Here is a 288,358-nt window from a genome sequence, read left to right as displayed (position 1 = left end):
CAAAAAAAGAAAACTACAGGCCAATATCTCTAATGAACATAGATGCAAAAACCCTAAGAAAATATTAGCAAACAGAATTCAGCAATACATGAAAAAGATCATACACCATGATCAAGTGGGATTCATTCCTGGTATGCAAGGGTGGTTCAACCTCCGCAAATCAATTAATGTGATACACCACATTAACAAAATGAAAAATAAAAATCATATGATCATATCAATAGATGCAGACAAAGCATTTGATAAAATCCAGCAGCCATTTATGATAAAAACCCTTAAGAAAGTGGGAATAGAGGGATCGTATCTCAACATAATAAAGGCCACATATGATAAACCCACAGCTAACATCATACTCAATGGGGAAAAGATAAAACCATTCCCCTTAAGGTCAGGAACAAGTCAAGGTTGCCCAATTTCTCCACTTCTATTCAACATAGTGCTGGAAGTTCTAGCTACAGCAATCAGACAAGAAAAAGAAATAAAAGGCATCCAAATTGGTAAGGAGGAAGTAAAATTGTCATTATATGCAGATGACATGATACTATATGTAGAGAACCCTAAAGACTCCACCAAGAAATTATTAGAGTTGATAAATGAATTTAGTAAAGTAGCAGGATACAAAATTAATATTCAGAAATCAGTTACATTTATATATACCAATAATAAAATATCAGGAGAAATTAAGAACATAATCCCATTTACAATTGCTTCAAAGACTAAAATACCTGGGAATAAATTTAACCAAAGAAGCAAAACATCTGTACTCAGAAAATTATATGACACTGAAGAAAGTAATGAAAGATACAAATAGATGGAAACACATACCATGTTCATGGATAGGGACAATTAATATCGTTAAAATGTCCATACTGCCTAAGGCAATAAACATATTCAACGCAGTTCCTATCAAACTACCAAGGACATTTTTCACAGAAATAGAACATATAATACTAAAATTTATATGGAACCATAAAATACCCTGGATGACCTAGGCAATCTTGAGAAATAAGAACAAAGTGGGAGGTATAACGATACCTGACATCAAATTATACTACAAGGCTACAGTAAACAAAACAGCATGGTATTGGCATAAAAACAGACACATAGATCAATGGAACAGAATAGAGAGCCCAGATATAAACCCATGCCTGTATGGTAATTTAATCTACGACAATGGAAGCAAGAATTTATGGTGGGGTAAGATAGTTTATTCAATAAATGGTGCTGGGAAACGTGGACAGACACATGCAAAAAAAGACAGGCACCATATACAAAAATAAATTCAAAATGGCTTAAAGAATTAAGTGTAAGATCTCAAACTATAAAATTCCTAGAAGAAAATATAGGAAGAAACTTTACAGACATTACCCAGAGTAAGATTTTTACTGATATATCCCCTCAGGCAAGGGAAGTAAGAGAAAAAATAAACATGTGGGACTATATCAAACTAAAAAGTTTTTTCACAGCAAAGGAAACCATCAATAAAACAAAAAGGTTCCTACTGAATGGGAAAAGACATTTGCCAATGATATATCTGATAAGGGGTTAATATCCCAAATTTATAAAAAAAAATAAAATAAAATAAAAAACTCCAAAAAAACAACAACAAACAACCCCATTAAAAAATGGGCAGAGGACATGAAGAGACATTTTTCTAAAAAGGACATACAGATGGCAAACAGACATATGAAAAAATGCTCAACCTCACTAATCATCAGAGAAATGCAAGTAAAAGCCACAATGAGATACCATCTTGTCGCCATGCAGCAGCTTAACAGTTTGTTTCCTTGAACCAGCCCCCAAAGAAAGGAGAGTCTGTAAGATGGATCCTTTCAGGGACTTGGCTAAACCTTTGTGTTTGCACCTTGTGCCTCCCTGTTTGGTCCCAGAAAGATGACTGGACAGTCAATGACGAGTAAGATTCCTCACAGAAGGAACAACTCAAGCCAGATGCAGTCACGTGGAGACCAACAGGAGAACCCACGGGGTTCACAGAGGTGAGCACAGCCCCCCACCTTCCTCAGGCTAAGGAAAGCCTCAGCCTCTGTGGCTGCTTTCCTTCCCAAAACTTGCAAGGGAAATGATTCAATGAGGTGCTCTCCATCTATTCATACGAATTTAGGTTTTGTCCCTTTGGGAAGTTGAGACTTACGGTCCAGCTGCCTGCAGGCAAGGATGATTGACATAAATTATTTCCTATTATGATGTATAGGATTCACAGATCTTGAGATTGACAAGCTTTACCTTCTTTACTTCCCCACTGAACTAATAAAAGCTGATGCGAGGCCCGATTCGGGGCTTCCAGTCCTTGAGATTGGGGGTCCCTTGGTCTGCTTAAACTCTTTTCACGACTACTGTCATTTCTTAACCTGCATTGTCCTCCATGCTCCCCACAAGTCTCGCCCCACAGGACGCGACACCACCTCATCCCAGTCAAAATGGCTATCATCAATAAATCAACAAACAACAAGTGCTGGCGGGGATGTGGAGAAAAGGGAACCCTTGCGCACTGTTGGTGGGATTGCAGATTGGTGCAGCCACTATGGAAAACAGTATGGAGGTATCTCAAAAATCTGAAAATGGAACTACCTTATGATCCAGCAATTCCACTCCTATCCTATCAGATATCTATCTGGAGAAATCCAAAACTCTAATTCAAAAAAATGTATGCACCCCTATGTTTATTGCAGCATTATACACAATAGCCAAGACATGGAAACAACTGAAATGCCCATCGGTAGATGACTGGATTAAGAAACTGTGGTACATTTATACAATGGAGTATTACACAGCCATAAAGAAGAAAGAAATCTTACCATTTGCAACAACACGGATGGACCTAGAGAACATTATGTTAAGTGAAATAAGTCAGACAGAGAAAGACAAATACCATATGATCTCACTTATATGTGGAATCTAAAGAAAAGAATAAATGAATGAACTAATCAGAAACAGTTTCAGAGACATAGAGGAAAAACTGAGGGTTGCTAGATGGGAGGGGGGTTGTGGATAAGGGGGAAGGTGAGGGGATTAGAACGCACAGTCAGTAACCACAAGATGGCCACGGTGTTACGAAAGTTAATTTAGGGAATTTAATCAATAATGTTGTAAAGGGCCGGCCCGGTGGCTCAGGCGGTTAGAGCTCCGTGCTCCTAACTCGGAAGGCTGCCGGTTCGATTCCCACATGGGCCAGTGGGCTCTCAACCACAAGGTTGCCAGTTCAATTCCTCGACTCCCGCAAGGGACGGTGGGCTCTGCCCCCTGCAACTAAGATTGAACATGGCACCTTGAGCTGAGCTGCCTCCAGATGGCTCAGTTGTTGGTTGGAGCGTGGGCTCTCAACCACAAGGTTGCCAGTTCAATTCCTCGACTCCCGCAAGGGATGGTGGGCAGCGCCCCCTGCAACTAAGATTGAACACGGCACCTTGAGCTGAGCTGCCGCTGAGCTCCCGGATGGCTCAGTTGGTTGGAGCGCGTCCTCTCAACCACAAGGTTGCCGGTTCGACTCCCGCAAGGGATGGTGGGCTGTGCCCCCTGCAACTAGCAACGGCAACTGGACCTGGAGCTGAGCTGCGCCCTCCACAACTAAGACTGAAAGAACAACAACTTGAAGCTGAACAGAACCCTCTACAACTAAGATTGAAAGGACAACAATTTGACCATTGTTCCCCAATAAAGTCCTGTTCCCCTTCCCCAATAAAATCTTTAAAAAAAAGAGGTCTCTCCATACCCTTAAAAAATAATAATAATAATAATGTTGTAAAGATTTTGTACGGTATCGATGGACACTAGTCTCTTTAGGAAGACCACTTCACGGAAGATGTAGATGTCTGATCACTGCACTGTACACCGAAGCTGAAGCTGAACAATAATGAATGTCAACTACAAGTTTATATGTGTGTGTGTGTGTGTGTGTGTGTATGTGTGTGTATGTAGGTGCATATATGTATACATATGTGTGTGTGTGTGTATATATATATATATATATATACACACACACACACACATATATATAATCATGTATATAGTTATAAGAAGCGGAGTACAGCTTTAGGAATAGAGACAGTGGAAATGTAATGGTCGTGTGCAATGTCAGAGGGATAGTGCTTGGGGGGAGGGAAGTTGACACAGTGTGAGGGATATAAATGATAAATGTCTAACTATTACATTGTTTTGTGTACTTGAAACTAATTTAAAAAACTGGAAAAATGGAAGAACAAGACAAACAAATGAAGGAACAAAAACTCATAGACGTAGACAATAGTTTAGTGGTTATCAGAGGGTAAGGGGGGAGGGAAGTTCTAGTAAAGGGTAAACAGGGTCAAATATGTGGTGATGGAAGGAGATTCTGAGTGGTAAATGCATCATGTGATATATAGCTGATATATTACAGAATTGTACACCTGAAATCTATGTAATTTTACTAACAATTGTCACCCCAATAAACTTTAGTTTTTTAAAAAAAATAGAAAATGGAAGAAAATGGAAGAATGGGATAAGAATATGAATGGATGAATAGACAATTCATGTAATCCTATAGAATAAACATATAGAATAATGTTCAACCCCACTGACAATTAATAATGAGATATTAGTTGATATCTGTTATAAGAAAAAAATTAAAGCTAAAAGTAAATTGTAGTGAGGTCTGTGAGGTCTTTGTAAAAGCGATTCCCTCACAGATTCCTAGAGCAATGTAAATCAACCCATTCTTTTTGTAAAATAATTAAATAATTAAGCACAGAAAAAGCCATAAAAAGGTTCACATGTTTTGATCCTTATTTTCTCTCCTGGAAAGCTATACCAACAAAACGATTTAAGAAGTTTTAAAAATTACATAGAAAAATCTATTTTGCAACAGAAAGAAAAAGGAAATGTCCTAAATGTTCAAAAATTACATATAAAAATCTATTTAGCAACAGAAAGAAAAAGGAAATGTCCTAAATGTTCAATAATAAACTTATGCTTAAGGAAATTAGGAGATATTAGGTAGCCATAAAAATAACATTAAAGAGGCCGGCCTGGTGGCTCAGGCAGTTGGAGCTCCATCCTCCTAACTCCGAAGGCTGCCGGTTCGATTCCCACATGGGCCAGTGGGCTCTCAACCACCAGGTTGCCAGCTCGACTCCCACAAGGGATTGGGGGCTACGCCCCCTGAAGCTAGCAATGGCAACTGGACCTGGAGCTGAGCTGCACCCTTCACAACTAAGACTGAAAGGACAACAACTTGAAGCTGAATGGCACCTTCCACAACTAAGATTGAAAGAACAACAACTTGACTTGGGGGAAAAAAAAAGTCCTGGAAGTACACACTGTTCCCCAATAAAGTCCTGTTCCCCTTCCAGAATTAAAAAAAAAATCTAAAAATAACAATAATAATATTAAAGATTTTATAATATGGAAATGATAAACACACACTTTTAACTGAAAGATACAGTTAACAAAATACCAAATTCTGTGATTATAACTGTAAAATGTATTTGCATATGCACAAAGATTAGATGACAATATGGAAAAAATAAAAACAGTTGTGATACCATGGTAAAAGTTTTAGTTGCCTTGAAAAAAAATATGATTGGAAAAAAATACAGGAAAAGGAAAAAGTCTTAGATGATGCATTGGGATTTCACAGGCACTTTCATTAATTAAGAAAATACTATCTAAGGAACTTTTCCTAGATATTTATTTTAAATTCTAGTTGTAAATTATAACCTGTTTTATCTATAACCTATTGACTTTCAAACTTGGTCAGTATTACATTGGAATTATGGTTTACAAATTTTGGGTTAACTTTAAATCTGCATAACTTGTTTCTGGTAATAAAAGGTTTCATAGGGAGAAAGGGTTACAAGGATAGATGTGAGTCCCTCTTACTAGGCTTTGCTCTGTGACAAGTTTCATTTTATGCTAATTATGATGAGAATTAGGCCTGAGTTGATTCATGTGACTCCTAACTATCTTGGATGATACTGTTTTCATTTGAGCAGCTTCTCTTGATCTAAATTAACATATCAGTTGATTTGTGTGGATTGTGGTAAGACAATCATTTTATTTTAAAGAATATGTAATAAAAATACAAAAATGATGTGAATTAGTAAAAAAATTTTAATGAAAAAATGAATCCCCACCTTCTATTTAATAATGCATTCATCATTTCTGGTCAAGATAGTGGAGTAGGTAAATGCTGTGCTTGCGTCTTCTCATGAGCACATCAAAATTACAACTAAACTACAGAACAACCATCATTGAGAATTGCCTAAAGTCTAGCTGAACTAAAGCCCTACAACTAACGACACACAGAAGCCACCTTGAGACTGGTAGGAGGGATGGAGACACAGAATGGGCTGGTCCTGCACCCATGTCTGGTGGTTAAAAATCAGGAGGGTTCTGTGGGCCTGAGGTGAGTGGTGGCTGGCTGCAGTGTTCTCAGGGCATTTTGCAAAGTGGTCACGGGCCCAGCACTGGTGCAAAGACTGAATCTGCATCAACTCTGTAAAAACTTCCGGCCATGCTTCATGACTCCTTGGGACCCCACCCCACCCAGCTAGTGGTGCATCACTGGGGACAGTCTCAACACCAGGTCAACTAACCCGGCCCATGCACCTAACAAAGTTCTTTTAACAGCTGATTCTTGAAGGCAGCTGTAGGTGTAGCCAATCCTCACAGCCAATCAGTCTAGAAGTCATTCTCATCCACTGATGCACTGAAAGGAATCAAGTCTCCACTACAACACGAGAATACACACAACTGACACTTCAGCAACACACGCACAGGTAATCAGATAGACTGTGCCACTGGACCACACAGGACACATACTACATAAAGCCATCTGACAATGACTGAGAGACATAAGAGATCTACCCAATACATAGAAACAAACACAGAGAGGCAGCCAGAATAAGGAAACAAAGAAATATTGCCCAAATAAAAGTACAGGAGAAACCTCTAATAAAAGAACTGAATGAAATGGAGGCAACCAACCTACCAGAGACAGAGTTTAAAACACTGGTTATAAGAATGCTTAAGGAATTTAGTGGGAATTTCAACAGAGATAGCAAGCATAAAGAAGGACATAGAAACCATAAAATAAAGAATACAATACACTCAGAAATAAAGAATACACTAGAAGGAATCAGGCTGGAAGGAAGTGGCAGGAAATATTCTAAGTGATAAACAACAAGGACCTACAAACAAGGTGACTCTAGGCAGCAAGGCTATCATTTAAAATTGAAGGACAGATAAAGAGCCTCCCACACAAGGAAAAGCTAAAGGAATTCATAACCACCAGCCAGTGTTACAAAAATTTTAAAAGGACTTCTTTAAGAAGAAGAGGAGGGAAAACAAACAAACCAACAAAAAAAGATTAAAAATACGAATAATAAAATGGCAATAACTATGTACTATCATTAATCACATTAAAAGTAAATTAATTATATGCCCCAATCAAAAGACATAGGGTAACTGAATGGATAGGAGAACAAGACCCATGCATATGTAATCTACAAGAGAACCATCTCAGATCGAAACACACATATACTGAAAGTAAAAGGATGGAGAAAGATATTTCATGCAAATGGAAACAACAACAAAAAATCTGGAGTAGCAATACTTATATCAGAGAAAATATACTTTAAAACGAAGACTACAGTTAGTGACAAGGAAGGACATTACATAATGATAATGGGATCAATCCAACAAGAGGACATAACCCTAGTAAACATCTATGCACCTAACATAGCAGCACTTAAATATATAAAACAAATATTGACCAATATAAAGGGAGAAATTGACAGTAACACAATTATAGTAGGGGACTTTAACACCCCACTGATACCAATGGACATATCTTCCAGACAGAAAATCAACAAGGAAACAGTGGCCTTGAAAGACACACTAGACTAAATGGATTTAATTGATATTTTTAGAGCATTTTACCCCAAAGCAGTGGAATATACATACATTATTTGTAAGTGCACAAGGAACATTTTATAAGATAGACCTCATGTTAGGTCACAAAACAAGTCTCAATACATTTAAGAAGACTGAAATCATGTCAAGCATCTTCTCTCACTATAATGATATAAAACTAGAAATCAATTACAGAAATAAAAAAATAAAAACAAAAACACACAAATACAAATACATGGAGGCTGAATAACATACTACTAAATAAAGAATGGGTCAGCAATATGATCAAGGAAGAAATCAAAAGATACCCTGAGACAAACAAAAATAAATACACAATGATCCCAAATCTCTGGGACGCAGTGAAAGCAGTCCTAAAAGAGAAATGCAGACCTTTCTAAGGAAACAAGAAAAATCTCAAATATACAGTCTAACTTTACACCTAAGGGAACTAGAAAAAGAACAGCAACAAAGCCTAAAGTGAGTACAAGGAAGGAAATTTTTTTAAAAGTGCAAATAAACACAATAGAAGCTAGAGAAAAATACAAAATAGCAATGAAACCAAGAGCTGGTTTTTTTAAGATAAACAAAATTGATAAACTTTAACGAGACTCATCAAAAAAAACAAGAGAGGACCCAAATAAATAAAATCAGAAATGAAAGAGAAGTGACAACCAACACCACAGAAATAATAATAATTTTAAGAAAATACTGTGAGCGCCTATATGCCAACAAATTACACAACCTGGAAGAAATGGATAAATTTTTAGAAACATACACTCTTCCAAGAATGAATCAAGAAGAAACAGAAAATCTGAACAGAGCAATTACTACTAACAAAATTGAATCAGTAATCAACAAGCTCTCCACAAACAAAAATCCTAGATCACATGGCTTCACAGGTGAATTTTACAAAACATTAAAAAAAAAAAATTCCACCAACAAAACTATTAGAACTGATAAATGAATTTAGGAAAGTAGCAGAACACAAAGTTAATATTCAGAAATTGATTGCATTTTTATACACCAATAATGAACCATTAGGAAAAGAAATTAAGAAAATACATTTACAACTGCATTTTAAAAAAATAAAATAAAATACCTCAAAATAAATTTAACCAAGGAAGTAAAAGATTTGAACTCAGAAAATTATAAGACGTTGAAGAGAGAAATTAAAGAAGATATAAATAAATAGAAACATATACCAGGCTCATGGATAAAAAGAGTTAAAATGTTCATACTTCCCAAAGTAATCTGTAGATTCAAAGAAATCCCTATCAAAATACCAAGGGCATTTTTCACAGAACTAGAACACATAACCCTAAAATTTATATAGAACCATAAAGAAACCCAAATAGCCACATCAATCCTGAGGGGGAAAAAAGAACAAAGCTGGAAGTATCACATTGCCTGATATCAAATTATACTACAAAGCCATACAAATCAAAACACTATGGTATTGTCATAAAAACAGACATGTAGGTCAATGGAACACGATAGAAAGCCCAGAAATAAATCAATGCTTATATTATCATTTAATCTATGACAAAGGAAGCAATAATATACATTGGCAAAAGACAGTCTATTCAATAAATGGTGCTGGGAAAACTGGACAAATACATGCAAAAAAAAATGAAACTGGACCACCCTCTTACACCAAATACAAAAATAAACTCAAAATGGATTAAAGACTTAAATGTAAGACCCAAAACCATAAATCTCCTAGAAGAAAATACTGAAAGTAAACTCTCAGACACAACCTTAGTAATATTTTTACTGACATATCCCCTCAGACAAGGAAAATGAAACAAAAAATAAACAAATAGGACTACATCAAACTAAAAAGGTTTTGTACAGCAAAGGAAACCATCAACAAAATGAAAAGACAGCCTACTGAATGGGAGAAGATATTTGCCAATGATACATTTGAAATGGGGTTAATCATCTAAATTTTGTCAAAAACTTATACAACTAGAGAGGTCCAATATGGAGGAGTAGATAAACACTGTGCCTGCTTCCTTCCATGAACACATTAAAATTACAACCAAATTAAAGCACTATCAACCTGGAGAACCATCTGAAGTCTGGCTGAACAGAAGTTTTATAACTAAGGATATAAAAAAGAAGCCACATTGAGACTGGTAGGAGAGGTGGAGATGTGAAACGGGCTGGTCTTAAACCTCCATATGGAGGTTGAGAAACAGGAGGAATATCTCAGCTACAGAGGTTCCCCCCTGAAGAGCGAGAGACCCCAGCCCCACACTGGCCTCCCCAGCCCAGAGTACTGGTGCCAGGAAGAGGAGCTCCCACATCGCCTGTGAAAAACTGTGGGGTTTCCAACCATCCACGTGAGACAGACGGCTGTGGGAAACCCAGGCATCCTCTTAAACAGCCCACACACAGACTCTGTCACTTACAAGCACTCACCTTGGGCTCCGGTGGAGGGAGAGTAACTTGAAGGGTGTCAGAGGCATATGGAGGGCAGACTGAGGTGTGTGGCTTACAGCGAGGGCTGGAGGACAGTCACCATTTTCTCTGTGTGGGGTCCTTCTCCCATGGAGCTGGCATGCAGGTGCCATCTTTCCTGTGTTGAGCCCTCACCCACAGGCCTAATCTGAATCTGATTAGCCAGGTGAGCTCCACTGCTTCAACCTGCTGACTCCCCGGGAACATGCCTTACCCAACTCTCCTAACATCAGAGGCACTTTCTCCAAGAGCAGGCAGTCACCCGCATTGCACTCTTTCTTGAAAAACTATCAGAGTCCACAGGACCCAGGCAGGCAGCAGCTGGCCTTGGTGTGCCCTGAGACTTTTGCTGGTAGTTTCAGGCTCAACACTGGCACTAAAACAGAGTCTACATTGACCTGTTGACCACAGTTCTTCCTACTCTAGTGACTCCCTGAGACTTTGCCTCACCCAACTCATGTACCACAGGAAGCTTTATCAGTGACTGAACCTTAAGGGAGCCAGCAGGTGGCAGCAGGCCCCAGGGTGTCCTGGCCTTTTACAGAGCTACCCCAGGCCCAGTATGGGTGGCAGCCATCCTCAGTGCACAATGTGGCCTCTCTCATGCACCTCCAGAGTTAGCACAGGCAGTGAATAACCATGGATCACTTTCTATCACCTACCAGGTAGTCCCAGGATGGTCACGGGCAGTGGGTGTGCTGGGCCTGCACCAAAGCCCCTTGCAAGGTGACCCAGAACCTGCACACTTGGAGATTGGCTTCAGACCACAACAGAGCACCACCCAATTAGCCCCATAAGTGGCATACCCAAAGGGTGGTCTCAACAGGCACCAGAGCCCTCTGGGGCAAATCCCACTCAGTGGGATAAGCCCTCCTGCACAGCAGCCTATAAGCTGTGGATGTGGCCAAACCCCAGAGTCAATCAGGCTGAGGGTCAATCTCACTACCCATTGACATGCTAATAGTACTCAAGACTCAACTATAACAGGAGGGCACACACAACCCACACAAGGGACATTCCTGGATCACCTGGAGCAGGTGACTAGGGAGACTGTGCCAGGGCCCCACAGGGTGCCTACTACATAAGGCCACCTGGAAGACTGGGAGACACAGCAGCACTACCTAATACATAAACCACAGAGAGGCAGCCAAAATGAAGAAACAAAGAAATAGAGCCCAAATAAAAGAACAGGAGAAAACTCCAGGAAAAGGACTAAACAAAATGGAGGCAAGCAACTTACCAGAGTTCAAAATTATGGTTATAAAAATGCTCAAGGAACTTAGTGAGAACTTCAACAAAGAGATAGCAAGTATAAAAAAGGACATAGAAACCACAAAAAGGAACCAGTCAGAAATGAAGAATACAATAACTGAAATGAAGAATGCACTAGAAGGAATCACCAACAGACTAGATGAAACAGAGAATCAAATCAGCGATTTGGAAGACAAGGTAGCAGAAAAACACCCAATCAGAAGAGCAAAATAAATAAATAAATAAATAAATAAATAAATAAATAAAAATGAGGATAGTTTGAGACCTCTGGGAAAACATCAAGTGTAACAATATTCGCATCATAGTGGCACCAGAAGAAGCAGAGAGAAAGCAAGAGATTAAGAACCTATTTGAAGAAATAATGACTGAAAACTTTCCTAACCTGGTGAAGGAAATAGACATACAAGCCCAGGAAGCACAGAAAGTCCCAAATAAGATGAACCCAAACAAGCTCACACCAAGACACATTATGCTTAGAATGGCAAAGGTTAAAGACAGAGAGAGAATCCTAAAAGCAGCTATAGAAAGGCAACTAATAACTTATAAGGGAGCTCCCATGAGACTGTCAGGTGATTTCTCAATAGAAACTTTGCAGGCCAGAAGGGATTGGCACAAAATATTCAACATGATGAAAAGTAATGCCCTACAACCAAGATTACTCTGCCCAGCAAAGCTATCATTTAGGAATTGAAGGGCAGATAAAGAGCTTCCCAGACAAGAAAAACCTAAAGGAGTTCATCACCACCAAACCAGTATCGCAAGGAATGTTAGAGGGACTTCTTTAAGATGGGGGGAAGGGGAGATCAAAATTATGAATAATAAAGTGGCAATAGCTACATATCTATCAACAATTGCTTTCAATGTAAATGGATTAAATGTTCCACTCAAAAGACATAGGAGAGTTGAATGGATAAGAAAACAAAATCCTTACATAAGCTGCCTACAGGAGAATCACTTCAAATTGAAAGACACACACAGATGGAAAGTAAAGGAATGGAAAAAAAACATTTCATGAAAATGGAAATGAAAAAACAAACAAACAAAAAAGCTGGGGTAGCAATAATTATACCAGATAAAATAGACTTTAAAACAAATGCTATAAGAAGAGACCATGAAGGACCCAAAAATCCCACTTCAGAGGAATTATCTGGAGAAACCCAACTGCTACTTTGAGGGGACATGTGCATCCATATGTTCATTGCAGCATTGTTTACAATTTTGCAATGGCCAAGATGTGCAGGCAGCCTGGGTGTCTGTCAGTGGAAGACTGGATAAAGAGAAGGTGGTCCACATATATGTAAGTGGAATATTGCTTGGCCATGGAAGGGAATGTGTTCTTGCCATCTGCTGCAGCATGGATGGATCTGGAGGGTATTGTGCTAAGTGGAGTGTAAGACAGAGAAGAAGACAGATGCAATGTGATTTCACTTGTATATGGAATCTAAAGAACAAAATAAACAAACAAAACAGAAACAATCTCATGGATAAAGAGAATATAGTGATGATTACCAGATTGGAGCTGGGATGGCATGAATGAAAGGGGAACAGGTTAAGTATGAATTGGTTGTTACCCAGTAATCATGGGGTGTAGGGTATAACATTAATAATATACACAACATTAATATAACTATATATGGTGGGGTGGGGGGGGTAGATATATTGGTGTGATAGATGGGAGAGAGAAAAAAAAGAAAGGATAAAAAAAGTAAAACTGGTAGTTATACAATAGTCATGGGGGATATATAAAAAGCACAGGGAATATAGTTAATAATATGGTAATAACTATGTATAGTGCCAGGTGAGTACTAGACTAATCAGGGGATCATTTCTTAAATTACATAAATGTCTAACCAGTATGTTGTACATCTGAAATTAATATAAAATAATATTAATATAAAAAAATTCATGCCACTCAACACCAAAAAACAAACAACCCAATTAAAAAATGGGCAGAGGACTTGAATAGACATTTCTCTAAAGAGGACATACACATGGCCAATAGACATATGAAAAGATGTTCAACGTCATTAATCATCAGAGAAATGCAAATAAAAACCACAATGAAATATCACCTCACACCTGTCAGAATGGCAATCATCAATAAATCAACAAACAACAAGTGTTGGCGAGGATGTGGAGAAAAGGGAACTCTTGTGCACTGTTGGTGGAATTGCAAATTAGTACAGGCAATATGGAAAACAGTATGGAAGTTCCTCAAAAATTTTTAAATGGAACTACATTCTGACCTAGCAATTTGGGTATTTATCCAGTGGAATCCAAAACACTAATTCAAAAAGATGTATGCACCTCTATGTTTACTGCAGCACTATTCACAATAGCCAAGATATGGAAACAACCGAAATGCCCATCAATAGATGCCCATTGAATAAAGAAATCGTGGTACATATATACAATGGAGTATCACTCTGCCATAAAATGAATGAAATCTTACCATTTGCAACAACATGGATGAAATGGATGAACCTAGAGGATATTACGCTGAGTGAAGTAAGTCAGACTGAGAAAGACAAATACCATATAATCTCACTTACATGTAGAATCTAAAGGATAAAATAAATGAAGAAACAAAACAGAAACAAACTCATGGATACAAACAACATTTTGATGGTTGCCAGATGGTAAGGGGATGGGTTAAAAAGGGGAAGGGATTAAGAAATACAAATTAGTAGTTACAAAATAGTCATAGGGATATAAAGTTTAGCATAAGGAATATAGTCAATAATATTGTAATAACTGTGTATGGTGTCAGATGGATACTAGATTTATGGGGTGATCAATTCATAACTTATATAAATGTCTAATCACGACATTGTACAGCTAAAACTAATATAATGTATGTCAATTGTAACTGAAAAACAAAACAATTATTTAAAAAAAGAATAATGCATTCATCAAATTTTTAAAGCACCTCCACATGCTAATCACTGAAAGAGGCCCTAGAGATTCAGAAATCAGTAGGCATCACTGATGCTGCAGAATGTTCTCCACTTCTTCCTGTAATACACTAAGCAAAAACAAGCGCAATAAAGCCAATGCTCCCGCCACTCGAATAGGGGATCAACCAGGTGAGAAGTGGGAAGCAAGATAAAAACTGTGTATTCCAGCTATAAATTATACAAATGCCTGGCATTAAAAAATTATTTTAACACATCAAATATTAAGTCATTCGTATGCTCTGCAATTACTTTATCTGTCATCAGCATATTCAAGCTATTTGAAGTGGTGACAGATGGAAAAGAGTCTATGCCAATTTTTCCTGCAGGTGTGCATCTGGGCTAGAGGGGAGGATTCTGTACGTGCAGGATGGGAGGGGAAGGGGTAGGGTGACCGAGGTTATGAAACGGGAGCTGATGTGAGAGGCTTGGCAAGAAATAAAAATTACAAATTTGCATCCTGGAGAGCTGCAGGGCATTGCACTCCCTGGGAACTCAGAGTGATAATTAACTGGGCAGCTCAAGGGAGATGAAACGGCATGTTGCCCACATTACAGAAGGAAAAAATCAAGGCCCAGCAGAACTAGGGCAGTTATTAAGGCAGAGCTAGTGGCCATATCCGGGAGTTCTATCTCCTCTCACCTTGTTTTGAGCTTAATCAAATTAGTTAGGCTAATCAATTATCTAAATGCAGCAACCTGGAGAAAATCAAGTAAATGGGAATGGTGGGGAGAAGGGGGTACAAGATTGATTGGAAACTAGGGCTCCTCAGAAGCCATCAGGTGAGGAATGGAGAGATGGAAGGAGGACAAGATACAAAATGTCTGAGCCAGGCCAAAAGATTTTTTAGAAAATTTTCTAGTACAGGATATGAGATCCACTTTGGAAGAGATTGAATCAAACTTTTCAACCCAGAGTAATGAAAGAACTACTGGGTCTAAGAAGGTACTCTTACCAAGTGACATTACATATTTGCCCATATCCACTTACCCCTACCTCCTCCCCCAAATTCCCAGGACCTCGGGTTTTTCTCCAGACACAGCCTCCTTAGCTGCTGTCTGAGAAGGCCTCCTATTCTAGAGGGCATAGCTTACTCCCACCTCCTCCTGTTACCTCATTATGAGTCCACACTCTGCTACACCATCTTCTTCCATGGTCTGTATTTTGTCCAATCTCTTTGATTTCAGCTCACACTATCTTAACTCTCTTAATTAACTTTGATACCATCCCTCTTCCTTCCAATCCCTCCCTCATACATCTGCACCAGTTAAAATGACCCCTTAGACAGATGTACCCCTGCCTGTCCCCCACCCCAACCTCAGTTGTGATGTAGCCAACTGCAAATGCACATTCACTCTGCAGAGTTCATTACCTGAAGTGATAACCTACTGGGCAGAAGACCATGCTGATTTTCTTCCATCTGCTCTGGCAGAAGAGGAGGGAAATGACTTAAAGAATAGCACGCATGACAGAATTAAGGTTGATGTGAGGAATAACTTCCAGCTCGTGGAGTTGTATAGTCCAGGCTGAAAGAAGTTCTGAAAGTGCCTTTTCTGCATGACATTGGAAGAGATTTTTCAGGTCTGGAAAAGCTTGGGCAGGGTCCTATTGGGAGACAAATTAGGTACCTTCCCGACACCAGGTAGTTCTCACTCTGTGAAGGACAGTGGGTCACCTTGCTGAAAGCCAATTGCCAAATGGCTGAAAGCCAATTGCCAAATGGCCAAATGGCCCATTCCCTTTCAGCAAACTGACTTTCAGGGAATTGACCTAGAGCCACACAGCGGAGGCCTAAGCAGGACAACAATGACTGTCAAGGCAGAGGGAGAACTGAAGTCTCTGCAGAGCACAGCATGTGAAGACTGCATAAGCATACCCAAATTCCATTGCTTCGATTCAGTGAACTAAAAATATTAGATTTGTTTTGAAATTTCAATAAGATTAGAGAAAGGGGAAAGATTTTTATATTTCTCAAAAGAGGGCATGGGTTTTTAAAAACTGGGAAACTTTGTTCTACATCTTTATTGGAGCAAAAGATGGATTGAAATTCCTGCTTTATTCATTCCTTCATTTATTCATTCCTACAAGAAGTAGGGACTCATTTCCTGCTGCAGGCAAAGCACTCCCCTAGGCCTGGGATTATAAAGATAAGGGTCAGTCCCCAGCCTCAAGGGGGACATAATCTGACAGGAAGAGCCAGCATGAGAGCCAATAATTACCACTTGGCTGGGTTTTGGGATGTGGGGGGCTCTAGGAAGGAGATGAAGGGACCTATCGGGCCTGGCATGAGGCAGGAAGCCTCTGCAGAGGTGGAAACATTTGAGCACGTTCACACGGAGCTTCAGCAGAGGATGAGTCTGGGAGCTGATAGTCCTGGGAGCAAACAAAATGTGCAAATGTGTGGAGACTGAAGCAGCATCATTATTCTAAAAATGCCCCCAAATGTCTCTATGACTGAATTACAGTGGATGAGTGGCAGGAGCTGACGCAGGGTTGGGGAAGAGCAGGGACAAGATCATGGAGGGTCATGGGTACCAATCTGAAGACTTACAGGTTTGTAATTTAGGTGATAGAAATCCACCAGAGGGGGGCAGCCTCAGTTGGTTAGAGTGCGAGCTCTTAACAACAGGGTTGCCGGTTCGATTCCCACATGGGCCAGTGAGCTGCGCTCTCCACAACTAGATTGAAGGAAAACGACTTGACTTGGAGCTGATAGGCCCTGGAAAACACACTGTTCCCCAATTAAAAAAAAAAAAAAAAGATAAAAGGAATGAATTTAAAAACTAAAAAAAATAAAAGAAAGAAGGAAGGAAAAAGAAAGAAAGAAAGAAAGAAAGAAAGAAAGAAAGAAAGAAAGAAAGAAAGAAAGAAAGAAAGAAAGAAAGAAAGAAAGAAAGAAAGAAAGAAACACACTGGAGAACTTTACAGAGGGTAGTGACACAACTGGATTGAGAGCTGGAAAACTTCCCCTGTGAAGGGTAGACTGGAGAAGAAGCAAGCTGTGTGTGTAAGGAGTGGGCAGAGAAGTTACGAGATTGTTGCAATAATCTTGATGGGAGAGAGGCCTGTATGTTGGAATTTATTCCATATTGGAAATCAACAATGCATTACACATCTTCATCATTCATCACAATTGTGAATCCAACAATCTTAAGCTTCACAAGATTTCAAGTAGAAGTTGAGAATAAAATTAGAATAAAAATGCAGAAGCTGCAGGGAAAAAATGCAACTACTGCAAGACAGAGAGTGTCAGAGGGATAAAGGACAGCTTTAGGAAAGAATTTTAGGGAACTAAGAAGAAGGCAGGTAAAACTATCTCTCTCCTTCCATGAGGAACTTGGATCTGTGTTCCGGAAGGTTGTGTTAGGAGCCTCAAGTATCTGCATTTCAAGGAGTCTCTGGTAGAGGGTCATCTACCATGTTGCCTTGAAGCCACTTCTCCGTGGGACCCCAGCCCAGGGGGTTTATTCACCAGCTGGCTCTGCTCACTCTCCACGCAGGTCATGAATAGATGAACCTTTCCAACTCCGTGGCTCCAATAAGATCTCTACCCCAGGTGGCCAGGCTCCCTGGCAGGCACTGGGCCCCTTGCCACACCCAATGTCAAGAGAGGATGATGCATGCTCCTGAATGGATTGGGCTGAAGTGGAAGACCAAGCCCTTGTCAGTCAAATGTCAACACAGCAGTTCTGAACCTGCCAGGCTGAGTTAGTCACCACCCTTATACAATAAAATACCCCAATAGTTAATACAGAACAAATTAATTAAAGGAAGTAGGAGCATGGCAGGGCCCATTATGAACTGAATGACAATTATTAACAAACAAATTATTAGCAAGAGGTTTAGGAAGTGCCCCCAGCTCCCACTTCGTTGACAATAAACTCAACCCTGAAATCCCATGCCTCTAAAGATCAGGAGGAAACAGAGTGGAGACACAGGAGGTGACAGCCCATGCTTAGCCCTTTGCCTGGTCATTTTACCTGTCTGAGAATTTTTCAGCACCTCGGTCCCTCAGTCACTTACAATTCCAATCCCCCAGTAGAAAAACCACAGGCTTCTCCCCATGTTTTTGGTGGGGAATGCAAAAGTAAGGAGATATTACCCCTATCAAAACCAAGCCATTGCTTCAGCTGATGCCTTCCCCACCTTTCCAATTAGTACCTCCTGGCTCTGGGGCGATTACCCCAGCTCTCTGACATGGACCCATACTCACCTCGACCAAATCTGAAGGGCCTCTGAATAAAACTTTATAGATGAGTGGAAACAGGGACTATATCTAACTTGTACTTACTGTGCTCTATTTTTTCTCTTTTACAATCTCATTCACCTCCTCACGTATTACATAAATTACTTATCTACCCATTGGCTCTGCCCCCTCTCTCTCCTGGCCATGAACAGAACCAACTTTTCTAACTCAGAGGCCACACAGCACATCTACCAGGAGTCAGGTTTAGGAAAGACAAGCACTAAGAACTGGACAGGCACTGCCCCACTTCACTCCAAATATCAGGAGAGAATGACACAACCTGCTGAAACGATTGAACCTGATTTGGAGTCTAAGCCCTCCCAGAGCGTCAAAATACTGTATCTCCCACTATAATGAAAACACCAGGGGAAGCTTTGTTTTATTGACAGATGTATTCCATGAACCTAGAACAGTGCCTGGCACATAGTAGCATCAATAAATAGTTTGTTGAATAACTCAATGAAGTTATGACAATAACTTTCCAGGAGTATATTGTATAAGTTCTATAGAATCAAAATAGCACCCAAGCCAAGCAGCACATCTGTTTCTCACCTGCATCACTGTACACCTATTACAGCAGGAACTGTGACGAAGAAGGAAAGGAGAGGAGTCACAGAGCAGCCTGTGTGAACTCCAAGCGCATGAGGTTGCTGTGAATTTGCCATGGCCTGTGAGGAGATGGGACTAGATGTCGGTCAGATCTGAGTGTATAACTGCACTATCTGAGCAGTTCTCAAGTTCCAGGACATGCATTCACACCTCCTCTGAGGGTCCTAGAACCACATCTCCAGCAAACCAAAACTTGCTGTAGCCCACACCTGGGCATTGGGAGCACAGATCATCTAATCTTGCTCTACAGGAATGCAGTGAGTGGCATGTTCAGCACCTGATATAAAACGTTCCTTAGGCGTCCAAACACTGACCCCCTTCGCCCCTGAGTGCCTTTGGTTCACTTCCGAGGCGTCTCATGTTTCCTGGCTGGAAGAAGCCAAGCCAGTGTCTCCCACTGGGAGAGAAACACACTCTTTTCCTCCCAAGTCCAGCCTCTGAGTGGCATACTTGTTCTGCCATGATCTCTGGTGAAAAGAGCTGGGTTGCAAAACATTGACAGATCACAGGAGAAAGTGTTTCTTACATGGAATTGAGAGAATTTTGCCACCATTCCCTGGTATAGACACACCATCACATTCAACCTGTTCTCTGCTTACTTGCCAACTGGAGTTTCAGCTCTTTCTTTAATGAGGTTAAAAGTGCCACAACACAGGGATGTGAAGTACAGTACAGGGAATATAGTCGATAATACTGTAATAACTATATGTGGTGTCAGGTGGGTGCAAGTCTTATCGGGGGAATCACTTCATAAATTATATAAATGTCTAACCACGATGCTGTACACCTGAAACTAATATATAATAATACAGAATGTCAACTGTAATTGAAAAAAAAATAAAATGAAATGAACAGCCCCAAGCCTTAGTAACTTTCCCACATCACATAGCTAGTCAAATAAATAAATAAACAAACAAACAAACAAATGAACAAAATGCCAGAATATCTTAGTTGTGAAGCAAATAGGACCCCATAGGAAGAGTGGCAGGTCTCTACAGTTACACAGAGGCAGCAATTTGATTCCGAGGGGAGGCAGTCCCACTGAAAGCAACTATCTCTACATTATCTGTATTGCTTGGGGGGAACAGAACATTAATTTTGCTTATTTGCCAATTAAACCATAAGTTTTGAGGGGGGAAAAATCCCCCTAAGTTCTTCAACTAAAACCCAGTGTGACTACCTTCTAAATATGTCTCAATTCCCTCCACTTCTCTCCACACCACTCCAGCCCACATCCACTCTCATCTGGGTAATTACAACCACTCCACGGTGCTCTGCCTGCAATTTTGCTCCCTTCGTATCCATGTACCACTCCAGCTAGAAAGATCTCCCCTGAATCTTTTTCCTAAAACCTTCCAATGGTTTCTATTGTCCGTAGGATTGTGTTCAGTATTCTTAACATGACCTGACTCCTCCCAACCACGCCAGCCTCATTTCTTTCCCACTCCTCCATCTCTTACTCAACAAAAGAGTCGTACTCAATTCCTTTCCATTTCTCCCAACACACTATGCCTCCTTCCCTTCCAGGTGTCCCAGTATGCTGTTTCCTCTACAGTAACACTCCCCTATCACTCATCTTCTGCCCTCCCTCCCTCTCTCTCCACGGCTTTCAACCCACCTCTTCCCTTACTAACTCCTGTTTATCCTTCTAGTCTGCTGCCTTCAGGAGATCTTCTCTGATCCCCAGACCAGGTGACATCCCTCTGCTGTCTATTATCATCTGTCTGAACTTAGCTGGTCTTAACCCTCATTAACACTTTCCAATGGCAGGCTTCCCACATGACTGAGAGCCAGCCCTGGTCTGTCTTATTTGCTCACCACTGTTTACCAACACCCAGCACATTCCTGAATTAATAAAAGTGTGCTAGATGAAAACAGAAACTCATTTCAGAACAGCTATGAATCTCCACCTCTCTGCTGCCTCCCCCGAACCCTTGTCTAGGATCAGCCTTTAGCTGTAGGTTCATTTCTTATCTGGGATCCTTCTTTTATTCAATTGCATTAGACCAATTTACCTCTTCTACTTCTCTATGAAATATCTGCTGTCATCACTTTGTCTTATCTCCTCACTAACTCAGTCTCATACTCTTCCCCTAGACAGTAAGTTCCATCCCACCAGGAAACTCAGAATTCCCTGGGAACTTGGAGAAATGCTGAAGAATTGGCTACTTACAGGGCTGGCACGCCCCCTAGAGGTCATTTTTACTTTTGTAAAAAGCCTCTAGGCCTCCTGGATCCCCTCAGAATTGCTGGTGTGAATTTGGAAGGACCGTTAGGAGTCCTCTAACTCAGCTGCCTATATTTACAGATGAAACTTGACCTATAGATCCTGAAGAAGAAAGATGGTGAAAATACTGGTCTGATGTCTCTCCTTGTCCCTTCTGGCAGCCCCTGGCATTCTAAACCTACCCACTAAAAATTCAGTCAGCCAAAACAAACCCTGGCGGTGAACACGGGTCTGCTGTCCTTTCCTCTCTAACAGGAAAGGAAGAATTCTAATTGCCATTAACAAGAGTTTATTTTATAGCTGAGGAAACAGATGCCTAAAGTACCAAACGAGTAAAGGGGGAGGGGGGTGGGAGATGAGGGTAAGAGGGATCAAATATATGGTGAATGGAAGGAGAACTGACTCTGGGTGGTGAACACACAATGGGATTTATAGATGATGTAATACAGAATTGTACACCTGAAATCTATGTAATTTTACTAACAATTGTTACCCCAATAAATAAATAAATAAATAAATAAATAAATAAATAAATAAATAAATAAGGTACCAAATGAGAGACAAGGTCCTTTTTCTGGAGGAACATCCAGGACCTCTGTTCCTGAATCTCCCAGAATTGTGCAAGATGGAATAACATTGCAAAACCCCATTTGTAACAGACCTCTATCACCTATGCAATAAAACACCTGAAACACCCTGGTCAAATTTAGTAATTATATGAAATGGGAAACATTTGTTTCTGGACATTTTACAGTACCTACACAATAAAATGAGTGATATTTTAAGCTTTTTTTTTTTTTAAGTCAAATGCAGTTCTGCCCCACTGCTGCTGAGTCTGAAATTAGATGAACTGATTTCGCTGGCAATAAATACTCTGTGGTGATATTAGGGTTTGAGGAAGCTAAGGAGGGAACTGTGAAGTTAACATGTTACTGTGTAGCAAAATAAAACTGAACAATGGGAAGAAGAGACACGGTATTCGTGGGAAAGAGACTTTCGCATAAAGGGACTTTCTCTTTACCATGTGGCATGTGCCAAATTCATCAGATTGCTTTTCTAACCCAGTGCAACTCTAGGTCAATATATTAAATGTTCATATATTTTGAACACTCAGTAACCAATATCAGTGCTTCTCCGAGTGTGATTTACATACCAGTAAGTGGTCTCCAGAACACTTCTGCGGGATCTGAGGTCAAAACTATTTTCAAAATAATGTTAAGATGGTATTTGTCTTTTTCACTATGTTCATAGCTATATTGGCAGCTAAAAGTTAGCACAAATTAAGATGGTAACACCCAGCTTTACTAGTAGGCGTTGCATTCTTCCATGCCATGCACTCACAGAAAAAGAAAAATGCCAGTTTCACTCACAAATGTCCTTGATGAAATAGTAAAAAAATACTAATTTTATTAAATATCAGTGCTTGAGTGCACACATTTTAACAATGTTATACACTACATATTGAGCACTTTTGCTGCACACTGAAGTTCAACCCTGTCTAGAGGTAAGCAATTGTGAATTACTGGCATTGATAGCTGAACTAGCTGCTTTTTTCATAGAACGCTATTTTTACTTGAGTGACTGACAAACTATGCTTATTCAGACATGGATATTTAGAGACATTTTTGCAAAAATAAATAAACTGAGCCTATCACTTTAATGAAAACAGTTGACAATATCTGCTGCCAGTGATAAAATTTGAGCTTTCAAGCAAAAATTACAATTTTGGAAAGCTTGCATCTGCCACTGTAAACTTGACAACTTCCCAACCCTTAAAAGATTTTTCCTGTGAAGTCAGTTGTGTTACTAATAAATGTGACATTTTTAAATCTTATATAATGAAATTGTCAACATTGGTAGGATCTGCATAATTCAGTGAGTCATTATTTTCCAAATGACCAATGCATGACGTTATGAAATCATGCAGGGGTAAAGATTAATTCAAGTGCATGACTGACCTGCGGATTTTGTAGTAACAAACTATGAAATTCCATGACACGGTTTTAGAGTCTGCATTGCAATTATCCTTTAAGAAACTACTACTCATCAATTTTTCATGTAAGAAAAAAATCCATCATTATCTATTAAATACTTATTCTCTTTACAGCTACATATCTATGTAAAGCCAGACTTTCTCCCTATACGTCAATTGAAACAACACATCCCAACACATTTTTCTCAGAAGCAAACATGAGAAACCAATTGTCTTCTTTTAAGTCAAACGTACAAAGAGTTGCAAACACCTAAAACAATGCCACTCTCCTCATTAAAATTTCTTTACTTTGGAAAATATAGTTATTTTTTAATAAAAATCATGTTATTTATGTTCACACATAATGGGTTTATTGATGTTATTTTTTTCTGTCATCTTTGCCTATTCCTTTTTTTAAAAATTAGTTTATTGGGGTGACAATTGTTAGTAACGTTACATAGATTTCAGGTGTACAATTCTGTATTACATCGTCTATAAATCACATTGTGTGCTCACCACCCAGAGTCTGTTCTCCTTCCATCGCCATATATTTGATCCCCTTTACCCTCATCTACCACCCCTCACCCCACTTACCCTCTGGTAACCACTAAACCATTCTCAGTGTCTATGAGTTTTTGTTTCTCATTTGTTTGTCTTGTTCTTTTGTTGTTTTTGGTTTATATACCACACATCAGTGAAATCATATGATTCTCTGCTTTTTCTGTCTGACTTATTTCGCTTAGCATTATAATCTCAAGATTCATCTATGTTGTCACAAATGGTCCTATTTCATGTTTTCTTACCACCGAATAGCATTCCATTGTGTATATATACCACAACTTCTTTATCCATTCATCTATCGAAAGACATTTTGGTTGTTACCATGTCTTGGCCACCAATAAAGCTGCAATGAACATTGGAGCATATTTATCTTTATGTACAAATGTTCTGAGACTTTTTGGGTAGATACCCAGGAGAGGGGTTGCTGGGTCATAAGGTAATTCTATTCTTAATTTTTTTAGGAACCTCCACACTGCCTTCCATAGCGGCTGCACCAGTCTGCATTCCCACCAACAGTGTATGAGGGTTCCTTTTTCTCCACAGCCTCTCCAACACTTGTTACTATTTGTCTTGTTGATGATAGCCATTCTGACTGGAGTGAGGTGGTATCTCATTGTGGTTTTTATTTGCATTTCTCTGATGATTAGTGATGTTGAGCATTTTTTCATATGTCTATTTGCCATTTGTATGTCCTCTTTGGAGAAATGTCTCTTCAGGTCCTCTGCCCATTTTTCAATTGGGTTGTTTTTCTGTTGTTGAGTTGCATGAGTTCCTTGTATATTTGGGATATTAGCCCCTTATCGGAGGCACTGTTTGCAAAAATCTTCTCCCATTCAGTTGGTTGCCTCTTTATTTTGTCGATGGTTCCTTTTGCTGTGCAGAAGCTTTTAAGTTTGATATAGTTCCATTCATTTATTTTAGCTTTTACTTCCCTGCTTTTGGAGTCAAATTCATAAAATGCTCTTTGAACCCAAAGTCTGTAAGTTTAGTACCTATGTTTTCTTCTATGCAGTTTATTGTGTCAGGTCTTATGCTTAAGTCTTTGATCCATTTTGAATTAATTTTGGTACATGGTGACAGCTAGCAGTCCAGTTTCATTCTTTTACACGTGGCTTTCCAATTCTCCCAGCACCATTTATTGAAGAGGCTGTCTTTTCTCCATTGTATGTTTTCTGCTTCTTTTTCAAAAATTATCTGTCCATATTTATGTGGGTTCATTTCTGGGTTCTCAATTCTATTCCATTGGTCTATGTGTCTGTTTTTCTGCCAATACCATGCTGTTTTGACTTTTGTTGCCCTGTAGTACACGCTAAAGACAGGGAGTGTGATACCTCCTGTATTGTTCTTTTTTCTTAAGATTGCTTTGGCTATTGGGGGTCTTTTGTGGTTCCAAACAAATCTGATGATTTTTTGTTCTATTTCTTTAAAAAATGCCATTGGGATTTTGATGGGGATTGCATTAAATCTATATATTGCTTTCGGTAATATGGTCATTTTAACTATGTTGATTCGTCCAATCCATGAGCATGGAATGTCTTTCCATTTCTTTGTGTCTTCTTCAATTTCTTTCAAAAATGTCTTATAGTTTTCAGCATATAGGTCTTTCACATCCTTGGTTAAGTTTATTCCTAGGTATTTTATTCTTTTTGCTGCAATTGCAAAAGGAATTGCTTTTTTTATTTCTTTTTCTGAGATTTCATTGTTAGTATATAGGAATGCAGTGGACTTTAGTACGTTGATTTTGTAGCCCGCAACTTTACTGTATTCGTTGATTGTTTCTAATAGCTTTTGGGTGGAGTCTTTAGGGTTTTCTATATATAGCATCATGTCATCTGCAAAGAGTGACAATTTAACTTCTTCATTCCCAATTTGGATGCCTTTGATTTATTTCCCTTGCCTGATTGCTTTGGCAAGGACTCCCAACACTGTGTTGAAAAGCAGAGGTGATAGGGGACAACCCTGTCTTGTTCCTGAACATAGAGCAAAGGGCTTCAGTTTTTCACCATGAATTATGAGATTAGCTGAGGGCTTGTCATATAAGGCCTTTATTATGTTAAGGTATTTTCCTTCCATATCTAGTTTATTAAGTGTTTTAATCATAAATGGATGTTGTATCTTGTCAAATGCTTTTTCTGCATCAATTGATATAATCATATGATTTTTGTCCTTTACTTTGTTTATGTGATGTATCACATTGATGGATTTGCAGATGTTGAACCATCCTTGTGACCCAGGGATGAACCCCACTTGGTCATGATGAATAATCTTTTTAATGCATTGTTGCATTTGATTTGCTAGAATTTTGTTTAGGATTTTTGCATCTGTATTCATCAGAGATACTGGTCTGTACTTCTCCTTTTTTGTGTTGTCCTTGCCATGTTTTGGTATCGGGGTAATGTTGGCCTCATAAAATGAGTTACGGTCTCCGTCTCCGCACTTCTCCCTTCCCTCCTCCCTTGCTGGTGCAATTTGCCCACCGTTTGGTGAATTCAATAGTGAGCCTCTTGGTCTTACCTGTCTGCTGTGCAGGATTTATAGTTGTTCAATTTGTTGTAAATTCCAGGGGAGATTTCCAGAGGCTCACCTCATGCCGCCATTTTGATGATGTTACTTTGCCTATTCCTATCGATGTTATTTTTAATTAACACTTCTAAATTTTCTGTTTTAATTTCTAATATTTATGAATAAAAATACACTCTCCTTCTCTCACTCTTTAGTGCCTATCTCCACAGTGGCTGCAATATAAATCAAGCTAAATCACTTTCTTATTTAAAATCTTTCAGTGGATTTCCACTGCAATTAGAATAAAATACAACCCTCTTCTGCAGACAACAAAACCCACATTCACCCTCTGCGATCACCTAGTGGCCTCCGCCAGCCCCAACGCCAGCTCCAGGATAGCCCCTTGGCTTTCACTTCCAGAACACATCAAATTTAGTCTCACTTGGGGTCCTTTGCACTTATTTCCTCCCCACCCCCCAATCCTTGCATGGCAGCCTGATCATCATCACACAGACCAGTACCACTGCCTCAGGACCCTCCACTAACCACTTCCAAAGCAGCATGTATGTGTGACGCTCCTACTACCTGAAATCATCGTTTTCTCTCCATATTTAGTGTCTATCTTCCTGCCCCAACATAAAAGCTTCATGAGAGCAGTGACCTCATCTGCCTTTTTCATCTTTATGCCCAGTATACAGAACAATTTCAGGCAAGTCATAGGATCTCACTTAATAAGTGCTTTTGAATTAATACATGTTTCCTGTGCCAATGGAGACCATGGAAAGGGAGAAAAAATGAAGAACTGTGTGAAAGGACTGTGGACAGGCACATCAGTCAAGAATCAAGAGTTAGTTGATAACAGTAGTGGAAGTGCCTCATAAATTACTCTGCCTTCTGTAAACCTCTTAAAAGGGGAACTCAAGAGAACCTTTCCCACAACACATGAGCATACAATCTCCTTTTCTCATGTTAAAACTTACACACCCTCAATTTCTCATCTATGCACATTCACACTAACACATTGACTAAAGTGCATGAACTATGCATTCAACCACACAAGCGTGCACCCACATTCATAAAATTTTCTTTTTTAAAATTCCTCCCTCTTCCTTTCCTGAAATGCTGTCATTCCCGTTCTTTCTGCTCCTTCTAGATTTATGAGTTACAAAATATGTTTTAATTAAGGATTTTTTTTAATTCCTTGGGTTTTCCAGGTGTCAAGTTCATGACCGTGTGAACTATCAGAGTCTTGAAAAATGTTTTCTCTTCTCTATCAGCATTCCAGAGAAGGAACCCTTTGTCCACAATAACATGTTTTCTCTCCATGAACAATCATAATCGGCTTGGTTTTATAAAGCATTTACATACCAACACTGCTTGTCACTGGATGTCTTGAAAAATTAACGAAAGATACAAAATTAAAGTAGAAATAATTAAAATACCAAGTAGTGTTTCCTTAGGTTCCACCATCCTTGCATAGGAGAGGCCTCCACAGTAAGTCGCTGAGGTAAGTGATCATTGATTGGTGGCTGGATTAAGGAAGTCACCGAAAAGTGAAAGCATTTGTCCAAAATAGATTGCAATTCTTTACCCAAAACTATTGAAGTAATTTGATTCTGTTCTGCATATAACTGTAGACAAGGAGTCAGGGAGGTAACATAAATGAGGGACTCTGGGTCAGGAGAGGTTGCAGGTGACATGGTATTGGTCATGGGTCTCTGTGAACTGGTGATCCTGTCGCCACTCTGGGTTAGCTGATTGTGCCACATGGAATACAGAACCTGCACGGCCAGATCTCCCAATTTTCCAATAGAAGCTAGATAACCAGATTTTTATTCAAAATTCCCAAATTTTTCAATGGTAGCTCATATCCTTTAAAAAACAGGTTTAGAAACATATGTAATAGGTCAGATTCAACCATAAAGTAACCAGTCTGTGACTTTACTCTTGAAGTTTAGAGAAAATAAAAGGACAAAACAATGGGGTGGCACAAAGGAAAAAAGGAGAAATAAACTTTTAGCAAAGATTTGAAAATTTCAGGAGGGCAGAGAGCCCCTGGTTTCTGGAACAACACAATTGTCTCAAACTTAATTGCAATCCCATCAAACCTTTACCAGGTTTTTTCTGGGCCACCTCGTGAAAAAGAGGAGACAAGTGGAACTTGGGTTTAGAAAATGAGACCTTTGTGGCCCATCAAAGGACCTTGAAATGGTCAGCCCCAAAGAGTGGGGGGAGAGGTGCAGGGAAGCTGAAAGATAATGTCAACAAAGCTAGAAATGCAGAAAGAATAGCCATGGAACTTTGAAGAATGTGGAAGGAGATTGTCATGCAGGGTCTCTGATCCCGCTCCCCACACAAGAATGCAGGATATGGTGAGGCCAAAAAGGAACACCCACGGAGCCATAGATAGGAGAGTCATACCACTATATTCTTGCTGGCGGCTTGGTTGGAGACACAGGAAGCAGGATACACACAATCCGCAATCCGCCGGCTGCTTCTCTGCGAACCAACCATCTCCCTAGTGTAGCCATGGCTGTTATATTAGTGGCTAATGGCTAACCGTTAACAGCTGATGGCCACCCAGCTACAGCGGATGGCCACCTGACCACAGCTGATGGCCATCTAGTAACCGAGCCAGCACCCCTCCATGTGAGGCCAAAAGCCTGGAAACTGCTCTCTGGGACTCTGTCCCCACAGAGATGTCCTAACTCCCAAGGCTTTGCAGGCAGTGGGGAGGCAAGAGGGGGCCTGTCCACACATTTGGAAGCTACCTTTTCACTGTCAGTCTTCTAACACAGCACTGCCTCTGAATCTCCAGGACAAGAGGGAGACCAGGCATCTGTTTGCAACAATATGCACATCAGAGCTGCTGAGAGAGACCCCAGGAGGCAGTGGAATTCAGCCTTAGCAAGCTCGTCATTTCATCACGTTGGGGCTGGATAGGAAGGCCTCCCCCTGCCCTCGGCTCCCTCTGACAATAGGAGGTTGAATGGCGGCTGAAAAATAACTTGGCTTTTGGGAATGAGTGTGGTCTCTACCATCAATTTTTCCTTCCTATTTTTCTCTCCTAGAGCAGGCTTTTCCCCACTCAGTGATCTGACAACTTTCTACTCCTTGTTTTGTTTGTTTTGTTTTGTTTTTTCTGGAGAGAGGATAAGGAGTATGGGGGAGGTCACAGCCTCAAAGAACTGAAAACAGATAAAAAGAAAAGATTTGTAATAAATGTTCACCACGGCATTACTCAGTCTCGCCAAAAGGTGGAAACAACCAAAAATGTCCATTGTTGATGAGCAACAAATGGCAAATCCATATAATGGAATATTGGTCAGCCATAAAAAGAAATGAAATACTGATACATGCTACAAACAAACATGGATGAACCTTGAAAACTTTTTGCTAAGTGAAAGAAGTCAGACACAGAGGTCACATATTGTATAATTCCATTTATATAAAATATCTAGAATAGGCAGATCCTTAGAGTCATAAAGTAGATTAGAGGTTGCCAGGGGCAGGGGAGAGGGGAAAATGGGAGTGACTGCTAATGGGCACGGGCTTCCCTTTGGGGTGATGAAATGTTTGGGAACTGGATAGAGGTAATGGTTGTACAACATTGTGAAAGTACTAATGCCACTGAACTGCACGTGTTTGAATGGTTAATTTGTTATGTGACTTTTACCTCAATTTTAAAAATAAAAGTCAGCGTGGTGTGTTAGTTAAATACTGACTGCCCAGTTTGGAATCCTGACTCTGCCATACACCAGTTGTGTGACATTGCACAAGCTGCTTCAAATCTCTGTGCCTCAGTTTCCTCATCTTAAATTGGGTGTACTGAAAATACTTTCCTCACAGAGTTGTTATGAGGAGTAAATGAGTTAATATTTGTAAAACACCTAGACCAGGGCTTTCATACTCGAACCCCATAGACCACTCCAAGCAGACTGCTCAGGTCTGGGTTGTTCTCCCCAGGTCTGCAGTTCTGGGTCTCCCAGGATGGCCTCCTTGGTGAACAGAGTGAATTTTCAAATGCCTTAGGGTGTGGGACTCTTTGTCTGCAGTCTTGTTTTTAAGGACTTGTGAGATTCCTGCGAAGAAAAGGAAAATTTAAGCGTTCTGAAGAAGCCACACAAGAATACTTAGAGGCATGAATTACACAGGCTGACATCCACAAGGCTCAAGTTCACTGGCCCCAGCCTCCTTCTCAGGCCGATTAAGATGAAAGGCTGAGGAAAGAACAATAGCTGGGAAGCTACACTGTTCTCCAGCACTGGGCCCTCAGACCCATGCAAAGCCCATCCAATCAATGCTGGACATTAGAACAATGACCTCATCATTGGGTTTGGGGTCATATTTTCATTATCTTTTGTTTTTGTCTTTTACATGAAGTGGTTTTATTTTGTTTTGGAATAGGTATTACATTGGTCCAAAACGAATTCATACAAAAGGTAACAGTGAAATCTCACTCCTACCCCAGTTACTATCTCCTCCCCCCTCCACAGCTAATTCATTTTACTAGTATCTTGTGTGTCCTTTCTCAGTCTCTTTAAGGTAATACAAAAACAGTTGTTTTCTTATTTTCTCTTTTATTTGTAAGGAGGGTAGCACATTGTATATACTCTACTGCACTTTGACTTGTTTCACTTAATATACCGTAGAATTCAGTTCCTAGATAGCATCCTCATTCTTTTTTACAGCTGTGTAATATTCCATTGTGGGGAAGCACCATAACTTATTTAACCATTCCCCTCTTGATGGATACAGGGATTGATTCCAATCTTTTGCTATTAAAAACCAATGGCAATTAATAGATTTTGCACATCATTATGTAAGTGCACAATATTCTATAAGGTAAATCCTTAAGAGTGTTATTGCTGGGTTAAAGGTTATATGAATTTGTAATTTTGATAGTACAAAATTATTCTCTATTTTACCTGCCACCATTAAAATAAGAGAGTTCTATTTACTCACAGATATACCACCACAGTGTATTGTCAAAGTTTTGGACTTTTTCCAATCTGATAGGTGAAAAATGGTATCTCAGAGTAATTTTAATTTGTATTGTGCCTTTCATGAGTGAGGCTGAACATCATTTTTATACATTTAGGGGCCATTGCTGTTTTTGATCCTGTAAGTAGTCTGTTCACATCCTTCACCTGTTTTTCTCTTTGGTTTTTGGTCTTCTGATGATTGGTGTCTATGAGTTCTTTATCTGTTTGGGAGATAAGCCATTTTCTATGACAAGAGTTGCAAATATTTTTCCCAGTTTATCACATTTGCCAAGCAGAATTTTTTATATTGTTTAACTTACCAATCCTCCATGCTTTTTGTGATTTTTGGATTTTGAATCATAGTTAGAAACACAATACCATAAGGTTATAATGGTATTGTCAAAGAAATTCTCCCAACTTTTCATCTAGTATTTGTAGGAATTTTTTTAAAAAATTAAGTCTTTGGTCCATTTGGAGTTTTCTTCAACTTTTTCTCACATGGGGAAGGGGATTCCTTGTGTCCTCTCTCTACGTGCAGCCACCCTCAAAACTCCCCATTCGTCCTAACCTGAACTTGGCCCTGGCACTTTAGACATGACAACAGCTGCCAGCAATGTAGACTTTAGGAAAAGGCAGCGTCCCTAAGGCACCTTCCAGAGTGATCAGAATTTCCACATGAATTTGAGCTGTCTGCAGTGAAACAGGTTTGGGGAACTGAAGGAGGCAACTGAAAGGAACTCAACAGCAGGGACCCCAAAGTCGGTTGCCTCAGCCACTTAAAATTCTTGGAAGCACTGAACAGAATCACTTGGAAAGGGAGAAAAACGGACTTAAAAAGCAACTCCAGTGTTTCAACATGTGTTCTTCGTTGGTAGAATTCAGGCCGAGGATTTGAAGGACCCTGTGGGAGTATCCTTTCACTGCTCTCCCCTAATCCTCTTCAAATCGCCTAGGCTCTACAGCTGTTGGTTAGCCAGATAAACTATTTGTTCAATTATTCTTGGCCTCGATGGGGCGGCTTGCCTCAAAGGCTTTGGGCTTCATAATTCGGGCTACTTCAATCAGCCAAGGCCCTCCCAGAGCTGCCTACAGGAGACAGGGCCTGTTTGAAGATCTCAGTGCTCCTGGTAAGTCTTTCCCTTCCACTCCCTTTTCATCTCCACCCAGACAGGGCTGAGGCGGCTGACACCTCCCCACGGACCCTGGTGTCGGGGAACAGAGTTAGCTTTGGGAACGATGCCAAAGCAGAGAACCAAGGCGATAAAGTAATTACAAATGAAAGGGAGATTAGCAGGCCCTGTCGGGACAAATGCTTCCAAAATGGTTCCTGAAATCTTGGGCGGCACATTCTCAAAGGAGACGTCGCTGCAGCTGCTGTCGCCATGGCAATGAGGGCAACAGATGCCCGGCTGCTAGCGCTCGCTGCGAACGTCAGACCCAAGAAAACGCCAGCCACTAGGAAGGAGATGACAGACTGGGTCACCTTTGCATCATGGAAATGGACTGGTAATTAACACAATTTTATTTTCTCCCTTTGTCTGCTCTCCCTCCAACTTCTCTTGGCTTCAGTAGAGTCCCACTAATAAATGGTTGACAGCTGTTGAGAGATGGGTCCGGTCTGGCAGTTGTTATGAGAAATGCTTTCTTTTGGGGTTTGATCCTCCACGCTGCTGCGAAGTCAGCGCTGCTCTCTCTTTTGCTAAGTGTTTGTCTGGATTCCTCTGCCCCAGCCTCTTCAGTGTGTGACCTTTGCCTCAAAGCTTGATTTCTGTTTCTTGTGAGCATCTGAGGCAGCACTAAGAAGTGGCTTGGGGTAGCTGTACACTCATCTCCACCCCATAATCTCCATCATTTCCCTAAGAGCAAGACAAACAAAATCTAAGTAACAGCAATGGAATCGCCATATAAGTCCCCAGGCTTTGTACTTCCAAAGACATTGCCACTCCTGAGTACTTTGTCTACAAAAATTCTAGAACTACTATTCATAGTGCCTCTCTACCTAATATTGTTGTAAAATCAGACACTCGCTTTCACATTTCATATCAGCTTAGGCATTCCTATGGGGCACTTTCCTTCTAGGCAGTGGCCAGGAATCTCAGCGATATAAGCAAGGGGTATGAAGAGGTGCATTCTAAGAACTCGAGAGACCCTTCTTGAAATAATGAACTCATCATATGGTTACTGACTTGGAGACAAATCATCCAGACACAGTCTCAGGTCCTCCATTCCCAACTAAACATCTACTATGTACAAGATTACACTCTAAGCTCCCCGAGACTAGGAAGTACACAAATATTTTGTGTCTCTTCAATGCCTAGCAGAAGGCTCAGAGCAAGCACACACAAAAAAAGAAAGGAAGGGAGGGAGGGAGGGAGGGAGGGAGGGAGGGAGGGAGGAAGGAAAGAAAGAAAGAAGAGAAGAAAAAAGAAAAAAGTTCTGTAAGGCAGCATATGCCAAACTTTTAATATTATGGATCCTTATTAGTAAGTTTTTAACAGGTGTGTTTATTTAAATACTATGACCTATTCTTAAAGGGATTAAGAAATACAAATTGGTAGTTACAAAATAGTCACAGGGATGTAAAGCATAGAGAATATAGTACAATAAATACTATGGTAATAATCATGTATAGTGTCAGGTGGTACTAGATTAATCAGGGGGAATCACTGTATAAATTATATAAATGTCTAACCACTATCCTGTACATCTGAAACTACTATAAAATAATATTGAATGTCTACTGTAACTGAAAAAATTAATTTTAAAAAAATAATCAATAATATGACCTATTCTAATAATAAGCATTGTAGAACATACAGAAAAATAGAAGTTGAAAGGGGTATGGTTAAAAATAAGTAGAAGTTCTAATATTTTCTTCCTATATGGCAATGGATTATATTGCCTTTCCACTTTGCAGACCACCATTGCAGAGGATACACAGTTTCTAAACTCAAGAGATGTATGATCTAGTTGAGAAGACTTGAAAAAATAACACTGGAATTCATGTAAAAAATATACAAAATAAAATACAAGTGTAGAAAGCAGCATGATCACCAAGTTCATGGATGAGCTTCATGGAGCCCAGGAACCACCCCAGCCCCCCACACACACCCCGCCCTGAAATTGAATGCTAAAGTTTATACGTATGTGGATATGTGCACATTTTTCTAAGGAAAGATCCAAAGCTTTCATATGATTTTCAAATGGATCTGGAGTACACAAAAATTACAGAACAAGTGGTTTTAAGGGAGAAAGGAGACACAGGAATAAGAAGCACCCTGTCCACAGTTGTCCTGTTTTGTAGAGAGCACAATCTAGACCTGATGGAATACTGTCCCAAAAGTTACCCAAGGAGATTAAGGTATTTCCAAGGATTGAAACTTTGAACCTTGTCTCTAGGTTAGTGATTTTTCAACTTCTTTTATCACAGCCTACTTTTCAAATGAAATCTTACGTGGAACCCACATATATAAAAGTAGATCAAAGTGAAGATGCTCTGGGTGAAGTAGGGTTGATCCCAAAGCACCATTCCCTCATCGTCCCCAACTTCAGCCTCCCCACATTGGTGAATCCAGAGGACAGGAAATACATCTGGAAATCCCTACACCAGGCTGTCTGGAGCCTGTGATCTGACAGTTTTCCTTAATTATTATCCACTTCACTCAGTTCATGAACCATTCAAAACTATTCCCTCTGTTCAGGCTCCACCTTTGACTACTTTACTTCCTTTGCCTCCTTCGACAAAGTCCATATTAGCCGTGGTTTCCGTGTTTTTTCACCAAGTGTGCCCTTGATCTACCTTCTTCAGAATGATGTGGTTTGCTTGTTACAAATACAGATCCCTGGGCATCATTCCCGACTTACTGACTCAGAACCACTGGGTTTGAGGTCCCATCATGTGCAACTTCATCAAGCTCCTCACGTGATTCTCATGTACCCTAGAGTTGGGGGTCTACCACAAGGTTCTGCTATGGCACTGACTCAGCCACCTCCCACCAGCTGGGCCTTAACTATTCAAGTCACCAAAATTGATCCAGCTTCATTTGAGCCTACCCAGAAGTTGAAGATAGAGCCAGGAGGAGATGAAAATTCCAAGACTGTGTGTCTCCATAGCTCCAAGGTGAACAGTAACTGGGTGTCCTCTAAGGTGACAATCTTCTTTCTCCTGTCTGGATGCACAGTGGAAGGCTTTTTTCTTTAAATACCATGCCTAATGCTTTGCAAACTCCTGGAGGGGAAGAGGGGTAGCTCGGAAGCATGGAATTTCCCAACCTGGAAGTCAATCATCTGTAGCCGTGGTGCAGGGAGACCCAGGGGAAAGGCTGACCCCCAGAGTTGGACCATTTGCTGCTCGTGGGCACTCAGTGCAGCAGGAAAACATGAACTTTTGCATTTTCCCACAGTTAAAAAGACAGCGGTGGCCTAAACCTATGTTTAATCTACCTGATAAACTGGCATCATGGGAATTTCCCTGAGCTAACTAGTTGTTTTTGCCATTTTGAAATAGAAGCAAGAGCAATTCTGAAAGCTGTAAATGGCAGGGCATAAAGTCATCAAATTAACTTTCCATATTCTGCCCCCTTTTAGACCCAAATCAAGTTCTGCTTCTTCCATGAAGCCTTCTTAAACTCATACAACTCTCTCCCTCTTTTGAATTCCTAACACACATATATATATCAGTGGCACATGTTGCAAACTTGTTCTTTATTTTAACATTTTGCTTTTTGTCTCTACATCTCCACATAAGTCCCTTGAGCACAGAGACCACATATAATCACTTCAGTATCTCCCTCAGTGTCTGTCACAGTGATTTGTACATGAGCATCAATGAGTGCCTGTTGAACACAGAGGCCACATCAAAGAGAGAGTGTTGGGAAAAGGAGAAGGTAATATTAATAATAGCTAATGTTTACTGAGTACCGATTATATGTCAGTCCTGTTGTATTTAACATGTATTAATCTATTTAATTTTCACAACTGCCCTTTGAGATGAACCCCATATTACAAAAGAGGTGATTTAGTTACAGAGAAGGTAAGTGAACTGCCCAGGGTCACAGAGCTGCTAAGAAACAATGACAGGATTTTAAACCAGGGAGTCCAGTTCCAGAGCGCATGTTGTTATACACACCCTAACATTACAGAATAAAAGCCATCCCCTATGGACGTATGAGAAGTAGATGAAGTCAGAGAAATGGAGAAAATATATGCTTTCCAAGAAAAAGAAACTAGACCCCAGAATCTTTACCCCAACTCAGTTTGCAACAAACAGCAGCCAAAGCGCAGTGAGCCTTTTCCCAGCGTCTCAGCTCTGTTTCCAGCTCCTGACAACTCTACCCAGAGGGCAACTTTTCCCTCTGCCACACCGCCTGCAGCTTCCCCCTTTCTCCCACCACCCAGATATCCTTTCTGCCTCTGCATGGACTGGGAGGGAGACAGGGCAGAGGGTGGCTTGTGTCTGTCAATGGAGAGTAGACCCAGCTGGTACCTTGGATTCACATGCTAGGAATAACCCCCCACCAGGCTGCACCAAACCACAACTGGTAAGAGAACTCTCAGTGCCCTAGAAAAGCACCCCCAAAATTAAAACAATCCCTCACCCACCTTCTGTCCCTTGCCACAGACTTTCTTTCAAACCCTATAATGCTAAAAAAGGAAATTCCTATGTCATTCACCTCATTTTATCTCATCACATAGGTATTGTATCGTCTCACATCATTACAAGAAGGGTGAATATAGTACAGTACGACATTTTGAGAGAGAGACCACAGTCACATAATTTTCATTACAGTATATTGTTATAATTTTTCTATTTTATCATTAGCTACTATTGCTTAATCTCTTATTGGGCCTAATTTATAAATTAAACTTTATCATAGGTATGTATGTATGTATAGGAAAAAAAATAGTACAGGCATACCTCAGTTTATTTTGCTTCAAGATATTACATTTTTTGTAAATAAAAGGTTTGTGGCAACCCTGCATCAGTAAATCTACCAGCACCATTTTCTCAACACACTCAGAAGATGGCTAGTATTTTTTAACAATAAAATATTTTTAGTTAAGGTATGGACATTTTTAGACATAATGCTGTTGGCGCACATAATTTTAGACATAATACTGTTGGCACACAGATTACAGTATAGTGTAAACACAACTTTTATATGCACTGGGAAACAAAAAATATGTGTGACTCACTTTATTTCAATATTCACTTTATTTTAGTGAGCTGGAACTGAACCTGAAATTTCTCTAAGGTATGCTTGTGTATATAGGGGTGGTATTATCCACGGTCTCAGCCATGCCCTGAGAGTTTGAACATATCCCCCATGAATAAGGGGGGACTACCGTATATTTGTCTCATTTAATACAACAAACTATAAGGGAGAATAATTGCCTATATTCCACAAATGAGAAAACTAACCTGAGTCTGTAGTCACACTGCTGGTAAGTGGGAGATCAGGGATTCAAACTCAGGTCTGCTTGACCTGGCTCTTTCCACTCCATTACCTATGTCCTGGGCTGGCTCTGGGACTCACGCAGGGTACAGAGGGTTTCAGTCAAATGTTTAAAAAGTGAGTTCAGTGAATATTGCATATTTTCCCTTCTTGCCCTTCTTGCATCCCCCTGGAAATGGGGCAAAGGTTTAAGTAAGACACCATTTTCTTAGTTTCCTCTCCTTCCAAAATTTCATTCACTCCTGCTCTAACATTCTGATTGGCCTAATCCCGACCAGATTCATATCCCTTCATTTTCAATATTGAATTTGCCCTCTTCCCTCCCACCCCTTCCTGAGAGAGATGAACTTCCTAGCAGTCGAAAACCTGTGGATGTAGAATAAAGACATTTTGGACTCCATGAAGCTGCTGACTTCACAGCTAGAATACTTGAGGAGGAAAGGTGTCACAAAGCTTGCAGCATTCTTTTCTCTGCCCTGGACCAGCTGGAGAAGGTGGCTTTGGAAAGGAAAACCTAAGCTTGCAGCATTCACCTCTGACTGAGGTCTCACAGCCTCTCTGGCCTCATGTTCCTACCTCTCTCCGATGAAACTTCCAGGGTGCTAACTTGTCAAGAACGAGGAAAAAGGAGGTGTGCTTCTGCCCTTGATAAGAAAGATTTGCTGAAGAAATTCATATTTGCATTGAGTAATAGCATGTTAATAGAATCCAGTTTGTGTCTCACTGACAGGCATCTGCTGACAGACATACCAGGGTGGAGCTAGGACACCTCTATTCATCATTATGTCTGGCTTGTTCAGAATACCCTTTCATGCCTCGGTGTTTTCAAAACTTGGCATCCTCTCACCTTTCAGAGTGATAAGAGCCTACAAAGCCAGGAGAGAATACTGTTGTGAAACTGTCTTGGACCTGGGATGTGTAGGATCAAAGATATATCTTGGAAGATAAAAGGGAAAGAAGTGAAGAGATGGACTTTTGCCCAGTGGCTGGTGTGGGGGAGCTGTGCAGTTTTGTACTTTTCCAGGAGAGCTAAATGTAAACCTGTCTCATGGATTAAACTTCACCCAGAAGCCTATTAACATAAAAGCGCTGGCCGGATGGGGACACAGGGAGATGGCACTACAGGATCCCACGCTGGAGGAAAATAAATTGATTCACCGGCTCCGATGCCAACTCAAGAGAGTAAGAGTCAGAGGGAGTTTTCTGAGCAGTAATACTTCTCCAAGAAAAACACAGCACCCCCTGGCGACTGAATAGGTTGTGGATGTCATTGCAATTTCATGGAAACAGCGCCATCTACTGAACACTCTATAGCTTGCTGATTTGCCAACCAAACTTTTGTTGGTACTTTGAATTTGTTTACCTACATTAGGCGGTATTGGGCCTTCGGAAGTGTACTCGTGAAACGAAAAACGAACGTGAAAGTACAAGACAGTTCGCTTACTGGAATAATGGGAATCAAAGTAAAATAGGCAGTAATTATTTCAACAATATGTACTGTCTCTCTACGAGTGCGGTATACTGAAATGTGAACATGATTAAGGCAGCATGCCGCAGTAAAACAAAATTTTGGATTCAGACAACTAAGATCAAATTCCCACTAGCTTTGTGAGCTTGTGAAAGTTACTTCATATCTCTGAGCTTCAATTTTCCTTATCTTTATAGGAGGAGGTGTTTACCTTGCAGGATTATAGAAAAAGTTAAATGAGATAATCTACATTAATCAAAAATGAAATCTTTATAAAGTAAATCAGATAATATGTATAATAAATAGGCTTTGAAGATATAACAAAAATTTTTAACTAGAATTTTTGTTGTGATTTTTAGAATTGTGAAACATTCCTGAAATAGATGTATCAAATGAGAGGATGGAATTTCTGAGGTATATTTAAAATAGTCTAGATTTTTCCTTTCTCTAGAATGGTGAATTCTAACCCTTCTCCAAAAGATAATCTAGTTACTCACAGGGCCTAGAAACAGAATTCTTCCAAACCAAGAGTCCACTAACACTTACTGAATGTCATTTTCAGAGATGCTCTTTTATTATCACCAGTAAAATCTAAAACTTCAAGAGCCATCCATTTCCACCAGAAAAGCTTGGAGTGGGGTGGAGATTGACTACAAAGCAGCACTGGGGACCTTGTGGGGTGATGGAATGTTCTAAGTCTTGATTTGGGTGATGGTTACACAGGTATATAGAGGCAGTGGTGTGCTGGAGCCTGCTGGAACCATCAAGAGTGCTGATTATTACATTATCAGAAAGTTTGCGAGCCAGTGATAATCACACTGGTAGCTTGGAACCCACCGTGATAAAAGTATTTACACCATAGAAATTTAAACACCTACAAATTAGGCCTTTTTAATTCCACCAGAGGTCCAGTTAGTAAATATTTACAAACACACCACAGTACACATTGTCAAAACTCATCAAACTATACATGTAAGACCTGTGTTTATACTCTCTGAAGACTACACCTCAATATATGGCAGGGAAAAGCTCTCCACTATCAAAGTGTGCAGGAGAACTCCACTGTTGGCCATGCTGAGAACTCAGTTGAGAGAGGGATTTTATAAGCAGCTTTCCTGGGGTTGACAAGAAAAGTTTAAGACATCTTTTTGTTTAGTCATAATGGATCTACAGCAAGAATCCAAATCAAAATACATGGATCAATATTTTGATAGCAGCTGCACAACTCACGGGTTATCAACCTCACCTTTGTGAGGAGTAATTAGAGGCCTTTACTAGAACTCACTGTCCATCCTCTGTAATTTTACTAATTTTATTTTTAAAATCATCACACTAGAGGATTCTCTGGTATACAGTTATATAATTTCAACACATGTGTAGCGCTGTGTAATCACCAGCACAATCAGGATACAAAATAGCACCATCACCCTGAAAAATATACCCTTCCTTTATAGTCACAGTCTCCTCAACCCCTACCACTGATTTGTGCTCTGTCACTTTTTGTCTTTTCAAAAACGTCATGTAAATGACATCTGAATGAGAAACACAGTATGTAAACTTTTGAGACCACTTCTGTTCAGCATAGAATGGCATTGGTTGTTGCATGTATAAATAGTTTATTCCTTCTTATTGCTGAGTAGTGTTCCATTGTAAGGATGTACCACAATGTGTGTATCTATTCACCCACTGAAGGACATTTTGATATTTCCAACTTGGGGAAATTATCAACAGAGCTTCAATGCACATTCATATACAGGATTTTATGTGAACATAAGTTTTCACTTTTGTAGGGAATGGAGTACATGGCAAATGTATGTTAACTTTATAAGAAAGTGCCAAACTGTTTTCCAGAAAGACTGTATCATTTTATCATTTTTCATTTCCATAAGGAATGTGTGAGAATGGCGGTTGCTCCATAATTTCTCCACCATCTGATATCACCAGCTATTTTTATTTTAGCTATTCTGCTCGGAGTGTTGTGGTATTTTATTTGTGATTTTAATTAACAATTCCTCAATGTCTAATGATACTGAATATCTTTTTGTGTGCTTATCTTCATGCAAGTCTTGAGACAGATGTGTAATTATGGAAGCAATCTAAGTGTCCATTGAAATACAAATGGATAAAGAGAAGATGTGATATATATATAATGGAATATTACTCAGCCATAAGAAAGAATGAAATCTTACCATTTGCAACATGGATGGACCTAAAGAGTATTATGCTAAGTGAAATAAGTCAAACCGAGAAAGACAAATGCTATATGATTTCACTTATATGTGGAACCCAAAAACCATAATAAATGAACAAACAAAACAGAAACAAACTCATAGATACAGAGAAGATATTGATAGTTGCCAGATGGGAGCAGGGTTGGGGAGATGGGTGAAAAAGGGAAAGGGATTAGGAGGTACAAATTGCCAGTTATAAAAATAGTCACAAGGCTGTAAAGTACAGCATAGGGAATATAATTAATAATATTATAATAACTATTTATGGTGTCAGATGGGTACTAGACTTATTGGGGTGATCACTTTGTAAGGTATATAAATGTCTAATCACTGTGTTGTACACCGAAAACTAATATAATATTGTATGTTAACTATAATTGAAAAATAAAATTTTTAGAAAGGAAAGATGATCCTTTCTCTACTAAACTATTTCTGCACCTTTGTCAAAAATTAATTGGCCATGTTTGTGTGGATCTATTTCTGGACTCTCCATTCTGTTTCACTGATCAATTTGTATCCTCGTGTGAAATGCACTGTCTTGATCTCAGTAGCTTCAGAGCATGTCTTAAAATTGAGTGGTGTGGTTTCTGCAACATTATTTTTATTTTTCAAAATTGTTTTAGCTATTCTAATCCTTTGCCTCTCTATGTAAAGTTTAGAATCACCTTACCTATATCAACAAAATGTCATGGTGAGATTTTGACTGGGATTGTGTTAAATCTATAGATCAATTTTGGCAGAACTGACAACTTCATTAAGTTTTCCAATTCATGAACATAGTATGTCTATTTATTTCGGTCTTCTTTGAGTTCTTTCATTAGCATTTTTAGTTTTCAGTGAGATTTTCACTTAAGTATTTCATTTTTTAGTTTTTTAAGTGATATTATTTTTTAATTTTGCTTTCCAATCATACAGTATTTCTGGTTGTGATAGTTAATTTATGTCAACTTGGTTAGGCCATGGAACCCATTTTTGGGTCCAACATTAGTCTATATGTTGCTGTGAAGGTATATTTTAGATGTGATTAATATTTAAATCAGTAGACTTTGAGTAAAGCAGGTACCCTCATCCTATCAGTTGAAAGCCTTAAGAGAAAAAAACTAAGGTCTCCTGAAGAAGAAGGAAGTCCACCTCTAGATGGTTTTCAGACTTGAACTGCAACATCGGCCCTTCCATGGTCTCCAGCATGCCGGCCTGTCCTGCAGATTTCAGGCTTGCCAGTTCCACAATTGCATGAGCCAATTCCTTAAAATAAATAAAACTCAATCTCTGGCTCTGTCTGGCTCTCTCTCTCTCTCTCTCTCTCTCTCTCTCTCTCTCTCTCTCTCCATACACACACACACACACACACACACACACACACACACACACACTCACACATGCACACATACAGTGCCAAAAAAAGTATACAGATTTTAAGAAAGGAAAAGACCTATTAAAATTGTAATAATATATACAGATAACAAAAGATGGAGACAAATCACATTTGACTTCTGCAATTACAAGAGGTGCTCAAAGTGGTTACCATCAGTGGCCAGACACTTCTAATTATGATGAACTACTGCTTGAGCAATGTTGACAAAAGGGTCCACTTGTATACACTTTTTTGGCACCCCTGGCATATATAGAGGGTTCCAAAAATAATACATACACATTTTAAGAAAGAAAAAAACTGTATCGAAATTGTGATACTCAATATATACTGATTACAAAAGATGAATACAAGTCATGTGTATACATTTTTTAACACCCCGTATATACACCAGGGGTGCCAAAAAATGTATGCAGTGGACACTTTGGTCAACATTGCTGAAGCAATAGTTCGCTGTAATCAGAAGTGTCTGGATGCTGATGGTAACCACTTTGAGCACCTCTTGAAATTGCAGAAGTCAAACATGACTTGTATTCATCTTTTGTTATCAGTATATATTGAGTATTACAGTTTTAATAGATTTTCTTTTCTTAAAATCTGTATACATTTTTTGGCACCCTCTGTATATACACATACAGACAGACATATATATAGTTGACCCTTGAACAACATGGGGGTTGGGGTTATGACCGCCATTCAGTCAAAAATCCACATATAACTTTTGACTCCACAAAAACTTTACAGATGGACCTCCATGTCCTCAGATTCCCAACCATGGAACAAAAATATTGGACCTTAAACAACATGGGTCTGAACTGCATAGGTCCACTTATATGTAGATTTTTTAAAAACTATACACACACACACACATACACACACACACCCTATTTATTCTGTTTCTCTGGAGAACCCTGACTAAAACACTGTTATCTAGAAATATCACTCCTTTTGTGTGCATGTGTTGACTTTATGTCCTGGAATCTTGTTAAATTTAATTAGTTCTAGGAAATTTTTTTCAGACTCTTTGGGATTTTCAACATGCACAATTATATCAACTATGAATATGAATAATTTTATCTGGGTTGGGATGAAGGGTCCAGAGGAGCCCAGTGTAAAAGGGTAGCATCTCCTTTTAATTTTCTTACTAAGTTAGTTTATGAGAGCAGTTAATGTTTCTGGTCCTTTTGAAAAGCATGAAAATTCTGGGAGAAAGCAAGAGAAAACAAGGTTTTTCTAGGTTGTGAGGTGGTAAGGAGTAGGATTCAAACACTAGGTTACAAAGGACAGGCCCAGACAATGGGGCAGGGGGCATGTGGAAGAACAGATGAAGTCTTGTTTCTCAATAAGGCCAGACTTTTAGATGAAGTAAGAATCTGAGCTTAAATGGAGGGTGGATCATTTGGACCCATCACTGGGATTCAAGTAAGTGTGGCATATGACAGGATGCCCAGTGGAAGTCTTTGTAAGTTGTGTGTGTAGGTGAGGGGGGTGTTGCTAGCAAGTTTTCTGGGCTAGTACTCATTATAAGGAAAGAAGGAGAAAAAAAAAATGTGCTGCAAGCTTACCCAGGAATAAAGCCTCAGAGTATTATGAGCACAACAGGAAAAAAAGAAAATTCACTTAGAGTGTGCAAAATTCTGGGACATAAGCATCTCTTCTTGAGAACTTCTCTCGTAAGCCATAACTCCAGGTATAAAGAGGTGGTGGGTAGACCAACAGAACACATTGGCAACAGTGACCCACAGGGCATTGGTGAAGCAACTCTGCAAAATTTGTGCTCAGGGGTGCACCCAGCCAGAGAGATGCAGTGTGGTCTTGTGGGAACGAACTTGTACATGAACATGGAAATGCTCTATAGGGAACTAAGATTCTGGTCACCAGTTCCAATTCAGATTCTACACCTAATTCCAATGGGGACCAGGGACTGGAGAGTGGAGGTCCCATATCACCAAGCAATTCTCAGACACAAGCTGGTGTCCTACAATTCAACTCAATTCTGACAATATCTTCCCTGAGATACTGTCAGAACCCACAGGTTAAGGGCTCAGTCCTATGAGATTCTCCCGCACCCCCCATTTCAGACACCAGCTACAAGTCCAGGTTGTCACTTATGCTCTAATCAACTGGTTATAAGAGGATCCCATGACTCCCTCTCAGGTCTGACTAATTTTTGAGAGTGTCTCACAGAACTCAAAGAAACATGTTACTTACTAGATTACCAATTTATTATAAAAGGATATAACTCAGGAACATCCAGATGGGAGAGATGCAAGGGCAAGATATGTGGGAAAGCGGTTGGGGCTTCCACACTCTCTTCAGTACCTCCACATGTTCACCAAGCTAGAAGCTCTCTGAACCCCATCCTTTTTGGGGTTTTATGCAGGCTTCTTTACATAGGCAAGGTTGATTAACTCATTGGCCATTGGTGATAAACTCAATCTCCAGCCCCACTACCCTCCCTGAGATGGGGGGTGGGGGTGAGGGCAGGACTAAAAATGCCAACCTTCTGATCATAAGGTTTGTTCTTCTGACGACCAGCTCCCACCCTTAGGTGAGGTCAAAAAGTCACCTCATGTACATAATAAAAGACGCCTTTATTGCTCTCACCACAGGAAATTCCAAAGGTTTTAGGAGCTCTGTACCACAAATGGGGACGAAGACCAAATATATATTTCTTATTGCAAATTCCAATATTGCAGGACCCTGAACATTTGGTGCAGACTTTGAAGGGGCTAGAAATCCTGTGAGATCACAGGGATACAAGAACCAGTGCAACGGGAGTATTTAACTCATGATACGCTGTTTCTACAAGCCTGTGAAGTCAAGAGAAAATTTTAAATAATAGAAAACGGAATTCCAGCTTTGTCCCATTAGAACTCATATGCCCCTCCCCTCTGTCACAACACCTCTGAGATCTGTTTTTGCCATTTCAACAGAACTGGAAGCTGGGAAGTGGTCTGACCACCTATTAAGTTGCTAAAGTTGGTAGGATGACATCCAACTCAACATGAGGCTGCCTGTTAATCATCGTGTGCCTTCACTCCCACTTACTTTTCTGTCATCTCATAGAAGGTTCCTAACAGCTGTCCCCAAGTTCCAGGCCGTAGAAATTATTCTTTAAACACTATGTCAAAACACCATTAGTGCCTCTCAACACCCACCTTCACTTCCCTACCCCTTCCTCTTTTAACCACTTTGCTCTTCTCCTTCTCTTCCTCCAGTTCCAATAATCTTCCATAGCTTCCCTCACCTACATGCAATCCTCCCCATCCTTTCTCCTCCTTCATTCCCAATTCTCCACACCAAGGCTGAACACTTGTCAGAAACCGTGTTACCTCTGAGCTCCTGGAAACCTCCTGCAGCCCAATCCCCCTGACTTCCTGTCCACCCCCAACTCCCTGGCGTCCTGGGCCTCCCAGCAGCTGGGCCCTTCCTGTATCCCCTCTTGTCACCAAGCTAAGTCAATGTTCCAAAATAGTCTCCCAAACAATGATGACAACTGCAGTTATTTTGAAAGATCTGTGTGGCTAAGACTCAGAACAATGCAGGAAAGACAATCGAGTGGTGAGCAGTGGGAGGGCAGCATGGCCCCTTGTTTGTGCAGAAGATTTCAAAAGTCTGCATTTCTCCTAAAAGATGACCATAGAATGGATAAGCATTCAAGATAAAACCTGAACAAGGTACCTATATCTCTCCATCCCTTAAATAAACACAGACTGTAAAGACATAGAAATAGCTTCCTTTAAAATTGGCTTACTGTTCTCATATGGTGATCAGAATCCAGGGTCTGGGTTATAAAAGGTTGGGGCTTATTCAAAGCTTTAGCACCCTTTTAACTGCAGTTTCCAAAATAGCCCAGAGTAGAATCCAGTTATACATGGCAATATATTTTTTCTATATTTTTGTAAGTTTTATAAAACATACATTCAGAAATATACATAAGTCTTTAAGTTTACCCCTCAATGAATTCTCACCAAGCGAACACATCTGTGAAACTGAGAGAATAGGGATGGGGCTCCGCTCCACACCCTTAACAGCCCAGATCTGGCACCACAAGTTCAGCTACTTTCAGAGGTGGACATAAGCAAATTTCCAACACCAAAACTTCCCCAAGGCAGTTGCCCCCCACATCCACATGTGCACACAACTCTGAGTTGACCACTATATGACCTTCCTGGGGTGGTGGTAGTGAACAGCAAATAACTATTTTCAGAGGATATGTATAAGGTCATAGTTATTCTTCATTCCTATGTGCAGAGCTTTCTAACAGTGGGAGCTGAGAATCATTGGAAAAGGGGACAGACAGGAAGTGGGGAAGGTATGATATGCACATGTGAGCTCTAAAAAGAAAGTCTATGCTGGGAGTCTTCTTATAATCCTGGGCTGGAGGTAAAGAGGCAGGTGAGATTCAGTATTCTTTAAAAAATAAGGTTCCAGAAGACCATCACCAAAATGGCAGTGTGAGTCACCTCACACCTCTGGAAGTCTCCCCTGGAATTTACAACAAATTGAACAACTATAACTCCATAAAGGACTCCCTGCAGAGCAGACAGGCAAGATGAAGAGTCTCACTACTGAACACACCTAAAGGTGGGCAAATTGCGCGAGCAGGGGTGGAGGGAAGGGAAAGTGCAGAGACAGAGCCACCTGGGCGCAGGACGCAGACCTCACTCAGTGTTCCGAGCTCACTGCATCCCAGAACTACTATAGCTGCAGGAGAGGGAAGAACTCGGACTGCTAGGGCTCCACTTATGGCCCACAGGGCCACACAGCTGAACCAAATGCTCACGGCAGACCCGTCGGAACAAAGACTGAGGGAAGAGGGCTGAAAACCGTGGTTTAAGCCCTCACTGCTGAGCAGAGAATGGAAAACTTAGGCACTGAGACTAGCCATCCCCTCTCTACCCTCCCAGAGTTTGCCCTGCCCCCAACTGCCCAGTGCTAGAAGCGGAAGAGTAGCAGTGTCAGATCAAAAGAACAGAATATTTGCAGTTCTGAGAACTGTGGTCTGCAGACACAGATTCTCAGCCCAACTAGTTCTGGCGAAGGGGAGTGAACTGTGGAAGCAGGACCGGCTGTGGTGGTGGTTGCCGCCATTGCTCTGGGCCAATTCTCACAACCCACCCCGCCTCTGTCCCCACCTGTCTGGGTGGATCCCTGCAGGAGTAAACAGAACTGCTGAAACACATGGGTTCTGAATCTAGAGCAGGAAGAGCTTTGGAACTTCAAAAGTTCTCTGCATCGCCACAGGGACGCAGTGCCCTATGACCCAGGCGAACTGTTAACAGAGGAGAAGTCCACATTCCAGGGAATCCCCCCATTGTGACAAGCTGGAATAGTGCAGAGAAAACATAACACTACAGTGTGAGAGAGAAAAAAAGGGCTGCAGTCAGAGAGAAAATAAAATATTCCACAAACACATACTGGTAAACAAAAGACAGACCACTTCCTATCAACCTGTTGCAGAACCCACTCCTGTAGATGTCTAGGAATAGAAATAATAAATCATTACTTGCCATGAATAACTATGGAAAAAGACAGCTCAGAAAGAAAGTGAAAACTCTCCAGAAAAGGAACTTAAAGATACGGAAATATGTCACTTAAATGACAGAGAATTCAAGATTGCAGTTCTGAAAAAAACTCAACAAGATGCAAGAAAACACAGAAAGGCAGTTTAGTGAACTCAGAAACACAATCAAAGAACAATATGAACATTTTACCAAAAAGATTGAAATTTTAAAAAAGAACCAAACAGAATTTCTAGAGATTAAGATCTCAATAGAAGCAATGAAGAATGAAATAGCCAGCTTAGGTAGTAGAGTTGACCAGATGGAGGAAAGAAACAGTGACATCGAAGATAGAAACCTGGAAATGACACGGATGGAAGAAGAAAGAGACTTGAATCTTAAAAGAAATGAAAGAACTCACAAGAACTTTCTGACTCCATCAATAAGAGCAATATAAGAATAATGGGCATACCAGAAGGAGAAGAAAGAGAGAAGGGAACAGAGAATATATTCAAACATATAGTCGATGAGAACTTCCCAAACTTGTGGAAAGAACTGGATCCTCAAATCCAAGAAGCAAATAGAACACCTAATTACCTCAACTCCAACAGGCCTTCTCCAAGGCACATTGTATTGAAGCTGTCAAAAAACCAATGACAAAGGAAGAATCCTCAAGGCAGCCTGGGAAAAGAAGACAGTAACCTACAAAGGAAAACCCATTAGATTATCATCAGATTTCTCAGCAGAAACTCTACAAGCCAGGAGGGAATGGAACCAAATATTCAAACTATTGAAAGAGAAAAATTGTGAGCCAAGAATAATATACCCATCAAAGATATCCTTTAGATATGAAGGAGGAATAAAGACCTTTCCAGACGTACAGAAGCTGAGGGAATTTTCTAATACATGACCTGCACTACAAGAAATACTAAAGGAGGCTATTCGACCACCATCAACAGGGACAATTTGTGGCAACCAAAACATAAAAAGGGGGACAGTAAAGCCCTGAACCAGAATATGGGAATGGAGAAAGTAGGCATGCTGAAAAAAATGGAATACTCTAATATCAAACTTTCTTTTACATAAACTTAAGGGTAACCACTCAAAAAAAAATTACAAATAGAATTACTTATGTCCCAGCAATCCCTCTCCTGGGTATGTACCCAAAAAATCTGAAAACATTTATCCATAAAGACAAGTGTACTCCAATGTTCATTGCAGCTTTGTTTACCGTGACCAAGACATGGAAACAACTAAAATGTCCTTCGATAGATGAATGGATAAAGAAGTTGTGGTATATATACACAATGGAATACTATTCGGTGGTAAGAAAAGATGAAATAGGACCATTTGTGACAACATGGATGGATCTTGAGATTATAATGCTAAGCGAAATAAGTCAGACAGAAAAAGCGGAGAACCATATGATTTCACTTACATGTGGTATATAAACCAAAAATAACAAAAGAACAAGACAAACAAATGAGAAACAAAAACTCATAGACAGAGACAATAGGTTAGTGGTTACCAGAGGGTAAGGGGGGAGGTGGGTGGTAGATGAGGGTAAAGGGGATCAAATATATGGTGATGGAAGGAGAACTGACTCTGGGTGGTGAACACACAATGGGATTTATAGATGGTGTAATACAGAATTGTACTATGTAATTTCACTAACGATTGTCACCCCAATAAACTTTAACCTAAAAAAATAAATAAATAAGGTTCCAGGAGGCTGGTCAAGATGGTGGAGTAGGCAAATGCTGTGTTTATCTTCTCTGACAACCACACCAAAATTACCACTACAAAACAACCATCATTGGGAATCACCTGAAATCTTGCTGAACCAAAGCCCTACAACTAAGGACATACAGAAGAAGACACCTCAAGACTGGTAGGAGGGGCAGAGACACAGAATGGCCTGGTCCCATACCTCTGTGTGACCATTAAGATCCAGAGTGATCTCTCGGCTATGGATGTCTCTGCCAAAGGAGTAATAGTTCCTGGAACCACACCAGGCTCCCCACAGTTCCAGTGCCAGGGAGAGAAGTCCCCATAATTTATGATTGTGAAATCCAGTGGAGATTACAGCTGGATTCCAGCTGTCCCTCACAAGCAGGCACTCCTCTTAAAGGGACCATGCACAGACTTACTTACCAACAGAATACCTGCCTCTGCATTCCAGCACTGGTGCAACAGCTGGAGAGGTGACAGGGACATGCAGGGGGAATCTGAGTTGTCTGGCTTCAGAATGAAGGCTGGAGAGGCAGCTTTCTCCGGGACAGAGTTGCTGACAGATGCCATTGTTTCTTTGTTGAGCCCTCCCCCTTCCCAGCATGCAGATGCAGGCAGCTGCCTTATCTGAGTCTCCATCAAGCTGTCTAACACCATTGGTTCACCACGCCCTGGTGATTCTGAGACCCCACCCCACCCAACTTTTGGGCTCACCCTAGCCACTTCCAGTGGCTTTTTTGTACATGCCATCTGCCTTGGCTCATGCTGCAGACTTTCCTAAAACCTCTCAAAGGTTCACAAAACCCAAACAAGCAGCATCTGGCTTCAGCGTGTCCCATACCTCTGGCTGAGCAGCCCTAAGCCTGTCACTATCTTGGCCTATCAGGCACTTCCAAGCACAGTGCAGGTGATGGACATCTGCAGATTGCTCTGTGGCTCCTGCCAGGTGGCCTCAGGTGGGACTTGGGCTGCGGCTGAATTTGACCTATAACATGTCCCCTCCCAGGTAGCCCTTGGGCTGGTGCTCCCAGTGGCCAGCTTTGAAATGAGCTGGAGCTACTCCCAGCCACCTCCAAGGATCGGATGCCCAATGGGACAGATTGGGCAGGCACCAGAGCTCTGCTGAGTCAGATCCTGCTCTATAGAGTCAACTCCTGTGTTACAACTCTTCCACTGTAGTCATGGCCAGTTTTCACCCATTAATATGCAAACAGCAACCAAGGCTCAACTGCAAAAGGGAGATGCACACACAACCCACACAGGGACACACCTAAAGTACGCAGCTGAGGTGAAACGGAACACTGTGCCACTGAGCCCCACAGCACACCTACTACATAAGTCCACCCTACTAAGACCAAGAGACATAGAAGCCCTATCTAATACATAGAAACAAACATTGGGAGGCAGCCAAAATGGGGAGACAAACAAATATGTCCCAAACGAAAGAACAGAATCAAGCTCCAGAAAAAGAACTAAACAAAACGGAGACAAGCAATCTAAGAGTTCCAAACACTGTTTGTAAGGATGTTCAATGATCTCAGGGAGAACTTCAACAAAGAGATAAGAAACATAAAAATGGAGATAGATAACAAAGAATCAGTCAGAAATAAAGAATACAATAATGGAAATGAAGAATACATTACAGGGAATCAATAGTAGATTAGCTGAATTAGAGGATGGAATCAGTGATTTAGAAGATAAGGTAGCATAAAACACCCAATCAGAACAGCAAAAAAAGGGGGCCGGCCCGGTGGCTCAGGCGGTTAGAGCTCCGTGCTCCTAACTCCAAAGGCTGCCGGTTCGATTCCCACATGGGCCAGTGGGCTCTCAAGCACAAGGTTGCCAGTTCAATTCCTCGAGTCCCGCAAGGGATGGTGGGCTCTGCCCCCTGCAACTAAGATTGAACACGGCACCTTGAGCTGAGCTGCCTCCCGGATGGCTCAGTTGTTGGTTGGAGCGCGGGCTCTCAACCACAAGGTTGCCAGTTCAATTCCTCGAGTCCCGCAAGGGATGGTGGGCAGCGCCCCCTGCAACTAAAATTGAACACGGCACCTTGAGCTGAGCTGCCGCTGAGCTCCCAGATGGCTCAGTTGGTTGGAGCCTGTCCTCTCAACCACAAGGTTGCCGGTTCGACTCCCGCAAGGGATGGTGGGCTGTGCCCCCTACAACTAGCAACGGCAACTGGACCTGGAGCTGAGCTGCGCCCTCCACAACTAAGACTGAAAGAACAACAACTTGAAGCTAAACAGAACCCTCCACAACTAAGATTGAAAGGACAACAATTTGACCATTGTTCCCCAATAAAGTCCTGTTCCCCTTCCCCAATTAAAAAAAAAAAAAAAAAAAAAGAACAGCAAAAAAAATAAAGAATCCAAAAAAATTAGACAGTTTAAGGGGCCTCTGGAACAACACCAAGCAACAACATTTGCATTATAGAGGTACCAGGAGCAGAAGAGAGAGAGCAAGGAATTGAAAGTCTATTTGAAGAAATAATGACTGAAAACTTCCCTAACCTGGTGAAGGAAATATACAAGCCCAGAGAGCACAGAGTCCCAAACAAAATGAACCCAAAGAGACCCACAGATCATAATTAAAATGCCAAAGGTTAAAGACAAAGAGAGAATCTTAAAAGCAGCAAGAGAAAAGCACTTAGTTACCTACAAGGGAGCTCCCATAAGAATATCAGCTGATTTCTCAACAGAAACTTTGCAGGACCAAAGAGATTGGCAGGAAATATTCAAAGTGATGGAAAACAAGGATCAACAACCAAGATTACTCTACCCAGCAAAGCTATCACTTAGAATGGAAAGACAGATAAAGAACTTCCCAGACAAGAAAAAGCTGACGGAGTTCCTCACCACCAAACCAGTATTGCAAACAACGTTAGGGGGACTTCTTGAAGATGAAATATATATATCAAAAATATGAATAATGAAATGGCAATAACTATATATCTATCAACAATTACTTTCAATGTAAATGGATTAGATGCTCCAATCAAAAGATAGGGGGCTGGGGCGGCCGGACGGCTCAGTTGGTTAGAGCACGAGCTCTGAACAATGGCTTGCCCGTTCGATTTCCACATGGGCCAGTGAGCTGCACCCTCCATAACTAGATTGAAGACAACGAGTTGCCACTGAGCTTCCAGAGGGGTGGCCAGATTGCACAGTTGGTTAGAGCGCAAGCTCTTAACAACAGGTTGCCAATTCAATTCCCGCGTGAGATGGTGGGCTGCACTCCCTGGAACTAAAGATTGAAAATGGCGACTGGACTTGGAGCTGAGCTGTGCCCTCCACAACTAGATTGAAGAACAATAACTTGGAGCTGATGGGCCCTGGAGAAACACATTGTTCCCCAATAAATTTTTTTTAAAAGATAGGGGGATAAATGGATAAGAAAATAAGACCCTTACGTATGCTGCATACCAGAGACTCACTTCAGAACAAAAAATACACACAGACTGAAAGTAAAGGGATGGAAAAAGATATCTCATGAAAATGGAAACAAACAAACAAAAATCTGGGGTAGCAATATTTATACCAGACAAAATAGACTTTAAAACAAACTTTATAAAAAGAGAAAAAGAAGTACCCAGTAATCCCACTTCTGGGTATTTATCTGAAGAAACCCAAAATGCTATTTTGAGGGGCTGTGCTCATCCATATGTTCACTGAAGCACTATTTACAATAGCCAAGATATGAAGGCAACCTGGGTGTCCTTGAATGGATGAATGGACAAAGAAGAGATGGTAGATATATACAACAGAATATTATTCAACCATAAAAAAGAATGAAATTTTGCCATCTGTGACAACATGAATGGACCTAGAGGGTATTGTGCTGAATGTAGTAAGTCAGAAATCTAATGAACAACATAAATACATAAACGAAACAGAAACAAACTCATATATACAAAGAACATTGGTTGCCAGATGGGAGGGGGGTTGATGATGGGTGAAAAAGGGGAAGGGATTAAGAAGTACAAATTGGGCCGGCCCGGTGGCTCAGGTGGTTAGAGCTCCATGCTCCTAACTCCGAAGGCTGCCAGTTTGATTCCCACATGGGCCAGTGAGCTCTGAACCACAAGGTTGCCAGTTCAATTCCTCGAGTCCCTCAAGGGATGGTGGGCAGTGCCCCCTGCAACTAAGATTGAACACGGCAACTTGAGCTGAGCTGCCACTGAGCTCCTGGATGGCTCAATTGGTTGGAGTGCATCCTCTCAACCACAAGGTTGCCATTTCGACTCCCACAAGGGATGGTGGGCTGCACCCCCTGCAACTAGCAATGGCAACTGGACCTGGAGCTGAGCTGCACCCTCCACAACTAAGACTGAAAGGACAACTTGAAGCTGAACGGCACCCTTCACAACTAAGATTGAAAGGACAACAACTTGACTTGGAAAAAAGTCCTGGAAGTACACACTGTTCCCCAATAAAGTCCTGTTTCCTTTCCCCAAAAAAATCTTAAAAAAAAAAAAGCTCTGTGCAATGTCAGAGGGATAGTGGATGGGGGGAGGGGGGTTCACACAGTGTGAGGGATATAAATGATAAACGTCTAAGTTTTGCTTTGTCTTGTGCACGTGAAACTAATAAAATTATATTTTAAAAAATTACAACTCATTAAAATTAATAAAAAGTGAAAAAAAGAAGTACAAATTTGTTGTTACATAATAGTTATGGGAATCTAGAATCTAGCATAAGGAATACAGTAAAAAATATTTTAATAACTATGTATGTCTTTAGGTCCAGGGAGTGCAGCCCACCATCCCACGCGAGAATTGAATTGGCAACCTTGTTGTTAAGAGCTTGTTCTCTATCCAGATGATAGATGGGAGGAGGGTTGAAGGCAGGGTTAAAAAGGTGAAGGGATTAAGAAATATGAACTGGTAGTTAAAAATTGTCATGGGGATGTAAAGTAAAGCATAGGTAATATAATCAATAATATGGTAATAACTACTTATAACGCCAGATAGTTACTGTTAAATAAATATAATGTACAACTGAAACTAATATAATATTGTATAGTAGCTATATTTTAAAAGAATCTTTAAAAAAAATTCCCTGTATCTATTTTCTGTCCTGGGCCCTCATACTGTGTGTGAGTGAAAGAATTTCGTTAATGCTAGCAGATCCCTTCACTGAAGTATGGAAAGTATTTATGAACAATTTTATGTCATTCCCACTATCTTTGAAGGTAAGTGACAGAATTCAACTTCCCATCTTAAAAGCAGAAAAACGAGGTCCCAAGAGAATCTACATTTTCTCATTTCAGTTTTAGTCAGTCATCCTGGAAGTTCTGTCTTAGCAACTGAAGTGACACAACCTGTGAATCAGATGGACGCTGGCTCATCTTTCCACCTTAACAAGACAGTGTGTCTGAGCCTACAGTGCCATCTTGTGTATATGGTGAGACAGCTCCTTTTTTTTTTTTCACATTTTTTATTTTTTTTTATTAGCTCCAGATGTACAAAACAACACAGTGATTAGACATTTACATACATCACAAAGTAATAACCACAGTAAGTCTGTGGTTACCCATGAGATTATATATATATAGTTATTAAAATATTATTGACTATATTCCCTGTGCTGTACTATATATCCTTATGACTATTTTTTTAAATTATAGATGAATGGATAAAGAAGTTGTGGTATATATACACAATGGAATACTATTCGGCAGTAAGAAAAGATGATATAGGAACATTTGTGACAACATGGATGGATCTTGAGAGAGTAATGCTGAGCAAAATAAGTCAGACAGAAAAAGCAGAGAACCATGTGATTTCACTGATATGTGGTATATAAACCAAAAACAACAAAAGAACAAGACAAACAAATGAGAAACAGAAACTCATAGACACAGACAATAGTTTAGTGGTTGCCAGAGGGTAAGGTGGGCGGGGGGTGGGGGGTGGGAGATGAGGGTAAGGGGGATCGAATATATGGTGATGGAAGGAGAACTGACTCTGGGTGATGAACACACAATGGGATTTATAGATGATGTAATACAGAATTGTACACCTGAAATCTATGTAATTTTACTAACAATTGTCACCCCAATAAATTTAATAAAATAAAATTTAAAAAAAAAATTATAGTTGACATTCAATATTATTTCATATTAATTTCAAGTGTACAGCATAGTGGTTAGACATTTATATAATGTATGGAGTGGTACCCCTGATAAGTCTAATACCCATCTGACATTGGGTTTTCATTTTCATTTGCGTCAAGGTATATTTTTATTTCACCCTTGATCTCATTGTTGAACCATTCATTGTTTAGTAACATGCTATTTAGTCTCCATGTATTTGTGGAGTTTTTTGTTTTTTGTGGGGTTTTTTGGTAATAGATTTCTAGTTTCATACTATTGTGGCCAGAGAAGATGATGTGATTTCAATCTTCTTAAATTTATTGAGACTTGTGAGGTCTATCTTGGAAAATGTATGATGTGCATTTGCAAAGAATATATGAGTATATTCTGCTGCTTTGGGATAAAATGCTCTAAAAATATCAATTATATGCATCTATCTGATCTAGTGTGTCATTTAAGGCCACTGTTTGCTAGTTGATTTTCTGTCTGGTAGATCTGTCCATTGATGTCAGTGGGGTGTTAAAATCCCCTACTGTGATTGTGGTACTGTCGAGCTCTCTTTATTTAAGTCAAAACTTATTTTGTATATTTAGGTGCTCCTATGTTAGGTGCATAGATGTTTACTAGGATTATCTCCTCTTATTAGATTGATCCCTTTATCATTATGTAATATCCTTCCTTTTCTCTAATTTAACTCTTCATTTTAAAGTCTATTTTCTATGATACAAGTATTGCTACTCCACCTTTTTTTGTGTTTATTTGTTTCCATTTGCGTGAAGTGTCTTTTTCCATCCCTTTACTTTCAGTCTATGTGTATATTTTTATCGGAATTGGGTCACTTGTAAACAACACATGCATGGGTCTTGTTTTCTAATTCACTCAGCTACGCTATGTCTTGATTGGAGCATTTGATCTATTTACATTTAAAGTGATTGTTGAGAGGTACATAGTTATTGCCATTTTATTATTCATATTTTTTATCTTCTTTTGTTGGTTTGTTTTTCCCTTTCTTCTTCTTAAATAAGTCCTTTTAACATTTCTTGTAATACTGCCTTGGGGAAAATGAATTCCTTTAGTTTTTTCTTGTGTGGGAAGCTCTTTATCTGTCCTTCAATTTTAAATGATAGCCTTGCTAGGTAGAGTAGTCTTGATTGTATTCTTATGGGAGTGCCCTTGTAAGTAACTTGTTGTCTTTCTCCTTTTGCTTTTATAATTCTCTCTTTTTCTTTAACCTTCGGCATTTTAATTATAATGTGTCTTCAGGTTGCCTGTTTGGGTTCATCTTGTTTGGGACTATTTGTGCTCCTTTGAGCTTGTATGTCTATTTCCTTCGCCAGGTTAGGGAAGTTTTCCATCATTATTTTTTCAAATAGGTTCTCAATCCCTTGCTCCCTCTCTTCTCCTTCTGGTTGAGTAACACATGAATGTTGTTACACTTGATGTTGTCCTAAATTTCCCTTAAACTATCTTTGTTTCTTCTTATTATTTTCTTTTTTTGTTGTTCTGATTAGGTATTTTCTGCTACCTTGTCTTCTAAATCACTTATTCGATCCTCTGCCTCATCTAATCTTCTAGTGTATTCTTCATTTTAGTTATTGTATTCTTTATTTCCAACTGGTTAATTTTTATGGTTTTTATGTCCTCCTTTATGCTTAATACCTCTTTGTTGAAGTTTTCACTAAGTTTCTTAAGCATTCTTATAATCAATGTTTTAAACTGTCTCTGTATGTTGGTTGCCTCCCTTTCATTTAGTACTTTTTTTGGACTTTCTCCTGTTCTCTTATTTGGGAAATGTTTCTTTGTTTACTCATTATGGCTGCCTCTCTGTGTTTGCTTCTATGTATTGGGTAGATATCCTATGTCTCTCAGTCTTTGCCAGGTGGCTTTATGTAGTATGTGTCTTGAGTGATCCAATGGTCCAATCTCCCTGATCACCTATGCATGCATTCTAGGAGTGTTTTTCTGTGTGTGTTGTATGTATTCTCCTGTTGTAGTTAAGCCTTGATTGCTTTTGGCAGGTTAATGGGTGGGAATGACTTCCAGGCTGACTGGCTGTGAGGATTGACTATGCCCACAGCATATGAGCTGCTGTGTGGGGGCTGACCCATCAGAGGGGGATTCATACCTGTGTGCTCTTGTGTATGTATGTTGAGACCACCCCTTGGGTGTGTCACTTGTGGGGCTAATCAGGCAGTGCTCTGATGTGGTCTGAAGCCAGCCTCTGGGTGTGTTGTTTCTGGTGTCTCTTGGGAGGAGTTCCCATGAAGGCCAATTTCAGCCTTGTCTGTGTCCTGATAGGAGCTACAGAGCTATGTGTATTTGGTTGCTGCCTGTGTTGGTCCCAGTGGGAGTGGCCTTGCTGTGAACCAAGGCCAGATGCCACCAGTATCAGGCCTGGGGCTGCTTAGCAAAAGGCTCAAGGTCCCCCTAGACCTGTTGCCATCTGCTGATTGCCCATAAGGCTCAGGCGCTTAAAGAACCTCATTACGTGTGTGGGGTAGGCTGGTTGACTCATGTTTCAGTGCCCCCACTAATGCTGCCCCAGTTAGGTGGGATGGGGTCCCAGGTTGTCATGGAGTGTGGCTGGTGGTTTTCACAAAGTTAATGCACATTCAGTCTTGCGCCAGTGCTAAGCCTGTGGCAACTCTGTAAAATGTCCTGAAATCACCATGGCCAGTTGTCACTTGCCTTGTGCCTGCAGAACCCTGAGAGTTGCCCATAAAGGCTGCAGTGTAAGCTGGGGCTAACCGTCCACCACCGAAAGTTTCCCAGGCCACCATGGGCCATCTGCTGCTGTACAAGCCTCCAGCAGTTTGTGGGGGCAGGTCAGCCACCCATGAGCTGAGAGTGTCCCCAGCTCATTGGGAGGGAGGGAGGTGTCCCAGGGAGTCACGGGGTGTGGCCTGTGATTTTTACAAAGTCAATGCAAATTCGCTTCTTGCACCAGTGCTGAGCCTGTGGCCACTCTGAAAAATGCTATGAGAACATTGTGGCCAGCCACCCTTTGCCTAGGTCCCACAGGTCCCTGAGAGCAGCCCAAGGAGGGCTGCAATGCAAGCTAGTGCTGACTACCCACCACCTAAGCTTTCTCAGGTCACCATGAGCCATCTGATGCTGTACATGCCTCTTTCAGCTTGCAGGGTGGGACTAGCTTCCCAGGAACTGAGTGTGTCCCAAGCAATGCCACACTAGCTGAACAGGATGGGGTCCAGTGGAGTTATCAAGGTGGTGCATGCACATGCAGATTTTAGCAGGCCAATGGGGTCTCAGATTTGACCCTTTGGGTGTGGGTTCAACACAGGAAAGATGGCACCCTTTTATAGGTTATATGCAACACAGGTTCCACACAGGTGGCTATCCCTCTAGCCCTCACTCTGAAGCCACATAACTCAGATTTTCCTTATGTCTATGGCACCTCTCGAGTTTCTGCCCCTCCACTGCAGCCCAGGTGAGTGTTTGCAAATGAGTGAGTCTGTGCATGGGCCCTCTAAGAGGACATCTGGGTTTCCAGCCACCTTCCATGTCGCCAGGATGGACGGATGGAATTGTTACTGATTTTCACTGCCAGATATTGTGGGGACTCCTCTTCCTAGCAAAGGACACTGGGCAGGGGAGCCCAGGGTGGGGCTGGGACCCCTTCCTCATCAGAGGGGACCTCTCCTCTCAAGGTGTCCCTCCCAGTGTTTAACCACTACCTGTGGGTTTGGGGTCAGCCTGTCTCTTGTTTCTGCCTCTCCTACCTGTCTCGATGTAGCCTCTTCTTTATATCCTTAGTTATAGGAGTTCTGTTCATCTAGTCTTCAGGTGTTTCTTGAGGTTGATTGTTCTATAATTTAGTTGTGATGTTAATGTGATCATGGAACATGGCAGACATAGCATTTACCTATTCTACCATCCTCATTACTTGAAGCTGCTACTTTTTAAATACATATTCTATCAAACATTATTCAGTTATTCAGTACTGAGTACTATGCCTCACTAATATATTAGCTGTTGGGCATTCAGAGATGAATAAGATAGTTTTGGAGTTTAAGTTTTAAGTGCCATATGGCTTTGGACAATTTATTTTACCTCAGTGTTTCTGTTTCCTAAATCTGAAAATGGAGATAAAAGTGTGAAACTCATACAGTTTCTCAAAGATGTAGATAAGTTAAGCAACTTAAGGCATATAAAATGTCATCACTCCACACATGGCAACTATAAAGCATGATCTTTTAAGAGTTGAAATTTTTGTAGGAAGGTAGACATGTAAATAAAACACAGAAACTACATGATAAATAATGAAATAGAAAATTTTTCCATGGCTACCGCGTTTCCCCAAAAATAAGGCCTAGCAGGACCATCAGCTCTAATGCGTCTTTTGGAGCAAAAATTAATATAAGACCCAATCTTATTTTAATATAATATAAGACCAGGTCTTATATAATATACTATAAAACCCAGGACTAGGTCTTATTTTGGGGGAAACACGGTATTTCATCCACATAAACAAGCATTAAAGCTGGTATTGCTCTAACAAATGACTTTTAGGAATTATGCAGTAAGACTTCTTTCATCTCAGTCAAAAAGTAAGTACATTCTAATATAATAATAAGGGATCTCCTGTGTGTCCAAAGAACTTTCAGGCAAAAGTAGTAAGTTATCTAGCATTATTAAGTTTCCAAGCTATATTTCTCAAGCTTTAGTTGTTACATATTAACATATCATATATATATATGATAACATATTACATATATCATATATATGTAAGCATTTAAGAATTTTATTTAATTTATAACAGGTATTCTCTAAGTTTATTAACCTTCGAGGGCTAATATCAAAGGATATTATTGACAAGATAATAATGGCATTCTTAAAAAGTAGCATAGACTCTGTTTTGAGCTCATCCTAGCATAGACAGTTGAATTCCAGTTTCCTCCCAATCTTGTTGATTCTTATTAAGGTTCCTGGATAGTTGAAGAATGATCCTTATAGCCTCTAGACACTACCAACAACCTTCATGCAAACAGCTCCCCTCCTCTGGTCAGTTGGTTCTTCCTCTCTTTGCTAAGCTGGGTTTCTCTCTCTCTTAAGGTTCACTTTACTTATATTAAAATCTCTCCCCTCATCACCACTTGAGCTCTACTGTGTCCTGAGGCTGGGACCACTAGTCACCATCTCTGTTTCTGGTGTGAATCATAGACCTTCAGCTAAGCCACAAAATGAGAGTGGATGCCTCAGTCCAGGGTGGGGACTGGAGGCTTCTGCTCCAGAAAATGGCCACTTTTCTTTCTTTCCCTCCTGCTTCCACAAGAGGGAGCCTCATGCCAGCATCTCCTACCAGACGAGTATCCACCAAGACACTTCCACTTCTACTCTTTTAGTACAGCACCCAATACGGTAAAATTTACAATATCAGGCATCCAATCAAAAATTACCAAGCATGAAAAAGAAAAATACCACCCATAATAAGAAGAAAAGGAAAACATCAACCCAACCTAGAAATGACATAGATTGTAGAATTAGTAGACAAGCACATAAAAAGTTATTATAACTGTATCCTATATGTTCAAGAAGTTAGAGAAAAAACTGAACATGATGGTAGAGATGTGAAAAATATAAAAAATACCCAAATTGAACTTATGAGAATAAAACTACAATGTCTGAGATGAAAATATACTAGATGAGATTCAATTAAACATTGAAAAAGAAAAGATCTGCCAACCTCCAGTCAAGAGGACAGAGCAGGTAAACATTGGGCTCACTTCCTCCCATGAGCACAGCATATTACAACTAAATTACAGAACAACCTTCTTGAGAACCACCTGAAGTCTAGCTGAACAGAACTCTTATAACTAAGGATATAAAGAAGAAGCCACATCAAGATAGGTAGGACAGGGGAGACAAGAAATGAGCTGGTCCCTCACCCACCTGCAGTGGTTAAGAATTGGGAAGGACATCTTGGCTGCAGAGGACCTCCTGAGGAGTGAAGGGTCCCAGTCCCACACCAGGCTCCCCAGCCTGGAACCACAAGTACCAGGAAAATGAAACCCCACAACATCTGGCTGTGAAAATCGGCAGGGATTCAATTCAGGTGACACAGAGGGTGGTTGGAAACTCAGACGTCCTCTTAAATAGCCCATGCACTGACTCATTTGCTGAAGGACACACTCACTCTGAGCTCCAGCACTGGGACAGCAGCTTGAAAGGTGGAACTGAGCTGTCTGGCTTCAGGGTAAGGGCTGGAGAGGCAGTTCTCTCCACCTTTTAGTTCCCTTGTTGATCACACCCCCAACCAACCTTCAGGCTCAGTTGGGCAACAAATCTGAGTCTCCGTCTAACTCACTCCATCCTGGTAATTCTCTGAGAACCTGCACAACCCAACTCATACTCAGGCCCAAACCTCTTTCAGCAGCTGTTACTCAGAAGCAGCTGGCCTCAGCACATGCTGTGGACTTCCTTAAAACCTCTGAAATGTCCCTAAATCCCAAACAAGAAGTGGCTGGCCTTAGCATGCCCTCTACCTCTCACTAAGTGGCCGTGAGCCTGGCAGTAGTGGCAGCCGGCCTTGGTTCTCAGTATAGCCTCCCCCAGGCACTTACAGTCCAAGAACAGGCAGCTACAAAATGCAGATCATTTTGTAGTTCTTACCAGGTAACTTTGGGCCAGGCACAGGCAGCAACTTACCTGGGCCTCTAATAGAGCCCCTCAAAAGAGGCCCCAGAATCAACACACCTGGTAACCAGCTTTAGATCATGCCAGAGCACCAACCAATTAGCTCCACAAATGACACACCCAACGGGTGGACTCAGCAGGCACCAGAGCCCCATTACAATCCCACTTGGTGGAGTCAGCCCCCACACAGCAGCTTATCTGCTGTAGACACAGCCAGTCCTCACAGTGAGTCAGCCCATCTCAGGTACCAGGGAGACTGAGCCACTGGGCCCCACAGACACCTACTATATAAGGCCACCCTGTCAGGACTGGGAGCTGTAGCAGATTGACTTAATACATAGAAACACACACAGGGAGGCAGCCAAAATGAGGAGACAAGAAAACCTGTCCCAAATGAAAGAACAGAACAAAACTCCAGAAAAAGACCTAAACAAAATAGAAGCAAGCAATCTACTGGATGCAGAGTGCAAAACACTGGTTATAAGGATGCTAAATCAACTTAGGTTAAGAATAGATTAACTCAGTGAGAACTTCAACAAAGAGAGAGTAAACATTAAAAATGACATAGAAGCTGTAAAAAAAGAACCAGTCAGAAATGAAGACTACAATAACAGAAATGAAGAATACATTAGATGGAATCAACCACAGATTAAATGAAGCAGAGGATCAAATCAACAATTTAGTATGAAATATCCAATCAGAACAGCAAAAAGAAAAAATTTTAAAAAATGAGAATAGTTTAGGAGACCTCTGCGACAAGATCAAGCATAACAGCATGTGCATCATAGGGGTACCAGAAGAAGAGAGAAAGCAAGGGATTAAGAACCTATTTGAAGAAATAATGACTGAAAACTTTCTTAACCTAGTGAAGGAAATAGGCATCCAAGCCCAGAAAGCACAGAGAATCTCAAAAAGATGAACCCAAACAGACATACCAAGATGAACCCATACCAAGGCATATCATAACTAAAATGTCAAAGATTAAACACAAAGAGAAAATCTTTAAAGAGGCAAGAGAAAAGCAACTACAAGAGAGTTCCCATAAAACTGTCAACTGATTCCTCAACAGAAACTTTGCAGGCCAAAATAGATTGGCATAAAATATCCAAAATGATAAAATGCAAGGGACTATAACCAAGACTACTCTACCCAAAAAGGCTATTTAAATTTGAAGGAGATATGAAGAGCTCCCAGAAAAGAAAAAGCTAAAGGAGTACATCACCACCAAACCAGTATTACAAGAAATGTTAAAGGGACCTTTTTAAGAAGATGAAGGGGTAAAGCAAACAACAACAAAAAGATTTAAAACTATGAATAATGAAATGGCAATAGCTACATACCTGTTAATAATCACTTTAAATGTAAATGTATTAAATGCTCCAATTAAAAGACATACCGTGTTTCCCAGAAAATAAGACCTAACCAGACCATCAGCTCCAATGCGTCCTTTGGAGCAAAAATTAATATAAGACCCTGTATTATATATTATATTATGTTATGTTATGTTATGTTATGTTATGTTATGTTATGTTATGTTATGTTATGTTATGTTATGTTATATTATACTATAAAGACCCAGTCTTATAGTATATTATATTATATAAGATCCAGTCTTATATTAAAATAAGACCGGGTCTTATATTAATTTTTGCTCCAAAAGACACATTAGAGCTGATGGTCCGGCTAGGTCTTATTTTTGGGGAAACACGGTAGGGTAGCTGAATGGATAAATAAACAAGACCTGTACATATGCTATATACCAGAAACCTACCTCAGATCAAAAGACACATTACAGCTGATAGTCCGGCTGAAAGTAAAAGGATGGAAAAAGATACTTCACATGAGTAGAAATGGGGAAAAAAAAAAAGCTGAGGTAGCAATACTTATATCAAAAAAGTTAACTTTAAAACAAAGGCTATACTAAAAGACCAGGAGGGCTATTATGTAACGATAAAGGGAATAATTCAACAAGAGGATATAATCCTTGTAAACATTTATGCACCCAACATAGGAGCACCTAAATATATAAAGCAAATATTGACTGACATAAAGTGAGAGATCAGACGTCAGCACTTTTTGAGTTCTCCTCCGGATCTTATCACAAACGGGACATATAACCAGTCAGAGGACTCTCTGCTCATCACACAGAAGAGCTAAGAGACTCGTGCAAGGATTACTTGCAAGTGGGCAAATTGGGTGAGCAGGGGAAGAGGGAAGGGAGCGGAGTGGAGAAGCAGCCCGCATCTGCGGTGGGGGAAACGCAGTCTGTACCTCTGGCTGTGAGGACGCGGCCCACACCTTTGGCTGTGGAGACGCGGCCAGCATCTGCGGCGGTGGAAACCTGGCCGGTATCCGCAGCTGCAGAGACAGAGGGGATCCCAGGATGGAACAGAGAACACAAAAGCCAGGAGGTGGGCTCTTTCCCTGTGTCCCACAGCTGATCTCTCCGGCCGAGGGGACAGCATATCCAGCATTTGAAGCAATAACCTCAGCTGATACCTCCAGTTGGGCCCTAGGCCGGACAAAGGACACAAACTCCATACCTGGGCCCCCTCCCACCCCCGCTCTTCCAATCCTACCCCTGCCCCCTTCCAGAGACTTAAACTGGCCCCTGAACTGAGGAGTAGTGTCAGATTACAGAGGAGCCTTAGTGCTCAGGCTCTGGGAAGACTGGCGGGCAGCTCCAACCCAGGGAAGAGGCTGGGAAGAGTGTGATTTTTGCTGGGCTAGGAGAGAAGAGACTCCTCCACCCCCAGCTGCCACCTTTTCTGGCCTGCGGGAAGAGTGTGACACGGCTGGGCTGGGAGAGAGAAGACCCCTCCATCCCCAGCCCCCACCCTTTCTGGCCTGCCTAGGGCAGGGCAATTACAACTGCGGAGGCACTCCCAGGAGTCAGCAGTAGGCGGCAGACGCAGCTCTGGGCTTTCAGCAGCTCACACACACACACACACACACACACACACACACACACGGAAGAAGTGCCCTAGACTCAGGAGAACTGGACACAGGGCTGGTGGTGCTATTCTCAGTGTGCATATGTGCAGGCAAGGGCAGAAACTGCACTGACTTTGTAAAAACTACCATCCAGACCCCTCAGTCCCACGCATCTAAATCTGCAATCCCAACGTCACTCTGGGCACCAGGTGACCGGCTCTGCCTGCACAATACGCAGGGGACTCTTTGGTACAGCAGAGGACAACCTGGAGATTACTTGGTGGGCTTAAGCCAAGACTAGCGCTGCTTTTTGTTTTGTTTTGCTTTGTCTTTATATCTTTGATATCTTTGCCTGTGTTGAGTGGGGGTTGTCGGTTGTTCTTACATGTGAATGTATTTGATTTTTTCCTTGTTGTTGTTGTTGTTGTGCTTGGTGATTTGCTTTGTTCTGAAATTGCCCTACACCAGGGCCCAGCTTAAGAGGCACAAGAGTCAACATATCCAGAGGCCAACTCCAGACCGAACAAGAGTACTACCGGGTTTGACCTACAAGTGATACACCCAGAGGGAATTCTCTACAGGCACAATAGCCCATAGAGGCCAAACCATATTTAAGTGGTCAAAGCTCATGCAGCAGAACTCCCTGCGGTGGGCAGAGCCAAGTCTCACAACTAGTCAGCCTAGGAGTTAACCCCACCTACTCACAAGCGAAAAGCAATTAAAGATCTTCTTTAACAGGACAATATACACAAGACAAGAGTCACCTTTGGAGCACACGCAGAGGAGAAGAACGAAATGGTGCAAGACAAACATAAATGACACATACTACATAAGATAACCCAGCAAAAACTAAGAACCCTAGGGAATCTACCTAATACATCGAAGCAAACGCAGAGAGTCAGCCAGAATGGGGAAACAAAGAAACGTGTCCCAAATAAAAGAACAGAAGAAACCTCCGGAAATTGAACCAAATAAAACAGAGGTAACCAACCTATCAGAGACAGAGTTCAGAACATTGATGATAAGAATGTTTAAGGAGCTTAGTGATGACATAAAGAAGGATAGAGAAATCATAACGAACAACCAGTTAGAACTAAAGAACACAATTACCAAAATAAAGAACTCACTTGAGGAATTAACAACGGGTTAGATGAAGCAGAGGATCGAATCAGCGACTTAGAAGACAAATTAGCAGAGATCACCCAAACAGAACAACAGAAAGAAAAAAGAATAAAAAACAATGAAATGGTTTAAGAGACCTGTGGGATAACATCAAGCACAACAACATGCGCATCATAGGAATACCAGAAGGTGAAGAGAGGAAGCAAGGGATTGAGGACATATTTGAAGTAATAATGTCTGAAAACTTCCCTAACCTGATGAAGGAGACCAACATACAAGCCCAGGAAGTGCAGAGAGTTCCAACCAGGATAAACCCAAACAGGTCCACATCAAGACACATTGTAGTTAAAATGGCAAAGGTTAAAGACAAAGAGAGAATCCTAAAAGCAGCAAGAGAAAGACAGAGGGTTACATACAAGGGAACTCCCATAAGACTATCAAATGACTTTTCTACAGAAACATTGAAGGCCAGGAGGGAGTGGCAGGAGATACTCAAAGTGATGGAAAACAAAGGCCTACAACCTAGATTGCTTTATCCAGCAAGGCTATCATTTAAAGTTGATGGAGAGATAAAGAGCTTCCCAGAAAAGAATAAGCTAAAGGAATTTATTACCACCAAGCCAGCATTGCAAGAAATACTAAAAGGACTTCTGTAAATAGAAGAAAGATGAAAACAATCTAACTACAAATTTAAAAATGGCAATAACTATGTACCTATCAATAATCACTTTAAATGTAAATGGATTAAATACTCCAATCAAGAGACATAGGGTGGCTGAGTGGATAAGAAAGCAAGACCCTTGTATATGCTGTATACAAGAGACTCACCTCAGATCAAAAGACACACACAGGCTGAAAGTGAAGGGTCAGAGTAAGATATTTCATGCAAATGAAAATGAGAAATAAGCTGGAGTTGCAATACTTATATCTGACAAAATAGACTTTAAAATGAAGAACATATTAAAAGACAAAGATTGGCACTACATCATAATAAAGGGATCAATCCGACAAGAGGACATAACCCTAGTAAACATCTATGCATCCAACATAGGAGCACCTAAATATATAAAACAGATATTGACTGACATAAAGACAGAGATCAACAGTAACACTATCATAGTAGGGGGCTTCAACACACCTCTGACAACAAGGGACAGGTCTTCCAGAGAGAAAATCAATATGGAAACAATGGCCTTAAATGACACATTGGACCACTTGGATTTAATCGATATTTTCAGAGCATTTCACCCCAATGCTGCAAAATACATGTTCTTCTCAAGCACATATGGAACTTTTTCCAAGATAGACCATATGTTAGGCCACAAAACAAGTCTTGATAAATTTAAGAAAACTGAAATCACACCAATTGTCTTCTCTAACCACAGTGCTATGAAATGAGAAATGAACTACAGGAAAAAAACTGGAAGACACACCAATTCATGGAGGCTGAATAACATGTTACTAAATAAAGAATGGGTCAAGCAGGAGATCAAGGAAGAAATCAAAAGATATCTCGAGACAAACGAAAATGAAAACACAACGACTCAAAATCTATGGGATGCTGGGAAAGCAGTCCTAAGAGGGAAATTCATAGCATTGCAGGCCTACCTGAAGAAACAAGAAACATCACTAATCAACAATTTATCTTCACACTTAAGGGATCTGGATAAAGAACAGCAAAATAAACCCAAAGAGAGTACAAGGAAGGAGATAATAAAGATCAGAGCAGAAATAAATGAAATATAAAACCAGAAAAACAATACAAAAGATCAATGAATCCAAGAGTTGGTTCTTAGAGAAGATAAACAAAATTGACAAACCTTTAGCCAGACTCATTAAAAAAAAGAGACAGAGGACCCAAATTAATAAAATCAGAAATGAAATAGAAGAAGTGACAACAGACACCGCAGAAATACAAAAAAATTAAAGAGATTACTATGAGCAATATATGCCAACAAACTTGACAATCTGGAAGAAATGGACAGTTTTCTAGAGGTGTACAATCTTCCAAGGCTAACTCAAGAAGAAACAGAAAACCTGAATAGACTGATTACCACCAGGAAAATTGAATCAGTAATCAACAATCTCCCAACAAACAAAAGCCCTGGCACCAGATGGCGTTACAGGTGAATTTTACAAAATGTTCAAAAAGTATTATCACCTATTCTCCTCAAGCTCTTCCAAAAAATCCAGAAGGAGAGAAGACTCCCAAACACTTTTTTCGAAGCCATTATCACCCTGATCCCCAAATCAGACAAAGACACCACAAAAAAAGTAACTACAAGCCGATATCGTTAATGAACATAGATGCAAAAATCCTCAAGAAAATATTAGCAAACAGAATTCAGCAATACATTAAAAAGATCATGCCCCATGATCAAGTGGGATTCATCCCTGGTATGCAAAGGTGGTTCAACATCCGCAAATCAATTAATGTGATACACCACATTAATAAAATGAAAAATAAAAATCACATGATCATATCAATAGATGCAGACAAAGCATTTGATAAAATCCAGCAGCCATTTATGATAAAAACCCTTAAGAAAGTGGGAATAGAGTGATCATAAAGACCATATATGATAAACCCACAGCTAACATCATACTCAATGGGGAAAAGCTAAAACCATTCCCCTTAAGTTCAGGAACAAGGCAAGGTTGCCCACTTTCTCCACTTCTATTCAACATAATGCTGGAAGTTCTAGCCACAGCAATCAGACAAGAAAAAGAAATAAAAGGCATCCAAATTGGTAAGGAGGAAGTAAAATTTTCCTTATATGCAGATGATATGATACTATATAGAGAGAATCTTAAAGACTCCACCAAGAAACTATTAGAGCTGGTAAATGAATTTAATAAAGTACCAGGATACAAAATTAATATTCAGAAATCAGTTGCATTTGTATATACCAATAATAAAACATCAGAGGAGAAATTTAAAAAGCAATCCCATTAACAATTGCTCCCAAGACTATAAAATGCCTGGGAATAAATTTAACCAAAGAAGTAAAAGATCTGTACTCAGAAAATTATAAGACACTGAAGAAAGAAATGAAAGAAGATACAAATAGATGGAAACACATACCATGTTCATGGATAGGAAGAATTAATATAGTTAAAATGTCCATACTGCCTAAGGCAATATACATATTCAACGCAATTCCTATCAAACTACCAATGGCGTTTTTCACAGAAATAGAACATATAATCCTAAAATTTATATGGAACGATAAAAGACCCAGGATAGCCTCAGCAATCTTGAGAAATAAGAACAAAGTGGGAAGTATAACAATACGTGACATCAAATTATACTACAAGGCTACAGTAATCAAAACAGCATGGTACTGGCATAAAAATAGACCCATAGATCAATGGAACAGAATAGAGAGTCCAGAAATAAATCCATGCCTATATGGCCATTTAATCTACAACAATGGAAGCAAGAATGTGTGGTGGGGTAAAGACATCTATTCAATAAATGGTGCTGGGAAACCTGGACAGACACATGCAAAAAAATAAAGCGGGACCACCTCCTTACACCATATACAAAAATAAATTCAAAATGGCTTAAAGACTTACATGTAAGATCTGAAACCATAAAATTCCTAGAAGAAAATATAGAAAGAAACTTCACAGACATTACCTGGAGTAAGATTTTTACTGATATATCCCCTTGGGCAAGGGAAGTAAGAGAAAAAATAAACATGTGGGATTATATCAAACTAAAAAGTTTTTTCACAGCAAAGGAAACCATCAATAAAACAAAAAGGGATCCTACTGAATGGGAAAAGATTTTTGCCAATGATATATCTGATAAGGAATTAATATCACAAATTTATAAAAAAAAAAAACTCACACAACTCAACTCCAAAAAAACAAACAACCCAATTAAAAAATGGGCAGAGCACATGAAGAGACAATTTTCTAAAAAGGACATACAGATGGCAAACAGACATATGAAGAAATGCTTAACCTCACTAACCATCAGAGAAATGCAAATAAAAACCACAATGAGATACCACCTCACCCCAGCCAAAATGGCTATCATCAATAAATCAACAAACAACAAGTGCTGACACGGATGTGGAGAAAAGGGAACGCTTGTGCACTGTTGGTGGGATTGCAGATTGGTGCAGCCACTATGGAAAACAGTATGGCGGTACCTCAAAAATCTGAAAATGGAACTTCCTTATGATACAGCAATTCCACTCCTAGGTATCTATCTGGAGAAATCCAAAACTCCAATTCAAAAATCTTTATGCACTCCTATGTTTATTGCAGCACTATACACAATAGCCAAAACATGGACACAACTGAAATGCCCATCGGTAGATGACTGGATTAAGAAACTGTGGTACATTTATATAATGGAGTATTACGCAGCCATAAAGAAGAATGAAATCTTACCATTTGCAACAATGTGGATGGGCCTAGAGAACATTATGTTAAGTGAAATAAGTCAGACAAAGACAAATATCATATGATCTCACTTATATGTGGAATCTAAAGAAAAGGATAAATGAATAAACTAATCAGAAACAGTTTCGGAGACATGGAGGAAAACTGAGGGTTGCTAGATGGGAGAGAGGTGGGAATAAGGGGGAAGGTAGGGGGATTAGAAAGCACAATCAGTAACCACAAGATTGCCACCGGGATATGAAAGTCAATTTGGGGAACGTAATCAATAATGTAAAGATTTTGTAGAGTATCTGATGGACACTTGTCTCATTAGGGAGACCACCTCCGGGATGATGTAGATACTGATCACTGCACTGTACACCTGAAGCTGAACAATAATCAATGTCAACTACAATTATATATATATATAATTGTACATATATATATATGTACAAGATATCTATATAGATAGATAGATTTGAGAATAAAAACAATAATGAATGTCTACTCTACTACTCTAATTTTATATATATATATATATATATATATATATATATATATATATATATATATATATATATATTTACAAGAAGTGGAGTACAGCATTAGGAATAGAGACGGGAAATGTAATGGCTGTATGCAATGTCAGAGGGGTAGTACATTGGGGGAGGAGAGTTATCACTTTGTGAGGGATATAAATGATAAATGTCTAACTATTACATTATTTTGTACACCTGAAACTAATAAAAATAATAATAAAAAATAAGATGTGCAAATATCACCATAATTCAGTTTTAGAAAACTTCCAAAATAGTCCATCTTGCCCAATTGCTGTCAGTCCCAAACCACTGCTCCCACTCCAGCCCCAGGCAACTATTCATCTTATTTTCATCTCTATATATTTGTCTTCTCTAAATATTTGTTACAAATGGAATTATGCAATATGTCATCTTTTCCATCTAGCTTCTTTCACACACTGTAATAGTTTCCAGTCACACATGTTGAAGCATATACAGTCATGTGCTACTTAATGACAGGGATACATTCTGAGAAATTCCTCACTAGGCAATTTCGCCATTGTGCAAACATCATAGAGCGCACTTACACAAGCATAGATGCTATAGCCTGCTGTACCTCTAGGCTTATGGTGTAGCTTATCGATCCTGTGCTACAAGCATGTACCGCATATTACCGTACTGAATACTGGAGGCAATTGTAACAGTTTAGCATTTTTGTATCTAAATGTATCTAAACATAGAAAAAGTACAGTAAAAATAAGGTATAATAAAAATATTTTTTTAATTAAATTTATTGGGGTGACAATTGTTAGTAAAATTACATAGATTTCAGGTGTACAATTCTGTATTACATCATCTATAAATCCCATTGTGTGTTCACCACCCAGAGTCGGTTCTCCTTCCATCACCATATATTCGATCCCCCTTACCCTCATCTCCCACCCCCCACCCACCGCCCCCCTTACCCTCTGGTAACCACTAAACTATTGTCTGTGTCTATGAGTTTCGATAGATGAATGGTTAAAGAAGTTGTGGTATATATACACAATGGAATACTATTCGGCAGTAAGAAAAGATGATATAGGAACATTTGTGACAACATGGATGGATCTTGAGAGAGTAATGCTGAGCGAAACAAGTCAGACAGAAAAAGCAGAGAACCATGTGATTTCACTGATATGTGGTATATAAACCAAAAACAACAAAAGAATAAAAATATTTTAATGGTACACCTCTACGGGGAATTTACCATGAATAGAACTTGCAGGAATGGAAGTTGCTCTAGGTCAGTGAGTGAGTGGTGAGTGAAGGCCTAGGAAATCACTACACACTACTATAGGAACAAGTTGGCTACTGGGACTTTTTTTTTTTTTTTAACTGATATTTTTGGGAATCTTTTGAAATATATCTCAGAACTATCTCCCTATAGGACAAAAGGGTGAAGCATATATGTATTATCTACTATTCCCCATGGATGGAGAGTGACCTCATGGGCATTTATTCCCCCAAAATTCCCAGTTGCCCATGTTTGACCATTAAGTGGGTTCCTGCCAAGTTTCTACCCTGCAAGCCTTAGAATAGCCCCAAGGCAGGAAGCAAGAGATCACATAACACACGCAGAGAGGGAAGCACTCTCTGATTGTACCAATTGCAAAAAGCCTGTCAAAGCATGCATAAACTGTTCACCACAGCCATGACTGAAATAAGTGGGGCTGCGAGGGTTGTGAAGTGTTGTACAAGAGGTGTCTAGTGCTGTTCACTTTCAGCCACTCATGCTGTCTTAAGTCCTATCCATCACAGAGCCTCCTTGCATGTAATGGCCAGTAACAAGTTCTGCAAGGACTCCATGTAAGAGGCTTAGTGGAACAAGCTACAGTCCCCACTGCACAGCTGGTCACAAGGTCATGATTGGGATATTCATCATATATGACCCAATCTAAATTCTCTCACCCATACCAACACTTCAGTTTGGAACACACTTCTGAAAAAAAGTTAACAATCTCTCCCATCTGTCCAGTGTTATTCCCATGATGTAACCAAGGTAGCTTTCCACACCTTCATTTATGCTCATACACGTAACACACACACACACACACACACACACACACACTCTACACTTGTATGTGTATGTAATATGATCTCATTATTGTTAAACAAAACGACAAACAAAAAGAAAAAGAATAAACTAGACATAACAGCCACATACAGAACACTTTACGCAACAACAACAGAATACAAATTCTTCTCAAGTGCACATAGGACATTCTCCAGGATAGAATATCCGTTAGGCCACAAATAAAATCTCAGTAAATCTTAAAAGACAGATTCATACAAAGTATCTTCTCTGACCACAACAAGGTGCAGTTAGAAATCAATAACAGAGGGAAAACTTGAAAACTCACAAATTTGTGAGAAATTAAACAACACACTCTTAAACGCTAAGTGGGTCAGAGAAGAAATCACAAGGGAAATTAGAAAATACTTGGAGATGGATGAAAATAAAAACACAACATACTAAAACTTATGGAATGAAACAAAAGCAGTACTAAGAGGGGAATTTATAGCTTTGAATGTTTTCATTAAAGCCAAGAAAAATCTCAAATTAACAATCTTACTTTATAACTCCAGTAACTAGAAAAAGAAGAAAAAAGTAAACTCAATGGTAACAGAAGAAAGGAAGTAATAAAAAAATTACAGCAGAGATAAGTAAAATAGAGAACAGAAACAATAGAGAAAATCAATGAAACCAAAAGTTGGTTCTTCAAAAATATTAAAAAATTGACAAACTTTTAGCTGACTAAGAAAAAAAATGAGAGAAGAATCAATTACTAAAATCTGACATATAAATGGGGGTTTTACTACCAATTCTGTTAAAATAAAAAGGACTATGAGAGAACAATTGTACTATGAATAATTATATGCCAACAAATTAGATAACCTTGATGAAATGGACAAATACCTAGAAACACACACGCTACCAAGACTGAATCATGAAGAAATAGAAAATCTGAACAAGGAGACTGAAAATCCGAACAAAAATCAGTAATTGAAAACTTCCCAACAAAGAAAATCCCTGGACCTAATGGCTTCACTGGTTAATGCTATCAAATATTTTAAAAGAACCAACTCCAATCCTTCTCAAATTCTTCTGAAGAAGTGAAGAGAAAGTAACACTTCCTAACTCATTCTATGAGGCCAGTATTGGCCCGACACCAAAGCCAGATAAAAACACCACACACCAAAAAAAAGGAGAATAAGAAGAAAGAAAGAAAGAAAGAAAGAAAGAAAGAAAGAAAGAAAGAAAGAAAGAAAGAAAGAAAGAAAGAAAGAAAGAAAGAAAGAAAGAAAGAAAGAAAGAGGGGGAGAGAGAAAGCAGACCAATATCCCTTATGAACATTTATGAAAAAAATCCTTAATAAAATACTAGCAAATAGAATTCAACAGCATATCAAAAAATGAAACCATTACCAAATAAAATTTATTCCTGGAATGCAAGGATAGTTTAACATATGAAAATCAATCAATGTAATACATCACAGAAAGAAAGGGGGGGACTCATATGAGCATCTTAATTAATGCAGAAAAAGCATTTGACCAAAGTCAATACCCTTTCAAGAAAATAACACTTAAAAAACTAGGAATAAAAAGAAACTATCTCAACATAATAAAGGCTATATATAAAACACCCACCACTAACATGATACTCATCAGTGAAAGACAGAGAACTTTTCCTCTAAGATTAGCAACAAGACAAGGATGATCACTTTTTACACTTCTATTCAACACAGTATTATCTAACCAAAGCAATTAAGCAACAAAAAGAAATAAAGGCATCCAAGTTAGAAAGGAAGAAATAAAACGATCTCTATTCACAGATGACATGATCTTATATGTAAAAAAAAAAAAAAAAAAACTTATTTCACACAAAAAATTGTTAGTGGTAACACAAAAATTCAGCAAACTAGTAAAATACAAAATCAACACTCAAAAATCAGTTTAATTTCTATACACCAATAAAAAATCTGAAAAGGAAATGAAAACAATTCCATTTACAATAGCATCAAAAAGAATAAAATATGTAGGAATTAAGTTAATTAACCAAGAAGGTGAAACACTTGTGCACTGAAAACTATAAAACATTGCTAAAAAGAAATTGAAGAAAACATAAATAAATGGAAAAATGTGTTCATGGACTGAAAGACTTAATTTTAAGATGTTAATACTATTTAAAGCAATCTACAGAGTTAATGAATCCTTATCGAAATCTCAAAGATTTTTTTTTTGAAGAAATAGAAAATTTATCCTAAAATTCATATGGAATCTCAAAAGGCCCCAAATAGCCAAAACAATCTTGAAAATGAAAAATAAATTTGAAAGACCCATACTTCTTTATTTATAAATTTACTACAAATCTACACTAATCAAAACAGTGTGTTACTGGCATAAAGACAGACATATAGACCAATGTAATAGAACAGAAATCCCAGAAATAAACCCTGCATATTTGGTCGAGTGATTTTTGACAAGCGTGCCAAAACCAGTCAATGGGGAAAAAACAGTCTTTTCAACAAATGGTGCTGTGGAAATTGGATATCCACATGCAAAAGAATGAAGTTGGATCCTTACCTAATATCATATTCAAAAATTGACTCAAAATGGATAAAAGATCTAAACATAAGACCTAAAACTATAAATCTCTTAGAGAAAAACATAGGGGGGAAATCTTCATGACATTGGATTTGGCGTTGATTTCTTTAATATGATATCAAGAACATAGACCACAAAAGTGAAAATAGCAAATTGGACTTTATCAAAATTAAAACTTTTTTGCATCAAAGGACACTATCAACAGAGTAAAAAGGCAGCCTACAGAATAGGAGAAAATATTTGCAAATCACATTTCTGATAGATCAATACCCAGGATATGTAGAGAATTCCTAAAACTCAATAACAAAAATAATATACCCAATTCAAAAATGGGCAAAGCACTTGAATAGACATTTCTCAAAGAAGATATACAAATGGCCAATAAGGAGATGAAAAGATGCTCAACAGAACTAATCATGAGGGCAATGCAAATCAAAACCACACCCATTAGGATGGCTATCAGCAGAAAACAAGCATGGATGTGGAGAAACTGGAATACTTGTGCACTGCTGGTGGGAATGTAAAATGGTGCAGCTGCTGTGGAAACCAGTACAGCAGTTTTCTAAAAACATAGAATAACTATTTGATTCAGCAGTTCTACTCCTGGGTATATCCACCAACGAATTAAAGCAGGAACCAAGGTTTATAGCAGCATCATTCACAAGAGCCAAAGATGGAAACAACCTGAATGTTCAATAGATGAATGAATAAACAAAATGCAGTATAAACATACAATGAAATCTTATTCGGCCTTAAAAAGGAATGAAATTTTGATACATGCTATAACATAGGTGAACCTTGAAGACATTGTGCTAAGTGAATTAAGCCAGACACAAAAGGACAAATATTGTATGATTCCACTTACATGAGCTACACTGAGTAGCCAAATTATAGAAATATAATGTAGAACAGTGATTACCAGGAGCTGGGGTAGTGAGGAATGAGCAGTTATTGTTTAATGGGTATAGAGTTTCAGCATAGGATAACGAAAAAGTTTTAGAAGTAGATAGTGGTGATGGTTGCACAATTATATGAATATACTTAATGCCACTGTAGTGTATAATTAAAAATGATTAAAATGGTAATTTTTATGTTATCTATATTTTACCACAAAAAGAAAGAAAACAAAACTCTCTCACTACTCTGCAAACTTTTTAACTTTAACAATACATCATGACTATTTTCCTGATCAATGAGTATAAATCTAATGCATCCTTTTTGATAACTGCACAATATAGCATAGAAAGGGTATGCTATACTATATTTATCTACTCTCATGTTGACAAACATTTGCTATTATAAATAATGCTGCAGTCAGAAATTTTAGGTTCTTATGATGTATTAGTTCTGTACAATGGAGTCTTTAAACTATGATTACCGGGCAAAGTAAATAGTATATTTAGATCTTCCTCTAATCCATTTTTAATTTTTGTTTGTTCATGATGTAAAGCAGAAGAAAAACAGATGCTGCAATAGTTAGGTTATGGATTTGGCTGCGTATAACAAAGTCTTCAACAGCTGTGACTTATACAGGATATTAATTTTATAATATTTGTCTTTTACATAACAGTCGAGATGCACATTCCAGGACTTGTATAGAGACTGTTGCAGGAACTCAAAGAATCCAGCCTCTTTTTATTCTCTTACTCCACATTTATTTTCATGGTCCAAGATGGACCATGCCATGTTCACATTTTAGTCAGCAGGAGAGGAGGAAAGGAAAGGGGCACACCCACTTCTTTTCAGGACTTCACCTAGAAGTAATCTGTACCAATTCCACTCATAGCTTATTGTCCTGAACTTGGCCACGTAACCCATCCTAGCTAAAAGGGAGGCTGGAAAAAATTGTACTCATTCTGAGTGGCCATATTCCCATTTAGGACCATGATGGTCAACGGGAGATTGGATAATGAGCAATTCGATGATAAGATCTTCCAAAAGAATAGTCAATTATGTCAGTAATATTTAAACCATTGTCCATTGAATTAAAATGCCATCCTTGTATTTATTAAGGCCCACATATAATTAGATGTTTCTAGATGCTAATCTGTTCCACTATTATATTAAAATAACTTTATAATAGTTGTTAGATGTTCTTATTGCATTAATTTATAATTGTTGATATACTAGAAATTTATCGTTTGTTAACTGTTTGATTTAAGCTATTTGATTTACATTATTTTTACAGATCAAGTTAAAGGCAGTCAAACTTATTTGGGTAAAAACTGGTTAGTCCTGGTACTCGGATATTATAATTTGAGGCAGAGATCATTTTCTTAGTTCCAATTTTTCAATGTCAAGAAGCATTACTCTTTTTTTTTCTGATTAATTAATTCATTTATTCTTTTCTTTAGATTACACATATAAGTGAGATCATATGGTATTTGTCTTTTTCTGTCTGACTTATTTCACTTAACATAATGTTCTCTAGGTCCATCCGTGTTGTTGCAAATGGTAAGATTTCTTTCTTCTTTATGGCTGCGTAATACTCCATTGTATAAATGTACCACAGTTTCTTAATCCAGTCATCTACCGATGGGCATTTCAGTTGTTTCCATGTCTTGGCTATTGTGCATAATGCTGCAATAAACATAGGGGTGCATACATTTTTTTGAATTAGAGTTTTGGATTTCTCCAGATAGATATCTAATAGGATAGGAGTGGAATTGCTGGATCATAAGGTAGTTCCATTTTCAGATTTTTGAGATACCTCCATACTGTTTTCCATAGTGGCTGCACCAATCTGCAATCCCACCAACAGTGTGCAAGGGTTCCCTTTTCTCCACATCCCCGCCAGCACTTGTTGTTTGTTGATTTATTGATGATAGCCATTTTGACTGGGATGAGGTGGTGTCGCGTCCTGTGGGGCGAGACTTGTGGGGAGCATGGAGGACAATGCAGGTTAAGAAATGACAGTAGTCGTGAAAAGAGTTTAAGCAGACCAAGGGACCCCCAATCTCAAGGACTGGAAGCCCCGAATCGGGCCTCGCATCAGCTTTTATTAGTTCAGTGGGGAAGTAAAGAAGGTAAAGCTTGTCAATCTCAAGATCTGTGAAACCTATACATCGTAATAGGAAATAATTTAAGTCAATCATCCTTGCCTGCAGGCAGTTGGACCGTAAGTCTCAACTTCCCAAAGGGACAAAACCTATATGCATATGAATAGATGGAGAGCACCTCATTGAATCATTTTCCTTGCAAGTTTTGGGAAGGAAAGCAGCCACAGAGGCTGAAGCTTTCCTTAGCCTGAGGAAGGTGGGGGGCTGTGCTCACCTCTGTGAACCCCGTGGGTTCTCCTGTTGGTCTCCACGTGACTGCATCTGGCTTGAGTTGTTCCTTCTGTGAGGAATCTTACTCATCATTGACTGTCCAGTCATCTTTCTGGGACCAAACAGAGAGGCACAAGGTGCAAACACAAAGGTTTAGCCAAGTCCCTGAAAGGATCCATCTTACAGACTCTCCTTTCTTTGGGGGCAGGTTCAAGGAAACAAACTGTTAAGCTGCTGCATGGTGACAAGATGGTATCTCATTGTGGCTTTTACTTGCATTTCTCTGATGGTTAGTGAGGTTGAGCATTTTTTCATATGTCTGTTTGCCATCTGTATGTCCTTTTTAGAAAAATGTCTCTTCATGTCCTCTGCCCATTTTTTAATTGGGTTGTTTGTGGTTTTTTTTGGAGTTGAGGTTGTTTTTTTTTTATAAATTTGGGATATTAACCCCTTATCAGATATATCATTGGCAAATGTCTTTTCCCATTCAGGAGGAACCTTTTTGTTTTATTGATGGTTTCCTTTGCTGTGAAAAAACTTTTTAGTTTGATATAGTCCCACATGTTTATTTTTTCTCTTACTTCCCTTGCCTGAGGGGATATATCAGTAAAAATCTTACTCTGGGTAATGTCTGTAAAGTTTCTTCCTATATTTTCTTCTAGGAATTTTATAGTTTGAGATCTGACATTTAATTCTTTAAGCCATTTTGAATTTATTTTTGTATATGGTGCCTGTCTTTTTTTGCATGTGTCTGTCCAGGTTTCCCAGCACCATTTATTGAATAAACTGTCTTAGCCCACCATAAATTCTTGCTTCCATTGTCGTAGATTAAATTACCATACAGGCATGGGTTTATTTCTGGGCTTTCTATTCTGTTCCATTGATCTATGTGTATGTTTTTATGCCAATACCATGCTGTTTTGTTTACTGTAGCCTTGTAGTATAATTTGATGTCAGGTATCGTTATACCTCCCACTTTGTTCTTATTTCTCAAGATTGCCTAGGCCATCCAGGGTATTTTATGGTTCCATATAAATTTTAGTATTATATGTTCTATTGCTGTGAAAAATGTCCTTGGTAGTTTGATAGGAATTGCGTTGAATATGTATATTGCCTTAGGCAGTATGGACATTTTAACAATATTAATTGTCCCTATCCATGAACATGGTATGTGTTTCCATCTATTTGTATCTTCTTTCATTACTTTCTTCAGTGTCATATAATTTTCTGAGTACAGATCTTTTACTTCTTTGGTTAAATTTATTCCCAGGTATTTTAGTCTTTGAAGCAATTGTAAATGGGATTATGTTCTTAATTTCTCCCGATATTTTATTACTGGTATATACAAATGTAACTGATTTCTGAATATTAATTTTGTATCCTGCTATTTTACTAAATTCATTTACCAGCTCTAATAGTTTCTTGGTGGAGTCTTCAGGGTTCTTTATACATAATATCATGTCATCTGCATATAATGACAATTTTACTTCCTCCTTACCAATTAGGATGTGTTTTATTTCTTTTTCTTGTCTGATTGCTGTAGCTAGAACTTCCAGCACTATGTTGAATAGAAGTGGAGAAATTGGGCAACCTTGACTTGTTCCTGACCTTAAGGGGAATGGTTTTAGCTTTTCCCCATTGAGTATGATGTTAGCTGTGGGTTTATCATATGTGGCTTTTATTATGTTGAGATATGATCCCTCTATTCCCACTTTCTTAAGGGTTTTTATCATAAATGGCTGCTGGATTTTGTCAAATGCTTTTTCTGCATCTATTGATATTATCATATGATTTTTATTTTTCATTTTGTTAATGTGGTGTATCACATTAATTGATTTGCTGATATTGAACCACCCTTGCATACCAGGAATGAATCTCACTTGATCATAGTGTATGATCTTTTTAATGTATTGCTGAATTCTGTTTGCTAATATTTTCTTGAGGATTTTTGCATCTATGTTCATTAGAAATGTCGGCCTATAGTTTTCTTTTTTTGTAGTGTCTTTGTCTGATTTGGGGATCAGGGTGATAGTGGCCTCATAAAACGTGTTTGGTAGCCTTCCTTCCTTCTGGATTTTTGGGAATAGTTTGAGAAGAATAGGTGATAATTCTTTTTTGAATGTTTTGTAAAATTCACCTGTAAAGCCATCTGGTCCAGGGCTTTTGTTTGTTGGGAGCTTGTTGATTACTGATTCAATTTCCCTGGTGGTAATCAGTCTATTCAGGTTTTCTGTTTCTTCTTGAGTTAGCCTTGGAAGGTTGTATGCTTCTAGCAAATTGTCCATTTCTTCCAGATTAGTTGGCATATAGTTGCTCAAGAAGCATCACTCTTGATGGGCACTGAGGTTGTTTCTATATCTTGGCTATTGTAAGTAGTGATGCATATATCTTAAGGGATGCATATATCATTCTGAATTAGTGTTTTGGGTTTCTGTGGAAGTGGAATTGAAAGATGTGGTATAGATACATAATGGAATATTACTCGGTCATAAAACTGAATGAAATCTTACCATTTGGGATAACATGGATGGACCTAGAGGGTATTATGCTAGGTGAAATAAGTCACACTGAGAAAGACAAATACCATATGATCTCACTTATATGTGGAATCTAAAGAACAAAATAAACAAACAAGCAAAACAGAAACAGACTCCTAGATACAAAGAACACACTGATGGTTGCTGGGTGGAATTGGGGTTTGGGAGACTAGGTAAAATGGTGAAGGCATTAAGAAGTACAAATTGGTAGTAACACAATAATCATGGGGATGCAAAGTACAGCATAGAAATATAATCAATAATATTGTAATAACTATATATAGTGCCAGGTGGGTACTAGACTATCAGGGGGATCACTTCATAAATTATATAAATATCGAATCACTATGCTGCTTACCTGAAACTAACATAAAATAATATTGAATGTCCACTCTAATCGAAAAATAATAATAATTTTTAAAAAAGCATTGCTCTTCCTGTAAGTTGCCTGAGGTGACCTCTGAAAATGGTTCACTATTCACTTGACCCAGAAAACCCCACAAAATCATGCAAATCAAGAGGTTTAAATCTTTGTGTTCCCTTTAAGAACACTCATGAAACTGCCCAGGCCATCAAGGGTATACATATCCAAAAAGTATGTGAAGGATGTCACTTTACAGAAGCAATGTATGCCATTCCTTCGTTGTGGAGTTGGTAGGTGTGCCTGGATCAAACAATGGAGCTAGACACAGTTGGTGGCCCCAAAAAGAGTGCTGAATTTTACTGCACATGTTTAAAAATGCAGAGTAATGCTGTACTTAAGGGTTTAGATATAGAATCTCTGATCATTGAGCAGATCCAGGTGAACAAAGCTCCCAAGATGCAGCACAGAACTTACAGAGCTCATGGGAGGAGTAACCCATACATGACTCTCCCTGACACCCTGACATGATCCGTACTGAAAAAGAGCAGATTCTATCTAAACCAGAAGAGAGAAGAAAAAGATCTCCAAGAAGAAACTTAAGAAACAAAAATTTGCAGCCTGGGAATAAATTCAGCACATAATAAATGCAAATAAAAGTAAAAGCAGGAAAAAAAAAGAAGCATTTCTACACACCAGTAACTACTGGTGGTCACACATTTGTTTCATTATCATAGCCTTAGAGGAAAAGAGACCTTTACTAAAGAGAAAGCCTGACTATAACAGTGATCTGGTGAAGGAAAACAGGATTTCCCAGGGTAACAGGCATCTAGGACTCCACCTCATCATCCACTTAAAATACAATGGGTGTGAGCAAGTGCCAGGATGAGGCCTGGTGATTAAATAAATTTCCAAGTTATAAAATTAAAGAGATGCTCTCCCAGCTCTGGCTCTGGAACATTATCCATCTGAAGTGTGTGGCTCTATTTGCCTTTTAACTAACAGCAATGCCTCTCTGCCATTATCTCCTTCCACCAGGCCTCATTCACTCTTTTATAGAGGAAAGATTTGCTCAGGTTTATGCCTTATCCTCAAGAGTGACTTCCTTTGACTTTCTTTGGAAAAGGAGAACTATTTGAACAAAAGAAGTTGCACTTAGGATCCCGACCCCTTCCACCCTGCTAGTGTATATTCTTTGCCTTTCTTTAAAACCTAAATACAGCATATCTTCCGGGAAGTCTTTCTTGGTTTCCAGTGCCCTCAACAATGGATAAACTGGAAGGCATCTTAGAGATCTGGAGGGGAGGTTCTCAATCCAGACTTCCTCTGTCACTTGAGCAGCTTGTAAGAGGTACATCTGCCATCATTCCTGCTCAGATGCTTATCAGCAGATCTGAGATGGAGCCTTAGCCCTTGCATTCTTTCAACTTCCACAGGAGATTATGAGCAGCAGACAGAGTGGGCAACTATTCAACTAGTCCAGCCCTTAGCTTACAGATGAGAGCATTGAGATCACATGACGCTACGAAGAAAATGATGCATTCCTTAGTAGGAAGCAGCTCCTTCAAGGCAAGGACTTTGTCTCTTTTTTGCAGCTCTAACTCCCGCACCTAGAACTGTGCCTACCTAGCATGTGGCAGATCTGTTGAAGGAAGGAAGGAAGGAAGGAAGGAAGGAAGGAAGGAAGGAAGGAAGGAAGGAAGGAAGGAAGGAAGGAAGGAAGGAAGGAACTCGTGACACCAAGCTTAAATTACAAAACTGGATTCTGATTCAGGATATGACACAGTCTTCCTCACGACAGCCTCTGCTCTGAGTCCTCGCTCTATAATTGCTTTGCCTCATAGGTCACAGTTGGTCGCAGTCCCTGGCTGCCCAGGAATGGGCCCCTGTTGGAGCACACACCTTAGGGAGTGTCTGGGAGTCAGGGGTGTGGAGGAAAGTGAGGGCTTTGAGAAGGGAGGCCCAGCACGCGATCAGCGGCGGGGAGGGGCGGGCAGGGGCGGGGAGTGCGGGCTGGTGGCTCGGCCCGGCCGGGCAGGCGGGGCGCTCGCACCTGCTCTGTGGCGGCCGCACTGCGAGGACAAGAAGCCAGCGGACTGCTCCGGGCAGCTCAGCGTAGGTGAGACGGCCGCTGTGGGCAGGGGGCTCGGACGCGGACTGGGTTCCGACGGGAAGGGGGCTCGGACCCGGCAGGGGGCTTAGACAGGGCAGAGGCGGGAGGAGCTGGAAGGCTCTAGGTTGGGGACGCCCCCGCCGCGCCCGCGCCCCTCTGTCTGATCGCCGGCGACCCTAGAATGAATTTGCTGCATCCTTGGCGTGCTGGGTCGCCCGTGTTGCCGAGTGAGAGGAGCTTCGAAGTGTGAAGCCCCTGCCTTCTATTCCACCCCGAGGATTCAGGGACACCGGGTGGTGATGGCTCGTGTGTGGCCGAGACCCAGAGCTGCTTTCAGTGGGCTGCATGTGGCTGTGGGCACTTACTTCTACTGTCCCTCCTCGTTAGCCCCTATCCACAGATACACCAACCAGATCCTGTCCTTAGGCCAGGGAGCCTGGAATCTAATAATAAGAGGCGATTGATTAAGTCCTCCAAGCCATTATTCCTCTTCTGCTAGCAGGCCAGTGGGTAGAAACGGGATGTCAGGAACAGGGGTGAGATTAGCAGTGGTTAGAGAGGTTCACGTGGGACCTAAAAATAGGTTTAGGTGACCCTGTCTGGGTCCAGAGCGATGTATGACCTAGCCCTAGATGTCAGAAAGATTTGTGTTTCAGCAAAGGAAACCTATGGTTTTACGAAATAGACCATTTTAAAATTTAGGCAGGCACCTTCTCTAAAAGTCACAGAAATGGCCATTTCCTTCACATTCTCTTCTGCCATGTCCCTCAGTGTCTGCCATTGTTCCCTTCATCCCTGGTCACTTGTCCCACCCACTGCTACTTCTGGCTCATGAAATGGCTTAAGAATTTTACCTGTATTTTTACATTCACTTTAGTAGGTGGTATGGCTTAGTGTCATAAGAAACATGTACTGTTTTTAACCAGATGTGCAACACTGTAGAGGAGAGTCATGATACACTGTGAGATATGGGGCCCGTCCTGTTGCAGACTGAGTTCTTCATGACTGAGCATTTGTTGGCTTAATAATAATGTTGTTACCCTCTGTTCCTAGAGTTTCTGGAACAGATGTGGAACCGATATGGAGGCTTTACTGATATGAATGTGGTCCCTTGGTTTCAGAAGGGGAGAGTGCCAGACACAAGCAGAGTGAGACGTGATTTCTGATTGTGTGTTATTTGTTCCCGTGTTTTGGGAGCCAAACATGCGATTTCCTTTTTAAAGAGTTTGATTTCTTTTCACTTCTTTCATGGGAGGTAGAAACAGTACCACTGCTTCCTTGTCTCATACTTTGTGTTTTCCCTTATATTCTGTGAGTTCCTCCCTCACCATCTGGCGGAGGTTGGTTGTGATGGTGTCCATGAAGCTACTGAATCTCATGTTTGGCACCAGGTATTCTATTTGGTATCTTCCCCAATTTGTCCTTGGTTATGTCTCTTGCCTAATCTTAGCAAACAGCCCTTTGCGATAATCAGGATTTTGCAAGGGCTGGGGGAGAAAGGGGATAAAGAGAAAGAAAGACTTCTGTTTTCTTATCTCCCCACCACATTCAAATGAACATCGGCTGCCATGTTTAACTGGTCAAAGTACAGGTGTTACCTATGTTGGCTATAATCAAAGGATTATCTCTTCCTCATTTGCATCTGCTGGGTGAAATGGATAAGGGAGGTTTTACTATATATAGAGCAACTCCCATAGCCAAAGTTCCTCTTATTGCAAAACTTTTTATAGTTGTGGGTACAATAACTAAAGTCACCACTGTGTCATCAACTAATGACCGCATATGGAGACAGAGTTCATATCTATACTTATCTCTATAGAAAGGTCATAAAACAAAAACTAGATTATTCACAATACTATACAATACTGAATATGAACAATTAGAGGCCATAGGTAAGTGTTGTAATCCCCACACTTCACTTGAACTCAGCTTCCCTTTCAACCACCCACCCTCTCCCCCAAACCTTCACTGGGGCTAGAAAACAAACAGATGATTTGAATTTTAGCTGTTCTTGTTTCTCTTGTCTGTTCTCTTGTGTAAAAATAAAATGGGTCACAAATGAGAAGAAAACTCAAAAGATCTATCGTCCTTATGTGATGAAGAATTAAACTGAAGATATCAAACCCCACTCATGTATGTCTTTTGCAGGATTTTGATATTATAAGACATTGTCAGTATCTTGCTGATATCAAATCGTAAGGGGCCTTTACAATGGTGGTTTCCATAAGCAGCACTGTGAGGGAAGAGAAACGGCCTATTTCATAAATTAGGAGATTAAAACAGAGATACTGAGTATCTGGCCTGTGTTTACCCATACGTTCCGTGGAAGCCAGGACTCAAACCAGAACTTCTTCCGTAATACCACAGCTCCCTCAAGGGTGGTTTTGTTGGTTTGTTTGTTTAATTGGGGAGTGACAGGTGGTGATTTATTTATTTATTTAATATATTCTCTTAACATTTTTTTATTTAATATATTCTCTGAGTTGAACTCTTAGAATCAAAATTTAGAGACATTCTTGTTTGGTATATTTCATGACCATCTTTGTTCAATGTAATCACAAAAATATTTTAGAGCTGAGGATAGCCTTAAAGATTATCAAGCCCAATGTTCTTGTTTTCCAAAGAAGAAAAGTAGATTCCAAATATATGGCGATGGAAGGAGAACTGACTCTGGGTGGTGAACACACAATGGGATTTATAGATGATGTAATACAGAATTGTACACCTGAAATCTATGTAATTTCACTAACAATTGTCACCCCAATAAATTTAATAAAATTAAATCCATAGCAGAAAAAAAAAAGAAAAGTAGATTCAGGAAAAATTAAGCAAGTACCCCACGTTGCTTCGCCAAATCTACTTTGCTGAAGAATTACAGCCAAAACCTAAGTCTTCCAATGTTGAGACTACTGCTCCTTCTGGCATGTGGTCCCCCTGAGGATTTCCTAGCTACATAAGTCAAGTAGTTTAGTTTGATTGACTCTATTGCTTTGGGGTCTGTGACAGCAAACCATAGTCTCCCTGAATTCTGGACTCAAATATCAATAGATTCTTCTATACTAACTGTATTCCACGTTCCATGAAGAAAAGAGCCTTATTTGTCTGACCCATTGTTTTTGTTATTCCTAGCACAGTGCCCATAGCACAGAACACAATGAAATATGTTCCTATCTATCAAATAAACATTTGAACAAGTATGAGATGTCGCTAGGACTTTATTCAGCGACAGTAATAGAAAACTCTACTCCAGTGACTTAATAAGTAAGGAGTTTGTTTTTCTCAAATAACTAGATGTCTAGAGGTGAGAAGCCCAAGCCTGGACAGGCTCTGTCTTCCTACACCACCATCCTTAGCATGCAGCTTTTGTCCTCACTGAAAGAAAGACAGGTGCCTCTTCCGTGCTTATCAAAGGGCAGAAGGCGTGTACCAGCTGTGTCTGTCTTTTTTAAAATAATATCTTTCCTGAAAGCCCTACCCAGTCGACTTCTTATATCTCATTCAAGAACTATGTTACTTAGCCACTCCTAACTGAGGGAGCCTGAGAAAATTTAATGTTTTAGTTGGACATGTTGCCAATACAACAAAATAGGGATTCTGATAATAAGGAAGAAGGGGAGAATGGATATCCATTAGGTAGACAACCAGCAGAGTCTGCCCTAGTATGTTTCATGAGTCGTTGACTCTTTGTCTTTGCATAGGTTGTTTGTTTACTTAGTTAGTTAGTTCTTTGACTTACTAAAAAGCAATAGATAATGCAGTAGGTCTAGGAGAACTTTTTAAAAATGATAGATTCCGAAGCTCTCCCCAAGAAATGCTGATTATTTAGGTCTGGGATGGGTCTATAAATCTGAATAATAAACTGGCACTCCAGGTAATTGAAATGCAGGTGGTTGCAGGACTACAAGTTGTAAAACACTGTATAGTTTAGCAGAGGCACCTTCATTTTATTTCCAACAGCTTTTTGTATCACTACTCTTGAGCATATTACTTTCTTTTTTAATTTTCCATTTTGGTCAACATCATAAATGCATAGTCTTAAAAGTCATAAGTTCTAAAGTCTTTTTGGAGTCTGTACTGAGCTGCCCCTTGGAGGCAACTACTTTCAATGCTTTGGGCTATGCTTTTTTATTTTTTTTTTCAGTCTTTATCTCCATATTTCCAAATAACATGCTACTGGCTACTTCTTTTTCTTTTTCCAGTTCTAGAAAATATCTATGCACTTCCTACCTTGGAGAACGAGGATTTATCTCCCTTATAACCCCATTATTATATCTCACATTCACTTCCCTTTCTGCAAAGTTCTAATATAGTTCTACCCTGATTTTTTTTGATATAGCAATGTGTAGTGTTTACATTTTTATGACTATACAAATATGACTCACAACTGAGCCTTGTAATAAGCCATCATTTTTATACTTCCTTTCTTGTACCTTTTTCCATCCCCTGGAGTCAGTAATTGCTTCATCCTCTTCAACTGCTTAGTTTTTTGAGTAGTCATTATTAATTCTTGCTCAAACTTTGACAGGATGGTAAAATTCCTCTCAAGAGAGTTAAACATCAAGTAAAAAGCCAGTTTGATTTTTTTCTTCCTTGGAAATACCCCTGCTTACCTTTTCTACCCCCCTTTCTCTGGGACTGGTTATTCTTTCAGCCCCTTGTGATCCTGGGAGCTCCCTCACTACCACCCTGGGAATTGTACTGAATTTCTACTTCTTGGATTCCATGCCTTCCCATTCCTTCTCAGCATACTCGTAAGCTTCCTTAGAAAGAACGCAAGAAAGCAGAGGCAGTTTATCCTGGAGCTGATGAAGCTCATGGGCCTGTGAGGGCTGCAAACTGCTGCAAGTTGTCAGGTGGAGAGGAAAAGCCAGCTTGCCACCAAGAAGCATTTTGGGTAAATTTTCTAAAGAGATTTTAAAAGAAAAAGCCCTGAACCACCATGGTCCAAATTTGTTGTGATTTCTTTTCTCAATATAAATAAATATTCACAGTCACACCCAATTTTGTATTTGTAATTTCATTTTTTTTTCTTAAAGAGGGCTCCCAAAATTATATAAAATCCAGGCGCCACAAGACCTGATTGCTTTTTGCGACCTTGTGCATTTAAGATGTCTCTTTTCTTCCTTCATACTTGATTGATGGTTTGGCTAGGTAGAGGATAATAACTGGAAATAATTTCCTCTCAGAATTTTGAAAGTATTGCACCATTTTCTTCCACCTTCTTAGAGTTCTGTTGAGGAGCTGATGCCATTCTGATTTGTGATCCCTGGGATTTTGTTTTAATCTCTGGAAGATTGTAGGGTTTTCTTTTCTTCATTTCTCATGATCTGATGTATCATAATGTTGTTAGTTGATGATGGCTTGGGTTTTTTTGTTTGTTTTTTCAGTCATTGTTCTTGGTACTTTAAAGGTCTTTTCAATCTAAAAATCATATTCTTCAGTTCTAAGTGGTTTTCTTCTGTTATTTAATATCCTCTGTTCTTTTTGAAATTTTTGTTAATTATTTAGATGTTGGATCTCTTAGATCCATCCTCTAATTTTCTTATCTTTCCTATTTTTAAAAATATGTCTTGTCTTTTAGTTCTAATAAATCTTCCAACACTTCTATTAAATTTTTACATTTCTACCATCATATGTTTAATTCCCAAGGGCTTTTATTTGGGCAGAGGGTGCTTCCAAATGTTTTTTTTAATAGCATCCTATTCTTATTTCATGGATGCAATATCTTCTTATATCTCTTTGAGAATATTAACTCTGTATTTTTCCTACATTTTAAAAGCTGAATGTCTGTTTATTTTCAAAATCTCTTTTTCTGTTGTTTTTGGTTCTACCCTTTCATGTTTGGAGCTTTATTCAAATGTCCATGTTTAAGAATGATGTACTAAAATGCAGTCTGGGTGTGTGGCTTGCAGAGTGGCAAACATCACTGCAGAATGATTAGCAGAGCAGGCTTTTTGGTGGCTTATCTTTATGTCTCTGCAGCTTTCTAGTATAATCGGTTTCTCATTAGAAAGACAGTATCTCTAGCCATTTATTCCTGTTTGAGAAAACTAATAACTTATAACTTAGTTATCAGTTTAACTTAATAACTTAGCCACTAATAATTTAGATTGATTTATTATATAATTTGTTTAATAGTAGAGGTTCTTGTTTTGAGGTAGGTAAGTGGTAGTCTAGGATTCAAAATCAGAATTTTGATCTTGACTCTGCCCACTTAGAAGTACCTGGTGCTTCTGTGTGGTTCTGTGCCCCTCTGTGCCCCTTCTTCTATCAGCAGCACAGAGACCATCAGAAGGGTTCCATGGAGACTGAGTTCTTTTCTATTAAAAAATAAAGAGAGATCCTAGGGTAATGAAAGTCCTATGAACATACGTACAATGAATTGTTTTGGAGTAACCATTTTCAAAACATTCATTACCCACCTATAAAAAAATATTTATTAATCCAGAATAAATTAGGGCTTTTGTAGAATCTCCATATCATGCCAGTATTTGTCTTAACAGGTCATTTAGGAGAAGACTTAATTAAGATGGAAAAGAATAATTCACCTTGTGTTTTTCTTTAAGTGGCTATATTGGGAAAATATTTTCCTAATACCTCTAGAGAATGTCTTGTTTATAGAATTTGGGAGAAAATTTCTGCCCTTGAAGGTCACTCTCCAAATCCGTACCGTTTTTCCGTTGTGCAGCCTGACATGTGATAATCAAAACTTGGGGCAGATTCATCACTCTTTTTTCTGGGAAAGTTTTAGATCACCAGGTAATATTGTTACAGGAATGATTCCTATTTTAGCTTTCAAAGACCTCTTAATCAGAAAGCTTAGGCATTAGATACTGGATTTTCTACTGTTGGCTTTTTCTGAACTCAGAACCTTCAAGGAAGTCTCCTTGCAAGCTCCTTGAAGGCTGGGGTCCAGTCTTGTTATCTCTGTTCCTCCATCACCTGTAACAATGCCTGATATAATAGACACCCGGATAGATATTGCTTGAATTAAATTGATTTCATTGTTTATTTTTTGTTTTGTTTTTTTACAGTGAAAAAATTTTATATTTAGAATTTAGCCAGTTGGACTCAGTTTAGATGATCCCAATTTTGTTGCCAACATCCAAAGCATCATAGTTAGGGCGCAGTCAAACATATGCCTTCTTCTCTCCATCAGGCCTGATCAGGGTGTTGATCTTGGCCACGTCAATGTCATAGAGCTTCTTCACAACATGTTTGACCTGGTGCTTGTGCACCTTTGACATCCACAATGTACACAAGTATATTTGTTGTCTTCTGTCTTCTTCATGGCTGACTTGGTAGTTAGGGGAACTTGATGATGGCATAGTTGTCAAGTTTGTTTCTCCTGGGGACTCTCTTCCAAGGGTATTTGGGCTGCCGTTGGGGCCACAGTGTCTTGGACCTTCGGAAGGTGGGTGACATGCAGATCTTTTTGTGGCTGTGGACACCTTTCAGCACTGCTTTCTTTGCCTTCAAAGCCTTTGCTTTGGCTTCAGCTTTGCGAGGGGCAGGGGCTTCCTTCTTTGCTTTCAGTGCCATCTTTGTGAAAAACTCATTGTCCATTTTTAAACAGCCCTTCCTCCTTGTTCCCTTGCTGTTTCCTCTATTTCTTCTGCATCTTTTTCTGTCACTTCCTCTTAGATGATGCTACCTCATTCTCAAAGTTGATTTGTGGAACAGCTGGAAGAAAACAGACTGGGAAGTCTCAAACTACGAGGACTCTGGGGTGAACACTCCCCATATCATTTTACTAAAGATGTAATACACCTAGTTCCATCTTTAACCACAGCTCTATTTGGAGTCTTTTCTTTCCTTGTATTCCATGCCGCATCTGTACCATCCTTCACTTCCTTTCACTCTCTTTCATCAGGCCCCCACTTTGATCCAAGCCTTCTCTTTGTTCTGTTCTAACAGTGTTTCTCCGCCTCCTCTCCCCTACCTTTATCTACCACCTGGAATATTTTGGAAAAGCACAGTGATGTACTAATTTCAAAAGACCTGCCTGCCTATCCGGCAGACACCTTTGCCCATGTAACCCAGGCCCAAGCTGAAAAATCCCTCTCTTCTGGCTGTTTCTGAGATCATTTCTATGCTTTGGTCTCACTGGGACTGTTTATTTTTACAAGGAAGGCTCTAGACAAGCATTAAACTGCATTGTAAAACAACGATCTGTCTTTTAATGTTTCTCAAACGCTACCACTCACCATAGAATGTGTGCTCCCACAACATGGAGGCTTGGCTGAGAATAACCTGGCATAAGCTGAAGTCTCTCTTAATGCTTAAAAATTTATGCTACTGCAAAATACATCTCTGTTTCAACACGGAAATCATTTTTCCCGAAATCCTTAGGTGAAATTGGTATTTCAGGATGATACACCATGCTGGTCCTGTGATTTCAGATACTCCTTACTTACCCATACACCAGTCTAAGAGGCACAGTATTAGATGACCTTTTAAGGACTCTGAAAAGTATATGAAAAAGTAATGGTACCAGTAACTTTACTAATGACTGGATTTAGGAGACAGTTTCCTCATGATTCAGGCTAAGTTACATCAGGTCAGTTCAGATCAAGAACTATTATTTTATGTCAAACTTTGTACTAAGCATAGAGGTCTCTGCAGATAAGGTCTCTTGAGGAGCCGATAGTCTAGTGAGTAAGACATGTAAATGTGTAATTTAAATATAACAAGGTAAGTGATAAGAATCAAGATGTGGTATGATAGAAGATACTATGGTAGCACAGGGGTGGGGCATGTAGCCCAACCTGGAGGTTCACAAATGACTTTCGAGAGGAAATAGGGCCCACCTATTGAAAACTGAGTAAAAGTAAGTCAGGTAAAGAAAAATGAAAAGGACACACAAGGTGGAGAGAATAGCATGAGCAAAGTGTACATTACAAGGTTTGTGGTGGGGAAAATGGAAGATGAGCCTGGAGAGAGAGGCAAAGAACCAAGACCTGAGTACAGTAGACAACTTTAGCGATGGTTTTGCTTTCCCTGGTTTCAGTTACCCGCAGTCAACTGCACTCTGAAAATATGAAATAGAAAATTCCAGAAATAAACAACTTATACATTTTTAATTGTGTGCCATTCTAAGTAGTGTGATGAAATCTTGTGCTATCCCTCTCCTTCCCACTCAGGACATAAACCATCCCTTTGTCCGGCTGTCTCCATGCTGTATAGGCTCCCTCCCTGCCTTTTAGTCACTTAGGGGCCATCTCAGTAACCAGATCGACTGTCATGATACTGTGGTGTTTGTATCCAAGTCACCCTTATTTTACTTAATCATGGTCCCAAAGCACAAGAGTGGTGATGCTGGCAATTTAGATACACCAAAGAGAAGCCACAAAGTGCTTCCTTTAAGTGAAAAAGTAAGTACAGAACAATACTCTATTTTGAGAGAGAAACCACATTCACATTATTTTTATGACAGTATATTATTATAATTATTCCATTTTATTATTATTATTGTTTATCTCTTACTGTGCCGAATTTATAAATTAAACTTTATCAAAGGGTAGGAAAAAACATAGTATATATAGGATTTGTACAATCCATGGTTACAGGCATCCACTGGGAGTCTTGGAATGTATTCTCCACAGATAAGAGGGACTACTGTATATGCAATGCAAAGGGGTGTGGACTACATCTGTGTGGTGATTAGTCAATGAAATATTTTAGATTCTATAGTGGGGTTGTCAGATTTACATTGTTGGTAGACTCTGGCTGCAGAGTGGAAGGATTTATGGGCAGCAGGATGAGAAGCATTGGAGTAGTCCAGGCAAAAGACCATAAGAGCCAAAGGGAAATAATTGTTTTGGGAAATAATTGTTTTAGGAATAGAGAGGAAAGAAAGAACACCAGCAAATTTGGGGAAGTAAAATAAGCAGTTTTTAGTGTCTTGGGGAACTGGGACACTGAAGGGCAGAGTGAGGAATGAAGAGGAGTGAATCTAGGATGAACGCCAGGATTCTGGCTTTAAGAGGGACTGGATGTTAAGCTGTTACCCAGTTCAGGATACAGAAGAGAAGCTGATGTGATGGGGAAAGAAGATGGTGAATTCAGTTTGGAACATGTCGACGTTAAGATGTCTAAGAAACATCTAAGTGTTTACATATGTGCGTGTCAGTCGATTCAGCAGGTTGTTAGATATATGAATCTGAAACTTAGGGAAGAGGTCAGGGCTAGCAATAAAGTCATGGTAGTCATTAACATGCAACTGGTAATGGAATAATGGATGTGTATGTATTCTTGCAAGAAGAAGATATATAAAAGAAGAGTGGGCCAAAGTCTGCTAGTGTCTAAGAGACAGACAAAAGAAGAGGACCCCTTAAAGGAGAGGAAGAAGATATGAAGATGAAGAGTGCCAAGAGAGAATAGTATTATGAAAGCCAAAAGGAGTTAGTAATTTCAAAGACAAGTGACTAGTTGACACTGTCAACTACAGAGTAGCATCGAGAACAGAAGAGAGGTCTATTAAGATAATATTTTAAAGGTTTCCGTTGGATAAAACAATATGGAGAGAATTTGGTGACATCTACGAATATCATTTCAGTGGGGTGGTGAAGAGGGAAGACTAAATGAAGAGAGAAATTATCTTTCCAGGTCTTCAAAATACTTAACTGATTTTGACAATGTTTGCTTGCATTACACAAAACCACCCAAATTCCTTTCTATCCAAAGAAAACTTCATTTAAATGGTAATTGAGTTCAATAATTCATGACTTTTCAAATAACTTTTAATATTAAAAATTGGTTTTAATTATCTATAAATAAAGCTATTATCAAAGGTGTTTGTTTATAGGCTATTGACTAAAGAAGAAGGCAAGGAAAAGATCCACATAATTTGACTAAAGATACAAAGTTTAAAAATTTGCAAAACTATCTTTTTTGGGGATAACTTATGTACTAAATGTATGTAGTACATAGTAAAACAAAAGAAACTGAATGCTAAACACACAATTCAGAATGATGGCTAGCTCTCATAGGTAAGTATGGCAGAAACCATCATAGAAGGGTCAACAGACAGCTCCAAGGATGTTCTATTTCTTAAGCTGCGTCCCATTTGGGACACAGTTGTTAAATTATTCTTTATATATTTTATGCACGTTAGATATATTATTTTATGTTTCAAATAGTAAATAGGAAGAGAGATAAATGGTGGTTCTTAGGAGATCCAGGATCAAAGCAGATTTTTTGTTTCTTTCCTTTTTCTTTTGTTACTTTGTGTGAGAAAGTCTTGGGCCTGGGTATAGTTGAAGGGAAAAGGCAATAAAGGGTGAGACAAATTCTTGGTTAATAGACCTAGGGGCCAGAAGGCACAGAGGAGGATGTAATCAAAAACATAGGTGAAGGACTGGCCTTTAAGAGGAGGGGTGAATCTGAAGAGACATATGGGTGTGAAAATGTATGAATTTGTAGGTGAAGAAGAGGAAATTGAGGTGATTGTCTTATAGATTCAATTATGTTAATGGATGAGAGGAAAGGTTTACCCTGGGTTGAGTCAACTCAGGTTTGAGGGAAACAATGAATTGTCAAAAACTAGTCTATGGGAAGTGGAAGGAAGAGCTTGCACATGACCAGGACTGTTGAGTGAACTGGAAGGCCCAACATCTATCTTATTCACTGGTGTAAGTGCTGAACAAGTTCACTTGATAGTAGAGAAAGAAAGGAAAATATAATTAAACGTTTTCCCTTGTTGCTTCAAAAAGAAGCCAACTTTTCAAGTTCAGAGATGCCCCTTTTACTCTAATGTACGAGTATGCTGAAGTGGCAAATAGTAACTGCTTCTTTGTTGGTGATAGTCTTCCCTCAGCATGACTAAACTTGCTCTACTTCCTTTTCTTTTCATTTCATTTCATTTTTGTAATGGGTTAGGAGCAAAGAAAGAAAGGGATTTTAGAACTAGGATGTGCCATGGAGATGATTACCTCTTCCAAACTACCCATTTAACAAACAAAGAAATTATGATCCTAAGAAGTTGCACATCTTGCTCCAGATCACACAGTGAGTTCATAGCAAAACTTGGACTAGAACCCAGGTCTTCTGACTCAGAGGCCAGTGTTCTTTATTGGATCTTGAGAAATAACTGAATTTAGACAAGATTTATTCTTCAGTCTTTTATTCAGGATTCCAGCAAGACTGCCTAATTTTCATGACAGTTTGAAAGAGGCAATTAAGAAAGGCCCAGCTCAAATGCCATGCCCTTCTATGAAGCCTTGTCAGTTCTCTGGTGAGAGTTACTCTATTTTATGTCCCCAGGAATTGCTATCAGTGTATCGCATGACATGCAATGTTTCACAAGTATACAGCGCCCTACTAGATTATAAACTCCTGAGTACAGGGATCATTTCTTATTTGTTTTATTATTTTTTCAACAATGAGCAGAGTCTTGCATTTAATAGGCTTATGTAGAAAGAAAAAAGAGAGAGAGAGCAGGAATGAAACCATCTTTTGCTTAGGAACCAAACTGAGCGAGGAGGTAAATGAGCTCTTGTTCATAAAATGGTAATTTTATTCGACAGCATCATAAATTCATGCCAGAACAAGGTTCAGACTGTTATTCTGGTCTTACTCTTTCTGATCATGTTGTTCCAAGGACCCGCCTACAGAGAAAAAAAGCAATAATAGTAGCTGTCAAATTTTGAAGAGAATGATGCACTCTAAGCTTACTTACACCCTCTCAGGCCACTGTAGGTCAAGGATACACCTTGCTGGAAATTCAGGACTAAGCCACAGTCACACCAGCCTGTGGGCAATTTCCCGCACTGTACCTTGTGCTGCCTCTGCATTCCATTACTAAGCAGCTCATAGGAGGGGTATTAATTGTGTTATTTGCAGAGTAGCACAAAGTTGAGTCAGACAGGGTTGGTTGTATTCCAAGGTAAACTCAGATCATCTGAGTGTGTCTGTTGGCAAGAACAGATTCAGAAAGTATAAAAGTCATGTTCTTCAGTAAAATAATATGCTATATTCTCCCCTTAACCTATGTCCCAACTGACCAAACATAGTAGGGAAGTAGGTTACGGGGAGAATATAGCCTTCTCCAGAATTAGGTAAAGGTTCAACAGTGATTCCCCTCCCTTGGGGTCAGCTACTAAAAGCAAAGGACAGAGCCTTAGAGTAATAAGTATACTTTTAAGAGAGAAGCCCAGGTTTCTCCTCTATTAATTGTAGGCCTAGATATATGAGCACCAGAGAAGAGAGGAAACTGACATTTATTAAACACTTATTCTACTTAGCTGTAGACATTTTCAGTTAACCCTCACAAGATTCATCTGAGGTAGGTGTTAATGTCCCTGTTTTAGAAGGAGGGGTACTGAAATTCAGAGAAGTTAGGAAACTTGTGCAGTCTTACCAGTAACAGTGACAACACCAGGACTGAATTAGGTTTCACACTCCATAGGCCATGTTCTTTCTGTTGTGTGACTATATTTCCTTTTAAAAGAAAGTTTAGGAACCCAGTTTCCTTCAGGGAAGTCTGGGATATATAATGCATCTGAACAAATATAAAACTTGACTTACGTCTTTTCTAACTCGACCTTCCTTGGGCCTTTTTGTGAGTTGGTTTATATCCCTTCCCAGAGACTCCTGAGCACATAGGACGACAATGTCTGGTTGATTTGATTTTTAAGTATCGTGCTTCCCCGAAAATAAGACCTAGCCGACAGTCAGCTCTAATGCGTCTTTTGGAACAAAAATTAATACAAAACCTGGTCTTATTTTACTATAAGACCGGGTATAATATAATATAATATAATACCCAGTATAATATAATATAATATAATATAATATAATATAATATAATATAATATAATACCCAGTATAATATAATATAATATAATACCCAGTATAATATAATATAATACCGGGTCTTATATTAATTTTTGCTCCAGAAGATGCATTAGAGCTGATTGTCCGGCTAGGTCTTATTTTCAGGGAAACACTGTATACTGTTTTATTCATTCCCAATCTAAGATGATTTCAAGGTTTAATGAATTCCAGCCACGGAAGAGAATGACATATGGTCTTGGTGAAAAGCTGGGAATGTCAGGGCAAAGAGACTAGACAACATTACCTAGCTCAGCTCTGACCGTATGAATGACTGGCTACGACTCCGCTTAGCTCTTGCGTGTACTGTTTTCTGTCTGGAACTCCACCCATACTACCCATGCTTACTTGTTTTTCAAGGAAGCTTTGGTGACACTTCCCTCTAAAATGTTTCTCCTATTTCTCTGAAGATGAATCAGAGTCCTCCCTTTAGTGTCCTAACACTCTGTACACGCTATTAAAATATTTAATATATGTGTCATAATATTTGAATTCCTCTTTCTTCACCACAGTTTGACCTTATTATAGGCAAGACCCTTCTTTGAAGATTGATAAAATTCATTTTCAAGAATAGAAAGGAAGATAAGGGCACCAAGACAATTTAATGGGGGGAAGAAGAATCTTTTCAACAAATAACTGGAATGATTGGATTTGTGAAAGAATGAAGTTGGATCCCTACCTCACACCATATACAAAACTTAATTAAAATGGATAATAGACATGAATGTAACTGCTAAAATTGTAAAAATCTTAGAAGAAAACATAGGAGTGAATTTTAATGACCTTGAGTTAAGCAGTGGTTTCTTAGATACTACACCAAAAGCACAAACAACAAAAGAAAAAATAGGTAAGATAAGCTGGATTTCATAAAAATTAAGTTTCTGTGCTCCAAAGGACATGATCAAGCAGGTAAAAAGACAACCCACAGAAAGGGAGAAAATATTTTTTAAATCATATATCCGGTATGGGATTTGTACCAATAATATATTTTTTAAAAATTATAACTCAACAATTAAAAGACAAATAACCCAATTAAAAATGGGTAATAGATTTGAATATGCATTTCTCCAAAGAAAATATACAAATGCCCAATAAGTACATAAAAATATGTTCCACATCACTAATCACTAGGGAAGCAAAACAATACAATGAGATGCTCTTCACACCCACTAAAATGGCTAAAATAAAGAAGATGGATATATGTTGGCAAGGATGTGGACAAATTGGAACCCTCATATATTACTGTAGGATTGCAAAATGGTGCAGTCAATTTGGAAAACAGTCTGGTAGTTCCTCAGAATGTTAAAATAGAGTTATCACATGACCAAGCAATTCCATTCTCAGGTAAATGCCCAAAAGAAATGAAAACATAGGTACACATAAAAATACGTACACAGATGTTCATAGCATCATTATTCACACCAACTCAAATGCCTACCTACAGATGAATGGACACACAAAATGTGACATATCCATACAATGGAACACTATGCAGCAATAAAAATGAATGAAGTACTGACACATGCTACAACGTGGGTGAACCTTGAAAACATTACACTAAGTGAAAAAGGCAGAGATAATAGGATTCTATCTAGGAATAGGAAATATCTAGAATAGGTAAACCCATGGAGACAGAAAAAAGATTAGCAATTGCCTGAGGCTGAGAGGTTGAAGGAGATGGGGAATGACTGCTAAAGGGTATGGGATTCTTTTTGAGTTGAGGAAAATGTTCTAAAAATAGATAGTGGCAATGGCTGCACAACTATGACTATACCAGAACCCACTGAATTGTACACTTTAAAGGAGTGAATTTAATGGTCTGTGAATTATATGTCAATAAGACTATTTTTTTAAAGAGTAATAGCAAAAATGCACTGACACTTCTAGAACCATTTGAGAATGATTTTCAGATTCATTAGGAAAAACTGTCCCGGGATAAAAAGTAGAAATACTTAGTAAAGTTGTTGAAACCTTCAAAGTATCTTTTTTGATACACCTGACAGTAGTCTTTTCTAGAAATTTAGTAATTAAATCTATAAAAGTGAATGGAAATACCAATTAATTGATGAATAGGTAAATAAAACGTGGTGTTATGGCCTGAATTATATCATCTTTCCCCCAAAAATCATATGTTGAAGATGTAACCTCCAATACTTCAGAATGTGACTGTATTATTTGAAAATATGGTCTTTAAAGAGGCAATTAAGTTAAAATGAGGTCATTAGGGAGGGTTCTAATCCAATATGACTGGTGTCCTTATAAGGAGAGGTCACACAGAGAAGATGTTGTGAAGATACAAGGAGAAGATGGCCATCTTCAAGCCAAGGAGAGGGCCCTCAGAAGAAATCAACCCTGCTGACACCTTGATCTCGGACTTCTAGCCTCCAGAATTGTGAGAAAATAAATTTCTGTTTTTTAAGCCACCCAGTCTCGGGTGCTTTGTTACAGGAGCTCTAACAAACCAATAAACGTGGTGTATCCACACAATGAAATATTCAGCCATAATGAAAACATACTAAGAGAAAGAAGCCAGTCACAAATGACTACATATTGTATGATTCAATTTATATGAAATATCCAGAATAGGCAAACCTATAGAGATATAAAGTATATTAGTGTTTGCCTAGGGCTGTGAAGGGGTGGGAGGAGGTGTGGGGAAATGCAGAGTGGCTAATGGGTAAAAGGATTTCTTTTGTGGGTGATGAAAATGTCCTGAAGTTAACCATGGTGATGGTTGCACAACTCAGTGAATATACTCAAAACCACTGAATACTACACTTTAGGTAAATTGTATGGTACATGAATTGTATCATAATAAAGCTGTTATTTAAAAAAAAAAAAAAAAGACATGGGAAGCAAGGAAGAAAACTGTAAAGAAGTGGGCTTATACTCCACAAAGTTTTGAAGGGAGAACACTCTGAGAATGAATGGTGACATAAATAACAAAGAAAGGAAGGATCTCTGCTTCCTTCAAGAAAAAAAGAAGTATAGGAACCTGGCCTAGAATAGAGCAGGGTCTCACAGCCTCAGCGTTATCAAGAGTTGAGGCTGCAGAATTCTTTGCTGTAGGGGAATATCCTGTACATTGTAAGATGTTTAGCAGTACTCCTGGTCTCTACCCAATAAATGCCAGTAACACCACTGCCACCACCCCGACTTGTGATAACCAAAAATATCTCCCGACAAATAACTTCCTTTGCGAACTGCTGGACTAGAGAAATGAACCTAAAGGTTAACCTTGCATTGTAACAGACTAGTTGCCTGAATTTCAATTAGGCTATCTTTCAAGGCAGTGCAGTAGTGTGGAGGTAGAAGGAGTCGGGCACCATTTCCAAAGAGAAAATGTGTCTATCTGATATCAAGTAGAAAAAGAGGGAGTCAGTGCGGTTGCAGATAGAATTTGCCAAAATATTCTTTAGCACGTTTCTGGTACAATTTCTGCCATTCTTATGGTACCTAACTTTTCCTCTGTATTTAATAAAGCTTTTCAATACTTTTTCTTTTTTCAATAAAGCTTTTTCAATACTATTTCTTTTTAAAATAATTTTTTATTTTTCAATTGCAGTTGATATACAATATCATATTAATTTTAGGTGTATAGCATAGTGACTAGACATTTATATAACTTACAAAGTGATCACCCCAATAAGTCTAGTATCCATCTGACACCATATATAGGACTATATTCCCTATGTATACTTTACATCCCCATGAAAAGCTTTACAATACAAAAACAAAGACTACTACAAAAGCCTGAGTGTTCCACCTATAACATGTTGACCTAGTATATATCTGTTCAATTCAGAACATACTAGGTTATGCTGAATAAATGAGCCAACAAAGCTTATTGGCTCATTACAACTGTTAATTTCTTTCATGACTCGTATTCATCATAGCTTGTTTGGGGCTCTGTTCCATGTCTTGTCATTCTAGGATCTAGGATGATGGAAGAGCTACTGTCATGAACACTGATTGTAATGTGGTAGAGGGACGTGTGTTCTGTGGGGTCTTGAACTGGCAATTGTGTGTTTCAGCTCAGAAGTAACACATCACTTCTGCTCACAAGATCACAAGGGGGACAGAAAGTGCAATCATAACATGGGCCTAGAAGACAGAGAGCCAGAAATGTTTAATGAGTAGCATTAAATATTCTCAAAGTACTCTTCCATATTGCTGTCCTTGTTCATATAACCACATACCCGTATTCTTATGTATACATATATGCAGGACGTTATCACTGTTGCACAAAATGGGGTCATGTTATAAGTAGTCTTTTCCATCTTGCTTATCTCAGCCACCATTATCCCATGGAAAACCTTCCAGAATGTCTGGTTTAGCTCTAATTCATTCTTTTGAATAATTATGTAATATTCCATGGTGAAGATACACCATAATTTATTAAATCAAAGGTATGATTGGAACTAAGTAGAGTTCCAGGTTCTCTTTGATATTTGATAGTCCACATATTTTGTATTCTATCATGATAAATTGGGAGAAATTGGCTTCAACTCTTCCCTCTCCGTTGAAAGCCAAATCCTTATATCTCCTACTGTTGGAGAGAGCTGGTTACCAAGCCTAGGCACTTAAGGAAGAAAACAAAATTCACGTTTCTTCTTTTTTTTATTATCTCACTTATTTAGATCTATCCCTTCCTTCATTATTCCTACTTTCCCATCTGACGTAAGGAAAAATATGCACTTTATTAAAAAACAAAATATGTATTCAGCCTTCCATAAATAAATAAAAGGCGATGTATCAAGTTTTATTTTTAACTACAGGTAAATGGCATCAACTATAATTTCTCCCCTCCTCTGGACAATTTCCTCTACTTCAGTGAATTTTTTTCCTCTCCTTTCCTTGCTCCCCACTATTCCTTATTCTTACCTCCTTTTTCTTTTTCTGACACCCTCAACTTGTCTTCCATTTCACTTACCTCAAATAGATGGGGGAAAATGGTTAAAAACAAGGAGCTAAGGAAAAGCATATCAAACCTCTTACTCAAATTATGTTTCTTTCCAAGAGATCTCTTCAACATGAAATGAAAAGTTGCCCAAACCACTAGCCTTCTTGGTTGCCAGCCTTAACTTAAAGTTACTACCTCTCCAAAATATTTAATTCTTACTTCACGTTCCCATTCTATCTCATGTGATATCAAAAAAGAATAAATATATTATTATAAAATAAGAAAGTTAGGGGATTTGTGGAAGTACTTTCTGATGTTTTCCCACTGGTGGATTTTCCTTAGATTAATATATTTTATAGTGTAATGGCCACACCATTCTGTGTCTACTAGGAAGCTCATTCCTTCAGTGTTTGCCTTTTTATTTAATATTTATTTTAAAATTATTTTTTAAAGCTCGACTTCTCAGAGATTTAGCCTATTTGAATGTTGTTATCCAAATTATTAGAAGTCTACATTTTTATTGTTCAATTTGAAGTTAGTTATTACCTTATTCCTCTTTATTTAAACTGACCCATCCGATATCTCTACCACATGTTCCTTAATGTAGCTTACCTATAAACTAATGTAATAATCTGTTAATGGAAGAAATATACATTCCCTGCTCCTCTCCCCTATCAAATCAATATATTCAGCCTTCCATAAATAAATTTAAAAGTAGTTTCTACAGACATGCTGCAGGTCCTACTATACAATGACGTGATTTTTAAATCAGGTAATAGGGAAGGGTGGAGCCCAACAACTTTGTATGAACTACATGGAAGCAGATAAGGACTCTGCCTGTATTTAGGGTACTGCTTCTCAGAAAAATGGGGAAGGGCAGGGAGGATTTGCAAAGCTGGTTTTCCTACACTTCTGGCTAGAAAAAAAAAAAGGAGTATAACAGGCCTGATCTTGAAAGGGACCTGTGTTAAATATTAAATGAAAATGGAGAATCTTTTTATGTTGATCACAAAAATTAACTCAAAATGGATCATAGACCTAAAATTAAATGCAAAACTATAAAACTTATAGAAGATAGCACAGGAGAAAACTTAATAAACTTGGAGATGGTGATGCCTTTTTAGGTTTAACACCAAAGACATGATCCATGAAAAAAATAATTGATAAGTTGGACTTAATTAAAATTTAAAACTCCTGCAAAAGATAAAATCAAGAAAATTAGAAAACAAGGCACAGACTGATAGAAAATATTTACAAAAAAACACATCTGATAAAAGGCTATTATCCATAATAAACAAAGAACTCTTAAAACTTAAAAACAAACATCCTAAACTTCTTAACAAAATGGTGGAGTACATAAACACTGTGCCTGAGTACTTCACACATTAAAATTACAACAAAATTATAGAACAATCAATCTGGAGAACCATCTGAAGTCTAGCCAAACAGAAGTCCTATAACTGAAAATATAAAGAAGCCACTTTGAGACTGGACTGGTAGGGGGAAAGAAGATGCAAGTGGGCCCCAAACCTTTGTGTGGAAGTTGAAAATCAGGAGGAATATCTTGGCTGTGGAGGTTCCCCCAGGAGGAGCAATGGACCCTACCCCCCACACCAGGCTTCCCAGCCCATAGTACTGGTGCTGAGAAGAGGATGCCCCACAACATCTGGTTGTGAAAAGCAGTGAGGCTTCCAACCATTTGGGTGGGATGGAAGGCTGCAGGAAACCCAAGAGTCCTCTTAAATGGCCAGCACACAGACTCACTCGCTTACAGTCACTGTCGGTGCTGGCGGAGGGACGGTGACGTGGGGGGCCTTGGAGACATATGGGGAGGCTGACTGAGGTGCGTGGCTTTGGCGGGAGAACTGGAGGACAGTCGGCATTTTCCTGTTGAGGGGTCCTCCTTCCATGCAGCTGGCAGATGGGCACCATCTTATCTGTGTTGAGCCGCCCCCCCCCCATATGCCAAATCTGAATCTGATTGGCCTGGTGAGCTCCACAGCTTTGCCCACCCAACTGTGTTGACTCAGCTGGAACTCTGCCCCACCCAACTCGCATAGCTCTGGAGGCACTTTCTCATGAGCAGCCAGCACCGCCAACATTGCACTCTTTCTTGGAAAACAATCAGAGTCTGACTGGCCTTAGTGTGTTCTGAGACTTTTGCTGAGTCGCTCCCAGCTCAGCACTGTAGCAAACCAGAATTTACATTAACACGATGACAGTAATTCTTCCCACTCTAGTCACTCCCTGAGATCCTGCCTCACCCAACTTGCGTACCGCACAAGGCTTTATCTGTGACTGAAGCTTAAGGGAGCTGGCAGGTGGCAGCAGGACTCCAAGTGTGCTGGCTTACTGTGGAGTAATCCCAGGCCTGATACTGATGGCAAGAGACCTCAGTTCACAGCGAGGCCTCTCCCACATGCCTCCAAGTTTAGCACAGGCAGCAAATAACTGCAAATCGCTTTATATATTTGCAGCAAATAACTGCAAATCCTACCAGGTAGTCCCCAGCCAGTCATAGGCAGTGGATGACCTGGGCTTGCACCAGAGCTCCTCCCAAAAGGCCCCAGAACCAACATACTTGGAGGTTGGCTTCAGACCACAGCAGAGCACTGCCCAATTACCCCCACAAGCAGAACACACAAAGGGTGGTTTCAACAGGTACCAGCGCTCGCTGAGGTTAATCTTGCTCCATGTGGTAAGCCCCTCCCACAGCACCCCATAAGCTGTGGATGTGGCCAAACCCCATAGCCAATCAGCCTGATGGTTAATCCTACTGACATGCCAATAGCAATTAAAGCTCAACTATAACAGGATGGTACATAACTCACACAAGGGACACTCCTGGAGCACCTGGGTCCCACAGGACACCTAATACATAAGGCCACCCAGCCAAGACTGGGAGAAATGGTAGATCTACCTAACATATAGAAACAAACACAGAGAGGCAGCCAAAATGAGGAAACAAAGAAATGTATCCCAAATGAAAGAGCAGCAGAAAAATCTAGAAAAAGAACTAAATGAAATGGAGGTAAGCAACATACCAGAGACAGAGTTCAAAACAATGGTTATGAGGATGATCAAGGAACTTAGTGAGAACTTCAACAAAGAGATAGCAGGCATAAAAAAGGACATGGAAACCATAAAAAAGAACCAGTCAGAAGTGAAGAATACAATAACTGAAATGAAAAATGCACTAGAAGGAATCACCAGCAGACTAGATGAAGCAGAGGATTGAATCAGTGGTTGGGAAGACAAAGTAGCAGAAAACATCCAATTGAAGCAGCAAAATGGAAAAAAAAAAAAAGAATTAAAAAAAATGAGGATAGTTTAAGAGACCTCTGGGACAACATCAAACATAACAACATTCATATCATAGGGGTACCAAAAGGAGAAGAGAGCAAGCAAGAGATTGAGAACCTATTTGAAGAAATAATGACTGAAAACCTTCCTAACCTGGTGAAGGAAATAGACATACAAGTCCAGGAATCACAGAGAGTTCCAAACAGGATGAACCCAAACAGGCCCACACCTAGACACACTTATAATTAAAATGGCAAAAGTTAAAGACAAAGAGAGAATCCTAAAAGCAGCATGAGAAAGGCAACTAATAACTTATAAGGCAGCTCCCATAAGACTGCCAGCTGATTTCTCAACAGAAACTTTGCAGGTGAGAAGAGATGTGACACAAAATATTCAATGTGATGAAAAGCAAGGATCTACAACTAAGATTACTCTACTCAACAAGACTATCATTTAAAATCAAAGGACAGATAAAGAGCTTCCCAGACAAGAAAAAGCTAAAGGAGTTCATCACCACCAAACCAGTATTACAAGGAATGTTAGAGGGATTCTTTAAGACGGGGGGGGGGGGGGGGAATCAAAATTAGGAATAATACGATGACAATAGCTACATACCTATCAACAATTACTTTCAATGTAAGTGGATTAAATGCTCCAATCAAAAGACATAGACAGGATGAATGGACAAGAAAACAAAACCCTTACATATACTACCTATAAGAGATTCACTTTGGGTTGCAAGACACACACACAAAGTAAAGGGATGAAAAAAGATATTTCATGAAAATGGGGAGGGGGGAAAGCTGTGGTAACAATACTTATACCAGACAAAATAGACTTTAAAACAAAGGCTTTAAGAAGAGACAACGAAGGACCCTGTAATCCCACTTCAGGGTATTTATCCAAAGAAACCCAAAACACTATTCTGAAGGGACATATGCATCCATATGTTCACTGCAGCATTTTTTATAATGGCCAAGATGTGAAGGCATCCTAGGTGTCCATCAATAGATGAATGGTTAAAGAAGAGGTGGTACGTATATACAATGGGATATTACTCGGCCATGGAAGGCAATGGGTTCTCACCATCTGCGGCGGCATGGATAGACCTGGACGGTGTTGTGCTGAGTGGAGTATATCAGACAGAGAAAGACAGATAAAATTTGATTTCCCTTATATGTGGAATCTAAGAACAAAATTAACAAACAAAACAGAAACAAATTCATAGATACAGAAAGCATTTTGATGGTTGTCAGATGGGAGGGTGTGTAAAGGTGTGGGTGAAAAAGGGGAAGGGATTAAGAAGTACAAGTTGGTTGTTACAAAGTAGTTATTGAGTGTAGGGTATAGTATAAGGAATATAGTCAATAATATTGTAAGAACTATGTATGGTGTCAGATGGGTATTAGATTTGTTGGGATGAAAGATGCAAAGGGGCTTGTGGCAGGGTGAAAAAGGTGAAGGGGTTAAAAAGCACAAATTGATAGTTACAAAATAGTCATGAGGATGAAAAGTAAAGCACAGGGAATATAGTCAATATATGGTAATAACTATGTATAGTGCTAGGTGGGTACTAGCCTCGTCAGAGGATCACTTCTCAAATTATGTAACTGTCTAACCACTATGTTGTATACCTGAAATTAATATAAAATCATATTGAATGTCAACTGTAATTGATAAATTTTAAAAGTGGGGGAAAGAGGAAGGGGACTAAGACGTCCAAATTTCCAGATCTAAAACAAAAAAGTCATGGGGATGTAACATACAGTATGGGGAATATAGTCAGTAATATTGTGATAGCACAGTACAGTGTCAGATGGTTGCTTGACTTATCATGGTGATCACTTCTTTAGGTACACAAATGTTGAATAACTATGGTATACCCCTGAAACTAATATAGCATTTATGTTAGCTCTATTTTTAATAAAAATATTTTCTAAAATCCTGATTTAAATATGGGCCAAAGATCTTAACAGACCCCTTACCGAAAAAGATATATACACCTTTCTGTTGCTGGATGCCACCAAGTAAGCATTGTTACATCTCCCCTCACGTGGTCGCCACGTCTAAGTCAGAGTCTCCCTAAGAGTGGAAACAGCTGTGGAAACTCTGCATCAGAGGTTTGAGCTTTGAAACAACTGAGAGTCTGAGGAACCATCCTGAGCAATGGGGAATGCTCACAGACTGTGTGGTGATGAGAGACCCAAACGCCAAGTGCTCCAGAGGCTTTGGGTTTGTCACCTAGGCCACTGTGGAAGTTGTGGATGCAGCCATGAATGCAAGGCCACACAAGGTGGATGGAAGAGTAGTGGGACCAAAGAGGGCTGTCTCAAGAGAAGATTCTTAAAGACCTGTGAAAAAGATTTTTGCTGGTGATATTAGACCCTGAAGAACATCACCTAAGAGATGATTTTGAACAGTGTGGGAAAATTGAAGTGATTGAAATCATGACTGACTGAGGCAGTGGCAAGAAGAGAAGCTTTGCTTTTGTAACCTTTGATTGCCATGACTGTGTAGACAAGATTGTCATTCAGAAATACCATGCTGTGAATGGCCACAACTGTGAAGTAAGGAAAGCCCTGTCTAAGCAGAAGATGGCTAGTGCTTCATCCAGCCAAAGAGGTCGAAGTGGTTCTGAAAACGTCAGTGGGGGTTGAGAGGTGGTTTTGGTGGGAATGACAATTTTGGTCATGGAGGAAACTTCAGTGGTCCAGGTGGCTTTGGTGGCAGTTGTGGTGGAGAATGTGGTGCAGTGGGGATGGCTGTAATGGATTTGGTAATGATGGTGGTTATGGAGGAGGTGGCCCTGGTTACACGAGGAAGCAGAGGCTCTGGGAGTTGTGGACAGGGTTATGGATACCACAGCAGTAGCTATTGCAGGAGTGGCAGCTATGACAGCTACAACAATGGAGGCAGCGGAAGCAACTTTGGCGGTGGTAGTGGGAACAATTTGGGAGTTGGCAGAAGCTACAATGATTTTGGCAATTGCAACAATCAATCTTCAAACCATGAAAGGAGGAAACTTTGGAGGAAGATCTGGCCCCTATGGTGGTGGCCAATACTTTGCCAAACCACAAAACAGGTGGCTATTGTGGTTCCAACAGTAGCAGTAGCTATTGCAGGGGCAGAGGGTTTTAATCACTGCCAGGAAACAAAGCTTAGCAGGAAAGGAGAGACAGAGAAGTGACAGGGAAGCCAGAGGTTACAACAGATTTATGAACTCAGCCAAACACAGTGGTGGCAGGGCTTAGCTCCTACAAAGAAGACATGTTTTAGACAGTACTCATGTGTATGGGCAAAAAAAATAGAGGACTGTATTTGTGACTAGGTGTATAACAGGTTATTTTAGTTTCTGTTCTGTGGAAAGTGGAAAGCATTCCAACAAAGGGTTTTAATGTAGATTTTTTTTTTGCACCCATGCTGCTGTTGATTGCTAAATGCAATAGTCTGATCATGATGCTGAATAAATGTGTCTTTTAAAAAATAAAAGATATACAAATAAGCATATGAAAAGATGCTCCACATCATGTGATTAGGGAAATGCAAATTAAATGAGATACCACTACGCACCTATTAGAATGGACAAGATCCAGAACACTGACAATAGCAAATGCTGGAGAGAATGCAAAACAACAAGAACTCTCATACATTGCTGGTGAGAATGCAAATCGCTACAGCCACTTTGGAAGACAGTTTGGCAGTTTCTACAAAACATACTCTGACCATACAACCCAGCAATCCTGCTCCTTGGTATTTACCCAAAACAGATAAAAACTTACGTCCACACAAAAACATGCACACAGATGTTTACAGAAGCTTTATTCATAACTGCCAAATCTTGGAAGCAGCCAAGATGTCCTTCAATAGGTGAATGGGTAAATAAACTGTGGTACATTCAGACAATAGGATATTATTCAGTGCTAAAAATACATGAGCTATGAAGCCATCATAGCAGAAACTTAAATGCATATTATTACTGAGAGAAGCCAATCTGAAGAGGCTACATACTATATGATTCCAATTATATGACATTTTGGGAAAGGCAAAACTATGGAGACAAAAACATCAGTGGTTGCCAGGGAAGGGGTAAAGGAGAGATGAATGGCAGAGCACATTTTAGGGCAGTAAAAATACTCTGTATGATATTATAGTGATGGATACATGTAATTATACATTTGTGCGAACACACAGAATGTGCAGCATCAAGTGAACCCCAAAGTAAACTATGGACTTTGGGTGATTATAACGTGTCAAAGCAGGTTCATCCTTGGTAAAAAATGTACCATTCTGGTTAGTGTTGTCAATATCAGGGGAGACTATGAATGTGTGGGGGCAGGGCATATACAAAAAGTCTCTGTACCTTCCTCTCAATTTTGTTGTAAATCTAGAACTGCTCTAAAAAATAAACCTAAAAAAAAACAAAACAAAAAAAAACAGAGACACAGAAAACAAATAGCAAAATGGTTGTAAATGTAACCATATCCATAATTACATTAAATATGAATAGATTAAATAAACCATTTTGATTAAAAAAAAAGACAGAGATTGTCAGCCATGCAAATTCTCAAAGAATCTACCTTTCGTGCATATTTGGGGAAATAACTAGAGGCATGTTAAAGGAAGTAAACCCAGAAAGAAAAATAAATAGCATCCAAGAAACAGGGGATCCAAAACAGGAAAAAGGCAAAGAGAATTTCATAGATGGTACTGAGTGCTTCAGGATGAAAGAACCAGTCCAGTTTTGGAGTAAGAAGCTAGAAAGCCCTGGAAGAGAGGTCTCTAGTAATAAAACGGAACTGATAAGTTATCTGATGTTAGAATATCTAGACATCAGTTTGGTAGAAATTTGACAGATCTGTTAGCTATTTTGTAGAAAAACACAGTGATTAGATATATGGAAAACTAAACAAATGAAAAGCAAGGCAACTATTAACTCCAGAATAAAACAAAAACATTGAAAACATTACCCATAATACACTATTTGGATCAGCATTCATTCCACAAATATTTGAGTACTTACTATGTGTCAGGCCCTGTTGCAAGTACTAGGCTAACTGCAGTAACAAAATAGATCAAACTCCTACTTTCAAGGAGCTTACATTCTAGAGGATGAAGATAGATGCTTTTTAAAAAATTCAGTATATAGTATCACATAGTGATTCACGCTTTAAAGAAAATTTAGAAGTATACATGGATTGAAAAGGGGAACATGTCTGCTATTTTACATAAAGTAGTCAGGGAATAAAGAAACATTTGAACAGAGATCCAAGTAAAGTGAAGGAGACAACTGTTGACTGTCTGCGGGAAAATTGTTCTAGAAAGAACAGAGAGTGTGCGGCCCTGAAACAGGCGTGGAGTATACTTGTTTAAGCAATGGAAGGGCCCCTGTGTTGCAGGGGTAGACAGACAGGAGAGATCAAAGAGGGAGCACAGGATCACGTGGAGTTTACAGGCCCTGGGAAGGATTTTGGATTTACAGCCATAATAATGAAACGAATGATTTAAACAAATGAGTCTAATGTAACTACTGTGGAAATGAAGGGGTGAAGAGAAGGGAGAGGTTGTAAGAGAGCTCCAGGAAGTTGGTTGATAATGTCTGACAACAATAAATTAACAGATGGCAGCGTGCACACATTAACTAGAATCATGGTGGTAAATACCAAAAGAAACAGTGGAAAGGGTTTAAAGTGGTTTCACTAGGGGGTGAGGAGGGAGGGACTATGGGGCTGCTGTTTTGCATTGTAAACCTTTAAATACTGTTTGACTTTTTAAAAACTATTAGCATTTTTTTTAAAGCTTGTGAAATTTCTTTATGAAGGGTGGAAACCTCAGCTGTAAATGTATCAGACAAGAAACAGCCCTGACGATGTAGCCAGTGACAGAGATAGGACCCCCAATGGTCAGGGTTTGAAGTAGGCTGTGCAGACCGCTGATACTCTATCTCCCTAAATGGTATTTTCTAGATCCCCATCAACTGTTATTTTTCTCCCACCCTATATTTTTTTTAGGTCACCACCTAGGCCACAGGGAAGAACAATGATTTTCCTTTTGAATAAATTCTATGTAACACTCATAATGTTGACCTGATAGTCTATACTAGTGTAAGTAGGATAAAAGAAACCATGCCTGAGATCTTTTTTTGGAATAAGGTGGTGTTTATGTAACTATTTTACTTTTACCAAATTTGAATCATATTGACCATTTTTATTTATACTAGAGGGCTGCATCAAATCTAATTTTTAAATTATTTTCCAATTTGGTGAAAATGATACTGTGCATTTATTTGCACGTCTTCAATTACAGTGCGGTTTATTATCAATTTGTATTATTTGTGAATTTTGTTCATGTCTTTGCCCATTCTTCTATGGTCTTTTTTTTTTTTTTTTTTTAATACTAATTTCTAAAGGCTCTCCAAGGGAACATTGTGATAAAAGAACAGCTATTTGGAGTCACTGCCTCGACATTGTACAGTGTGACAACCCTACTCACACCCAGAGTCTGGACATTTAGAAAAGACCTGAGCTTAGGATTCCGACCCCAAGTTCTGGCTTTGCTTTTCCCCTTTTAAAATAACCACTTAAGAGCTTAGCCCTCAAAAAGTTAGTGACCCTTTACCCCAGCCATCTTAAAAGTAATAGGTGCTTGCTACCCTGCTGTCTGTCTCCTGCTGGCTTGTGACCTGGGACAGAGGGCTGAACGTAGCAGCTCACTGCCTCCCTCTGCTACCCCATTTCTGGGATCTGTAAATAATAAATCTTGTGATGCTGCTGCCTTTGTGTGAGTGTATTGAAACTATGCCTTCAGCCAAAACAAGCTCATGGTTTTCATTTCCCCAAGGTGGGAGGGAGCTTGGATGCTGAGGGAGCTCCCTGCCAATTGTGAGTGGCTTGTGCCTCTTCATGCAGCAGGTCATAACCTGCATATTCATAATTCAATGCGCCAGTGCAGCTTCTCAACACAAATACTCATTTACCATAACTGTTAACAAACATTTTCCTGATTGGCTGTTTGCCTTCTGGTGTTTTTGATCTATAAAATGCTTATGTCGGTGAGTATTTTTCTTTCCTAGTCCCCTCCTTTACGTTTGGAAGGCTTTTATACCCTGAGATCAGTTACTATTTACCTATCTTTCTCCCCGCCTCCCCTTTTTATTTACCCACGTTTTTAAAGCCTCAGGGCCAGTGTTATCCACCTGGGCAGATAACTCACTCAACAGACAAGGCTTCAGTGACACAACATAAAGACTTATTTTGTGAGAATGAGTGGATCCTTCTTAATACAGCTATGATTTGGAATCCTCAGTCTCATAGGGGGTTTCCTTCCAAAATACCCATTTGTTTTCTTCATTGAGCCACCTAACAGCTGTCCCTATTTTTCAGGTGTCCTAGAACCCCGATGGCAAACTTCAAGGGCCATGCTCTCCCAGGGAGTTTCTTCTTGATTGTTGGACTGTGGTGGTCAGTGAAGTACCCATTGAAGTACTTTCATCAAAAGGGAAAAAGGAGCCAACTGATTCATTATTATCAGCATCTGGAGATCATTGAAGCTGCAATCAGAACTTTATTTTCAGTCATTGGTAAGAATGGGGTAATCTGGTCCAGGGTGTCTCTCCATCATACCCAGAATCTTTAACCCATTTTCTGGACCCTGTGAAATGGATGTTTCCACTGGTAGGGATAATAGAACAAGGATTTTCAGTTGGTCACTAAATACTTCATCATAACATCTGTTGTGTACCAAACTTCATAATATTAACAGTTAAAATAGCACCTTACATCTTAGTGCGCTATGAAAAATTACCAAACAAACTACATTTCTTGCCCTGGAAGGACATAGGTATAAGTTATAGGAGCTGAAGGCATACTGTATGAAAAAGATAAAACACAAAAATAGAAAAAAACAAGTTAAGATAAAGTTCATGTATGTGAGCTATGAAAAAGTACTAAATGGAGTTTTGTTTTAGAAAAATTATCTCCCCCCTCCCAACTGTCTCTCCACTAAAATCTCAAGAGTAGTTAACACCAAACTCACTGGCATATCCTCCACCCCCAAATCTCAAGCAATTATAAAGAGGGGAGTTTATGCCAGAAGGCTAGTGAGAGAGGCAGTGGAAGACATTGAAAAAAGCCAACAGAAGCTGGTTTGGGAGGGATCTTTCTTTACTGTGCCCCATTCCTACAAAATCCACCCACTTCCGCTTTACTCGTCATCCATCCACTCCACTGGTGGCCTTCAAGGAACAAGTGCCAACAGTAGAAAGCGTTTTTCCTCAGGATTAGCCCATCACGTGAGTAATGAGGGGTCTTATTCTGAAATTGCATTTGCCACGTACCATCGTTGGCCTACAGTCCTTGGGAGGAGCTGAAGCAATGACAGTAGCTTCTCTTGGAGTCAGCAAAGGTGCATAGCTTTGTTTGCCCCGTCCAGCTGAATTTTCCCCTCCAGCAGCCATTCGGGTATCAGAAAGGCTTTCTCATCTTTCTGGAGCTGAGAACAGGGACCATATAGCTTAAATGGTAAGGACAGCATCAACTTTGCCTAAATAACGCTAGAGAAATTCTACTTGGGTGAAAATAGTACTCATGAACCAGTAATCTCTTGAACTCCTACCCTGTGCCAGGAACTTGTTCTGGATATTGGTGATACGAGTACACTGGAGAACCATAGTCCCTGCTCTCACAGGGCTTCTGCTCTAGTGTCACAGAGACTTCCTCTTCCTGGGTTGTTTTCACCACCTCCTTGATCCTTTATGCATAAATTCAGAAATGGGTTGGGTTTCAGAAAAAAAAAAGTTTGGTGAACAGGGTCCAGCATGTTGTCATGGAGGATTTACTCTAGGCCCTAAGAACATTTGGAGCACCAGGCATGAAGGCAAATCTTTTGCCTTCCGAAACAGGTGACAGCAGAAGGGATCAGAACTGAGAACTAGCTACGCTGTGGCACAGCTCATCAGTCTTCTGGCCCCAGTCTCTAAAGCTTGCCTCTCCTAAGATACAGTATGGCTAGAAACACCAAGGTGAAGTGTTTAGGGCACCGAGACCTAAAGCTATGGGAAGGACCCAAGGTCAAAGAGCTTGCTCCGTGCCTAGGAAGAGCCCTCACTTGAAGTATGCCCTGACAGAAACACAACTGGGAGCTGCTTCTCTCCCTCAGGTGTGCACAAGTGTCCTCATCACTAGAATCTGCCTGCACGGATTCTATATTCTCAACCTAACTGCTTCCTCCCGCGATTTCTTTCACTGCTCACTTGGCAGAGGGAGCCTAAAGATTAAGGTATCTGTCAGACTCACTTAGGTGACGACGCCTTGTTTCAGCTACTAGACAAATTTCTTGTAGACCTGTGTGGCTGCATTTGTTTCTATTGTTTCTGCTCTTCCCCTTCTCCCATCAGCCCAAGAAACAACAATACAGGCAAGATGTCTACATAGGTTCCTCAGCAAGTACCTTTTTACTAAGTTAGCTGCACCTGAGGCAGCAAAGTAGATCCACCTTCACCCACATCTCGACCTTGTTCATGACTCGGGTTATTTTTTTGCTGTCTCGTGTTTGTCTTGTAACTACTCTTCCCTCAATTTCCACTCTCATTTCCCTGCAGGGATCCTGGCGGAGCAGTTTGTTCCGGATGGGCCCCACGCCCACCTGTACACTGAAAATCACTGGATAAAGTTAATGAACTGGCAGCACAGCACCATGTATCTATTCTTTGCAATCTCAGGAATCACTGATATGCTCACCTATCTCGTCAACCATGTTCCCTTAGGGGTTGACAGATTGGTTATGGCTGTGGCAGCATTCACCGAAGGTAATTTAGTGGTAAGGACAGAAAAAAGGACGCTGAAAAGAAACTGACGAGTTGTGCTTACAAAGGATCAGGGTCTTTTGTAAGAACAGAACTATTGCAAATATAACCTTCCCCAGACAAATCCGAATCTCTGAACTTCAAAGACCTGAGCAGGACTTGGTCCTTTGCTCTGGATGGTACAGATGATGTATTTCCACAAAGCAGCACGTGAAAGCACAAGGCTTTTCGTTAAAGCCACTGGCTAACAGTGCACAAACTTTCCCTGCCCTCCCCACGCCATCACTCCCGTGCTCGTGTGTTGAGTGCATGTGTGCACACCCACACGGAAACATACAGGAACACTCTGAACATACCAGACTGGTTGAATGCCACCATGCCAGACTAACTCCCTGTGGTTTGGGGAAAAAAACTGCACTCCACCCCACACCCTGAAGTGTTATTGTCTGGACTGCCTCACAAATAGGAGACCCCCCGCCCCAACAACTAGGACAGCTCTCCCAATATATCCCCTATTAACTGGGGTCATGAAAAAGCATTTTGTAATCCAACAACCTCACTTTTGTACCTCATTCAGGAAGAGTTCAAAAAGGTGGAATGAGGGCAAAATTGAAATTCAAGTAATCACACAGTTTGTTACAAATCAGCAACGTTTCACTTACCCATCCTGTATTGAACCCTACCTGAGATTTGAAAAGATATATTCTTTGCTGCTTATACCCACTTCACACACATACATGAAATACACTTAATCTGCATATTTGTTGCCCTGTAATGTTATATAAATAAACTGACTTCCCAAGTGCTGAAAAATCTAGCTTTGAGACAGGTCTAGGAGGAAATTCTAACAACGGAGAAAGTCTAGAATGAATGCTCTGAAGTAGAAACAAGCAAATCTCTCACAGCTGTTAAATGGCTTTGTGGCAGGTTTTCTCTTCTACCACCATGTTCATAACCGACCACCACTGGACCAGTACATCCACTCGCTCCTGCTGTGTGCTGTGTTTGGAGGGGCTCTCAGTATCTTCTTAGAGGTGATCCTTCGGGACAATATTGTGCTGGAACTTTTCCGAACCAGTCTCGTTATTCTTCAAGGCACCTGGTTCTGGCAGGTAATTATTCAAACAATGGTCCTCACATTGTATGGATCAAGAGGCCCCACTGAGCATGTGCAAGTGAAGTCCTGACGGTGCAGCACTAACATACCACGTGCATGGGTTTAGATGGCTGCTTTTCTTACCATCCATGTATCTTTAATATCCTGCTGAGCCATTAACAAGCAGAATCTATGGAACATACACAGGGCACAGATGACATATTTCCTTATCTGCCCTCCTTAATGGAGGTACTGATACCATCTACAGGCTCCACTTGCTAGACTGTTCACCTGAAATTTTGGTTTAAAGAAGCCTCTACTAAAACCAGAATTAACTTAGAGCAGTTTTCCTGTACAAAAGGCTTTTCTATGCTAATGTGGGTGTGGGAAATGAGGTAGAGGGGAAGGTGTGGACAGCTCTCGTGGCCACAGGAAGGAGGAAGGAGGCTAGGTTGCTTTCTCAGGACCGACGAACGACAAGGCTGACTTCCCTGTATAACCCTCCAGATTGGGTTTGTGCTCTTCCCGCCGTCGGGAGGACCCACATGGGACCAGCAAGATGACGCAAACATCATGTTCATCACCATGTGCTTCTGCTGGCACTACGTGGCTGCCCTCTGCATTGTGGCCACCAACTACTCTCTTGTTTGCTGGTATGTCTGAGAGACGATGACTCGTTTTCCTTCTTGCTAGCCAACCCCTGCCCCAGAAATTTACTGCACTGCATCGTTTTTATTTCCAGTGACCCACCTTTCTTAACTAAGCAATGCTAACCTCTACCGCTTAACAAGTACCAACTGCATGGGAAGTTCTGGGCAAGGTACCCTACACCTGCAAATGAGGTGACGAGGCTTTAAGAAGGTAAAGGACCTGTCAGGTCACAGTCACCTGAGAGACCCAGGTTTCAAATGAATTTCTGACCAACTTTTAAGCCTGTGGTGTGATAGGAAAAAACTGTGAATTAGGCATCAGCACGGGATGGCAGTCCCTGCTCTGTCCCTGGCTCATTTTGAGCCCATGACCTTATTCCTGGATTTGCCCTCTCTACTTCCCAGCGCTGTTGTGACAGTAAGATACCACAGCAGCGAGTGCACTCTAAAGTGCTCTTCAGACGTTATTATGATAGCTAAGAATCCCTATGTGTGTTCTCCCAGGCTCTGTGGGAAGCACTTAAAAGTGTACTACCCCATTTAATCCTACCACTTTATGAAGTACGTACTGTACATTTTAGAGAGCTTCAAGAGACAGTAATTTCAAGTTCACCCAATGAGTAAATGGCAGAGGCTCTCTTTAGTTACAGTGCAAGAGTGACTTTTAGCATGTATTATTAGTTCTGTTGTTGCAGCTGCCCCTTTTCCTGGTTCCTGATTTCCCTAGCCAAAGCAGGTATACTTCACCCAGAAGGAGTTCCACACAGACCAAACAGAAGGCAACTCAAGGTTATAGATTTAGTTCTATGGTCAATGAAACAATAAAGTGGGAGGCAGGAGACCCAAGTTTACTCTCAATCACAACATTCACTATTAAATATTATTAACTATGGTCTCTTTATCTACCAATGAATACTGTCCAAGAAGTCAGATGTGTAGACAGGTAATCACAGTATCTGATACAGCTATAAAGAAAGTGCTTTAAGAACCAGTAGATGCCTTCACTTTCTTGGGTGAGGGAATAGGGAAGTCTGAGGGGCTAATTTGTCTGTTTCTCTATTACAGCCTTTTGCATCGGTTAAAGAGGCGAGGAGGAGAAATCATTGGGATTCAGAAGCTGAAGTCAGATCACACTTGCCAGAAGGCCCTTTTGAGTGGTTCAGATGAGGAGTGAGAGGAGACCATCAGTCATCAGTGGGGGTGGCCACGTCCCTTTGAGCACAAAAAGCTAGTGTTCAAAGGTGTAGCTCATCTCTCCATTTTAATGCTTGCTTTGGTCTGCTCTCACTAGTTCTATTTGCACCTTCTTATTTAATTGACTAAAGTGTGTGTCAGTGTGGTATCCTTCAAAAAGCAAAATGAAGCAAGCCTTTGTCTCTCAGAAATCAGAGACTCTGAAAGTTTCAGAGTAGGAAGTGGCTTCATGAATGAATCCAGAATATGAATCCAGCAGAACTTACTGCTTTTAATGATGTATCTCTTTTCTTTCTTAAGAAAGTAGGTACTTCCTTATCAGAAGGTGAATGACAGTGCCTTTAGAGATGCAATTCCAACATGTGTTTTTTAAAAATAGTAACTCATGAGCTTTGGTATTTTCAGTGTTACTTGTTAAAACATCTCCTAACTAATCATAGTATTCCAGAGTACTGAATACCACAGTTGTTAAGTGATAAAGTTGGGCCAAAGGTGATTTTTTTGTTTTTTTTAAATAATCAGGAAGCTAGTTAGTGGCCCAGCTGAGAGCTGGAACTCAGATGTTCTGACTCCTCAAAAGTACCCTCATAAGAGGATGCTGACATGAAATCTGTATAACGGGGTAGAGAGAAAAATGTCAGGCCTTGAATTTAAATACAGCTGAAAGCAAAGGATAAGAATCTTGAACGAGTAATATAAGTTTCGATACTCTAGTACTGGTTCTGGATCTGTTCTTTTTTTAAAAAACTTCCTTCAACAAATATTTAACATTTACTTGGCACTGAAATGGTTGTAAGGATTAACAAAATATGTGTCCAGCACGGAATTCACAATCTAATGGGAGAGAGATGCAAGCAGTTACATACAGGGTGACTGGTGCCAACGGGGTAAGTACATACAAACACCAGGAGAGATAAAGGAGGGAAGACAAGTGGGAAGTTTGCCCCATAGAAAAATGCACATTCAAGGCCAAGAGAACAGTCTGCACAAAGGCAATGAAGCAAGAAAGGACATGGAGAGTTAAATATATTAAGTTCTATAAACTGGTAAAAGGAAGTTAGGACAAATTTGAAAGGTCTTATAGACCAAACAGTACCATTCATTTGTTTGGCATTTTTCAGATTTTGAAATATGTATCTCACTTGTTTCTCACAACCACCTGTAACGTAAGTACATCAGGTTCTTCAGAGAAGTTGATTAGCCCAAGGCCACACAGCTACTAAGCTGCAGAACCAGTCTTCAGAAGAATTCAAAGGCCAGCTTACTTAGCCTCTACCCCGTATTAACACAAATATGGCAGAGATCACTTATCTGAAGCACTGTATGTGCTTGAAGAAACATTGTGCTCAGTGAGAGGTAAGCTCCCAGACTTAGCCAGCATTTCAGAGTTGAAGTCACAGCTTAGGGGGTAAGAATGAGCTACTTGAAAACACCGATTTAATTTTTAGAGAACCTGTTGGTCCCCTTTCAGGATCCACTTTGGTTTGCCTGCTGAGTAGAAACCCAAATATTCATTCAAGGACTAGAGGACCTAACGTTGGCAATTAATGTAAAACATGTTCTTTCCTTAGGGACTGGAGGTGGGAAGAAAGAACCTATTCTTGGTTTTACTTCCAAAGTGAAGATCTCTGTTTTGATTAAAAAGGGGTAGGGCAGAATACTTGAAGGAAATGCAGTATTTTCTCCAGAGTGAGATGAGGTGTGAAGATTAAATATAAAACATTAAAATTTATTTGGATGCCCCTTTCACAGCATGGTTGGGGATACCTTCACGGAAGTGATCGACTCTTGCATAAACATTCTTACATGTGGTATTAAAGTACAAACTCATCACAATGCTATTCTCCAAATCCATCTAAAAAAAGTCTTAAGACACACGGTCTGAATTTTACCAGTCTCTGTCAACCTGACACTGAGGCCGCCACAAGTTCTTCTGGAATTGTTCCCCCCAGACACCCACCAAAGCCACATCTCTGTAAGACTCCTGAGGTCTGCATCCAAGGAACCATGTTTGGTAAAAATGATGGTGACATCACTTGAACTCCAATAGGGGATTTCCATTCTATGTGCTCCACTGACAGGCTGGCCAGGGCCCAATTATGCTTCCCAGGGAGTCAGTCCTCCACAGGCATCCTGAAACATACCTGTCCTCGGATGTATTATAAATGTCTGCGGGCAATAAGGAGACAGGCAGTCAGGTGACTTCAGTAAATAAGTGTGGGGTAGAGTTGGGGTTGATTACCAGAGCTACTTTTATGAAATCATTTGTTAAGTAAATTCAGAGGAAGTTTGTTTTAACCAGCCGTAAATACCTGAGACAGGATTCTTCAAATTTCTATCTTTTTCTCATTTAGAAACTGTCACATGGACTTTTCGTGTGAAATGGGACTCTAGGAAATAATGACATGCAAATATGAAAGCATTATAAAACAGATGCAGTCTCCTTTACTCAGATAAAATTCGCCTCCTTTACTGCAGTCCCTACCTCTCACCATTACCAATCTTACTTCTGTGCCAGCCCTCTACTATCCATCAAAAGCTCAATCTTACCTCAGCCAATTCACCTCTGCTCTTTGTCATCCAAGCCTACCACTGTTAATTCCAGCTCGTCCCCAAGTCTCACCATGACACATCACAGCATCCTCTCCTTAGGAAGGCAGCAGAAAGGGCACTTGACTTAGAAGACTGGATTTACATCTTGGTTCTCTTTAACTTCAACTGAGACTTGCATTTTCTCACAAACAAGAACGATACTATCTATTTGATAGAACTGCTTTAAGACTCAAATGAGATGTCTGTAAAACCACTGCGTCACCGACAAGCCACTCTGTCTCTGCTCCTCTGCAACTCGCCTAATCACTCAACTTCCACCCAGCGACACCCTCTAAACTAGGCCATTCCAATTTTCCGCCCTCCAATTCCACTTCCTCATGCCAACCCCATGAAGTATCATCACTAAATTTCCACAGATTAAAGACATTTTTAATAATCTGGATACTTTCAAGAGATAGGGAAGCCCTGTCATTGCAGAAAAGCTTTACCACCCAACCCCTACTCCAATACAAAAGAGGCATATATTATTAACAACCAGTGCTTTAATTAAATATGACATTTTAGAATTTCATTCTGAGATGTGCCTATAGCTTGATGGGAGGCTGACAAGTGTGAAATAGCCAGGATTAAATGACTTGCAAATCCAGATTGACCTCTTCTGTGGTTGGTGCTGCCTGGGAGGGGCACCTACTCTCTTCCTGCCATCTCTACTCTGGAGTAGAAGTCAGCAAAGTTTTACTTAAAGGACCACATTAAAAAGTATTTTAAGTTTGAGGCCATATAGTCTCTATGGCAACTATTCAGTTCTGCCTTCAAATTGGAAGCAGCTAGAGATAACACATAAACGAATGGGCATGGATTGTATTCCAACAAAACTTTATTGACAAAAACAGGTGGCCAGCCCAAGGGCCATGGTTTGCTGACTCTTGTTCTGGAGCAAAGGAGAGTATATAATCTCTGAACTGAACTAGAGTTTGTGCTACAAAAGCAACACCTCTGCTGGCGTTCGCCTACTGTGTCCACTGGCTGCGGACTTGCACGTGAACAGGCGTGGTGAGGACAAAGCCAGCCGGTGAAGACACAGACCACAATCAGGATCCTGATACCCCACCTTTAAGAGGTAGGTAGTGTCAAACTAGGCCCGTTTGAGGGAACCCACACAATCTCACTCCCGATGTGTCTTTCCCATCTTAAAGCCTCTTCATTTCTATGTAGTTACCAAGTAAGCCACCAGCTTATAAGAATCTTGCTATTTTCTCAGTCTGGTCAAAAGAGTAAGTAATCAGTTTAGGGGGGCTAAAGCCCAGGTTTCTATTTGACAAACATGTACAATAGATTCTTTAAAAAAATAAGTTACGTAAAAATTTATGGACACAAAACCCCTATCAGATCACTAGTCACAGAGAGGACCAGAAGCTAAAAAAATACGATCCACATATAGAACGAGGCTTATTCACTGTCTGCACTCTGTAACTGTAAGCCCTCTCTCCGTATCCTACTCTCAGGACAGAACTTTGGCTTGTGTGACACGACTGTGACCTCACACAATTCTGAGAGAGACGCTGCTCCTGGATCGGTACAGAACAGACCTGGAGTGAACTTTTCTCAGTGTCCTCCACTGTGGAATGTGGCAGCAGAATCCTGGCCATTGCTGCCATCATCCCACTACTGGCCTTCCTTAGACAGATAAGCTTAGATGCGACCTCCCTTCCTTTTAGCCAGAAGGGCAGACCAGGTATGGGCTTTTATGAAAGCCATCTTTCTCTCAGAATCACTGTTGTTCAGGTGCCTGCTTAGGAGATGGAGCTGTGGTCACAACAACAGTGGAGACTGCTTTGGACGAACCAGAAGCTGTTCCCTGTTGAAGATGGGATGCAGGGACAGTCTGGATGCGCACCTGTTTGCAAAGAGAGAATGTCTGGTCAGCAGACTGCAAATAGGCTCATGAGTTGAGAGCAAAAAGCAAGGAAAAAGAGAAGCCTGGCTTGGCCAATAGTTCGCTTTGGACCTTACCTGTGTGGCCTGACCTTGTTGCTGAAGCTGCTGCAACTGCTGGGCAGTGAGGAAACTCACAGGCTTATTACCAGCAATGAGCTTAGTACCTGCTGGCATGGTGGTGAGGATGATATTACGGCCCAACCCACTGAGGCTGCGGAGGGAAAGCAGGAGTGAGATACAGGACAGGACGGGATATTACCTCCCACCCAGAATGAGGCCATGTGTTGAAGGAAAACAGGGAGGTCTGGTGCCCAGGGAAAATTCCAGCATTCTGGAGTGAAATGGAAACCAGCTGGTGAGACTACCTTTCTTCCAGCTTCTAAGCTTCCCATGACAGGAGACGAGAACAAGCCCAAAGACTCCTACTGCTTTGGATAAAATGACCCTGCTATCTATACCTTCATCAGCGGGCGTAATGGACAGGGAGGTGTGTGCTCCTGACAAGAAACTCTCCCCCAAAACAGCTGCCTTGAGACCGTCAGAATGATTTCATCACGCCCTTTATCCCTGTTTAAAGTCAGGGCCACAGGAAGCCCCGGCTCCCATATGAGCCCTCACCCGCTGACCTATCACACCATTGGGCTGAAATGTCTAAATGAGGCCTTCTTTCCCGAGCACCTACACTAGAAATTGCCATCTGAGCCATGTCACTGCCAACCCCACCCCAGCACTTCCCATCTTTCCTCCTTGCTTTTTCTCCATAGTATGTCTCACCGTCCCATATAGTATTTTACTTTATTATTTCTCTCCCCACTCCACAATATCAGTTTGAAGAGAGCATGGATTTTTTTCTATTTCAATCACTGCTGTAGCCAACGCACCTATGACAATACTAGGGGCTCAATAAATGCTGTTGATGAGCCCATCAAAGGACAAGTCTTAAAGCAGAATCCCAGGACAACCAGCCGCCTTCCCAGTGTGAGACAAGGAGCCACCCAGAAGCCCTGCCCACCCCTCACTACAGCACTTACTTGGCTCCAAGGTTGCCTTTGATGATGGGGGCTGTGACCACACTTTTGCCCTTCATAGGCTGGCTAATCACAGACAGTGGAACGGTGATCCGTGTAGGCAGCTTCCCCTAGAGAGAAAAAGCAATCCAGTTTATGGGACAGGAGATCACAAAATCACCAAGTGTCCCCTCCAGAGCTGTAAGAGCTCAGCAGCCAGCACTCAGACATTGTATTCCCTGTGCTCTGCAGGGCCCCATATTCCCGAGGTAAGGCACAGGGAGCCACCATAACACTGCAGTTCACAGGCTGTAGGTAAGGGCTCCTTTACGACATTTAGGGGTCCTGTTATTATCCTCTTTCCTGCTGCCTAAAGCAGCAGCAACCATATATGACTGCTCTCATCGGGATTAAATGTGTACCTAAGTCTCAAAGGAAAGTGTGTGTCTGCTTAAGCACAGTAAGAGTCTGAGATCCTTAGAGGGTAGATCTTACTCCTCTGTGTACCCCCGATACTTGGTACTCAACAACTGTTTGAAACAAATGTGAGAAAGGACAGAGGCACTCAAGAGTTAACACAGTAAGTGCATAAGTACTGCTTCACTGGAACGCAGGCTCACTGGTGGGGGGCATACAGCAGGGCCTGCTAGATTAGGAACAGATCACATTCTCCAGACCATCAGAAACATTATCTCGGTTTCTCCCAGAGATAAGAGAGGTTAGTTAGGGGACACTAATAATAAACTCAACCAAGAGAGAAGTCCAACCCCAAAGCTAATAATACCTAAGAAGTATAAAAAGTTAAATAAACCTAGTATTTGTGATTTCAATGCATCACCTGTTTTTAGGTTGCCTGGTTTTTAATGCTTGGTTGGTAATAAAATTACATATAGTAAAATCCTGTGTAAATCTGATTTTTAAAAATGATTCAAGAGGGGTGGCTGACAGGATGCTAAGAAAATGCACTGATATTTCCTCTGGGCAAGATAGTTCTAACAAAGTCAGGTATTCAGGTGCAAAACTGCCTCACAGTTGACTCACAATTTGCAGCCATTAGAAAGCACTTAAAAGATGTCAACAGGCAACAGAATACCTAGGGATGGTGCCTCCAGGTAGACTGACTTAAGGTTTTCTTTTCTTTTTCTCCTTTCTTTTTTTTTAACTTTTTAAATTTACTTTAAGTGTGTGTTTCTAGGACCCATCAGCTCCAAGTCAAGTAGTTGTTTCAGCCAATTGTGGAGGGTGCAGCTCACAGTGGCCCATGTGGGGATCGAACTGGCAACCTTGTTGTTAAGAGCACAGCACTCTAACCAACTGAGCTAACCGACTGCCCCCGAGGTTTTATTTTCTTAATGTCTTGGCTGCTTAAAAACATTTTGGGCTACCAGTATATCAACTGGAATTGTCCCTTCATGAACTAGTCTAACTAGCTAGCTAGACAGAAAATTAGGCACTTCCTGCCCCACTAAATGTTCTCCAGTTATATTTATCCAGCTCGATTATAACAGGGTAGATGCCACCGGATACTAGCTTCTGTGCTAAGGACTCAAGAGAAACAAAAGTGGATCAAGTAAGTGCTGGTTCCTTTCTTCCTTATTTTAACTTCTGTGATGTGGTCCTTGTAAGCCACACTATGTATGAGGGTTTGTTGGCTGGTCAGTGTTACTAATGTGCATGTCCTCCCTCCTCTGTCACTCTGGCTTTTATCGAAATCACTGAGGTTTTACTACATAGCTTGCTCAGAAAAGTAAAACTGTTTTATACTGTCCCCACTATATGCACCCCACTATACAAAACAGTGCTCCTTTTCTAAAGGCTAAAGAATAAACACGCACACATCCAGAAACACACCTATGTTGGGAATTTGGTTTATGATAAATGTAGTATTTCAAATTAGTGGGGAAGGGATAAACTAGTCAATGACGTTGGGATAATTTGAAGAACATAAAATGAGATCTCTACCAAATGTCACACACTCACAAAAATATATTTCAAATGCATGATTTTTAAAACTCTGAAAATATGTTATGAAAAGAAAGGCTAATACGTTTATAACCCTGGGGTAAGAAAGGCACGAGACACAAAACCTAGGAAGCATAAAAGAAATGCTGATAGATCTACTCAGATAAAATACCTGTAGAGCAAAAGGCTCCATGTACAAGGTTGAAAAATGACAGAGTGGAAGAAAATATTTACACACACAAAGAAGTAACATCCAGAAGGCGTCAAGCAATATGAAAAAGGCAAATACCCTAGAAGAAAACTGGCAAAGATTTATTCACCACCGGAGAGAACATGCCAATTTCCATATTGGATGCTCAACTTCACTGAAGATCAGGGAAACAAAACAGAAAAAGAACTGTCTTTAACCAGTAGGATGGCTACATTAAGTTATAAAAGACGTGATATCCAGCACAGGTTAGGGTGGGGGAAACAGGAGCCTTCATGATGGGAGTGTAAGCTGCTATGGCTTTTTTGGTAGCACAACTGGAGTATCAAAACTTTCCATCTGTAACCTCCGTGGCCTAGTCTAGGCACCTTGGCTCCAGAAATACTTAACACATGTTCGTATATACACACACGAACATTCACTGTAGCACTGGTTTCTAACAGTGAAAACGTACCCTTTAATAGAAGAATGGTTCAAGCACATCCCTTCCATGGACTACCATGGTATCATTAAAATGAACACATTATCTGTGGATTTAAAATGATCCCCAACACATATTTTTAAATAAATAAAGCAAATCACAGAAAAATAGACAAACTAAGGTCTCTCATAGGATTTTTTTTTAAACTACATGTATACATATACATATGAATATGCTCAGGAAAAGGACTAGAAGGATAAATGCCAAAAACCAACAATAATTAGCCCTCATGAAGGGAGAATTAGAGGGTGGTGAAAGAAGTTTTATGTTTTACTCTATGTACTTATGTACTGTTTTACTATTCTTTATGAATGTATGCAAGTACTTTCATAAATTTGTTTCAAAGTAAAAAAAGAAAAGTCTATGGGCCGGCCCCGTGGCTCAGCCAGTTGGAACTGCATGCTCCTAATTCCGAAGGCTGCTGGTTCGATTCCCACATGGGCCAGTGGGCTCTCAACCACAAGGGTGCCGGTTCAATTCCTCGACTCCCACAAGGGATGGTGGGCAGCGCCCCCTGCAACTAAGATTGAACATGGCACCTTGAGCTGAGCTGCCGCTGAGTTCCCGGATGGCTCAGTTGGTTGGAGAGCATCCTCTCAACCACAAGGTTGCCAGTTCAATTCCTCGACTCCCACAAGGGATGGTAGGCTGCGCCCCCTGCAACTAGCAATGGCAACTGGACCTGGAGCTGAGCTGCACCCTCCACAACTAAGACTGAAAGGACAACTTGAAGCTGAATGGCACCCTCCACAACTAAGATTGAAAGGACAACTTGACTTGGGGGGAAAAAAAAAAAGAAAAGTCTATTAGTAAATAAGCCTGTTTGGGTCAAATGAGGTGATACAGACAGGGCTTCCAATTTCCATTCCTGAAAAGAGGTTCCCTAAGTGTAGGGCTATTGTTTACCACCAATGGTACTCACAGCCTGGGACGTGGAAACCACCGTGGTACTGACAGGCACCTGCCGCACAGTGGGGGCTCCAGTGCCGATGCTGATGGGGGTGCTGGCAGCCCCAGAAGCCACGGCCACAGTCTTGGACACAGCAGCATTCATACTGGGCAAGGACACTGCAGAAGTATGAACAGTCCCAGACCCACTGGCCACAGAGGACCCTTGCTTGGCATGGGTTGCAACTGTGATGGTCTGGCCGGCTTTGGGAGGCATCACTCCCAGGCCCTGCACGATGCGGATTGTGGCAGCTGGCTTGGCTTCTGAAGAGGCCACTGTGCTTTTCCCCTTCTGGTCTGCCACACTCACACCAAGTGCTGGCATCAAGCGAAAAGCTGAACTCGAGGCTTCTGCTGGCTTGAGGTCGGGAGTCACCTTAACCACGGTGGTACCTGTTGGAGTGGATGAAGGGGCACTGGCTGAACTGGCCTTGGCAGGGCTATCAGTGGCATGGACTGGATTGGAAGTGACGTGCAAGGTAGCAGAGATGCCTTTGCCTACAGTGCCGCTTCCTGTCCCGAAGAGGTCCTGGGTCAATTTGACTGTAGTAACCTGGGACTTGGCCAATGTGGCCATCATATCCGGAGTGATTCGCAGAACAGTCTGGCCTTTGGCATCTGTGGTGATGGAAGAGGGTGGCAGACGCAATACATCCTTACCCTGGATACGGAAGTTAGTGGCTGTGAGTGGAATGCTGTTGCCTGCCTGGGGCTTCACACCAAGCTGCCCAGTGATTGCCACCTGGGTGGGGAAGAAACAGCACTGACAAAAGGATTCACAAAGCTACGCTGGTTACATAGTATAATTAAACAAACCTGCATTTCATGTGTATGTGTGCTTCGTATATTTTTCTAACATTTTAGTTTTTTAAATGATAAACATTCACAAAAGAACAGTGTAACAAATCTATATACTTATCACCCAGCTTCAAAGATTCGCTTTGTTAATCTTATTTTGTCTATCCTTCCCTACATTGGGGGGGGGGGGGCAGGGATATTTTAAAATAAACCAATACTATCATTTTGCTGATCGATACTTCTGGATACATCTCTAATCTAGAAAAGGACTTTTTAAATTAAAAAATAATCACCTATTATTACCTAATAATATATATTCACATTTCCCCAACTGTCTCAAAAATGTCTATTTATAGTTGCGCCAACCTTCATTTTGATAGGAGTACGGATAAATTCCCGTATGTAATAGATGCAGCCCTTCTAGCCTCAGGGACTTTCTCTGTCACATGAGCCATTTTCCCCTTTCTACTGGACCGCTGCCATCAGAATGCAAACATGCTGTAACATTTGCCATCCTAAAACACAACAAACACCTGCTTTACTCCACACCTCCCTCCCCCTGCTCTACTCCACTCAGCATCTCCACTCTAGCCCGAGTTCGCTGCTCTCTTCAAAAGCAAAACTGCTCTAAAAATTACCTATACTCATTATCTCCATTTCCTTGCCTTGCATTCTCTTTTGAACCCATTCCCAAAATGCCACTAACCCAGTGGACCCAGTCAAGTTCACTTATTACCTACATCCAGTGAGGAGTCCACTGGCACTTCTCAAGCACTTCCACACTTGCTCATTAAGCCTCAGCCACAATGGCTTTCCGTTACTCCTCAGATGTATTCCTGACTCAAGGTATTTTCACTTGCTCCTCCTATTCCTGGAATGCTTTATCTCCAGCTAATCGGATTATGGCACACTCTCCAACCTCATTCATCTTTCAGCTGCCAGCTCCTCAGACAGGCCTTCTCTGATCACCCCAGCTAAACAGCACAATGCACTCTCCCCCTCCCCTGCTCACTGATGTTCACAGCCCCTACCACACCTGCCCTGAAGCACCTGTTCGTCCCCTAGCTCTATGGGAATATGGGCTCCACAAAGGAGGGACTTAGTCTGTGTGACACAACACTGAATTCCCAATAGTTTGGACAGGGCCTGACACACAAAAAGCACTCAATAAATATTTGCTTAATGCAAAAATAAATAAATAAATAACGTTTCTTCATTGTGGTTCCATTTCTTCATCTATAAAATGGGAATAACAAAAATGCATACCCCGTGGCATTGCAGGATTAAATTATTTAGTACCTATAAAATGTTTAGCATAGTACAGGCACAGGCACATATTAAGCATGCCTGTCAGTACTAGTTGCTGTTTTGCCTAACAGTTCTTTGAGGTTCAATGGTTAGCCTTGCATATTTACAACCAAGAAAGTACAAATATAAACATATGCTTTTACTAATGGTAAAATGAAATGCCAATAAACTGTATAAATTTATACCATGGGATTTTAACTAAATTGATTCATGGAGAGTCTCCTCCAAATCCAGAAACTCAGCTACTAAATCGTAAACTGGGTGGAAAAGAACAGAAACAATCTCTTCGTCATCTTGCATTACCCTTGGTGGGAACTCAGACCTGAAATGCCTGTGAACTAAGGATCAAAGATCACCATCACTGACATCTCCAACTGTCCTCTGCTTTGGGACAAAGGAGTCGGATCCCACCTACCTGCTTGATAATGTTCTGTCCAGTAACATTCTGAATGACCGTGGCTGCGGAAGCACTTGGACCAGAGCTCCCGGGAGAACTAGTGGCTGGCTTGTTCGCAGGGCTGGCTGTGGCAGGAAGACTTGTCACTGTGAGCCCCGTCTGTCCGGGTCCTGGCCGCTGCACAGTGGACGCTGTGGTCTGAGCTTTGACTGGAACGGTGGCCATTACTGCCTAGTTCAGAGCATGAGGCCAAGAGCTTAATTAGACACTAAGATGCAGATCAGCACGCCAAGCTGTGTCCAGCAGGCCACCACCCAGGAAGCGTGCGTCTACAAGTACTTCTAATGCAACAGTGCTTAAGGCTCACGACCTCCAAAAGCACACTGTCAAGTTCTTCTATTTATGTAGCACATCTTCATTTTCAGAATGCTTTCACATTTAACGTCTCATTTTATTCCTACATACTGAGGACAGATATTATACCCCTTTTACAGTAAAGGAAAATGGGGCAGAAGATAAGCCTTTTCTCTAAAATTACACAACTAATGAGTGGCATGGCTAAGACGAGAGGCACAGTGGAAGGAACTTGAGATTCAGTATCACAGGTCTGGCTTTAATCCCACCTGTACAAGGGACCTGATGTTACAATCCCGGGTAAATCACTCAACTCCTCTGAAGTTCTGATCCCCAACATTTAAAATACAACTTACAGAAACCCAGCTGTGAACATTAAATGAGTGGTTGTGATAAACATCATCAGGAACAACCATGTAAGGCTCCTCTGTCCTTACCCAGACTGCCCGCTGGACAAATTAGCCCACCTCTGGGTCCGCTGTCCCTGGTTACCTGGGGCACAACTTTAGTCTGTGCAGCAGTGGCTGGAACACGAATCTGTGGTCCTGCTGACATCGGTGGCAGTGTCTGTGCTGGCGCTGCTGACTGCTGAGTAACAGCAGGAAGGCTAGGCTGGGCTACCACCCGCACCTGGGGGAGTCCAGATGAGCCAGAGTGGCTCACAACACGGGCAGCAGCCTGAGAATTTGGTGGAGTCTGACTGGAAGCTGGGGAAAGCATTGTTCCTAGCTGTGGCATTGTTGGTGAAGATACCAGAAGAACGCTATGAGGAAAATCGGGGGAAACAAAAAACAATTTAGTGCATGCGTACAAAAAAGACGCTGGAAGGAAAAAGCTACAGAAGAAATAGAAGAGCTTACCCTGAGCTAGATTTAGCTGGCTCCGAGACAGTAGTAGGGCCACTTTTGTTGACTGCAGACACAGGTGGAGGGGAGATGGGAGTGGCAGGCAAAGCTGGAGTGGTGGGGGTCACAGGTGTGACTGGGGTTGGTGGCATGCTGGAGTCACTGAGGCTCATCTGGCTTTGCTCAGAAGGACCACTGCTGAGGCCCTTCACTGAACTCTCCTTGCTGTTGGACTTCTATAAGCAGACGATGAAGAGAAATCCACATGCAGATTTAATGAAGGCCCACCAAGGAAGGTACGGCCCCTAGGGCTCCTGATGCACTGAGTGAAGGGAAGGCCTAGTTGCCGCCATCCCCCAACCACTCAGCCACATGCTCTCAGGAGGTCACTTACCACCTTGGATGGGGGCTTGGGTTTTTGCTGAAGGGCTTTTCTGGCTTTAGCTGCAGCTGCTTGTGCTTGGTGAATCCGCTCTGTAAACAAGAGTGGTAACATTCAGCAACCCTTTAACCTCAGCATAGTAAGGGTGGTTTTATTAAGGCCTCGCTGGTAGGGTAAGTCCTGCCTTTACAATCCTGTCCTGCCAGAATGCCAACAAAAAGCACAATGCAACTAAGGCAGAAAGTCAGAAGGATCCTTAATCTAGGGGGACACACTGCCCAGAGGCCTCACACACCAAACTCTTCCTCGCTCCGGTCACGATGCAGGTAGATCCACAGCTTTCGTCCAATGTCATATTTCACACATGGGTCTTTTTCATAATGTAGGCGATCCAGTGCACCACTCACTACCGTATTCACCTAAGAACCAGAACAAAGGGGGTCAGGGACAAGGCAGACTTGGACACTGGGGAAAAATCACTGGGTGTAAGTCACAGCTGATAAACAGATCGTATCTCAGCTTGGTGGTGACAGTAACTCACTATGTATCACTTGGCAAGACAGGAAACACTAAGATTCCTGAGAGACTGAGTTGCTGTCACCTGAAGGAGATGGTGAACTAAGACCTTTAGGAGAAGCTGAAGGAAAGGTTAGAGTCAAATCTGTGCTTCACTGACAACAAGAGTCGTAGGTTATCACTATTTGCATTTCTCGAGATATCCTTCTTTCTTCTTCAGTTTTTAAAAAACTTATGCTATTATATTTCATATTTCCTTGTAACTTTTCTTAAATCCCTTCTGGAACAAAACAAAACTAATCTCTTCTCCATCCTACCTGAGTGCTGGTGACATCTGGTGCAAGAAACTGGGAGTCCTTGAGCAATTCACAGATCTCTGCCCGAGTGCCTTCTCCGTTAGGCAGCCGGGCTGCGGCATCGCGAACTGATGACATTAAAAAATGAAAAGTCCATGGGTCAAGCGGGGCTTCTGCTGAGGAACATTATCCTCCCCTCGTTCTGGTGGGTGAGGTTCCGAGAGTGTTTCTCATCCTTACTCAGACTCAGAACTGGGTGGACACTGCCCTCTAGGGGCAGTTTCCTACACACTCCTCACACTCAGCCAAAACTGAAAGGCCATGGTATCTTAGAATTATTATAAACCAAGGTAACAAACCATGCATTGGCAGTGCTGTGATGTTGTAAGAGAAATCAGATATTTTCATATCATATTACAACTGTTGCATACAAAATAAATCATTTCCACTTATCACTATTTGGAAATTACAGAACTTATAAGACCTACTGCTAGAGCTTGTCATTTAATATAATAAAAACACATATATTTCTGCACAAATTTGTCTTAATACTCTGATAATTATTTCAATATGATTGGTTTCTTTTGTAACTCTATACATTTTATTTTATGCATTTAATTTAAGACATAATTCTGAGAAGGCGCCCACAGGTTTCACCAGACTGCCAAAGAGATTCATGACACAAAACTTCAGGGAAGAAACACTCGTTCCTGATAAATCTCTGGGGGGGTAGAATTCCCCCTTCCCCAACTCCTAAGCTTCCTAAAGCTACACCTGACCCTCAAAGCCTTCCTGTGGGATGGGGGGTGGGAGAGAACACAGCTAATTAGAGAAAAAAAAAGTGAGCATACCAAGAGACAGGATGGTGACATAGGCAGGCCGGTCAGAGCGCAGCAGGGAGTGCTCCCGAGCCTTGTTGAGTGAGGTCTCCTTATCAAACACGCCCTTCACGGGCCCCACTACGGACTCAAAGCCATGCATGCGAAAGGTGAATGCCTTATGGGGTTGGCTGTATCTGTAACGCTCCTATCAAGAGAAAAGGCACGTGGCTTGTAAGTCAGAACTAGTGGGGTTCTCGCTAGAGGTTCCCATACAATAAGGGATCAACCTGGAGAGATTAAAACCAGAAGAAAACAGTCTATTCCACTAGGAATATTGAGCCAACTACAATGGGAAAAGGATAGTCTCCAAAGCCCTCGTCACTAGCAAAGGGACAAAGAGGTAAATATAAATGTATTTTGCTATCTAGAAGAAAACATCATCAAAACATTTCTCATCCCCTTTCTTCACACCATTTCTGCCCCTGACAAATAATCCCAACCGACAGAATATCTAAGGTTAAAGGTGTGAATTTCCTCTAAGAATCTGGACTCAAGGAGAGCCTCTCTCTGTGTGACCTCACAGATGCAGAGATTTACACTGGGTTCTAGCTATTTCTTACCTGCTCCTGAAAAACTCGTTTCTCCTCCCCCGTGCTGGGCCGTACCACATAGTCAGTTCTTCTGGAACATAAAGAATTTTGTGGAATCTAAAAATAAGCTGAACTCATAAACACAGGGAGTAGAATGGTAGTTACCAGGGGCTGATAGATGAGGGAAATGGGGAGATGTTGATTAAAAGGTACAAACTTCCACTTGTAAGATGAGTAAGTTCTGGGGATCTAATATATACAGCACAGTGACTACAGTTAACAATATTGTTTTATATACTTGAAAATTACTAACAGAGATCTTAAATGCTCTCGCTACACAAAAACACTGGTAATCACTGTGAGGTGATAGATGTTAACTAACCTTATTGTGGTAAACATTTCACAATAAATGCATGTTATCAAATCAACACAATGTTATACATCAATTCTATCTCAACAAAGGTAGGGGGAGAAAAGAACCATACCAGACTAGAAACAGTCACGTTAGATGATGCGATATAAAGAGCTCAGGACTAGAGGTCGAGAGACCTAAATTCTAGCCTGTGTCCTGTCACTAACCTTCAGCAACCCACTTAACCTCATGCCTCAATTTCTTTATAGGTAAAACACAGAAGATGGATTAGATGAATCATTCTCAAATGGGAAATGAAGGAGGGGAATTCAGGGGAAAAAGTATGCCCACCTACAAGGTAGATCACATGCCCCTCAGAGACTACTATACAATCCCCTCCCCCATCAGAATCCTTTCCTCAGGGAGCTACTCTTACTGACGGGGGGGTGTTGCCTTCCTCAGGTATGTTGAGGCAAGTAAAAATCAGTGGACCTCTAGGATCTCTCAAGTCTATTACAATTCTAACACACTAAGAAATGTTAGAAAAACTAGAAAGCTCCCTTCTTTTCGCTATGGTACCATTTCAATAAACAAACCCTTTCCTTATTCAAAAAAAAAAAGGTTAGAAAAGTCATGGCAGTACTTTAAACTATGGTTTCACAGGATACCACCCACCATTATAGTATTATACTCACACCCGAGGAACAGGTGTTGTGGCATCTGAACTGTCTTCATTTTCTTGCTGGGGAAAAGGAAAATATTAACAGGTAAATGGACTAAACAATTTTGGCTAATTTAAGGACTCTCAGAACCCAATAAGATCTGATATGTCTTAAAAACCATACCTTACAGAAGGCCTGGTCTTTGGTTTCTAGCCACAGCTGGAAGAGTGCAGCTAATTCCTTTTCATTATCTTGGGACTGGCCTATTAGAAGAATTAAAAGGCAAACAATAATAATAATAAAAATAAACCAATTTCAGGTATTGCTCAGAATCCTACTTTCTCCTTACTTGCTGTACCTGTGCCAGAGAGAACATGATGGTCCTTGCACACACTATCCCCTCAGCCTGCACTGCCCTCCCACCACTGTCTGCCTGACTACCACTCTTGGACGGTCTCTAATTGAAGCACTCATTCAATAGGTATTTGTTAAGCAGCCAGTGTGGGTCAGGCGCTGCATGCTAGGCAAGGGTTATTTGTGACTTCAGTCTCTTCCCTCATGGAGTTTATAGTCAAGTGAGGAAAGAGCACATATTAAATAAAATCTAAAAGTGGTCAGTGTCACAAAGGATGTTCTGAAAGCTTAACCTAGGGAAGTCCTATTCTTGAGGGTCAAAACGGCTCCTTCCGGCCAGTAGGGGTACCAAGGCGTTCTATCACAACACAACAATAAGAAGGCGCCGAGACCGGGGAAAAGCGTGACTCCACCTGACCCACCTTAAAAGACATGAGCACTTTGCCTCTGTGCCCAACTCCCCGATCACTGTGTTCAGACTCCTACTGTCGCACTTACCACATGATGGCACGTAACTCTCCTGCCCGGACTAGAAACCACAGACACCAACGTCACCCAGGTCTGCCTCACGACCTACCCTTCTCAAAGGCTGCTGAGGTGACCTCACCAGGTCTCTTAAACTGTTTTCACTAGTCAATGCACAATACCACCATCCCAGGAAGCTCTGAACTTTCCTACCCTGCGTCAACTCCTCTTACTCCCATCCTGCCTTTTAGAAACGCTACTTCATAATCAGTAAATTCTCCTACAGCCCAATCCTCTTCTCATAATAGCCCTTCCACTTCTTTATGGTATGCTGGCTATTTATTCTCTCACAGCCATGTCCCTCAGAGTTGGGTTCCTCCCTCAACCCCGTAACTGATGCCAGACTATTTCTCTCCAGCTCTTCTAGAAAATCGAAATGAAACAAAAGCCTGGTCCCTCAGGCTCTCACCATTCACCTTACTCACCCTGTCCCCTACTCCTCGCAGGCTGACCTAGTCACTCCTCCTCACAGAACGCATGCCCACCTTGTTGCTCACCGGTCCACTTCCCGCCATCATGCTGGGTAACCGCCACATCCACACAGATCATCCATCCAATATCCTAACGCCAGTTCTGTGACCTCAGTAACCTCCTACCTCTAACTCCACCCCGGCCACTCCCTCCCACAATCACAACTGGGCTCTGTCATTACCTAAAACTGCTCCATCTTCAAAATGCCTAATCCATGCCTAACCCTGGCTCCAAATAAGAATCACCTGGGAACTTTTAAAATACCGAGGCTCAGATTCCACCCAAACAATTAATCAGACCTCTGTGGGTAAGGCCTAGGCGTCAGTATTTTTAAAAAGTTCCCCAACTAATTGCAACACACAGCCAGGGCTGAGAACCTTTCTATTAATCCATACATTCTGCCCCCCCACCCGTAATCATCTAGTCTTCCTTGCTTGTTTACTCCCACCAAAACACTACTGGGACTCAACAGAACGGCTAGTCCACTTCTCAGTCCCATTAGCCCCCTTCCTTCACACTTCTCTCCCTACTCAGTTCAGAGCCTATGGCCATTATTTCAATGACAGCCTTACCAATACAGTAATACTTAATACCTCTGCTCTCTTATCTGCATCGTTCCAATCTAGCAAAACTCAAATTCTGAACTATCTATTAATATATCCTCCATGCTTCAGCTCAGACGGCTGAGGGCCGTCAGAGATACACAAAATGGTAAAGAATGCCACTATAAATGAATGACAAGCAGCCTCCACTGGCCCCAACACCACCCAGCAATCTAATATTGTCTCTGGTCAAGCTAGTTTTCCCAGGCTCCATAGTAACTGTTTCCTCACTCTTTTCAACCTCCCTTCTCATTCACAACAGAACCTCACCTCTCACCTTCTATTTTAACAGAAAAGTCATCAGACCAAACTCCCTCAAACTTTCCACAACAAAACCTACAAGCCTACTGCTGTATATCCATCATTTCCTATTTTCAGAAATATACTGCCGCCTGCCATCCAAGGCCAAGCCCTTCCCTTTGTCTCAGGAATTTATATGGTAAATTTCCCCTTCTCTCCTATACTTTCAACTTCCTTCTTTTTCACTGTACCCTTTCCATCAACACTTAGACTTAAAGTTTCTCTCATTTCAAAAAATACCTGTCTTGACCGTAAGTTCCCCTTACTATCCTTTCCTCCCCTGCTACACCTCTAGAAAAAATTATTTCGATTGTTAAAAAAGTAATAATGAAGCCACTTTAAAACGGAGCCAGAGGAACTGCCTTGTAGGTCTTTATGCCTCAAACCTTTGGAATGTTCAAACAGGGCAAAATAACCTTTGGACTGGGCCTAAATATTGTGCCTAAAGAACTGTTTGCAAAGATAACAAGAAAGCAGTTACTATGGCTACTGGACTGATGACTACCAGAATGAAAATTAAAGACATTGTTCAAAATTAGTGTCGCTACAGGGTCAAATATATGGTGATGGAAGGAGAACTGATTCTGGGTGGTGAACATACAATGTGACATATAGATGTATTACCAAATTGTACACTTGAAACCTATGTAATTTTACTAACCATTGTCACCCCAATAAATTTCAATTAAAAAAGAAATTAGCATCACTATGTTAGCTTATCTGCACCAATAGAAACGCCCACTATTGATGTAATTGTTCCCCTTCCTTGTACCATAAATACCCACTGTCTTTGGCTCCTAACTGGAACATCATTTGGGCTTCTGCCTAAATCAGTGCTTCCAGAATAACTATTCTTTTTTTGATCTCAAATAAATGTTTGTTGCCTCTAACTTTGAAAGGTCTTTTATTTTTAGGTTAACGAGATTCACTGTCTCTTTAACCAGTGGTGTGCCAGTAAATGTCTAACTAGCTGCAAGAAAGGGGGCCCTGACTGGTAGCATTTGCGGATTTCCGTGGTACACATTGAGGGTCAGCAAACTGGCCACCCTGTTTTTGTAAACAAAGTTTTATGGGCACACAGCCATGTCCATTCACTTACATCCTGTCTACAGCTGCTTTGCACTATGATGGCAGGGCTGAGTAGTTGCAACAGAAAGCATCCGGCCCACAAGCTTAAAATACTTAACAGCCAGGCCTAGAAGGTTTGCCACCCCTGGCCTAAGAGTCCCACTATGGCTGATTTCAAGCCATTAGCTTTCAGCTCATCACTGTCCTTACCGCTCGCCATTCTGAGAAGGAATCACTCTTACAAGAAATTCATCATTCCTTCTACATCCACAAATCCATACTTTTCATATTACTAAACCTTTTGGTAGCAATCAAGACGAACGACCACTTCCCAATTTTTGACTCTCATTCCTTGGCTTCCAAGATTCAACTATCTCATGGTTTCCTCCAAACTCTGTAGTCACTTCCTCTCCATATGCTCTCCCACTCAGCCCCTTCTGCTTCAGAGTTTCTCCATGCTTAGTCCTATGCCCTCTTTTCTGCTCACTTAACACTTTCGCGCCCTATGCCTTTGGCTTTAAATACTGTATATATGCCAACAACTCTATCTTGACTCTCTGGTCTGGATTCTAAACCCTAATGTCCTACTGCCTATTCAGTATCTCCACTCAACTGCCTCAAAGGCAGCTCAGACTCAGCATATCCAAAATTAAATTCGTGATCTTCACCCTCACCCAAGTCTGGACTGTCCTCCACAGCTGCCTACTTCAACAAACGGCACCCTGATCCACTGGATACAAATCTAGCAAAGTGATGTGTGACAACGCTCTTCCTTCATTGCCATATCCAATTCATAACCAAGTCCTGTGGCTTTTACCACCTAAAACTGTCTGAAATTTATCCATGCTCTCTACCCGGGTCCAGATTATCATCATCTCTACACAGGCTTGTATGATCTTTTCTTACCGAATCTTCCCTGACACCACTGACCAACACTGCTTCCTCCACCTGGAATGCCCTCCCCCTTCATCTGCCTTGCTCCTTCCTAACCATCATTAATATTTCTGCTCACATGTTCCTTCCTCAGAAAGTCCGTCCCCGACTCTGTAGTAGGTGTAGACCAATGCATCATAATTTCCATCCTTTCTGGTACTTTTCCCTTACAGAATGTGTAAGTCTGTTATTTCACTTGAATGACTATTTGTTCCCCAAACAAATCTTAAATACCACGAGGGGAGCACGCTGTCTATAACCAGCAAACCATTGTATCTCCCAGCACCTAACACAGTGCCTGACACCTAAAAGCTGAATAAATGTTATAAGAATGGATGAATCTACTGCTTTCACAATCTTCCTTCCATGTATCCCCTCCCAGACCACTCGAGAGAGAGTAAAGGAAAAGGTTTGGGAATTTCAATAGGAAATCAACTCAATTTTCCTCATCACCATCACCAGGTAACAGTCACCACATTATTTCAGGTGCATGTTACTATAACTTACACAGTAAGTGGAACTTTATAAACATAAAACAAAAATAAGGATCCTGTTCTTTAGAAATAACTGTTCCTTCTTCAGAGCTGTTCAACATCTTGTTGCATATTATCCTCAGGAGCAAAGCTCATTTTTACAAAAGAAAAATAACTATATTACTACAAATTAATCTAAAACCATAGGTACAGTTAATATAAATGTTGATTCTATTGTAAAATATCCCTGCAGATTTAAATTCAGCCTGTACCAGAATGCACCGTAATAGAAGGGCTATTCCACCTCAGCTTCAGTGAGCCAAAATCCAATGGGGGGAGCGGAAGAAGGTGAAATTCAGACCATATCAAAGGGGCCTTGAAGGAGTCTTTTACTGAGTAACATAAGATTTAATATTGCTGTTTTCAAACTTCTACTGGGCTATATATACTACTGAATGGAAGGCAAAAGAAGCTTAGGGGAGGAAATGAGAGAACAAAAACCTAGTGTTATAGGAAGGTAATATGAATTACTTACCAAGCAATTTCCACTGCTGGGTTTTCTCTTTGAATTCAACAAATGGAGAGAAACTGGAAGGTATAGCTGTAAGAAATGGATTACATAAACAAGCCACACAGGTCAGAGTGCTAAACTCAGAATAACTAACATCCCTGAACTCTGAGATAACTTCTGAATGTTTCATAGTGTATCAGGATAGCAGAGACCTCCAAGAAATGCATGGCATTACACAAAGCCAGATTGGCTTTAACCAGTAAAGCTGCAGCTCACTATAAGAATTAATTAGACAAAGGGGGGAAAAACATACTGACCCTACAGAAAAAAGGAGCTTACCACGGCTTTCTCCAGCAAGATACTGCAGGGCTGGTAACACCAACTCTGCCCAGTTGGGAGCCGCAGAGAACCAGCTGTTCAGGGAGCTGGCTGGAGATGACTGCCAATCCAAAACCCGCTCCTCTAGCTGTGGGAAAAGTAAAGGGAGAACTGAGTTAGATTTTTGTGCCACACCAGCAATTCCACGAATGCGCAGAGAAGCAGGGGTGTTTTTGTCCAAGTCTGCCCAAGCCACAAAACAAGGTGGTTGCAGGGCGTTGGGAGGGACCCAGAGTTCTGCTTCTCAAGCTATAGACCACTAAAGATTTCTACAATTTGAAAATTGACTTTTCCAAAACTCTTACCACAGGAAGGCTAGATAGCCCCTCCAGCAACAAGATCTCTAACAGAAGAGAGAAGAAGCTGGAAGATATTTCATTGATTCCAAGGCAAGGCTTGAGGTCTTCAAGAGGCCTAATAAGTGAAGAAAAAAATGTAAGAACAAAAAAGACCAAGAACATATCTCTAGATTGGCTTAGGTCCTCCAAGCCTCCAGGCAGTCATAAAGAAAGTTCAATAAAGGACCACACTACACACCTTCCCTAACAGGGCCCCCCAGGGCTCAGGCCTTACAGGCTCCACACAAACCAGATCATACCAAGCACCGGTACTGGGCACAGCCCTCAGCTGCATCTTTCACCCTTGAGCAGCAATCCCTGTTGCTCACTTACTCCTCCTTGATAGCAGGTACTGCCAGTGGAGATGCAGCCTGTGACAGAGGTGGGATGCCTTCAGTACTGCTTAAGGGCTCAGCCAAATCCTCTGTCTCTGATTTGATCATTTTTATTTTCTTCTTCTTCTTTTCCTCTTTTTCCTTAACCTTTTTTTTAAGGACAGCCAAGTCATACAGGGCTAGGAAGAAAAAGCAAAGTTAAGTCAAAAACTGCAAGTGAGGGATCTTTGCATATTTTCCCAAAGGCCCATCTGTAAAAGAAAGAAAAGTCTCAAAAATAAGACATTTAGTTTGTTTTTGGTTTTTACCAAAACCAGTGATTTACAAATTAATTTTAACACTTACTAAGGAGCCAATGATCTATTGTTCTGACTTTATATTCATTTTCCACCTATAAATCCATTAGAAGCAATAACAATAAAAGGTTATCAGCCAGAAGAAAGCTGTGATTTCATTTATTTTTACAACATGGAGACAGGCTCGTGTAATTTAACACCATATTAAGATGATGGCTACCTACAGAGGACATCATTTACCTGCTAGAGAACCTTTCCTGCCAGCATTTACTCGAGTCATGATGTCATTCAGAGTCAGGTCCCCTGTCAAAAGGTCCGGGTGATCCTAGACGCAATATTCAGAAATTTATTATGGAAGCCCGAAAATGGAGCTGAAACTGGGGGCTTTGCCAATTCATCTAACAGATAATTACATGTTACATGCACTTGAGAAAATCATGTTGAATTAAAAATATACAGAGATAAAAACTGCTCTTCATAATGGGGCGTAGGAGAACCCAGTTCCAATCTTTCTATTGTATGGCATTTAGTTTATAAAGCTCTTTTGCATTCCTTATTTTAGGTGCTCTTCAAACAGTCTTGCTAAGTATCATTCTATTCTACAGTCTGAAAATGGGATTCAGAGAAGTTAAGGGATTTGCCCAATTACCATGGTAAGTGGAAAAGATAGAAGTCAGTTCTGACTTCGAGTGTGGGACCTTCCCACCTCACCACTCTGCCTTAGACGGCCGGCCTCTTCTTCCTTCACTCTGCTCACTGACTCGGCTGCACTGGCATTACCTTGATTCAGTGGAGTAACAGAAAGAGTGAAAAGTGGAACGAGCACAGGATCTGACTCCTGGCTCTGCCACTTACTAGCTACATGGCTGAGGACAAGCTCCTTAACCTCCCTGAACACTGGTAAAATGGATATGATGCCTCATGCACCAGTCTTACTATAAAGATTAAATCGGACACTGTATCACGCATGCCTCATCAAGTCAAAGCATGTGTCTTCTTCTCACATCTTTGGTGTTAACTAGTCTCTCTGGCTGCTCTTGTCCCCTAACGATAAGGAAAGGAAGCAGAAATGAGGTAGTGACTACCCGTTATCTTCCTTACAATAACCAATCCAGATCTATGAGACTGTAACTGCTAATGACCGCTCACACCCCGCCCCCAATCTTACTGGTTGATGTTTCCGCTTCTCATGGTGCTTCTTTAACATTATCTTCAGGTCATTGTCCCCCAGTTCTATTTTATCTGAGAGGAAATAACCAAACCACATGGACTAGGTCATTCACTAACACAATGCTGAAATTTAAATCTTTCTGGTCAATTGTGATATTTGAAAATAAGCTATTTCTCTGAGTTTCCCTTCTGACTCACATATACTACAAGTACCAACAATCTTGAAACAGTCACAGAACCAACTCTTCAGTTTGCCTATACGATGGTCAATAATAATGACTTCAGTTACTCAGCTGCTCCTAAAACACATGAAAGGTTCTTAACCTTCTTCTTTGATTCCTATTCCAATTAAAAATTCTTCTCTAATTTCATACATGTTTTAAGAAATTGCTATGGCTCTGGTACCCCTTTTGTTCTATTATTGAACAGTCCCTTAGTATTACTATTTTAAGATTCTGCTTTAGCCCAAAACACCAGCTGAAAAACTTTCAAAGCACAGGATGGAAGGAAGGCCTATTTGTAAAAAAAGTGGAAGTGTGCAAAGTCTTCTCCAAATCTCGTAATTCTAAGGAACATTGCTTTGTTTTCCTGGCAGGTAAGAATCTAGTACCCACCTCCCTCTAAAGGAGTTCTCAGACCTACATCCAGATTTCCCAGAATGTCCACAGAATCAGCTCAGTTCTCACCTGCAGTTTTCATATCCGTGGTGGAAAGCGTGGGCACCACCCTCAGGGGCACCGCAGGGCTAGGAGAACGCGCTGGAGAGCTCGGAAGCCATGAGCTGAGATCTTCAAAAGAAAATTTTTCTTGTAAATCCAACGTGGCTGTGGACTCCAATAGGGGAGATTGGGTAAGTGGCCATTTGGGTTCAACAAGGGTAAGCCAACAACATGAGGCCAGGGTTCCACCATTCCTTTCTGACCCTTCCCCAGACGAACTGGAGCACACTTAGGTCATATAAACGGCTCTTCCAGGAAGAGAGACGTGATGGGGTCGCATTGCAGCAGGCCAACAGTCACTACTACTCGCCTGTAAGGGGAAAAGTAGTTCTCTCAAGTGGCACAATAGGACCAGACAAGGCCTACTGTGGAGAGCCCTGCCATGCAGGGATACATCTCATCTAACTAAACTCAAGTGCCACTTAAGCATCAAGGATAAAAAAGGCACGTAGTCATGTCCCACCTAACAGGCATGTCTGTGCCCAAAGACCAATGGGTTCTGAGTCCCACTACCCACCACCCGCCCTGCCCCAGACAGACAACTGGGATGGCTCCCTGGCTGGGGAGGTAAATGGCTACCACTGGCTCCAACCAAACAACAGGCTGCTGGTGTAATTCCAACACCTCAGCTACCCAAGTAACCAAGGACACTCACCCTCTTCATCAGATGACAACGCTGTGTCACCACACTCCTCCTTCACTTCCCTCAAGACCTTTAAGTAGCGCTGCTGGGTTCGCCATTCCCGCTCTTCAGGTGTGCGGGATGGTGAAGGGCGCTTCTGCCGGAAGTGAAGGGCGGGGCCACTCCGCCGGGCCATCTCCAGTAGGTCCTAGGAAGAGATCAGATGGGGGTACACTTCATTATCCAAAGCTTGTTCTGGTACATTCTCTCAGTCCCCATTTTCTTCTCTTCATTGTTTAACAAGTGCCAATCCCTCTCTCCAGATCATAAAGAAATGCAAGTATATGAATATATCCAAATAAAAAGGGCCTATATTAACTATTACATGGCAAAAATTCTAAATCTGAGTGCTGAACTGCTCCATCGAGAATGAATACTTATTATATGAGACACCCAAATATTTCCATATTGAAGTTTAAATTACTTACGGCAGAACAACTTTGCCTCAAAGAATTACCAGACTGGCCTGGCCACAGGGACCACTAAGCTTAGTGCACTACGTATCCGTGAGGGCATTTGAGGCCCACACACTCTCACACATCAATTCCTGGGCAACCTGGTTCTCTTAATAAGCTATGATGGCTCTGAAAACCACTTAGGTAAATACTGAAGCTACAAAATTTCATCAGTTTTAAGAGGTACCTTTTTTTTCATGTGTTAACATCTCTGAAATCAGAGTACATCTTAAAACTGATCATAAGAAAAAATGATATAGCTTAATTGTGTCATGGGTTAATTAACTGGTATTATTTTTTTCTTAGTGGTGTCTTTTGTACTTGGCACCTGAAACACTTCTTAAGGTCATGAAATCTGTGAGTTCACTGTCCACATTGTATATCCAGTTACCAGCATGACTTACACTCCGGGAAGCCAGAATCTGCTTTAGTAGCCGGTGGAAATACTGCTGCTGAGAGTTGAGGTATCGCTTGTACTGTGACTTGAAGCATAGCTGCCGATACTTGACCACCTCAGGGTTGAAGTACCCATCTGAAAGGAATAGAGGTACAACTATATACAGATCAGGCAACAGATATTTAATGAGTGCTTAAAATGTGGTCAACTGAAATTGGGGAGGGGGAGGAGATAACCTATGTCTATGAGGAGCCTACAGTCCAGTGAGAGAGAAAATAAATAGGTAAACAGATTGATAATATTCAACTCTCTTAAGTATTATAAGGAAATTAACTTGAAAAAACCTGTAAAGAGAGCTATACCAGGAAAAGGATCGCTAATGAATGATACATAAAATGAGGCCTGATTAAAGCAGTTGTGGCAAAATATTCACAACTCATAAATATAGGTGAAAGTTATATGAATGTTTGTTGTATTGTTTTTCAACTTTTCCGTATGCTTACAAATTTTCAAAATGAAAAACCTGGAGGAAAATAAATGGGAATTTTTAAAAATAAGAAGTAAAAATGGAGAAAAGGCAGAAGGAACAGTACGTACTAAAGCAAGCCCTGCAGCAACAAAGAACTGGCATGTTCCAAACTTGAAATGTCTGATGACTAAAGCAGTAGGTTGCAGAGAGTAGGTTGTAGCTACGGAGTGACACAAAATGACCTGGGAAGGTGGGCAGAGATCAAACCACACAGAAACGTTTAGGTCATGGCATGGAGTTTCGATTTTCTCCTAAGTGCAATGGAAATAATTTGAAGGGTTTAAAGCTGGAGAATGACATGGCTGGGAGCAAAAGAGAAAGAAGAAAAACTGGAGCAGCAACCTAGGTAAGAGATGATGGTGGCTTGGTCCGATGGTTTCCCTCCACATTAAACAAAAGCCAAGGCCCGAAAGATAACCTACGAGGCCCTTCATGACCTGTCCCCATCTCCCACCAGTTTCCCTTTTGTTCACTCTACCCCATCCCCACTGGCCTCCATGCTGTTTCCTGAACAGGCCATACACCCTACTTTCTCAAGGCCTCTGTACTTAAAGTTCCCTCTGCCTGCAATGCTTCCTACTAACACCCAATATTTTCATGGCTTGCTCTTCCTACCTTTGTTAAGTTTCCATTCGAATGTCAATGGAGAAGACTTCCCCAAATATCTTATGTATAATAAAACAGCTTCTCCCCAGCAGCCTGGTCCCTTTCCCTTTCTGATTCTTTGTAGCGCTTAATACCAACAAATATTTGCTTAGTTATCATCTGTTTTTCCTTATTAGAATGTAAGATCATTTCTGTATCTCCAAAACCTCAAAAAATATCTGGCACACGTTAGCTAATAAATAGTGGTTAAGTACATGGAAGTAGAGACTTGAGATACATTTTTGAGGGAGAAAGATTAGACTTGCTGATAGTTCAGATGCTGGGGCAGGAAGGGGAGGAATAGAGAAGTCAAATGAGCATGGTGCTTAAATCACTGGACATGAGCAACTGGTACCATCACCTGAAATGAGGAGGCCTAAAAGAGGTCCATTTTGGATGTATTAGATTTGAGAAGGAGGCTATGATGAGAAAGACTGAGAGGAAAAAAAGAAGCAGCTAATCAGAAAACTGAAATACGGGGTCAAAGCACAAGGTGTTTCTTTTTTCCCCAACTACTCTAATGGTATCCAAAGTAACTAATAACAGCAAACACTTAGAATAGTACTTCACATAACTGCCACTACATAAGGGCCTTGCATATAGTAACTCATTTAACCTTCATAACAACCCTATTAAGAAGGTACTACTAAATCCTCATTCTACAGATGAAGAAATTAAGAAGGTAAATTACTTGCCAAGGTCACACATCTAATAAAAGGGGAAATCAGGTTTGAACTCAGGTAGTCCAGCTCCAGAGGCCAAGCTCTTAACCACCATGTTATGCGGCCGATTATAGGGAAACAGGAAATTTGACCTTTAAGAAATGAGCCAACACTTTCATGCAACTGATACTGTTTAACGTATAGAAATTGAGCTAATATTCTGCTTCTTTGCCTCTGTCCTTCTTTGAAGTTATGTTCCTTCATTCTTTAGTTTCCTCAGACTTTTTGACAGCCATTAAACACTACACCTCTGTTAAAATAATATTTGGAATATATGGAGTTAAAATAATATTATTTAAATTATTATTAAATTAAAATACATTATTAAAATTAATTTATCTGCTTTCACTATTCTTAATGTAGCTACTGGAAAATTTAAAATTGAACGTGTGGTTCATGTGATATTTCTACTGGCCAACACTGGGCTACAGAGCAGTGAAAAGGGAGAGAGTAATATCAGATAAAGCTGGGTAAGTGGGCAGGGACCAAGTCACACAGAGCCTCACAAGCTATGAATTTTATTCTAAGTGAAGGCAATTGGCAAACATCCTGAAAAGTGAAGTTTTAAGAAGCTCACTCTGGTGACTGCAGAAGCAGCCCTGGCAAGAGTCATCAGTGGAGAACAGTGAGTGAGAGCAGAAAGTATAGAGAACCTGAAAGACAGGAACAATGAGAGGAAGAGGGATTAGCAAAGAAAGGAGGAGAGATGTCAAAGACACAGGAAGAAATCCAGGACAGGAAAGAATCACTGATGCAAAGTGGGGAAGTGTCAAGACGGAGGAAGTGGTCAAGGCATCAAATGATGCAGAGGGATCAAGAAGAGAACGAAAAAGCATTTACTAGTTTGGAAATTACATGTTCACTCAAGAGACATGTAGAAGGAGGAAAATGCTTATTTGAACAACTGGTGAAATACAATGATATGGATTATATACTGGATAACAGTATGTCAATGTTAAATTTCATATTTACACACAATTAAATACAGAAAATTTCTGTATTTTTTATGTTTTTAAATTTGATCATTTGTGATTATGTAACAGAATGTTCTTGTTCTTCAGAAGTTAATAATGAAAAATTCAGGGGTGCTATGTCTGCAACACTCTCAAATTGTTCGGCAAAAATAATGATGATAATAAGCACAGTAATGATAAGAGAATAAATGTAGCAAAACGTTAATAGTTGGTGAACCTGGTGAAGACTGTATAAGTGTCTGTTATAAATTTTTGTAACTTTTATGTGGGTGTGAAATTTAAAATTTAAAAAGTTGAAGTGGAAAGAAAATGATGTCACTGCTGGCATTAGCAAGAGCAGTCCTACAGGATAGTAAGGGAATAGCCACAAGGAGATGGGCAGAATAACTGAAAGAGACAGCTACAGATGCCCTTCCAGATGTTGGGAGATAAAGGAAAATGACAGAGGACAACAAAGGGGACAGATGGCTAAGGACTTCTTTTAGTATGAGACTCTTGAACACACCTATAGGCTGAAAAAGAGCAAGTGGAGTGAATATACTAGAATGAATACATGGGACAGAAAGAATTGTTAACTGAGGAAACAAGGTCCCAGAGGAGGTAAAAGACAAAGGGATCAAGAGCAGAGGTTAACCTTAAGTAGAAGAAAAAGTCCTTCTTCCTCTGAGACAAGTAAAGTAGGTCAGAATGGAAATTAATTCAGTAAGTGGGGTGAAGGCTAGATGTGGGAAGCTGGAGTTTATGATAAATGATCCTTTCCTTTATGAAATAGGAGGCAAGGGAGTTTGATAAGCATTTGGAACGTAAGGAAATAGTGAATGTTTAAAACAGGATCAGGAAAGAACCAAAGGTAAAAGAATACCAAAAAGCAATGATAGTTCACATCTGAAACTAACATATGTTGACTGTAGATGGAAAAAAACTTTTTTAATTAAAAAAAAAGAGGCAATGATAGCTAAGACTGAAAACCCTAATAACTATAGTAATGCAATTGTCTTCAGCAACACTGGAACTGAAATACAACACTGGACAGAGTGAAATATGCAGAAATTCCTGCCTTGACACTCTTTGTGTGCCTCTTTACCAGACTATTATATTGTTTTGGGGGGAAACACGCCAGCAAAATAGACAGTGGTAACATTACATAAGGTCCCTGACGTGACCCCTCCAAAACCAAGCAGGTTCTACCAGAAACAGTTTATTCCCACCTAAGGCCCCTAGCTTCAGTGAAATAAACCTTGTGGGATCCAACCACAGAGAGGAACTCCTCTTTAAACTAATATCCCACCAGAGGAGAGAATGCTAATCTTAAACCCTTAAAATAATGAGAGGTTTGAAATGATGAGCCTGTTCTCGCCACACTTTTACAGCTGTCAAGTTGTCCTGTTTAACAAAACTCAACAAGATGCACTGTCCTTTCAGGGCCTCCTGCCAAAACAAAGTCACCCCAGAAAGGGGGAGAAGAGGCTTGCTCTGCGCCTCTCTATAGGACACAGAGAAAACTGTGACTTAAGAATGGCCCCAAACTATTCTGCAATCCCCAATGTAATAACTGACTCAGACAAGGGTCATCAATGGGTGCTAAAACCACTGAGTGAAACAAAGGCTTTTGGGAAATAAGATTATCACACAGTCCCAAAGTCTCACCCCACAAATTGCTTCTTAGTTAAGAAAAAAGGTACCCTTACTATCAGTAGGTCTGGCAGACACCACTCAACCAAGGGATCAAAAACATGGCATTACCAACAATGAAAAAACTGACATCATTTGCTTTCTGAGGTGATGGTGGGAAAAAACAATAACATTTCCTATATAGTATTCTTGGCAAAAAGATGTTTAACTCAAATTTAATCATGAGAAAACAAAGACGACTATTCCCCAGAAAACAAAAAGTTTTACAATTCAAGCGTCCCTAGGCTCTTCAAAAATGTCACTGTTTTTAAGACAAGGGTGGAATAAAAGCAGAGAGCCCTAGATTCAGGAAGTTAAGAGATTCGGAAGTTAAGTGTTTGGAAGTTGAGATCCAAACACAATGCATGAACCTTGAATTGGTCCTGGATTTAAAACACAACTATACAGGACATTTGGGAACTGAGAAAATTTGCATATGGGATATTCTATGATATTATTTACTCAATGTAACATTTCCTGGATGTGATAATAAGACTGTGATTATGTGGTAGAATGTCCTTGTTAAGAGATACGTACATGGTGCACATGGATAGGAAGAATTAACACCATTAAAATGTTCACACTACCCAAAAGCAATCTGTAGATTCAATGCAATCCCTATCAAAATACCAATGGCCTTTATCACAGAACTAGAACAAATAATCTTAAAATATATATGGAACCACAACAGACTCCAAATAGCCACAGCAATCTTGAGAAAAAAGAACAAAATTGGAGGTATCACAGTACCTGATATCAAACTATATACTGTAAGGCTATATAGTAATCAAAACAGCATGGAACTGGCATAAAAACAGACACATCGAACAATGGAACAGAATAGAGGGCCCAGAAATACACCCACACTTATGTGGTCATTTAGTCTATAACAAGGAGGCAAGAACATACAGTGGGGTAAAGATAACAGTTTACTGAATAAATGGTGTTGAGATAACTGGACAAGTACATGCAAAAAAATGAAACTGGACAGCCTTCTTACACCATATACTAAAATAAACTCAAAATGGATTAAAGACTTAAATATAAGACCCCAAACCATAAATCTCCTAGAAGAAAATATAAGCAGTAAACTCTCTGACACTGACTTTAGTGATATTTTTTCTGATCTATCTCCTTGGGCAACAAAAACAGAAGAAAATATAAATGGGAGTACATCAAACTAAAAAGATTTTTGCACAGCAAAGGAAACCATCAACAAAACGAAAAGACGACATACTGAATGGGAGAAGATATTCGCCAATGATACATCTGATAAGGGGTTAATATCCAAAATTTATAAAGAACTCATACAACTCAACACCAAAAAAAGAAACAATCCAATTAAAAATGGGCAGAGGACCTGAATAGACAGTTCTCCAAAGAGGACATACAGATGGCCAATAGACACATGAAAAGATGTTCAACGTCACTAATCATCAGAGAAATGCAAATTAAAACCACAATGAGATATCACCTCACACCTATCAGAATGGCCATCATCAATAAATCAACAAACAAGTGTTGGTGAGCATGTGGAGAAAAGGGAAACCTTGTGCACTATTGGTGGAATTGCAAACTGGTGCAGGCACTATAGAAAACAGTTTGGAGGTCCCTTAAAAAATTAAAAAAAAAAAAAAAAACTACCGTATGATGCTGCAATTCCACTTCTGGATATTTATCCAAAGAGATCCAAAACACTAATTCAAAAAGATACATACACCCCTATGTTCACTGCAGCACTATTTACAATAGCTAACATGGAAGCAACCTAAGTGCCCACCAACAGACAATTGGATAAAAAAGTGGTGTGTATGTGCACACACACACACACACACACACACACTGGAATTACTCGGCCATAAAAAGAAGAATGAAATCTTAGTATTTGCGACAACATGGATGGACCTCAAGGGTATTATGCTCAGTGAAATAAGTCTGACAGACAAAGACAAGTACCATGTGATCTCATTTATATGTGGAATCCAAAGAACAAAATAAGGCAACAAACAAAACAGAAACAAACTCATAGGTACAGAGAACTGATGGTTGCCAGAAGGGAGGGGGGTTGGGGAGCTGGGTGAAAAAGGTAAAAAGGGATTAAAAAATACAAATTGGTGGTTACAAAATAGTCGAGCATGTAAAGTACAGCATAGAGAATACGGTCAATAATGTTGCGACAACTATGTACAGTGTCAGGTGGGCACTAGACTAATTGGGGGGGATCACTGCATAAATTATATAAATGTCTAACCACTATGCTGTCCACCTGAAACGAATATAAAATAATATTGAAAGTCAACTGTAACTGAAAAAAATATATATTAATTTTAAAAAAAAGATTTTGACCCCAAATATACCTGAAAATTCGGAGCTAATGTGAAACTTCTCTCAAGCAAAAAAATAGAGAGATACATTCTGAAGTGCTTGGCGGTAAAGTGTCATATTTTCTGCAGAAAAGTATGTGTGTATCACACACACACAGACACGTGATAAAGCAAATGATAAACTGTTTTTAAAAATTTTGAAAGACTAGTCATAAAAGGTTCCTCTGGGATGCTAATAATGTTTTATTTCTTGATCTGGGTGGTGGTTACACAGTTGAGTTCATATTACAATAATCAATGAGCAATACACTTAAAATTTATTATGTTTCTTACGTAAACTAAAAAATTTCATTTAAAAAAAGAACGACCAAGACAGCAAAGTGTTGCACAAAACCACCCTCTACTGAGTCAGTATCTGTACGTAAAAATAAGTAGAATAAAACAAAGAAAGTAGTATTCACCTTCCACCCCTCTCAAATCAAGAATGCTGGGCTACGCACCTCGGAAAAGCTTCTGGGCAATGTGCAGAGGGTTTCCAAAGCGGAAGTTCTCCCCACTGAACAGGGCCAGGATGAGCTGAGTTTGCTGCTCAATACTGTCTTCAGGAAAGTGAGGCAGAAACTGCTGGAGGTGTTCCCGTTGAGAGTCACTCAGTACTTCTTCCCATGTTGAGAGGCTGACCACATCAAAGAATATCTCCGGCTAGAAGAATTAGGAAGAGAAGGCAAGTAAACAAGACAAAAACAGATTTTTCAGTTTTTTGTGAGTGGTAAATACACATGACATAATATTTACCATGTTATCCATTTTTAAGTGTATGGTCCAGTGGCATTAAGTACACTCACACTGTTGTGCGACCATCCCTACCATCCAAGTTTTTAAGTATTTTTAAACAAACTAAAATTCCACTAATCTTCACTCAATTCTCAAAACATAGAAATTAGTAAAGACTACATATAAACCAGTCTTATACACAACAGTAAATATAATCCAGAGGAAAATAATCTCAGTAGCAAGAATCCGATTTGGAAATCATTTCTGCCAACACGGGATGATAGACATCCGATTTCAGCTTAAAATGAGCGGCAGGAAAAAGTTAACATGGGAAGAGAGAACTTGAGGAGTTGAGGTCACCTGCTAAGTGAGAGAAGTAGCAAGATGGAGTTCATTTTCAACTCAACAATTACATACTGGATATCTTCTATGTGCTAAGCACTAAAACAGACTAGTACTGTACATACACACATACACACACACACACACACACACTGTCTGAAGGGGGTAACAATTAAATAAGCAATTACACTTATAAGAAGTTTACTTTAAGAAGTTTACCTATAAGTACATAGGAGAAGCACACACCCCAGACTTAAGATTTCAGAGAATGTTGACCAGAGGAAGTGGCATTTAAGATAGCAAGGGATAAGCAAAGGATAAAAGACGTTGAGGCAAGAAAGTTAAAAATCCACAAAGAGTTCAAGCAATGTGTGGCTAGCGCAAGGACAGGGAGGGAGGGAAAGCAGCAGAGAGTAGAGAGGGACAAGGGACCTATAAACATGTTAAGTACTTGTGACTTTAACCTAAGGACAATGGAGAGTCACCAAAGGGTCGAAGCAGGAGATAACCCAGAAATCCAACCATCTACGAGGTGTCTCTGCATGTCTGTACCAAAGCACCTCAGGCTCACGGTCCAACATCTTCTCCTGCAAACCTATTTTTGCCCACCACTTTATTCCTAGAATCTCAGTGTCTGGCATAAAGCAGGTACTTAATAAAACAAGTGTTTGCTGACTAAATGAATGACATAAGATTTATCTGAAAGAGTGTGCTAAGAAAACATGGACAGGAAGGATATATACCAACAAGAGGGAATAAGATAAGGGCAAATGGTGGCTTTAATTTTATCTACGTTTGAAAAATCTGAACCAAATATAACTAAATGAAGTTATCTCCTAAACCTGGGTGATGCACAGATAAATGTTTTATGATACTCTACACCTGTCTATATGTTTGAAATATGGCCAAATAAGCAAGACAAAGAAACAGATGTTTTAGCACACCTAGTGCCTTAGACATAACAAATGGTAGCCACTATAATAATAATGATGATTACACAGCCTGACAGTGAAAGTGATCAAAAGCATGCTGACGTGCTATCCCAGGGCATGTACTATTAATTGACCAGAGAGTTACCTCATGGACACAGATATTGTGTTTGGGTTTTGTTTATGATTCGCAACATGGATAACCATTTTAATGTCAACACATACATAATTCTGCTCTTAAAATGTAAAATTGTTAATTGCTGAAAATTATCTTGTTAAAAAATAGGGTTTATATTATCAAGTTATGTCGACATGCTATTAAATATGCAGAACGTAGCTTATAATTTCTTCCTTAATCAGAATATTAAATAGACTCTACATTTTAAAAAAAAGGAGAGATCATACTGGCTGCAATGTAGAAAATGAAACAGAGGGAACACAAAAGACTGAAAACTTGTAGAGTATGAATAAGGTTTAGAACAGCAGCTATGATGAAGCTGATACAGAGGAAAAGATGGTGGCGATGTTGTGACTTACATCCTCTAGAAGGTCCTCCGGCAGACTAACCCTGGTACCTCCCAGGAGGCAGTCCTCCATAATACGCGTGCCATGGCCATCTCCACATGGACCCAGTTCCAGGGGATCTGTCAGCATATGGTCCAAGGAATCCATTGTTTAGGTTCCACAGGTAATCTAGACAAATATATACCTTGAGATAGAAAGGCAGAAATCCCAGGGATCTGGTTCACATGCTGTTTCAGGAAATATTTGATCTCAAATCTATTCTTTTCTTTTAATTTTTATTGGGGAATATTGGGGAACAGTGTGTTTCTCCAGGGCCCATCAACTCCAAGTCATTGTCCTTCAATCTAGTTGTGGAGGGCGCAGCTCAGCTCCAAGTCCAGTCGCCATTTTCAATCTTTAGTTGCAGGGGGCACAGCCCACCATCCCATGTGGGAATTGAACCAGCAACCTTGTTATTGAGAGCTCGCTCTCTAACCAGCTGAGCCATCCGGTCAGCGGCAGCTCGCTGTCTTCAATCTAGTTGTAGAGGGTGCAGCTCACTGGCCCATGTGGGAATCAAACCAGCAACCCCGTTGTTCAGAGCTCGCTCTCTAACCGAGCCATCCAGCGGACCCTCAAATGTATTCTTACACCTTATTCTTACACCCTAACTACAGCTAACAGCTCTTCTCCCTCCCTTCCTAACTTGAACTTTCAAATCTTATCTCGTAGATCTCTCATTACTCAGAATGCTTCTAAAATAATTCCAATTTACAGAATTTCTTACAACTTCATTTTACACATGAGCAAAATGAGACTCAGAGATTAATAAACACATCAGTAGAGTCCATAATTTAGACTTCCCAGGTCAATAATCTCTCTACAATAACATACCGTGTTTCCCCGAAAATAAGACCTGGCTGGACCATCAGCTCTAATATGTCTTTTGGAGCAAAAATTAATACAAGACCCGGTCTTATTTTAATATAATATAATATAATATAATATCATATCATATCATATCATATCATATCATATCATATCATATAATATCATATAATATCATATAATATCATATAATATAATACCAGGTCTTATATAAATACCAGGTCTTATATTAATTTTTGCTCCAAAGACACATTAGAGCTGATGGTCCGGCCAGGTCTTATTTTCAGGGAAACACAGTAATTTAACAATTAATTGTTTTTTAGCAATTTATTAATTCTTTGTTGTTCTTTCACAAAAGAAAATTCACTGAAAATCCACATTGAGTAGTAAAGCTCAGACACTAAGTTATTTAACGTCTGAGTAAAGCTCAGACACTGTTATTTCATGTATCTCATTTAATTCTTATAATTGTGCAAAATAGGGTTATTATATCTATTCTCAGATATTAAAACAAGGATCAAATTAGGTAAGTAACTGGCAGATCCCCGGAGACAGGATGAAAACTCAGGTCTGCCTGACTGCAAACCCATGTTCGTAACACTATACACAATACCTCCTATATAAATTCTCAATTTAAATCATGAAAAGAAGGCATTTTAATACCATTTATTAGTCCAAATAAACTCAGGAGGTTCCAAGCACCTGACCATGACAGCCAGTAAAGTAGTGGTCAACCCACTTTTAGTTGATCCATATGATATTTATAACCATAGAAATGTAATTTTTCTCTTTCATGTAATAACTGAACACTGCTGGCCACCTTTATAAAAGTACATATTAAAACATTTTCAGATAGTCTCTCATAAGGCTGATGGCTAGAATCAGGTGTACAGCTGCCGCCACAGGATGGAAGCAACCTGATGCTTAGAATAAAGGCCTCTAAATAGAAACCACAGAACAGGATAATACCTGCAAAGCTAGTGTTCTAACAGACTCTTAGGAGGACCACCTCTATTTCACAACCTGCTCACTAGTTTCTTCAATTCGGTGGATGCGTAGCTACGTTTATTCGAGTGACAACCTTTGCCCTGCTACTATTCTGACTAGGATCTCCAAATACTACAAAAAGCAGGCAGCTGCCAGAGGCTGGAAGCCCGGAAGCCAAGGATTTCGGTCTTGTGGCATCTGGACCTCTTTACTAGACCAGGGAGGCCTCTCCCAATGGCCTTTCCTCTGCACCTGGGCTAACCTTCCCTCTAAGAACCACCCCGCAAAAGAAGCTGAAACCCTAAAGTCCTTCCGGAACAATCGCCGGCTCCAAATCCGTAGCCCCTGCCGCAAATCCTACCCTAGTCAACCCCGCCCTAACCCAAGTCCCGGGTCCCGCCCCTCCAAACTGCACCTCCGAGCCCAGGGCCCCACCCCCACACCGTACCTAACCCTAACCCCCACCCACTTGAGTCTCCCAGCAAGCCCGCTCCTCTGCCCCATGCCCACAGGAGCAGCGACCCTCGGAGATCCAGCCGCTCCCCGCATCCGCTCCCCGGAAACAACTTAACCCTTCAGCCACCCAGGGCCCACCCTGACCTCAGCAGAAGGCGCGGGACTCCCAGGCTGCTGCGCTTCTCAACACACGGTACACCGGACGCGCTCGCTCCCGCAAGGCGTCTGGGTGCGTGCACGCTCCGGGCTTGGGAGGCGGAAGGGGCGGGGTTGAGATGGGCGGGGCCTGGAGGTGCCGGGGCGGGGCTTCCCGAGGCGGGGCCTGGAGCAGCGCGGCGCAGGGCGGGGCCAGGAGGGTATCCGGTCCGAGTGCCACTGGGTGACATAGGGTGGGGCCTAGGGTGGCGCGAGCTTGCGCGGGGGTCTTGGGACGCAGTTAGTAGTCGGATTGATGGTTTTACCTGGTTTAGAAGCTTCCGGGGGGCAGAGACGTTGTGGGGGCAGAGCCCCAGAAAGTAGTTTACAGGCTCTCGGCCTCACGTGGAGGGGTGCTGGCTCCGGTAGTAGATGGCCATCAGCTGGGGCTGGTTGGCCGTCAGCTGTAGCCATTGAGCCATTAGCCACTAATATAACTGCTGCGGCTACGAAGGAGAGCAAAGAAGAAGAAGGAGAGAAAAATGGGGGCTAGCAAGAAGATGGTGGCTGGGCTGGCAAGCGCAGATTGCAGTTAGGATGGCTGGTTGCGGACAGTGTGGATACAGCCTCCAGTGAGAGTATAGTGCCGCCAGCGAGAATATACTAGTATGACTCCCCTACCTATGGCTCTGTGGGTGTTCCTTTTGGGCCTCACCATATCCTGTGTTCTTATGTGGGGAGCGGGAGCAGAGACCCCGCAGGCCGCCCCGCACGACAAATGGCGCAGCGAGCAGTGTCTCCCACATGACAGATGTTGTCGGTAGATTTTACCTGCCCGCGAATTGAGGCGCTAGAACCCATGTGACTGAATGCAGTTTTATTTGTTAACGTTTGCAGAGAGGATACCTTGCTCCAGGCACTGTTCTAAAGCACTTTCTATTCACTGTCTTTGTACTACCGTGCATATACTGTTTTTGTACTATGCACTATTAGTTCCCATTTTACAGTTGAGGAAACACTGGTTTCTCGAGTTTCATTTAGGAGAAAGCGGACCCAAGCTTATGCGCTCCGTTATGTCCCCATTTATCCCTTCTGTCGCTGGACGCTAGATGTCCGAAGACAGTACACACATCAAAGAAATACATTTTAAACTGAATAATGTTCCTCTTGTTAAGAATCTAGGTCCCTTTCTTCTTATTCACTGGTTATTACTTAGTATGGCCTCAGACTCCACAGCTACTCCCAGCAGTAGTGCAGAGATCATCCTCAGTTCTCTTAATTGGATGGAACTACGTCAAAGAAACTGGAGGGCCCCAAAATGTTCCTTCCTATTTGGAAAACAGTGCTTTCCAAATAAAGGCCCATATCTGCTCCCCTGCTGGCTGCATACTTGCCCTTAGTTCCTCTTAGAGCACTGGGAGGTTCTCGAATTATTATAAAAACCACTGAGTGAAAGAGCAGGGGAACAAACATCATTCTACAGTTGTCATCCATAAATTCCCTTACCTGGAGTGAATCTGAGTCAAAACACTGTAAATTGTAATAGCGAAAAGAAAAAAAAGTTAATCTCAGTGGATCTTGTAGCTTCACACATACTAACAAGGAAGACGTTTATTAAAAAAAATATTTATTAATTTTTACACCTGCTGAGTAGCACAAGACTATTAACACTATAACTCACTGAATGTACAATAAATGTTCACATTTAAATAACAGGACAGGGTCAACATTTTCAACCCATGGGTCAGCTTTAGCGTCTCATGAAGTGCTTTTTAGCCCTAGATATCATAAGAGTTTTTTGAAAGGATAATTTGAAATCGGAAAACAATTCAAGAAAATCAAAATAACAGGTTTTTCCAGAATAACAGGAATTTTACATGATGAAATGTCTATTATGTGGGCACAAATCAAACAATAAAAATGTAAAATCTATATGTAACTCCAAAATTTTCACACTGCACTGATTGAAGTCTACAGTGTCAGTGTATCTTAAGAAAGGAAACAATATAAACATTGGCTACATACATTTTTTTTCCAAATTGGGTCTTCAGAGGGCTTGTAATCTGCCATCTCTTCAAATCCAAGTCCTTTTGAAAATCTATTACCTTGGATGAATGTACAAAATACCTGATCTCAAAGCAGTGTTGTTTGGCTTGACTGCCACCTGCATTTTTGGTTGATAATATACAAATTAGTTTCAGAGTCTTTACTTATTCCACATAAGGACCAAAAAAAAGAAGAAAGAAAGAAAGGAAAAACAAACTTAGATGGGAAAGAGACAAAGAGGTCCTTCCACAACATTTTCTTCAGTGTATTTTAAAACTTGAAATAACTGGCATAAAATGAACATTCCATTCAGTGATAGATTTTTATTTTAAGCAACAAGTTATTCCTGAGGGGAAGGGAGATACCTTGCTGGTTCAAATTAAAAAGGATACAACAGAGTCAAATTCAAGGTATAGAAACAAACTGGACCTTTGGGAAAGTCTAGTATTCTTCACCTAGCAAGTCTTTCTACACTGGACCCTAGGATATTTACAATCATTACATTGTGGGACTTTGGGACCCAGAGTCTCTATTTTTGTAATATAGGGTCAATATTTTCTATTAAAAATATTGACATTACCTCTTTGTTACCAAAGATAAAGAGTCCTTTTCCAGTTTTACACCTTTACCAAGTAAATTTCTCAAGTTCTCTTAGTGCCCAAATTTTCAGGGATAACTAAATTAATGAGGTCTCAAAAAATAAAGTGCAAAATCTACATATTAATAAAGTTATTTCAATAGAATTGTTTATTTTTTAGAAAAGTATTTTTATCATAAAGAAGCTACTATACTTCTAATTTATATAACCAGTTTCAACCCAGAAATGTAAATAAAATAAATTAGTTAACTTCATTTGAAATTGAAGTTAGGTCTTTTTGTTCTGGAGTGATAAATTCTGCCATGCAGTAATTATTCTAAAAATGTGTTAGTATGCCACAAAAAATTGTTAAAATACATACTGATCTCTGCAATGTTTTGTGTACAATTGGAATGTACAGTAAAAAGGAGGGAAATGTTTTCCCCCATTGAATGCACCGCTAACAAAGAGGAACACATTTTAGCAAAACTATCATTGAGGTTGATTTTTCCCCTCTCCCTACTAACAGTGTAATCGTCATAAAAATTGTATTTCTTCCAGATTCCTTATAATTACCTTAACATATTATAAATGGTCTCTACGTTCTTATTTCTCCCCTATGTGTGAAGTTGGTCATACCAAAAGGTCCAGATGAGCTGTAATCTGTTTAAGTTAAAAGTGGTAAGAAATAAAGAGAGCCACCTTTCCATCCAACCTTAAAGAATGTTCATTTTAAGACAGCATTAGAAATTCTATAATACACTGAATGCTATGAGCAAGGGTTGAATGTACACCTGGTAAGAGCAAGGAATTCATCCTTTACCAGTGAATAGTAAATGGATCCTGTGAGGCAAGACAAGTTTTCAGTGCTTTTTACTTTATATATACATATAATTGTCTTAGTAATTTTACTTAGTACCGATATCTCCAATATCTACCTCTTATTACACAACCACACCAGAGAATGGGAGGCAAAGCTTTAATGTAGGAGTTTAAATTGTGCTGACATCAAGAAACCTGTTATCTTACAGGGAATCCACTGTTGTGGAATAATAAAGTAAGATCTATCAAAACATGGCATCTGGCCAAGTCCACTGAGGGCCTGCATCTGTGGAAAATACTACCAGTAGCCTAACAATGATCTTCCAAAAAAAGGGCAAGGTTTTTTGTTTTGTTTTTTTAATCAGCAATAAGAAAAATTTAGATGACAAATTTTCCTTCAGACCATCACTATCAATCCTTTGTTTCATCATGGTTATTTTCATAATCGATAGGCTCCCCTTGTTAAATTACAGCAAACTCACAAGATGAAGCAGTTCTAACCTAACACACGGCCATAAAATGCCCCTTCTCTCTTGGTGCCACACCTTGGAATGAAGTCCAGTGGCCGTGAACTTGGCACATCTTTTCTCCACCTTTGGTACAAACACAATACATCACAATATTTCCACAAAGGAAAAGTAAGGCTTATCAATGTGTTAAAAAACCAACTCAAGAGCAAGGAAAAGTTTCTCCATCTTGAAACCTACTTTCTCCTTAAAGATCTCCATTCTGTGGCAGAAACTCCTATGTTCCAGAGTAAATTTGGTAAAGATGACCTTGATAAAACAAGCCCCAGTGTATGTATGAGTGTCAAAGCTGTGGCCTCCAAACTCTTGAGTGAAAGATAAATCTTAAAAAAGAGTTCTCAGTGTCAGAAGCTTTCCGATTTATGAATGAGAAAAGACATTATGTGACTGCTTGATTCTAGCTCAAGGATGGCAGTTAAGATTTAGTGATATGCACTTCACTGCTTCCATTCCCATTGGTGGTGGTTGTAATGATGTACTGTGTGGGCTGCTGTTGGCTGGTGGTCTGGGGGTCCAAGTCACTGTGCGCAGTTGGCTGAACCTGGACTCCCGCAGAGAGGGTAGAAGCTTGCTTTTCCTCCAATTCTGGTTGACTTTCTGATAACACATAATGACCCTAGAGCAGGAAGAAAAGGATATTTAGAAATCTGAGGCCTAATGGGGGGCAGGGAAATGGGACAGAAGGAGGGATTTGCAAAGAGATGTTACAAAGGGAAATCAAAATAGGCACCTATGGGAGATGTTTTAGTTAAGTGTTTTAGAGAGGCTGGATCAGCCACAGTGATTGACTACAAAGGTAATTTAAGGGAGCACCTTAGTTGTTCTACTAAAAGATATAGTGAAGAACTTCAGGTACAGAAATGTGCATCATGATGGTAACGTGCAAGGCAAATGAAACATGTGCTACTGTTCTGCTCCTAAGAATTTAGAAATTCGTAAAATAAGATTGCTATCTTTCAATTCAATTTTAATATTAATATAAAATGGATCAATGAAGATATATTTTTAAGTCTCATTAAAGAGACAGAATGGCCCCCAAGACAGGTAGTCAAAATCAATCATTCCCAAACTTCATAATTTCTAAGACCAGCAAAATTAAAAGTAATAATGAATGGTCCCAAGTTTTATTTTGCCAAGCAAAATCATTTTTTAAATGCTACTGTCAAATGAGATACATTTTAACACTCAAAAGCACAGGAAGAACACAATCTTAGAATAAAGTCTCTTACATTGAATAAATTTAGTTTTATGAAAACATACATACATTGTCTTTATTTTCCCTCATTTTTCCTCTGATCATGAAAATTTCTTCATCGACCTGCAGCAAACTACATCTTTACGCTAACATTTTAAAGAAAGAATGTGTTGGGCAGAAGGGGGATTGGTCAGTTATATAGGCTGAGAAAACTCAGGCATTGGCCTTTTCAAGCACTGTCTAGAAAAAAGCTATAGCCAAATACCCATTTGATTTATCTAGGGCCATATATTCTAAGTCCACATGCATCAAGCAACTCTCTGATTATGATTTGGTTTCCCATATGGGCCTTTCTTTAGCAGGAGGGAGATGGTTCTCAACCTAGGGTCCATGGAGCCCCTAGGAGGCCCATAGGTGAGCTTCCAAGAATCTATGAACCCCTGACAATGTACATTAAATTTGTGTGTATGTCTATTATGGCAGGGGGAGGGGAACATCCTTGATTATAAACAGGTTACCAAATAAGTTCCTGGCCAAAAAAAGGATAGTCAGTGGGTCCCACAGGGAGCAAAAATTTCACTGATCATGTCAATAGGACTATCCCATTTTACATTAGTTACTGTTCTCATTGACAACAGTGTTACTCTGGATTTATACATATCTCCTAAGTCTAGTTGATGTGAGTTTGTGTGCTGAAAAATGGGTGAGCTCTCAGTATGCTTTGAAGAAAAAAAAAAAATCAGGTTTTTAAGGGCACTAGACTACCCTGCTACTCTTTGAGTCCTCTTGGGAAATAGTCTTCCCCTGGGGACATCCCAATATTCCTTTCACTTAAGAGTAGTTTTCTTAATTTAAACTTACATACTCTATCTTCTAAGAATTTAGAGGCGGGCTAGAATAAACGAGTGAAGATAAAAACAGAGGTAGCAGAAACAATCAACATTGAACTGCCTAACCTAAACATAACAAGATAATTTATGGTCATGTTTTTCACCTTGGGATGGGTGAATTGTTTAAAATAGTTTAAAAGAGCTCCATAATAGATTCATCATATTATTCTCCCCTAACCCAATTGATAACCAATAGTAATAAAGATTCATATACATCCCATATAAAAGGTGATCAATTATTAATCTACATGTATATGGATCTAGGAGGTTCATTATAGTTATTAATGGGATAGCCCAACCTCCTGTGCAAGGCATTGGGAATAAAGAGATAAAGACCAAAACTCAGCTTTCAAGGAATTCATCATCTACTGGGAAAAGAAAGACAGTAAACCAATAATTAAAATAAACTGTGATAAGGGTCATAATATAACACCACAAGGTGTTATGGGAACACAGAGGAGGAGGTACTTCTAACTCAGATATTGAAAGTTGGGGCATACAAGACAGGGGAAGGGGATATGAGTGCAGTGGGATGGATAAGAAAACCCTCACGAGCAACACAGCTTACCGGAGTAACTGCCTTCACTTGGCCAGTGGTGACAGGAGTTGCCACACCACTATCTGTAATCACAAACTGACCAGGGGGAAGTGTCATCATTTGAATCTCAGATGCTGAAAAACAGGAAATATCCACAGTTCATTGGTCTCAGATTTTAATAGAAGTGGTAGAAACAAACACCTAACCAGTGACCATGTTTCCCACTGAGACACAGTCATGGATTTGCTTGCTGTGAGAGTCTTACGATGCATGTGATTTCTTGATATATAGTAAAAGCATCTCTGTGAAGAATTGATCACATGAGGTTAGTAGAGTTACCAAATACCGAAAATAATCAATGTATCTCTCTCAAATATGGCTTCTGAACATCCACAAAAGACAAATATTCAACAATTTTTAAAACCTTGAAATAAGTTACAAAAACTTACCTGTTAGCTTCATATTTTTATCTTTTATATTCACATTTCAATTAGTGGCACAGTGTATCCACTATTGCCTAGTAATCACAAATTAATCTAGCTTGAATTTTATTTTGCCACCAGTGTTATTAATGCAAATCAAAAACAAAGTTCACCCTAGAACCCAGCTGACAGTCTCTAAACAATATTTTCTATCAAAGGAGACCAGAGCTTCTTGGGAAAATGGCTGATTCCAGATTTGGGACAGAAAACGTGTAAGATGAGCCTAGAACATGATGTCACATCAGCATGCAAGATGCTATTATAAAAGACCACAAGGTCGTGTAGAAAAGATATAGGAGCCAATCTGAAGACACTCCCATTAGCCAAAGATGGGATAACCTGAGCATCAATAAGGATAAACAACTACAATGGTCTGAAACACTCAAATGTGTTGAAATTCATGAGTATATAACATAACTAAGATACACACACATAAGCCTCATTGGTCACCTTGGGTAATATCAGAAAACAACTCATGATTTTGAAAAACTGGTAAAAAAAAAAAAGGAGATGGGCTGGCTACTTAAAGCATTTATCCTGTCCGTTCCTGTACAAACTGGACCTCAGAGTAAGCTGGTTATTGAGGTAAAATGTTTTCCTTTATAGAAGTTTTCTAGCTAATTACTGAATAAAGACTGATAGTGTCAGAATCTGACAACTTTGCAATCCCTAATGAAATAGTGGAACAAAGGAAAAAGAGACAACCAAATATTATATGCCTCCTGACAGAAGTACACACACCACCAGCTATGAAGTTTCTGGGGAAAAAGTGAACCTGATTCTGATCAAGCCTCTAGATCTAACTGCCAACCTACAGGAAATAAAAGGGACAGAAGAAAGCATCTTAAATGATAATATAGGGATGCCAACTGTAAAATCCAGAATGTGGGAAACTCTATTGCACAAATGACCCAGTTTCTTCAACACATAAATTGTAACTTAAAAGAGAGAGAACAAATATATTAAAAGGAACTCAAAGACAAAACCCATTGCATTGTTTGGCTTTACTTGGAACCCAATTTGAACAAACCAACTATTAAAAAAATTTATGAGACAATCACAGGAATATGAGCACTTACTAGGTATTTGTTGATATTAAAGTATTACTGTTACTTATTTTTAGGTGTGATAATGGTACTGGAGTTATGTTTTTAAAAAATACGCATATTCCTTTGGTTTTAAAGATACATATTAAAATGCTTATGGATGAAATGATAAGGATTATTACATAGTTGGAGAACCAGGAGAGAATGACAGGGGGCAGGTACAGAACAGACAAGATTGACCATGGGTTAATAACTGTTGAAGCTGGATAATGGGTATAGGGCATTCATTATTTATTCTACTTTTTGACTAAATTTTTTCCATAATAAAAAATTTCAGTTATAGAATAGTTTCTTCAGGTTGGAATGCTAATTATACTATTATCACCATGACTATCTGCATTATTCCATATTTCTTTCACAGGAATTAAACTATAAATGTCAGTCTGTTTACTAGGATTCTACCGGTATTTACTACGAGTACAAATTAGACTCAGCTCTCACTGTGCCCACTAATATTTAAGAGAATAGATTGTAAAAATAATTAAATGGTAGAGTTGGACCCTGACTCCATACCAAATCTACATAACATGGCCAGAAATCAATCACAACAGAGACGGACTCTAAAAGGGAAATCAATACTAGAGAAAGAGCAACACTGGCCTTCTACCTACCGTCTAGGCCCCTATTCCTCCTAGTTCCTACTGTTGAGGCCTTTACCAGCTCTATTCCTGTTCCTTCCACATCTTCAGTCATAAAGGTCTCATACTTTCCAGTTCATACCCAAGGCTGTTGTCCCCATCAAGATTGTTACCTATTCTGACCTTTGGCAGCCAGCCTTTTACTGCTTCTTTAACACTAATCTCAGGGTTTTGAAAGCTACTACTCATATATCTCTCTTTTCTCGGTAGTGATCTCTTTGAGCAGCCCAGTGGGGTGTTAAGAATACAAGCTCTGGAGCCAGATTGCTTGGGTTACAAGCTATGTTCCTAGACAAGCTACTCCGTGTCTAAATTACTTTATCTGCAAAATACAAATAAGAATTGTACTTATCTCATAGGTTGTTATGAATACTGAATGTGATACATACATGGTTTAGAATCATTCCTGGTACATAGTAAGAGTTTAATGAAAGCTGGCTAACATTATTATTGCATGGTTATTGATGTAAAAGTTTACGTTAATCTTTTGTATACTCGGGGTCTAGCACAGTGATTGATATACAGGCATTCAGTGAATATTGGTGGAAGAGATAAAGCAATGTCATCAACATATCCTGCACCCATCTATTACACTATTTAAACCACCTGCCTACACTTCCTCCAGCAATATTCCTAATGTTTCTGAAATGGGTGGCTCTCGTATCAGAACGTTGTCTTGAATTCTGTCCTGAAACTTATTCAAGTACATGCACTACAGAGTGAAGAAAATGGCCAATGACAGTTTAATCCAGAAAATCTATTACAAAGCTGATGACATTATGACCCATAGCTGCAGGTCCCCCCACCCATGACTTACTGCATTATTCCCTTGTTTTGTACTTACAATAGCCACGGAAGGAATTCCAAGCATTGGGTAGGTATGTGTGCTGTACAGAGGAACTCTGCTGTTGCTGGAGAGCCTGGCCTTGTGTGGAAGAACTGCCCGGTATATGGGTGGGGCTGAGCCCCTGCTGAGACTGCTGGGATGAGGGGCTCAATGGCTGTCCTGCGACCTAGAGAGAAAGAAAAAGCAAGAGTAAAAAAATATGAATTTCCAATACAGTTAAGACTCACAAATAACTAAAGAAAATAAATCAGGCTAATATGAATTATAATACTGAAAGTATCACTGCTAAAGTAATATTTTAAATACGAATAGCATTAATGAAAAATAATCAAAACTATGAAATCCTAATTAGTTTTCAAAAGACTATCTCCAAGAATATCTAAAAACTTAATTTCAGTAGGCTTGTTAGAAAGATAAATGAAGTTAAAAGAATTGAGATGCTAAATAACTTGCCTATGTCACAGAGCTAATTTGCAACACAAAATGAAGTCATAATTTCCATTGAAATGCACTGGGTAGTCCCACAGAGTTAAAGGAGATAAACATGGGGATACATGCAGACATCTGGTGGAGAGGCTACTCCTGTCTACAGGATAAAGCCCAAGCTCCACAGTAGGCTGTTAAACCCTTCCATACTCCAGCTCCAAACTACCTTTCCAACTTTTTCTGCCAAACATCATTTCCTGTTACTAGCTGAAACAGTTTTCTATAAACACGCCACAATTTCCTGTCTGTGACTTGACTCACAGTGAGAGCATATTCAGATCATAATGCCTTCCCCAATGACCTTGACAAAATCATACCTCACCCGCAAGACCTAATTCAAATACAACTTCTACAAAAATGTCTTGATTCTCTGCTAAACATAATCTTTCGCACTTCTGAATTCCCATAACATATCTATAGATCCATATCACTCTTAGACCCTAGCGAGAGGGACCCTTGCAGGGATCTTGGTTGACCCTTCTCCAGCTGTGCCCCTCTTCATATGAGGCCAAATGGAATGTGTGTCACCTTCTAGGCCACAGTTTGGGGACTAGAGCCTCCCATTCCCTGTGGAAATGGCCCTGTGCCCACTTCAATGGCCAATATAACTCTCTTCCCTGGGTCTGTCTTCCTGCAGGGGTCCTGTCTTCCAGATGTGGGCTTCTCTAATGGTATTCGGGCACCTGGGAACAAGGTGGTGGCCATGGGATCGCCATTTGCAGGAGTGTGGACAAAGCTGAGACATGTGGGTCAGGGTGTCCATGTGGGTACACACAGGGCCCTGTGAGGTACAGGATAGAGCCTTGGTGGGAAGAAAGGGGGCGCAGTCTTGGGGAAAGTGGTCCCTGTGCCACCTTCAACAAGGAACTCTGAGGAGAGCTTCCTGGCCCTCCAGCCTCAGGTCCCTTTGAGAAACTTAAAAGTGTGATGTGGTACATTTGTATAATGGAGATTACTCGGCCATAAAAAAGAATGAAATCTTACCATTTGCAACAACATGAATGGACCTTGAGAATATTATGCTAAGTGAAATGTCAGACTGAGAAAGACAAATACCATATGATCTCACTTAAATGTGGAATCTAAAGAACAGAATAAACAAACAAACAAAACAGAAATAGACTCAGAGATATAAAAAAAACTGTTGGTTGCTAGATGGTGGGGAGGTGATGGGGAGAAGGTGAAGGGATTACAAAGTGCAAATTAGTAGACACAATACAGTCATGAGGATATGAAATACAGTATGGGGAATATAATCAACAATGCTGTAAAGATTATGTAGGTGCCAGATGGGCACTGGACTTATCAAGGGGATCACTCCATAGACTGTGTAGATGCCTGACCACTGCGCTGTACACCTGAAGCTGATGTAGAATAATACTGTATGTCAATTATAAGTGTATATACATATATATGTATATGTATATATGTATATATATACACGTATATGCATATATATATATATATATATATATATATATATATACACACACAGATATATATATAGTCACAGGAGGTGGAGTATAGGAAGGAAGATAGTCAATGGTATTGTAACAGCTATATAAGATGTCAGAGGGGTAGTAGCTTGGGGAGGGGGTTATCACTTTGTGAGGGGTGTAAATGTCTAATTATTACACTGCTTTGTACATCTGAAACATAAAAATAAAAATAAAAGTGTGATGCTGGTAGGGGTGGGAAACTTGGGGCCCCTTGTGGATAGAGGCTGCCTGTCTTGGACTGGGAGAAATAATAAAAAACCTCACAGCCACTGAACCTCACAGTAGAAGGAGGGGAGGGCAGTCAGGTGGCAAGCAACATGGCCTCCCCACCTACACCCCACAATAAACAGGAAAGTAGAGAATGTGCGTGTGTATCCTATGGATTTTCACAGCCATTGGAAGGGCACAGAGCCTTTAAAAGAGAAAGAAAGACTTCTTCCCAGCTTCTACCTGCTACAGCCTGGCAGCTGCTAGTGCCATCCATGGTGTTTGGCAGAAAATACAATTAATTCTGAATTAGCACTATCCATGTTATTTAGTATCAATTGTTACTTTACATATATTTTTCAGTTTTGTCATTATAAATATTATACGTTTATGTGTCAAATAAAAAGAACGAATTTTATTTAATGGCTTGTTAGCTTGATTCAAAATTTTTAAGTACTCAAACATATGGCATGCAGGCCTTCATTTATACTCTTATCCTGGGACCTGGGATTATCAGGAGTGAATCTACATGCCTCCTTTATGGTACAGATACCTTCACTACCCATCCGATTCACCTGTATACATGTATTATCTCCCTAGTAGACTCTAAGCTCCTTGAGGACAAGATCTAGAAAAGTTTCATGCAAAGGATAAAGATTTAATAAATATGTTTGGAATGGATGTAGTTATGCTATCTCAATAACAGACTTGGTCTACAAACACAATGATACACTCCTCAAAGTCACGGTTCCAAAATTATAGAAACAACTTAGCAATTGCATGCTATCACCCAGCCATTTACAATAGGAAGCAAAGACCATCGTCTCTAGGATATCATGTCACAGGGCTCCATTTGGGCAGGAGAAGCTAATCACTTAACGTGTGTCCATAACACCAAAATAAAAATGAAGGTCCAAAATAACAACAGCATTTCAATCGTCAAGGAGACTAGATTCTGACGATAATGTCTCTTCACTCTTATTAACTCTTCAAGGTCCCTGAGGCCATATGAAGCTCTGCGAACAGTCTCTGGAGGAGCCGTGTACCTGGGAGGACGAAGGCGCTGAGGCAGTGGGCTCAGTGACTTGGATATGCTGCACCTGGATGGCATGCTGGGTGTAGGTCTGGGGATCGTGGAGCTGGCCCACGTCCACAGTGGACTGCTGAGACTGGTGAGGGGAGGTAGCCTGGAGGGAAGGAGAAAAACAAATGACACTGATTGAGGTTAAGGAAATCCTCCCAGAGAAAAAGTTCAGCTAAAATAGAATCCCAACAGAAATATAAGAATAGATAGAAGAGACCTTCAGATCCAGTGTTTTACTCCCAGAGATGCCACACCTAAGCCAAGATGGCAAACATTAAAGAAAGTCATAGTTTTAAAAATTATGCTTATAAAAAAACATAAGCCACTAGTACTATTAAATTCTGGAAAAGACGAAGATAGAAGAAATATAGCTCCTAATAGTAAGCTGAATGAGAAGGTCTCAGGAATCTAAATTTTTTTTCTTTTAAATTTCCATTAAATTTAATGACTTATCCTTTATCAATTAAAAGAGATCAAAGAAGAAATGTCACTTTTATCTTGTCACAATTAAACCACTGGACCAGTGGTTCCTAACCTTTTATGTATCATAGACATCTTTGAAAATCTGGCTAAAGTACAGACCCTGTTTCCAGAACAATGTACATATACATCGTATTTTACAGGCAACTACAGAGATTGACAAACTCTTCCAAAACCTACAATTAAAACCATCCCATAAGGAAAACAAGACCAAATTATTCAAAGCAACAAGTTTGTTCATTTGTGCCTGGAGGACACCCTCAGCATAATTAAGTGAAACAATAGTTCTGGGATGGGTCCTTCTTTCAGCTCACTAATCAGTAAGAATGAGCTACTAATTAAGTGGTAGAAGGTACCGATTGATATTCAAAGATTGGATCAAAATTATTCTTTATAACCTCCCACTGATTTAGGCATTCAATGCCCAGGTAGGGACTTATCAAACTGGCTCCTCACCAAAGTAGTCCACCTGGGTGCTCAGGGAAGAGGCTTAGAAAGAGTTCACGTTATAACACTGTGTTGCAGTAGCACAGGGTGATAGTAGGTACTGGAACCTAAAATCTCTGGACTTCTCTAGATAGAAATCTCTTCTGCTGCTACATCCAGAGCCCTTGACAGCCTGCGGAGTGGAAGTTTTACAAATGCCTTTGACTCATAGTTTACATGCAGAAACATATGTAGGGTCCCACTCCAGCTCTGGGAATCGGATGCTTTTGCTGACCTCAGCTGCCATATTGGCCAGCTGACAATATGGCGTTCAACGAAAGGAAAGAGAAATAAATGCAATACAGTACCGGGGCCACTTGCACCACTTGAAGCTGTATGTGCTGAGGTTGCTGCAGACCTGATGTAGACTGTGACACAGGGATATATTGAATTCTCTGGTAGTCGCCCTGTGGTGTTCGGTAATCTGTTGTTAAGGTCTGGGACAGTTCTGTCATGGCTTGGGTTAGCAGATCTGTTGTCTAGAAAAAGTCACACAAAACACATTAGTTGGTAACACCACTGCTTGCAACTATTTCAGTGCTCTTAAGTCCTACAAAAATTTAGTTTGTCTCACTGGTGGATCATGGAACTCACAAATTAGCCCTGACCTCAGATAGAAAAAAATCCCAAAGTTGAGAAGATATTGGAAGATTATCTATGTATCTATATCTATCTGTCTGTGTCAGGCCCAGTGGAACGACCCTAGAGGTTCTGACAATCTTGCACAAATGAGCAGCCCTGAAAATGTGCTACCCATTTCACAAAGAACTTTGGAAAGCATCGACTGAGAGACCCACTCATCAGCATAATGCCTTGTATGCAATACTGAAGGATAATGGGCTACATTTGCAGCTAATTAAATGACAAGGTAGACATGGCTTTGGCACTGAGAGCTCTGAAGACCACTGAAGGAGCTGAGATGTTCTTACCAGTGACACACACTTACCACCACAGTCTCTCCAGTAGCACTATCTGTAGTTAAAACAGCTGGAGCAGCACTGATCACAGCTGTTGTCAGTGGTGTGTGTAAGGTGTTAGGGAGCTGGGCATACTCTGGATGCTTCTTTCGAATGTGTTGTACCATCTTGGTCTGCAAAATCACAGCAAAAACCAATAATAATTACTGGAATTAGTTATTTTCAGTCTTTCTCAAATGCAAACCCTCCAAAGGCTCCTAAAGTCTTTTATGTTATCCATTAAAAAAAAAAAAAATCAGAGTGATGCTGACTGTGCCTGCCCTTCCTAAAGCAACACAATGCTATGAAAGGGGAAAAAAAGAAGAGACTGAAAAGAAATTAAAGAATCGTGTGACCTCACACCATCAGGCAGGGTCAGAATACCTCACAGCATCCCCTTGTCCCACCAATGCCTGCAGCAGTCAATCACAAGCCCCCCACCAAAAACGACCCCCTTTTCAAGAACTATCACTAAAGTTCCTATGTAGTACTTCTGGAAGCCTGAGCTCATAAACTATGAGCATGGAATATCCACATTGGAGACCCTCAGGAGGCCAAGGAAAAAGGAACCTTTCTGATAGCCTGAGCTAATTTGCGCTAATTCTGGGCAGAGTCCACCATGTTCTCTTCGCATTCTGTGCTTAGAGTCCCTGTTCTCAGGAAACAGCTCTTAAGCCATCTGAACTAGGAAAACACCTCTGTTAGTCCCCTATCAAGTCAGAAGAAGCCACCAGAGCATGTGGAAGAGAAGCCATCTTCTCTCAAGAGATTCCTTAAGTTGTGGCTTTCATTCAGATTTAGTCAGAAGCCTTCCCATACCTTGCTGCTGTACTGTTTGGAGCAGTGGGGACAGCAGACAGGAGGGGTAGCTATTGTGCCTGTGAGCTGGGTGTGGGTACTCAGCATGGGGTCTGGTTCTCCAGGGCCGGCAGGACGAAGTTTCCGAATGCTGGGCGGGAGCTCAGCCCCAGGATGGTTCTTCAGAATGTGGGCTTTCCGCTTGCTTGCACTTTTATAAACCTACAAATTCAAACGTTTTGCCATGAAAGCAGTATACAGTTCCACTTTCCTGCCTAAAGTAAACCATCTAACAATTTCCTTACAAGGAAATGAGAAAAAGTACTTGTGTAGCCCAAAATAAAATATGTTAACAGATATACAGAGGGTGCCAAAAAAAATGTATACACATTTTCAGAAAGGAAAACTGTATTAAAATTGCAATACTCAATATATACCGATAACAAAAGATGAATACAAGTCACGTTTGACTTCTGAAATTACCAGAGGTGCTCAAAGTAGTTACTATCTGCATCCAGACACTTCTGATTATGGTGAACTACTGCTTGAGCAACGTTGACCAAAGTGTCCACTTGTATAGATTTTTTGGCACCCCCAGTATTGAAGGATAATAAGGACATAACATAAATTAGAATAAAATAAGAACATCATCTAGATATGCCAAGCATCTTCCTTGAATTTAAATATCTAAGATAGTAATAGTAAAAATAAACTTTACCCTAAAGTTTAAGAGGTGGCTACACAGCCATAGAAAGAGAACACCATTTCTAAATGCGGTCATCCTTAGCCTTTCTGTGAAAGCTTCAATATGATATATATAGTTGACTGCTAGATGCCAAAGAATCTTCCAATATGGCAAGTCTATAAGCAACTAGTAAGTATAGCAGTGAATCTATGCTTTAAAAATGTTTCTTACGTTTAAGCTGACACAGCTACATTATATAAGAAAACAATATTACAATGAAACAATAAATGTGGACTTTTTCTGTCTTGTTTGTAACTGTACAAAAATAAAGAATAGAATAGTACAAATAGAGGACTCGACCGCAAAACTTTTCCACATCCTACTCAATCTTCTAGAAATTCAAAATCTACTATATGTTTTAAAAGCAGGATAATGTACACTCATTTTTGAGCTTAGAAATTTTAAATGAATTCATATACTAAGCTCCTGGTAATGAGACTCTTCTTTTGTTAACAAAAATCACAGAAAGAAGGAACAAGTAAAACAAAGTCGACTAATTCTGAAGAAAAAGAATTTGGCTTAAAATGAGGCTGTACTTCGAGCCCTTTCTTGTCTGAATGGAAAACTACTGAGAAAGAGGGAACCATCTGCTAAGAGTAACTGTGAGATCCTGATATATATTCATACATGCAGACAAACTGGCTCTGAGCAGGACTCCCACAGAGGCATCTTACTGTGGATGGTTTCCTTTTACCTTATCACAATACTGACAAAAGTAATCACGGTTGGGTTTTATGATGGGTAGAGTTAACTCTGGCACCTCTTCTATCTTCATGTCTGGGTGCCTCTTTGATAAGTGATTTACCTAAGGGAAAAAAAGAAAATGAGAAAAAGGGACTCCATTACAAACAGAAGCTAAACAAATGTCTTTGATATTGACTGCTAGAAGTGGAAATGCTCTGAAGCAGTGGCCCAAAACAATAAGGCATTTGGCCAGAACCAGCATCACCAGGCCCATCTGACACCAAAGCATCAACAGTCACTGTTAACAGGAATGAACAGTAGTTCAGCAAATTACTGAAGATGAATTGGGTCACTGTGGATCCCATTAACAGTCTTTGACAGAAGAACTGCTGTTGGAGAAGCACAATTACAGTAGCATGAATTTCTTTGGTGAATTCTCCTGATGCAAACCTGTCTTTCATTATTTAGTGTCCTAGCCTTAGAGAGGACACTGAATGAGATAAAAATTAAGATTCTGAACATTAAACAATGCTCTGTGCCATTAGCTCCTGGCAGAAATATACAGTAAGTCCACACTTAACGTCCTCAATAGGTTCTGCAACTTGAAATGAAAGTGCATAGGATGAAACCAATTTTACCACAGGGTAATCGATGTAAACAAAAGTTAAGCCCCTGTGCACCTCATTGACACTATAATGAAACCACACTGAATGAAAGGATTCCAGGACCTGCTGTATTCTGCAAAAACTATAATAGGTCGAAAGAAATTGAGAGCAGTGAACTGGCGACCCTGATGTTTCAGCTAACCTGGTTCACGTACCCGCTCTGATGGAAACTTTCCTTCTATTGCTGTTTTGTACTTGGAAATGAGAGGCATTCAAGGGAGCAACAGGGGAGAAGGTAAAGATTATAGAAGATAAAGTATACCCAGGAACAAAAATGGAAGAGGGAAATAAAATACAGTAGGAGCAGAGAATGAGAAGGGTAAAGCAAGACAAAACTAGTAATGAAAAGTGATAGAAAAAGACCTCTTCCAAGAGGTCACCAGAAATGAACTTCGGCAAAGGAGGGTGAAGGGAGGCTGGAAAGGTGAGAACTCGAAATTGGGATTGTTTGCCTCCATTGTTTTGCCCCTAGCCACTGACAAAATCTGTTGACAAATCTGTACGGAATACAGTACAAAAGTCATCGCCATAGACAGAAAAGGACAGGTTTGGAAGACAGCGGGGAGAATCTGGGGGCTTTTGGCACTCACCAGCATGCCTCGCCTCCGGAAGCCCATCATACACAGGCGGCACTTGAACGTGAAGCTGTCGTAGTCGGTGGACGTGATCCGAGGCTTGAACGTCTTGGAGCGGCTGATGCGGTCGGCTTTCTTGGCTTCCCTCTCAGGATTATGCATCCTTTGCATATGTTCCCGTAGTTTGTCTTTTCGCTATTCAGTTTTTGAAAAGGCAGGGGGGTGAGGAGGGGGGGTAGAGATTTTTTAATTGAAGGGATATAAAAAAGAATCGATACAAGATAGCAGTAACCACAACCTCCCGAGATGCATCCGAGTTGCTAGAGCGCTAGAACATATCAGGTCACAGCAAGTGACTAGGAATGACCATTCACTAGTAAATAAATGCATTCCACTGAGCCTTCGTTGAAAATGACCATTCAATTTGAAAGATTCTGATTTTGGGGAAGAAAGACTTCGCATTTATGTAGAGGAGATCAAAGGGCACATAGAATAAGTTTGGCATCAAGCACTACAAATCGAAAATGAATGACAGGTAATACTGGATTTACAAAACCATATGTAGACTCAACCCCCACACATGTTAATAAACATAATGATATTCTTCTAAATACCAAATGAATTTAAGTAGGAACATCTCATTTTATAGATTTAGGAGTTCAAGTACACAATTGCACTATCTGCTGTGGATGGAGCATACAGTCTAGGTCCAGTTTGATGATCTACTCTAGTGACATATGTTGATGTGAGTCCACAGAGAGAAAATTAGGTAGAGCCCATCTTGAATAAAAACAAATAAAAATTTTTAAAAAGCCAGCTTCCTTATCTAGTGAGGCTCTGCTCTTGGACATATGATTAAACTGCTACTCGTCTTGCAAAGATTTTGAACCTTTCTACCAGACCAGTTCTTCCCATCTTTTGGTACAGACTAGAAGGTGGAAATGAAGCAGCAGCCATGATGCCCTGCGGGTCAGGGGTACCCCTGCTCCTCCCGCTTCTCTCCCACTCAGCCGCCAGCTCTCCTCCCGACTGTCAGCCCTGCTGGCCAAGTCCATGTCCACCACCACATGCAGCAACACATTTGTCCACAGATGCACCAGCTCTCCTTCTTGGGCCTGCCTACGGGTGGAGGTGCTGCGTTCCCAGGCTCCCAGGTAAGTTTGTTCCCATTTTGTCCACCCAGATCACGGCTTCGGAAGGTGGATTAGTGACCTTTCTCTGATCCTCCAACTTTTCCTTTCAGACCCTTATTTCTCCACCTTCTCCTATAATTAAGTTCTTCTTTCTATAAAAAAACTCCTCTATTCCATAATACTCATATTGGGTTGGCTTCTCAAATTGAACTCTAATATATTGGGTGAAAGTAAACTGAAAACAGAAAGGTTTTTTTTTATATATGTCTAAGTGCTAAAGTGATATTTGGCACAAAATAGAGAATCAAAAAATGTTGAATGGGCTGGAAAGAGGGCCAACCAGTTAGCACCACAAGATAGGGATCCTTTTAGATGAGTTTTTTTTTTAATTAAGAAACAGAAAAACCTAGACCCATTTATACTGTTCACATTAGAATTGTCTAAGGAGTTCTAAGTCATGCTACTGTATAGTGAAAGCCACCGGTATTACATTCTATAACATACGTGCCACAAAACTTGAGCTTTGAAAATTATTTCTATTTCTCTTTAATGTCTCCACATTCTATATACATTTTTGTCTGTATAAAAGTATTGTCCCCTTTCTGAATCCATTTCTGATTCTTTTCCAGTTTCTATGACAGCATGACATACAATCATATTCAGTAGAGTGTCTCTCAGTGATATCTCCACATTGTCATCTGATTTCCCAATGAAGCATTTTTTCATTGTTTTTACATTTATTTGCTTAATTTTATCTCTGAGTCTCCCATGGGTTTTTCCTTTGCTTCTTCTAAATTCAAGGCAGGTTACTGATACTTATTATTTTTCATTTTAATTCTTTAAGTCATTAACACACCCCAAAGTAATCTAAGCCCTTTCAACATCCTACAGATTTCCCACATCCACTAGATGACAGGCCTGCTGTCTTCAGGGCTCAATTATCAGGCTCTTATACTTAATAAGTGCTCAGTAAAAATCTCTTGATTTGATAAGCAAAGGTATTGTTCTCTTAGGAATTCCTCAATAGCAACTTAGTTTTACTCATCATACATTTGGATTCTTTTAGGAGATGCAGTGTTACTCTATTAGTTTGGGGTGTGAATTAATTTTTTGGGGAAAATAAGGTGACTTTTTTCCTTAATTTTATCATATAACTAACTCAAACATGAGGCACAAAAGTATCTCCAGTCCAATTCTTTGTAAGTAGGAGATAAGCTGATGAAACAAGCAAACAAGTATTGATCCTTAGTTCGACATGATTTCAGTGGCCATTTAAGCAACCTCAGGCTGTTCATTGCTTACACACCTTAAATTGCTTCCCACACGTGGAACAGAGGAAATCTTTGCGGTCTGAATGTCGGAGCATGTGGAGTCGCAGTTTGTCGGGACGGCAAAAGGCCTTGTCACACTCTGTACACTGGTAGATCTTTTCTGAGTGGAAGCTTCGCACGTGTTTTTTCACCTGGCAGTGAAGACACAGAAAAAGTCAGGGAACTCAGGCAGCAAAAGAAATGACAAGAAGCAGCTTATCAACATTAGAGGGCGCCAAAGGCATTGCCATGGACTGTCACCAACCGGGTGTGTAATCCAATCAGATGCGATTGATAATTAGGCTCAGTAACACACACTATCCCAGTCCCAAAGAAACAAAACAAATAGCCAGAAAGCTTGAAAATCTTAACCTCCAACATGATTTGAAGAGGAGGAAGAAAGAGTGTTTGCTTAGTCAATTTTTTTTTTTAAGATTAAAAGCAGAGTTCCTTTGGACTTAAATGAATCTCACTAAAGAAAACATCTATAGGAAGACAAAAAAACAATTCTTTCTCACTTTTTCTGCTTCCAGCATGTACAGAAACAATTTATCCCATTTCAGTAATTGGTTCTTTTACATCTTTCTTTTTTTAAATTTTTTATTAAATTTATCCAGGTAACATTGGTTAGTAAAATTATATTGGTTTCAGTACATCTTTCTATATAATCAGGTTCCGAAGAATTAAGGACACAAATTGGATGATATAAAACACATTACCCATTTATGAGAACAATACAACACAGCATTATTTCTCCTTAACTGGAACTTATTCCCCATACTTTTAGATAATTTAAATAAAGGAATATGGCCTCTGAACTCTCTTAGCCATAAATACCCAATAAAGAAGGGCTATGGATAGGGGCTAAGCAGTGAGTCATATCAAACAAATCCTATAAGAAATTTTGCTTCATTATTTTTGGAGTCTCTTTTACTATTAGATTCTGTCTTAAGGCAACTTTTCTAATTGTTTGTGTGAAGGGAGAAAATTACCAAGACTCCCAACACTGGTAGAACCATGATTAAATCCTAGACTCCTTTTGTTTTGGGGATTAAAAATATATATATATTTTTACTAGATATTTAATTTTAATTATGCATTGACTAGCATATAACAATGTAATCACTTGAAGTCCAAGTGAAATCGCAAATATTCTGGAATTTATCCTCAGTCATTTTGCTCCAGAATATAATACTAGGGAGATCAGTGATTGATAAAAAAAGTATATTATATACCAACTTTCTCTTTGTTTCCTTCCAAAATGCATGACCTTAGTATAAAGCAAGACAGGCTACCACAATGGTAGGAAGACAATAGCCCAGGCCAGGAAGTGGGAGCATGTTTTCTTAATCCTTCACAGTACCCACTTTTTTTTTTTTGAGGAGGGCACAGTTCACAGTGGCCCAAGTGGGGATTGAACTGGCAACCTTGGTGTTACCATCACCATGCTCTAACCAACTGAGCTAATTGGCCACTCCGGCACTTTTTAAAAATTATAATCAGATCTGGGTGTTTATTACTTGTAATACAACTTAAATGTTTAAATGCCAATGCCTGATTTAGATAATTAAAGATTATGATAATCTTTTGTTCATCAAAAGTAATTTGACTGAAGAAATGATTGTTCTCAGCTGTCAAGTTGTTACAAAGAAGGGATGAAAATGCAGGTGATAGGCAGTCTCAATTTTCCAAAAATCAAAGTTTTTTCTACTAAAAGAAGGAAGTACACAGGAATCTGAGTGGTAGACACTCACCTGGATAAAATCTGGGAACCTTTTCTTACATGTTGGGCAGGTGAAGTAGCCATCGTTGATATGAATGGCCACATGATCTTTCAACAAATCAAGGCGGTCAAAGGATTCTGGGCAAAAAATGCAAGAGTAAGTCTTCTGGTCCGAATGGAGCTTCATGTGGCTCTCCAAAGATGCACTGCTGATGAAGCCTTTGTTACAGAGATCACAGGTCAATGGGCAGTTCCCCTCCCGCCCATGGAAGCGCAAGTGTTGGTCCAGTTTGTCCTTTTCACGGAACGCCTTCCCACACTGCAAACATTTAAAAGGCCGGAAGGACTTCCGAATAAATAGATGCTGAAGAGCTGCATTCTGAAAGACACACACAAATATGATTATTTAGTGAGGAAATTAAATGTGCAAGTGGCTGGCGTGTATGTAGAGAAAGAGGATGATCTCTGCAATCATACATTTTCCATTGAAATTAAACTCTCGGACACACAGTTAAAAAGAAGAAATTTCTGGTGAAGACAATAAAAATGAAGCCATCCCAAAGAAGTTCATCTTGAAAAGACAAATGTTTTCTGTGTTTTGCTTTATGTTTATGTATGTGTTTTCTTATGAAAGGATTTCAGTGACATTCAAAAAAGTATTCCCAATAGAGGACTGGTTTCATAAAACAAATCCCAGAGTGAAGAAGAATGAGAATTGAAGATTTGGAAGAAATGACTTGGGATAAGTTACATGTGCATGGATGAGGTTGGAGCAAGTCAGCCAAATGTTACTTGTTGAAGTCCTTGAGAAAAAGAATTTGAAACATGATTCAAATATTTAGCAAAACATAAATAAGGTATTAAAAAGAACTGAAGGGTAGTACTTGCCAAGGGTTGGAGGAAGGAAGCAATGGATATGAGGTTTCTTTTGAGGGTGATGAAATGTTCTGGAATTAGACAGTGCTGATGGTTGCACAACTTTGGAAATATTCTAAAAACCACGATAAAAGGGTGAATTTTATGGTATGTGAATTACATCTCAATTTAAGAAAAAGAACTGAAAGGGAAACGAAGGATACAGATTTATGTAAGCATGTTTTTTCATGAGATAAGATACATAAGCACACATCATAAATGGAATGTGTGCATTTAATCACTTCCTACCTAGAAAATGCAGAGGACAAGTTCTCAATGCAGCTAGTTAGTTCCACTGGTTAGAATGCCATGCTAACAAAGTTAAGCTGATCACTTTATTCCCTGTCTAAACCAGTCAGTTTTGCCTTTTTTTATTTTGGCCACAGATTGCACGTCTAATGCTAATTAGCCATTTTATAAATTCATGCAATTGTTATAGGGAACCCAAGTGAGAGAACATGGAAACTCAGTGCAAATTCATCAGTCCTGGGAAAGCAACTCATGTTCTACTGAGAGTAGGTCAACAGAATCACCTTTCACACAGAGAATACAGAATCAGTATTTCAGTTACACTATAATGAAGATCCATTCATAAGTGCCCAAAAATCCCAGGAGGAAAGCTCTACATAGCTATGGGGTGGCGGGGGAGGAATCCCTCAAAAAAAATATTTCTGTGAATGGGTATGCTTGTGTAGCTAGAAGGGAATAGTAATTGAAGGATTAGTGGAGCTCTGATTGCATGATTTGTGCAATGAAAAAAGGATAATGAACAATGCTTAAACCTTTCATTTCAAATTACTTACAAGCAACAACTTCTAAGTTTGATGTCAAATAATCATTTTGGGGAAAAGCAAAACAATGTTTTGATTTAGTGAAAATTCTGAACATAGTAACCACATAACAGAAAACTGTCTTCTCAGGGCTTTTCTACAGGGTTAGGAGAAAGATACTTTATCTACTCATGCATCTTGAGTAGATATTTAGCAGTTCTCTTTTCATCCCAAGTTGACTGGGACTGCGTCAGGATCGCACCAGATTTTATTCTTTACATCTAGATCCCTTGAAAAATAGCTTAGTTTGTAGGAAGTGTACAACAAACGTTTGAAAATTAAATGTTTTTCATGTGAAAATAAAAAAGAACTATTTCAAGATCTTTTCTATAGCATCTGCAGAGATCCTTAAGAATAGGCTTTTTATGATCAGCCACAGAGCTTTCTTTCACTTCATTATACTGCGTAGCAGTTACCTAATCTTTTCACTCTATCTGGACAGATGCTTGTTTCACATAAAAGCTCTCAGTATTTTGGCTACTTTCAAAACTTTATGGAAATATTGCAGATTAAAAAAAAATGCTATCCTGAGGTTCAAAGAGTCAACATTTAGTGTTTGGGGTATGTAAGAATCATTTCCTTCATCTAAGTTCAGTAATGTTTCGAAGGGCAGACACAACATACAACGGGTATACTGGGTCTTGGCCCCACTGGGGACTCCATTTTTGCTTGAGTGCCAAATCTAGAACTCAGTTTTGTTTTGGTCCACTGTGCTAGTAAGTCTTCTGTCATTTCTAATTAGTATGAGTGTCCTCAGACACTTGATTTAAACTTAGCAGCCGTCTGGCTCCACTTTCATAGTTCTATCGACAAACCTTGTTCTCATCGTCTTTTGAATTTCCATGGAGGCTGGCATCTTGTCTGAGTGCTCAGGAACTAGATTGCATTTCTCTGGTCTAATGATCCTAATGTAATCCTCATATTACAGGTAGTGAGTGCTGAAACCGTTCCCATCCTGTGACCCACCTCCAGTTCATTTCTACTCCGTGGCGTCTCCTATAATTCAGAGCTACAACTGGCACACATTTCCAGAAAAATCATGAGAAATGATGGAGGCAGCATAGACAAATCCATTATTGATCTTCTGATCCCAAAGTCACAGTCAGTTAACCACACCATACTGTAAGGGACATAAGCTACTCTAAGGGTGGCAAAGTGGTATAGCTGCTAAAATCTGTGATGAGGGATTTAATTTACAATGAAACGAATTCTGAGACAACAGATTCTTTACAGACAAAGACCATTAAATGTTTCTAAAGTTTGATATTAATAGCTAAAGGAAGGGCGGCCTGATGGCTCAGTTGGTTAGTGAACTCTGAACAACAGGGTTGCCGTTCAACTCCGCATGGGATGGTGGGCTGCGCCCCCTGCAACTAAAGATTGAAAACGGCAACTGGACTTGGAGCTGAGCTGTGCCCTCCACAACTAGATTGAAGGACAACGACTTGGAGCTGACGGGCCCTGGAGAAACACACTGTTCCCCAATATTCTCCAATAAAAAAATAAATAGGTAAAGGAACCTAAGTTGTTGATCAATTTTCATATTATTTTGTTCCTGACACTAAAAGGAAATCAGTCATATTTGTCTGATGGCTTTTTTAAAAAACAGCTTTTCTCTGGCCTGTTTTCTGCCCAGCTTTCCAGGCCTTTCGTGAGATAGCCCTGCCTAACATAGCTCACTCACCACCGTCCTTCACCTGGTACCCCAGCCTAGGGTCAAGCTAGTATGGGCACTGTCCCATAACCATACCAAGCCCACTCCTGTGTCTCAGCCTTGATCCTATGGCTGCCCTCCTCTGAAATGGTTGGCTTTCTTCCTGCCTTTTTTTCAAAGGCCAGTTTAAGTCTCACTTCGCCTATGAATTTAACTCCTTCATCTTTTTCTGGCTTTTTACTCTTCCAAGTTCCGACAGCAATTATAGGCTACACTTTCAAATTTAGCACTTTACTGTAAACCACCTTACATTAGACTGTAAGCTCCTAGAGGAAAGGACTCAAGTGACAGTTCTATTGTGTATCTAGCACAGTGCTGAATATATAGTCAGAATTCAATACCATTCTATAAGTCATTCAAACAGTTTCAGAGCTGGAAGGGACCTTGGATGTCACTTAGTCCTGCCCTTCATTTTGTGTTTGAGGAATCTGCAGCCCACGATTTACTCACTGATCTATTTGAAAATATTAATAAATTACCATTATTCATTAACTAATTTGCATTTACTGTAGCAACCAAAATGTAGTTTCCACCAGGATTTAGTAAGGTTGCAAAGAACAGCAGGTAAGGCAAACACTTAAATAACATTCTGATACATGAAACATAGGAAACAAACCTACCTGCAGCTCCAACTGAGCAGGCAGCGTTAGAGGAGAGAAAAATAGTTACATTACCAATTGGATTGGAAGACTTCCTTTCAGTTGGTCATTACCAACCTGGATAGAAAAGATGAAAAAATACATAGCCCTACTTTTTAGAATGTGTGAGAGGAAATTAAAAAATAGCTCAACTAACACTGACCTCCTTTTCAAAAGACACACGTACATGCCTTTGCTTTGACACAAGAAACGTTGTACCGAAACTGGTAACCCAACTCATTACAGAATACAAGTACAATTATGGCCAGACTATGCTTGGACATCCACAACCTCACTACACATGTGGGCTTTAGTTATTTCCCTCAAAAAAATTAAATCTAGTAAGCATTTCTCCGGAATTAGTGAAAAATCAGAATAGCCAAAGCAGTAAAAGACAATAATTGGGCAAATGAGTGAAATGCAGATTGGGAAATAATGTAGAATGATGGATGGGAAGTTATCAGCTCGGAGCTTTTTGCCTTCCTGGGCTATATTTATGTATGTTTATATAACCTTTTTAAATAATATATATGGAGCCAAAAGTGTTATAAGTTTCCATTACAGGACCCTCATAAGGGTTAGCCTCAGAGGGCTTGGAGCCCTTCAATACTATCATATAACTATAAAGGTTCAAATGTATTTATACATGAAGGCATGGACTAGATTATTTTTCAAGGTCCCTTCTAGCCCACAGGCAAATAAGAAGGCGAAAAGAAATATAAGCTGCACATATGCAAATAAGACCAAAAGAAGCTAAAACGATCATCCATCTATAAATTATAAAGCCTAGAAACTCAAACAAAAAAATCTCTTTTATCTACACATAAAGTACTAATAAAAGTCTATACACCCTGCTCCCACAAACAGGGGCTTAAGTAATTGTCTTCTGGATGTAAATGGCCAGCACAGGCACTTATCCCACAAAACCATACTGTTCTCCACATGCATCCCCTGCAGCTACCTGAGACTCAGAGGCTACCTGTGAAGTAGAATAAAACACAGCTCCCCTGGAAGCCCTGGAGGCCCTGCAGCCATGGGGCCTGAAGTCAAGATGCAGGTCACACAAGTGAGACACTGACCTACTCCCAGACCTAGAGCTTAACTTCAAGCTGTCCCCAGGTGTGTGGGTTGTACCTGCCATGTCAAATTGGATACAGGTTCCTTTGCATTGATAAATAATGACACTTGCCAGTCTCCCCACAGATAACCAAATTCAGTTACTCAAAATTAACTTGAGAGCTACAATTAGGTACAGATTAACCTGGCTTAAATGTAAATAGTTATTATAATTAAATGTACTTATTTCTCCATTTCTAACCTGTGAGGTTAGGGATCCAGAGAGCTATCTTACTTTAACTATGACAAAAGCCAAGCATCTGTGTCCTTACTAAATGGATCGACTCTAGGACCAGCCATTCCAGCCTGCCACAGGACACAAAGACATTGAGAAACAGTTAATACTTTCTTCCAAAATAAGGAGGCTGAGGGTGTGATAAGCTAGAAGCAAGATTTCGAAGTGTATGGTGAATAGGCTAGAAAACATAGCACCTGAAAAGCTGGCTGGCTGGAGAAAGGTGAGCACCTAGCGAAGGGGGAGCTCTGCTTTCCACTTACTCGGATGCGTTTGGCCCTGCGCATGTCATCGGCCGTCAGAGTGCTCTGGGGGGGCAGCACGCTCTCCTCAGGCTGGGGCTGCAGGTGTAGGCTGTGAGTTTCCGGCTCGTGCTCCAGAGAAGGAGTTTCCTGTGGCAGCTGAGGGATTGGGAGAGTGGTCTGTTCTGGTTGATCCAGCCCATTCAGAGTAGCTGGTTCAGCCTCATCAAACTGCTCCTTGGGGGAAAAATGTAGCAAGTCCTGAAATTACAATAACCAGGAATTATTTCCCTACCTAGACAGATTAGCGCTAGGATTGTCAGTTAAGGTTTAGTATTGCTGCTTATTTTTTATATGACTAGAGACAATACTCAGAAAAAATATTCTCCTTCTGGGAAAGTTAATTAGATAACTATTCACAGAATGTAAAAACTATAAGCTATTTCAGTTCACTTCGTGAGGAAAACACCGTGACAGGACTCTTCTGGAACACTATAATTTTAATTATTTAAACTAATTAAACAGAGTCCCACAATAATATCTCCAGACAATTTCAAATCTTTAGGGCAGCAAAGTTAGGTTTTGTTGTAAGTAATATTTGAAAATACTTTTTTTTTTAATTTCTCTAGTCATACTTTAATTAACAGGCAACAAAGCATTGACATGACAGGACTGCCACCCTCTGAAGGATATTTGTATTTAAATCCAATAATAGTTCTGTTAAGTCCTCTAAGAGAGTGTCTAAGAAGTAGATCTTTCCCACCCACCCCAGTACCTGTGTCCCATCATCACACTTTTCCCCATTTTCACTGGTTATTTCCAAGCGGATAAATTTTGGAGGACGCCCTGGCCGTCGACCTGGGCCAAATCGCCTCTTGCCTCGTCCCCTTCCTCTGCCTCTTGTTCTGGGGACAAGAGATGGGGTTATAAATTGTCATCATCACAGAATACTCTATAACAAATATTTCCCTCAATTATTTTGATTAGCTCCAAATCTTAATTTCCTCTCACTTTATTACATTTCCTGATTGTTTTTTCTAATGGAAACAACTGTTTCACTAATATACACTTTCTAAATTTCTCATCTTTGCTATCTATATAGCTCAAAGCAATGTCTTAAATTATTCAGAATAACAAGGAGCTATAAAAATTCGAAGTACTGACACCAGTTTGCTAGTGAAAAATCAGAAAGCAGGAGCGCATCCCTGAAGTGATGTGAGAAACGCAGACAGAACAGGACACACTATGCCTTAGAGTATGTTCCTAGAGACAAAATTCCATTCCTTTCTCCCTCCCCTTGCCTTACCTCAGACTCCTTCCAAGAAATGTGGCTTTCTAAGATTCAAAATAACTTTCCACTTTTACTATAAGCTCCTGGAAGGTCAGAACAAATTTCTAATTCAACTGTTCCATAACATACCTAGTAAATACTAAATAAATTGTATCCTTTTTAATGGATTTCTAACACATAAACATTCCTTAATAAAAGGGATTCAGAAAGTGTGTCATTAAAACTTTTTTAGAAGATGTGTGTGAGATACATATAAAATTAATCAGATCATCCTATATTCTTCCACTCACCTATTTAACAATTTAACAAAAATTATACATTTTCCAGTTAGTTTTGGAAGACTCTTTATTATGGAAAATTCTGAAACTAGGCAAATGCAGAGACTACCATAATGAGGCCAACATAACCATTATCTAATTTCAATACTGTCAACTCACAGCCAATTTTATTCCATCTATATCCCCACTACTTCCTCCCACACATACCCAATTAGATTATTTTGAAATAAATCCCAGAAATCATTTCATCTATAAATATTTTATTATGTTATCTGTAAAACATAAGGAATATATACATATACAATATATATATCTCCACAATACCATTATTTCACCTTAAAAAATAAACAAAAACAAAAACCTGATAGTTGCTCAGTGTTATTAAATCTCGCCAAAGTTCAAATTTTCCTAATTGTCTCAAAGTTCTTTTAATAGTTACTAACAACCATTTTTTCCCGAAAATAAGACCTAGCTGGACCATCAGCTCTAATGAGTCTTTTGGAGCAAAAATTAATATAAGACCCAGTCTTATTTTACTGTAAGACCGGTATAATAAATATAATATAATATAATATAATATAATATAATATAATATAACGTAACGTAACGTAATGTAATATCGAGTCTTATATTAATTTTTGCTCCAAAAGATGCATTAGAGCTGATGGTCCAGGTAGGTCTTATTTTCAGGGAAACACAGCAGAATATAAAAAGTGCTACAATAGAGCTATGAACAGAGATTTAGGGATACTCAGGAGGGAGTGACTTAACTCTCACAGTGTCCTCCACTCACCTCAGATATTTACTCCAATAGTTATATCCTAGAACTTGTCATCTTCAGTAAGTGCAGAACTCCCATTATCTCAACCCCATGTATCGCCCACTCTGACACTATCTCCTGATTTTCCAGCTCACTCCCTCTACGTAACACCTGGACTCAACAATCCTTTCACTTCACTACCAACTCCAATCTAATCCTCTGTCACCTATTTGCAGTCCTATGTCCTCATGATGTTTTCTCTCCCTTCTTCCACACATAAACTCCAAAGTCATTCACTGTAGTCACTCCCTTATATATACTTTTGATTTCCATTCCCACTTCTGCTTCATTTCTCTTGCTATGTTATATACGCCTGGCAAAACCACAACACTGTGCAACCCAACTCCCTGTCTGCTTTGCACGGGCTCTCTTGCAGTGAAATGAAGCTGGAAAATGAGACACAGCCTTGCTAGTAGCCTCACTTTAATTCATGACCATGAACCTCAAGTGAGCTCTTAATATTGCAGGCAATCATACTGTAGTTCCCTAGAACATTTATTTTCCCACTTTCCTAAATGCCACTTCATACCATCTCCTCTCTTTTCAAATCCTATAATAGTCGGCAACCTTACATCTGTCCCATTGGTACAACCCTACTCCAAACCACCCTCATTCTTCATCTGAACTGTCAAAATAGCTTCTAACTGCACTCTCTATCTTCACTCTTAATCCGATATAAGCTAAAGTAATGTTTTTATTTTTATACAGGGTGATGTTTTAAAATATAATTGACATCACAATACTCCCTGATCAGAACCCTCTAAAGATTTCTTATCACAGAATAAAATCCAAATTTCTTACCATTACCCATAAAGCCTACCCGATCTGGCTCCTACCTACCCTATCCTATATGATTCTCCCTCATCTATCTGTTTTTTTTATATAGTAGAATTAAATATATGATTTTGTTTGATGAAGGAATTCTACTACTGAAAAAAGTTGGAAAATCAGACATGCAGATTATTTCATAGGTGTATGCTATCTCAAGAATTCATATTTCAGAATCTCTGATTAAGGGAGATTTAACTAAGGTGAAAGGATCTCCTATTACTGGGTATTGGTTATGCTGGAAAAGAGATAAATAGTAAATAAGGATGAGGATGGGGATGAGGGGGCAGGAATTAACAAATAAAAAATTTCCCTCAGCAGTTTACTGGTTACCTGTCTACACACACATACACACAAAGACTCATTACTTTATAGACCATACAGAAATGACTCTGGACCTTTAAAAACTAAGTTTGTGAAACCTTCCCCATCATTATACCTGCTAAACACATCCAGTTTCTCATCATGAGAATTGAGATGCTGCTGCAACTGCTCTGAGCTTATAAATCGGCGGTTACATTCATAGCAGGGCCAATTCTTCTCTTGCTCTCGAAGAACTGCAGTCACAGGAGAGAAATCATAAAGGCTAATGATCAATGGATAAATAAAACTCAAATGCCCAGTATCCTCACCATTCCAATCTCAGTGTAACTCAGACTTCATAAACATATAGTGTCTGCTATTTGCATTACTGTTCTGTTGTGAAACAAAAGGCTAAAGTTTGACAGAGAGTAGTTTTTAGGATCTTATTTTCTGATATATTCATATAAAACATCAAAGAAACAAACACCCTCATACTACCCTCTCCCAACCCCCAACACCCACCACACACACACACACACACACACACACACAACACACACACACACACACACACACACAACCTCACCACACTGGAAAAACAGAAAGAACTACAACGGAAATCTGTATTCAGATAACCTAGTGATTCAGAGGTAAGCTTCTAATCTGAGGGTATATTTTATCACAAATAACTTTAAAAATTAATGCCCAATATAATCACTCTGGCAAAATATTCAGAAGTATCTACTAAAGCTGATTACATGCATAGCCTACGACCCAACAATTCCACTTCTAGATGTACACCCAACAGGAATACACACATCTGTTCACTAAAAGACACATAAAAATGTTCACAATGGCAACCTTCAAAACAGCCCCAAACTGGAAACAACCCTGCTATATAATAGGAATATGGCTGACTTTTGTTCCTGGTTCCTGAGAAATAACCTCTAAATCTTTGAAATTTCCCAAGTGATAAGAGTGTCCTTGTTATTTATCCATGATGGTCTCTGACTATACCTGAGTTTATACTAATAAGATGGCTCCCGATGGGGTCAGCTGAGCCAGCAAGCCCAACCATCAGGTTACAGGGCTGGGGCTGTAAGCAAAGCGGTATCAGCCAGGGAGGGGAGCAGGAACTGGAGAGTAAGTTCAATCACAGGGCCAAAGATTCAATCAGTCAAGCCTATGTAGTGATACCTCAATAAAAACTCTGGAAACCAAAGTTCAGGTGAGCTTCCCTGGCTGGTAACCATACATCAATCACACACGCCAGGGAGGTGACATGGCCTAAGGACATAGAAGCTTCACATTTGGGACCCTCCCAAACCTTGTCCTATATGTCTCTTCACTTTGCTGGTTCTGATGCATAATCATAAGTAGATAACTTTTCTGAATTTCGTGAATCATTCTAGTGAATTATCAAACCTAAGGGCATAGTGGGAACTCCCTAACTTGTGGCTAGTTGGTCAGAAGTGCAGACGGCATAGGAACCCCAGAGGTGGTGGCTACTGTCTGAGGTGAGGAGAGTCTTGTAGAAGACTCTGCCCTTCACCTATAAAATGTGACCTAACTCTAGGTAGTTGGCATCAGAATTACACTGTACAGCACAAATTTCCATCTACAATAAAACAGATAACTTAATTGTGGTACATTCGTACAGTAGAATACCAAATAGCAATGAGAATGAACAAATACAATAATATACAACCATATGGATGAATCTCACAAACATAATGTTGAGCAAAAGGTTCCCACCCACCGTAAGTGTACATATCCCAATTCTATTCATATAAAGTTCAGTCACAAGCATATCGTATCTGTGGTATGGAAGTCAGGAGAGTCGTTACACTTGGGAGTGAGGACGAATTGGAAGAAAGCACAAGGACACTTCTGGGGTAGTATTCATGTTCTGTGTCTTGACCTGAGTTCAGGTTACACAGGTATGTTCCCTTTGTGAAAATTCATCGAGCTGTATACTTATGATTTGTGCTCTATTCCGTATGGAGATTATACTTCAGTAACATTTACATTAAAAACAAAGTCAACGCCTGCCTTGCTATGTCCTCAGACATGATTAAGTCTCGATAGGGATCACCCTCTGATGTAGGTTCTAATTTAGTATTTGGAGGTTTTCATTATGTTAAATACTATTTTCCAGCACCCGTGAAAGAAATGTAAATATGTCATTGTCATTTGATCCTAGAATTAGCGATGTGTAGCTCTAAAAAATCTACTGGAATATCTTCTTAAATATATGGAGATGGAAAAATTAGGGATTGCATAAAGATGTAATATGTACAACTTAGAATTCATACAGAAAAAATAAAATATAAAAAAGTACAACCACCTTTCCTTTCTTCCTCAGAAATGTCATGAATTTTCTGGTTCACAAACTCAGCATAGGATGCAGCATACCACACCTGCAATAACCAAATATATCATCAAAAACTAAAGGACATCACCAGGTGCTCTTTGAATGCTCAAATGTGTAAATCTTTTTCCTGCTTATATAAAACAATTCAGGTTTTTCCACAGCCCATGAAAAACAAGCCAACAACAAAAAAATTCACACTGTGAGCCAACCCCTTTAACACCAGTCTGCAGATAGTCGGGAAGTTCATTTATCATAACACACTACATATGTTTTCTTTTTCCTTTAAAAAAAATTGTTTTGTTATTAGAACAACTTCACAAGAGATAATATTAATAGTCTATTCATTAAATAAAACGTAGTCTCTCCTGATTTTTTTTATCTGTACTAAACACAGGTTTTACACAGCTGTAATCATAGTGGCTTCCACCCCTCCAGGTCACCAAAGGGCTCTTACTAGAATCACCAGTGACTGTTTCAAGTGCCACCACACCCTCCTCATTCACTTCCTCCCTCCTTCCCCACTGTCTACTTCTGCTCAGTCTCCTTGTCTGGCTCTTCTTCCTCTCCCTAACTTCAAAATAGTGGTGTTCCTCAAAGCTTAGTCCAAATCCAGGGCCTCTTTATTTTTCCCTAAGGTGATCATATCCATTTCCAACCAACTCAATGCTAAGACTACCAAATCGGTATCTCCATCCCAGATCCTCTCTCTCTGTTCCCTCCACGTAGATTCTACTGCCTACCTGACACTGTGGATGTTTCACAAACAGCTTGAACTTAACACACCCAGAACTGAGTTCTAGATGCTCCCCTACTCACACCCCTATCCCTGCTTACCTTCCCCATCTCAGTAAATACTCTACCTTGCACACAATTGTTCAGGCTTGAAACCTGAAAGGTATGTTGGATTTCTCAGTTTTCCTCTGTAATCCTTTAGCAAGAACTGTTGATTGCTCAGATGTTCCCCATTTCTGTCTCTCCCACTTAGATGCATGCCAAGATGAGCTCTTGCCTGGTCTTCTAACAAGCCTCCTCTTTTATACTCTTGCTCTCTCCAATCCATTTTCTACACAGGAGCCAAAGTGGTCTTCTTAAAACACCATCATCAGATTCCCATGCTTGAAAGCCAGCAATAGCTTCTTGTTTCATAATAAACCTGCAATGCTTGATTATGGTCTCCTAAGGGCTCCATGATCTGGCCCTATTTTGCTAAGCAATCTCAGCTCTCATCACTCTCCCTTACGTAGCACTCAACCAAGAGGGTCTGCTGTCAGTTCCTCAAACATGCCAAGTTCTTTCTCACCCCAACTTTTGCCCTTGCTGTGTCACCACCAGAAGAAATGCTGGGTTCTTCCCCTTCACCCCTCTCCTAACCCCTTCTACACTGCTGGCCCCTTCTCATTCCAATTCTCAGCCTAATTATCATCTCTTCAGCAAGGCCTTCCCTATCTGTCATATCTATTCTGGTCCCTTTCCTGTTATTTGCTCTCTTTTCACCATTTGTTTCTTTCATAGCACTTGCCACTACTTAACATATTTGCTTATTTACATCTTTCTGCCCACCTCTCCTGTAGAATGTTAGTTCCCCAAACATGGGGGAACTAGCCCAGCTTTTCCTAGTGTCTGAAACCTAGTGGGAGTTCAATATATTAATCACTATATGAATTAATCATATATAATTGTTATGGAACATTATTTTAACAATATGAAAATATTTATTTTGAGAGACTTCATTTTTAACTGTGGGATAATATTCTACAAAGTCAATATTCTATAATTTACTTAACCATGACCCTATGGTTGGATTTGTAGGTGGTTTATCATTTTTCTGTTATAAATTCTTATTCCATCAATTCCAATATGTATATTTTTCATATTTTAACATCTCAGAATCAGAATGGGTCTCATAATCCATGGCATCCTACACTCACTGCCATGATGTAGCTCTCACTGCCTGCTCATTGCTCCTGCACAAGCCTGGCCAAGCTCTTTGTATTGTACCTCTGTGGCACTCCATGAGTTGTTAACACTTGCTGAGCAATGCAAATGAGTGGGGTAAAAATTGCTGTCTCCCTCAGAATAAATAAAAGAAACTTCAAAGCAATGCAAGGCTGGTGTGATCACCCTGCAGGACCTCTCATTAAGGTATCAAACATCAAACTGTCAGAAACTTTCTTCTGACTTGATCAAAAACCACTGAAGTTTCAAGGACATGTGTCACAATTGAGGAAGATGATATACATGGGCTCAGTCAATAGGAAAGCACAATGTCAAAACCTGCAGAAAGGGTAATGGCTTGGAAAAATATCCCATAGGTGATAGCAGAGCACTTATATTAAAAATACTGCACTGTTTTCAACACCTTGATGGCACAGAAGATGACAGATATAGGAAAGCACAAACATCCATGATGAAGTAAAATAGTGATTCAGTAAAAAAAGTCAGATTTTTTTTAAAAGCAGTTAATATACCTTAACCAAATTATTTTACCTATGTGAACTTTTTTTGTATGTGTGATGTGATTTTTAAAATTATGTCTAAGTCTAAAATAGCTCCTACATGGGTATAAAATACCATTTTATTGATTTAAAAAACAAAAAATCACTGTAGGGGTGGCCAGATGGCTCAGTTGGTTAGAGCGCGAGCTCTGAATAACAGGGTTGCCGGTTCAATTCCCACATGAGATGGTGGGCTGTGCCCCCTGCAACTAAGATTGAAAACGGCGACTGGACTTGGAGCGGAGCTGCGCCCTCCACAACTAGATTGATGACAACAAGCTGCCGCTGAGCTTCCAGAGGGGCGGCCAGATAGCTCAGTTGGTTAGAGGGCGAGCTCTCAACAACAAGGTTACCAGTTCAATTCCCCCATGGGATGGTGGGCTGTGCCCCCTGCAACCAAAGATTGAATATAGCAACTGGACTTGGAGTTGAGCTGCGCCCTCCACAACTAGATTGAAGGACAATGACTTGGAGCTGATGGGTCCTGGAGAAACACACTGTTCTCCAATATTCCCCAATAAAATTTAAGACAAAACAACAAGAACAAAAATCACTGTAATACAGTTTAACTGGTGGCAATTTTTTCCTTAATGGTGCATAAAATAATGGTGCATCTTAAAGCCATTATTATCTGAGAGACAGTAAGATATGGCATTACAAAATTCTAATGTATCTAGCTTTATCTTTGTTTATAACTATTTCCTCAGACTAACTGTTGAGGGTTGGGTTTACTCAGCCAAGAATATTTTTGCAATATGCTGCCAGAAATATTCTACAAAATAATCCCATTCTGTAATGAATGTCCCTATTTTTTAAAACTCTCACATTCATTGTACTGTACCCATTTATTTTGGCTAATTTAAATTAACAAAAATAATAATCCATAGTTGTGTTAAGGGTTTTTAAATTATCAATATTGAAAACACTTTTAAATATTTCTTTACTATTTGATTCCTCATCCAAATAAAGTCCATTCCAGACATTTGTTAATTTGTCCATCTGTATGTAGTGAAATTAGAGATGTACAACTCTCTGTTTTTATACTTAAAACTTTTGACATGTATTACAAATATTTCCCCCGTTCTGTTGCTTCCCTTTTTATCTGTCATTTTGGTTGTTTATTATACTGCACTATTGCATCCTTATTTAAATGTTTCTGTCTTTCCCTCTATATAGTTCTATCTACTGTTTTAAAAGAGAAAGTAATCTCCCTTCCACAGTTAAAAAGTATTCACTCCAGTATCATCTTGTGAATAATTTATTTGGCTAGATGATGCAAGATATAAATCTCCCTTTACATATTTTCTTGGGGGTCTATGTATTATCTAGTCGATGATTTCAAAGATGCAGGTTTTGTAAAACTTTTGAACAAAGTCTAGATCTTTGTTTTCCCCTAGAGAGGTATTTATTCTCACTTTGACCACAGTGAGGCGCTGTGCAACTCTGGACTGGCACAATCACTTCTCTCCTAGTTTTCATTTATATCAGGAAGTTTTACTGTATGTTGACCCCATCTTTTGGCCATGTTCCTAACATAGCATTAAAAAAAAAAAAGGTATCTTCACTTGGAATCACAGCAGAACTTTCATTATATCATCAAGAGTTAATATTTACCCAAATTCCAACAGAGACTTATTCACAAAAAATAAATTCCTGAAATCAGAAGTCTTTCCATAAAACATTTTGGGCTAAATAAATTATTCAGATAAAGAAAAGAAATCTTGGGGCGGCCGGTTAGCTCAGTTGGTTAGAGCACAGTGCTCTTAACAACAAGGTTGCTGGTTTGATCCCCACATGGACAACTGTGCCCTCCACAACTAGATTGAAACAACTACTTGACTTGGAGCTGATGGGTCCTGGAAAAACACGTTTAAAATAAATGAAAGTTTAAAAAAAAAAAGAAAAAGAAAAGAAATCTTGCCCATACATGTGAATATCATTTTACAAGCTCTCCTGTTTCCCAACTAATTCTTCTTTAGAGTGTATAAATCATATTACCGTGTTTCCCCAAAAATAAGACCTAGTCAGACAATCAGCTCTAATTCGTCTTTTGGAGCAAAAATTAATATAAGACCCGGTCTTATAGTAAAATAAGACCGGGTCTTATATAATATAACATAATATAAGACCCGGTCTTATATTATATAATATATGTTATATTATGTGTTATATGTATTATATTATAACATAACATACATGTTATGTTATATTAATAATATATAGTAATCTATATTATATTATATAAGACCGGGTCTCATATTATAGTAAAATATAAGACTGGGTCTTATATTAATTTTTACTCCAAAAGACACATTAGAGCTGATTGTAAAGCTAGGTCTTATTTTTAGGGAAACATGGTAAATAACCCCATCTTTCATCACTCCATCATACCAGTCTGTTCCCCATAACAACTATACCTTACCCCTGGGCCTAATGCCTTCATGTAGGCCTTTGATATGCCCAAAAGTCATACATTTTTTATTTTGCTTTATTATGGGACTATTATAGGTATACAGTATATAGTAGACATTCAATAGGTAAGAGAATTACAAGGAAAGGACCATTTTTGTAAGAATCCCACTTCAGGGGAAAAAAAAGTAGGAAAAGCATTAAACAAGCATGATTCCTAGCAGAGGCCCCACTGACCCAGCTCTGTACCTTAAGCTCCTGCTTGGGTTCTACGTTCTTTATTGTTGTGTAATACACGTGGTGGCCATATTGGTAAGCCACCAGGTTCTGCTCCAGGTGATTCTGGGCTGGACGTACAAACATCATCCAATTACAAAGGGTCTCATCAGACAACTCAAACCATAGGTCTTCATGTAAATCCCTGTCTTTTCTGTCCCCTTTATCAAGAGAAACCTGTAATCAAAGAGAAAGTTAAAAGCCATGCCAAAAAACAAAATAAATAAAACCTTCAATATGATATGCATTAATGTCATAATACACAATATATTGCTCTTTAAATTAACCATATATCCTGATTCTTCCCTTTGTACAGAACTGGAATTGTGTCTTGCCAGATGTAAAAGGGAAAGGATCTCCAAATACCCACCTATAGAATTACCAGGCAAAACCTGAAAGTTAACCTGATTGTATAGCTTCAGTTGATGTGTCATCATTAACTAACACATCAAAAAATGCTACAAATAAGCCAGAAAATACAAGCAAAATACTCTCCAGTTTATTATAACTTGCTTCCTTTTGGGATTCAATTGTATTCATTTATAATGTATAGCCTGGTGACAGGTATTTCTCTTTACAAAGTATTCTCTTTTTTTTCCAAATTACAGTCAACATTCAATGTTATATTAATTTCAGGTATACAGCATAGTGGTTAGACATTTATATAACTTGCTACAAAGTACTACTCTTTCCTGGAGATCTTGAGCATTCACCAGAGAATACCTCCCCATGACAGCAGCTAATTTCTCAAAACACACATCCCAAATATTCTCCCTTCCCACTGCCCTTTCTTGGTTCTCCAGAGTGGCTCTCCAAGAGGCAGACATCAAGGGGTTGAAGAGAAGTAAAAGCATCGAATGTAAAAAATAGAGATCAGTATAAACATACTTTAACATACAGTGAACTATTCTTTAAGAAAAGATTCACTAGAACAGAGCTGTTTCAAAAATTGAAGTGGTTTTCGTGAAAACATTATTGGCACTTGGCAGATTACATGAGCCTACATAATTCTCTGTGTTCCAGTCAGTTTGAAAAAAAAAGAAAAAGCTGTTAAAGCCCCTGTTACGGGCTCAATTGTGTCCCCATCCCCCCCCCAAAAAAATTCATATGTTGATACCCTAATCTCCCAATAACTCAGAATGTGACTAGATTTGGAGCTAGGACTTTTAAAGAGGTGATTATGTTTAAATGAGGTCATTAGAGTGGGCCCTAATACAATCTGATTGTTGTCCTTATAAAAAGTGGAAATTAGGACACACAGAGACACCCGGCTATGCTTGCAGAGAGGGATGACCAAGTACAGAGGCGGCAAGAGGGCGGCCATCTACAAGACAAGGAGAGGGGCCTCAGAGGAAACCAACCCTGCCAAAACCTTGATCTTGGCCTTCTAACTGCCAGAACTGTGAGAAAATAAATTTCTGTCATTTGATCAAATATATGGTGATGGAAGGAGAACTGACTCTGGGTGGTGAATACACAATGGGATTTATAGATGATGTAATACAGAGTTGTACACCTGAAATCTATGTAATTTTACTAACAATTGTCACCACAATAAATTTAAAAAAATAAATTTAAAAAAAAATTTACTGTCATTTAATCCGCCCATCTGTGGTATTTTGTTATGGCAGCTCTAGCAGATTAAAATAGCCCCTAAGAATACACTTTTCAGAGTTATTCATATAATGCCTTAGCAAACAACTGCTATGAAGTTCAATTAAGAGACTAAATGCATGCCCCTTCAAAAATAATAACAAGAGTGAACTACGATAAAGCGTGAATTACCTTTAGATGAATATAACAGTCTTTCAGCTCGGACTCCCTGACAAGGGGTCCCTCCACGGGGCCGAACTGGGTGCGCTTGGGGATGCGCCTTTTGGAGAACACACCTCCGAGGAACCGGTCGATGTACAGGACCAGGGGGAGGCTGGCTCTTGCTCTGGTGAGCACAGGACGGTTGGGGATGGGGTGCAACGGGCCATGCTTTGGGCACACTGAAGAGTGCGCATTGTTACACTCCTCACACCCTGCAAAAAAAAAAAAAAAAAAAAAAAAAAAATCTGGAAGTTGAATCCCTCCATGTGATTTGATCTCAAGAAAAAAGCTCTAACCTAAAAAATCCCCAAATCTAAATTTTTAGGCCAAAATTCAATTAACTCCTACAATACAGTACCCATTCAATTGTAATATATTAGCTTTCACAGACCAATAAAATTCTGTACTTTTTTTCCCTCTAAAATCAGGCAGAATTAGCTTATGCCTGCTAAAAATAACATGCAGGCTGTGACCTATTTCTCCACTGGATATCAATTCAAATAGTGGCCACTAAATTTACAAATCAATTATATCTGAAAAGAAAAAAAGAAGAGCTTTAGGCTAAATGTTACCAAATCTGGTAAGACAAGAGAGATGAGGTTTATAATGTGTAAATTATATCTTTTAAAAAGCTGTTAAAAGGGGTGGCCGGATGGTTCAGTTGGTTAGAACGCAAGCTCTTAACAACAAGGTTGCCGGTTCAATTCCTGCATCGGATGGTGGACTGCGCCCCCTGCAACTAATGATTGAAAATGGTGACTGGACTTGGAGCTGAGCTGCGCCCTCCACAACTAGACTGAAGGACAACATGGAGCTGATGGGCCCTGGAGAAACACACTGTTCCCCAATTTAAAAAAAAAAAAAAAGGCTGTTAAAAAAAACCCTGACAATACTGTTTAACTAGTTTTTTCAAAGGAAATTATAGAAGCCTCAGTGTCTGGGCATGTCTAACAAAAACAAAGAGTACTATGCAGTGTGACTGCAACGTATGCTGTATGAAGATAATGCTAAAATGAATGAATTTAACATCTCAGCCCTCATTCACCTGGATGACACAATTAACCCAGCCCTGATAGGACATGTATTTTCAGCTCATTTTCTAAGTGATCATTTTGCACTAAGCATCCACACTCACTCCCTCTTTCCCCATAGCACCCATCTGTCAGCTAACTGCCGGTATTAATGTGGACCACACAGAGATCATGCTCATAACACTTAGCAAGCTTAATTAACCAATCATATTTTACCCAACTCTGGCTTTGTGATGATCTGGCTTGAGGAATAGGTATTTTCAATTCCTACAACTCTCCAATAGTGGAAAACTACTCTGTATTAATGTTTATAAGAGAAAGTAACTATGTGTATTTGAATAAGGAGTGGCCTTGAAAAATGTATGAATTCAAGAAAAAACAAAATGAGGAAGTTCTCTACTGGATATGAAGGTGAACACTGGCCCCAGTGCAAATGAGCTTTACCACCAAAAAAAAAAAATCTTTACCAAATAAAGCTTTACCACCACCACATAGAAGGTCTCACAAATATGGTGAGACCACAACACTCTGACTAGCCTGGTTCATTCAAATAAATGAGGTAAGAACTTTGCCATAGAAGCATGAAAATTGATAGCAAGAAACAGTGATTTGATAGGTGGAAGCAGGACCACCCACCCCTCAGGCAAGCAATATAGAGAGGCAGTGTTATGGTGACCCATGGGCCCCCTGGAGCCAGACCACTGTTTGAATCCTGACCCTTGCAACAACTGAGCATGACCTTGGGAAAGCTACCTATCTCATAAGACTGTGGAGAGCATGAAACAAGTCAAAAAATATAAAGCACTAGTGCCTGAACTACAGCAGGCATTTTTAAAAGGTATAAACGGAGGTAAAGGCAGCAAAGCCAACGTATTAAAGCTGAAATGGCAGACTATTCCAGAACTGGAGAAACTTATCATAGTGGTTTGGGAGCCCACGCTCTGGTATTAAGAAGACAGGCTTGATGCCTGAGCCACCACTCACCCCTAGCCTCTGCAGGCTGCCTAGCTTCTGAGCTTCTGTCCCTTCATCAGTAAAATCGGAACTCTCCAGACACCATCTGCCTCCCTCACACACTGTTGTGAGGATGAAGTGAAGTGATGCCCACAGAGGGGGCAGCAGTGTTTGCACACAGGAAGCCCTTCCTCACGAGAACCAGCTGGTACTTACATAAGTCATGCGGGTCGAAGGGCCGAGGTGGATCTGGTTCCCAGTCATCCAGGTCTGTGTCTTCACCATCTTCCTCCTCATCTTCCTCAGTGTCCTCATCCTCATCCTCATCGTCTTCCTCTTTGGCCTCCAGTCTATCCATAGGGTTCTGCAGAGTGGCCAAAGGGTCTGAGCCATCCACGCTCTCAATTGAAGGTAACACCTGATTATGCACGGGTAATGAGGCCTGGACAAAGTTTCACCATCAAGTTAACACACATTCACTTTTAGTTAGCTAGTACACACGTACACACAGGAAATACAAGGCTGCGGTAGCAGATATTCTTCACACTAGCACCCTTCAAGGCCCTGAAGAAATGATTTCCATCTATCGGCTGTTAATGAGGAGTCTGCCTTCATTTTTGCTGTTTCTGCCTGACATCTGGGCAGGCTGATGATCCCTCCTTTGACGCCGGGCAGGAGTTTCAGACCCTGAGAGCACCCGATTGTTTGCTCTGGAACCCTCATGCTGACCCCACCACTTCACCTCAACAAAACCCCGAGCCAGTCTCCTTTCCTTGCTCTCTTGAGCCATTTCAAACCTGCTTGAGAGGCCTGCCCAGTCTCCCCAGAGACTTCAAGTATGTAAGTAACAAACCTTTTCATATCCTCTTGGTGCATGTGTAGTATCATTAATCTCAACATCTGAACTCAATTTGGGGTGGAGGGGGGCCCCTCCCGCCTTTCCAGGGAGGCCACAACATAGTGTGGACAGCGATCTGACCTATCTTCAACCACTTCACTTTTAAAACTAAAACAGTTGGTAAAATTCAATGGCTAACAGCTTTCCTTTGACACACTTCAGAGAGGCTAAGGTGTTTAAGTAAGAATGAAAAAGATGCCTATTTGTTTCATCACGCTGAAGTTAGTCTTTTGCAAATAAGGTAAGGTTTGGATAATGTATTGGGTTAATGCTACCTTAACCAAATACACTGGTAGAAAATAAATGGTACCTTAAAGAGCTCTCTCACCTCCTAAACAAACATCATGGCTTACATAGCACCCCAAATTCCTTTTCTCCAACCTTACTTCTCCTGCCCAGTTAGCACTCTAGTCATACTCAAGCCATATCCCAATCCCATTCAACACAGCAAGGTTTTTTTAATGCCTGCTCCCTGTATCTTTACCTTCCCATATGTGGTTTTCCTCACCGAGAATGCTCTTCCCACACCTACCTTCTAAACCTAATATCCTGCTCCAGTTTCTCCATGAACCATTTCTGACTGCGTTAGCCCTCCCTGACTGTGCTCTGCTCCGAGCTCACTTGGAGTCATAGAATCCCACTCTACAACATCATTGAGCCTCAGCTTCCGCATTTCATCACTTTACAAGGCGGCTCGATCATTTCGGAATAGTTCAATGATGGTTTCTGCAGAGCCGAGATCTCCTTGCACGTATGTTCCATACATGGGGGACCTACGACTTCCCTCTCAAGCTAGATAGAATATATCTAACCCTTCTGCCACATGAAGACAGCTCTGCAAGTATTTCAAGACCAAAGACCCCTAATTCATTCAATCATTTCTTACATGGCCAAACTTTCAGACCTCTCATCATTCTGTCATCTTCATTTATTCCTCAGCAGATTCCATATCTTTATGAATACAGCATCAGCTTGCATTCACACTTACGCACTTACGATGGCCACTGTTCTACTGCTGGCCCCTTTTGAATCTGCAGATAACTAAAATCCTTTTTTCCTTCTCGTAGAGTGGTATTAAAACATTTTTCTCCTCCTCAGGACTTAAATAGCTGATTTTTACTTAAATGGAGAGGATTTTGCGTTTATCTCCAGCAAATTTCATTTTATTACTTGTTCTGTTCTTCCAGTCTGCCAACATCTTTTAGAATCTTGATGCTGACATCTCACACATTAGCAATCCCCCAGAGCTTTGTATCCATTGCCAAACACCATCTACTTTTCAATTACTGTGCATTTTCATGTGAGTCCATCTTGCCCCTGCAACTGCACCTCAGGGAAGCAGAGTGTGGGCTTTGGAGTCAGATTTGGATTAAAATCCTGGCCCCACTATCTAGCAAGTTAATAAGTTAATCAACTTCTCTGAACCTCAGTTTCCTTATCTATAAAAGACATAGTAACAAACCTGCACCTCATAGATTATTATGAGGACTAAATGAAACAATACATATATGAGGCCAGTAGTAGAGTGTGTGGCATTTAGTAAGTGCTTAATTTTAGCAATAGATCATTATTATCATAAATTCTGCAGGATGGGGATGGCATCATATGCTTCCTCTACACCTTAACAAACTACTGAACATTAGGTATGCAACAAGGATTGGTTTGTGAAAATATATTTGGCCCTTTGGGAAATGACATCAATCCCTTTAGGCATCTATAGGAACTCTGCTGCTATTCACAGAAACATCTTTTTTTCAGTTGCATAATACATCTAAGTCTGAGAACTGCTTAAACTCTATAATGAAACAACATTGTGGGTTTACAGAGTCTAACTGCCACGGCAGTTTAAGATCATTGCCCAACATTTGAAATACTCAGGCTCCAGAAAGCAGATAAAGTCAGTTACCTCAAATAGCATATGCATGTTTTAACATGCATTCATTTAACCCCGGAGCCCAGACTTTTATATGACATTCCATCTCTGTAGCTCAGGGCGTTTTAGAAGCTTTATATGGGAGGACAAAATTCTGGGAGCTGCTTCTGCTTCAGTTTCAATAAAAACAGAATAAAATGCCCACTGAGGTGAGGACTCAATAAGGAAAAGAGCAGGGGACTTCTGGCAATACGACTGTGTTACCCCTCTGCGTCCTCCCCTGATCCTGCAAAGAAGCTACTTCGTTCCCACTTGTTATCTCAGAGCATAGTTTCAGTATCATCCTTTATTCTAAGCACTTAAATTTTATGCTGGTGATGAATGTTATCACCCACTGAACAAACCAAAGCATATATCCACCTCTGCTCCTCATAAATTCTTTATCTCTTTACAGAACCAACCTCAAAGAATGAATTCAGCAATTCAGTTATTCCAGTGAAGCTGAGATGTATTTTTTTCCCCAACTGAAGCTGCTAGAAAGTCTGGTTAGGCAAGGTTACTGCTGGCTTTTCACCACTGCTGAGAAAGCTGACATTAGAAGAGTACCAACAGCCTCTTCCTCCCCCATGCTGGAACTCCCTTAAAAGACTGTGGCAAAGAAAGGCTTGAACACTTCAGCCATTATCTGGAAAGACTGATGTTACAGCAGAGGTTGAACACATACCAGAATCGTGCAAACTACTGTTGAAAAGGGATGAAAAGGGTTGATCACAATCATTTCTAGTAAGAACTATATATTTCTAGATAGCTTATACCTTAACGCACAGTAGGTATGCATTACAAATGTGTTTAATTAATAATTCAAATCAACTGACATTTACTGAGAGCTAGGCATATTTTTAAATTCCTTTGAGGCTAGGTAACATTACCACACAGCTCCTAAGTGGCAGAGATAAAATTCCAAATCTGACTCTGCTCTGCTTTTTCCACTACATCACAAGGGCCCCTAAGGGATTAAATCTATTCAAAGAGGGCAGCAGAGAAGGTAAACATCACACACACCTTGAATACCAGAGCCACAAGGTAATCACACTGGCTCCGGAAACAATGGCCAGGCAGTAAGGTGGTGAGCAACGTGTGTCAATTACACTTAGAGGAAAAGAATATGAAACAAAAATATTTTAATCCTGTGCATTTTGTCATGCACAATAAAACACGGCAGGAGGAAAGAGTTTGTTAAACTTAGGGTACACTTTCTCTTTCCCACTTAATATCACTGTCTATAATTATTTCTGCAAATACATAAAGCATTTCAGGATATAATTCATCTGAGAAGTGAAATATGAAGCTACACTGGACAGCAGCAAACACAACAGAATGTTTCTGGATTCCTACTGAGACCAATTATCAGTGCAGCATATTTCCTTCTCAGTGTGTGGGGAATCACACATGTTCATTTTTCAGAAACAAAGAGGAGACTGTGCTTCTAGGTCTGGAGAGCACTGGTGCCTTTCTTAAGGATGAGGCAATGCACATATGAAAAAGGCTTCAAGTGCATTTTGCCACCACTAAAAACAATTGAAAATAGGAACCTTTTTGCTAAGGGGGATGGGGGAGGAGGCATTTATCATCTGTGTTAAACCCTCACTCCAATTTTCCATCCAGAATTTATCCAGTCACAGAATAAGCTGACCATCACTGAGGTGTTATAGCCAGAAATAAAAATCATGCTGGATGAAAGGGAACTATAATAAAGAAGCCAATAGTTACACGGCCTTGTAATGTAAGGGTTCATAGAGCTATCTGACTACAACTTTCCTTTCGCACAGAACATGAAACAAACAGATTGTTTCTGGAGATTGGAAAAGATGAAGGGCCCTTTGAGGTGCAACCTCAAGTGGCAACAAAACTTCTAATTAAAACTATGCCATAATATTAAAACAACAAAATACCATTTTTGCATATCAGATTGGCAAAATTTTAAAAGACTGCAAATACCTAGTGTGGAAAGTGAATGTGGAAATGGGCATTCTCATATATTGCTGGTGGGAACAGAAATATTTTTGGCTTCCGAAAAGCAATTTAGAAACTCCTATCAATATAACTTCCCCACTTATAATGGCAAATTTAAAACATGTATCAAACAGAGTATCATAATAAACCGCACATACCCATCATTCAACTTCAACAATCATCAACTCATGGCCAGCTTCATTTCCACTTTTCATTCTCCTACCTACTTTCCCCCTCACTAGATTATTTTGAAGCAAACCTCAGACATTATACATTTTCATCTATAAATAGTTCAGTAGATATCTCTAAAAGGACTTTTATATTTATACATTATCATCCTTAAAAATTATTCATTCCTTAATATCATCAAATATCCAGTTAACTGTGTTAGGATTTCCCCAGTTGTCTCATGATTTTTTTATAATTGGTTTGTTCAAATCAGGACCTAAACAATGCAGGTCCACTTACTGCATTTGACTGATATGTTTCTGACGTCTCCTCTAACTGTAAATTCCCATTCCTTTTCTTTTCCTTTGCAATTTGTATGTGGAAGAAACGAGGCCATTTGTCCTTCGGTTTTCCACAGTCTAGATTTTGCTGATTACATCCTTGTGTGTCTTTTAACTTGTTCCATTTTGTCTACCATGCTTCCTATAAGCCGGTAGTGGAATCCAGAGACTCAGATTCAGGTTCAGTCTTTTGGGAGGAATGCTTCATGTGTGGTGAAATGCAGTAAGAGGTACACAACACCAGGAGGTCTATAATGAATGGTTCTCCCTTTTTCGTGATATTAACAATATTCAGAGGGTTAAGTTGATCCATCCATTATAACGTGGCTCATCAGCTTTTTCCTGATAGTTTAGGGCTGTTGTTGATGATCACTGCCTAGATCCATATTTCATTAGAAGATGAAAAATGCTGATATTCTAAGCCAGTCATCCCCTTTATTTATTAGTTGGAATGTTTCTATAAAAAAAGACTTCCCTCATCAAGTAATTGTTTACCTAAGTACTTTTAGGGAGAAAGGCTGCATTCTGTCATTTATCAGTTGCACGAATAATGTGGTGATCCCCTACCATCCTCAAAAAATTACCAATGAGTTATTTCTTTTAATATCAGTATGAGCTTGTGGATTTTAAATATAGTTAATGTATTTCAATCTATTGTAGATATTTTCCTTTTTTTTACAGCTCAAATTGTCCCATTTTGGCCCCCTCAAGTTAGATCAGTAGTTCTTTCCACAGGACCACTGAACAGAGTTGTTACTAGCTTCCTTGCATTCTGATAAAATATTACAGGCACATCTTGTACATTTCCTGTTCCAGAGCTAGAATCTGCCGTTTCTCTAGGTAGCCCTGATTCCTTTTACTGGAAAATTGTATTTAGAGACCACGTCAGCTCATTGCTACTGCATAGATGACTGTATCTACACCTTTCCAGTGGCCAGAACTAGAAAACGTGTTTTTTTAAGAGAAAATTACATCACAAGTTCATACTGATATTCTAATTCAAATCTGGGATCCTGGGTTTTATTTAATTTATTTGATTTTTATATTTGTATCTTTTTGCACTTTCACAAAAAAAATCTTGGTTCTTAAATAATTTTAAATGTGAATACCGTGAGTCTCTTTCATTTCTCTTTGGAGACTTTATTCTAAGGAAATAATCTGGTATGATATCTATGGCAGTGTTCTTTGTAGTAGCAAAAAAAATAGGAAATAGCCTACATATAAAACAATGGATAATATAGATAGTAGTACATTCCTATAATAGAATACTATACAGTCAATAAAAATGATGATGTAGATTTTCAGGATGCTATTAAAAGGAAAAAGAAAAATATCAAGCTGAAAGCTTTTCTCTGTTCTTTTCTTTTTAATTGAGACATAATTGACATAATATTATATTAGATTCAGGTATATAACATAATAATTTGATATTTGTAGAAAGCTACTTTAAAAGCAAGAAAATCAAACACTGTGGCTGAAAAATACAATGGATTATTAAATAAATATGTAAACCCCAAACAAAATAGTAGCAAACCATATCCAAATCCAGACATATATGAAAAGGAGCAAGTAGAGGAGTTTATTCTAGAATGCAAGGCTGGCTTAATTTTTAAATATCAATTAATGTAATTCACCATATTAACAGAAAGGAGGAGAAAAATCTCAACAGATTCAGAAAAAGCACTTGATAAAAAATCAACATCCCAGAATAATAATAAACATCAATTAATAATAAATAAATATATATTAAAAACTAAAAATAAAGACAACTTTCTTAATCTGATAAAGGGTACTTTTGTTATAAAAATCCTGCACTAAACAACATTTTTAATAGTGAAAGTTTTTCCCCTAAGAACTAGGATGGAAAAAAGGAAACCTACTAGCACCACATCTATTCAATAATGTATTTAGTGATCCTAGCCAGCAGGCCAAAAGGGAAAAAAAAAAAGAAAAAGAAAAGATATAAGGATTTGGAAGGATTAGAAAGAAATAAAACTGTCAGTATTCATAGACAACATGACTATCAAGAAAATAAAACATAAAATTTGAGGGCCAGCCCAGGGGCTCAGGTGGCTGGAGCGCGGTGCTCCTAACGCTGAGGTCGCCAGTTCGATTCCCACATGGGCCAGTGAGCTGCGCCCTCTACAGCTAAGATGGTGAACAACAGTTCTCCTTGGAGCTGGGCTGTCATGAGCAGCCGGGGGTTGGAGTGAGCTGCTGAGTGCTGCCGCCGGCTGCTGTGAACTAGCGACCAACTGCCTCAGCGTGCAAGTGCAAGTCTCATAATACCAGCATGGGCCAGGGAGCTGTGTCCTACACAACTAGACTGAGAAACAACGGCTTGAACCCGGAGTGTGTGTGTGGGGGGGGGGGGGGGAGGTGGAAGAAGGGGGAAAAACAAATAAATAAAATAAAATTTGGAAAAATGAAAAATTTTTAAATTATACTATTTATAATATCAAAACACACCAAAAATCTAGGAATAAATCTACTGAAAGATGTGTAAGACCTCTACCTAGAAGACAATTTTTTAACTTTTATTTTAAAGTCAGGGATATATCATGTTCACAGATTGGAAGACACAATATTATAAAGATATCAATTCTTTACATACTGATACATAATACAATGAAATTCCATTGAAAATCCTTCAGGATTTTTGTGAAAACTTCCAGGATGATTCTGAAATGTACGTAGAAAAGCAAAGGGCCAAGACACTCTCAAAGAAGATCAAAGTGGAGGAAGGATCACAGTCCTGAATATACTGTAATTTATTCATAAAACTGAATACTATATAGCAATAAAAATAGACGAAAAACACCCACAGCTACACCCAACAACATGAACTAATCTCCCAAGCATTAACAATGAACAAAGGAAGCCAGACAAAAGGAAACCATACTAAGTAATTCCATTTATATAAAGTTCAAAACCATGGAAAACTTATCTATGGTGTTAGCAGGCAGGACAGTAGTTACGTTTGACGAGAAGGGAAGGAAAAGTATTTAGGAGGGAGCCTGAGGATGGCTTTTAGGAGTAATGTTCTATTGTTTAATCTGAGTTTTGGTTATAGGGAGTTTTGATATATCATTGCACTTTTATATATTTAATTAAAAAGTAAATAATAACACACCATAAGGAAATGTAGTGAACACAAAGGAAATTACATAACTAACATGGAAAATAATAGCTATAAAAATGATTATAGAGAACATGTTAGATATCAAATACAAAGAAGAGTCAATATTCTCATGACTGATGTTCCTAAAATAGGGAACATAGAAAATGAAATTAAAAAGATTTTCAAAGGACCAATAAATAAAAATTTCCTAAAATAAAGTTTTAACTTATACATCAAAAGGACACACCCTATCCTAGGAAATTCTGATTCATACACTGGTGAAGTCATTAGACTTCAAATAAAACTTCAAGGATAAAAGAAGAATCAAACAGGCATTAAGTCAGAAAAGGATTGAGGAAAATAATCAAAATTAGACTCCAGATTCCTACAAATTAAATACCAGTAGAGAATGGAGCACAATTCTAAATTAACTCTGGTTACTGAACAGAACACAAATATATTAGTTACAATAATAATGCAACTAACACAAAACAGTGAAGAGGAAAGTGAGAGGAAGTGTCAGTGTGCTGATGTCCATGTCACCACAGCAGGAGCCAAGGACAGAATGGGACTGAAGCTAAAGTGCAGTTTAGGAAAACATAGTAAATTGCCTCTTTCAATTTCACCTCAATTTCTTTTTCTTCTGCTAAATTCAAGTAAATTTAAGTTTAAAGTATTCAGATGAATAATAGCATTTGGGAGTCAGTGCCATTTTCCCTTTATTTATCTTTGTCTGTATGTCTAGAAGGATGTCTGGAATAATAGTTACCAACTGCTCAGTTAATGAGGATGTTTCTGGGAAGAATTTGTTTATTTGGTTTTTTTGTTGTCGTTGTTTTTAATGTACCTCTCTTTTCCAGTATTGCTTCAACTTTTTAAAAAAAAATAAAATCATCACTTCAAAAAAATGAGTGAATGAGTTAATCTACGAAAGACAGTCAAAGGAATTTCATTTTATCTTTTCCTGCCAGGTTGTAAAAACTAATTACAACTTTCATTACTTCCTTGATGGAATCAATAAATATTCACAGAACTGTACATGACTTGTTTTGTCAAGGATATATACCTAATTATTACAAAATTATTAAAATAAAATGATAACTCTGCTATAGATTGAATGTTCGTGTCTCCCCAAAATTTGTATGTTGAAACAGAATCCCCAATGAGATGGTGTTGGGGAGGAGCCTCTGAGAGGTGATTAAGTCATGAGGGTGGAGCCCTTATGAATGGGATTATCGCCCTTACAGAAGAGACCCCAGAGAGCTCCCTCACCCTTTCTGCCACGTGAGGACACAGTGAGAAGATGGCCGTCTATGAACCAGGAAGTGGGCCCTCAACTGACACCGAATCTGCTGGCGCCTTGATCTTGGATTTCCCAGCCTCCAGAACTGTGAGAAATAAATCTCTGTTGTTATAAGCCACCTAGTATATGGCATTCTGTTATAGCAGCCTAAATGGATTAAGACACTTTTTCATTCAAGTCCACAGACCCCACAAAATTGTAGATCACTACCAATCAGGAATAAATTTAACCATAACTTATATGACAAAGACTCCTAAGAATTCTCTAGATTTCATAAGTAATATTAATACAACTACTACATAGTTTTCAAATTTTAAAATGGAAGTATCCAAATCATCTATAAAAAATTAAAAAGTAGAAAGTGCTTACTAATTGAGAATTTATTTGATAATCACTCATGACACTTGGTGGTACAGCTAAAAAGTCGTACTAGCCAACATGAAAATGAAACTATTTGGATTCGTATTCCCTTCAGAGTAATACTGACAATATCTAGCTTCTGCATCTTCTTTATCACTTTCACAACCTGAAGGAAAATAAGGAGGAAGTCCCTCAAAGTCAAAAAGGACATACTAGAAATATGGATGAAAGGAAAGAAATGTTTAAAGGATAACCAAAAAGAATATCAGTTTTCAGAAGCTAGAATGAGGAAGGCTGCCATCAAATTTAATCTAACATATAAGAAACAGACATCGAGAGAATGCACAGAGCAGAGGGTTGGGGACATTCCAGGGAATGGTAAAATCCATAGTATTATCCCCAAACAACAAAGAAGCAAAAATGTAACTCATTACCTGCTGAGCTGTAGCATCCTGTTGGACATAAGTTACCTGGCCTGGGTCTGTAAACAGAGTCTAGACAAAACAAAAACAAAAAAAAGAACACAGTAACAACAACAAACTTATCTTTAGACAGCCCGCCTACACAGGAAAAATTATCCTACTGCTAAGCACCAATTCGTGGGAGAGTTAATTCCCATATAGCTAGTAATAATCCTCATTAATAAAGAAGATAAAGATAGTAATCTTACATTTAGCTAAAGCCTTTCATTCAGATGGCTCCAAAGAGATTGTATAAGCTAACCATCTCAATTGGCTAACATTCTACACGATTTTCCTCTTAAGTAAAGCCTCTCTTGAGGTGGAATGTCACAGCTAATTAAAAAGGCATGTCATGGAAATATAAAAGACATGCCATGAGTGAGGGTGCATACATTCACACATAATGCTGTGTATCATAGGAGCACACTTGTGACTGGATGAAAATGGCTAGAAATATATAGACATACAGAAGAGTATTATATACACAAGCATTACAATTCTCTGAAATATAAAATGCACACTCATTATCAGAAGAGAAGTAGAAGGAAACAGATTGCATTTAATGTTGCATAGGTTCTTTTTTGGAAAAAGCCAGTAAAATCATAATTTTTTTTAAAATCTCATTATAAACACAAAATAATTTTAGTCATGATGCAGCAAAGCTAACTAGAGTAGAAAAATCTTCAAAATTATTTTAGCCAGGGCACCATAGAAAATTTCCAATCCAAAAAAATATTCTTTCCCCTAAAGCTTTTAAAAGACTTTAATTTGCCCACACCCTCAGCAAACCTGTGAGAATAAGAACTATGGTCAAATTTTGATTGCAGAGGAATGTAAAAGAATTTCAGCCAGTATCAAATTCTTATAATTGAGACATCTAGTAATATAGTAATACATTAAAAGCTGGGCCCAGAACATTCTCTATAAAAACTATGTGATCTTATTTGAATATAGTTGGGGGACCAAAACTAAGCAGAGGCATTCCAAAACTATCATCTGACTATTTGTCAATTTCATCTTCATATCAATTTGAGAGGTATTAATTAGTTTGGACCCATTTCTTCTTGGAAGTGATTTGAGCCTCTTGATTAAATATTGAAAAATTTTATTACCAGGATCCTACTATAAAAGTATGAAACTTATTCTTTTACGATGTTTAAAAGTCCTTTGTACAGTGTAAAGTGCTAACAAGAGAAACTAAACTAACATTTCTATATTGGGGAATACTTGTGTCATGCATTTGGAAACTAATATCCCAAATCACTGGCAAAAAAATAAAGGTAGCTATAATTGTACACCAGTTTTACCTTTGCTCTATTACAGTCCTACAAATCAGTAAGTATTAATAAATAGCAGTCGATAAGCTAGTAGAACCTTTTGCTTACACATTGAACTGTAATAACCCATATGTTTTCACTGATGCATCTTTGATTAAGGTATACAGATCTAAATGTTATTTTTGGCCTGGCTTTTGATACTTAGGAAAAGTACCAAGTTGATCATATAGTCCATGATCACTGAAGAGAAGAACTGTTATGAATGTATCATACCTTCCCCTGCCAAGTTGACTGTAAACTCCATGAGAGCACAAATCTTATCTGAATATTTCCTGTCTCACCAGCCCTTCACAGTGAATGGCAGAGAGTAAAGAATTAACTGATTAATAAACAAACTATACACAATAAGGCTTCACATGCCTGAGCGGCTTCCACAGGATGGATGTATACCAGCGTATGCTCCGGACCATCCACTGACGTGTAGGAGGCACCATCTGCCGTGTACACCACCTGCTGGGGTGGACGAACCTGGTCATCGGTATAGACGATCTGAGCCACAGTTCCAGCGTCTGGAACAAAGTGCACCTGGGGCAAAAAGCAGCAAGTATGTAGCAACCACTCGCATAGAACAGAAAACAATCTCACAAAGACGCATGGAAGACCAAGCACAGTACACACTTAAAATATCCCCAGTGAAAGAAGAATAGGGATTGATACATCCTCATCTATGCTGAGTGAATTAGTTAGCTAGAGACAGGATCCAAGAACCTTGTCACTCACTGACTTGCTGCTTACATTAGGCAGCTGATTTAAATTCCTTTGCCTCATATGTCCAGTGCAGATACCTCTTTGTGGGAGTAATGGGGGTGGTTAACTGATCCTGGAAGTGTTACTGAAAAGCCAATTGCTTTAAACATCATAAAAATTCTACTTTGTAACCAATAGTGCCTTTCAGCAGACATATTGAAGTCATTTTATTTCCTACAAATTTTTTCATACTCCAAGGCTGTACTGGAGGCAGATTAAGCAGTTTGCTAAATCAAAGACTGTAACAGAATTCTTTGCCAGCCAGGTAAAGATACAGAAAATTCTAATGAAGTGCTTTTCGGGGGTTCTGGACAATTATTTCAGTTGTCACCAGAGTAAGTAATGTTCTATCTACCAAGAACTAAAACAGAAACTGAATTTCCTAAAATGCTTTCTGAGCAGTCAGCTTTGCAGGTTTGAATTCTTGAAGGCTTGAGTTTGGCACAAAGCCCGATGCCTGATATTGAAGGTATAAGAAGCAGATGGCCAAAGCACACATTTGGGAGAGAAATAATTTATGTGCTGATATTGAAGTTAGGTACTCGTAGGTTGGAATCCTTACTCTTCTACCGTCTCGGCTTTGGACCTAACTTTATTATTTCTGTTTTCTCCAATGGAGAATAGTAGATTCCAAAGATGATATAAACTAATTTAATCCCCAAAAAGAAACCTAGAGACTAAATGTAATCAAGCACTACAGAAATAAAACAAACTTCAATACTAAGTCCAGCTTCCACATAAATTTGATTTGTCCATGAAGATATAGTATATATATTGGCGGAATTAGGCTTATAACATATTTGTGCATTTTTAAAGTACTACAAGATAATTTTGTGATTTTAGATTTATTCACCATCATCAAAACCTTGGACTAGTTTCAGTGCTTAAAAAAAGCAAAAAAAACAACAAAAAAAAACATTTCCTCAAAACAAGAGTTACCCAAGCTCTTCAACTTGATCTTCACTACTCACTCTTCTGCTAACTCAGAATTCCTAGCTGGGAGAAGGTTAAGAAGAGGAGGTGCAATGAGGGATACTGTGCTCTGCTGTCTGGTTACCCATAAATGGGGACCCTGGTCACGCAGAGTGCCGTAATCTATTTTCTTTATTCTGTTCTTTAATGGACTACATTTTTGCTTGTAAACAAAATACATCAAAATATATAGCTGCATGGAAGTGGCCTTCAGAATGGTTTCCATGAGAACAAAACAGCATTCTCAATTATCCTGCTAGATGGATTTCTGGAACTTTTTTTCTTAAGTGTTCAGACCAGATGATCAATTTTATTTATTATAATAGTATATTGCTTAAATTAAATAAAATGTGTATATTTAAATGTTTCAATATTAACTTCCTGGTTTTGATAATAGCATTATGATTATGTAATTTAATAAAAAATCAAATAATGCTTAAAAATCAAATTTTACGTTTTGGTTGCATACAAAACATGCCTCTGTATGACTGCCGACTCTTCTCAAAACTCAAATCCACACCAAAAATGCAGACGTTTGCCTTTGCTGAGAATAGTCAAAAGAGCATGTAGCTAGTTATGATAGCAATTGGAAAGGCAGAGATCATCCGTTACAGCGGCATTTGAATAAGCGACTAATCTCCAGGGGTATTGACTCAACAGGACAACTTTCAATTAGAGGTTTACATTCTAAATTTGAAAAGAAAAAAAAAAGCCACTCACTTTAATAGATACACCTATATTTCATTACTCACAGAGAATCAAAACCCTATACTGAACAATATCAAAGAAACACACTTTCAGCACCAATAACAAAATAAAAAGGGGGAGTGAAACATTATGACAATGAGTTGGGGAAAGGCAGAGAAGCCTCTGGGTGGTATAGCTCAGCGCTTCTGAATCACACTGGACCATACTGACAGGGCACTCAAAGTGCTGAAACCCTGCCTGTTCCTTAGCTACCAGTTCTGCATGTCAGCTCCCTGCCAGCTACTCATTACTATGTATGTAGAAGCTGCTATTTAGCTGTCAGCAAACTGTACCCAACTCAAAAACCATTATCAATACCAAGCGGGAAAGACCACTCCTCACCTGTGCAGCATTCTCTTCCTGCTCTGCAGATGTAGGCCACACGTGTGGGCTTTCATTTTTGGAATCCATCCTTTCTGGGGACCGTTCCACGTTCGGGGCACCTACAGCAGCATGGGGTGGACAGTCATCTGTCTACCATGCGAGTGTTCATGAAGGACAAATAGAGGTCCCTATAAGGTGCCTGAGAAAAGAGACAAAAGGAACCAAGACTTGAAATAAATCAGTTTTATTTAATAATAATTGTAATAAATAATCATTTTAATAAATCAGTTTCAACCACAAAGAGAGGAAAAAAAATACTTTGTAAAAGATAACATACCTGGGCAGAAAGGTAAAAATGGAGAAATTATTTGTATGAATAATACAATGTATGGCACGCTTGCTATGTTCTAAGCATACATGAGATATGAGTAACGCTCATTACAAACACAGAAGGTGATGCTCTTAGTTCTAATGAGAATGAGATTCCCAGATGCGAAATGCAGGTAGGTGACGGCTTCACACCCAAGTCTGACTGCTGCACAGCCCCAGCCACCCCCTCCCTTGCATACTTGCTTAAGCACTGACCTCCTATACCACCTCGAATAAACAGTAGAATAACAAAAGTCACAAAACGAGGAAAACATGGCAATGGGGGAGGCTGAATTTTCTGGGCCACAATTTGGTGAATATAAATATAAACTTTGTTTCCCATTTGGTCAGTACAGGAGGGATTAGCAAACAAATCAAAAGCCTTATCAAACATCAACATGCACTATATCTACATCTTGAAATCTTATTCTTTTCCAAAATAGACATTTTTAAGGAAATCAATCTTCCCTTTCGATGATGGTAAAATGCTGGCATTTTAAAAGTCCTGTGAGATTTGCTGTATAATAGGGCAGCTGGGCAGCCATGCCTGGTACACCTCCTCCCGACATCCCATATAAGTAGCATACGTAGATAGGAAAGGTGCCACTGCTCAGAACACCGTTAAACTAAGGGTAATAAAGACCACTGGCCAAGATGAAGCCAGAATTTTCCCCATTATTAATGGTGAAGGGGACCAAAGTTGTGCCTTTTGGGATATTAATTTTAATTAAGCTGGTTATTAAGAAACAAAAGACTCAAAAAGAATCTTTGACCCTGCCTTTCCTGCCTAAGAGATTCAGATGGAAAGGCCTATTCCAGGAAGGCAATCTTGGGATGCTCACCCTAGCAGCCTAGTTTGAATTGAGTATGGTAACTAGGAAGGCTTCAGGCAGGGACCTGTTAGCTAGATACCCTGTTTCCCATTGTTTCTGAGTTGCCTAGCCAGAATTTACCTGCCTTGTGTGTCCCCTCTTCCTCAACTACCTGTAAATCGCCTATTGTCACTTCTGAAATCTAAGACCCCCCTCCCCCTCCATTCCCCATTTGTCCAAAATATTATATATATCCATATATACTATCGTTGGAATTTTCATTCTTATGTGAATTCCCCATGTGCATGTATTAAAATTTTGATTTTCTCCTCCTGTTAATTTGTCTCTATTAATTTGTTTACTAGCTCAGCTAGAAGAATTTAGAAGGTGGAAGGAAAAGTATTAATTTTAGCCCCCACAATGGAAATAAGCTGAGAAACACATTCTAAGACTACACATGCTCCAACCTCTGAACCAGACTAAGGTCCAAAGAAAGAATAGGTACTGGAACACCCAGTGTCTGGGCCTAACTCTGGATATAGGAACTGCCATGTCCTAACTGCATGGGAACTATGGAGGAGATTGCATGCTTCACCTCTACACTACCATCCTCACCCGCACCCCAAAGCCCTCCCACCACACACATACACTCATCCTGTACACACCCGACTCTTCTCTTCATCGGAGAGTACTGGAAACAACCATGTCCACCAACAGGTGAACATATAAACAAAAGGGCATCAGATAACTTTCTGGAGAAATGGAAATGTTCTATATCCTGTCTCTGGAGTGAGGTGGTGGCTACATGGGGAATAATGTGTCAAAAGTCATCAATCCATTATTCAATTAAAATATGTGAATTTTAGCATATGCAAATTTTAGCCTAATAAAGTTGATTTTTTAAAAAATAATACCTTCCTTACATAACAGCACTATTTAAGCAGATATAAAAAGATATTCGGGGTGAGTTGTACAGTACGTGAAATTATACCTCAACAAAGCTGTTATATATTTTTTAAAAGGTTCAAAACTATTAAGACACCTAGGAGTAAATGTCGACAATAATATAAAGATCTATGTGAAGAAAAACACAAATTTGTTCAAAAGGACATAAAAGGCTCAGTATTACAAAATTATAAAATGTTCCATATGGGAAGCATTTTTTAAATTTTATTTTGAAATGGTTTCAGACTGGAAAGCTGCAAAAATAGTACAAAGAATTCCTGTTTTTCTTCACTCAGATTTCCCAAATGTTAACATTTTACCATGTCTACTTTATTATTCTCTTTTCTCTCTCTCTCTCTCTCTCTTTCTTCCCCTCTCTCTTTTCACCTGAACTATTTGAGAGTAAGTTACAAATATAATACCTTCTACTATTAAATTCTTAAATGCCTATTTACTAAAAATGGAACATTTTATCACATAACCACAGTATTACTATTAAAATTAGGAACTTACTAGTGAAACTATTACCTCATTTACAGACCTTATTCAAAATTTGTCAATTGTCTAATTAATGTACTTTATAGAGAAAGAAACAACTTTTAGGGGGCCCTAGATCCAATCTGGTATCACATAAAGTGCACTGAGTTATCATGTCCCTTTAATCCCCTCTGTTCTGGAAAGTCCCTAGTCTTTCTTAGTCTTCCACGACCTTGACATTTTTGAAATGCACAGACCATTTATTTTTTAGAATGTCCCTCAGTTTGAGTTAGTCTGCTGTTGCTTCATGGTTAGATTCAGGAGATGTATTTTTAGCAGGAATACCACAAAAAAGATGTTGTGTCCTTCCCATACAGGAATTTGAGATTTTTTTTCAACTTGGTTCATGAACTGCACAAACACAGAAGTGCAGACTCTGCTAGACATTGGGATGCAAAGAGGATCAAGGCAGGCTTATCTCATGTATTAATGAAACACACACAGCTCAGAATGCCTTTCTGCATTTGTTTTAATTCCTAGAAAGTGGCTTATTATTGCTTTCATTTTCATTTTATTTATATTTTTTTAAGAGGTAGTAAATGCAATTGGCTCAAAATCCAAAAGATACAAAAAGGTATAGAGCAGACAATCTCTCTATGTGGAACCCCTTAGCAACTCTTCCGAAGCAACCTATATGATCAGTTTCTTGTCTATTCTTCCAAACATATTTTATGTACATCCAAGCAAAAACATACATACTCTCTGGCAGCCAGATGGCTCAGTTGGTTAGAGCGCGAACTCTGAACAACAGGGTTGCCAGTTCGATTCCCACATGGGCCAGTGAGCTGCACCCTCCACAACTCGATTGAAGACAATGAGCTGCCGCTGAGCTTCTGTGGCTGGATGGCTCGGCTGGTTAGAGGAGGGGTGGCTGGATGGCTCAGCTGGTTAGAGAGCGAGCTCTCAATAACAAGGTTGCTGGTTCAATTCCCACATGGGATGGTGGGCTGTGCCCCCTGCAACTAAAGATTGAAAATGGCAACTGGACTTGGAGCTGAGCTGCACCCTCCACAACTAGATTGAAGGACAACGACTTGGAGCTGATGGGCCCTGGAGAAACACACTGTTCCCCAATAAAAAAACAAAACGAACAGCTATACTCTGCCTCTCCAACCACAAATAACAACATACTATTGATTATATACAAAGTAGCATCTCTTTTAAACCTTGTGTATTCCACATAATACCATACCTTGTACATTGTTCCATATCCATACACCGTTTCCTCATTCTTTATTACAGCTGCATCATTTCATTGTATGAATATATCATAATTTACTTAATCTCATGTTGATAAATATTTAGGTTATTTCTAATCTTTTGCTACTATAAGTAATGCAGTGATAAATAACTTTGGACATACACTGTTTTATACATGTTTGTATCTTGAATTCTTTTGAAGTCTCAGGGAAAATACTCAGTTAAAGTTGTTGTGCAACTGTTAAATCGTTATTCGTTTCTGAACTCCAACACTGGCACTCATCTCCCTGTGCCTAGTACAGGAGGACTCTGGGGATGTATGGGGAAAAGTGCTCTGTGGGGAGGCAGCAGTTAGCACAAGAGGTGGTTAAGAGCTTGGGCTCTGACCTGGATTTGGGTAGTGATTCTGAGACTTAACTGACCTTGGGCAAAACACAGAAGTTCCCTAAATTCCTCTTCCTCTTCTGCAAAATGGGGATCATAAGGTTATTGAGAGAATGACATGAAATAATGCATATGAAATGCTTAGCACAATGCCTGCTATTTAATAAACACATATTAGCTTTAAAAAAAAGGTTTTCAATCATATTGCATTTTTGTGTCTAATTACCTTCCTCCTCTTCTCTAAGTTCTTTCATGTCAAGGAATGTGTTTATCCACGAGAGTAACTCTAGATCTGGTATGTGGTAGGTACTCGATAATCTGTATGGAGTGGTTTAAAGAAATCACGTTGTGCAGTGGGAAAAGAGAAGAGGACACCTAATCCCAGACAGGGTGTTCAAGGATGATTTCTCAGAGAAGATGAAACGTGAAGGATAAATGGGAGCAAGTAAGCAGAAATGGGAAGGGACAGACTGACTTGTCTTTGTTCTAATGTGCCCAAAGGAAGGAAGTGGACATTGCATGACATAAAATACCAGTAAACTACGTAAGGCAAGGATACAGGAGGATAAAAGGGAAATAACTACTTAGCAGATGTGGAGCAAAATAACAGAACAGTCATCTGCACATAGGAAAGTTTGTCAGTAAAATTTAGCAACAAGGATGTGAAATACTGCCCACAATGGCAGTCCCTAATAACTTTAGAATACTGTTAGCACATAAAGAAGCCCAAGATAGAAAAAAAAACGCGTTAATTCAAAAAATGCCTGGAATCCACAACAGAGATACAGAATACCCAGTTAGTAGCTCTTGTTCTTCAAGATAGTTATAAGATATATTAAGCGTCTGTATCTACTAAACTATTTTAAACACCAATGACATTCTGTAATAATTTATTGTTTAATAAGCTGCTCAGGAAAACTGAATTCTAAGCATGACTCCACTACTAAATAAGTCACTTTAAATCTAGCATCATCTGCAAAAGGAGAGTATAAAATGGTTTCTCAAATCTATCCTAGTCTTGAGCTTACATGAGAAACAGTAAAGTAGACAATCCATAGAATCTGAATTGAACATCCTGACTTCCAGACTGGCTCAACTGCTCACTAATTACATAACCTTGGCCAAATTATTTAAATTTTCAATATCACTATATGTAAAACAGAGATAATAATTACCTCCTGTAGTTATTGTGAGGGTTAACATGATACATGCAAAAATTCTAGGTACAAGATCTAGCACATAGTAATGTTCAAATATATCAACTTTCATATTTTACAGAGGAGCTTCAGAATTTTCAAAACATTTCATAATTTTTTAAAACCTAACAATTAATCAAATAATAAATGCCCTATACATGAACTTCCTTTATAGTAAGGTATGTCATATTTGTTTTCCTGTTTTAACTGCACAATTTATAGAGCCCTGTTGATCTTGATTTGTAGGAGACCAGGAGGAGCCATTGCAGCGCTGTCCACTAGGCAGGTGCTGACAGGCTCTGTTAGCTGGCGATAGACTTCCTTCCACTCCTCACACTTTTGCCTCTTCTATAGCCCTGAAAGAACCGGAGAACCAAACTGCACCTTGTTTAGAAAATGGTCACCCATCTTCCCTCCTTTTACCCGTTGTCCAAAATGTTAAGACTTCACTTCTAGGAAGAGAAGGACATGCTTGCATTTCTATCCTCTCTTACGACTTTATTCAATGAATACTTATTAAGTATTTACTATGTGTCAGGTACTTTTCTAGGTCCTTAAGAAACATCAGTGTGTCAAAAAAAAAAAATACTTGCCTTCTTAAAGTTTCTATTCTAGTTATTTTTTTTCTTGCATAGTATTGTATAGTTGAAAGTATGAGCTTTAGAATCAGACAAATCTGAGTTCTATGCTCCTAAATCTACTGTGTACTTCATGGGTGTGATATTAGTAAGCCACAAACTGAATCTCAGTCTCATTTGAAAATCTAAATTATCTGCCCAGCATTGTAGTTGTAAGAATTAATGATCTGTCTAGAATGCACGTTTTCACATTTTAACATTTCTGAACTAGGGATCTATTTTACAACAGTGGTGTCCTGCAGGCGCCATCAGTCAGGAAGTGGCTGCCACTGCCTCCTCCTGTGTGACCTTGCTCACAGCCCTTCATTAGTTCTGTCCTCGCTTCACTGAGTCATGTATGCTGTCAGCACTAGACACCCTGAGTCTAACTGCCATTTTAAATGTCTTAAAAAAGATGACACTATAATTTGGCATTAAAACTGAAAGGCGTGGGAGCAGCAGCTGGGCATAGATTTGATTAGGGAAGCAAATATTCATCATTGGAAAAATGACCTTAACAACCAAACCTATGGGACCTGGGTATAAAGACAGTGACGTAGATGAGCTGCATTATGTGCTGTTATTACCGAACTATGTGGGAAGACTGGCCTGCCACAGGCCAAGCAAGAAAACACCAGGATCAAAACTCCCGGACTGGGTACTAGCTGCTTGGAAGAAATTCCTGATGACAGCAGTGTGCCCCTTTTAAGAAACATTGAGTCACCAATACTCTTGAGGGGACAGAGACAAATCCATGACTCTGAGTCAAAAGTGATTCTGAAGAGTCAGACTCTGAAAGTGACAAATTTTAGGAATACCTTAATCAATTTATTTCACTTACATTTTCCCTTCCAGGTATGTACAAGAGTCATATGATAAAAAAAAAATCTATGTCTAAATAATAAATCCAAAAGAGCTCTTTCAATAGGTATACTATCATAAAAATTCTAAGTGGCAAAAAGCACTTGTATCAGAGTTTAATTAGCAAGGCTTTTTTCTTTTGTAATGATATATAAAACAATTGTGTATCTTACCATCAACACCTTTGATTAAATAAAACATGGTAACATTTGGGATCAAATTCAAGAAATGGTAGTAATTTTTTCACGCTTTGTGAACATAAAACATAAAAAGGTGAGCAAAAACCCTATTCCCGTGGAACTCCCAATCTAGTAGGCGAGTTGGATGGCGTACTTCCCAGCTCACCCCAGGGTGTCACCTGCATGGTGAGATTGACAGTGCTAAAGAGTGAGGGGAAGGAAGAAGGAAAGACAAATGCCAACTTTTTCAGCCAGGTCACTAATAAGGCTGGGCTCTGAACCAGAAAATGGAGTGTCCTAGGGACCTAGCCTCCACAGTTGCCTGCCCTCCTCTAGTAGGAACCCTTCCCATCCTGCTGCTTACCCCAGAGCTACACACCCTCATCATCTACCAGCCTGGTTCCCACCCTCACTAGGCCTTCTGTGCCGCGTGAAGCCCCTACTCCAAAGCCACTCAGAACCTACTGTCAAGAAGCTCCCGGGGATCGTTGCATAAATTATATAAATGCCTAACCACTGTGTTGTATACCTGAAATTAATATAAAATAATACTGAATGTCAACTAATTAAAAAAAATATATAGTCACTGGATGCAAAGTACAGCACAGGTAATATAGTAAGTGGTATTAGAATAGCTATGTATGGTGTCAGAGGGGTAGTAGACTTGCTGGGGTTGTCACTTTGTGAGATGTGTAAATGTCTAATCACTATGCTGTTTTGTACACCTGAAACTAATAATAATAATAATAAAGCTCCTGTTTTATCACCTGTACATAGAGGTGTTAGAAGAGACCCAAATCCACCTTCAAAGGTAGATATGTACCTGGGATCACAGGTCAAACTATAAATAAAAGTTCACTTTAAAATGTTGTTATATATAGTGATTAAATTCCATAGGATTATTAGTACATTACAAACCTCAGAAAGGTGATGAATTCGACAGAAATTTCTGTACTGGTATGATACCTTATATACCAGATACATTATTTATTTTTTTATTTATTGTTAAACATTTTTTTTTCCGCCTTCCCCCAGACTCCAGTTCAAGCCGTTGTTTCAATCTAGATGTGTAGGACACAGCTCCCTGACCCATGCTGGTATTATGAGCCTTGCGCTCCACCCGGCTGGTAGCCCACGGATACATTATTTAAATAGAAAGAACTACACCACATTCCAGACTTTTCTGGCTCCTACAAACTAACTAGCATAAATTGCTGGCTCCTTCCCTGAAATCCAACACTAGACATGCCATAGAACGAAGTTAGAGGGAGACTGATGGACCTGCAAAATGAACATAAAAATTGTGAGCAACTGGAGAAGGTTGAGTGGCAATCTGGAGAGGGTGCTGCAGATGGGCTCAGGAGGGAGATCAGAGGGGGATCAGTCACCACAAAAGGGGGGAGCTGTGGAGGGAGGGAATTTTTCCGTTGTTCTTGCCCTAATATTTCCCTGAGCTCCCACTGCCCAGGCCTGTATCCATCACCACTGCACTGCGGAAAGACAGCAGCCAACCCAGTGCTGCCAGCAGAGGGGAATCCTAGAGGCAGCACAAGAAGGCTGAGGGGAGAGCAGACACCAAGCACTAGGAGACTGGCTAGCTTCCTCCCCTCGGGGCCAGGGCAGAAGTGCACCTACAGGAGGTTCCTCTGCGGCACATGGGGAGTGCCTGGGCCCAGATGCTCTCTGGCCTGATGTACAAGCAATTGCTTATTTTGTTTGTTTACTCTTTCACCTTTCTTAGAATGAGTATGTACAGCTATATGGTGACTTTTGCTGATCCAAGTATAAAATGAGCATCTTTCAGGAATACTTATATAGAAATTAGTCTCCATTTAGAGGAGTGCTGCTTGAGCTTGCTGTAAATGAGTTACCATAAATACTACTGCCACTGGAATAGGAACTTGAATTTGCCATACTTATGTTACAGCAGGCTCTGGAGTCAGACAGCCTGGCTTAAAATCTTGAATATGCCACTTACAGTTTTTGACAATTTGTTTCTTCTTTCTCTGAGCTTCAGTTTCTTCACGCATAAAGACAAAGAACTGAAGTATATCAGGTATTTAATAATAGATAACAATTGTAATTAATGTACATAATACAAAGCACCTACAATGTCACAAAACAGAAAGGAAACCCCTCAGAAATCATATTTAAGATTAGATTCCACTTGGTAAATGAAAAAAGTAATTTCTCTCTATGTATAGAGTAAAAAACATATTCATTAAAGCAATGAGCTATAAAAAGGGGGGAAGAAAGATCAGGGGGAACCCAATTCTATGACATAAAATAATGGAATTTAAGAACTGCAAGAGAAATCAGGCCTATGGTTCTCAAATATGTTCAGAACACAGGACCCATGAGGTCAGTGTTCTTTTCTGAGCACCATGAAATATTAATATGTTTTTAAAATTAAATTTATTGAGGTAATGTTGGTTAATAACATTATATAAGTTTCAGATGTATAATTTTATAATACAACATCTGTATACTCCATTGTGTGCTCACCACCCAAAGTAATCTCCTTCCATCACCATAAATTTGACCCCCTTTACCTTCTTCATCCTCCCTCCAACCTATTAAGACATTTTTTACATCACAAAATAATAACTGCTAGCATTTGTATAGCACTTATTATGTGCCAGACATGTTCTGAGTATTTTACATGTATTGATTCATTTAATCCTCACAATAACCTACGAAGTAGGTACATTATTACCTCCACTTACAGGTGAGGGATTGAGAAAGTGAGAGATTAAGTGACTTGCCCAAGGTAACAGAGCTAATATGAGGCAGAGCGGCAATACGAGCCTGGGCAATCTGGCCATGGAGTCCAGATGGTTAGCCACTATTTGACACTATTTCTCTTCCCATCAACTAAGAACACTTGACCTGGGTTATGATTCCAGCATAAGTGGATCCATTACATGAGCTATATAAAAAAATCACATCCAACATCACTTTATAATTTTTCTTAAAACTATCAAATTAAGCAAAACTAGATATTCCCAAGCTTTCCACTAACATTTTTTGCTACTTGTTCATTTGGCAAAGATGCCTGGCAGCAATAGCAACAAAGGGTTAATGAAATCTCATGGGATAAAACCTCAAAAATAAGAAAATTCTATCCTTTATTTTTATTTAAATGAAAGAAGACCTTGGTTCAGCTCTAGAACACTAGTGTTTTAGGAGAGGATAGTTTGAGAACCACTCAACCAGAGCAATGTCTATTTTATAGATGACAAACTCAAAACCACAAAGACGCAATGAATCAGTTCAAGTCACACAGCAAATGGAAAACAGCACAAAAATGAGGGCCTGAGACTTCAGAGCTCTCACCCCTACACCACACTGCTGTCACTGGATCAGTTGTGGATAAGATTTAGATGAGTCTTGAACCGGAGATTCCTTACCTTGCCTAAAGCTGTTTAGCTTAGTCTTATTTTTATTTCTTGAAGCTTTCTATCCTTAACTTCCTAGTTATAGAAACAGTCTTGAACTGTGTAGCCCAAATCAAGGAACACAGCATTGCTAGCCATCACAATAGTCTAACAAAATAAAAGCAAGCAGGCAGAATAAATTACAAAAAAAAAAAAAAAAAAAAAAAAAAATGGTAACCCCTACTTAAGAGCGAATTAAGACTTTATAGGGCCCAGAGGTTCCGGTGGTTGGAGCACTGTGCTCCTAAGGCCAAGGTCACCGGTTCGATTCCCACATGGGCCAGGGAGCTGCACCCTTTACAGCTAAGATTGTGAACAACAGCTCTCCTGGAGCTGGGCTTCTGTGAGCAGCCGGAGGCGTGGGGTGCTGCCATGGGCTACTGTGTCCCGCCATGAGTGGCCGGCAGCCAGCGAGAGCTGCCGTGAGCGGCCACAAACTGCTGTAAGTGGCCGACTGACGACTGATTGCCTCAGCAGGGGGGAGCGCAATCATAATACCATATGGGCAAGGGAGCTGTGTCCTACACAACTAGCCTGAGAAACTGGCTTGAAGAGGAGGGGGAGAGGAGAGGTGGAAGAAGAGGGGAAAATAATTAAATAAATAAATAAATAAATAAGACTTTATTATATAGGGTGAGCTGAATACAAAACTTGTGTAAGACCTTTGAAGGGTGGTCACTCAGCAAGAGACAAAGATTTTCAATTTTTTTTAAAATAAAAATGCTCTCCCTGTTAAGAAAATAGATTTTTTCTTTCCTTTACTTTTTTAGGACATTTCTTTCTTTTTGTCTAAGACAAAAGTTCTAGATATGAATTAGCACATTACAAAATATCCACTTTAGGAATTTCAGAGTTAAATCTTATGAGATTATAAAACCTCAGAATAAAAACTATACATCAAAGAAAAGTCTGATGCAGAGTAATGAAGGAGAAAACCAATGTTATATGAAAACTCAAATTAGGCAACTTACAGAGGTAAGAAAGATAAAAATTAAGCAATGTAAGCATATTAACAATTCTATATGAATGTTCCAAGTCTCTGAATCAAAAAATGATGAATTAAGTTAAACTACTTGGTACAAATGAATGAAGACCTATATAACTGATCTGAGGAAATCAATGAAGTAAGAAGTACCTTCCCATGAAGGATGAGCAACTTAAACATGAATTAAGTTCCAATTGTTCATTGTAGATTGAGTGATGGCACTTTGACTGTATATGTCCTTTAAAGTTATGCTACACATTATATTTTGATTCTCAGAATACTATAAAAACTTTATTTACTAGTAATTTAATTGAAATAAAATTAATTTAGATGAAATGAAAGTTTAAGAAACCATCTGTTACAATGTCAATGATTAAACATAGCTAGAAAACAAAACTAAATGTATTAAGGCAAATCAGTTACCTTTTTATAAAATAAGTTAATCAAAATACTTTTCAGCTCTATAATTAAGATTAAATGATTTTTTAATATTGTACTTGAAAAAATACAGGTTTAACTAGTATAAGAAAAAAGGTAGATAAAGACTCTTATGAAAATATAAAATGAGACTTCTGAATATAGTACTTCTAAACATTTTAGAACTTGGTAGGACAAGCATTTCTTATGTATAATTTGACCTTGAACTACAACACCCCTCTGCCCTTGAGCTGGGCACCTGCATTCCTGCATTCAGTAAAGAGTGAAGTAAGTCAGGACCTGTTTGTTGGAGCCACATTCCTGGATTCCAATCCTGGCTCCACCCCTGACCAAGAGAGGCCCTTGTACAAATTATCTAACCAATCTGTGACTCAATGTCATCATCTGTAATATAGAGACAAGAATAGGGACTACTTCATAGAACTGTAAAGAGGATTAAATGAGTTAATATTTGCAAAGTACTTAGAACAGAGTCTAGATTACGGTAAGCATGTTATATGTTAAATTAAAGAAATAATAATTTGGGTCAATTCTGAGTCACAAATTAAAAATGGTAGAGCAAGAAGAAACTATGGGAAAGAGAGGAAGGAATAAGAAAACGAAGAGAGGAAAACAGTGAAGAAACAGAGCAAGAGTATTCTAGAAGAGAACAATAAGATTCCGAGGAAATGAGGCAAGAGGACATAAAAGAATAGAGATGGGGGAGTCTAAGAAAGCAGGAACTAAACAAGCACAATAGGGAGAGAAGTAACAGGGAGAAGGGAGAGAATAAGAGAAAATGAATCAGATTGTACTAACTGGGTAAGTTAACTGGGAATTGATTCTAACTGGGTCAGAATCAGAAGTGAAAGTGGAACAATCTAGGGCTTCCGGTCAAGATGGTGGAGTAAATGCTGTGTTCGCCTTCTTCCGTGACCGCCTCAAAATTTTAACTGAACTACAGAACAACCATCACTAAGAATCTCCTGAAGTCTAGCTGAACAGAAAAGTATTATAACTAAGAACGTACAGAAGAAACCACTTAGAGACTGGAAGGAGAGGGGGAGATGGGGAGCGGGCTGGAACCACACCCATGTGTAGTAGTTAAAAATCAGGAGGGCTATCTCGGCTGTGGAGGTCCCCCTGAGGAGCAAGGGGTCCAAGCCCCATACTAGGTTCCCCAACCCAGAGTTCCAGTGTCAGGAAGAGAAGTCCCAATAATTTCTGGCTGTAAAAACCAGCAAAGACTATGGCTGAGTGAGACAGAGGGCTGCTGGAGTCCCAGGTGCTCCTCTTAAAGGGACCATAAACAGACTTACTCACTGACAGGTTCACTTGCTCTGAGCTCCAGTGCTGGGACAGTTCAAAGGTGCCAGGGACATAAGGGGAGGAACTGAATTGTTTGGTTTGAGGACAAGGGCTGGAGTTGCAGCCGTCTGCCAGACAGAAATACTGGCAGAAACCACTATTTCTTTGTCGAGTCCACACCCCACCCAGCCTACACACACAGTCTGGCCCCACATCTGAGTCTCCATCAACCTGGCTAACACTGTTTGCCCCACCCTGGTGATTCCCTGAGACCCTACCCCACTCAACTTGCAGGCCCACCCAAGCCATTTCCAGTGGCTTCTCCATATAAGCGGCCTGACTTGGCTCATGCTATGGACATTCCTAAAACCTCTCAAAGGTTCACAAATCCCAAACAAGCAGCATCTTGTCTCAGTGTGCCCTGTAACTCTTGATAAGCAGCCACAAGCCCGACACTGGTGGCAGCCAGCCTCAGTTCACAGCTTAGCCTCTCCCAGACACCTCCAAGCCCAGAATAAATGTCAACCATCTGCAGATCACTTTGTCGCTCATATCAAGTGGCCCTGGGCAGGGCACAGGCAGCAGCTGACCTTGGCCTGCACCAGAGCCCCTCCCAAGAGGTCCCAGAACCAATGGCCAGCTTCAGACCACACCAAAGCACCACCCAACCACTTGCACAAATGACACACCCAAAGGCAGCCAAAATGGGGAAGCAAAGAAACATGTCCCAAATAAAAGAACAGAACAAAGCTCCAGAAAAAGAACTAAACAAAATGGAGACAAGTAATCTACCAGACACAGAGTTCCAAACCTCAGTTATAAGGATGCTCAGTGATCTCAGGGAGAATTTCAACAAAGAGATAGGAAACATAAAAATGAAGATCGAAAACAAAACAGAAATAAAGAATACAACAACTAAAATAAAGAATACATTAGAGGGAATCAACAGTAGATTAGATGAAGCAGAGAATCAAATCAGCAATTTAGAAGATAAGGTAGTAAGTAGAAAACACCCAATCAGAACAGAAAAAAAAAAAATCCAAAAAAAATGAGGATAGTTTAAGGGGCCTCTGGGACAACATCAAGCACACCAACACTCACATCATAAGAAGAAGAAGAGAGAAAGGAAATGAAAACCTATTTGGAGAAATAATGATGGAAAACTTCCCTAACCTGGTGAAGGAAATAGTTATACAAGCCCAGAAAGCCCAAACAAGATGAACCCAAAGAGGCCCACACAAGACACATCATAACTGAAATGCCAAAGATTAAAGACAAAGAGAGAATCTTAAAAGCAGCAAGAGAAAAGCAGGAGCTCCCATAGACAGTCAGCTGATTTTTCAACAGAAACTTTGCAGGCAATAAGGGAGTGGCAGGAAATATTCCAAGTGATGAAAAGCTAGGACCTATAACCAAGATTACTCTACCCAACCAAGCAGTCATTTAGAATTGAATGACAGATAAAGAGCTGCCTAGACAAGAGAAAGCTAAAGGAGTTCATCACCACCAAACCAGTACTATGAGGAATGTTAGAGAGACTTCTTTAAGACAGGGGGAAAAAAGATAAAAAATATGAATAATAAAATGACAATAACTACGTATCTATCAACAATTACTTTAAATGTAAATGGATTAAATGCTCCAACCAAAAGTCATAGGATGGCTAAACAGATAAGAAAACAAGACCCTTACATAATGCTGCCACAAGACACTCACTTCAGATGGAAAGATACATACAAACTGAAGGTAAAGGGATGGAAAAAAATATTTCATGGAAATGGAAACAGCAAAAAAGTTCTACTAGCAATACTTATATCAGACAAAATAGACTTTAAAACAAAAACTATAACAAGAGACAAAGAAGGACCCAGTAATTCCATTTATAGGTATTTATCCAAAGAAACCCATAATATTAATTTGAAAAAAACATATGCACTTGTATGCTCATTGCAGCATTATTTACAATAGCCAAGATATGGAAGCAACCTAAATGTTCATCAATAGATGAATGAATGAAGAAAAAGTGGTACATACATATACAATGGAACATTATTCACCCATAAAAAAGAATGAAATCTTGCCATCTGCAACAACATGGATGGACCCAGAAGGTATTATGCAGAGTAAAATAAGTCAGAGAAAGACAAATACCTTATGATTTGACTTATATGTGGAATCTATAAAATGAAATAAACAAACAAAACAGAAACAAACACATAGATACAGAGAACATTTTGATGGTTGTCAGATGGTAACGGAGTTGGGGGGATAGGTGAAGGTGGGGGAAGGGATTAAAAGGTACAAATTGGTAGTTACAAAACAGTCATGGGGATATAAAGTATAGCCTAAGGAATATAGCCAATAATATTGTAATAACTATGGTATCAGATGGGTACTCGATTTATCAGGATGATTACTTTGTAAGTTATATAAATGTCTTATCACTATGTTGTACACCTGAAACTAATAAAATATTGTATGTCAACTGTAATTGAAAAATTTAAAAAACTATTAAATATGTTAGAAAAAATACAAATGGAACAATCTGAAATATTATTCCCATGAGAAAGATGTCCTGAATAAAATAAACTCCGCAGTTACAGTCATGTTTGAAGGAGGGGACACCTGTTAGGCTCCCACCATTCTCTGCCTAGGTAAGTACAGTGACCTTTTGAGAACCAATGGGACACTGGATAAAGTGCCCAGAACACAACTCTTAAAAATGCCCTAAGAGCCATCAACAGATGTATGGATAAACACAATGTGGTATATACATACAATGAAATATTGTCTTCAAAGGGAAGGCAATTCTGATACATGGTACAGTATGGATGAACTTTGAAAATATTATGCTAAGTGAAATAAGCCAGATACAAAAAGACAAATATTGTATAAATCCATTTATATGAGGTACCTAGAGTAGTCAAATTCATACTGACAGGAAGTAGAAAAGAGATTACCAGGGGCTGGGGAGAGTTACTGTTCAATGGGTACAGAGTATCTGTTTAGGATGATGAAAAAGTTCTGAAAATGAATAGTGGTGATGGTTGTATAGCATTGTGAATGTACTTAAGGCCAATGAATTATACATGTAAAAATGGCTAAGTGGTAAATTTTATTTTATGCATATTTTACCACAATAAAAAATATTAAAATTAAACATGCTATAGATGACCCCAGTAGTAATCGCCAGCCTATCCTTCCATGGTGAAGGTGGGAGTTCACTGGTCCCTTTCCCATCATAATCATGAATAAATCCCATGGCCACACAGAAGCCCCTACTCTTCACATGCACGATGAATCATGACCTCCACTGGTCCTTCTGCCCCGCCAAATTGAACCTGTGGTCTTCCTGACATCACTCTCAGCTCAGGTCAAATGAGCTAATCTCTAACATTCACCCACCTGGAATGCCTGAGAGCCAATCAGCTCTTTACTTGAAGCAGGGTAGCTACCATATAAACCACCCACTAACGTGTCTGGCACATAGGAAGTGAACAATAAATAGTAGTGATTGCTATTATTGCCAATGTCCTGTCACTCCTCAGTCTCATTCTTCCCACTTCTTAGGTACAAATACCTCACCCACATAATTTACTTCTAAGACTTTGGGGGGCAAGAGGTAGAGACAGGAAGGTACAAAGGAAGGTCCTTGTCCATTTCACTTTCCTGTTAAATGTCGGTCACCACAGACTACCCTGTTGACCTATTCAACTGCTACTTTTTTCCCTACCTCGCAGTTTCTAACTCACAAACTCTAGGCGCTGGTTCTGGGTTTATTTCCTCGATCTCTGTCTGACTCCTGACCTGATTCATCTTGGGTTTCACTCCACATTTTTAATGCAAGGTTTGGGAAACTCACAATCCCACTAGCTGCAAAACCTACCATCAACCATAGTTCTCTGGTTCTGGCATGGTGCCCCTTGGGCACTGGGCCAATCACAGAGGCAGGATATGTGGGTAGCTAACAGGTATTGGATGCCTACCACATGCTAGACAGTGGTCTAAGCAATTAACACTTACCAACCTGTTTAATTAATGTAATGTCCACAATGAACCAATGAAATTGTTTAATGCATATTTTATGCATATTTTTACCACATAGCCTCACAATTCAGGAAATTTAAAAGTACAGAATAATAAACAAGTGCTCTTCTTTGAACATCTGATAACCAACGCATGGCTGAAGTGTTATATTAAATTTGAGAGCTACAAAATTAGACCAAGTAGAATGAGAATAAAGGGCTTCTATTATGTTCACTCACTTGAAATGGCAAGTAGAGATTTTACATTCAACTGATTTCTGGAACAAATAGTTTTATAACTCAAAACAAAAGAAAAAAAAATACTGCACTTAGTGCTAAATGGTGAATAGGAACTGGCAGCGGAAGTAGCAATGGACAAATAACAAAATTGTACAAATTTTAGCACAAATTCCCCATTCTTGCTAAGAAAAGGAAGTCCAAATAATCCATCACATAAGTTTCTCAATTTTAAAAATTCACAACAAATTATTGAGTAAAAGTGGAAATGAGTAGTTCAAAGTAACAACAATACTTGAACCTGGCAAGGTTATCCCAGTGCTCTCACAGACACTGTTTTGTTTTTTTTTGGTCTTCACCTCAACCCTGGGAGAGGGCTGATGCAGTATCGTTGTACATTTTACAAAGGAGGAAATGACACTGGAGAAAGACGAGGTCACTTGCTCACAGTCGTGGGTCTGGTCAGCCTGAGGTCCCTCCGTGTGTCATCTTATGACCCCAGCTGAAGAGCTACTGGAAACCCACAAGTGAAGGTGGAGTAGTAATAGGACTAAAATATTTTTTAAATCCTTCAGGAAGTAAAATAAAAACAATTTTAGGGGAAATATGCCTAAGGACCTAAAGGTTTCTGGGAAAGTAAATAAGCAAGGAAACCAGGCTTCCAACAAATTTTTAAAATAATAACAATAAGCCTCTGACTAGGTTCCAAATTTTTAAAAAGTGTTTTTAACTAGGCCATTATGGATTCAGAATATTTCCACATAAACAGAGAGGTCTAAGGGCAAAGATTAAGAATGAAAGTGATAATAATGGGTTCTTCCAGGTATTTCTGCTGCCCTTCACTTTTAACATTTGTTATAAATATTGACATGAAACAAACAATGAAATGTTCAAGATTGCAGAAAAACTCCAGATAAAATTTTATGCCACTGGAAAAAAGAACCCCAGAAAAACCTTCAGAAACTGGACAATGGCAGATAAATTTCAGAGTAAGCAGCATTTTTAATATGAGACTGAGCTATCTGTACAATCTAAGGTAGAATGTAACCTAAAGAAATTTTCCTAATTTGTTTCTGGCCATCATCAAAGATGATACTGTGTAACCAGAGGATAATTGACTTAAGATTAAAAAAAAAAAAAAAAAAAGATTAGAAAACGTAAGATGACATAAGCATTCAAGGGATGAAGTGTCAGGCAGGTCTGAGATGGTAACCTTGGGCTTCTTTTGTTTGTGTCCCTTTGTCCTTCCACTTCCTATGCTGAAATCTTTACACCAGGCAATGATTCCTCCTACTTTTCTTGTGCACAAAAAGGGCTTCAGAGACTATCAACTAAAGGTTTTCTTCTGTGAAAAAAGGTTCTTTTTTCTAGTCAGGATTTGGCACTCCTTTCTTGTGCCTCAAAAGAGGCATGCAAGCAAATCTTTCTTCATATCAACCCAAGAAATGTGGGCTTTTTTCCCCCTAGTTCAGATAAGAACTTTTCATGTACCAAAAAAACAAAGATTGATCCTCCCATCCCATTTGATAGTTTGTTAGCAATGCATTAGAACCCCATCAAGTCACTGAAAAGAAGTCTCCCCATTCACACAAAGAAAAACCTAAGCTAAGAGACTTGTTGGGGGTCTTAGAGTGACCGTTCTCCATTAAAATCCTTGAGAGTTCAAAAGGAACCAGCACTCGGTGTGAGCTCTAAAGAATGATAAACCTTGATGTCTGCCTTTTTCTTTTTACAAAGAATAGCTGGTTGGCTGGTAAAATGTGAAGGCAATTTCAAAGAGAAATCTATCAGGAGTCGGCGATTTTACTCTCACAAGATTTTAGGTGCAAACCTCAAAGCCACAGAATGCATTGCAGGCCTACAGAAAAGCATACAAATCATTAGTGTCCAACTTGAGCGATGTTCACAAAGTAAATGCATGCAGATCAAAGAATAGAACACAGCGGCCTGAAAGCCTCGTGGCACCTCCCCCAGAGGCACCCACCACCTTCCCCCACGGTCTACCTTTCCTCTGGAAGACAGCAGGAGGGCAGTCACGCAGTCCCACCACGCTGACTCCAGGCTGCTTCAGTCTCCCTAAGCCTAGAAGACTAGGTCTGCTCCTGGGTTTGATCTTTCAGGGGTTACAACAGAGATTTTGAGGTGTTTCCTAAGGAGCCTCTTCCTTGGTGGACCCTGAATTCCAGTTTAGGACTTCCCAGCAAAAACATTGTGTTGTTATTAAAATTAATTCTCCTAACTTTGAAATTAAATTGATTAAATATTCCTTCTATATACATTGTAACGGAGGAAATGTCCCGTCCTACCAAAGACCAACCTCTCCACTTAGCGGTTCTGGAGCCGGCCCTTCTGGTACCCTCAAGGGCTTCACCCGAGTCTTCTGCATCACCACTTTCTCCCTCCCTATTGGAGCATTCACATCAGTAAATCTGCAGAGTATCTCCTATACTTATTTAAATTTTATTATTAATTTATTAAAATAACAAAGTGTGTACTTTTCTAAACTTGTCATATTCAATAAAATGTTTACATTAAACAAAACTTTCCCTTGAATTCACTTTCATGCTCACCTACCACACCGGCTGCTCATTCTCACACACAATAAAAACTCTCAAGAGTTGTAACAGTCTGTCTCTACTTCCTCACCTCACAGACCTTCCTCAGCCCACTCCAACTGGGCTTTCATCCCCACCACTCCCCTGAAACTGCACTTTTTAAAATGTCTACTGTCAAATCCAAGGCTCACTCCTAGGTTCTCATGTTACTGACCTCTCCGCACCATCCATACCCTTCTTCACTCTTTATCTCCTAACTCTTGGTAGGAAACTTCCCTGGTTTCCTTCCATCTCTGGCAGCCTCTTCACAGCCTCCTTTGGTGGCTGCACTGCCAGGCTCCTCCCCACCCTCCTTCTCTTTCCTAGTTTCCATTTCTTTGGAGCACATTCCAGGCTTTAGGGCTTTTGCAGTAGCTCTGCCTGGATGCGCTGACAACCTTCTCCTTGCTCAAATCTCAGAATCAGTGCACCTCCTCAGTAGGCCTCTCCTGTTCACCCTCCCTCACATTCCTCTGCTTTAATACCCTGCAAAGAATTTATCATCAATTAAGTGATGTATATATTTCTGTATTGTCTGTCCCATCCCCGAAATGACTGCATGAGGGCACCGTCATCCTCAGCACCTAGAACCATGGCTGACACCTCAGGCCGTCAACAACTCTTTCTTGAATGAATGTATGGTACAGTCTTCTCCTGCCTTAGGAGGGAATTTGTTATTTAACAAAAACCCTCTTAGGATGAATTCTCATAGATAAGAATGATGTACACAACTGCTTCCACAGTTAAGAAATTAGGTATATATAGACATCAATGTTTGTAACAGCTTTAATGAGCTGGAAAGAAAGAAAAAAAACACATACAGGGAGAGGAAAGTAAATTATACATGACATTATCTAGTACTATAAACTAGCAAATCAGAATATTCTGAGGGAACTTGAACTCACACCAACTATAGAACTGCAAAAGTACATGAAATGCAGCTGTTCCCAAGGTACACAAAATCAAAATCAAAACCAGTCCTTGTTCACCTGAAACTAATATAAAATAATATTGAATGTCAACTGTAACTAATAAAAATAAGTAATTAAAAAAATAACAGTCCTTGTAAATGCAATGAATACACTGAAAACCAAATATGGTATTAGAAAAAATTCTGAAAAAAAAAACAAAAATAAAATTATCTAAGAAATCCAGCTATTATAACTCAAGGTGTATATTTTGATGTATAACAGTATAGTTTCTGAAGTTTTCCCATCTATGATTGTGTCATGCCATGACAACACTGTAACATTAATTCAGTTATCACCATCCCCATTATATACAGAGTTGAGCTCACAGTGGTCAAAAAGCAGGCTTAAGTTAGCACAGCCAAGCTCAGTGGTAGGGTAGTTCTGGGACTAGAATGGACATCTCACTCCTCCCTGGGGGCCTCCAACCTGCTTTGGTTAACAGGATGGGCAGAGGTTCAGGGATGACAATGAGAAATGTTGGAAATCTCACACATCTCACATAAACAGTATTCTCTTGTGTAACAGGCCCATGGGAAGCCCTTATGCAAAACCTGGTGCCGTAACATGACCTTCCAGTAGCCTACACTGGATCAGACTTCCTCTCCCCCCACATCTAGTCCTGCTGCATGAATTTGGATGACAGACAACTGAGCTCCAAAACCAGAGGCCTGTTTTAGGCTCTTCAGCCACTATCTGCTCACTACATGACCAAGGGCAAGTTAATTTACTACTCAAGCCTTAATTCCCTCCTCTATAAAAATGGGAATAACAGTAATAATAGTTCTACTCCCTCAGGCAGAACTATGAACTAACAAGGAGAAACTATGAAATAAATGAAATAAAACCCCACAACAGGCACAAAGAAAACACTGGAAAATGTTCATTGTTGTGGTTGTTCTGGTTATTAATATAATTTTTTTAACGTTTATTTATTTAAGTGTGTTTTTCCAGGACCCATCAGCTCCAAGTTAAGTAGTTGTTACAATCTAGTTGTGGAGAGCGCAGCTCACAGTGGCCCACGTGGGCATCGAACCGGCAAACTCATTATTAAGAGCACCATGCTCTAACCAACTGAGCTAACCAGCCATGCCAATATAATTTTAATATACCCTAACGATTCATGTTCATTTCTAGGGTTAAAAGGAATGCAGCACCTCAGGTTCTTTATCTGCTATTGTGTAAACAGAATATACTTGAAATTCAAGTCATACAGATTGTAAATTCTCCGCTAAGAGTAAAGGTTAGGCCAGCTAAGAAAATGTACAGGATATTGTAGATTCGGAATTATAGTTGAACATAGATTTTGTAGCCTCAATTTCAGCAAAATATTTTTTTTACTGTTTGGAGAGTTCCAAACACAACACTAGGCAACATTCTTTATGCTATGTCAACTAACCATACAAAATTGCCTTTGTTAATGTTATTCTAGTTTCTATTATGCTCATTTTTGTAGTATATTTTAATCTTCTCAATTTCATTCAAAATTCTAATACAATGACAGGTAATAGCAAGTATTGGTAAGGATGCAGGAAACTGGAAGCCTCACACACTGCTGGTGAGAATGTAAAATGATGCAGACACTATGGAAAACAGTCTGATGTTTCCTCTAAAAAGCCAAACATAGTTACACAATGACCCAATGATTTGTCACCAAAGTATAACAAACCCAAGGAAAATAAAACCATATGTTCACATAAAAACTTGTACATGAATTTTCACAGCAGCGTTATACATAACAGCTATAAAGTGGAAACAACCCCAAAGTCCATCAGCTGATGAATGGATAAATAGTGGTATATCCATATAATGGAATATTACTCAGGGAAAAAAAAAGAAATACTGATAAACTTGACAACAAGAATGAACCTTGAAAACTTTGTTCTGCTAAGTGAAAGAAGCTAATAATCACAAAGGACCTAATCACATACTGAATGGTCCCATTTATATAAAATTTGCAGAATAGGCAAATCAATAGAAATACAAAGTAGATAAGTGGCTGCCTAAGGATTGGGATGAAATGAGGAAGTAAAGAGTGATGGCTAAAGAGATGTGGAGTTTCTTTTGGGTTATGAAAATATTCTAAAATTGATTGTGGTAACAGTTGCCTAACTGTGAATATGTTAAAGCCGCTGAATTGTATAGTTTAAATGACTGAATTGCATGGTATGTGAATTATATCTTGATAAAGCTGTTTTTAAAAAGGTGGGCTTTTAAATCAATGCAAACCTTCTAGGAGCAATTTGGCAATAAACATGAAGAACCTTTATATATGTAGGTGTGTGTGTGTGTGTGTGTGTGTGTGTGTGTAGAGAGAGAGAGAGAGAGAGAAACAGACAGAGAACAATATTTGCTACTATAATAAATGTAAAGGCATTTCTGATGAAAACAACTTGAGAAAGTTCCAGAGGCAAGAGAAATTTAGGACATGTTCAGGGACTAGTAACTATGAGAGAGAAAAGCCTCAAACAGTAATTAGAATGGGCCTATAAAAGACTTCAAGTTGAAGAATTACAATTCCCAAACTTCATGAACTGGATACATCAGAATTACCTGGGGAACTAGGAAAAAAGACAAATTGCAGTCTCACCCCTGAAAATTTTGCTTCCAACAACTACAGAGGTTGAAAAAAGAGCAGGAACCTTTGTTTATAAACCTCCCCAGGAGATTCTGATGTCAGCCAGATCCAGCTAACTCTGCCACAAAAAGGAACGAAAAATATTTTATCATGGCCAATAACTCTTTTTGGAAAATCATTCCAGAAGTAATCTAAGGGACTGCTTATAACAAAGCCAAGAACTGCAAAGATTAGAGCTCTGAATTCTTACTTCAACTTAGCAATATTAACAGATATTCATACACAAACGTTCAGTGCCCAAAGTTTTCACCTTAAAAAAGACATTTTTATTACTAAACAAAAACTTAGCAAGAAGCCTTACACCTTTCTTCAAAAAAAAAAAAAAAAAAGAACTTACCAGTTTCCCTAATATGTTTGTGGTAATTTATGTCTTAGAATTCTGAAAAGACTTGGGTGGTTGTTCACTGTGGTGGTCTTCCTTGAGAACCAGATTATTCTCATGGGCATTTCATTTTCCAGCTTCCCTTTGCTGCATAACATGCAAATCTATTCCACACATTTATCAAGAATATTTGAAATAAGTTTTGGATGTAAATATGGATTTATGAGAAACATTTAAAGACTCAAAGATTGATATAAATGACTCATCAAATCATATTGCGCATCCCTGTTTTTTGACTATGGATAATGGATTTACATAGCTCTCAGCACAATCCCTCCAGCACCTTTTTGAACAGTGGCATTTATTCACAAGACAAATGGCAGGTGCACAAGTACAATCTGTGGCCCTGGCACACCTGTACGCAGATAGCTATCTGGCCCACATATCTCAAGCTCTTTTGTTGAATTAGCAATTGCAGTAACTAAATAGCAGACTTGCAGGTGGGTCTCCTGGGGCCCTGAAAGCCTTTCTTACAGATGGTTCTGGGTGGTAACTATGACTTGACAATCACAAATCCAACTTGTTAGCATAAAATACTGGATAATGTAAAGAGGTGTAATCTTAAGTATAAACTACTTCCTCAATAAATTCAAGTGCTTTAAAATGTTTTAACTGGAAAAAAAGAACCTTAAAATTGCTTAGAGAAAATTATTCTAGAGCACAGTTTTCATAATTTAACACTGTATAAAATACAAGAGAAAACCGTGTAACAATGTGTTCACTCCACCTCAAACTCCTGGAACATACAGCCTTTTGTTCAAATAGACAGAACCATGGCACTGACCCAAGACTAAGCAGCAAATTGATATTGGTTTGAAGTAATTCCCTTTATATTCAGTTCACTCCCCCTGTGAAAAGGTTAGTGTGGGCCTAACCTTCTGTTCATTTTCAAATTTTCATTCCTCAACCTTAGTTCTTTGTTTGCAAAGTTATATATGAAACACAGAATGGTCAAAAACAAGCATTTGATTAACAAGTGAGGCAGTTGTTACTGCCTTCATTAAAAAATCTATCTTACTGGCATATAATTAAGACTTGTAATCTAAATTCTACCTCCTACATCTTAATAAAACTACTATAGTCGCCCAGCATCTACTGGTCTAGTATACAGAGTTGTCTTCTTCTACAAGCCAGGAATTTCTTAAAGTATTTTCTCAGTACAGAGCAGTAGGAAAATATTGGATGTGAAGGCAAGTAAAAGTTCTTTATCTTAACCTGGAATAATAGCAACTATCTTACCTAATTCCCAGGCTCAGTGTTAAGACAGAGTGGGTTGTTTGTTACAGTACAATGGTAGAGAATGTTTTACCACAAATGTTAATAACTAAAGTATGATCACCACAGGCTAAGTATTTGGTCATAAGGGTATCTTATCCAGAAAAGTCTACTTTCCAATTAAAAGACTTTTTAATACATTTTTATTATTAAACAATTGATTTGGGAATAAGTATCTCTTAACTGTAGACAAAGGTTCTCTCAACTGATATATTTCACTAGAAAATATGTATATTTCAACTTAATATTGATAGAATTTTAAAATTATGTGATTAGCATTTATTTCCATAAGCAGAGACAAAATAGTGGCATCATGTTCCTGTTTAGAAATCTCAGCCATCCCTCTGCAAACACTTGCCTGACCATTTCATTCAGATGTAGACCACAACATGTTGGGCACATTTGCAAATCCAGTAAAGGAATTAAATGAGACCACAAAACTAGACTCCCCTAACAGATGCTCTTTATTTTAAAAATCAGCATAAATCATAGTTTATCTGATTGAAAATGCATACTGTGGAAATTCAATGTTACTTAAGAAACTAGTAGAATAGTGATAATTATAGCTGTTACCATTTACTGAGCACCTATCACATGCCAGGCATTGTGAATTGTCCTGCGTATTTAAATTCTCAGTATGTCTTCAAATATCTAAGATTTAAATACTTAAATACTAAGATGCCTTGAGTATTTAAATACTCAATCTCACTTAATTCTCACAACCAAAAATTGTTATTTGTCCAAGGTCATAACACTGATAACTGTTATTTGAACCCAATCCCTTCTATTACAGGGATCTTTTTCCTTCTCTGATGCACAGCTTTCCTCCTAGGCAAAGCTACCAGAATCCAAGCATGGCTTGGACCCGCTGCTATCCCCTTGATTTCCCACCAGATGATGCAATCACAAGGCTAGGCTTGATCTTAAAGGAACCAGAGAAGGTTATAATTTACCAAACCCACAAACAGATTTAACTGAGCAAATTAGTCAATAGCCAGAGAGCTGAGGTAACTCCAAAGCTATAGTGAGGGGTGCCATTATAAATATTCTAATAATTTTTAAAAACACATTAAGATTTATTAAATACCCAGTTCTTTAGGAACTTAAGAACAGATTGGAAGATTTTATTAAAATATTCAGCAGAAAGAGAAAATATAAATAACATTTATTCATCGTGTGAAAAAAAAAGAAAGCTATCTGTGTGTTTCACAGCAGCCCTGAAATATTAACTGAATCAATTCATATCAGGAAAACTGATTACTCCGAATATTTTTTCTCTCATGTCTATGCATTTCCCTAACAGTGGAATTGCTGGGCTTTAGAGCCTGCATGTTTTTCACTTTCCAGGTAACGCCAAACTGCTTTCCAAAGCAGTCAGACCAATTTATATTCCTACCAGCCAGGTATGAATGTTCCTATTGCTCAACAGCTTCAGGATTTGGTATAACCAACTTTACTTAGGTGTAGAGTAACACGGCACTGTAGTTATAATTTGCATTTCCTTGATTATTAACAAGATTGAACACCTTTTTATGTGTTTATTAGACATTTAGATTTCTCCTTTTCTGAAGTGCTTGTTGAAGACTCTTGCCCATTATTCTATTAGTGCAGGTAACATCTTATTTAAGAAACCCTTCTCTATACTGAAGTCATGAATATCTTCTCCTATATTAACCTCTAAAAGCTTTATTATTTTGCCTTTCATCTACCATGCTTCCTGGGTCATAAATCATGAATATGTGTGAAACTGTTTCTGGACTCCTTATGGTGCTCTATTGATCTGTTAGTCTATCTCGGTGCCAATATTACACAGTCTTAATTATTATAGCTCTTCTTGATCTCTATTAGAGAAGTTTTCCCGATTTCTTTCTCTTTTCCAAGAGTGTCTTGCCTTTTATTGGGTCTTGACAAAAATTTTCGTATCAGTTTGTCTAGTTTATTTAAATGTGCTGGAATTACATTAAATCTATAAGTCAGTATAAGACACCTTACAATACTGAATCTTCCAATCCTTGAACCAGTGTCTCTCTATTTTGTTTGGGTTTTGTTTAAAGTCACTCAATGAAGCTTTAGAATATTTTCTGTAAAGGTCTTATACATATTTTGTTAGACTAAAATACATCTCCTACAGCTTATGACTGTTGAAAACCATGAATCTGAAAAAAAGATAATTTTTTAAACGATGCATAAAAGATATTTTTGATGAGACACCTAGAGTTTGGGATAAGTATATCTAAATAAGAATATAAACTTTCTTAAAGTTTGTAAATGAAACAAAGCTCATCAAGCACAATTACTGCTACATAATTTAGTTTTCATTCCAGAGTTACTGTTTTGTAGTTATGTCATATGTCACTCCAACAGATTTAATGTACTTAAGAAAAGTTGCAGTCATATAAACAAGTATCCTAAACATCTACTGGTCATAGGTCCTCATAGTTATCAAATTATAAAGTAAGTAAAACCCTGAGTAATTTCAATTCGTCAACTTCAAGAGAAAAAGAAGAAAAGATGAATAAATGATGAGTAGGAGATTGAAATCTCACTAACATACACACCATTGCCTGAGATTGAGAAATCCAGACACCTTGCTCCTTAGTCTTGGTTCCCACCACTGTCACATGACTCACTAAACTTCTATCTCCGTTTTCTCCTTTGTAAAGTAGTTACCACACTGTTCTGTCAATGTCACACATTACAGATTAAACATAAACAGGTGCCTTAGAAAGGACACTAAAAAGTTAGTCAAACACAAAGCTATAGTCAAAGGAATTACAGTTATCCCACTAGCAGAAGGACATTATAAGGTTCCCTGTAATCATGATTTGCAGCAAGACTGAAAATAACCCCCTTAGACTGGCCTCCAAATCTTCAAGCAGCACTAGGAAAATGGTAGGATTTGCCTACAAAATTAAGAATTTTAAAGAAAAAGATGGAAAACTTCAGAAATCACTTTGAATATCATAATTGTATTCAATCCATTAGTCCTCCAAACATTTTAGAATCCAATAAGTAAAAGGCATTCTTGTACTGCATTCTATATGAGGAGGCTAAAAGATATCCATGGCTTCAAGGAATTTATAGTATGTTCAGGAAGCAAGAAATAAACACAAATAATTGCCACACAATACAAATTAAGCACTCAGTAAATGTTACTATTCTTGTAGGATATTTACAGACAAAAGGGATCATTTTCAAGTGAGATGGTCAACAGGGCCTCAGCAAGGAGTATGTACTTTCAACTAGCTCTAGTTCAGGGGTTGGCAAACTACAGCCCATGTGCAGCCCAACACCTGCTTTTATATGGCCTGTGACCTAAAAATGGTTTTTACATTTTAAAATGCTTAAAAAGAAAAAAACAATAAAGGAAATAAAATAGTTGAAAAGACTCAAAGTATTTTGTGACACATGAAAGTTATAGCACTTCAAGTTTCAGGGTCCATAAATAAAATTTAATTAGAACAAAGCCATCCTTTCATATTATTAGGTTGGTACAAAAGTAATTGCGATTTAAAAGGTTAAAAATAACTGCAAAAACTACAATTACTTTTGCACCAACCTAATATGTGGGTGGAGGAGAGTAGGTGACAAGAGCCAGATGGCCAGCAAAGCCACAATAATTTACTCCCTAGTTCTTTTGTTGTTGTTGTTAAGTTACAGTTGACATTCAATATTATTTTATATTAGTTTCAGGTGTACACCATAGTGGTTAGACATTTATATAATTTATGCAGTAATTTCCCCCCCATTAGTCTAGTACCCACCTGGCATTATATATAGTTATTGCAACACTATTCACTCCATGCTGTATTTTACATCCCCGTGACAATTTTGTAACCACCAATTTGTATTTCTTCATCCATTCACCTTTCTTACCCAGCTCCCCAACGCCCCTCCCCTCTGGCAATCATCAGTTTGTTCTCTATATCTATGAGTCTGTTTCTGTTTTATTCGCTTCTTTTGTTCTTAGGTTCCACATATAAGTGAGATCATATGGTATTTGTCTTTCTCAGTCTGACTTACTTCACTTAGCATAACACCCTCAAGGTCCAACCATGTTATCACAAATGGTAAGATATCATTCTTTTTTATGGCCAAGTAATATTTCATTGTGTATATGTACCACATCTTCTTTCTCCTATCGTCTATTGTCAGCCACTTGGGTTGCTTCCGTATCTTGGCAATTGTAAATAATGCTGCAATGAACATAAGGGTGCATAAATCTTTTCAAATTAGTGTTTTGGATTTCTTCGGATAAATACTCCCTGGTTCTTTACCAAAAAAGTTTACCAATCACTGCTGTAGAAGGGTAGATAGGATTTTGGTGGGCAGACAGGAACATTCCATTTGAGAAATGAAGGAGTGAAAACATGAAGGAACACCTCAGAATATTGTAGGGACCATGGGAAGAGCAGTTTGGCTAAAGCAGAGGGTTCCAAATCAGTAAACAGTTACTGAGCCACAATTGCTATATGCTTTGTTATTGAGCCATTTATACTATTATGGTAAGTGATAAGCATTCTCCTACATAGTCTATGAGATTTGTACTATTATTATTCTCATTCATAATTAAGAAACTAGTTAAACGATTTGATAAAGAAACTAAGGCTTGGGGGGCGGGGGGTAGTAAAAGAGAGTAAAGGGGGTCAAATATATAGTAATGGAAGGAGAACTGACTCTGGGTGGTGAACACAAAAAAGAAACTAAGCTTTATGGAAGTTAAGTAATGGATCCAAGATCATAGATGATCAACTGAGTAAATCTAGGTTCCTTTACCCCCAGACCCCACTTTGTTAAATGCTATACAATATCAAACCTCCATACAGGGTATTAAAAGGAAATACATCTACAAAGGTCAGTTATAGCAAAATTGACAATGTTTTCAAATATTGGTGTAAAAGAATCTGATCTTTATCTGTAGGCTATGATTCTTTAATTGTGTTTAAAAGGACAGTTGTCCCACAAGCTGGTCCAAGCGTTCCACACTTAAAATCAAACAATTGTGGCCTTTTCCTAAATCACAGAAGAAAAGGAAAAAAATGTGAGCTTGATTTTCTCAATTTCAAGTTTCTCCCAGAAATCTTTAAATCTTTGAAAAATGGTACACTATAAAAATCAGTAAGTTGCAGACAAGTTTGGGAAAATTCAGCTGCTTATGCTTAGCTCAACTTTTTTTCAAATGGATTATGTGCTCAACAGATGTCATTTTACTATTTTAAGTTCAAATGATTAATTGAATATATTAATTCAGTAACAGTTAAACTCAATTCTCTGGAAGTCGTTTTAAGATTAAGGTGTTCTTCAAAAGAATAATGTTTCTGTGGGAGTTAATATAAGCACTAAAAAAAGTCAGACACATCTATCAGTTGAACTAAAGAAACAAAGATAAACACACTGTATGAGGACTTAGTGCTACATACTTGGGAATACCCATCCCTACGGGACTAAGTCGAAGCCTGCACTGTTCAACAGAAGTCACGCAAGCCACATACATAATTATAAATCTTCTTGTAGCCACACTTTCAATAAGTAAAAACAGAAAAAATTAATTGCAATATATTTTATTTAACCTAGTATATGCAACATATTATTTCAATATCTAATCAATATTTTAGAAATTGAAATACTCTGGCTTTTTTTTTCATACTACATCTCGAAATCTGGTGTGTACTTCACATTTACCACACTAGCATATTTCAAGTGCTCCATAGACCACACTGGACAGCACAGAACTAAGGGACAGCCCTTCTAAAGATCACAGCAGGAAAGAAGCTGTGGGTTACAATCAGAGTAGGACCTGGAAAGTGACAGACATGGGTAAAGAAAGGAAGTATGTAGTTCCAATATTCTAATGTTGAAATGAGAGTTCAACTAAGAAATGAGTAACAAACCATGACAGATTACCTTCGAAGATAGTAATCTTTTAGCAATCTGTATGTTTGGTGTTCTTAAAATATTGCATGGTATTGATTTCATAATGATTGTTTTCACATTTTAATCAGTGATCATTGTGATTTGGGAATATCCATAACCTCCTTCCTCTCTCTCCATTATCTTTCCCCAATTCTCTAAAGTATTTCAAATGTATCCAAAAAGACCTACTTCTAGGTGCTTTCCACAACTTAAACAAATTTAAAATCTACACAAGTATGGGCAATGGGAAGCCACTGAAGGATTTTGAAAAGGGAATGGAAATAATGTTTCAGTACAGTATCAACGTCACAAAAGGAGCTGTAGGAGATAAACTGAAAAGGCACCAGTTCAGAATGTTCCACATAAGTCTTAAACTAGGCTTATAACTTTGATAGTAAAAGGACAGAGGCCAGATACACTTTAGCAGTGATTCAACTAAATCATGTCAACAGTATAATGGCAGAAGAGGGAAAGGAAGGCTTCAGCAGAGAATGACCAAAATAATCAAGTCAGGAAAACCTCCCCTCTCAACCTTCCTGCCGCTTGCAATACCATACTTAGCTGGCAGGTCATACAAAAGCAGAAACTTTCTGCAGACTTTGTTTAGCAAACATTTGCTTTTTCTTCACTCACTGGCTCTTTCTAGACACCACACCAAATTCTCACTTGCTAATCTATTAAAATACCTATGATAAATTTAAACAGTAGTCAATAAATTCTGCTTGTGAAAAAACAAATTGCTAGACAGGGTGTGTCTATGCTCTTTGGAAAGGAGGTGGGGTGGGGGAAGACTGTATTTTAGTGGTAATAGGTCATAGGACATCAGCCTTCAACTTTAAAACAAACTCTAACTAAACAATTCAAACATTGCAGTGACAGGATGTTTAATAGTTTACTATTTTTGCCAAATGAAACTATGTAGTTACCATGTGATTACCAGTGCTTAAAATGTGAAATTAAGGAAATCAACATTATAGGTCAGTATTTCTCAACACTTTGATTAAATCTGCTTGTACTCAGAAAACCTATCCCATTAGATTATGTATTTAAAAGGTAAAATATTGTAATGCTTTTCATTCAGAGGCTCTCACGATGCCCCCCTTCAAGTAATGGGGAAAACCACTGAAAATGGCCAATTACCAATGAAGGCATTAGGCACCTATGGACATAAAAAAAAAAAAAAAAAGTATCATGATGACAAGTTTGTAAAAATGTTTTATACACACACATAAAAAAGATTTGAAGCACACCAAAATATCAGCAGAGGTTATCTCTGGGAGTCGTACTTTAGGTAATTTTTTTCTTTTTACACGGTTTCTATATTTTCTGTTGTCTACAACGACCTTGCATTATTCTTTAAAGTGAAAGAAAAAAATAAATTTAGACAAGTGGAAATTGAAGTAGTGTCAATCAATTCAGGATTATATTGGATTATGGTATCCCTTATACCAGCATAATCTCTAAATAAAAAGCACTCAGGGCCCTTGAAGACATGAATTTTGCCTTATTTATAATACACACTCAATTACATTCACATGTACAATATGTATGCGATGCATACATTGATGTCTGGTGGAGGATGCACATTAAACTAAACATGGCTTAGAGAGAGCGCTTTAGCACCCTTACAAAACTAACAGAGCAGAGCCAAGAGTGGGTGCTCAAGGAATAAATAAGACTCAGAAGGTGGAGGAAACGTCTTGGTCCAAAATTTTTAAATGTAAATCTGCTACTAAATTGTTCCCTTGAAAATGGTTCGGTTTTATGTCAGTTTCACTTCAATTTATTAAAAAGAGTAAATCTAGAAGTTACTTTCTAAATATATCAGATTGAATCAACACTGCTCTAAACCCGGCTTTGCCTAAGCAATCCTTTTCGTTTTCTCAATTCTAGAGCAACGTCTAAGTATGGTTATACGTGGAAACTACTGCGATGCCGTAGATGGAGTGGGTAGAATACCAAATACATAATATACCTTCCTCCTGTCAAAGAGCTTACAGCAAAAAGTTAAAGTGATAACCAAGGAACCGGTCAGAAAAAGAGGCCACGAAACAGTCCCGAGTGATTTTATTTTTAATAAAAGTAAGTACTGTCGAATTTAAAGAACTTTTGGGAGTGATGAGCCCGGCAAGATGTGAACAGACGAAGGCGAATTAGACACGGGTGGACTGGGTGGGGCTCATCACACATTTCACCCTCGATGACAGCACCCCAACCATATTTGTGCTTAAGCATACACAAATCATCGATTGCAAGTTGACTGAAATCCAACAAATCCGCCAAGCCAGGGTAAACACGCGCGCCCGCAAAAATTCAACAGCGCCACATTCACTTTACTGGAGACGGAGAACCTAGTAGCAGGCCACAGACTAACAACCGCTTAATGAAAGGTGACGATCGGCTGGAAACTCCAACGCCGTCCCCCCGCTCCCCAAAGCCCTTGGATTCCTGCCTTTGCACTCGACACCGAGCGAAGGTTGACCTCGGCCTCCGCCCAGCTCACCCCGGGCCACTGTTGACCAAAACTGATCCCAACGTGCCAGCCCCAAGTCCCTCCGAGCGGGGCCTCCCCGGGTCCCGGTGACGCCCACTTGTAAATAGGGGACGGGGAACCCGCAATCAATAGCAGATGGCGGCGAGGCCGCACTAGACAAAGCAGGGAGCCCCTTCCGAAGGACCCCTCCGTGGCACGGACCAGCCGCCCGCACAGCCCCGTGGCCTGAGCCGCGCCGCCCCCCGGCCCGGGCGAGGGAAGACGGCCCGCCGCACCCCCAGCGCCCGTCCAACCGCCGCCGCAGGAGCGCGCCGGGCGCCCAACTGCCGTCCCGGCCCAACCAACGCAGGCAGGGGAGGAGAGGTGCGCGCGGCCGGCGGAGCGTGCGAGCCACTCGGGGGTCGCAGGGGGGAGGCTGCGCGCGGCGAAGGCAGGGGCGAAGCGGCGCCGAAGCCATTGCGAAACGCAATGCCAGGAGCGACTCCTCTAGGGGTTTTTGCCCCTTTCCCCTTAGAAGGTGCAGATGGTTTGACCCCCCACCCCGAGTGAGGTGCCGCGTCCCAGCCCCGGCTGGACTGTACCATCGGGCGGTGCCGCCGGGATTTCTCCCCCCCACCACCACCATCAATTCCCCCCCCACCCGGGTCCGCGGTCGGTTGGCCCCGGCCGGGCTCTGAGACGCGGAAAGAGCTTGGCGCCATTTTGGGTGGGACTAAGCAAAGACGAAACACCCTCCCAGCCGATGGGGTACTCTGGACGCTGCCTTATCCGGTTCCCTTAATCCTTTAGGTACTTACACGACGTTGGGTGAGGGGAGCTGGAAGATCAGCGGGTCCCCGATCCTCTCTCCCTAGGGGTGATGGAAATCAAACCCCCCCCGCCACCTCCAGGTGGTTCTTCCCGCCGCAGAGTGGGAGCAGTATAAAAGGCGGGGCTTCCTTAGCATAATCTGCCTGGCAACCTGATCTCGGCGTTATATGATTGGTTGAACTCTGTAAACTCCATGCCCTGCCTAGAGACAAGTAATGCTGGGGCAAACTGACAGGCCCAGATTTAAGACTCATGACGAAGATCCTGAGACGCTAATTCAGGCGGCAGAAAAGCCAAAAGGAGATTTGCACAATGGCCCAATGACTGAAGGCCTCTTTATTTCGTGCTCTGCTGTTCCTTTAAAACCCAATCAAAGAGCGAGTCTCAGGCAGCGCTCGCCTGCGTTTGTACTCTAAGCCAATCAGAAAAGCCGACTCTTATGATTCAGGGTCGACTGAGCTCTGAGGGACCTGCGGGCGCCGGGGCGGGGAAATGTCCGGCCCCTGAGCCCCAGGTGGAGAGTTTGGACTGCTGGTTGGAGTTCCGAGGCAGCCCGCCACACACCCGAGACCCAGTGTCCTGAAGCGGCCTTCCTGCCAAGCGTGCAACTGGACCGGTGGTCTGCGCGGAAACCCACTTCCCGGCCTTGGGCTCAAGTATCGTCGGAATGTGCCCTGGGGGCCGATCGTTCCTAGGAATGACGGCGCTACCTTCCACCTCTGACCCGCTGACTCTGTGTGTTCAGTCCTTGGCAAACCCTGGAACACCTCACTGCGTCTCCTCTGCCCTTAACCATTCTGAAAAAGGAAATGATTCAGGAACATGGAGTATTATTCAACACTGGTTAATCAGTGATTTAACTCCTTTCTTAACCTGAGACTTCCACATCCTACCATCCCTTAAAATTATTCTCAAAGGGCAGCCCAGTGCATGGAAATAAGTCAAGCTTTGGAGCAAGACACCCTTGAGCTCTAATCACCCTTAATAAGAATGGTAGCTATATTTCAAAGAGACCTTGAACCTTTGGGCCTTCAGTGAGCAGTTTTCCCATCTATGAAATCTACCTGGCTACATCATTTTGAAGATTAAATGAGAAAGTATTGATAAAACATAAAATTACTAAACTATTGGCTAACCAAGGAAAAGACAGAGAGTACAACTAAGCAGAAGGGGAGAATGGGAAACCCACCGGAGGAGGGGAGCATAAAGTTCATTCAACTACATACCCTTTACTGTTTTATTTAAAAAACTGGAAACAAAGTTGAAAAAAAATGGGAGAACATTACGTTTTTAAAACTTCAAGACAGGGTACTAGCTTCTAAGCAACTTGATGACTAGACCATGTCTTTTTAAAAATATTTTTCAAATACAGTTGACATATATTAGTTTCAAATTAACATTTATAATGATTTTATACTTTTATAACTTACAAAGTGATCACCCAGATATATCTGGTACCCATCTGACACCGTACATAAATAATTCAATATTATTGACTATATTTCTTATTTTCTACCCTACATCCCCATGACTACTGTGTAACAAGCAATTTGTACTTCTTAATCCCTTCCTCTTTTTCACCCACTACCAACCCCCTCCAGTCTGGTAACCATCAAAATGTTCTCTATCTCTATAACTATGAGTTTGCTTCTACTTTGTTTGTTTGTTTTTTTCTTTAGATTCCACGTATAATCAAAATCACATTGTATATCTATCTTTTTCTCTGTCTGACACACTTCACTCAGCACGATACCCTCCAGGTCCATCCACACTGCTGCAAATGACAAGAACCCATTCCCTTCCATGGCCAAGCAATATTCCATTATATACATGTACCACCTCTTCTTTATCCATTCATCTATCAACAGACACCCAGGCACCTCCACATATTGGCCATTGTAAAGAATGCTGCAACTAAGATTGAGCAGGCACCTTGAGCTGAGCTGCCGCTGAGCTCCCGAATGGCTCAGTTTGTTGGAGCACGTCCTCTCAACCACAAGGTTGCCGGTTTGACTCCCGCAACTAACAACTGCAACTGGACCTGGAACTGAGCTGCGCCCTCCACAGTTAAGATTCAAAGAACAACTTGACTTGGAAAAAAAATATTGGAAGTACACACTGTTCCCCGATAAAGTCCTGTTCCCCTTCCCCAATAAATAAATAAATAGTGCTGCAACGAACATATATGGATGCACATGCCCCCTTGAAGTATACTTTTGGGTTTTTTTGGATAAATACCCAGAAGTGGGATTACTGGGTCCTTCTTTATCTCTTGTTATATCCTTTGTTTTAAAGTCTGTTTTGTCTGATATAAGTTTTGCTGCCCCAGCTTTTTTGGTTTGTTTCCATTTTTATGAAATATTTTTCCCACCCCTTTATTTTCAGTCTGTATGTATGTTTCGGTCGGAAGTGAGTCTCTTACAGACAGCATATATAAGTGTCTTGTTTTCTTATCTATTCGACCACCCTACCTTTTGATTGGAGCATTTAATGAATTTACATTTAAAGTAATTGTTGATAGATATGTAGTTATTGCCATTTTATTATTCATATCTTTGATCTTTTTCATCTTACGGAAGTCCTTCTAAAATTCCTTGTAATTCTGGTTTGGTATTGATGAACCCCTTTAGTTTTTTCTTGTTTGGGAAGCTCTTTATCTATTCTTCACTTCCAAATTATAGCTTTGTTAGGTAATCTTGGTTGTAGGCCCTTGCTTTTCATCACTTTGAATGTTTCTTGCCAGTCCCTTCTGGCCTACAAAGTTCCTGTTGAGAAATCAAAGGATAGTCTTATGGGAGCTCCCTTGTAGGTAAATAGATTATGTCTTGTTCCTACACAGACTCCTGTGCAGGCTGCACTAGACTTAGAATAAAGGCTATTCAGTAAACACTTGTTGAATTTAATTAAAAAGAAAGCATTAATTGGGGCCGGAAGAGGCAGACCTTAACATTTAATAGTGAGAGTGAGAGACTTTAACTTTTCACTGGGTATACGAATACATGGAAGTCAGATGACTTAGGAAAGATTATATTGGTTAAGAAAGTATCACTCGATTATTCCCTTTTAGTGCTGTGAGTAGACAAACAATGCCAGAGGTTGGACAGGTTCATTCTTCTATCCCTTGTCCTCTTGAGGTAACTTCTCCCATTTTAAGATCTAACAATATTGCATCCTTTCTGACAGATTGGCATGGTCCCAACTGAGGTCTGCTGACCAGAAATGATACCAAGGAACCCAGAAGGGGAACTTGCCCTGAGAAATGGGGCAATTTGAACTGGAGAGCCCAAGTTACCCTTATGGATTTGGAAAAAATGGTCTAAGACTTCAGAGTGCACAAAATTACAGGTAGACATAATCCCAGAGACGTTTTTATTCAAAAATTCTGGTGAGATTCATGAATCTGCATTTCATATAAATATATACCCAGTAAAATTCACTTTTTTCAGTGTACAAGTATTTATTGAATATGTACTGTGTCCAGGCACTGTCCTAAACAATGAACATAGAATGGGGAACAACAACAAAAAAAAGTCCCTGCTTCCATGGAGTTTACATTCTAGTGGAGGCAACAGAAGAAAATTAGTAAATAAGATAATTCCAGTGATGATAAGTGCTATAAAGAAAATAAAGGTGGAAAATGCAATGGAGTGGGGAATGCTGGCAATTTAAATAGGGTGTCAAAGAAGTCCTTTCTAAGATACCAACATTTGAGCTGAGACTTGAATGAAAAAAAAGCCAGCCATGCTAAGATCTTGAAGACCATTCCAGTCTGAGAGAAAGGCAAATGTAAGGCATGGGGACAGGGGGAGCATAGAATGAACATATTCATTCATTCTTCCATTGAATGGTTATGATATGCCAGGCACTGACCTAGGTGTTTTGGGATTCATCGATTAACGACATAGACTAAAGGAAAAACACAACACATAAAAATCCCTCTTTTATGGATCTTTCACTGTAACACACTGAAAAATAGAAGGAAGACTAACGTTGCTAGACCACAAGACAGGTGATACAAGAAAACTTGGTAAAATAGGCAAGGGCCAGACCATATAAAGCTTTGAAGTCTATGGTAATAGAATTGTTATTGTATTTTAAGTGCAATTTAAAGTACTTGGAGGTTTTAAGAAGGGGTATGATATAACTTTTTTTAAGATAACTCTGGCTACTCTATGTTGCGGAGGGGCAAGAAACAAGTGACAAGAAGAATAGTTAGGAGTCTGTTCAATATGCTCTAAGCAAGAAATGATGGTTATCTTGACTAAAATAGGAGTAGTGCAAATGGGGAGAAGTGTATGGACACCAGATATATTTTGGAGGTAAAGCCACAGAACTTGTAAATAGATAAGATAATGGGACATGGGGTTTTCTAGTAATGACGAGAGAATGATCAAGAATGATGTCTTCATAAAGTCGAGACTTGAATGACTAAATAAATGATGCCTTAATTGAGTTGGGGATGACTGGGAGAGAAATGGTTAGATAATTAAGAGTTCTATTATAGTCAAGTTTGAAATATCTTTTAGAAGAAAACAAACAAAACTAAGAAGAAATATGTGGGGACAGAATCAGGAGTGCATTTTCCAGGCTCTTGCCCTCACGTGGAAAGGTGCTGGCTTTCAAATGGCCATCAACTGTGATTGGATGGCCATCAGCTGTGGATAGTTGGCCGTCAGCTGTAAACAGTGAGCCATTGGCCACTAATATAACTGCCGTGGCTACACTAGCAGGAAATGGGGGCTAGCAAGAAGATGGTGGCTGAGCTAGCAAGAGCGGCTTGCAGTTAGCATGGTGGGTTGCAGCTAGCAAGTGAGGTTGGTTGGCAGAGAGAAATGGACAGCAGGTTGCAGATAGTGTGGCTCCTGCTTCCTGTGTCTCCAACCCAGCCACCAGCGAGAATATAGTGATAGACTCCCCTGTCTATGCCTCCATGGATGTTCCTTTTTGGCCTCACCATATCCTGCGTTCTTATGTGGGGAGCGGGACCAGAGACCCCGCATGCCACATGCATGACAAAATACCTTTTAGAAATCCAACTGGACATACTGTACAGGGCAGTTGGAATTCAAGGTGAAATCAGGGCTACAGTACAATTTTAGGATTCATCAGACAATAAATTGTATTTAAATACATAGGATTACATGGAGTCTAATTAGATAAAGTCATCTCAGAAGGATTAGGTAAGGGAGAGAGTGTATGGAGAAGACAAGGTGGTCCAGGACAGCCCTTGGGAGCTTAGAGGTCTTGGGAATTTAGAGGTGAGAGACAGGAGGAGAGCCAACAAAAGACACTTTGAAGGTGAGTAATACAGGAGAAGGAAGAAGATGGTGCCTGATAAGCCAAGGGAAGAAAGTGTTTCCAAAAGGATATAGTAGTCAGCTGCAGCTAATGTTGCTGAGGGTAAAGAGAGAAAGACAGATAACCTGTGGATCTGGAAAAATGGAGGTGAAAGTAGCTGGTAACTTGTCAATAGGAGCTTCAGGGGAAGATTAGGAAACTCAGTAGGAGTTGCCTAAAGAACAAATGGGAAGTGGAGAGTGACATGTGTTCCCAATATTATAGCAGATAAGGTAGGCCAATAAAAACAACTAGAATGCTGTGTATGCTATTTATAAAAGACTTTAAAAAAAAATGCCTTACAGAGCTGGCAACGGAGTGAGGCATCTACAAAGGTTAAAAACAAAGTCAATGAGTAAAAAGGGAAACTCATCATTACAGAGGAAAGCAAACTAACAAAGGAAAAAGGAATGCTGGGGAAAAAACGTTTGGCAGCAACCATAACGATTACTAATTTTTTTCAAGCAAAAATTATCACTGAACATTATGTTAGGTGAAATAAGTCAGACAGAGAAAGACAAATACCATATGATCTCACTGATATGCGGAATCTAAAGAAAAGAATAAGTGAATGAACTAATCAGAAACAGTTTTGGAGACATAGAGGAAAAACTGAGGGTTGCTAGATGGGAGGGGGGTGGGGATAAGTGGGAAGGTGAGGGGTTTAGAAAACAGTCAGTAACCACAAGATGGCCACGGGATTTTGAAAATTAATTTGGGGAACGTAATCAATAATGTAAAGATTTTGTAGGGTATCCGATGAACACGTGTCCCATTTGGGAGACCACCTCAGGGATGATGTAGATGCCTGATCTCTGTACACCTGAAGCTGAACAATAATGCATGCCAACTATAATTTTATGTATATATATGTATATATATATGTATGTATATGGTTACAGGAAGCAGATTACAGCATTAGGAATAGAGACAGTGGAAATGTCATGGCTCTGTGCGATGTCAGAGGGATAGTGGATGAGGGAGGAGGGTTCACACAATGTGAGGGATATAAATGATAAACGTCTAAGTATTGCTTTGTCTTGTGTACCTGAAACTCATAAAATAAAAATAAAAAAAATTATCACTGGATACTAGAACTAATAAGTGAAAATTTGATGGTTTGGCAGCAACATCGTCTCAAAATAACTCCACAAAAAACACATATTAATTTCAAAGGAAAAAATGATAGCTTTAGAGTGGAGAAATTTTGCAGATACCATGTAGTGATCAAAGTTACTATCCACATGAAGAGGACCATAGACACCAACCGGTATATATGTTGCAACTTCACTTCTGTAATATGACTGCCCAAAATTAATAACCTGAATCTAATTATAAGGAAACAATCGGAAACCCAAACTGTGGGACATTTTACAAAATAACTGGCCTATACTCACCTTTAAAATATTAATGTCATAAAAGATAAAGAAAGTGTGAGTGTAGGGACAGAGCCCCAGAGAGCAGTTTCCAGGCTCTCATAGAAAGGTGCTGGCTCAGGTAGTAAATGGCCATCAACTGTGATTGGATGGCCATCAGCTGTGACTAGTTGGCCGTCAGCTGTAACCAGTGAGCTATTGGCCACTAATATAACTGCTGTGGCTACGCTAGCAGAAAAAATGGGGGCTAGCAAGCAGATGGTGGCTGGGCTGGCAAGCGTGGATTGCACAGTGTAGTCGAGGAGAGTCGGTCAGTTGGCAGAAAAGTGGACAGCAGGTCGCACGTCATGTGAATCCAGCCTCCTGTGAGACTATAGTAGTATGACTCCCCTACCTATGGCTCCGTGGGTGTTCCTTTTTGGCCTAGCCACATCCTGCATTCTTATGTGGGGAGCGGGAGGAGAGACCTCACAGGCCGCCCTGCATGACACTGAGGAACTGTTCCAGACTAACAAAGACTAAAGTGATACAATTAAGTGTAGTATGTGCCTTGGATTGGATCCTGGACTGGTAAAGAACATTTATATATATATATATATATATATATATATATATATATATATATATATATATATATATATATATAAATTTATATATATATATAAAGCACATTTATATATATATATATAAATTTATATATATATATAAAGCACATTAGTGGAACAACTGGCCATGTTGGAGTAATATCTATAGATTAGATCATACTGTATAAATGTTAATTTCCTGATTTTGACCATTGTGCTGTGGAGATATACATACAGAGGGGGACCAAAAAAATGTATACACATTTTAAGTAAGGAAAACTGTGTTAAAATTATAATACTCAATATATACCAATGACAAAAGATGAATACAGTCATGTTTGACCTCTGCAATAACAAGAGGTGCTCAACGTGGTTATCATAAGCATCCAGACACTTCTGATTATGGCAAACTATTGCTTGAGCAACATTGACTGAAGTGTCCACTTGTATACCTTTTTTTTTTTGATATATATATATATACCCAAAACCATATGAAAAGGTACTCAAACTTTAAGCATCAGGGACATGGAAATTAAAGTGATAGATAGATATAGATATAGATATAGATATAGATATAGATATAGATATAGATATAGATATATTTCCAGGCTTTTGGGAAATATACACTGAGTAAAGGGGAAATGCAACTGCAATTTCTTCTTAAACAGTTCAGAAAAAGAAAAAATACATATCCATATGGTAAAAATGTTAATCTAACATGTGGGGAATCTGCATGATAGGTATATAGGAATTATTTTACTATTTTTGCAACTTTTCTATAAGTTCAAATAATAAAACAAAATAATAGTTAAAAAAAAAAACACCAGCCATTTGGCTTCAGGTCTGCAGTATGAGGAAAGAGGATGACTGATTGACTGATATGAGAACTGGGTGGACTGCAGAGCAAGAGTCAAGGAGTTTGTGACCAGGCTAGAGTTGTTCAGAGCTTCACACTTACGTAAGGGTGGTTCAGGAGGAAGCCAAAGAGGGTCCAGGTGTGGGTGACTACGTGGGTGTTTGACATTTGTACTATGTTAAATAGTGCCCTCCAAAGTCCTTATCTAGGATCTGTGACTGACCTTATTTGGAAATAGGGCCTTTGCAGATATAACGAGTTAAGATGAGGTAACTGGCTAGGTTGAACCCTAACCTAGTGGTGTTCTTATGAAAAGAGAAAACAGAGACACAGACACACAGGGAAGGATATATGAAGACAGAGGCAGAGATGGAGTATGATACATCTATGAGCCAAGGAAAATGAAAGATTGCCAACCACCACCAAAAGCTTACAGGAGAAGAAGGATTCTTCACTGGAGCCTTCAGAGGGAGCATTGCCCTGACACGTTCATTTCAGACATCTAGCTTTCAGAACTGTGAGACAATAAATTTCTATTGTTTGAAGCCATCTAATTTGTGGTACTTTGTTATGACAGCCACAGGAAACTAAAACAACATTATAAAGCAAGTAAGACACTATGTGGGTACCAGATTGTGTGTTTGGGGAGGGAGTATCTGAATGTGTATGGCTGGGATTATGGACATTTATGAGGCAATAGTTTTGGGTTTGGGTTTCTTTTTTAACATTTGAAAGGAGAAGGCTAAGGTATTGAGCAAATGAAAAAATTTAAATATGATTTTTATATAAAATCAGACACATTTATTATGGAGTAAAAAATAAAATCAGCTTTTTTCTTTAATAGATAAAATAACTACAAAAGAACTTGCTATTTTTGAGTATCTGCCTTTGTTTATAACCCAGACTCTGAAAGATCTTAAGTCACAAAACTGGATATCACTTTCAATTCAAACTGATAAGAGTCACAGATGTTGAAGAAAGAATTGTAAAGGAGGTGATATCCAGAGAAAGCCTGGAAAGTGAATTAGCAGAGAGAGAAGCAACATGAAGACTTTAAATTAAGTTGTATCTTTGTTAATGAAACATAGTCAAGGAAAAAGACAAAATATATGAAATGGAAAAGTGTTTTCCATCAAACATTGTTACTTTAAGAAAACTCCTTCATGAATGTGACTGAGTTTGAAAATTTTGGACCATAATTTAGATTTCAATATGAGGGAAGTTGTGTAAGCAAGAATTATTATGAATATGAGTATGCTATGGTTCATCCTATTTGTAGGAGTCTTTTTTAAAGGTAATCATTGTGAGAGAAGTCTTCTCTAAGAAATATGATGTCAACAGATACCTTTGAATTAATATAAAAGAGAAACTGTAGCATGTTAGAAATGTTGGAAAGCCTCCAGTCAAATCAAATCTCTTTCAGCATTAAAAAAAAAAATCATACTGGAAAAAAACTCATGAATATAATGAATGTGGAAAAACCTGTAGCCTGAAGCAATACTTCAGAGATCATGAGAAAATGCATAGTGGAGAGTGTGCATTCATGCGTGTGCTGAATATAGTCAATTCAAGTGTTCTCTCTCTTTTCTTTCCCATGTTCTCTTGAATCTCATCCCTCACTCTACATTTAAGAATGCATATAGAGAGGAAATCATAGAAAAGTGATAAATGTGGCAAAGTCTTCAGCTGTAATAGAAAAACTTCATACTCATCATTCTAAGAACTCTTGTGAATGTGGGAAAGCTTCTATTCAAATGTCAAGACAGTAGACACCAAGGAAAACATCCTGGAGAGAAACCATGTGCATATAAAGAAAGTGGGAAAGCCTTCGGTAATGCATCAGATCTCACAGAGCATGAGAAAATTCATACTGGATAGAAATCCCTGAACGTAATCAACGTGGAAGTGTCTTTAGGTAAAAGTAATACCTCATTAAAGATCAAAACGTTCATACTGGAAAGGAACTCTAGGAATGTAATGAATTTGGGAAATCTTCCTCCAAAAAGAAAAGCCTCATTATTTGTCAAATAATCCATACAAGAGAAAAAGTTTATGAATGTAGTAAGTATGAGAAAGCTTTTATTCAGAAGTCAAGTTCATTAGACACTAGAGAATTCACACTGGAGATAAACCCTGTGCATATAAGGAGAATGAGAAGGCATTTAATGGTAAATGAATATTCATGTTTGAGAGATGCCCTACAAATACAATGAATATGCAAAAATCTTCAGGCAGAAGCTATACCTCATTAAATATTACAACATTCACATAGGAGAAACACTCTGTGAATGTACTAAGGGTGGAAAAGCCTTCTCTTGAATCATACTGCTTATAGTACATGCAAGAACACAAACAGATAATAAACATGAATATAAAATATGTGGAAAACCCTACTCTCAAAGTTCAAACAATGCTCTGAATCTGAGAACCCACACTGAACAGAATGTTCATTAACCGGTGAGTGGGTAAATACATTGTGGTATATCCATACAATGGAGTGCAATGGAGAGCAACAATAAAGAGAAATAAACTATCAATACATGCAACAATGTAAATTAATCTCAAAATAATTATGCTGAGTAAAATAAGCCAAACCAAAAGAAAAAAGAAAAAAAAGAAAAGTACACACCTCATGATTCCATTTATATAAAAGTCCAGGAAATGCAAAATAATCTGTGGTGAAAGGAAGCAGATTAGTGACTGCCTGGAAGGGTGGGGCATGGGGAAGAATTACAAAGGTTCAAAAGGAAACTTGAAGATGATGAAAATGTTCCCGTTCTCTTGATTGCAGTGATGGGTTCATGGATATGTACATATTTCAAAGATTATCAAGTTGCCCGCTTTGAACATGTGCAGCTTAAAGTACGAGGTGTGATCACAAAATACAGTGAATGCTTGAAGAAAAGAATTTATTCACAATATGATAGATGATGTAATACAGAATTGTACACCTGAAACCTATGTAACTTTACTAACCATTGTCACCCCAATAAACTTTTTAAAAAATGTATTACAGTAAATACACATTGCCATTAATCCCCCTCAAAATACTCCCCCTTGCTTTGAACACACTTATCCCATTGCTCTGAAGCAGTTCTGGAGGTCCTCTTTCATGAGTGCTTTTATTTGCGCTGTTCTGGCTGTCTCAATGTCCTGAATCAATTTAAAATGTTTACAATGTATGGTCATTTTTACTTTGGGGAAGAACCAGAAGTTGCATGGTGTCAGATCATGGTCACTACAGTATCTCCATAAACTAATTTTAACATTTCCTGTGTTTCTTCAGCACTTTTTTGCAATTTGAAACAAAATTCCATGCATTGTTCATGATCCATGATTTACGCCACACTTTTAAACACACCTTCTCTCAAATGTAGCTCACAGCCGACTGACTGCACTGAACAAGTTGAAACTTGTCACACACTGTTACTAAGGTTCCACACGCTGCTTCCCATATTGAAGATCCTTGCCTTTCCATTGAATGGCAATCAACAGCAGCATTCACCGTATTTTTTTCTTTTTATCACACCTGGTATATCAGTTATACCCCAAGAAAGCTGTTAATACTGGTTTTGGAATTTCTGACAATTTTAAGTCAATAAATTTTAAAAATTGGCTAAGAATTTGAAAAACAAAATTTAATCTCATTTTGATTACAATGTGGTTAGGATTATCAAAGTCCCTTAGGTTCTTTAGGTAAACATAATATAAACAAAAATACTAAAGGAGTTAAATATAACAATAGAACAATAAAAATCTTCTAAGACAATCTAGCATACTCTGTGTACCATCTCTTATAGAGATATTTGTGACCTTGTTCACCAGGATTTGAAATCAAGAAGCTGTAATAGAAAAAAAAAAGCTATATGGAGACAATAGGCATGTTTTAATTACATGTAAATAAAAACTTTGGCTATGTACCATAAGCAAAGTCAATAAATCATAAATTAAAATTTTTGCTATACAGACAACAAAGAGTAATTTCTTATATATTTATAAGAAGAGGCAAATAACCCAAAGATAAAATAGACAAAAGGTATTAAGAAAATCTCAGGGAAGAGCAAATCCAAAAGCCCAAAACCATAAGAAAAGATATTCAAACTTTAAGCATCAGGGAAATGGAAATTAAAGTAATTATTCGACATTATATTTATCAGAAAAAATTTAAAATAACAGTAACATGTATTGTTAGAATACTTTCACATAATGTTAGTGGCATTATGAATTGTTCCAGTCTTTTTGGAAAGCAAGGTAGTAACATCAATTAAAATTAAATATGTATATATGTATATACATATTATAGAAGATACTTATATAATCGTTTAACTCAGCAATCTCCATTCTGGGATTCTATCCAGAAGAAAGAAAAGCACCAATATAAGGTGTTTAATGCAGTATTTTTCATAATGGCATAAAACTGGAATCAGTCAAAACATAATGGTACATCCACATCCTAGAATAGTATGCAGCGATTAAAGAGAATGAACTATAGCTGTATCAGTGGGCTTAGAGTGATTTCCAAGAAATAATGTTGATTTAAAAACGCAAAATGAAAAAAATGTGTTGTATCAGTCAGAACTGAACTAGAGAAACAAAACCAGTATGGACATATATGGAGACTTATTGCAGGAATTGGTTTACACAATTCTGAGGGTTGGCTAGGCAAGAGCAAAATCCATAGTGCAGATAGTCAGGAAGGGCAGGCTGGAAATCTATGACACAACTTGAAGCTGCAGTTTGTAGGTGGAATTTCTTCTTTATTTTAAAGTCCCAGTTCTGCTCTTAAAGCCTTTCAACTGATTGGATAAGGCCCACCCAGATTATCTAGGACATTACTTACAAGTCACTGATTACGGATTTTAATCACATCTACAAAATACCTTCACCTAGATTAGTGTTTGATGGGGTAACTAAGTTGACACATATAACTGACCATCACATGTATAATATTTCATTTCTGAAAAACAGATGAGAAAAATCCCTGCATATTTATGTGTGTATATAAATATATATGTACATGCAAATATCTGCATATTTGTGAATACATGTATAACACATATGTGTTGTCCGTATGGTTGAGCATGGAGAAAATATATTGAACAGTTACCAGAATATGTGGGTTTGGGTGACGTGGATGGAGGAGCAGAAGGGGATGAAAGTGCCAAGAAAAAAAAGGAAAAAAGAAAAAAGCCTGCATGATAAAAAACACAGAATCCAGCATACATATCTATCATCATATTTATGGATTTATATTAGAATCACGTATGTGCATATATAGACATTTAAAAACTAAAATACATAAATTTTTAGCAAGTATTCAATAGATAAAAGAGTATTCATTACTTGTTAATTTTCTGAAATACGTTAAAGAGAAAACCACAGGCCCAAAATGGCGTCACTTGTGCTAAAAACCCATGATACCCAGATTTAAAACCTACTCTAATTATAGTTTCAACCTCTCCCAGAAACATAATCTTAATCAACTAGCCTGGAATTTTCTGGTCAATCACCAGTAAAGTAATCTGTCACTTAGGCCCTCTCCATCCCCATAGAAATGAGAGGCAATCTGCATGATAAAAACCCTTCTGCTCTCTTCTCCCAAAGAAAAGGTGTCTGGGCTCAAAAACAATCCTTTCTTTTCTTTTGTTAATAGCTGCTTTGCCTCACCTTTCTTCCTATAAAAACCTTCCATTTTGTATAACCCCTCATAGCACACTTCTAGTTGCAAGACAGGATGCTGCCCAATTCATGAATCGCTTAATAAAGCCAATTAGATCCTCAGATTCACTTGGTTGAATTTTGTTTTTTAACAATCATAATTGAAAAGAAGTGGAAGTGTTCTTGTTAAATACTTTAAAACATAAATAATATCTGTATTAGTTTCCTAGGAACAAATCAGCATAAACTAGATAGCTTAAAAGATAGGCATCTATCTCTCACAGTTCTAGAGGCTAGAAATCTAAAATCAATGTATTGGAAGAACCATGTTCCCTTTGAAGGCTCTGGGGAAGAATCCTTTGTCTCTTCCTAGCTTCTGGTGGTGTTACCACGAAGTCTTTGTGTTCGTCCACCTGAAGCTAGCAGAGCCAAACACTAGACACTGAGAATTACAGTGAAGAAAGTTTGGCTATAGTTGTCATGAAGGGTGGCATGTGGGGTCGCTGGTCCCGCTCCTTACATAAGAACACAGGATATGGTGAGGCCAAAAAGGAACACCCATGGAGCCATAGATAGGGGACTTATACCACTATATTCTCCCTGGCGGCTGGGTTGGAGACACAGGAAGCAGGAGCCACACGATCCACAACCTGCCATCGAGTCTCTCTCTGCCAACCAACCTCACTTGCTAACTGCAATCCGCTGTGCTAACTGCAATCCGTTCTTGCTAGCTCAGCCACCATCTTCTTGCTAGCCCCCATTTGCTGCTAGTGTAGCCACGGCAGTTATATTAGTGGCCAATGGCTCACTGGTTACAGCTGGTGGCCAACTAGCCACAGCTGATGACCATTAAATCACAGTTGATGGCCATTTACTACCTGAGCCAGCACCTTTTAACATGAGGTCGAGAGCCTGGAAACTGCACTCCTGGCTCTGACCCCACAATAGTATTATGAATGGTGCCACCCTGGAGAAGGAGAAGCTAATGTTCAAAAGCCTGAACTCCCCAATCCAGGGTTTGGAGTGGGTTTTTAATGGAAATAGGTCTGCAGAAGCATTGGCGGAGCTAGTTTTAACTGGAGGACCTTGGAGCTTGGCCATTTATGGTAAGGGGTGTCAGCACCGGATCTTCCAGGACAACAGAAACTCTGTTTTCGGTGTTAAGCTCTAGTCGTGTTCCCGTCCCTTGGTTCCGTGGGTGGGTGGGTGTGGGGACAGAGCCCCAGAAAGTAGTTTACAGGCTCTCGGCCACACGTGGAAAGGTGCTGGCTCCGCTGTGGCTGATTGGCTGCCGGCTGTGGCCGGTTAGCCAATTGGCCGCTGGTATAACTGCTGCGTCTACGGAGGAGAGCCGAGGACTGCCGAGAATTGCCGAGGATTGCTGAGGAGCCGAGCAGAGCCGAGGAGAGCAGAAGAGAGTAGAGGAACAGAGTCGAGAGAGTGGAAGAGAGTCGTCGGTTGGTCGGTTGGCGGAAAGACGGATGGTAGGTCACACGTCTGGTGAACCCAGCCTCCAGTGAGACCGTGGTGGTGTGACTCCCCTACCTATGGCTCCGTGGGTGATCCTTTTTGGCCTCACCATATCCTGCGTTCTTGTGTGGGGAGCGGGAGCAGAGACCCCGCAGGCCGCCCTGCCTGAAAAATGGCACGGGCGAGCAGGCCTCCGCGCACGACAAATGGCACAGCGAGCAGGGTCTCCCGCACAACAGTGGGAGAATGAGACTTTGGTTCCAGGTGCAGCTGGAAGTCAAAGTTCTCTTCTCTGTGAATGCTTTCACTGCATGACTTGTGGTTTTGGTCTGTTGGCTCTAAAAAACATCTCGTATCTTCTGAAACAGTATAGTGATGACGCAAAAAAGGGGTTAATAAAAGTGACCCTAAAGGGGGACTGCCCATGAGCCTGGGCAGTTCCTGGGAGGTGTTTAAACCCCTGTAGAAAGGGGAAATACTAAGACTCCACTGGTTTTAACTGGTTTTTCCCACAAGCGCAAACTGCCAAAAACTGTCCTTTAGTTGAACTCTAGCCTAATTATAATGCAATTAGAATGGAATGAACATTAAGGCTTGTCCCCACGCCCCCTCCCCACCCCTTGTGGGTTTTTCTGTATGCATTCTGGGTAAGAGCATTCGCAGAAATAAACTAGTTATATAACCATCACATGTCAATCAAATGACCTCAGTCTACATGTCACATCTCCTGCTGTAAGGAAATCTACCTACCCTTTCCTATATAAGAAAAAACTAACCTAAATTTAGGGCAGTCATCTGCCACTGCAAATATTATGCTGGCATCTTGAATAAACTTACTTCCTTGCCCTCCTCATTTCAGGCTGAGTCTGTGAATTCTTTTCACCTTTTGTGAACGACCAGGAGTTAATTTCAATGACACAACGTATAGGAAGACCGTTTTGAGCTGGTTCTGCATTTACAATGGTGGCTGGCAATCCTTGGCATTCCTTGGCTTGTGTGTCCTCACCCCAGTTTTGCCTTCATCTTCACTCACATAACTGTTTTTGCTCTGTGTGGATGTGTGTGTATCCAAATCTCCCTCTTCTTATAAGGACAACACTCATTGTACTGAGGGCCCAACCTAATGCAGTAGGACCTCACCTTAACTTGGTTACATCTCCTCAGACCGTATTCCCAAATAAGGTTATATTCACAGGTGCCAAAAATTAGGACTTTAACGTATCTTTTGGGGGGAAAATTCAACCCACTACAGGACCCAACTTAAAATTGGCTAAAGTATTTCTATTAAAAGAGATAACAACAATGCCACATTTATTTCAATTATTTGAAACTGCCATGGAAGTACAAACCAATGTAACAAAATATAAAAAAAGTAAGAGATTATTGAAAAGGTGAGAGCAAAATCAGTGTTACATACAAAAATCCAAAGATGTATTGATATACGTTTGAGTCTATGAGAGGGTTTGAAATGGTGACCAGACACAAAATTATTAAATGCAAATTAATAGTATTCCTAAACAATAATCATAGGAAACACCAGAGAAAAATGTGGATATATGGAGAGACTACTAAGCACTCAGCTATGTCCTTCAAGAAATGAGATGTGGGGCGGCTGGATGGCTCAGTTGGTTAGAGCGGGAGCTCTGAACAACAACAGGGTTACGGCTCAATTCCCACATGGGCCAGTGAGCTGCACCCTCCACAATTAGATTGAAGACAACAAGCTGCCAGTGAGCTTCTGGAGGGGCAGCAGGATGGCTCAGCTGGTTAGAGTGCGAGCTCTCAACTACAAGGTTGCTGGTTCAATTCCCGCTTAGGATCTGGGCTGTGCCCCCTGCAACTAAAAATTGAAAACGGCGACTGGACTTGGAGCTGAGCTGCGCCCTCCACAACTAAATAAAAACAATGACTTGACTTGGAGTTTAAATAGCCATCAACTGTGATTGGATGGCCATCAGCTGTGGTTAGTTGGCCATCAGCTGTAACCAGTGAGCCATTGGCCACTAATATAACTGCCGTGGCTGCACTAGCAGAAAATGGGGGCTAGCAAGAAGATGGTGGCTGAGCCTGCAAGAGCGGATTGCAGTTAACAAATGAGGCTGGTTGGATTGCAGAGAGAAGTGGACGGCAGGTTGCAGATCGTGTGGATCCTGTTTCCTGTGTCTCCAACCCAGCCGCCAGCGAGACTATCGTGCTATGACTCCCCTATCTATGGCTCCATGGGTGTTCCCTTTTGGCCTCACCATATCCTGTGTTCTTATGTGGGGAGCAGGAGCTGAGACCCCGCATGACACCTGCCAAAGTTACTTTTGACTCTCACTGACAGCAGGAAACACAACTGAGTGATCTATGATTCCCTTTTCTCTGATCACACCTGTTGGTTCCAAAGTGGTTTATAAGTCGCAGCTCAGCAGCTCCTGTATACTTTCACTTGTGAGTAAACTACAACGGTAGCTGGATTGCTACTTGTTTATTTGAGGTCACTTTTTAAGCAGAAGTCACAAGTTGCATTAAATGTAGTCTGTTTTAAACAAACTGTGGTCTTTTGACAATTTTTTCCTGCTATTTATGATTTGGCTTCACTTCTAGCTGAACAATGATGGAGGGAAATGACAGAAGGACATGGCAGTGGGTAGAAGAGAAAGATAACTGCAGATTTTAGCCAGCGGTGGGAAAAAGTAGTATTGGGGAGCAAAATGAGAAAAAAAAAAACCCGGTAGATTAGGCTAAGAAGATCTGAATGACCAGTTTTCAAAAAGATCACTTCCAGAAAACATTAAAGAAAATATTTTCTAACAATATTCACCAATGAAACATTCAGAGCATCTTTTTTAATTTTTATTTTTTGGTTTATTTAAAGCATAATTTTTAAAAATCAATGAAAGGCAATTGCTATTTTGTGTTAAACCCCTCTTTTTGTATAGTGTTCTACAGCTTGCCAACAGCGCCTTTCATATGGATAGCCCCATTTGATCTAAATGAGATTGCAAATACTATATTGGTTGACCAAGCAGTATACTGGGATAAGTCTACTGCTAAATAAGAGAAAGGAAATGGAAAATTTTTTAAAAAACAAAAGCATAGGCAAATATAGCAAAGATTAAGATCCACAGAAACATCGTTCTAAATATTTAGGGTAATCCATGAATAATCCTCAGAAACAGATATTGCTCACATAAATCAGATGAAAAAATTTGGATGAATTTTTCCAGCACATATGGTAATAAAGAAGAGTAAATTATAGTGATATTGTTACCAGGGACATGGAGGCATAATTTTAAAGACTGAGAGGAAACAGAATGCCATTGGTTAGAGAAATAACGCTGACTATTGTCTGACTATTAAAAGGAAGGAATGAGGGGAAAACTCCATTGTACTCTAAATTGTGATAATGATACTTCATGTTTGGATTTTAAGTTGCCTGAGCTTATTGCTCCTTCTCAGCAAACATTAACAAGGGACAGGCCCTGCATAAATTTAAATTTAAGTAGGACCTTACTGCGTCCTTAACAGTGTTTTTTATTTACTCTACTCCTGTGGTCACAGAATGTAAACATTCTCTTAACTTCTTTTTTTTTTTTTTTCCAAGTCAAGTTGTTGTCCTTTCGATCTTAGTTGTGGAGGGTGCAGCTCAGCTCCAGGTCCGGTTGCCTTTGGTAGTTGCAGGGGCACAGCCCACCATCCCTTGCAGGACTCGAGGAATTGAACTGGCAACCTTGTGGTTGAGAGCCCACTGGCCCATGTGGGAATCGAACCGGCAGCCCTCAGAGTTAGGAGCACAGAGCTCTAACCGCCTGAGCCACCAGGCCGGCCCCTTAACTTATTCTTTTAAAATAACCAACAGAGTTTGAGAATTAAGCAGGATTCTTTCCCCTCAAAGTCTCTTTTCAAATTCTAGTGTGACATCTGTCATGCAGGGTGGCATGTGGGATCTCTGGTGCTGTTCTTCACATAAGCATGCAGGATATGGTGAGGCCAAAAAGGAACACCCACGGAGCCACAGATAGTGGAGTCATACCACTATAGTCTCGCTGGTGGCTGGGTTGGAGACACAGGAAGCAAGAGCCACACTATCTGCAACCTGCTGTCCACTTCTCTCTGCTAACCAACCTCACTTGCTAACTGCAATCCCCTGTGCTAACTGCAATCCGCTCTTGCTAGCTCAGCCACAATCTTCTTGCTAGCCCCCATTTTCTGCTAACGTAGCCACGGCAGTTATATTAGTGGCCAATGGCTCACTGGTTACAGCTGATGGCCAACTAGTCACAGCTGATGGCCATCCAATCACAGTTGATGGCCATTTACTACCTGAGCCAGCACCTTTCCATGTGAGGCTGAGAGCCTGGAAACTGCTCTCCTGGCTTGTCCCCACAACATCCAATTTCTTTTCATTTTAGTCAAGACAAAAATCAAAATTTTTAAGTTAAATTTTTTATTTCCTCAAGAAGAAAACATATTAATCACTAATACCTACAAATGTAAACATTGCTGGTGACTAGGTTTCTAGAAAAAAATACTTTTTAGCTTTGTTTGTTTCTTCACAAAAGTAACCTACACACGCAAATACTTCAACTGTTCCAGTTGTCTTCATACCCTAGTTATTCAGTCTATTCATGTGAATTGTTAAAAAGTGTTACCCCAAGTTAGAGGGGGGAAAAAAAAAACCCTAACTTTTAACCTTGAGATTATGAATCTCTCTAAAATTTTGTGCAAATTACCATGTTTAACTGTGGGGATAGAGTCCCAGAGAGCAGTTTCCAGGCTCTCAGCCTCACATGGAGGGGTGCTGACTCAGGTAGTAAATGGCCATCAACTGTGATGGGATGGTCATCAGCTATGGCTAGTTGGCCGTCAGCTGTAACCAGTGAGCCATTGGCCACTAATATAACTGCTGTGGCTACGCTAGCAGAAAAAATGGGGGCTAGCAAGAAGATGGTGGCTGTGCTGGCAAGTGCGGATGGCGGTTTGCGGACAGTGTGGATCCAGCCTCCAGTGAGAGTATAGTGCCGCCAGAGAGAATATAGTGGTATGACTCCCCTACCTATGGCTCCGTGGGTGTTCCTTTTTGGCCTAACCATATCCTGCGTTCTTATGTGGGGAATGGGAGCAGAGACCCCGTAGTCCATCTCACACAACAAATTGCGCAGCGAGCAGGGTCTCCCACACAACAAACTTCATATGTGCATTTCCTCTGAGGGGAAATTTCAAAGTTTCTAGCACATTCCAAGGAACCAAAATCCCATAAAGATTTAGAATCACCGCCATGTAATAATGACTGAAAAACAAGCGACTTGTATGTTGAATTCCATAGACTTTCTTAATTGGCTACATCAGTGCTTTCCACATTTTAATTTTCAGTCATGTGGCTGCTGTTTAAAATGCAGATTATAATACAGAAATTCTGGGATGCGAGATTATGCATTTCTAACAAATTCCATAATACTGTTGCTGCTTGTCCATGGAGCACATTTTGTGTAATAGCAAAAAATATGACTCACATGAAGAGGACCTATGCTGAGTTCAGAAAATTTCACCCATTCAGAAGATTCTAATACTTCACTGTATTTGTCAATAAACCCTAATGTCCAACAAAGATAGGAGAGTAAACACCAGGCATTACTTTGGCCATACTTGGAATTGTCAACAAGATAAATCAACCAAGTAAATCTGAAGACCTAATTGGCTTTATTAAGCTATTCATGAATTGGGCAGGATGATCCCATCTCCCAACTAGATGTGTGCTATGAGGGGTTGTACAAAATGGAAAATTTTTATAGGAAAAAGGTGGGGCAAGGAACTATTAACAAAAGAAAAGAGGATTATTTTGGGACCCAGACAATTTTTATTTGGGGGGAAGAGAGCAGAAGGGTTTTTATCATGCAGATTGCCTCTCCTTTCTATGGGGATGGAGAGGGCCTAAGTGACAGATTACCTTACTGGTGCTTGACCAGAAAATTCCAGGCTAGTTGATTAAGATCATGTTTCTGGGAGAGGCTGAAACTGCAATTAGATCGCGTATTAAATCTGGGTCAGGTATCAAGAACTTTTAACACAAGTGATGCCATTTTGGGCCTGTGATTTTCTCTTTAACACAATAAAGAGTATATTCATGAGATGAAAAGTTACACCATGCCCCACTATTTAGAAGGTCTGAAGCTGGTTTTTGCTGATGTATATATGATGCATCCATGATGTATGATGGAAACTTTCTGAATTCCCGATTTTTGTATTTCTTCTGTTTAATTTAGAAATCTTTAACTTCCATGACTGAAGTCATTTTTTAAGCAAGGTTTTATTCAGCCAAAAGTACCAGCCAAAAGTCTTGGTTCATGGAGTCTACACTACCAGCATAATAGCTAGGCAGAAAAAACAGCATGTCTGTGTCATCTCAGAGCTTTGCAAGTGTTTTTACACATCAGGTAGGGGGAAGGGGTTAAAAAGACGTAGTCAGAAAGAATTTACAGGAGCTGTAAGCAGAGGTGTGAGAGAACGTGAAACAGGCTAGCTCTGGGAGAGCAGAGTCCGCATAAAGAAATGTCCAGTCCTGTGGATTGGCTGTGGGCAGCAGTCTGGAAAGTCCAAGCGTAAACAAGCGGAGACTCCTGGAGTTAGATGGTGCCTGGCTAAAATAACCTGCAGAAATAGACACCTGGAAATTAATCTGAAATTCCAACAGGCAAAACAGGAATGTGAGGTCTTTTATTAGCTGACCCACAGCCATTAACAGGCGAACAGTTCTGTGTTTTTCTCTCTCTCCAGCTGCTGTAATTTAATTTAGAACGTCTCAGAATTTTTTTCTTATCATTTCCATCCGCCCCCTAATCCCTACCCATAGAATTGGTTCTACAGAGAGTTGAATAAGATGCGGTCTGTTCCCCAAGTACAGGCCATTGCTGTAAATTGATGATGCTCCTCATCATTTAAAAAATGAAGTCATGGTTTCATCATCTTCAAGACTGAAATACTGCCCTCTCTTTTTCGTCCTCAAGCACATAAAGTTTTGTTATAAATGGGTTTAGAAATAGGCAAAACAAATACATTTTATTATTCCAATAGGGTCAGGATCATCTCTTTCTTATACATTCACCTTACTTTTTTTCTCAGTTGCTTGTTATGATTGATTTACCCACGATCATCAATACCCATCTGGAAGTTTTACTGACATCTGAAACTTAACACAAAAAATCAAACTAACAATTCCCCTTACTTGTTAATGTGTATCTTCCAGTATCCAAACAGCTTTGTGATCAAAACTTTAAGGTTTTGCTTGAGTCTATGTCAAGCTTCATATTTACTCATTTACCAAGTCCTGGTAAAGTATCCTCTCTATTGTTTCCTAAAGTTATCTAGGATTTCAAATGGGAAAGAAAATAAAGAACGACATTAGTTTTCTTCCCTCCAGCCCTAATTAAAACCTGCAGCCTCCCCTCTGACATCTACCAAAGATGGGAAAGGAGGTACAAAGTGTGTTCCAATATTGTTCAGATCCCACCTGAAGTGGAGAATAGGACCAAAGCCATTTAAAAATAATGCCATATAATGTAAATGGTTAATAACATGGGCTCTGCTGTCAGACCTACTTCCTAACATTCTTATGCCTCATTCCCCTCATCTATAAAATGAGGATAATAGTAAGAGTTATCTACCAAAATAACTATTCCTCCTTCTTTATTAACAAAATTTTTCGTGGTGATCTCAGCCTCTCTTGCAAATAGAGGTGACCATGAGACAGAGTGCTGACCAAAAAGATGTCAGTGGAAACTATTGAGAAGAGCTATCCATGTCCTTTCTCTCAGGGAGGCAGCTGCACTTGTCTGGAGAAGTATCAGTGATACTATGACCATGGAAAATGAAAGATAACGCTAAGAATAATGATAAAAGAAGACAGAAGAACCTCGATTCTTGGCGATCTCATTGAGTCACACAGAAAACTGGACTGGGCTCCTTATTAAGTGGAAGAAGAAAAAACACAACAACCTGACTTCTTTAAACTCTTATAATAGAATTTTCAATTACATGTAACACAATCCTGACAAATATACTATTTCAGTTATTAAGAATATTATGAAGTTGATAATGAATATAAAAATAGTTAACACAGGGTCTAGCACATAGTAAGCATGCAATAAATTTTAGTTATCACTGTCATTATTATTATTATTACCATTATCATCATCATTATCGTCATCCACGGCTCCATTTTTCTCCATCTCAAGCACAAGCTTTTCGCATTCTACTTTATTTCCACACGGTCAGCCAAATCAAGGCACTCATTGCATTACATTCGGATTTTAATCAACCCACCAAGTACTTTAGTTGTTCCTTGAAAGATGAAGTTTTTTAATATGGACAGAGAGAACAGATGAGGGCCTTACTGATGAGGGAGAAAAGTGTCAATACAGGTTGGGAGGTAGTAAGGCAGAGTATAGCAGAAACTCTGCTTTTCTGCAGGATTAGTGAGCGGTAAGGTAGATAGGTTGGAGCCAGACTGTCAGGAGTTTTCTATGACTGGCAAAGTACAGGCCAAGGAATTTCTACTGTATTTTCCTGTGAAAATTTTAGGGCACTGTTTGTTCTTATTTTGACACAGGAACTAATGCAACTAAAGAAATCAAAATATTTTATTCTTTGGCTTACCTAGCTGGAATTTAGTTTGCTCAACATGAAGAAGTTAAAGCAGATCCTCTCAAAGAACCATGGTCATTCTAAGACTCATTGGAAATTATGAAAATATTCTAATATCCAAGCTTGAGTTAAGAGCTTCAATTTCAATATTTGACCCAACTTATTCTTCCATTCATTTATTATTTCATTTAACAAAGTTAATTTATGTTGCACACTTTTCATATGAGGAAACTTGCTCCTAACTTAAGTCTCACTGGAATCTAACCTCAAGCATTTATAACTATCAGAATAGTCTTCCTCATAAACTTAATGAACCTATAGCAGCAACCCTTGGTCTACCCAGCTTTTACGCTCCTTTGTCAACCAACTTGAGTACCTGTCAACCTCACTTCTCTCCAATATACTTCCTGCAGACTACACCTCACACTTAATGCTAGATTCCAAGCTAAATAGAACATGAACACTCATTACATTACATCTGGATTATGATCAACCCACCAAGTATTTTAGTTGTAAATCAAATGCAATAGAATAGTACCAAAAGTTTACTACCTAAAAAATATACCATGCTTGGTTTTAAAAATAGCTTTATTATCTTTCAATTATAGTACAATGCCAAATATAAAAGAAAACTGACAAAATATGTTAAAAGAATAAGGAAGTAATAACACCACCATCTTAAGGGGAAGATGTTAACTTTGGGGGTATTCCTTTGCTAATTTTTGAGCGGCTTTTATAACACATGGTTGTCATCATTTTGAATATGTTTAACTTAAAATTATAGCACAAATGCTTTCCATGTTATTATATTGGATTTATATGTAACTTTTTAATAGTTATGTGTTTTAAATTTATGATGAAATATTTAAGAAGTACAAAAAGATATAAGGAATAGTAGAATGAAAATTCATGAATCCTCACAGAGCTTAAGAAAGAAATCATTACCAATGCAATGATACCTTCTGTGTAATCTTCCTCATTTGTAGCTCCTTCTCTCTCTAGCATAGGTAACTACGTTCTTAAATTTGGTAACTGCTCAGTCCATGCATTTATGTATACTTTTACTACATAAAAATGTATCCCTAAGTAATATGTTGTATTATTTGCATGTTTCAAACTTCACATAATTAGTATCATACAATATGTATTCTACAACTTGCTTTTATTTTCTTCTCAATATTATGTTCCAGAGAGTCATCCATGTCAATTCATATTTGCTATATGTTATTTCACCAATAAGTATACAATAATTTCTCTTGTGTTCTACTGTTGAATCTTTAGGTGGTTTGCAACTGTATATGTGTTTTGACAAATATCTTTCTGCATATTATATATATTTTTTTCTCATGTAGGATTATTCCCTTAATATAGATCCCCAAACTGAAATTACCAAAAAGAATGAACATTTTTAAGATCCTTGACACATATTACCAAATAGCTTTCCAAAAGGATTGTACCAATTTTAAATTGCCACCAGTAATATATTAGTTCCTTGTTTCATCACATACTCACCAGCCATGGATGATATTACTAATTTTTTCTTTAACTTTGGATAGTTTGGTCAACAAAAGGTGGTATTTTGATTTTTGGTGAAGTTCAAATTGAGTAATTTTCCATATTATCTATTAATCATATCACCTCCTTTGTGATCTGTCTTTTATGCCTTTTGCCCATGGAGTAAAACTTTTCCTTCCACGTTTCCAGATTCTTTGGCTGGTCTAATAATCAAATCAACGTAAGACAGAAGAAAACACACACACGCACACACACACACACACACACACAAACACACAAGATTTAATTACATATGTATGTATGGTGACCCATAAGATTATGAGACTTCAAGGCAAGTTGAGTAGTTGAGGTCTATATGCCCTCCTGAGCTAAAGAATGGAATAGGGGCCTGAGGCTTCCAAGGAATGGAGGGTAATTCACAGGACCATATTGCTATGTTTGGCAGATGTTTGGTAATTAGATGTTTGCCCTGCCATACAGATAGGTAATTCAGATAAAAAGTTATCTTTGGTAATAGTACTCTCTCTGAACCAGGCTCCCTATATGAATTCTTTCAGGCAGAAAATGGAGAGGTAAAAGTTTCCTTGAATCTGCTGGGTCTTGATTGTCTTCAGCTCAAAATAGTCCACATGTCCAAGTGGCACATTTTGGGAAGGTGTGTTCTGAACCCCTTCACCAATGATGACTGTTGGAGATGGTGTTTCATCTCATCTTAGTAGTTTTTTATACAACAACACACTATTAATTTGTTTTCAAATTTGCTACAAATTTTTTTGTTTTGTTTTTTTTCTTTGGTACATGGTTCAGTTTTAAAATAACTCCTATAAGTATATAATTAAGGGATTTGATGATGAATTCTATTATAATGTCGGCTTGCTCAGGTGTGTGGTCAAATGCAGAATAGAATAGAATAGAATAGGACCTTTTGATGGCAAAATCATTAATATAGCAATAATTTTGCAAATGTATATCCTGATCTGAAATTGGCTAAATTTTAAGTTCTCTTAGTGGTTTTTCCACTAATCCATTTTCATTTCCCAGAATAGCAGTGGCAGAACTGTTAAATGTTGACCTCATGTAGTTTGTAAAGTGTGAGTAATATTTAATAGCCTATAGAGATTTTCATTTATGTTTTTCTTCTTTTTTTCTTTTCTTTTCTTTTCTTTTCTTTTCTTTTCTTTTCTTTTCTTTTCTTTTCTTTTCTTTTCTCTTTCTCTCTCTCTCTCTCTCTCTCTCTCTCTCTCTCTCTCTCTCTCTCTCTCTCTTTCTTTCTTTCTTTCTTTCTTTCTTTCCCTAAGAAAATAATTAGCAGTTCAAGGTTAAATGACCATTAAAGCCTGTTTAATTACATTTCACTAAACTGTCTAAAGTTTCACTAAACTTTAGGAAAATTAGCACTCACTGTTTCTTTATGAATTTCTTCTACTTTCAGAGGTGGACACTTTGGCAATTTTAAAATAGAGAATTGACCTTTTGAAAAATTTAAGACATAGATTGAATAAATCAGTGGTTCTACTCTGAGGAGAAGAAAAATGCATCACTTATTTACCTTTCTTACATATCCTCTGTTATGAAGAAAGTCCTAGGAATTAGTTGAAGTCTCCTTTGAAGCCTTATAGAATTAGTACAGCTCTTAACAGGTCAAAACAACTATCAATCTACCAAGAAGTGTTTACTTCAGGTCTGCCACAGGTGCTAGAAAATGTAAGTAGTGTAAATAAGGGGTCCTTTTAGATAGAGCAGAGAGGGGAAGAGAACAGTGAGAAATCAAATTGCAGGTTGCTGAGCCAGGTTACAAATGGTCTTTTATAACCTGCTAAAGAGCATGGAATTTTTTCCACAGCAATAGACAACCTTAAAATATTTCTTTTCTTTTTGTTTTGGCCATACCATAAATCAGTGGGCATTTTTAAATACACAGACATATATGGGCCTACCTTTGCCATATTTGCAACACCATGAATCTAATTAAATAATAAAAAGTCATCATTTCTCTTTGAATAAAAAAATGTGTTTTAGAAAGATAATTCAGGAGACAGTGTGGAATATGGACTGCATAGAGGAGATATGGTTGGAGGAGAACTACTGGGACATCGATTGCAATGGTCCAGGTGAGATATGATGGTCTGATGTTGCCAGAAAACAAGCTAAGCACTGCAGAAAACACAAAGCTGAACAAGACATGGCCCCTGCGTAAAGGATGAATGAATGAAAATGTCAAACTCCATGCTTGTTGCTCTAGGAGACGGTGGTGTAGAAAGACATGAATGAGAGAAGACAGACTTTTATTAATATCCTGCTGAATTTAAAATTATAGGAAGAAGCTAATGATGTCATAGAAATGCTGGTGTGAGGTGAGCCTCTTGAAAGCTCCCCTGGAATTTACAACAAATTGAACAACTATAATTCCACAAAGGACTCCCTGCATAGCAGACAGGCAAGACTAAGAGACATGCAACTGAAATCATCTAAAGGTGAGACCTGAAAGAAAAAAGCAAAAGAATACAAAACCATGAGTAGTATTACGAACAGACAGACCGAAGCAGGAAATGGCAGCCCCTACACCAAATAAGACACTACACACTTAAACATAATGTACAGAGTAAAGAAGAAAAAAAAACCAAAGAAAAAGAGGGAAAACACAGCTTGCTACTGCAGCACAAAAATCAACTCATAGCATAAATAGGAATACTTTGTGACAACAAAAACATAAAAGGGAGGAGAGTAAAGGTCTGAACCGGCATAAGGGAATGGAGAAAGTAAGCATGCTGAAGAAAATGGAATACTCTAAATATGAAACTTTCTTTTACATAAACTTAATGGTAACCACTCAAAAAAAAAAAAAAATCCAGAACTGAAATATATAACATAATAAAAGAAGAAACAGAGGGGGAAATCACAGAATACCACCACACAGAAATAACAGACAACAACGAAAAGGCAAAGAAACAATGGAGATACAGTCCTACCAGAAAACCAAAGATAGAACGGAAGAAAAAGATAAAATAAATGAATGGGACTATATCAAACTAAAAAGCTTCTGCACGGCAAAAGAAACCATCAACAAAATAAAGAGGCAACCAACTGAATGGGAGAAGATTTTTGCAATCAACGCCTCCGATAAGGGGCTAATATCCAAAATATACAAGGAACTCATACAACTCAACAACAAAAAAACAAACAATCCAATTCAAAAATGGGCAGAGGACCTGAAGAGACATTTCTCCAAAGAGGACATACAAATGGCTAATAGACATATGAAAAAATGCTCAACATCACTAATCATCAGAGAAATGCAAATAAAAACCGCAATGAGGTATCACCTCACCCCAGTCAGAATGGTTATCATCAACAAGACAAATAGTAACAAGTGTTGGAGAGGCTGTGGAGAAAAAGGAACCCTCATACACTGTTGGTGGGAATGCAGATTGGTGCATCTGCTATGGAAGGCAGTGTGGAGTTTCCTCAAAAACTTAAGAATAGAATTACCATATGACTCAGCAATCCCTCTCCTGGGTATCTACCCAAAAAATCTGAAAACATTTATCCATAAAGATATATGTGCTCCAATGTTCATTGCAGCTTTACTTATGGTGGCCAAGTCATGGAAACAACCAAAATGTCCTTCGATAGATGAATGGATAAAGAAATTGTGGTATATATACACAATGGAATACTATTCGGCGGTAAGAAAAGATGATATAGGAACATTTGTGACAACATGGATGGATCTTGAGATTATAATGCTAAACGAAATAAGTCAGAAAAAGTCGAGAACCACATGATTTTACTGATATGTGGTATGTAAAACTGAAAACAACAAAAGAACAAGACAAACAAATGAAGAAACAAAGACTCATAGACACAGACAATAGTTTGGTGGTCACCAGAAGGTAACCAGGGAGGAGTGTGGTAGGTGAGGGTAAAGGGGATCAAATATATGGTGATGGAAAGAGAACTGACTCTGGGTGGTGAACACACAATGTGATATATAGATAATGTATTACAGATTTGTACACCTGAAATCTATGTAACTTTACCAACAATTGTCACTCCAATAAACTTTAATTAAATTTTTTAAAAATACAATTATAGGAAGAAACTATTCTTGCTTGATCTTTTCAATTTGACTATGATGTCTCCCATGTCTTTATGTAATCAGTTTATACACCCTGAAGTTTATGTTTTGACCAACCATAAAAAACAAGGCGGTGGGAACAACAGAGTCAGCAGTTGCCTGGACTTGTTAGCGGATGTGATTTCAGTAACTAACTACTTGCTGACTCATAGACAAGAGGAAAGCAAAAATCTCCTCTCCCTGTTCTGTGGCCAGCCAAGTGGTTACAAGACTGTCACAGTCCTTGGTGATGGGGACCTCTTTCTCTTGCCCAGCTTGTTCATTTGCTGTGTCATCATGAAGTAGGACTGAAATTTCATGTACACTTAAAGAAATAAGTGAGTCATATAAATCGTTTCTGGGGCTTGGTATGCAGGGCGAGGCGGCCAAAAGACCAGCCCTCCTTCCCTAGCCTGAGGCTCCATTCCTCACCTACTGCTCTTATGCAGCTTCCATTCATGCTCCTGGGGCAAAAGAAAAGCTACTACACCACCCGTCCCCACCTCTGCTGAAGAAAACAAACTCGAAGCACAGAACCGAGTCCCATAGGAAAGAATGGGATTTGGAATCAGATATGGTTGAATACTGGCTTTGTTGAGAGGTGTGACCTCCTGCAAGTCAGTTAACCTCTTTCAGCCTCAGGTTTCCAACCTATGAAATAGCTGTTATGATCACACATATCTATGCAAATGACTATGTATGCAACTCCTGGTGCTCTCATACTTTGCTGGTAGGAATGTAAAATGATGCCACCTCTTTGGAAAATTGTTTGGAAGTTTTTTTAAAAGTTAAATGGAAGTTTACCATACAGCCCAGCAATTCTACTCCTAGGCATCTACCCAAGGGAAATGAAAACATATGTCCACACAAAGATGTGTGTAAATGTTCATCGCAGCATTATTCATGAGGACCACAAAAACATTATGCTAAGTGAAAAAGCCAGACAAAAAAGAGTACATATTATGTAAGTTCATTTACATGAGGAAAGGCAAATTCAGAGAAGATAAATCTTTGGAGACTTAAAGTCTGTTATAGTTGCCTAGGGCTGGGGGAAAAAAGGAGAGTGACTGAAAATGGTCACGAGAGATATTTTTGGGGTAATGGAAATGCTCTAAATTCTATTGTGGTGATGGCTGTGTAACTGTAAATTTACTAAAAGTTATTGAATCTATACTTAAACTGGTAGAAGTTTATACTATATAAATTAAACCTCAACAAAGCTGTTTTTAAAAACCTACCATGCATGTAGTGCCGTGTTTCCCTGAAAATAAGACCTAGCCGGACCATCAGCTCTAATGCGTTTTTTGGAGCAAAAATTAATATAAGACCAGATATTATATTATATTATACCCGATATTATATTATATTACATTATATTATAAGACCTGGTCTCATATTATAGTAAAATAAGACCAGATCTTATATTAATTTTTGTTCCAAAAGACACATTAGAGCTGATGGTCCGGCTAGGTCTTATTTTGGGGGAACATGGTAGATACTCAATACTATAGTGAACTATTAACATTTAATAAGCCTTTATTGGTAAGCTCATTACATGCCTTAGCTCAATTTAACTCTTATTTCTTTTCTTTTTTAGTAATTAGTACAAGTTTATTGTGTGCACACCAAAAAAAGGCTGTTTGCAAACCAAAACATGGAATGAGGCTCAGGGGTATATTGTTGCAAAGATGCTTATGTAGTGAGAAAGCAATGACTGTTTATTCTTCACAGTGATCAGTTATAATATTAGAATTTTCTTAAATGATAGGGAATTGGTCAATAGTTACTTCATATAAACCTTGGCAAGCAGTTCAAGTTTTGCTTATGATTTCCAGAAGCATAAACAAAAATGATTCAGGTCAAGTTAGTCTTGTTAAATATGTTAAATTTAAGCTGTGCTTGACTAAAGTGGTTTTGTCTCCTTAGGGAATTTTCATGGTTAATCTCCATTTGTTTTTTTGTTTTGTTTTGTTTGTTTTTTAAAGATTTTATTGGGGAAGGGGAACAGGACTTTATTGGGGAACAGTGTGTACTTCCAGGACTTTTTTCCAAGTCAAATTGTTGTCCTTTCAATCTTAGTTGTGGAGGGTGCCATTCAGCTTCAAGTTGTTGTCCTTCCAGTCTTAGTTGTGGAGGGCGCAGCTCAGCTCCAGGTCCAGTTCACGTTGCTAGTTGCAGAGGGCACAGCCCACTATCCCATGCGGGAGTTGAACCGGCAATCCATTAAAAAAAATTTTTTTTTTAACACAGGCTGCCTAGCTCTCAGAACCAGGAACAGGCATGTATCAAGGGGCAAAGGCAAAAGAGTCTGAATCATTATTTGCTTTTAAGTCCCATGGTTCACCTACCTCTCTTTGCTATCATCATCTGGTCAACTGAATAGCAGGCTAAAAGCCTTTCCATGGTTTGGTACCACCATAATCAGAAACAAGTCTAAATATGACTTTGATATTTCCCATGGGTCTGTCTAGCCAAACTTACTTAGGAGTAATAACAAATTAACTAGGTATTATTGAAGGGGAGTGGAATTACCTAAAAGAGCGTTCCATATTGATTGAAATTCATCTCAATATATTTTTTATTTTGCTTGAAATACATACATACATACATACACACATACAGACACACACACACCGGGGGTGGCAAAAAAAATGTATACAGTGGACACTTTGGTCAACGTTGTTCAAGCAGTAGTTCGCCATAATCAAAAGTGTCTGGATGCTGATGGTAACCACTTTGAGCACCTCTTGTAATTGCGGATGTCAAATGTGACTTGTATTCATCTTTTGTTATCGGTATACACTTAGTATTACAATTTTAATACAGTTTTCCTTTCTTAAAATGTGTATACCTTTTTCGGATATATGTGTGTGTGTGTGTGTGTGTGTGTGTGTGTGTGTGTGTGTGTGTGTGTGTGTATGCCATTGGATTATGATTCATCTCTCAATTCCTTGCTGAAAACATCAGTACTCATGAAGTGGGAGGTTTTGGTTTCTTTTTTTTTTTTTAAATTAGTTTCAGGTGCACAAAACAAAGCAATACTTAGATGTTTATCATTTAAATCCCTCACACTGTGTCAACCCCCCTCCCCCATCCACTATCCCTCTGACATCGCACAGAGCCATTACATTTCCACTGTCTCTATTCCTAATGCTGTACTCCGCTTCTTGTAACTTGTAGTTGACATTCATTATTATTCAGCTTCAGCTTCCGGTGTACAGTGCAGTGATCAGGCATCTACATCATCCCTGAGGTGGTCTTCCTAATAAGACAAGTATCCATTGGATACCCTACAAAATCTTTACAACATTATTGATTACATTCCCCAAATTAACTTTCGTAACCCCGTGGCCATCTTGTGGTTACTGACTGTCTTCTAATCCCCTCACCTTCCCCCTTATCCTCACCTCCCTCCCATCTAGCAACCCTCAGTTTTTCCTCTATGTCTCCGGAACTGTTTCTGATTAGTTCATGCACTTATCCTCTTCTTTAGATTCCACATAAAGTGAGATCATATGGTATTTGTCTTTCTCTGTCTGACTTATTTCACTTAACATAATGTTCTCTAGGTCCATCCACGTTGTTGCAAATGGTAAGATTTCTTTCTTCTTTATGGCTGCGTAATACTCCATTGTATAAATGTACCACAGTTTCTTAATCCAGTTGTCTACAGATGGGCATTTCGGTTGTTTCCATGTCTTGGCTATTGTGTATAGTGCTGCAATAAACATAGGAGAGCATAAATTTTTTTGCATTAGAGTTTTGGATTTCTCCAGATAGATACCTAGGAGTGGAATTGCTGGATCATAAGGTAGTTCCATTTTCAGATTTTTCAGATATCTCCTTACTGTTTTCCATAGTGGCTGCACCAATCTGCATTCCCACCAACAGTGCACAAGGGTTCCCTTTTCTCCACATCCTCACCAGCACTTGTTGTTTGTTGATTTATTGATGATAGCCATTTTGACTGGGGTGAGGTGGTATCTCATTGTGGATTTTATTTGCATTTCTCTGATAGTTAGTGAGGTTGAGCATTTTTTCATATGTCTGTTTTCCACCTGTATGTCCCTTTTAGAAAAATGTCTCTTCATGTGCTCTGCCCATTTTTTAATTGGGTTGTTTGTTTTTTTGGAGTTGAGTTGAGTGAGTTTTTTAATAAATTTGTGATATTAACCCCTTATCAGATATATCATTGGCAAATATCTTTTCCCATTCAGTAGGATCCCTTTTTGTTTTATTGATGGTTTCCTTTGCTGTGAAAAAACTTTTTAGTTTGATGTAATCCCACATGTTTATTTTTTCTCTTACTTCCCTTGTGCGAGGGGATATATCAGTAAAAATCTTACTCTGGGTAATGTCTGTGAAGTTTCTTCCTATATTTTCTTCTAGGAATTTTATGGTTTCAGATCTTACATTTAAGTCTTTAAGCCATTTTGAATTTATTTTTGTATATGGTGTAAGGAGGTGGTCCAGCTTCATTTTTTTGCATGTGTCTGTCCAGGTTTCCCAGCACCATTTATTGAATAGACTGTCTTTACCCCACCATAAATTCTTGCTTCCATTGTCGTAGATTAAATGGCCATATAGGCATGGATTTATTTCTGGACTCTCTATTCTGTTCCATTGATCTATGTGTCTGTTTTTATGCCAGTACCATGCTGTTTTGATTACTGTAGCCTTGTAGTATAATTTGATGTCAGGTATTGTTATACCTCCCACTTTGTTCTTATTTCTCAAGATTGCTGTTATGGTTCCATATAAATTTTAGGATTATATGTTCTATTTCTGTGAAAAATGTCCTTGGTAGTTTGATAGGAATTGTGTTGAATATGTATATTGCCTGAGGCAGTATGGACATTTTAACTATATTAATTCTTCCTATCCATGAACATGGGATGTGTTTCCATCTATTTTTATCTTCTTTCATTTCTTTCTTCAGTGTCTTACAATTTTCTGAGTACAGACCTTTTACTTCTTTGGTTAAATTTATTCCCAGGTATTTTATAGTCTTTGAAGCAATTGTAAATGGGATTTTTTTTAATTTCTCCTTCTAATGTTTTATTATAATTTACCTCTTATTTCTAAGGCACATTTCTAAGTTTCATAAACTTTAGTCTTTCAAATGCCAATTTCACTACTTTTCCATATCCACTTACCATCTGTACAATTATCAACCAAATATTTTTCTTTAAAACAAAATTACTTTAAACAACTTACATAAGTTTATTTAAAAACAAAACCTTATATCACTATGGTAAATGGAAAACCAGTATCATTTGTCGCAAAGAAAATATACTGTGAAAATAAACACAAGGAAAGCCAAATGATTTTAGTCTGTAGGCAGCCATTGCCTGAAGAAGGCTTGCTCTCTCTGCTTGAAAAAGGAAACTAAAAATGGTAGAGAGGTGACTTAGGCATACTAGAACGGAGGAGAATTTCTCTTTGATGTAATCAGAACCAGCGACTGAGATCTCAGGCTGAGAACAAAAAAGGTTTTTTGTGCCCCCACCATCTATAGAGAGTTGAAAACAATCGAGGTCGGATACCTTCTTAGTGTTTATCAGGAGGCAGCTGAGCCTGCTCCTGCTACTTTATGCTTCCTTCATTATGCCCCCTTAAGTCCCTAAAAGCAGAGGCCTGGAGAGAGGCTGGAGAAATCATCAGGCCTGACTCCTCAGACTTGGTCTGGTGTGAGGCAGTGTGATTTGGCCTGAGGCAGTGAGGAGCCTGAGAGAGCACTAACAGAGATCACACAATAGTGAGAAAGATGGCATCTCTCCTCACTGGAAGTTGGATCAGTCTCCCAGTTTGGAGCTGCTAACCCAGCAGGGGATGCAGAGACAGAGGCCTTGGAGGAGTCTGATTGCATGCCTAGCCATGACCCCTGGGAAAGGGAGCTGAGGGACAACTGAAGTGGTCAAGCCAGAGTGACCGTCTGATGTCAGGGAACTATGCAAGGCGCACTGAAGAACTCACTGCCACACTAATGTGAGAATCAGAATTTGGATGCCTGGAACAAGGGAATATCAATAATCAGTAAGTTTTAGCCAGAGAAGCAATGCTGCCAAGAGAGGATCAGACATCACTTAGTAGGGAAGAGACATTTTTCCCCTTTCCCTTCTTTCCTGAAAAAAAAGGGAAAAGGGGATCTCATTGAGCATGGCAAAAGGTGAAAAAGAAAACATTTCGTGCTTGTACTCCACTCGGTTCAGACTGCTCAACACACCAGGTAGAGAAGGATAAAAACAACTTAAAAAGATCTCTTCATCCAACGAATGCCTATACTGGGACATCTGAAAATATCCTTAGAACCTCCTATAATTTGGAAAACACTGCTCTAGGGGGAAGTAAAGAGTTGCCTTCAGCCCTACCCTCCAACCCTTGGGTTTCTAACGGGCACTGAAAATGCGGTGGAATGATATCTAAGCTGCTTCTCCTCTCAATCCTCATAAACTTTGGTCTGTCTTTTGCAAGTGATGGACATCCAGGGCAAAAGTTAGTAACACTACCTACCTGACCACAAGGACTATTTTCCTCACTTGCTCTATTTTTCTTTTCCCTTACTGATTTCTCATTTCTTGCCTTTCCCTCGTCAGCAAGGGAGAATTCTGCCCAGCACTGTGCAGCACTTGAGCTTCCCAAGGCACCACAGGAGGGAAAGTGTTGTGGTACAGAAACTCCTGCCTGCAATGACCAGAGTTTGATTGCAGGTTCTTCCTCGTTACCTATTTCGCCTTGGGCAAGTCCTCGAACCTACAACATACAACAGCATTGTGTAAGTGTAAGGTGTACAAAGTCGTGATTTGTTACACTTATGTATTGTGAAATATGCTCGCATAACCCTACAGTAGGGTTGGTTAACGTCTCCATCACCTTATAATTACCATTTGTTTTTTGTGGTGAGAACATTTAAGATCTACTCTTTTAGCAACTTGCAAGTATGAACTACAGTATTGTTAACTACGGTCACCATGTTGTACCTTAGATCCTCAGAACTTATTCATCTTATAACTGGAAGTTTGTACCCTCTGACCAACATTCCACTCCCCCACCACTCAGTCCCTGGAAACCACCAATCTACTCTCTGCTTCTGAGTTCAGGAGTTTTTAGGTTCCACATATAAGCGAGATCATATAGTGTTTGTCCTTATCTGTCTGACTTATTTCACTTAAGATAATGCCCTCAAACTCTATCCATGTTGTCACAAAAGGCAGGATTAATATTCCATTGTATCTATATATTACATTTTCTTGATCCAGTCATCTATGGATGGACATTTCAGTTGCTCCCATGTCTTGATTATTTGTGAGAAATGCTACAATAAACATGGGGGTGCTGATATCTCTTTGAGATATTGACTTCTTTTTCTTTAGATACACACCCAGAAGTAGAATTGCTGAATGATATGGTATTTCTATTTTTAATTTTTGAGGAAGTTCCGTACTGTTTTCCATAGTGACTGCAGCAATGTACATCCTCACCAATAGTGCACAGGATTCCCTTTTCTCCACAGTCTTACCAACACTTGTTATCTCTTGTCTTTTTGACAATAGCCATTCTAACAGGTGTAGGATGATATCAAATTGTGGTTTGGATTTGCATTTTCCTAATGATTAATGATGTTGAACATCTTTTCATGTCCCCACAGGCTTTTTGTATGTCTTCTCTGGAAAACACTGTGAATTTTAGAACACTAAAATAGTGCTATATATTGTTCATGAATATATACAAGTGTAGGAAAAGTACTTCAAATGTGTGGAAAAATACATGAAACTTATGCTAAAGGGACAACGGGACTGGGGAAGGGTACATAGGGGCTTCAGCTGTAGTTACAGTGTTTTATTTCTTTCTTGTTTTTTTTTTTTTAAAGAAATAGTCAAAGCAAACATAACAACTTATGAAAAACTGTTCAATCTGGGTGGTAGGCACATGAATGTTTACTATATTATTCTCTATGCTTTTCTGTTTTGAAAAAAAAAAAGGAATTTTTCAGCTCAATGCTGAAAATCTGGAGAAAACAGAAAGGATGAAGGCAATCACAACAACAAAACCTAACTAAAACAACTACTATCAACATTGATTGGTTTATGTACCACCCATCTTTTTATTCTCTTATACACACTAATACAGATAAACACAACTGGGTCATTTTATTTTGTGATACCTAAGGCACCTGCTGGCAGCTGGCCTTTGGCCTAGGTGTCAAACAGCAGGTCTTATACAAAATAAAACCATTCCCACCAACCCTTTTGTTATTAAAGTTTCTGGTTTATAAAATTGCCCTTTACAAAAGCTCTGTTGTGTAGAGTGTAAA

General features: G+C 39.5%; 3 protein-coding genes and 1 pseudogene across 11 annotated transcripts; 1 reads left to right on the top strand and 3 right to left on the bottom strand.

The window, feature by feature from the left end:
• Nucleotides 1–85,008: 85,008 nt before the first annotated feature.
• On the top strand, nt 85,009–120,603 carry TMEM45B (transmembrane protein 45B). Of its 3 annotated transcripts, none has more exons than XM_074321877.1 (6): nt 85,009–85,118; nt 114,531–114,727; nt 116,747–116,953; nt 117,878–118,062; nt 118,554–118,699; nt 119,762–120,603. In XM_074321877.1, exons 2-6 carry the CDS (start codon nt 114,547–114,549, stop codon nt 119,868–119,870), a joined length of 828 nt encoding a protein of 275 aa, XP_074177978.1. In that variant the 5' UTR covers nt 85,009–85,118; nt 114,531–114,546; the 3' UTR covers nt 119,871–120,603. The 3 variants fall into 3 exon arrangements, with proteins under 3 accessions (XP_074177978.1, XP_074177979.1, XP_074177977.1); XM_074321878.1 differs by having other exon boundaries at nt 85,037–85,114; XM_074321876.1 differs by lacking the exon at nt 85,009–85,118 and adding an exon at nt 86,166–86,260.
• LOC109435851 (large ribosomal subunit protein uL23) lies at nt 92,189–92,654 on the bottom strand (annotated as a pseudogene).
• Nucleotides 120,604–122,967: 2,364 nt separating the features above from the next.
• On the bottom strand, nt 122,968–158,317 carry NFRKB (nuclear factor related to kappaB binding protein). 5 transcript variants are annotated; one of them, XM_019713980.2, is made up of 27 exons: nt 158,205–158,311; nt 155,763–155,918; nt 153,681–153,882; nt 146,323–146,450; nt 145,437–145,611; nt 144,749–144,886; nt 144,061–144,134; nt 143,133–143,217; nt 142,595–142,775; nt 142,229–142,337; nt 141,885–142,011; nt 141,570–141,635; nt 136,492–136,571; nt 136,342–136,388; nt 135,325–135,385; nt 134,735–134,909; nt 133,905–134,011; nt 133,367–133,490; nt 133,084–133,163; nt 132,705–132,925; nt 132,337–132,607; nt 131,509–131,721; nt 129,648–129,729; nt 128,962–129,380; nt 125,413–125,519; nt 124,457–124,592; nt 122,968–124,340 (listed from the first exon to the last, which is right to left on the bottom strand). In XM_019713980.2, the coding sequence occupies exons 2-27, from the start codon at nt 155,895–155,897 to the stop codon at nt 124,215–124,217; spliced, it is 3,669 nt and encodes a 1,222-aa protein (XP_019569539.2). In that variant the 5' UTR covers nt 155,898–155,918; nt 158,205–158,311; the 3' UTR covers nt 122,968–124,214. The 5 variants fall into 5 exon arrangements, with proteins under 5 accessions (XP_019569539.2, XP_019569538.2, XP_019569534.2 ...); XM_019713979.2 differs by having other exon boundaries at nt 128,962–129,729; nt 144,749–144,850; nt 158,205–158,317; XM_019713975.2 differs by having other exon boundaries at nt 128,962–129,729.
• A 3,663-nt stretch (nt 158,318–161,980) lies between these two features.
• PRDM10 (PR/SET domain 10) lies at nt 161,981–250,613 on the bottom strand. 3 transcript variants are annotated; one of them, XM_074321062.1, is made up of 22 exons: nt 250,494–250,613; nt 215,942–216,122; nt 213,494–213,658; nt 211,770–211,829; nt 201,475–201,622; nt 199,244–199,485; nt 197,432–197,635; nt 192,252–192,324; nt 190,041–190,158; nt 187,160–187,289; nt 186,406–186,645; nt 180,726–181,073; nt 178,968–179,123; nt 176,544–176,723; nt 175,299–175,409; nt 173,881–174,081; nt 173,052–173,195; nt 172,414–172,584; nt 171,102–171,242; nt 167,861–168,029; nt 164,821–164,924; nt 161,981–162,783 (listed from the first exon to the last, which is right to left on the bottom strand). In XM_074321062.1, the coding sequence occupies exons 2-22, from the start codon at nt 216,008–216,010 to the stop codon at nt 162,583–162,585; spliced, it is 3,375 nt and encodes a 1,124-aa protein (XP_074177163.1). In that variant the 5' UTR covers nt 216,011–216,122; nt 250,494–250,613; the 3' UTR covers nt 161,981–162,582. The 3 variants fall into 3 exon arrangements, with proteins under 3 accessions (XP_074177163.1, XP_019569543.1, XP_019569545.1); XM_019713984.2 differs by having other exon boundaries at nt 162,438–162,783; nt 201,475–201,700; XM_019713986.2 differs by having other exon boundaries at nt 162,438–162,783; nt 201,475–201,676.
• Nucleotides 250,614–288,358: the final 37,745 nt, after the last annotated feature.

Source organism: Rhinolophus sinicus, linkage group LG16 (assembly GCF_036562045.2).
Source record: "Rhinolophus sinicus isolate RSC01 linkage group LG16, ASM3656204v1, whole genome shotgun sequence".
Lineage (NCBI taxonomy): Eukaryota > Metazoa > Chordata > Mammalia > Chiroptera > Rhinolophidae > Rhinolophus > Rhinolophus sinicus.
This window is presented reverse-complemented; position numbering and strand designations above follow the sequence as displayed.

What these genes read in the sequence shown, in the direction of transcription:
- TMEM45B (XM_074321876.1), top strand. Translation starts at nt 86,214, where the DNA reads ATGTGGTCCCTTGGTTTCAGAAGGGGAGAGTGCCAGACACAAGCAGA. An exon ending in TGTGGCAGCATTCACCGAAG is followed by an intron (nt 116,954 to 117,877) that starts GTAATTTAGTGG and finishes GCTTTGTGGCAG; the next exon opens with GTTTTCTCTTCTACCACCAT. An exon ending in AACTACTCTCTTGTTTGCTG is followed by an intron (nt 118,700 to 119,761) that starts GTATGTCTGAGA and finishes TCTCTATTACAG; the next exon opens with CCTTTTGCATCGGTTAAAGA.
- NFRKB (XM_019713975.2), bottom strand. Translation starts at nt 155,897, where the DNA reads ATGGATTCCTTGGACCATATGCTGACAGATCCCCTGGAACTGGGTCCA. An exon ending in GGCTATCTAGCCTTCCTGTG is followed by an intron (nt 142,012 to 142,228) that starts GTAAGAGTTTTG and finishes CTTTTCCCACAG; the next exon opens with CTAGAGGAGCGGGTTTTGGA. An exon ending in AGACTAAAGTTGTGCCCCAG is followed by an intron (nt 131,722 to 132,336) that starts GTAACCAGGGAC and finishes GCTCTGAACTAG; the next exon opens with GCAGTAATGGCCACCGTTCC.
- PRDM10 (XM_019713984.2), bottom strand. Translation starts at nt 216,010, where the DNA reads ATGGATTCCAAAAATGAAAGCCCACACGTGTGGCCTACATCTGCAGAG. An exon ending in AACCCAAGCAGGAGCTTAAG is followed by an intron (nt 192,325 to 197,431) that starts GTACAGAGCTGG and finishes TGGTTATTGCAG; the next exon opens with GTGTGGTATGCTGCATCCTA. An exon ending in TTTGTCAGTATTGTGATAAG is followed by an intron (nt 174,082 to 175,298) that starts GTAAAAGGAAAC and finishes TTGAATTTGTAG; the next exon opens with GTTTATAAAAGTGCAAGCAA.